Consider the following 272,874-nt stretch of genomic DNA (forward strand, 5'->3'; position numbering starts at 1 on the left):
AGAGGTTGTTCTTATGACCGCGCTTTCTTCCTTGTCTGAAAATTTTTAACACAAATGAGACAATCTCTAACCCTGCATATATTCAACATCTGGTGTGAGGTTTTTTTTCTGCCCCATATCTCTAACAGCAGTAGTACTTCCTATATTATGCTTTTACAGCATATTCAACTTAATTTTCTGCTTTTAGATCTGTAGCATTTTATATTTTATCTGTTTGGAAGTGCAGGGACTAGCTGCTCAAAAACCCCAGCTGTCCTAAGCAGCGGAGAACACAGTCCATCGAAGACCCTGATCACACTTCAAAACAAGCTACTTTGTTAGAAAAAAGCACATGACTTCAAAAAAAATGAGTACATATAGTTTTTCTTAACCACTGCTTTAACTTTGAAAATGTTGCCATTTTAGATACCTTTACTTTCCCCTTGGGCTAGAATTTCAGTACAACAGGTCAAACTGGAGTTAGGACATAGTCCAAAAGTTAATTGAGCCAATACTGTCTCTTAAATCCAGCTTACACATGGAGCACATTCCAGGAACAGGGACTCGTGGTTATAGTCCCATCTTCTCTGGAGGCATACTAATTCCCACCAAATCCTTATCCAAACAATCCTTATTGGTTCAGAGAGAATAATCAGCTTGTGGTTTGCATCTCAGTGGGGAAGAGCTGTTCTTAAAACTGCAGCTGCGTATCCTATAAATAAAACTGATTAAATCTTACATGTAAATGCTATTTCTAGTCTCACTCACTCGTTTCCTTTTCAGAGGAAATAAAAGCCTCTTCTCTCACTTCTAAGGTAGGGATGATGATTTCACTTTTCAAGGCCTGAGGGACTGGTAGATTAAGAAAATCATTGGCATCTGGAAACATTCATCTGCAGCACTATCATCTAACACCTCATCTGTAGCAGCTGAAATCTCCCACCCCCTGGATACAAGGCACCATTTCAGACATGTTTTGGACATGTTAATAACATGAAGGACAACTACTCTCTTTTTAAGGCTTCAGTTTACATAAAGGAAAAATCATACTTTAAATAGAGCGATAAGGAACACTGCAGAGAACGTGTAGCTGAAGGAAACGTTATCAGTCAGTGAGAACTATACCCATAGCCAATGTCAACATCTTTCTTCCCTTTTCTCTGATGCTAGTTCTTCTGGTGGGTGCTCCATTCTTAGCATTGGTGGTTCAATAAGTATACCTTTTGAGTGCTAGATAAAATATGTTATTTGAATACAAACTCTTTAATGAAACATTAAGTTTACTGGCAATAAATTAAGGCTGTTTTCTCATGCAACTGTGCGGATAATACATGAGTTAAGAAATACCAAGGACATACTAAATTCAGCCAACAGCCCTTAGACACGACTGGTTTTATCTTTGACTTCAATTTCATCCTACCATCAGGTTAGACAACGTTACTGGGAAGACACCTTTTACAACTGTGATTCTTCAGTGTTTATGAGGCTGTGGACCTGGAAGCATTAATTAGCTTATTTGCGGTAGCTCTGTACCATACTCAGAACAGAAAGAACTGGATGTGTGACATAGATTTATACTGGAAATGGTAACTAGTTATATTGCAACAAAAAGTTTTAAGTTAACGTGACTTAATTTGAGTAAGCAGAAGGAATATAATCTAGCAGCACTCACTGCACTCTTTAGAAGATCCTTAGCAAAAATCAACATCAAAATACAGAGGGGAACAGACTTCCATCTTAAAAAAAAATATATATATATATAACAAAACATGTCAAATCTGAAGGGTCTTTCCTAAGTGTCCAGTGCAGAAAATTTGTAATAAATAAAAGTGGCAAAAGGTTCAATCCTTAGGAAGGCAGCTACCGCGTGAAAAAAATCTAGGAACTTAACACTTTCGTAACAGAGAGTTTCGTAACAGTAACATCATTTCTCTTTCATAGTTAGATCTTCATCCTTTAGGGCAAACTTTCTTCTCAAAACTTCAGCTATAAGAACAGCAGGGTCTTCCTCCTTCACTGAAGTTCGGTTTCTATATGGAAGACAAACATGCAGTGTATTAGTAAAGAGAAGTGCCCAAGTTGATCGTTCGCACCTCTGGTGAGATTCTTTAAGCATTTTTCTGCAGCCTTTATCATCACCTTTTGTTACAAATAGAGGAGGTGCTAGAACAACAAAAAGTATACAGATGACAGCCTGCCCTGGGAGATAACAGAAGCCATCCTGCTCCACAACAGAGAACGGACGATCTGAAGGAATGTAACCTGTATGTGTCAAGAGCTAATTAGACTGTAGTGGATGAAACAAAGATTGTACAGGTATAGGAACCCAGGGAAACTTTTGAGCGGGGACCCTCCTTGGAGGCACCCAGCTCGAGCTGATATACGGGTACCACTAAATTCTTGCTGCATTAAATAAGAGTTGACTGAGTGAAGTCCAGATGCCTGGGGACACCCATTCTGCTGGGAAAACAATGGGATCCCCTAGCAGTTTTGGCACCCTTGATGGGACCGTAGGTCACATCACCATCCTGAGCTGCTTGGACTTGGCTATCCAGAGCCTGCATAAAAGGAAGTTTTCCCTTTTAGGACCTCCAGGCTTAGTGGCAAAAACGTGTGGGAGATAATATCCAGAGACTAGGTTGGGTTCAAGTTCCCCCTCATGCCATGGTGGGTTTGAGTCCCTGCCTTGCTACAGCAGCTGGAAACTTAGTCAAAGGAATTGTGTTTGTGCATATCTGTGCATATTGTAGTCTAAATGGGGCACCCATCAGCTCACTGGAACTGCCCTCCACAAAGGCACTGTGAAGTCCTATTGGATAAAGTCGTGGATTGTTGAGGGATTTTTGAAACAGCAAGAATCCCATGGCTTGCTGTAGCTGAGCAAACCAAGCTACCAGGGCAACTATGAGAAGTTCCCATGACAGTGTTCCCACATCGCCCAATTGAGGAATTCAGGAAAATATTGTTACCAGTAGCTGGCTTCAAGGACAAGGTCTATGTGACTGCTAATCACAAGGGGGTTGTTTTCTTGCAGGTGGGGTTGTTTTCTTGTAGTTGTCTGTCTGAGTGCTTTTGACCAATAATCTTGTGTGAAACACTGTCCGCCCCTGTTAAGTTCACTATAAAAGTTAGGCTATTCGGGCAATAAAATGGAGCATGATCTGACTCTACTGGTGTCTGTCGTGCTTTTGGCCGTGCTTCCTGCAACAATGGATGGTGCAAGTTATGCTGAAAATATGCTAAGAATTACATTTCTTTTAAACTGAATTAGGCATAGAAGGTGTGAACAACCATCATGCAACATGTTTTTGGCCAGGAATCTTACTGACATGGCATAATGGGTGGAGAGAGCTTTGGTACTGAAGAATTTGGAAACTGAATTTTATTACTGTGATTTCACATATAAGATAAAGACAGTACAGCTAATGTATTAAAGAAGCTACATTTTCAGCTGGGCAGAATCCTGCCTCAGCCACGCAGCAGTCAGCATATCAGCATCCTGAGGAATGTTCTCATGATCAGTGTATACATGTAAACTCATCATGGGGCAAATGAAAACATACTCTGCCCATGCTCAGAGCTGGGCCTGATGCAAATCAGAGCAAGTCAGGAACATGAGACACTCCACATGTTTAATTCCTGTACAAAAACCTGCAGTTTCCCAACCAGAGACAACTTGGGCATTCAAACAGCGTAAGCACCAGCACCTGGAACAGGAGTGCAGCCCTCGCTCTGAAAGCTGCTTGTACATATACTTCTGGTTTTCAGCTGGGCAAAGCACTCCTTTTTTTTTTTCAGTTGAACAGGTTGAAATAGCCAAACATCGTGCTAATCAGTTTAAGTTTCCCTCTACTGCTTTCTAACCAAGCAGATAAGCCATCATAAAGGAAAAAAACAAAAAGCATAAATATTAGCAAGTTCTAGTACAAATAGCCATTCATCTCCCCCCATATCATGAATATACAGCAGCGCTAACAAGAAGATAAATGCTATGTCCAATGTGTACAGTGATATGACAGACAAAAAAAGATGACAAACTTTGAAAGAGAACATAAAATCAGAGTAAAAGAAGCACTTACAAGTCTTTGCTCTGCTTCATCCTATGGATGTCTTTAAGAATGCCCATCATGTCTGCAAAACTGCTGGCCTTGGAAAGAGACACAGAATCTTCCTCATCAGGATCCTTTGGTTCCGATTTACAACACTCAGAGGTTGCAGAACAAAGCACGGAGACTGATGGAAGCTCAGGAGTTTCCAGTTCTGCTTCCTCCTCTGTGATATCACTAATGACAAAGGAAGTTGTAGATTGGAAAGAGGGTCCAAAACAAGGTAAAGGAGAAGATGCATTTGAGCTTCCTGGAGATAATACATCTGGTGTGAATGAAGGAGAAGCTGAAAGAGAAAATATAGGTGAATAGATAAACAAACACCAACTTATATATCCTTTTTTTTTTCCTCCAAAACAACAGAATATAATTCTAGAGGCATTACAAGATATTTTCCCCTATATTATTTTAAAAATGAACAAAAAGCACATCATATTCTCTGTGTTACCCTCCATGGTTACTCTGCTTCCTGAAACACCATGTGGCAACACAAGACCTTCTCCAGTACTTTTTATACCACCAACTCACCTTATGTATCTCTATCCCTATTGTACCCATCACTGTATCACCCTTGCAGTTCAAATACTGCACCCAGTCCCTGAAGAAGTCAGATAATGTTTACTTTCTCCATTTTTACAGACAAGTAATGGAGGAACAGAAATTTAGCTGCTGCTCAGGGTCACAGGTAAAGCCTGCATCAGAATGTAGATCAAAATTGTCTTAATTTTTCTCTTCTTGCTCTTCACCACTATGAAAACAGCTTTCATTTACTTTCATGCTCCCTCCTCCCCATACCATTATGACTGGTGTGAATGCAGAACTGGTTCAAAAGCTCCTGCACTTTACACTAGATGTTCTGCTGTGACTACAGGCATTTTTAACCTTACTTGCTTTCCATCACCACTTGTAAAATGAGAATACCATTCACCTGCTTCAAAGGAAGGATGAGACTAATTCGCTCCTGTTGTTAAATGTCATCAGTATAAAAGCATCTATATAAATTCCAAGTGTTATGAAATGAAAATGAGTTAGATATATATTACATAAAACAGAAGGGGGGGAAATAAAACCGAAATGTTCTTAGCCTGAACAGTACACTTGCAGATAAATTGCCCGTTAGGGGATTTCTCTAATAGTATAAAATAAAGCAGATTGCACAATACTTCTTTTCTGACATCAATCTTTCTAAAATTAGCCTGCTAAATAGTTCAGATTACTGAGCTACAGCTAGGCTCTAAACCGTACCTCCCCATTATTGACTTACAAGATACTAAGTCAATAAGAACTATTCTCACAATATAGGGGGAGTAAAACAGAATTTGCCGTGTTCTTTATTCCAAATGCTTTGTCCCTGTGATCCTACATAAAGGGGGAAGAGGAAATACGCAGCTTCTCTGAAGCAGACATCAGCAATGCCCTGTTTTACAATTATTGCCTGCAGAGTTGAGGGCAATGTAGCTCCCTTGCCTCCAGTGGCTTCATTTAACCATGCTGCTCTTAGAGTGGAAGCATGTGGCATACAGGATCCAGTGTATTATTATACAACTGAAGGTGACGGGAAACACAAGCACAGGAAGACCAGTATACTCTGTATGTATTACCACACAATAGTATTTTCCCATGGCAGTGAACGGATCATCAGAAGAAATATCTAATAGCATCTAAATACAACTTCTTCCCCAAGTACTTTATTTGTTACATATATGACACTACCATGTTTACAAAAGAGACAAGCACTGTCGTCTCACTCCTACCCAAATCAAGATGTAGCCCTCACACTAATGGCCAACTTGGAGCAGTGGACAGTGAGAATACACCACATATTTTCATGAAACAAGGTGTTTGAAATCAAACAGCCTCCAGATCAAATGCAGCAAATGCAGTCACAAAGCAACACCTGGTATTTCTTAAAGACAAGCAGGACTCCTGCAACAAAACAAATACAAGCACCTAGACAAAGAACCAGCACTGAGTTGGCACCAAAGATGGCATCCTGCCAACAAGAGTGACAATTCTGCTAAAATAAAAACAAGCAAGTCTGTTCTGTATGGAGGAAATAACATGGTTCTCTAAGTCAGCCCTCCTTGTTCAAAAAGAACAAGGGAACTCGTATTCCTACCTGACTCTGCAGCAACAATTTTAGCTATCTGACTTCGAAGGTGACTCAGTTCATCCTGGAGCTCTGTTGTTCGACTCAGTGCTGGTAAACCAGGTTTTTTCAAGGCGAGCAGCTTCTCTCCCTGCTTCCTCAGGTTGGGGACTGAAGCATTTCGCTGTATAACAGTGAAGGGACTCGGCTTCCATTTGTGCTTCAGAGGGCGCGTATCACTTCTACAGGACAAAAAAATGTTGGTCACTGACAAAGTCCAGTGAAAATGTTTGTCATTTCTCTGCCTCCACCTCAGGACAGCAAAATAATTCAACACAATGAATTAAGCCTCTGCACCACTACGTTCTACACACAGTTGTTTAGGTGGGCTGCACCGCTGTATGTGCTGCTTCTCCACATTACAAGGAACACAAAGTCAAAGAAATCGTGGCCAAATGACAGAAGAATTGGTGAAAGGATGCAGGGACAGAAGTTAGGGTGTGCTCACAAAGTTACAAGTCGCTTCCCACCCACTAACTAACTGTCTCCATACTGAGGAGCACGCTGGATGCACATGTCACTTACCCATTAATTTCTGCCTTTGATTTCAAAAGTATCTTTCACAAGATATCTATTATTACCATCCTGCTTAGAGCACAAAAGTTCAATTGACCAGAACCAAACTCCTGGGGCAGAATGTTTCAGTCCCAGAATAACTGGGACTAATTTTTGGTGGTGCCAAGTGCCAGGACAAGAGGCAACAGCTACAAACTGGAACACAAAGAGGTTCCGTCTAAACATCAGGAAGCACTTTTTTTCTGTGCAGGTGACAAAGCATTGGAATAAGCTGCCCAGAGAGGTTGTAGAGTCTCCCTCCTTGCAGATCTTCAAAAGCCAAATGGACACGGTCCTGCGCAACTTGTTCTAGGCGCCCCTGCTTGAGCAGGGAGGTTGGACCAGACAACCTACAAAGGCCCATTCCAAACTCAGCCATTCTGCGATTCTGTGAACTCAACTCTTCAACTTTCTAGGCTGAAAATAACACAAGTCAGTGGGTTACTCTGCCCAGATCTTTCAGTGAGTAAAACATGGCATGGCTCAGCTCTTAGTACCCTTAGCGCTTCCTGTGAATTCCTCCCAAGGTCCTTTGTCCAAATTATTTTTCCTGTCTCTTGGGAAAAACACCGTTCAACATGCATTGTATCAGATCTCAAAAGGACTGTAAGTTGCGAGCATTTGATCAATTACTAGACTATGCTAGGCAAAATAAACCAGCTTATTAAAAAAAAAAAAAAAAAAAAAGATCAGCAGACACAAAAAGGAAACCAACCTAACCCTAGCATATGTTTCTTCATCATCTGCTGCTATCCACCCAATGTCTGCCAAGGTTGGGACTGGAGGGACATCATTTAAATAGAGCTCTGAAACATTTGGTAGAACCTAAAAAGAAGAAAATTACAGTAAGTTAACAGTGGCCCTGTTTCCTGAAGCCGCCCCAGATTTGCTATACTGTCCATTAGAGACTTTCTCCCCTTCATCAGGCCAGCAGATGCATCTGCCAGACGCGTGACAGAAACACCATTTAGCTTACAGAAATGCAGTGCTTCAGTGTTAGCTTCTGTGTGTGTTCCTTGGGACTGCAAGGCAGTAAATGGATACCTGATACGGCTTAACACACTGCCAAGGCCACGCGCATCACTTTGCCATTACAAATCCCAGCACTGGCCTTGATCTTAAACAGTGATGCAAGCATTTCCATATTAACCTTGTTTTACCTGCAGCTGCCGGAGGTCACAAAACAAGGCAGTGTTTCAGCAACGTTTTTCTGTCTCCTCTAGTTATCATCTCTCTAACTCTGTGCACAGACACTATTTTAGGAGGTATTTTCCTCAATGTTTGCCAATGATCAGTTACAAGCACAGGATTTAAAAAAAAGAAATAGGAACTTCTTAAAAATTAAATACACTGCTACATAAAAGGTTTTGTAAGTACTAGTCTACAGACGCATTTGGTTCACAATACTGCAGCTCATGACAGTGCCTAAAATTGCTCAAGAATGGCAGCCTCCTACATGCAATCACCAAATTCCCTATGAGTCTACTTACCTCGAAGGTTGCTCTGGGACAGGGTTTCAAAGGAAGGTTTGACCCAATCCTCCTGACAACGCTGCGTGTTGAGCCATGTGGTTTGTTCTGCCAAATGGGGATTGTCTACAAGAAGCCATGTTATATTATTAACATTTCAAGTCACCCGTCCTTTTTAAAATCTATTAAATTGGAAATCATCACTTGCAATCTGATCTCTCATTTTTTATTTGTTGAGAGATGCTTTTCATTTGGAGACCAGAAATAGCTTAGGTCCTCATTCCATAACACTGTGTTTTAGCCTAACATAAATGACAGCCTGCCAGTTACTAGGGAGTATTTTAAGCACGGGTGTACTATTTTCAGGACTGAAAACTAAAACCACTCAGTAACAGACACTAAGTTACAAATTAAACTATGCGGAAAGGAGGAAAACATTATCACATGAATAACCCAGAAGAAAAGTGAAATCCTTTAAATCTCATTTAAAGGAACACCTTCACTTTCATGATCCTTGAAAGTAACCTGCACTGATAAAACCGTGAACTTTTCCTGGACAATGGCAGAGCATTAAGTCTATTCAATGCCTATTGTCCTGGTTTTGGCTCGGATAGAGTTAATTTTCCTCCGAGTAGTTTGTATGGTGCTGTGTGTGGGATTTAGGATGAGAATAACGTTGATACCACATTGATGGTTTAGTTGTTGCAGAGCAGTGCTTACACCAAGCCAAGGACGTCTCAGCTTCTCGCTCCGTCCTGCCAGCGGGCAGGCTGGGGGTGCAGCAGGAGCTGGGAGGGGACAGGCCCAGGACAGCTGACCCCAACTGCCCGAAGGGGTATTCCAACCCATCTGGGGTCCTGCTGAACAGCACACAGGGGGGCTGGCCCAGGTCCGGGGGCAGCTGCTCGGGGTTAGGCTGGGCATCGGCCAGCGGGTGGTGAGCAACTGCACTGTGCATCACTTGTTTGTACGCACTATTAGCAGTAGTACTACTATCATTATTACTATTATTTTCCTTTATTTTCTGTCCTAATAAACTGTCTTTATCTCAACCCACAGGCTTTCATTTTTTTTCTGATTCTCTCCCCCATCCCTGAGAGGGAAGGGTGAGCGAATGGCTGCGTTCAACCACAACACCTATCTAAACTGGGAGCTCATCATAGCAGTCTTAGCAAGCATTTTCAGAAACAGATAGTATTTCAGCAATCTCTGGTTACTAACGAAACAGATTCAAGAGCAAAGCTCTGCCCCTTTGACTGTTCTTCCCTCTGCCATTCTTACAGCTTTGCCACTGGCCTTCTGACAAGACACAGCACGAGACCAGGCAGCAAATACCACGGTGACAGACCGGAATCCGAAGAGCTTATTTTGCTCAGGCCACCAAGCAGTCCGTTAAAGAACTCGCTGCTCAGGTTTGTTACACACACAACGCCCGAACGGCGGTCTCAGCGCAACAGCCACACGGTTGCGTTTAACGCTCTTTAACGCGCATTTTAAACTCAGCGTCGGAAGGGGAAGCGCTGACCGCGGGGTCGGCCTCCGGGAGGCCGCCCGGACAAGCGGGCCCGGCGGAGCCCGGCGGGCCGGGGAGCGTGCGCTGGGGGCGGGTGCTTACGGAATCAGCGGCCATCTCGGGCACCGGCACCTCGGCCCCGGGGCGGGCTCACGGCAGGGTGCTGCGGGTCCCGCGGACGCGAACCGGCTCCATCGCACGGCGCTGAGGGCCGCGCCGGGGCTTCTCCCTGCAAGACAGGCGCGACTGGGCTGCCGCCGGGCCGCCCGCGGGGCCGACCCGCGACAGGCCGGGCCGGGCCGGGCGAGGCGCCGGCGCCCCGCGGAGCTCGGCAGGTGCGGGTCGGCCCCGGCCCCGCCCCCTCCGCCCGAGGAGGCCGCCGGCCCCGCTCCCCCCGCCCCCCCCCCCGGCCGTACCTGAGAGGCGGCGGCGGCCCAGCTGCCCGCCCCCCTCCGCCGCGGCCCGGAAGCAGAGCTCGGCCCCCACCCTTCCGCCGCGGGGCCCCAGCATGCGCCGCGGCCGAGCCCCCGCCCCCCGCCCGCCCCCGCCGAGGGGAAGGAGTGCGCGAGGCCGAGGTGCGGGACGGGTTTTAGTGCGGCTCCAGCCCCGGCGGGCAGCGCGTTACAGCCAACGGCCACCACCGAGCCCAGCGCGCCCCGCGCGGGGCAGGGAAGGGGGAGCAGCGCTGCTTTCCCCCGCGTCGCTGCTGCGGGACATCGGCTCTGAGCCGCGCGTGGGTTTCGGAGCAGAGCGTCACAGGGCGCAGCGCAGCGGGAAAAGCAGCGTCTCTCCCCCCCTCCCCGCCCAGGTATTACAAGCTTACTGAAAAAAACGTAGTAAGTTTACAAATGCAAGAAAAAGCTTGGCACACATTAAAAAGAAGGCCTCAGGCAACAGTTTCTGTCCAGAGTCCACCCACAGCAGTACGTGGACAGTGCCAGGCTGATGAGCTGGGGCAGTTTTGTAGTTAATGCGCTCACACGGGGACACAGCCGAACCCAGGATGCCCCAGACGGCTCCAGCCCGCGGTTGTCTGCCCGGGCTCCTGCCACAATTCAGGCAATTCCTGCCACCCTGTGCGCAACCGCACCATGAGGGCGAAGGGTGCCCGTTCCTCCTCCACCCGGTACTCCCTGGCTTTGCAGAACCTCTCTTGCAACTGATTTTCCATGCCTTGAGAAGATAACAACCCCTGAATGCTCAGCTACTGCCTGTCCTCTCTGACCCCTTCTGCTGCAAAACCACTTGAAGGAAAGCAAATGGAATGAATTCTCCACAAGCACACAACTCAGAAACACCACCTGGAAGTCTGAAGCCATTGACTGTGGGACTAGCAAAAGATGCAAACAAAACAAGCTCGCGAAGCCCTGTAAAAGATAGGAGAGGGGATCTAGGCTAAAGCTGTGCTTCCCAAGGAGCTGGAGGGAGGTAAGCACTTGGTTTGCTGTGTTGCTCTTGGCTTGGACTGAAGTCCCCAGAAGGAACACAGAGGGGACTGAGACTGCCAGCATGACAGGAGCTTGGTCTCTAATGCTGCCTAGAAGCTTTGACACTTTCCACAGCCACCACTAAAAGTGCTGTCTGTAACCCAACCCTGTAATTACCACACGGCCCTTGGAGTGCTGTAAAAGTGCAGAGCTAATGCATAGTTATTAAGTCAATTAAAAAAAAATCCCACAGGTAATTAATCTCACTAGAGCAATTACTAAAGCTACCCTGGCTTATCCAAACGTCCATCTAAACTCAGCCTGCAGCCATGGATGAAGACAGAAGGGCTAGAGCAGGATGAGGAAAGGGTACAGGAATCTCACGAAGTTCAACAAGGCAAAGTGTTAAGTCCTGCACGTTGGGAGGAACAACGCCAGACATCAGTACATGCTGGAGGCCACCCCGCTGCAAAGCAGCTCTGCAGAAAAGAACCTAGGAGCCCTGGAAGACAAGTTGAACGTGAGTCAGCAACTGCCTCTGCTGTTAAGAAGGCTAACTGGTTTTGGTTGCATTAGGCAAAACATTGCCAACAAGTCAAGAGAGATGACCTTTACACTCCACCCAGCGCTGTTGAGGCTACACCTGGGGTTGTGTCCAGCTCTGGGCTCCCCAGTACGAGAAACCTGGACATACTGCAAAGAACACAGCAGAGGGCTACCAAGATAATAGAGAGACCATCGTACCTCTCTTGTAAGGAGGCACAGAGAGCTGGGACTGTTCAGGCTGGAGAAGAGGAAGTTCGTGAGGAACCTTATCAATGTGTATCAACAGCTGAAGGGAGGGTGCAAGAAGACAGAACCAGGGTCTTTTCAGTGGTGCCAGTGCCAGGACAAGAGGCAACAGCTACAAACTGGAACACAAAGAGGTTCCGTCTAAACATCAGGAAGCACTTTTTTTCTGTGCAGGTGACAAAGCATTGGAATAAGCTGCCCAGAGAGGTTGTAGAGTCTCCCTCCTTGCAGATCTTCAAAAGCCAAATGGACATGGTCCTGCGCAACTTGTTCCAGGCGCCCCTGCTTGAGCAGGGGGGTTGGACCAGAAGACCTCCAAAGCTTCTTTCCAATCACAGAACAAACTGTTCTGTGATTCTACCCCTTCCTAAAAATAATAATAAAAAAGGCATTCCCACCACTTTTGATTTGGTCCAACAAAATTGTGCTTCGGAGAGCAGAAAAAGCATCAACAGCCATAGCTGTTTGCAGCCATATACTGAAGATGCTTAATCTCACCTATTTACTAGAATATGCTTAAAAACTCAATTTCATTTAACCCTTCCTTCCCCAAATTGCACTCACTGTGTAGTCAGGCATTGGTATGGGGTAGGAACGACTGCTCAGGATGTTTGCAGAAAAGGGACAATTACGTTCTGGTTAAACAACTGCTTATTTGGGAAAGTTTCCTGACAGTTTCTTCATACACCTGGCCTTTAAAACTGCTCTGTTCTCAGGCAGTTAATGCTCTCAGGATAATGCTGAACCTTCCCTTCCCAAAGGGAACTTCGTCATGGTTCATCATTCAGTAGGACTTAGAAAATCAGAGCAAGCATGGACTGAGTATTTCATCACCACTGAAGAGACACTGGAAGAATAAAGCTCTCACACCAGATAGGGTGGGAGTAGCCTTGGTATGAATGGGATGGGAGTACTTCTCATTATGGTGTCCATAGCCTGTCACTCACATACTGTACAGGTAGAGCTCACTTGCAGAGGCTCTGGTCCCTAATCCCCAAATTAATCCACAACTAACATCTCTAAACTACACCATACCTCAGAAGCCCTGTTCTCCACTCCTAATTTCACTGTGTCAACCTCACCACCTTCATCAGATGCAAAGAACCTGTATAAATGAGACAGCTCCCACACCATGTCACACAGGATAGGTGTCTGAGGCATCCAGGGAGCTGGGAGGAGGCTACTCCAGAGATCAAGCCTCCAGCTAGATCCTCCTACTTCCATGTCTACACATTTTCAGCTACAGTCCCACTATGCACTGGTTGTCATAGCTGTCAATAAATGTCACCACAAAGAACTGGGATCCATGCCATAGAGTAGCTGACAGCTTGGAGCTGCTGCTGCTGCTGGCAAGAAGGTATGGAAGACACCACTCTTGGAGCAGTCTGCATCTTAAAATCAGTGGCATAAAGATGAGGAAGAACTGCTGCAATCAAAATAGATGTCTGAAGTGTTTGGCCATCTCCACGGGGGCATGCAGGTGCCTTTGTTTTTAGGTCTGCAGGTATGATTTTGCTCTTTGCAGTCCTTCCTTCAGAAACTGGAGGTAAGTTGCAGTAGAAGGGTCATCAAAATTGTTTGAGAAACTAAAGACGCTGCTTTCAACATCTTCAGGCTTCATAGAAGTAATATCCAAGAAGTAGTTGGCATTGATATGGTGAATCTGGGAAAGAAAACAGATGAGGAGAGGAGTTTTTAAAGACAAGCACAATACCTCATCTACTGCCTTGGCTTCTTGCCAGGGCACAGGTGACAATACTGTAGCAACTCTTAAAGAATCTCAAACATTTTGCAAATCCTAGTTCAGCATCCAGGACTCAGGTTTCTATTTTAGTTAGGGAAAGATGTGTGAAAGACAATGGTCTGTTCTTCTCCCTCGAAGTGCTGAGCCCTCACTTAGGTTAAGAAAAATATGAAGGTGATTTGGAAAAACTCATGCAGGCATAAAACTCAGCTCTGATCAAGGGCTAGGGATGTGGTAGCCCATCTATGCTAACTGAGGGGGCGCATGTTCTCAGACTAGCGTAGCTGCAAAACCAGTGTGTGAGCTTAAAATGCCACTGTGCCTTCCATTTCCCCAAAGGATAAAGGACAGGGGGATGTGTAGCCACTGACCACAGAAACCCTTACAGGCTGTAACTTCCTGAGCAGAAGCCACTCACCGGTCCACAGCCTAGTTTGGAGGAGAGCCACTAAAGAGACAGCAAGGAGTCACTGCAAGTATTACTAGCTAAGGTCTGGGCAGTGTGGGGAACAATCAAATTAGCAGTGGTAGGATCCTCCACTGCAGGCAGCCAGGCCACTGACCCACAGCAAAGCCCCACAGCATGAAGCATCAGGAGCTATTGTCATTCTCCAAATCCAAGGCAGAAAGGATCACTGGGGAGCACAGCAAAGCCAAAGTGCGTGGACTTGCTAATGGCTGATCTGCTGTGAAAAACTCTGGGAAGCAAGATATAGGTAAACATATTTAGAAGCTGCTGCCAAGGAGAGATTTAAGTGGAACATTAACACAAGGGACAATGGATGCAGGAAAAAAAGCTACAATGGCTTTTCAAATGCCACCAACTCCAACAAAGGTCAACGAGGAAATGTAGGCAGACGTGGTTCATTTTTTATTGTTCTTCTCCCCTACTGTTGTTGTCCTGTTTCAGAATAAAAAGACGTGTATCAGACTTCTTGGTAGAGTACTTGCTGCTGTCTGTCTGTCACAGCATCCCTGAGAGCAAAGCACAGCCCCACAAAGGTCAGAGGATCCAGAGAACAGCAGAGGTAGCACACCTCTCACTTCAGGCTCTGCAGATGAAAGCACATTCTGGTGGGGAGAACCAAGCCCAGCTGAAGGGGTAATGAACATACCACCGTGCCATTTGGGAGGCAGATGATCATCTCCACGGGGAAATTGTATTTCTCAAGGTGCAGGTCAGCCAGCTTGCTGTAGAACTCGTTCTCTCTGTTGGTCTGTAAGGAGAACCCAGAGAAATATTCTTACATACACCAAAATGAGCAGAATGGAGTGGAAGGGGTAAAGCTAACATGGGATGAGGGGGCAGCCCAAAAAGCCACCATGACAGCTGTCTCTATTGTCATGATCTGCTTTAGTAGTCCCTTTCAGCCAGCCTCCCCTCCTCACATTTCAGCTGTAGGTTTTCTCCCCCCAAAATAAGATCATCCCATTACTGGCAGTTCCCAGTCACATGAACAGTCCAACCCTAGCTTTTTCTAATGTCTCCAGCTCTGTAACTGACCCCAGCTGACAGCATAGGCCTAGGGGCAGGCTCACAAGAGGGGAAAGGTGCAATCAGGGGATCAGGACTCAGTGTTATTTTGGTTGCTCCCTTGCGTACAGAGAAGTCAGCTTGCTGATAGCACAAAGCCTGGGATGGGGATAAGGCAGTGAAGCATCTGGTTTGTTTTTTAATATGGGCAACATGATGGAATGAAAGGGTTCGCTGTGCTTTTTTCTTAGCTTGCCTCCATCTAGTGTTTGTTTTGCCACTGCAGTTGCTAGGTCACAGAGAGCTTGGAGCCCCCATTGGTACAGGTGTGAGCTCTCCCCTCCTGCCAGCACCTCCTGGCACTGTGTTCACCAGCACCAAACACAAAGAAGGCAGATGTGGCTCCAGCACTCACCTGCAGCTCTTCCAGCTCCTTTACCAGCGACCAGCTGCTGATGAAGCTCTCATTCAGCAGGGCAAGGATGGGCGAACTTTCCAGGACAGTCTCCCGGAGAGTTCGCCCCGAACCTGGCGTACAAAGAAAGGCAGACAGTAGTTTGCAGTGACTCCCAAGCTGACTATTGCCATGATTCACACCACTGCTTGAGCTGCTGCAGCAGCTGGTGAGCTGCCCCCAGCCTGGCATATTGTCTAATTTCCCCTTTGCTGGCAGTTTTCCATTGCTTGCTGCTTCCAGTGTGTGCTGCTGGCAGAGAAGGCTCACCAGAGCAGACCCCATTCACTTGAAAGACAACACAAGGAGCAGAACAAGCCTGTTATTGAAGCTGACTGGTTTGGTGCATTTTGGAAAGGCTCAGGCACTGCACATCTACCCTGAGTGCCTCTTGCTTTTCATACTGAGCAGAGCAAATAAGACTAAAGATATCCGCACCTCTCCCACCCATTACTCCTGCCCAATGTGGCATGCAAATTATTGGGCACGTTGGGGAATGGCTACACATCAGGACATTTTCAATCCCACCCCTGGCTCTGGCTTCTTCTGTGCAGGTGTTAGCAACAAAGCAGAGAGCAGTGTCCGTTTTACTCCACAGATGCAGCCTCTACCCTAGCAGACTGAGAGGGGAAGAGAAAGAGGAAAGACCAGATGCACGGCTTACCCTCAACAAAGTCACTTGAATTAGTGTGTTGGACTAGGACTTATCTAAAACAGACCTAATCCTGCCACTGGGGACCTAAGCTCTGATCAGTAATTCCCCACTTCCAGCCCTTTTCTGTGCAGGCACCCAAAACAAGTAATACAACATTTATTTTATCCCTGGCTCCTGACCAGCTCCCTGACACCCAGCCCTTCTCAGATCCAGAATGAGGTGCATCATTCCTCCAACCACTGTGGTAGTGTCCCTCACCTCAGCAGGACTGGTCATCCAGGGCACCCCAGAGCAGGATCGAGTGCACCAGCTTCTTTTCTGCTTTTGCTCTCTCAAAAGCTTGTGTGAAGGGAAAATATGAGACCTGGAGGCAGACAGACAGCTTGAGAAATAGACACGGAACAGCTCCCACATATGAGTGGGGTCAGAAGGAACCAGACCTGCCACATCCCACAGGTGACATGCACAGATCTGCAGTAGTTTCTGTAGATCGAAGCAAATTACAATTGTCCCTCTCCCCAGGAGCAGCTTTCATCTTCCCTCACTTCAGGGACTACAGGGGGCAGACAGGCATTTCCTGGGCAGGAGCAATCTCTTCTCACCCTCACTTTCAGCTGGTATTCTTGTTACTGCTGCTCAGGTGGGATGTAGCATAGCAGATGGTAAGTCTGAAGCATTAACTGTGTTGCCATGTGACACAGGGCCTTTACTTTGGGAAATGTTCAGGAAGCTAAAGTTACCCTCAGGCCTGACGAACAGCCAGTGAGCTCCTAACAGCAAGGTGGGATGTTACTGGCACCCACAGAGTCCCAGATTTACACACTGCAGGCAGCATCTGCACAATCGCAGGCAGGCTGTCTGCAAATGCACCTCAGTAGCCTGTGAAATCTGGACTTCACATATTTACTACAAAACCTCACTGAAACAGCCTAAAAACTGTCTGTGAGGGACCGTGCACTGAGATTGTTTCAATTACTCAAATGAAGGGAACTTTATTAACATCTTGGCAGCACAAAGGGACATTTGTAAGCTCAAGCACAAGGAGGCAGCCATTGAAATACTCCTTTAGCCAAGGAAACAGTGACAGGCAGTTGCCATTGCTTCACAGGCTACTGATATGTTAAACTGTTTAGGTCACCTAATGCTATTAATTTGTGTCTCACTGCAGGATGCAGCAGCACAGGCGGATTGTGTGTTTCCTGCTGATAAGGAAAACTTGATCCAAAAGCAGCTGAAATTTGCAAAAGCAATGCCAGAGAAAAACAAGTTCAAAAGCTGTGCAATTACCTGCCTCACACAGAAGCAGCATTAGTGGCTACTGATAAGAGGAAGGAAGGATGAGCCTACATTTACAATACAAGTCTGGGGCACATGACATCTAGGCCTTGTTCCTGCCTGTGCTGCTGTGCAACCCCTTCAAAGCTGCTGTTCTTCCTCACCTAAAAACTGGAGGCCCATCAAGCCACACAAGCAGTGCCTGGGAGGCACACATTGAGCTCTGACACCCTTCACACTACTCTAAATGTTGATCAGTTTACGGCCTCTAGCTTCTGCTCGTCCTCAAGGTGGACTGGCCAGCTCAGTAAAAATGATCCACCCTAATTAAACATTTCAAGGAAGAGTACAGCCCCTTCCTCACCTTCTTAAATGGATACATGGCCACTTCCAGCTTCTGGGCTGCCTCTATCCAGGGGATTTCCTGCTGCCAGGTTATCTCTTCGAAAACAAACTGAATAGGCTCCCCTGAGGGATCTCTGCTGTCAATGACATTTCCATTTTCATCATAGATCACAGAGGGAACTGATGGCCCTGTGGATTCCAGCTCCATCTGCAGGAGAAAAAGCTCAGAGTTAGAAACAGTGGATATCCCACTCCTGTTTATTCTGTACTCCAGAACAGGATGAAGATACAAATTAAAACTGTACAGCTTCTAATGAAGATAGAGCTGGATCTATCTTCTCTAGTCTCCAGTCTCTATATTCTCTAGTCTCCTGGAGCTGCACTTAAATGGTTGCAGATGTGTTTTATTATTGGGGATTAACAGGAAAGCACCTTCATTTCCTTCAATTATCGTCTGTCTCTGCTTGCTAAGTTGTAAATGCATAAGACTTCTTCATTCCACATTGCCATCTTCCCAGAGGAGATTTTTGACTGTGGGACGCCAACTCTTTAAAATAATTGGGATCTGCAGGGCTAGTCTCATTCATACCATCAACAAAACCCTTATACAGCCCATGGCTAGCCTGAGAGGGTGCTGTTCGGGGAAGCTGTTCAGGAGCTTCCCTGTAGCTTAGAGCTCAGGTACAACAGAAATTATTTTTTAAGTTTGTTTTCATGACTTTTGCTAACTAAAAAGTAACATTGATCTAGATTAGGAGAAAATGGTTCAATTCAATTCAGCCATTCACAATTCTAACTTATGTTTCCTGTCCCAACAGCTGGGATTACCACCAAATATCTTCATGCAGTTTCTAAATCCAGATACACCATTGTTCATACACCCCCCTCTGGGCTCACAGCCTGGGTTTAGTTCCATCTTCCCCCATGCCTGGCAGACAACTTTTTAAATGGAAAGAAGTCGCATGACTCCAGGAGCTTAAGATTCAACCCAGGGCAGGTCATAAAAGCTGCCAGTACTAAGCCACATTACTGTGGAAGACATACACAGATCACCTGAGATTATTATAACATTATATTGGAGTGTTGAACAGAAAACTCTGAAGAGCAGGGATAATTGAAGTTATACAGCTCAGGTGCACGGCAGCATGAGTTCCTGCCAAGATACTGCATGCATACAGAAGACTGACTGTGGCTACAGACCTGAGGCAGGTAACCTATATCCACTTCCATGTTGCTGCTTTCACTCGCCCCATACAGCCACTCCATATCAACGTTCAGGGACCTGCAAGGTGAACCCAATATGTTCAGTCACCCAATACTAAAGCTGTGTATAGAAAACCCCAATGCTCCTCTTGTAGGGTCAGCACTGAGGCCCAGAATCTCTAGGTCCTTGGAGATCGCAGTGTTCCCTGCACAAGACTAGCAACACTAGATCCCTGTTAGCTCAGGGTCCAGGCACCTACCAGACCTTCTGGGCAAATGCATTCATACCTTTGAGTACTGTCAAACTAAGGGAAGAGAGAAGTATATTTGCACACCCTTTCCTGACAACACTTAACTTGCACATTCTGATCCTGCTGAACTTTTAAAATTGTCTTTTTTTTTTTTTGGAGGCAAAAGGCTTTTGGCAAGGAGTTCTGGCAGAGCCATAAGTGTCTGCTTGCTCTAACAAACACGCTGACAGAGCCATAAGGACTGAGTCACCAGGATAATGTCAGAATTTTCACTCCAGCCATCACAGGCAAAGCGATTTCAGGCTTCTTTCCCCTAAAATACTTCCAGCTGCTTGCCAGAGAGCAGGAATGAGCCGGCATGAAGCTACGCACACAAAACATTAACCTGTGAAATGACAAGCAAAAATATTTTGAAGCATGAGCATCAGACTTTGGCGAACTTCAGTGTTTTCAGACAGACACTAAAATCACTAGGGATTCCACTGGGTTTCATTTATAACTGTCCTCAAGTCTGTTCAGCACATAGAAAAGGGAGAAACAGCTGTACCTGTTGTTAGGGACAAAGAGCTTAAACTCTCGGACATGGGAAGAATCCTTGGAGAGGATGATGTGTCCTGTGAACTGGCCTGGAGAAAACCAGAAGGGGAAGTCTGGTGGCTCATTCAGCTGGAACTCAGCGTGGATCCTGAAATTAGAAGGGAGCCATGAGCTCCAGTGCCAGGAGAGAAAGAATCACGTACTGCAAATGATAGCAGGGAGAAATGATCTCCAGGCACCAGACTTACAAAGCTAATAGGGGAGAGAGGTTTAGTTCAAAAACCTTTTAATGTCACACAATAAACAGGTAAAAGACTGGAGCAGATTCCCTGGATCAGCAGAGTTTCTGGTACTGATGCCTTTTGGAAGTGGGCAGTAAGCGCACATCCAGGAAGGATGAATTACATTATCAGTCCTTGAAACACAGGAACAGACTAGAGCTCCCTCAGCCTCCCTTCCATCCTGATCGGGCAAATAAAATTGTGTTCAACAATCACAACAAAACATGAGAACAATTTCACAGAATCTTCCCCCCTGCCTTGGAGAAACACTCTATCCCATGATTAAACAAAATCTAGCAAGTTCCTTTGATAATCAGGCTCTCTCTGTTCAACAAGGGTCATTTCTAAGTCAAGGGTGACAGAGGATGGCTGCTGCCCTGGGCCCAGGCAACAGTCCCTGCTTCACCAGGGACTCAGTGCCACTGGGATCATGGGCGCCTCCTGTGGGCATCAGCAAAGCATCACACATGGGCAAGAGCTGACTGGGTACCACCCTCCTCCTAGAATTGCTTTACCTCCCTCCTAGCCAGGGCACATCTGTCTTGTCTGGGAACATGACTGCAGATCCAGTACTACGGCATTGGATCACAGCAGCCTTCTCCACTCCCCTGAGATATGGTACAAAATAAGAGGTCTACCCAACACCTCTAACAACCTGGACCCATGGCCTTACCTGAATGCTATGGCATAGTAGAAGGTGCTGATGGCTTGGATACAGGCCACAGATCCCTGGGGAGCAAAGCGGGTTTTTACAAAGGGGCGTGGGTGGAACATGCTCAGAAGTCTGTGGATTGTGATCTAGGGAAAGAATTGTTAGAGAACAAAAATGAGAATGGTTTCCCTAGTGCAGATCACAGGTCAGATGCAGCTCCAAAATAACTACCATAACTACCTGCCAGATCAGGAAGACGAGAAAATTGCCATGGCTTAAAAATCAGCTCGGAGACTTGCCTAGTCACAAAGTAAGGAGATAAAACTAGAGACTGGCTTTAAAATAAATCCATCCTCCATGTTTTTTATGCTATTCCCCTTGTTCCAAGTTTCCATCCTCCCAGTCAGGTGAATGTCTGAGCATGGTAAACTGATCTATGGGGCTGTATCCAACAACACTACTTAAGACTTTCAAAGAGTGGGTATGCAATCAATAAACACACCAGAATCTGAAAGTATATAAATTATGTGATCACAAACACCTATCTGGGCACCCCAGGTGAATGCGACATAAACACCTGGCTTTACAAACTATGTATACATGTCACTTCAGTTGTCAATGAAATATCTTACCTCCAGGGTGGCAAAAAGCAACTGTTCTGCAAAATACAATCACCTCATTCAAGTGCTTTCTGAATGACCGTTTCCCCCGGCCCGCCTGCCCACTCCCCCCCCCCAGCCCCATTGAGGAAAGGCTAGCCTAAGGACCCAAACTCTTAAAGCAAGATGAAGTTACTCTGCTCAGCTCATCTGTCTATGACAGACACACAGAGCTTTTGCCTGCTCTCAGTTTTTACCTCTGATTTAGAAGACAGTGCTTCTGGCTGTATGTTGCAGCCTTTTAGCTGCCTTTGAAAGTCCATGGAGACATAGTGCAACAGCCTTGTCCAAGCAGTTAATCTGGGCCATAAGGCAGTACACATTTATACAAAAGCCACCTCTCAGATATATAGAAATATCTCACCTCTTTGCCCTTGGGAGGCGGAGGGTAAAATCTGTTGTTGGAAAGATACCCGGTGAAGATGTTCAATTCACTAGGTATTATCCACCATGGATCCCCAAGATCAACTTTATTCTTTGGAGGAAGAAAGGCTTTAAACTGTTTGGCAAGCATTACACTCTTATGGGCTGCAGGAGCAGTCCAATTCCTCAGCCCAGACAGAGCGACATGAGAAATCTGTTAACAAAAGATAGCATCAGAGCCTAGACCAGACTCCTCAAACATGCAGCAATGCTGATGGATATAATTATGCTTTGGAGGACAGGGGGAAAAAATAATCATGTTTAAATTCTTCCCACCACCCCAAACACATCCAAATAGTTCTGTCAACTTTCAGTTATGTGAGCAACAGGAAATGGGAGACAGTGGAACAGGCCAAATAACACCACTGCTTTTGGACTTCGTTCCAGGAAAACCACCTCTAATGTCCGCTTCAAGCTTCCCAGGAAGGGCGTATTAATTGGGACTGAGTGCTGCATGCACTGAAAACAAGGCAATGATGAAGAAAGCAGTGAGTTTGTCGGTCAAATCAAGTACTACTGCCCGGAGCCAGACCACCTCGCTCATACTTATTCATGATTATCACACCAGCCCATAGGATGTGTTTATACTGGAATTTCTGGCCACACATGTCCTGCATGATACGTACTCCCAAGAAACCATCTTTGCTCTTTGTCATCGTTTCCATTACCAGAGGCTGGAATTTAGCCACAATGGACAATGTCTCCCCAGTTGGATCAGGCGTCTCTTCCTCTTCAAATTCTGAGATGGGAGTAACCCCTAGACAAAGAGACAGGAATTTAAGCAGCTCTTTCAACTTCCTCCTCTCTTCAGACATCTGAATGATTATACATTTTTTCCTGGCTAAAACAGGAGCACTGGGAACTTCCCAGCTGTTACCATGCTGTATGCAAGGGAACACCCATCAGAACTCAAACCCTCTCCAGAGACTGGCTTCTGCTACGTGAATTGAAGGGGAGCCCTTTTTTCAGGGGATGACACTGCAAACCCCCATGGCTCAGTTAAGCACTCTTATATCACCTACGAGAGGACACACATGCTTTAACCAATTCATTACAGCACAAGCAAACAACTCTCTGTATTACAATTGTACTGTAAATTCTCCTGTACATTACCATAACCACATTTCCTGTTTGGCACCACCAAGAGACATTTGCTACAGTCTCCAAGCATGATCTCTCACAATTGCTATCTGAGAGACTGCTATAGCCAGAGAAGCATATGAATGAAATAAGACTCACTAATAATGTTGGCCTAGACTGGACTGAGCTTTATTTGTTGCATTCACGCATCCCAAATCCTCTGTAAACTCTAGACAAAGTAACTTACATACTTTGCGAAGTCCAGCAATGGAACCCTTAGTCTTATAAAAACTGAACTTTGTGAAAGTGATGTTTACTGCTTAAGGCTCTTCAAATATATGTAAAGCATTACCAGCCTCTTTTCATGTAAATAAGACCCAAAACAGCACACAGAAAAAAAGTAAAGACATCAAGAGAAATTGCTGAGGACATTATCTTTGGCTTTTTCTCCATCTATGCAGAGAGAATTCTGCAAGGTAGAAACCTACCCGTCAGCTTCTCAGCTATTGGCTTGAATTCTTCTGGACTGAGGTACAGATCATTGTTTGTGTCCAGAGAAGAAAAGAGAAACAGTCCCTCACTTCCCAAAGACTTCAGTGCCAGCTCCTAATTTGGGAAGAAGAGACAAGTGAGATTTCACTCCTACCTCTCACAGAAAATCATTGACCCCTCTCAGCTTCAGAGTTCACTTGCATTCTTTCCAGCACAGAAGCACAGTGATCAAATCGAAGGATTAATGCCCTCTGGCAGGATTTTGTGCTATTTACAGTAAGGATCAGTGCCCAGGAATAACTGGCATCAGCACGTTAAAACTACATCTGGCTAAGTAATTCAAATTGAATGAGTCGCTCAGAGTCAAATGAAAAAGTCTATTGTCAGAAAAATTTCCAACTTTTATAAGGCACTCCAAAAACCATGAATATTCACCATGAATAGGGCACCAGTGTAGTGGGTTTACGTGGCAAGGTTTTGGTAGCAGGGGGCCATTGGGGTGGTTTCTGTGAGAAGGATCTAGAAGCTGCCCCATGTTTGGTAAGGGCCCCACTGCTGACCAGAGCCGAGCCAATAAGCAATGTTGTTTTGCGCCTCTGTGAGAGCATATTTAAGACAGGGAAAAAAAACGCTGCGCCACACAGCAGATGGGAGAGTGAGAGGAGTGAGGAACGGCCTTGCAGGCGCCAAGGTCAGTGCATAAGGAGGCGGAGAGGTGCTCCAAGTGCCAGAGAAGATGTCTCCTGCGGCCTGTGGTGAGGACCATGGTGAAGCAGGATGTCCCCTTGCAGCCCATGGAGTACCACGGTGGAGCAGGGTTCCACACTGCAGCCCGTGGAGGAGACCACGGTGGAGCAGGTGGTCCTGCATCGACGGAGGCTGCCGCCAGTGGAAGACCCCTGCCGGAGCAGATTCCGGGCCGGACCTGTAGCCCGTGGAGAGGAGCCCACGCAGGAGCAGGTGACCTGGCAGGAGCTGCTGCCCGTAGGGGAGCCAGGTTGGAGCAGTTTTCTCCTGAGGGATGGACCCTGTGGTACGGACCCATATCTGGAGCAGTTCTGGAAGAGCTGCTGCCTGTGGGAAGCCCACGCCAGATCAGTTCATCAAGGACTGCATCCCGTGGGTGGGACCCCACAGCACAGGGGACGAGAGTGACCGAGAAGGGGCGGCAGAGAAGTGCTGTAGACTGACAATAACCCCCATTCCCCCGTTCCCCTGTGCCGCTCAGGGGGAGGAGGTAGAAGAGGGTGGATGAGGGAGGAAGGTGCTTTTGGTTTCTTTCCATTGTTTTTCACTTATCTAGCTTGTTAGTAATAAGCAATAAATCTTACTGTCTCCCTATGGTGAGTCTGTTTTGCCTGTTACAATAATTACTGCGTGATCTTCTTGTCCTTATCTCAACCTTTGAGCCCTTTTCATCATATTTTCTCCCCATTCCTCTTTGAGGAGGGGAAGTAAGAGAGTGGCTGTGGTGGAGCTCGGCTGCCCACTCGAGCGGAACCACGACAACCAGGAGATCCTGATTTCTGTAATTAGCTAATGCATAGTGAAACAACGTCAGTCAAATATGTGACTAGTCACATCACAAAAACACCAAGGAAGTCAATTGAAGCCTTGTACTTCTGCAAAAAGTAACAAACTCAGGCCGAGATCCATACCAGTTGTAGTGTGCACAACTGTCCTGCTGCAGCAGGTAGCCATCCAAGTCTCCAGTGTCAGGACTGCACTGAGCATTTTGACCCCTTGCTCCACAGGGACTACTGCCTACTCATTCTGTCATACACTTGGAGCCACAATTCAAACCACCTTCTCCAGAAACCCTACATAATCCCAGCCACCCTGTGCCTCAGTTTCTCCCTCAGTAATACTTAGCGGGACAGCCTGCAAAACCCATGTGGAGATTCTCCAATGGAAAACAGCACCGATGTGCACTGAAACGCAATGTCTCACTTGGAACATTTCCTGAAAGACTAAATTATTCTGGTCATTTCCAGTCTGCAGAACTGACAGCACTGAAGGCAAAAGGACAACCTGCAGGCAGAATGAGAAAGCTCCACACTGGGAAGCCAGACAATTCACATCACTTCCAGCCAGCCTACAGCAGATCCCCTGTGATCTATCATTTTGGGACAGCTTCCCCTGTCACCCAAGTAAAAGCCTAAAGCTGCAAGGACAAATACTCTGTAGTCTGCTCTTTCACTGTGTTTTTTTCTCTATTGCCTGCAGCACTGTTACCATCCCCAGAGCTCCTGAACTAGTTTATTTTCCATCTGTTGCCTGCCAGCCTGAAGCAGAACTAATGCAGCCTGGAAGCCAACTGCAGCAACAGAAGCACTTAAAAGCCTTCCAAGGTAATTTCAGGACTGAGAGGCAAAAATAAAGAGCCTGGAGCATAAACTAGAAATATGGACCCAGACACAACTGAAGAAAGACAAGGATCCAAAACATGGAACATAGAGGAGTACACAGGAACTACACAGCTGAAAAAATGAATGAAGGAACAAGATAGTTATTTATCTACATACAGGAGCAAACCACTCAAGAATCCCCACATTCCTGGGGACATAACTCTGCCTCTATAACCCCAACAAACGGGGACAAACATACTTGGCCGTATAAATCAGTAGCAACATTTTCCTGAACAACTGTCCTGTTAACTGACAGCCAGACGCCAGAGTCATGTCACAAACCATTGGGCCAGGCTTCAGTATATTTCTCTGCTCCAGAGCTTGCTTGGGCATAGCACATACTGCACTAATCTTGCAAGGGCCCATGTGATCGCTCACTCTCTGGGAGCAAGCACACAGTACAGGGAATTGCACAGGCATTGCAAAATGACATCATGCTCTGCACAGGAGGACGACCTAGATGCATAGTAGCCTCTGAGGAGACAGTCCACTTCCTAGTCCTCTCCACAGCATGTTAGAATTATGAATCTTTCAGAGTGTCTCTTCTTTTGTACTTCACAGACACAGACCTCAAGGGATGGAAGGCAAATGAGTGACCAAGTTTTTGGCTGGTTAGACCACCTGCTGCTGTAGTATTGGGAAAAAGACATGATTGTTTGCTTAAGAGGGCTGAAGGCAGAATGAGAAGCAGTTATGCTCTCTGAGTGCATCTAAAATAGCAGAATATGAAGGAAGGAATATGGGTGCCTACTGTTGGACATTATCATCCAAAACTCAATCTACAGGTAAGAACTGAGAGCATTCTCCAGTCCTCTGAGCCTCCACTTTTCACATTGGTTAAGCAATGAAAAAACATCAGCCGCAGAACTACCAGAAAATTATTCCGATGACCACAACTGGTCAGAGTGACAGACAGTAGCTTTGTGATCAGGCGACTTATGGCTGTGCATGCATGAGCATATCTCATGAACACCAGCAGCTAGCTGAATACAGCAGCCCTACAGGCCTCCTGTCTCCACCAAACAACGCATCCCTTTAAGGAGCCAGCTAAAGCAGAGAAAGCTGTGCCCCAGAAAGTACTGTCACACTGTATCAGCTCTGCAGGATCACTCCCTTCGCAAATTCATTTTCATACTCACAAAGTACAGCTTTCTTGGTCATTTTGTAGAGGAAGAGAGCTATGGTGTTCACAAAGAGTATTCTTCTCCCACCTGCCCGTGGGTTGCTCATCTAAATGGAAAATAATAAACACCTTGGACTGTTCACATTTTGTTCCTATCTCCAGCAGTGCCCTGTCACTTTAAAAACACTTGTTTTTTTATTTATAGAAATACCAAAGCCTGCATTTTAATGCAAGTCAACTGAATTATAAAAATTATAATCAGAAACAATATCAAGAAGCCAAATTTAAAGATATAAAATTGCATTTTTCAGCTCCCATTCTCTATTCTTTTGCTACTTCCACTGACAAAGTCATTCAAGGCACATAAAAGCTGCATTTTTAGTATGAAAAAAAAATCTGAGCATTTGGGGCCCTTTTTAAAGGAAATAAAGTAGCAAGAAAAGACATCTTTAGAGGCCATGTGAGGAGGTGTAAAGCATTATGTCAAGAAGAGGGCTGCGGGTCTGAGGCTCTTGCTTGTCCCTCCCTCTTCTGGCTGGGGCCACTGGACTCAAAGCAGATAGGGGAGGAGGCAGAGGCCCAGCCAGACACAATGACTGAGTTAGAAACAGTCCTCAGGGCAAACCCTAAGCACCATGGCTAGGCACAGCTCAAACCCGTGAGGCTGGCAGTAAAGCTCTGCCATCACGGAGTTCACTGGGAGGTGCTTGTGTCCCGCACCGGGCTGTGTGATGGTCACCGGTGTCTGGCGGTTACCTCAGCCTTTTGCAGCCACCTCAAGCCCAACAGCGGCCATCCCCAGCCCGGTGGTCACCACAGATCTGCGGTCACCATCAGTGCCTGGTGGCGATCACAACTCTGCATCCATTGCAGCCTGGCAGTGGCCGACACAATCCCAGCGATGACTTCGAGGCCGGTGCCCGCCACTGCTCCAAAACACCTCAGCCTGCTCTACAGAACCTCCAGCCGGCCGCGTACGGTGAGCACCGCAGCTCTACGGTCACCTCACCCACAGCCACCTCATGCCCCGCAGCCACTGACGGCTTTTGGCTACCAAAGCTCCGCGCTCACCTCAGGCCAGAGATGACCACCTCCACCCCAGCCGCCACCTCAAGGCCCGCCGTCCCCTCACCCCTGCCGTCCCGACAGCCCTGCGGCGACCGCCACCGCCGGCTCCTCCCGCCATTTCCGCACGCACCCTCCTCCGTCAGGGGCTGCGCGGCTACAGGCGCCCCCCCCCCGAGCCCTCATCTTCTCGGTACCTGCTGCCGGGCGGCTTCGGCGTCCCGGTAGTACTTGACGGCGGCCAGTGCGGCCAAGGCGGCGAGGGCTAGCGCCAGCCGCGAAGAAACCGCCCCGGGCCCCGCCATGCCGCCACCCTCAGCGCCGCCGCGCCGCCATGGCCCCGCGGCCCGGGGGAGGCGTCAGGCGGGCGGCGCCGGCGAAGGGGGGGCCGGGGCCGGGTGAAGGCCTGCGCGCCAGGCGGCCTGGCCGGGCGGGGGAGGAGGCTTTGGTACGCCTCGGAGGAAAAACTACGTTTTTGCTTTAAATTTGCTGCAGTTTATCAGCTATGCGGACTCTTAGAGTAGATTGCTCACCGTCCTCTGCTGCAGTCTCATTTCTCTCCGTAGTTTTGTTTTTAATTATCGGAGAGTGGTATGTTTCCCATACACACACCAAGCAATTTCAAAAGTGGTCTTTGGTATATAGCCAAAGTGGTCTCGGTATATAGCCAAAAAGAGCTGTATCCATCTTCTTAGGTAGCCTGGGGGGCTTCAGTGCTCCCCAGCAATCTGGAAGTAGACATTGTGCTGCCATCCTGCAATGATCCCTGCAATCGTTCCTGCATGCCAGCCATCTGTGTGCCATTTCTGCCATCATGCTGGTCACAGACCTTTACAACAGCATTAAACTGTTCTTTGTGCTCTTCAGGTTCTTCGGTGGGGTTGCCACATTGCTCCTTAGCAGTGGCATGGCCAAGAGAGATACAAATACAGCCGTTTTAATCTTTTCCCCTTAACTCGGTCTCCTTCTTGTACTTACATGCAACTACACTGAAATCCTTCCATTGCTCAGGAAAATTTACAACTGTTTTTTGTTGTTGTTGTTGTTGTTGTTTATTTTTTCCTTTCCTTTCCTTTCCTTTCCTTTCCTTTCCTTTCCTTTCCTTTCCTTTCCTTTCCTTTCCTTTCCTTTCCTTTCCTTTCCTTTCCTTTCCTTTCCTTTCCTTTCCTTTCCTTTCCTTTCCTTTCCTTTCCTTTTTCCTCTCCTCACCTTACCTTTTCACTGCTGCAAAACGTTTATTTACCAATAACCATTCCTCTATGCTAAGCATTCCATCCCCTATCTTTATTCTTTGAATAATGCTAAGTCCATATCTAACAACATTATTTCTCTTTGGGAATTACACAGGCATGAATTTAGAAACACATTTTTTGTTCCCACAACTTGCTTCAAGCAATTTCTTCTTCCCTAAGTGCTGACTGAACCAATTATCAAGAGTGTCACAAGAATGGAGAAAAATATTCTGTTACCAAAGACCATGCAGCTTTGCAATGACCAGAAAAAAGGCTGGTGGGAGCAACAATCCAAGATCCATCCCCAGTTGCAAGAACTGCTAAGCAGTACTGCTAAGCAAGTACTCTACAACTACCAGGGTCAGAACAAGAGTGATGTCTGAATATCTCTGCACAGTTACCCTGCCCAGAGTCACATACCAAGGACACACAGGGTAAAAAGCTAATTCAGTACCAGGACACATGGAAGAATCTGGCATCATTTTTTTCCTTTCTTTTTCTCCTGTTACTTTATTCCAGAAACAATGTATATGAAAGAGCAAACTTATCTGGGGATGATTTAGTTTTTGCTAGAAAATAAGACATTTAATAGTACTCCTGCTAATCCGTACCGGACAGTGAACAAATGATTTAAAAGAGCTGGTGCAGGTGGGAATTGCTATCCATACAAGTAGGCTATGCTGGAAATCAACATACATTGTGAAATATTCCTGAAATAATCCAGTATTGTCACCTAGATATTCCAAGCATGATGTAACAGGTCTTTGACAGATGGCTTTAAAGCAGGCTCAACCCATAAATGCTTTTTATTTTACAAGACTTTTATTCTCTTTCACAGATTTGACTATTACAGCAGTGAAAGTATTACAAGTGACTCATAACATTTAGTTCCAAATAAAAGTAGAAAAACACAAAAACACTAAGGGAAAGTTAAATGAGATATGATGTGTGGTAAATGTGTTTTAAGAGCACAGAAAAAATATATAAAAATACATTAGGATCAAGAAATTTACTGACAGGTTTTGATTTAGTTACAATTTTGACACCACCTAGAAAGCACAGTATATTGAAAACTGTTAATTAGAAAGGTGATAAATCCAACAGTATATAAAAGGAAAAAATGAAAAAGAAGAATGAAAGGAGGTGTGTGTGTGTTGTGGGGAAGTCTATTTTATGGCAAACTTCCAGTCCTTTGGCCACTATAAAGCAAAGTCTGTGGATTTCATATAAATTCTCTGTATAAAGGAATGTCTATGAACTGTGTACAGTATGGCCCAGAATAAACATCTCTTTATCAGTCTAATAATGCTCCTCACAGAGGAAAATAAGGTGCTTATGTCACGGTTTCAGCTTCCCAATATAATACTGTCCGGAATTGGACTAGTGCCCCAAAATAACATTTTAGGAACAACACAAATTCCTTTAATGGAAAGGAAATGCAGTAACCTGCTGATGCTGTAGAAGCAGGGTGCTGGGCAATGGCCTCACTACTGCACACTTGCTTTAGTTTTAAAGTTTGTGTGGTTGACTGGCAGGGGGTGAGCCTCTGTGTTGAACACCCAGTCGTCCAGGGACAGCACATCATCTTCACAGAACAGAAGATAGAGGTACCTGGAGCCATAAGGCAGGGGTGGGAGGGAAGAAGACGGACAAAAGGGAGATTAAAGAAGCCCAAGTGGGACTCCAAGCATGTACAAGAAAGCACTGCAAGCAGGACTGTGATGGGGCCACCACTGGCCTCAGCTGCCATGGTTTATGGTGACAGGTTTCCTGCCTGCCTGCCTCACTCTCTTGCTGGGAGTTACCACCCCTGGGGCAAGTGCAACAAAATGGGATGAGCATCTGTGCTCAGCCACCCAACATTAGCTCAAGCTACTAGCAAAAGAAAATCTACACCAAGGGGCAGCAAATTCAAATCATAGTCATGCCTCCTCTTTGTGCAGGGCATTAACCTGGCAGAGGGGACAGCTATCACTTAAACGATCAGACCTAAATAAGCCTCCCATTTATTTAGAGGGACTCTGGATCACAGAAGAGTCTTTTAAACCCAGCACATGAGAAGAAACCTGGAGACACCCTATGGCAGCAGTGGTTCTACAGAAGGAAGTTACCAAAGCTTCCACATCCTTTCCCAATTTTCCCCACAGAGGATAAAAGGCTTTTATCAATAGAGACTTATCATGCAGACAAAAGTGTTGATCTTGCAGGAATTATGCTACTCTGAAAGGCCTCAACGATACCAGACTTACTTCAGAGTCTCTGCAAGGAAAAAACTCTGTTGCATGTTGTCATGGGTTGGGACTGTAGTGTAAACATCTCGGATGCCAGAAAAACCAGCTTCTACTCTACAGTGCTTTTCCAGGGCCTGAGAAAGGAAAAGAAATCTCAGTAATGCACAATAGCATGGAGTAACTCATTAATCATTGTCAGTCGCATTGCAAGTCAGCTTTATAAATCAAATTCCAAGTTTATAGTAGCTTCCGCCTCTCACTGGTGCTTACTCCAGTCTCCAGGAAAAAAGTTAGTTCTAATCAAATAGCAAGACAAACATAAACCTCCTCAGCTGGTTCATTGATTGACCTTGACATTACACGTGTAGCAAAAACAGATCTCAAGTGGCAAATCTAGCTGTTTGCGGAGCCTCTTTTCCAGGGCACTAGATGAATGACAGTTCTGCCACTGAATGTAGTCCCATCTAGGATGCAGGACAGCAGTCAACTATCTATTGCATGAGCTTGGAAGAGGTGAGAGACTTTCTGGACAGGAAGTGGTATTGGGAAAATAAGGCAAAACCAAGTTTGCTGATTTTCCCTGGCGAGCTCCAAGCCAATGGTTCAGACTAGTGCAGGTATTTCAAATACAAGGTTCACTCCTTTAGCAAAGGGCTGTTACATTAACAGCAGGTTTTACTGACTGAAACACTCCTCTCCATAAACTTCCACTGTTTTGATTGATTGATTGATTGATTTTAGCATAGCTCAAATGGCAAAGAAAACATTCACTACAATCAGCAGAGAAGCCGTACTAATTTAAGTGATTTTGTATATTTTGTATATTTTTGTATATTGCGATTTTCCCATTACTAATGAGTCTTAGTATCTTCATGATTTAAATCATTTCTGGTCTTTTTATTGACCAAAGGGAAGATTACTGTAAGAATCCAGCAGCCTGTAAGAATTATTACTGTGATTTTTGCAACCATACCTTCACAACCTCCCAGCCCCACTGCCTGTACTTGAGATCATGTGTCAGTCGCCACATGTACATGTAGCTTTCTACCACTTCTGGGCGAAGGATATAGTAGCGCTCGCTGAGTCTGGTTGCCATGGCTTCAGTTCCAGTGTCAAAGCGAAAGGCTTCAGGACCAAGTTTGGTGTCTAGACAAAATCACACATTTATAATGAGCAGTTTGATGAGCAAACAGATAAACAGATTATCCAGGTGCTTTTATGGTGTTCAGGATGCAGGCATTTGACTAAGGCTTGCGTGAGATCAGAAGAGCAGATCAGTCATGCCTGTGTATCATACCAACCTCACAGCTACTGTCAAAATAGTGGCAACTCCATAGAACACACGAGCTATGCTCACTACCCAAAGTTCCCACTCATTCTGTGGTATGCCTGGGTACCACCTAGCTGAGGATAAAGCGTTTCTGAGGGTGAATACAGCTGACAAAACAAAAGGCTTGGACCAGATGTGAGTGTGGAGCAGGTACAAATCTCCCCCACATCCTAGATTTTTTGCTGGGCTGGGATATTGTCTTAAGAACTGCACCACACTTGATTTTGATAGCAGAGCTCCTCACTGAAGAGCTTGGGACCCAGCAGACTGAGCCATTTCAACTGTACTGAGGCAGGGAGGCTGTAAGAAAAGGTACCTTGGGACCTGCAACCACTTCTTCTGCCTTTCTTCTGGTCCACTAGCAGCCTCGAAAAGTGGACATCAGGTAGCTGGGGAAAGCTTAATCCACTTCACTACATTTTTATGAATAAAACATTCAAGTACGTTGGTCTTTTTGAGTGTCCCTTATTTGAGACTCTCAGTCTCTTGCAAAGAACAGCTAGCATTCAGATCCCACTTACAAGACCAACTCTCTCCTTATTTGAAAAACACGGAAGAGGAGGTTGCTTATGATCATGCCACATCAGGTTTCTCTTGCTACACGTGTTTACCACAATGCCATGTTTCAGGCAGTCATTTTATTGTTCTAAGTATTTTCTAAATATTTCGCACACCTTCCCTGGGCCCTCCTGTCTACATGTGGATCTAACATTGTTTGCTAACTGTGCTATTTGCTGAGAGCCAGTGCACAGACACTCTCTGCAAACAATGAGCTTGTTGAAATGGCATCACTATAATCACTTTGGGCAGGCTTGCTACTGTCTTTTCTATGCTGATGGATACTGTTGTGGGTGAAAATTGGCTCTAGGCACTCACAGCCAGAGGGTTTTTAGTTCATTTGATTTCCTTTATTTCTCTAAGTGCCAAAGCAATGGGGGGTTATCTGCAAATACCGTTTCAGGTTAACCTGAAGTTTAATAGGCAAACATGCTGGATCACAGCTGCCAATATGGACTTGCTGATGTGGTGAAACAATCTTTGGATACAACAACTAGCACAGATGTGTTTGGAAAGGTCCTGGAACGCTGACTACTGCTTTGCTGCCTGCAGGCTCAGAACAGCTACAGAGATGCCTTCAGAGAAAGAAGAGTCCAAAGCTAGCTTATCTTGCTGAAAGCCCTGCAGGCAGAGAACTAGCCCAGTCTCATTCATCACCAGTCACTGCCCTCCCAAAATACTGACTGATAAACACACTGTGTGTGTGAAATACATTGCACTGGACTTGTCAAACTGGAAGACTTAGCCAGCCGCGAGAGGCTGAGAAACTTCCTTTTTTTTTCAGTTTGTACTAGCAGCTGCAGGTCTCCAACATTCTCCTGTTGGTCTTCTCAGCTGCTCTGCTCCATATAGTGCGCACCCTGCAATTAATCACTGTTAATTTCCTACTTTTGTCTGCATAAGGATGCGAAAGGACAGAATCAAACTACAGTCTTGTTGGGAGAAGGCTTATTCTGTGGCTGAGAGGCAGGACTATGATTCAGCTCTGGGTTCACAGGAGCTTACATATGTCTGTCCTGCTGCTCCAGCTGTCTGCCATGTAAAACATACTGCCTTCTCTTTTAGATATCCTGGAAAAGACAATTGAAAATCATATACACTGATGAAGATACTGCTGGAGCACAAAACACCCTGCTGTAATCCTCCACCACGCAAACACTGAGTCCGTTAGGCTGCAGACTCTCCCTTCCTCATGTTTTCTAGGCAGCCCACAGGTTTACCTGAACGTGCGTAAGACTCATGACAGGTGTTTGTTATTTCTGCAGCAAGATCCATGTAATGTTGCTTCCTCTCTTCACTGGCATGTTCAGCTCCAAGTGCTATCATGCCCCCAGAGAAGCAAGCCAAGTGGCCCATTTTGTGATCCAGGATGCCTCCCCTCCATTCAGCAATGTAGGTCAATCCTCCAGCAGACCTTCTGACCAAATGTTTTTCTATTGCCTAAAGGGATGAAAAGCAGAATCTCAGGATACTTAGTGGACAGGGTGAGGAGTGAATATTAGACTCAAAAATCTATAACACTTCTGCCTGAAACATTCTGATGAACAATGTTTCTAACCAAAAATAGAGTACGAGCCTGCTCCTTACCTCTAATGCATCATCATACATCTTTTTAGCTTCAGAGTCTTTCTTGTCTGACATCAGCCAAGATTTGATGAGATATTCATAAAAGCTGTCTCCAAGTCCTCCAATAGAAACATGGTCTATAGTGAGAAAGCCAAAAACAAGAACTCAGATTCATGATATACAATGAGCACTTGCGTTACAAAGAGCAAACAACTATGTCCTATTTGATGTCTTTGTTCTTTCCTCTTCCTTTCCAGTTTCCAGGGGAGAGCTTGCTGCATTACTTTTCCAGAAACGAAGAAAGGTGGAAAGTGCAATCAGAAGAAAAATGTTCTGTCATTTTACAAAGCATTTTACAAGTTTAACAGAACTATTCAGATGTCTCATTTTGCAACACTTATTTATACTGCAACTTGAGGATGCTTCCTGCTTTGTGAAGTGATCATCATAAATCCCAGCCTCATAAACCAAATGCAGGTATCAATAGACCTCCATCTATGTGAAGCTGCTGGGTGCTTCCTCTCTGCCTCAGGAAAGGGAGAATGCATGTTGGATCAGACACAGCTGCCAGCAAGGAGCTGCCACAGAGACCTCTAGATTCTGTCATTTGTAGTCCTGGCTCACTGTGGGACGCCCTGCCATGGGGAAGGCTGAGGTTGTTGGTGTATTAAAATGATAGTGTCAGGTGCAAGGATGGTCACCGAATATTTTATTCTGGAGAGATCAGATTTTCCAGGCTACCTATTCAGAGTATGCAATGCAATGACCTTACGAGTGAGGATGTTAACAAATTAATTGTGAAATGGGCAGGACAGCTGCAGGTTTTTCTGGGGGAGAACTGCTGGTTGGATTTATATATTTAAGCCATACCACGGTGGAAAAAGTAACATTAATTCCTTGAAGCAGTGAAGAACTCCCCCTTTTAGAAGAACAAGTCAAATTACCAACCACGGTCTGAAGAGTCTCTGTTAATTAACAGTGTTCACCTCTGTGTCTGTACACTTCCCCATTTTAAATGTAAGCAGATGTGGCATGGTTTTTGGAGTTACCTCTTCAGATTTTTATTTTTCCTTTCATTGTACATATATAATGTCCTCAGGTTTATTCTAAATGCTAAGTTCTACCAACAGGAGAGATCAACAGCCATGTATTTTCCTAATCATAAAATTGAATAATCCCATGCAGTACGTCTTACTGATCTATGGAACAATCCAGGGCAAAACAGTGAGATTAGACACATGAATTCAGGGGGGAAAAAAAGAGCACAGACTATTTACAAACAACAGCTGCACAGCCTGTCTCTAAAGAAAAGGTCTGTGATCTTAAGTGTGCTATTCATAACGTCACCAAAGCAGAAGCTCTGGTATGTAATTGCTTTCCATACGGCAACAGCTTTGCCAGTGTTTGCCTCCTACGTACTTTGTACAAACAAATCTTTTATTTCAGCGGGGGACCGTGCTTTAATTTTCTAAAGGTAACAACTGCACTTAGAAGAGGCACAGCACTGCCTCTTCATTTAGAAGACCTGCTCATTCAGCCAGGTCAAAGATACACCTTTTAAGAAAATCACAGTAATTCCAAGAAAAACATCTTCCTGCAAAGAGCTTTAATGAAAAGAGAGAAAATGAGAGCCTGGTACCTACAAGGAACATCTCTGTAGCAGGCAGCAGCTGCCTTCCTTCTTTAGTCCTTCCTAATCTATTTTGCAGCAGTAATATTGGAGGTGCAGAAGACGCTGAGTCTTTTCCCTAAATGGAATGCAGATTCAGACCACATTATGAACAACTGTCACAGGATTCTATGCCAGGAGTTGTCCTCATCATGTGAAAGCCTAGGAGAGAGAACATCTCTAGTCCTTTTGCATAAATCACTCTATCCCAGAACAAGTAATCAGAGACTGCTTTTAATAAGCTCTGAGCACCAACAACAGGCCCCTCTCTAGGTCGGCAAGGGATGGGAGCAGGTCAGTACAATGAAGTCAAGTTTGGAGACATAAACAGAATTACTGGCAGAAGACATTAATGGTTACTATCAAGCTGACTATTTTAGCCATCTGAATTAAGAGCACAGCTCTTCGGTTTCCCAAAGATTCACTAATGAGCAGTTATGGCAACAGCAGATCTAAGAGACATACACTTCTCCTCTCAGCACCAATAAACAGGCAGAATTAATGCCTGTGTCTGGGAAAATGTGCAGTATGGCTACCAGCTGGGAATAACAAAAAGGAAATAGCATCTCAGGGGTTTGGTCATTGACAGAAGATTAATTTTTCCAGTGGAACATATTGCAACTCTGCAGAGACAAATGTAGAGGGGAAGCTGAGCGGCTCACAAAGGAATTGGGATAACATGGAAGATCAGTTAATGGGACAAACATAGAAGCCTATTTTCTTTCTTCATGGCACCAAAGGACAGCTCTGGTTTAATGGGACAACTGCAGCCACCCAAGATGCTTTGTTGGCAAACTTTTCAAGACAAGCCCTGTTAATTAGCATTAGACATGCTGATCTGGCAGTTATAGATCAGGGACTGCTAACAGCTGGTGTACTCTCACTGTCTCAGATGATGGCAGCCATGCAACTGCCTGTCACTTACAATCAGATACTCACAAATTACTCACAAATACTAGTTAGAAAGGTCTGGAGGGATCTGTGCAACATGACACAGGGACACCAAGTAATGCATGATCCAAAATCTGCTTAAACGATATAAAATGTAATCCACTGACAGGCTAAAAAGAGCTTCAGAAAAAAGAAAAAAAAAAAAAGACTTCCCTTTGACAGAGAAACATTAAATCCAGCTAACCTCCCTCACGAAACCAAGCAAATCCTTAACAGAGTGGAAAGCTGTGGTCAGGGATCTGTGACAGACCAGAAGAAGCAGCCTTTCTCACGTAACTATCAGAGGGTAAGCCCCTTTGGTGGCACAAAAAGAGGAGTACAGTCTCTTCACTGGGTAAAGAAGTAGCTGTGTGTGTAAAGCAAGACAATAAATAATCTTTCCCTGGGAACACTACCTCTACTATTTTCTTGCTCTTTCCAAGCCCTTTCCTAATTGTTTCTCCCTTTTCTATATCAGGGCACTAATTGTTTTACCGCCAGTGTCTTCATGGCTGGACAGTGCTGGGTTCCCAACAAAAGAAAAAGTATGTATACTTGTCTCACTGTTTTGCACCAAATTGCACAACAGAGCAGGTACCATGCTGACAGGTATATGAATGCACACAAGCAAATGCATTCCTAAATCTTCAGAGGATCTAAGCATATGCAAGCCTCTTCCAGTGGTTTCCTATTTGCTACCGCATTCTCAGGAACCAAGTCTCACAGGGCTTCTGCTCACAGTCATCCTGTGCAACTCCCAAGGAAGCCCACAGGCTAGGTGATGACTGCAGGATAAGATCTTAAACAGATATGCTGATTTCTAGTATCTGTGTGATGAACCACATACCATTATCCTCCCCTGTGAAGGAAAGGCCTAGTTCTCTTTCTGGAGGTAAGACGCAGCTGGAAACAATGCTGATGGAGTAAGTGTATAATTACTATATTTCATCTTCCAAATCAGGTTGCATTATCTAATCACATTTATAACAGGCTTCCTGACAAGACATTTCCTTGGCTTGCTGCTCTGACAGTTACTATTCCTTCTTAAAGAATAATGGAAAGATTTAAATGCTACAGGTGGGACTGAATACAGACTGATACCTACGCTGCACCCAGTTCCCTGTCACTGGGCTGAGAAAGTTGGGATAAAGACCCTGTGGCTTCTCAACTCTGTTCAGGACTTTGCGGATGTTCATCACCTAGGAGAGATGAGAGATGAGAACTATGTTACTTATCTGCTGAAAAGAAACACCCGTTTTCACTGTCCCTGAGAACTCTGTAATTTATCAGTGCCAATCCCTGCCTGAACAAGCACAGCAGCCTGCAACATTGTGAATCATCATGCAAGTGGAACTCAATGACATGGCTCTCCAGTGCGAGGTCTGTGATGGAGAGACCTTCCTGCTGGACTCCTCAGCACAATCTTTGTCCAGTTCTGTGGACTTCTAAAAATGATTCTAAAAATCCTGCAAGGCCCTAGTTCAGCAAGCAGCAGAAGCAGTTTCCCAATGCTGGTCCAGAAGAAATCCTAAGGATTTGGGATCTGGGTGGAAATGTATAGGATGCGGAGAGTGATTTTGTCATGATCCAAAGGGAAAGGAGTGGCAGGAATGCATGACTCACATAGTACTTCAATTCACCATGCGGTCACTTAACATGACGAATTTGCTCTTTTAATTTCAACAACAGACAGCTGCTTTAATGTGCTAGCACAGCCTTACTTATACTCTATAACCTCCCTTGGTTTCACCCCCATTAAATTCAACAGACCTTTCCCATAATGCATGAAATTAAGTGGTAAGTAGCATACATATTCTACCATAACCTACAGCTAATAAACTCTAAATCTTTTATGAAATCAAATTACTTGTATGCAAAAGTTGGCTACAGACTTAAGATGGTATTTCCACGTAAGTCATCAGGCTGCATAATATTTAGTATGCCATGCTACTAAAATTCAGTAATGACATGTTTGAATAAAAGACACAGATGGACTTTATTCCTGCTAAAATCACACAAGTCCCAAGCTGCAAGTTAATGAGTTGATCTGCTTCTCTGAAATCATTTCGCACAGGATGGGCTGTTTGAGCCCTTATCATCCTGTTTTCTCTCTTAGAGGGTATCAAGATGAATGGGATACGTTTTCTGTGGCACACACCAGACATGGTCAGCTAATAGGAGTCCATTAGAAAAATTCAGCCTTTATCCCTCTACAAGCTTAACAGGCAAAGAAGAAAATGTGTTACACTGGGGTCAGTAGCTTGACTGGCTCAAAATGCCACAGTTTGAACCTGGAATATGGATGAAATTCTGGTTTTCAATGTTGCATCTTCTTGTCCTTGTGTTTTCAGTGCTCATCTCTCCTTTTCCCCCCTCCATCATTTCTTTCCCATGCACTTTCTTTTCATACCCTGTCCTGGTCCCTCCACTGGTCTTTTCTCACCTACCCCCAACTCTCCTCTGATCAATTTGTCTTTATCACTGTTCTCAAGCATCTTTAGCCTGTCTCCTTTATTTCAAATCAACAGTCTTTCTTTGTCTTGTCTACAGAATTTCCTAGGTTTCTAGCTTCCGTTCACACTCTGCTTTTCTCTCCTGACCACTCCTCTGTAGCATTCCTCTTGCTTTCCACACACTCCATGATATTCTTCACTTTGCTTTCCAAGCTCCTTCCATCTCTTTCTTCCTCTCTTTTCCATAAACTCTCTTCTTGATTCAGAACTGACAGACCTGCACTGGAAATACCCTAGAAATGGACCGTTCTGAGGCTTTTACTGGCAATCCCAAAACCACTGTCTGTTGTCAACCCACTGTGGAACTCTGGATAGGCCTCATTTCTTTTAAGCTCATGGAGGTAGTTTGGATTCAACCTGGAACAAACTGTTGCCCTCAAAGGCCATTCTCAGGTACGTACAGTGAAAGCTAATGACCAACTGGTATCCAATGGCATATTTACTAAATTGCTCTCACATGCACTACAAGATCACTTGTGGGGGGGAAAAAAAAAAAAAAAAAAAAAAAGCTCAAGGTAGTGTATAATATTAATAGATTTTCAGTTACAAGTTACATAGAAGGAATCCAATATGCCAGCTGTCAGGACTGTCCTACACACAAAACCTCAGCAGAAATCTTGTTGGCTAGAGCATAACGAGCTACTGCTCGAGCATAATGGCTTTTTAGAGCAAAAAGGTCTGTGAGTACAAAGAACTACTATTAGGATGTAAGAATTAACAATTATATTCAGTTGAGATCCAACATACAGCTTTATTTTGGCTGTGCCCTTGTCTGAGTAAGTTTCTACTACAATGCCACACAACTGAGACACTGGGAAAAATGTTCCTATCTTCCCCACAAGTGATGGGAACATGCAGGTGAGGTTGCTACAGCGAATATAAATGGCTGAAGAAAACACTGGAGTAGCTGCCCTCCAAAGCCAATTGGTCTGAAGTCGAGTGACCTTTACACCCTGCAAGATACAGGTTTCTGGACCCATGTCCCACTCTGGAAGATTTCTCCTGTGTAAGTTGTACTAGTACTGGGGAGAGAGGACACTGCTGCCATACTCTCTGCTGCAGGCAAACCAACTTGCTGCTTTGCTCCAGCCCTGCCCCCATGAGTATGAACAGACCATTTCATTAGTCAGTTGGGAAGTACTTGCCTTTTCCGCAAATACCGGGTTGCCAGAGAGCTCTGTGAGATGCAGGAATTCTAAGTGCAAGGTACCAAATTCTGCTAAGATGCTGCTTCCGGCAGATGCCCAACCCCAACTCCAACTCATGCCACTGCAAGAAGAGAAAAGGGAGCCTTCATTGCCAGGAAAACACAGCCAACACCTGAGGTCACTCCCTGCCCCAGTGCAAACCGTGCTTTTGCTATGTGCATGCAATGCACATCAGGTGTCGACAAGGGCCATGTAAAGGACATACATAGATTTTTAGGACTCTACCAATACTAGTGGGATGGAGCACTAGCTTTACAAAGGATTGTTTAGGATAGGACAAACAGACTGCACATACTGGGAAACTGCATTTTTTGTGGGAAAGTAAGCCTTCCCAAAGAGCTTAAAGGAAACTTTGAAAGAACATTCACAAGCTGCACTATACAAGACACTGTGGGATAAAACACATCAGTAAGTAGCCTCGACTGAACTTACATCTCAAACATCCCACAAAGCTGATATTTTACATAGAATCCAGACTGTCCCTAAGCACCTTGTTTCAACAAAATTTCATCCTCTTTAGTCATATACAACTCTGATATTCCCAACATATGCTTGGTTTCAGGGGGATACAGCATACAGCAACATCAGTGCTAGGAGAAAGTCGCCATTGGTCAAACCTGACTGTAGTAAAAAGCCACTGAGAATCTTAACATCTACACAGAACAAATCTAACTCTGAAAGTACCCTACCGGTACTCATCTTGCAAGAACAGGAAGGACAGAATAAAACTACAGAAACTGGCGAACAGTCTGAAGCAGCCAGCTTTACAAAGTGCCTCTGATCCTACTTCTGTGTATCATTTCTCACTTTGTTTTTTCCCCCTCTCACCCTGCCAAACCCATGCACGGATGGAGAGAAATCCTCCTTGGAGCAAAGGAAGAAGCCAATTCTGGGGATGAGGAAGGCATCCCTTGTCCCTTTATCCTCAAAGTAAACCAAATAAAGGATATGGAAGGGCAGGGGCTCTTCCAAGCACTAACAGTGTCATTCACCTCCTTCCTGGATTTGCTTCTACATTCAACCATTTCCTTCTTGTAGACCACTGCTACAGATGACAGCTCTACACCTCTCTGAAATTTACACAGACAATAAGGTGACCTATGTCCTTAAGCCAAAATAGGCTCTGCAGGTTCTTGCTCAGGGAAGCTTGCCCAAACTATCTAAGAAGTGATGTGGCTTTGATTTTCCTGTCTCTGCAAGTGTTGCTTCTGGTTGGTACTGATGAGGTAACAAATTTCCAGTGATGGGGAGAACACTAGATGGCGTCTGAAATCTTGTCTATGAAACCAGAAATGTTTCTGTTGTTTACAGGAGGCTCAAACTAACAACCTTTCTGAGGGGAAAAATGCTTCCCCCTCCATGTGATGTACGGAAAGCCATCTCAAGTCCAGAGTTATTTGTTTCGCCTCCAGACAAAAAGAGTCATGAGATAAGCAATATGTTCACTCTGTTTCAAATTGTTCAGTCACAGCCACACATCAGCCTTCCCTGCAAACCGTCAGGATGCTGTATCACCAGCTTTTCCATCAAAACACTGTCTGCAGATAAAATGGGTACCCCAGTAACATCAAGCATTTATGGCTGAAACCCCTCTGTCCAGTCTGACCAGGTTAATGGTGGTATTAATACCACCATTAATATATATTAATATTAATACCATTGATAAGAATCAATTTCTTCTTTATTTACTGCACTGGAGGGAGATGGTAGGAAATACAATCTCACAAAGCAGAAACAGGCTTCTGAGCTAGTTCAAATTAGTGTTTGGAAGCAGCCAACTGAGGCTGTATTTGTTGTGACGGGGGGTCACACAGCAGCTGACATGACTTTCCCCTGGGAACCTCTGTCCCACACATGCAGCAAGCCACTGCCTGCAAGGACCATGCTGACAAGCATCTAAGCTCTGAGTGACAAAACACAGTAAAACTCAGGAAAAAGTGGTCTGGAGGAAACGGAGTGTCTGCACTTTGTCTTGGGGTTAAAGAGGAGCCTAAAATGACCCCTTGCAGGAAAACATTTTTCAGCATTACAGACTGAACAAACTGGATCTTCACACCTGCCCTATACTACAACATCTCAACACCTTTTAAAGGACCTTGGTCTTCTAGACACAGGAAAATGCCCAGAGCTCTCTTTATTCTCTTTATGCCCCTTTATGGGTCTTCATTAAACATTGTCCAGGGCAAGCTTGGACTGAAAATGACTGTATCACCTCTTTCTCTCACAGAGATCCAAAGCAGTAAAACAGTGCCAAGTCAGAGAGACTAAGCAAGGAGGAGGATGAGTAAGGTTCTGGAGATGCAGAGGTTTAGGGAAGCTGTGAAGGACAGCAGGGGCCAGTGACCTGGAACAGGAAGCGTCAGGAGAGAAATCACAGTGTAACACACAGGCAGAGAGCACAAAGCATCAGCTTGAGAAGACAATTTACTCTAGGACCTGGCAAACAACATGGCAGTTAGACCAGCTGGATGGAAAACAAGCCTCTATGAGATATCATTCTGGAGCCTGTGTGAAAGCACTACAAGAGTACCACCGGGGAGGGGACACCTGCAAGGTAACCTGTTAAGAGAGAGAAGACCAGCTAGCTATGGGAAGAGGGGGACATGGGCTTTGTACTTGGGTCCTCAAAAATGTATACTCAGAATTGACTTAGTGCCAGCATTTGTTTCACTGAATGCCATTCCTATCCACTCATAAAAGCTTATCCGCACCAAAAGCCTACACATGCTGGAAGACTGTCCTGCTTTTCAGTTGACAATTCCCTCTGGAATTAGCACAACCTTGCAAAAGTAGAACTGGGGAGACAATTCCTCTTGCAAAACTTTTCTGGGTTTTGTTTCGGCCCCAACATTTGGGTTAAACATCTGTTCTCACAGCATCACCTCTCTTCCTGCTGCTTCCAGTTCCACATGCTATCTCACACTGAGTAACTCCCTTCCCCTTTGGGTTTACAGCATGTGGCTGTTCATCATGTTTCTTCACTAGTCAGACAGCAGATTTAGCTCACATCATCCTTGTTTCTATATCAATTGACACTCCAAGCCCTCACAGCAGCTTCACAGCTGACGCCAGAGCTCAAGTCATTAATATGGGTTCCGGGTTGGGGGTTCAGTTTTATTTTGATTTTCTTTGCCCTTAGACAAGGTCATCAAGCAAAACATTTTGGGAACGTCTAGGCAGGCACAGTCTGTTTCCTTTGTCTTCACAAAGGGCAGGGGAGGGTTTTTAAAAGGTTAGTCTATGCCAAATCTTTATCAGCCACAGGAGAAGCAAACATCTCTTCTGTAAAAATACGATTAAAGTCTTGGTGGTGGCTTGAATTTTCACTGGGGTCACATGCAGATGAGACAACTCAAGGGTGACAGTGATATTTGAGCAATGGATCAGCATGAGTCAAACATGTGACAGCCTTGCACTTCACAGAGATGGGAACCAAACAGGAGATTTGGGCTAAGAGATGAATAATGATTTTCATGGCTGCTGCTCTGAGTTTTGCGAGGATGAAAGGCTTTTGTTAACACACGTTGCCCACTGTCTGCGTTTCAGCCAGCATGCAGCTTTTACCCAGGGGGATTTGTTAGTAGGCATCAAAAGGAGCCAACAAACCCTTATTGGCAGGGAACACTGCCTACTGGAGAGAATCAGAGACTGGGAGTCCAGCCTGCAGGTTGGCTTCTCTTTGCCAAGTGACCTTCAACAAGCTATTTAATGCAGATGTCTTAAAGATCACCTCCAGCAACAGACTACCACCTATCCTACATGAAATATTGTGACTCTAAGTGAAGGATACACACCTGCCTGAGTGCTGCCAGCACGGAGAAAACTACATGATCTGTATATTCCTCCCTTTCTAGTAGCAAAACTGTCAGCCAGTCCCATCCAGTTCCTTTCCCAATTTCCCCAAACATGGAACACAGATAAATTCACATGTATTTAGTTGGGCACGTTACAAAAAAAATATATACAGGTCTCCATGTTATGTGCAGACTACAAATAACCTTTTAAAGAAAATGAGAGTGAAGAAAATGCTATTGCAGCAGGGAGCCCTGCCAAGAGGTAGAGGAAGAAACTGTGGACAGTCCAAAATTAATAAAACACAGCTGGGTTTAATTTGAGTCTCCTGCAATCTCTGCCAAGGCACCTCTTGGTTTTGAGATGGCAAAACAAATGTCCTTGAAGAAGAGGGGAGCACCTCTGAGGAACTGCTGTTGTTCCTGCTTGGGTCTTGGTCTTTTACATTCAGTGTTAAAATGATATGTTTGTAAGGACATGTGTCTTGCCTGCCCAGATTTATGACACCACGTGGGATACCAGTGGGGGTGTTAAAAGCTGGCAGAAGTTTCTCTCCAAGTTCCAGAGCTTTACTCTTGAAGACCTGTTAAAAGAAGAAGAGAGGATCAACATTTGATGGACTGCTTGCAAATACTAGTCATGCTGGATTCTTTTAAATCCAGTTTTTCACATGCCTGATTATAAAAAAATGGAAGCATTGCACCATATGAATCTACCATTTCAGATATTCTGCTGCCATAGATCCACTGCACAACAGATCTGAACCAAAAGTCATAGTGAATTGTGGTGTCTGTATAAACGTCCTCTAAAAATCTATACTAAGCCAGACCCAAGGTCCCTGTCAAACCCTCAACCTGTATGTGAGTAGCCAGAGCTGTGGAGCTCACAGAACACCCCAAATACCTTAGCAGCAAATTTCAGTTACCTGAACTGAACAAAAGAGTACTCTTTTGAGACAAATTCTTACATTTTCCTAGTGTGCACACACAGGAGTGGTGAAATGACTGAATTAAAATCCAAAGAATCAGATTTACGACATGGCTTTTCCTAGATGGTGTTATGTACTGTAGCAAAAAAAAAAACATGATTTCCAACAAACATTCTTTAACTTGTAACTAATTTACAGGAGGGATTCATGGTTTAATGGCTAAGCTGTTCCTTTTTCTAATCACAATGCCTGAGTTTTGAGCTTTCAAATCAAATTATAGCTTATGGTGGCTCATAGCACAAAGCTGCCATACACAATTATTCTGGGACAAACTGCTGCACGCACTAATTTTTGCTTCAGAGATTAGACCTGATCAAGGGAAGCTTGCAGGTGACTTAAGAGATTAAGTGGAAGCCTTTTACTTCTATCTCCACTGTATCAGCCCAAGCTGTCATAGTAATTCTAAGAAAGCAGGAATTTATTGCTCCAAAACTGCAGCACTGAAGAAAGCTGAGATCTCCTGTGAGCTAGCAGGCCTTCGATGCACTTACAGGGAAGCAGGAATTTGATTCGGATGGGAAATCCAGGAGACAGAGACTTGCATTTTGCCTTTCAGCCTGGTGACATTGACTAGGTGTATGACAGGCACTGCCCTGGCTGCTGTGTGTTGCTGCTGACTGCACTTCAAGAGGTCACTGTTGGCGTTTTATGGTTTAATGTGGTTTCTTTTTGCTGTTGATCTGAAGCCTGTTGAAGTTGTCACTGAGAGGCCCTGAGTAGAGGCACTGAGTCTTTTAAAGTTTTCCCTGGTGGGGTAAGGTAGAAGTCATTCTAAAGGTAGAAGTTATTCCTGGAACTCATTTAAAATGCAACTGAAGTAACAGAGCAGCTCCCGTGTGTGACTCCACGGTGCCACCATGCAGTGATGAGCCATCCAGTGCTATTATGTTGGACAGCACCGAGCCATGGACAGTGTATGGCACAAGAGGTAAACTTATATAAAAGCCAATCTTACAGTTCCTTCACTCACAAAACTCCTCCTTGAAACAGAGTTTCTGCTTGCCTAAGGCTTCTAGGACAAACAAATAATCTCCTGATCTCTCTATAGCCAACTATAAAATTCCAGTCCAGCCATATTATAAAACAGATTATGGCATTAAGCTTTGGCCTCTACAGGGCTGGAGAGAAAGAAGAGAAGTGGCAGTAAATGACTCCTGTTTCACGCAGAACTGCTGAAGGATGGGAGCATCCACTGAATGGCTGCTCCACACCATTCTACAAGAGGTGCTGTGACCCCCTAAGACATGTGCTCCTGTCCCTACTAGGCAAACGGACTATTTGTGGAGCTATATCACTTTGGCATGTGAGCTGGCAAGATTCAGGTACTCTGCATGGCAGTTTGACAACCCCTTCCTTCCTTGTGCCCCACGGCACTTTATCTTACAAGCTACTGCAACAGAGAGACTGTCCAGACAGAGTTTGGAGCAAGGGCTACTAACCAGTTGCCCTCCTTAGTCTGAGGCAGAACCTGGAGTGATGTTTGATGAAATACTGCCAAAGTTTAGAATGCAAAGGAACAAATGCAAAGATCACTGCACATGGCATTTCACTGGGGAGCAATGCGTCCAAGTGAAAAATGTATATTGCTAGAATTGCCCACACAAGAAAAATGTGTGCAAGTGAGCCAGGCATGGTCTATGCAACGTAATTATGTGAGGCAGTTAAAAGAACATTAGTAGCATTTCAATACACATACAAATTATAGGTTTAGACTGTAGTTGTATAGGCTGATGGGATACTCTGATACACAGAGAAAAGTTGCTGGAAAATGCTGCTGAAGCAAACCTCTTCTCCAGTTAAGTAGTACGCTGCCAACAGTCCTCCAATATAGCGGATGTTCACCTCAAACAAGGATGCTTCTCCATTCTGAAAACACAAAATGATATAATTGACTGCAAAGTCTGCACACACAAATGGCAGCTAAGGCAAACAGATTGTAGGCAGATGCTGAAGTCTCCCAGTTCTCACTAACACTGTAACACACTTCTTCATCTAAGATCTCAAAGCACTTTATTTGCTTTACAGTGACAGGTAGAGCATGAAGGGAAGAGAAATATTGAAATTGCCCATTTATCAGAAGCTAATGATACGCAAATCAGTTAGGGCAGGTGTACTGTTCATCACTTCAACCCTGTCTTGGGTTACACTTTGCAAAGATCTGTGAGTTAGGTTAGCGGAAAAAATGCCCTCTGAAATGTTTTATTTAAAGAAAAAATGGTACAGCCACATGGAAAACATATTTTCTCCATTTTTTGTGAAGAGATCACTGCAATAGATAGATGAAATGCATTTCCTGCGTGAGGTACTTCCTGTCATTCAAAGACTCACCCTAGTTTGCAGGAACAGAAATGACCACAGCCTGATGTATGTCATAGGCATGTTTATGAAGAAACAAACTGCATGATGTATGTGTGCCCCACCAACAGAGCTAGCAGACACAGATGAATATGGCTCATTGAATCACTCAAGAACACACTCACCTGGAAATCATTTTGCTCTGCCTACTCAGCTGATGATCAGCAAATGTCAAAATGAGTGCATTGAAAATGTGCCGGTGAATCTGTCTGATAAATGATTCCTACCCTCATGCAAATGCATAAAGGCACAAAACAGAAAGATCTTCCACCAACACAACACCTTCAGTGAGCAGGGGAAAGTAGACCTGAACCTCTGCACTAGCCTCTCATTTCCAAATATCTGCAGGTTTCAAATCAGAGCAAATACTTTATTGAGATAATGACTGAAATAGCATTAGGCAGAGCAGAGCATCCAGTTCCAAACAGATCTTGTGCATCTTGGGAGTTCCTGCCTCACTCTTCCGGACTGTCAGAGTCTTTTGTACAAAGCCATTTTTAAATTCATTTCCCCTCTTTTCTCCCTCTGCTGTGCATTCTAACACCACCTATCAATCCATAGCATTCATTCTTGTCTATGCAGATCAATCTATTCTGCAGGCCAAGATTAAAAGCTTTCATGAAATCCAAATAAATTAATTTCCCAGTTGATTTTGTCCCTTGTTTATCAATTCAGTAATGTGCTGCGAGCATTAAGCAAGTTTATCAGATGTGGTCTTCCTTTTATGAATACATGAGTGCTAGCCATGCACTCCCAAATGATGTTTTTCCACAAAGGTAACTGCATTCATTTTTCTCATGAGGAGAACCATTTTTCATGACAGACAAGTAGGCTGGCATTACAAAATAAAAGTTTGAACTGCACTTTGATTTTAACATTCTCTGTACACCACTGATGTGATCCCATCTGCTCTCCCACGAATTACAGAAAGGCTTGGGTTGGACGGGATCTTGAAGATCATTTACCTCCAACACATCCCACTAGACCAGGTTTCCCAAAGCTTGATCCAACTCGGCCTTGAACATTTCCAGGGATGGGGCAGACAACACTTTGATGGATGTCCTGTTCCACTGCTTCACCACCCTCATAAGCAAGAATTTCTTCTTCAAATCTAATCTGGATCTACCACATTTCAGTTTAAAGTCATTACCTCTTGTCCTATCACTACACTCCCTGACAAAGATTCCCTCTCATGCTTTCTTATAAGCCTCCTTTATGTACTGACAGGGACAGCATCCTTCATTTGATAGCACTGCAAAGGATGTATTGTCCCAGAGTCTCATCAAATCTAACATTAGCTCTAAGAAAAAGTGGCTAGGAAACCTTCAAGGACCACAGAGAATGACCATCTTCAGCCATTTTCAGAGATGATGCCCTTCCTTTCAAAGCTAGGCTCAATATGTGCTCCCACTTTGCTGTCAAGGCACTACATTTCCACTGCACAAGCCTCAGCAACGGCTTTGCATACCAGCAAAGGACCCAGTGAAGGAGATCAGTGTTTTTAATCTTAACCTACAGCATGTAAAAAGAAAATTTGCTTTATCTTAGACTGACGTTTTACCAAGATGAAGCAGAACTTGTTCTTTCATGAAAAGAAATTCTACAGAGTATCCTATAAGTATAGCTGTTGTACAGCCGAGACCAGAATACAAAAACAAAACATTAAACACCGAATTTCATTTTCAGTCAGACATTGAGTTTGATCCAGTGATCCCTGCCTGGAAGCCTTTGCTACATATAGGGAGAAGATTGGGCGAATCATCGCAGCAGTCCCTTTGGCCTTAAAAAACAAATAAATAAATTAATTAAAAAGATCTGTGAGTTGAGTGTTTCTTCCCCTACATTCTTCATATGTCCCCTCCTCAAATGGTTCTTAGAGAAGGCTCTGTAACTAGAACTGGCAAAACACGCACTGAGCATTTGTCTGATACAGACAGACATTGCCAGAAACTGACTTACCACATTCAAGTCAAAGCTCTTCTCCACCCATTTTTTTGCTTCTTGGAATTCCTCCTCAAGTTCCATGATGTACAGAGTATCTAAGGCATCTACCACTGTAGCTCCTCGAAGACCTCCTGCAAACAGAAAAGTGTGATGAAGCCCCATTTGTGCAGTCTTTTTTACCTCTAAATAAATCTACAGGAGCTGAGACAGGCAGCAGCTTCCAGTCCCAGTAATGGGGATTTCTGGATGGGATCCAGACTAGCCACTTTTTCTGATTCTTCTGACAGGACTAGTGAGCTCCACTACCCAAAACATGTTGCTTTGGAGAGGCATAATTTTCAAAGGCCTGATAATGTTCTGAAAAAATACCCCCGAAGAACAGCTCAAGGTCTGCACGTTAGAACACCAGTCATGACTGCAATCCTTGGCCTTGTTTTTCAGTTCTTATCTTGGCCAAAATGTTTACACAATTACACCCCTAATCTGTGTTCATCTGCAAACCCAAATTCAGCCTCTTTCTAACCCAGTTACAAGCATAGGCCTCTTCTGATGGAAGGGGCCAGATCACAGGCCAGATATGCAACTTGAAGAACTCCCAGCTACAAGGCTGCCTGTCCCTTAAGAGTTGTTACAAAAGCTGTAAAACTGATGCTTCAGGAAATTAGCAGCTAAGATTGGGGTCTTTAATAGTCCTGCTCATCAGGAAGGAGATAAGCCTTTTACTAATGGTTTTGCCTAACTCCCATGTCTACTTTGTGTCTGAGGATCCAGTAAGCATGACAGCTTGTATGTGTGTGATCTGAAGTACTGCCGCTCTGCTGCAAAAGCCAAACATATAGCGCACACAACAAGGCAGTCTCTCTCAACTCTCACCAGCTTTGCTGTCTAAATGCATGGGAATAATGCTAAATGTAACGTGCACCTAGATGCAATGACATTGCAATACTGGAAAAGGAGCAAGGATTCCCAAGCAGCATGAGACAAGTATCTTCACCAGCTTTTAAACATTATCTCCCTTGAATAAAATTGTTCTTTGTGCCATTTATCAAGGTGGGGATAGGGCTCTTCTCCCAGGCACCAAGTAATAAGACAAGGGAAAATGGCCTCAGCTGCCCAGCTGAGTAAAACCACCACGACAAGTTTACAACTGAAAGGCAGGAATAAAAGGTGAAGGAATTTAGATCAGTGCAATGTAAACCTAGATCAAAAATGAAAGGTCTTGGCTTTCACCGTTTTTGTCAAAACACATTTGTCAAAACAAAAACTAGTGCTGAAATCTTGTTTGGAATAAAAATTAGGAAACAGTTTCTACAAAACATGATGAACTTGTTAACTGCTCACACAAAACACTCCAATTGTTACTAGCTATTTATCTTCACCTCTTAGAGAACAAGTGACACAGGGCAAAACAAGAACTGAAAACACTGAGATCCCTTCTCATTTTGCTGGTAGTGAAAGCTTCAAAAAATTTAACTAGTTTTAATTAAAATCAGTGTCTTGATAAAACACAAGTTTGAAAAGCATGCGCCTCTGAGTGCTCCTGTCTTGGTTTTGTTTTTTTTTTTCTGGTTATTTTTCTCATTGATACTGCTTGGAGATGGATTTATAATAACAAGCTCCTTTCACGGGAACTGCTAACAGAAGCTAGAGAGCTCTTTACCTGCCACCTCAGGTGCTGGGCTCAATTGGACACGGAAGGCTTTCTGTCTCAGAGTTAGTCCCTTCAACCATCGAGTCTTGCCTATCAAGCCAAACATTTTCCAAATTGCTGCTTCCTTCATCATCAGGGATTTAGCTAAGAAACTATCAAGCAATCAGGAAATGTGCCCACCTCAATTAGAAGCAACAGGCGGTGATGTATGAATATTTAACACAGGAAAGGTAATCGGATGAAAATACTAATGTAACACCATTCTGGCCACCCGAAGAGACATGCTAACCTCCAATTGTGCAATCACTTGGTGCAAATTTTCTGTTCTGCCCGAGTCTGTTTCCCTATGATCACAAAATTACAAAACCCTGGAGTCTTTTTATGTGGTTAAAATAATGATAGTAATAGTAATAATTGCTCTCTGAATTTGTGTGCTGAATTATTTCTGCTGCCTATTGCACATTATGTTATGCAGTTGTCTTCATGGACTTTTAAAAGAGAAAAATATACCGTAATGAAGATGTTGCTGAAACACTGTTGCTCTCTGGCATCTTTTTTTTTTCACGTGTAATGTTACCCAGATGAATATTATTTTCAGAGGAAGGGCATTTTAGCTTTACATCAGTTTTTGCTGTCACTGAAATGTGTAGCAACAAACTTGATTCCTGTCAACATGAATTAGTGAATCAAGATAACCTACTATTATCAAAGTTGTTGGAGATTGGTTGCGTAATCCATATAAGAGCTGACGTTTATCCCTGCTACTTCCCCCCTCCCGCCTTCCACCTGCCTAATATCGCTCTTTCCAGACACCAAGGTTGTCATTACTACTGCAAGAGACCCGTTCCTGCTCTGCTTTCTCCTTGGGTCATGCAAAGAATGGTGGCTTCCTTCAAATTGCTATGTCAAACATTAGCTCAAACATCAGGGTTCCACTGAATCCTAAACCTCACACAGAGATTTAAACTTACTACAGTAGTGCCTTGTAAGCTTGAAATGCTCATTTGAAAAGTTTAAATGGGAAAAAAAAATGTTAATGTCCCATGTGGTGTCCTGTGGGCTTCTTCAAACACCTTTGCTATTAAAGCCCTTATTCTTGGGTTGAGCTAGACCAGATCAGCTTCATTGTGTGAACAATTCTTGAAAATGTTTGATTTGAACCAAATAAATTTATCTCCCTTCAGCTGAGACTTACATCTTAGAAAATAAAAGAACAAACTCAGAAAATTCAGTGGGGAACAGTCTTGACCTACGATGCTAAGCACAGGCGCACCTTCCAGTGTCTGTATGTTTGCATCCACAATCTCTGTGCAGCTCTTTAGATACGAGGACAGCTGCAAAGACCGGACAGTGAGGATTTGGTCTGGGCCTGTCTTTAGCAGGAAACCGAGCAGAATTCACATCATCTCAGTGTAAAACCATTAGTCATCCCCTGCTCCCTTGCAAATTTCATGAACTTTCCATTGACCCTGAGCAGAGTTTTGAGTTTAATGAGACCTAAAAGTAGGAGTGTGTCTTGGAATTTGTTAGAACTACTGCTCACAGCAAAATGGAAGAGAAGGAACAAAAAATTAGGAAAAACAACCATTAAAGTAGCACAAGAAAACACTAGAAGAAAAAAAATCCTGTTGAACTGTTATGATTAGAGAGCATTCTATAGAAGCTCTTTTCAAGATGCTGAGGAGCACTGAGGAATAGAACATTACAGCATTGTGGAGGAAGTAAGACATGCGTGAGCAGCCCTGTTACTGTGCAGACAGGGGAATGATCCAGGCTGTGACTGGATTTTTGGCTTTCCTTTTTCACTCTCCAGGGGGCTGTATTAAAAAAAAAAAATACAGTGAGCTTGTCTTTAGGCATTTTTTTAATGCCCCCTTAATATATGTTGCTTGTGCCTCATTCCAGACACTAATTATGCTGAAATAATTGTCTGATCTTCAGAGTTATTGAGCGTGTGATTAACAGGCAGCCAATCGAGAGTGGGTGTCGCTGTACTTCACTGATTCTTCTCTGGACTATGGAAATGTTGGTGGCAACTTCACAGCAAAGGCTGTTTGGAGGTTTGGCACATCCAGTTGGATACAACTGACATCTAGTATCCACTCCAAGTATCTTAATGGCACCACTCTGTGCTGAGTAGATTATAAAAAGGAATATTCAGAGTTCAATACTAAACTTGAAGCCCCTGACTACACAGGTACCTCTGCTTTGGAAAGAATTTGTCTTTCAGAAATGCTGAGAGCAGTTTGTCTTCTAGCCACAATTTGCAGTCAAATGCTTCATGGAATTTCTGCTGCAGACACAAACCCACCTGCGCTACTAGAAACTATATTAGGAAGCAGAGCAAGTTAAAAATACTTAAAAGATGCATTTTCAGTTATTTGTTAAATATGTTGGAAGTGTCTTGAGATTCATGACTTGCTTATCTTTATCCTCCTGTATTTAGTTTTCTTCATATATTCAGAGGAGATGAGTAACTATGAACTGTGTAGTAGAAAACCCACTTACATTCCTTGCTTTAATTCACTCTTATTCCATTCCTGAAACTTCTGAAGAGATTAGACAAGTTCAGAACTGGCTTTGTTGTGTTAGATTTCACGTTTACTGCTTTATCATATTTTTTCTTGTGCTATTGCTGAAGTTTCTTGCCACTTTTGTTATGTATCTCATTGGATATTCATCTGGATTACAGTTAGATTTGGACAATTTTTTATTTACATTTCATATGGCACCTGCTGCAGAAATTCATTTGCTATAACTTTGCCAGGTATTTGTTTCTGACATTATTTTTTTCATCTGTGCTACCTTTTGCGACAAAAGAAGTCTCTTACCTCTCTTAATCAGTAGTTATTACATTATCCCATAGACATCAACTTTCAGATTTTTCACTGTTTTCAAGGGTGGATCTATGTGTTCAGAGTGTCGTGGTAAGCATTTTGTGAATACTGCAATGCAGAGTGGTCCAAGATCATAGTCTTCTAGGTGATGGTCTTCACAGCAGCCATGATTTGTCTGTCTTGCATCTTGATTTCCAAACTCAACTCTGTGCTGTGTTCTGCAAGCAAGAGCAGGTAATTCAGCAATGAAGGAAGTAAGGATAGGGCTTTTCTCTGCAAATGAGAGTAGAGAGCTTTCAATGACTTCACTGAGGCCCTCTTCAATCATCTGGAGATAAAAGTTGCCTTCAGGCATTAAAATTTACACCTTTTGACTAGGCGAGAACATTTCTTCTCTGTTGGCAGGCTGCATCCTGGTTGCTACGGGAACCAGCATTTTTAATTTCCTGATTTTTGTGTACATCCAAAATTGTAACTGTGATGTGCTCTTGTCACTAAGGTAGCTTTGGGGGTTTGCAGGGAGTCAAACCACCAAAAAGCATATTATGTATCACTTTTTTTTCCCCAGTATCACTTTGGTGCATCTCCAAGGGGCATCTTTGTGAGACTTTTTGGGGACCTGCAGTTCTCATTCATCTTAGTGAGTAATCACAGAATGAAAAACAGTGAGAGGTCATTTACTTCTACTCTTCTTAAGCCATCCATAAGGTATCCAAAGTTGGAAAGTCACTACAGGTATTCTACTTCAGTGCTTTACAGTTTTAAAGCTTGTGCTGGTGTCTGACCCTGCTCTCCTGATGAAAGTTAAGCTGTGACTTCTTTGTTTCTCCCCATGGATATGGAGAATGGTTTATTGTCTTACACACTGCAGTATGTCTCTGTGTCTTTGAAAACTGATACCAAGTTCTCTTCATTTTTATCCACTCAAGGGTTAGCAACCCCAGACCTTTCCAGCTTAATTGTAGGTCACGTTCTATGGCCTTCTCCTCAGTTGCTCCCCTCCAAACTCTCCGGATGAGCCAAATGTTTCTTGAAGTGGATGCTGTCCTAGCTGAGTCTCTGCCAGTGTGGAGAATGGGAGCCTTTCCATGCCTTGTGTAAAACACACGCTAGTTACCCATCCAGAGGTGAGACTTGTTTCTTTTTCAACATTACAACATTGTTGACTTGAGCTGAGTTTGTGATCTGCCATAGTCACGGTATCAAGGAAGAAGGAAAAGACTATTGAGAAGCTGAAATATGCCATGTACTTTCTCTTCCACAATTGGCTGCAAATTCTTGTGCTCCAAACCATTTTCCTTAAGAGTGCTCACAGACATGCTACAAACAAGCCTAAGTTCTGCCAACTGTTTTGTCATGATAAATGCATTTAAAAGCTTTCAGCATTTTTGTCTGTTTACAGGCATGCTCCTTGAGGAATTCTGACAAGTTTGCCAGAATGGAAAAGTTGCAAAATGCTTAACTATGTGCTAAAGTTAATGCTAATTCTTAAGTAAGGAATCAGTATTCTTGGGGTGGGCAAAGAAGATGACAAAAGAAGAACAAACACAAATCATTGCTCCTGATGGAAGTGAGAACGAGTAAGAGCAGTGGCTGGTCATATGCAGCCTGTGCTATTACAATGCATGCTTCCCAAACCGCTTCCTCCAGACCCCAACAATTGTTAATGCAACTTCCATGCAACTTACAGATATTGCAAACAGTTAACTCTTCCGATACTTTTGCAGGAACTGAAGAGACAAGTGCCTTATCCATGGCAATTAAAGGATTTGATAGTGGTGCCACAAGCAGAACCCTAAGGTTTCTCCCAGTGCTGTGGTTGAACTGCAAGCCAGTCTGTTCTCTGACATCTCCATCAGGGCTATCTGCACTTGCAATTCAGAGGCCAAACAGGGCTGCTGCTCTTTAAGATTATGGCCATCCTACAGGATATGTGATGCTATTTCCACCTTCAAACACCCACTCTCACATAAATCTCAAGTTCTCAAGGCTGCATGTCATACAAACTGATTAAGAGAAGGGCTAGGACACCCAGAGAGTGCAAAAACAGAAATGGGAATGTTTCTTCCTACTATAGTAGTCGAATCCCTTTACCCCGAGGAAATAAAGTTCACAGATTATTTGATCACTAAAAAACTCTATTCTAGTCTACTCTGGATGAGGGAATCTAGGAAAATCTCTGAAAAACAGTCCTGGGGAAAGAAGCCAAAAGAACCCTGGATAGCAAGCTTTCTCCAAAGAGGGGTGAGAAAGGGCTGCTAAAGCAGATTCTGGCTCACATAATTAAAAAAGGTAATCTGTTAAAGAGTAAAATTATGCAAGCAAGTAACCACATAGTATAAAAGAAAATTTAATATTCGTTCACTCATTCAATATTTCATGGAATTTACATCCTGCTCAACAGTGGAGCAATGCGAGAGAAAATGCTCAGTTTGGTCTGACATGCATAAGTTTAAACAGCAGCATTGTCAGGTTGGGACTGACTTCATGTTTTCATAGACAATGCATGGATTTAGCATTGTTCCTAGACATGTTTGATGCTAGATCTGTACACAGAATTGATAGTCTGAGCATTCAGCGATGCCTGTAGGAATGATATTCCCAGCAATAAGACAGGGGTAGGTAACTCCTAGGAGCTGTGCTGTGTGTATCACTTCATAAAAGTGGAAAGAAGATAGATCAAAGCTGTTGCAGATACCCTCACCACACTGCATAGAAAGGAATTAACATAATAGCAGGCATGACCTTAAAAATGCAGTGAGTTTACATTGGAATTGATGCAGAACTCACCAAACATGTTACCAATGTGGCCATTCTTAGTCAGTGGTCGTAGTTCATTTTTTCCAAATGCATATTGTTTGTAGCTATCCCAAGCAAATTTCATCATCTGCAAAAAGAAAGTTTGAATTAAAGCACTTAATGGAACAAAAAGTTTTCTGAACTTCAGTTCTGGGAAGGGATGATATTTGCCCAGTCACTGCTAAAACCGGCAATCAATGGGCCATTAATTATAAAAGCTTAATCTGCATGGAACACTGATGACTGGGACTGCATTGAGCACTTTGCTAAGGTGTTTTAGACCCAATGCTCCTGGTGCAAAACTTGGGACTGGCACATTTCAGAAGTACCACAATATTAGACACACTGAGAATCCACTTTTGGCCTGGGCTGTGCAAACCATGGGGGAATTTTGGAAACACGCCTCAATCTCTAGATTACTGACCTTTGTGAGGAGCACTGATATTTCAGAACAATAATTAAAATGGGATAAAAACGTAAGGCCAAAGCTGACACATACCTAAATACAGGGATGTTAATTTCTGAGTTTTCATGTTTCATTATGATTCTGATAATGAAACTCAAAGTCCAAAACCACCTACCATCTTATCTGCCCACCTCACAGCACTTACACATACAACTTGGCAAAGCAACACTACAGAGGTACACAATGCACCTAATTCTGTGGTGAGCAAGCAAAGAAAATGGTCTAGCACTGCACAGAAGCCTTCTTTCTATTAATTAACAGAATACCTTCATAAGGAAGAAGGGGAAGATCCATGGCATTTTGGCATCTTCCTATCAAAACTCAGAAGTGTTTTCCTAAGAGACAGCCTGCAGATGGGTTGGGCAATTTCTGAGAAACCTGTTCCAACTCAAACAATTCCTTCTGGGATACATGAACTGTCCCGCCTATGCTCAGCACATTAAACTTTCCCTGAGGACTGCAAGGCAGCAGTTCTAACACACATGCACACTCACACTACTCTTCCTTAAAAGAACTAAACAAAAAACAACTAATTCCTGCCTCCTCAAAAGCAAATTTCTACAAATATATCCTCCGAAACAAAGCTCAAAGTTCAGGAAAGCATCAGCTCTCCGACAGCTGCTTTTGCTGCTATTTTATCCAGTTTTTCCTTAAACGCAAGGTAAAAGCTCATGTTTCTATACCCAAAGAACCAGACTGAATACACAACTCCACCCATATGATCCAACTCTTTGTAACAGCTTCTAAAATAAAATTCAAAACCTTGTCAACCTATTGACCGTAAATACATCTGCCGATTATTTAGTGTTAGATGATAGATAGATACTGTAAAGTGACATGTAGCAAATAATTTATCTAGAAGTAACTACAACAGAGTAACTCAATCAAGTGGTAGGCCTGGCAAAGCCTTGGCAGGTTGTTTTCAAATTTGCATGGATGGTTCTCATGGCATTATTTACCACCACAGCCCACTCTCTCCTGCAAAATTGTCAGACGCAGCAGTCCATTGCTTAGAAAACTGATCTCCATCACTGGAAGCAATGGAGGAATTCTTCTTGAAATTAGAAGAAATTATCTTTCATCACATAGCCACAAGGCACCGTTCGGTATCCTGCATTTAGAAAGGAGAAAAAAAGAAGTTTCACCTTCTGCTTGCTGTTCCCAGAAAGAGGGGCCAAACTAAAGATCGGTTATTCACCTCTAATCAACAGAGGCAAGCATTCCCTCCCTGCCACAATCAGAAAAAAGGCAAGACTAGCAGGCACATCTGCACTGGAGGAACAAGAAAAATACAGCACTTAGCAGCCCAAAGTCATTAGTGTTAGTGATAAGGACAGAAATAGAACTTGAGTCTTCCTGATTCACTGCCTCTGCCGGGAAAGCTGAATAGGAAGAGTAGAAAAACACAATTATACTAACTCCTAATTAAATTCCTAATGCAACTAGATTTAACTGTGTAAAGAGGGGGGAAAAAATAAATAATAAAAAATCAGTTGACAGTACCATCTCAGGCATTAAGACACGGCTGAATCCAGCTGCATCTAAATCTGGAAACATGTCAGCAAAAGCAGCTGATTTTGCAGTTACAGTGTCTTAATGAGATGCTAGATTGTAAGAGAATGGCAACGTTTCTGAGAACAAATTCTAAGTATAGACCAAAGCACACGGTGGTTGAGTAGAGGCAAAAAGCTTCAATCTCATCTTCTCCACTTCCTAGAATCAAAGTTAATCCTAGTTGATTAACTGCATATCCTACAGCTCAAACAAACTTTGGACAGGTTAGGTCTAAGTTTTATTTGCGTGAAGCCACCAGAGTCTAGCGGAGCAAAAGATATATTGTTTGCACCATTTGTGGGATTTACAGTATATAATGCCCTTTTTCATGGAGTAAATAAATGAATGAGAAAAAGCCTGGAACAAATGAAAATTATAGCAAGCTTGAAGTCAGTCAGTGCTTCAAACTGCAGAGAAACTCTTATTGCAAAGGCAGTTCTACCCCAGAAAAAGAATTATGGTCTGACTGATGACCCCAAACCAGTCAGATATACTGCATTCTATTCCATTACAGTAAGTATTTTACTGAGAACATTTTTCTTTATTCCCATTGTCAAAAGTAGGTCTGCCAGAAGTCACTGGATTTACATTTGACCACCACAAAGGATTAGATGCTTTCCAAGCGCCTCACTCCGATAGACAGGCATGAGGAGAGACTCTTCCATCTGGAAACTGCGTGGTGTTACACATGCGCTGAATGCACTGATAGATTATTTGCTTGTAGCATTGTTCATCCCCAGATTACAGAAAGGAAAGGCATTTGGAACAAATGCAAAAACAAGGTGCACAGAATAGGGAAACTTTCGGGGATTTTACTGCTGCTTTCAGAGAAGTGACAGCTCAGACAGGATGCCTGATAACATGACACGCAGCATCATACCATCAGGACAATTTGTAACACAAACTGAGAATTGTTTTTTAATCTAGTTCCTCTTTAATCTAGTTCTCAGTGTTTATGCCTCTGTGCAAAATCCCCTAAGAATATCTATAGGTTGCCTCCACAAAAGTGTGCAAGACTAAATCAGCATCTGACAGGGACACACTTCCCACCAGGGGTCAGGTCTGCGGCAGAGATTCAGACTGATAAAATGCAAGACTTCCCCATCTCTGCCCCAGCAAGATGCTCTTTTTCACTACAGAAGGGATCGCTAGTCAGGACTGTCAAAATCACACAAATCAAACTCAACCACCAACACCAAACTTTCCACAAGAGTTTAAGTCCCAATAACATTTCTGTTTCTTGTCAATTATCTTTTGGTGACAAACCGTCAACATATTTGTGTTTAGAAGACTACCTTAACAGGTGCCTGCTAACCTGCAGAATGATGCGGGATAGCTCTGTGCATGGACTCTGATGGGCTTCTTTCCTGTGTTCCAATTTTCAAAAGCAAATACATCTTTAGAGCTGTCTTACAAGAGGACAGCAAGGTGAAACGAAAAGAAAAGCCAGGATGAAAACAACTGCAGTGCAAAATAAATACACTTCAGTATTACTAATCGTGAGAGAGATGAATGTATGGTTCAAACCAAGAGTACAATTCCAGCAAAGGACTGAAAAACTCAGGAATTTGACATATTCACTTATTCAAAAGGGATAATGGACTCGGTCAAGTTAAACTATTAGGTATTCTCTGACGTCAGGCAAGGAAACTTGCCTTTTGTATCTGAAGAGTGAAAGAACCAGCAAGTCTATTTCAGCATTCACCTGTTTTCTCTGATGTTCGTGACTGGAAGAAAGCCCGCTTATTCCACTTCGATGGACACTTGCAGGTCTAGCTGGTTGCAGTGGTTGTTCTTAAGCACTAGATGGTATTTGCAGGGCTGGCATAAAAATATTTCATAGGAATGCTGTTCTCTCCACACCACTTCCCTACCTATGAGACACGCAGGAGCGGGACTGCAAGAAGCAGTCTGTTCTGCTTCATCCATCATCAACAAAACTGTCAGCTCAGCTCCAACAGCAAAATCTTTATTACTTGTTACGATGCAAAAGACAGAAACCACGGAGTTTGATTTTCCCAGATCTGAGGCTGAGCTTGCAGTAGCAGCAGTTGAAAGGAAAATCATTCTGACTTTTCACTGAGCCAATTTGATCTGGAAATTGTTGAAAGCGAATAAATATGGACTCCCACTGTGGCATCTTTCCAGTCACTTTCTGACTACAAATACATTTTTTGTGCTTGTTTTTGAACATCAGTCATTAGCTGGTTTTTTTCCACATGTGCCAAATACTATTCCCTGTGAAGCCATGCATGATTAATCAATTATAGAACCAATACATTTTTCAGAAGTCAGTTTAAGAGGTGCATCCAAGATCTTTTTTAATTTCCCAACCTTTAACGTGGGGAGATGGCTATTTGATTTTATTGGAAACTTCTTCAAAAGGTTTGAGTGCCCACTGTACTTGGCTGCTCACAATAACACACAGCTGCATATCCTAGGCAATTCTTCAGGTAACCAATGACCTTTTGCAAAAATAGCCTGTGAAATACAGGTGTTTTCTTTTTTCTTCTAAGGGAAAGAACTGCTTATTGACTCTGGACTTGTCTTTAAAAAGATAAACTAAACCTAAGAAGCCTGCCACACCGATAAGTTACCCATCAGTGCAAAGGAGAATACTTGCCTGCCCTTTGTCAGCCCAGCTCATTGCAGTACTTACCTCTAACAGACATACATATAATTTAAATTTGCTAATCCACCTCTTGTTCAGCTCAGCACCAGTAGGAAACACAGCATTCAAAGCACAGAGTCAGCATAGCAGATATACCCTCTGGTTGGGCTCCTTAATCTGCAAACAGCTCTGGTGCCCCTAGTGCTGCTCAGAGCTTACCCCAACAAAAGTAAAGAAGACAACACCACAGTGGGGAGTTTTACACTCTGTACAACATTACCTTTTAAGCAGAAAAAAAAGACCTTGCAGTGCCACATTACGGGGCACACAGATAGCAGCCCAGATACTACTGTCATACCCTCTTCTTTGGCTTCAAAAAGCTTAGAGGTTGGGTGGAAAAGAGGAGATAGCTCAGACCCCTGCTCAGATTGAAGGGTCCTATCAGAAAACAAAGTTCCAAGTCTCTGTGTTTGGCATCAGCCCTTCTCCTAGCTTTCAACTAGGCTCTGGCAGGCAGATGGGGATCAACAAATTCCATCCATATCAATCCTGCCCATTACAAATCTGCTGACCTGTAAGAGCAGCTAAAGTGGGGAAAAAGAAAACCTAAAGTATCGTGACAGTTCAGAACACATTTCAGCGAATTACAGGGCCTACAGCTCTGGAAGAAGGAGAGAAGAGAGACTCACTGCTACAGCACACATTACCTAACACACATTATCTATACACATTACATAACACACGTCTCTCACATCACATAAAGAGCATTTATGTGATAAAGCAAACAAAGTGATAAACAAATGAAGGAATTAATTCCACTAGCTCTCATAAATTTGGTTTCCAATTTGATTTGTTTGTAGAGTGGAAGCTGGGTTATTCATGAGTACATCACACTATCATAGGCTACTATTTATTCAAGCACACATTCCCATAGCTCCAAGCACGTGAGAGGGCCAGGTACTGTAATATTATGACTCCCCTGAAGCCAAAAGGTAGAATAAAAGGATAGTTCAATCACACGCAGGACCACACAGAAACTCAGTACCCTGAGTGTGTTGTGTATGGTTGCCTAGCAGAGAATTAGCTGCAGCCTTTGTTTTAATGACCAAGATTAAAAAAAAAAAAAAAAAAATCTCCTCCTGATTATAAGTGTTTTTAAAACCCAGGTTACTGTAGATGAAAGCCCTCGGTATTCTTATTCTTCCATCCCTATTTAACATGGGTCAGCATCTCTATGGAATAGCCTACTCCTCTGTGACAGAAGGAAACCAGGAAATTAGTACTTTGCTTAATTAAATCTGCATATCTTACTCATTGTCATCGCTTACAGAATCAAAAGTTACTACAAGATTTTTATTCATCGTAGCAAGAGAAACGGCAAACACATTCTAATACTAGCAGAATCTATAGTTCTAAGTTATCTAGGTCACAGACTGCACTGCAATATCTGTATGGTTGCTAGGCTTTTATACCCAAACTGGAGGCACCGGGCCAAATTCTCCCCTCCGTTACATCCATGTAACCCTGCTGCCAACATTACCCAGGCATGTTGGGGTCTAAATGAGAGCAATCTTCAAGCCACTGTTTGCAGGTAACAAGTCCTGAGCCAACTGCACCTGGACTATGTGACAAAATAACTTACAGTCAGCCTCAAGCCTCCTCTCCCATGACCATGTGAGTGCATCCCATCTGTCCATGCCCACAGACGAGCACAGTTTCATCATCTCCTACCAGCTTTTGTGCGTTCAAATACTGTGAAGCAACCAGGTTTGTGTTTGTACCCAGGGAAGGAGCCTTTTGCAAAACCACAACCACTTCCCACCAAGCAACTTTCTTCCCTCAGTAACATCCGGAATAAAATTTCCCTTTGTTTCATTCTAATTTCTAGTTAAACCTTACTGTGTACCCTAACATTACCTCCAGTGAGAGCAGAGGCATGCATACACAGGCAAACACAGACCCGCTGACACATCACAGGAGCGAAGTGAACCTGCAGGACACCCCCAGGGAAAGAGATGTCCTGTCCTGTCCTGTGTCCTGTCCCCCCTCCTTCCCCGATTCATGTCATCCTCCTTGGAGATGGGAAAAGGGCGGGGGGGGGGGGGGGCGGAGTTTCAAGTGGCCTGGTTGAGAAATGGGAACAGGGCAACCCTGGGGAAATGAGGGGAGCATGAGGAGTGCAGGGGTAACGAGGCACGATTAGGAGCAGATGAGGCTGTGGGTGGAAGCCACAGGGAGACTGCTGGGGAACAAGGCTGTGCGGGATGGGCGAGGGATGGCGGATGGGGGGGTGAGGCTGTGGGGCAGGCATAGGAATGACTGGGGGGCAGGGGGGCAAGGCTGCGAGGGGAAACAACACCACGAAGCAGCCACAAGGGGCGACCAGTGGGGCAACAGGGCTGCAAGGGGAGGACGGAGCGTGACTGAGGAGAAGGAGGGGTGCCAAGGCCGTGAGGGACACCGAGAGGTGCCGGGGGAAAGGAGAGGGGGTGACGAGGCCGGAGGGGAGGAGAGGTAAGAGAGCGGCTACGGGGGGAGGGCGAGGGATGACCGAAGACCGCGAGGGGAGGCGACGGCAAGCCGGGGGGCTCTCACCTCCTTGATCTTCATCCTTCGGGCACGGGCGTCGGGGTCCTCGCCGGGCCGCCCGCCCCGCACAGGGTGGCGAAGGCTTCGGCGGAACCGCTCGTAGTCGAAGCGGGACGGAGCTCGCGTCTCCCGGGCGGCGGGGGGCGCCCCCGTGTCGAGCTCGCGTCGCCGCCCGTCGCCCCGCACCTGCTGCCGGGACGCCGCCGCCGCCGCCGTGTGTGCCGGCGGCCCGGCCGCGCGGAGCTGCTCCCTCAGGCGGCGGGGGGCGGCGGGGCTGGCGTGGCGGGGCTCGGCGGCGGCGGGGGGGCCGCGGGGCAGGGCAGCGTCGCGGGCGGAGGAGGCGGAGGAAGAAGAAGAGGAGGAGGAGGCGGCGGCGGCGGCCCGGCGGGGCAGGAAAAGGCGCTTGAAGCGAGAGGAGTCGGGCAGGAGGAAGAGGGCCCCGAAGCACAGCGTGAGCAGCCCCGAGAGGAAGAGCAGGAACAGGAACTTCTGCGGCAGCCGCAGCCCCAGCGCCGCCGGCCAGCCCGGCATCCCCGGCGGCTTCCGCGGCGGCACCATGGGCACGGGATCGCAGCCGCCGCGCGGCGCCCGCCGCCACCGCCGCCGGCTGCCGCAGCGAAGGGCTCAGGGACCCACCCCCCGCCCCGCCGGCTGCGGCGGACGCCTTCGCGGGGGGCCGCCGGCGGGTTACGCGTGAACGGCTCCGGATCCGGCCGTGCCGCGGGCCCCCGCCGCGGGCCCGGGGGCCGAGGGCGGGCAGGGGCTGCCAGCGGGCGCCGGGCCGGGGCGCGGGAGGACGGCCCGAGGGGCTGGCAGGGCGCGGAGCGGCGATTCAGGGTTCCCCCTCCCGGCATGAAGGCGGCGGTGAGCGCATCCCGCTGGTAGGGCCGCTGCCGGCGTCTGTCCCCCGCGCAGGCTCCGAGCCGGACGGCGCCTTAGAGCCCGGCGCGGGGCGCGGGGCCGGGGAGGCGCGGGGCCGTCCTTCTAGGCGCTGGGTTCATGCTGCAGCATTTCTGCGGGGGCGGGGAAGATGATAAGAGCGCGTTTATTTAATGGAGGAGCTGCAGCCTCCCCAGCCGTTCCCCCACCCTCCAGCCACACGAGTTCGCTCTCTCTGACTTGCCAGCAGCTCTCTGGTCTGCGAGCAGCTCTGCGCCGTCCCTCACAGCTCCTGGCTGTCGGCCTCTTCTCACCAGAAGCCGGGCAACCCTCGGGCCGAGCACAGGGCTCGGCGCTCCGACGAGGAGCGAGGGGACGAGGAGTGAGGAGCCCGAGAAGGGCGGGCAGGGTGCTCGGGGCCAAGGACGAGACAGACAGGGCCAGGGATATTTCTCTCTCTCCTCACCAGGCTTTCAGAAGCTGCCTACACGCACAGGGATGGAGATAATGGGGTCCGCAAATAATCCATGCGGAAAGCTCGACTCGGCCTAAATTTCTTGAGGAAAAACCTACGGACTTCGTTTTTGCAAAATGGATCCCAGTGAATTCCTACCCTCTCCCAAATCTCTGCCTCGCCGTTACTCCCTTCCTCTCATTCCTTCCTTGGGTATGCTAGAAGAAACGGACCCCAACTTCCAGACCAGGAAAGCATTAGCACTTCCAAAAAGCAGAACGCGTTTTAAAGACCTACGTAGGAGCCAAAAAACCCCCTGCTCCTATGGGGGGAGACCGCGCTGCCCGCAAGCACGACGTCGAAATGGGATCGCAGCCGCTTTGCTATTCCCAGCCCTGTTTACTCACCCCTCCGATAGATCCGAGCGGCTCCGAGTCCTACAGCGAACAAAACCTTCTCAGCCCTGCCCGCGCATCTCGGAAGCGAGAACCCCTCGCTGCTGCCGGCACTCGGGTGCGCTCCTTAAATTACGAGGACAGCGCGTGCCCAGCTCTCGGCGGAGGAGCTCCGCTCGCCCGCCCACCCATCGCCGAGGAGGGCTGCCGCTGCCGCTGCCCCTGCCCCTGCCCCTGCCGACCCCGGGCTCCCCGGGGGATTCTTCTTCACCCCCTCCCGCCCACCCCGCGAGCCGCCTCCGCCGCCGCTCGCTGCGACAGGGCCGCCGGCCCCGCCCCGCCCCAGCCAACGTCATCGGGAGGAGGAGGAGGCAGGGCCGCCGTCAGCCAATCAGCAGTGCGGGCTCTGCCGGTCGTGACTCTGGCACCCCCACCGCCCCGGGGCCTCGCTCCGCCCTCGCTCGTTATTGGCTACCTGGTGGAGCGCGGCCTCGCCTGTTGGCTCTCCCAGACGCCAGGAGGCCGAGGAGACCCCGCCCCCTTATTTACCGCGGTTGCCTGGCTTGAGCCGGGAGCCTCGCCCCGCCTCTTTCCTGCAGCCGGCCCTCGGTTGGCTGCGAGGAGCGCCCCCCGCGCTGCGATTGGCAGAGGGCGGCGGGGGGGGGCGGGCGGGAGCCGCTGCCCGCTCCCCCGCTGCGAGGGGCTCTGAGGGGCGGCTCCGTCCGCGCGGCCCCCGCGGCGTTCAGGGGCCGGGCAGCGGGGGCCCAAACGGCCCCGCGCCCTCACAACCCCGCCGCGGCACGCGCGGGAGCACGGCGAGCAGCGGCCCGAGGGGCGGCGGGGCCCTGACGGGGGGCTTACGGCAGGGCTGGGTGGCGGCGCCCCGCAGGACGTCGAACTGCGCGCACCCGAGGGCCGTCAGCCTGTCAGCCGCAGCCTTCGCCTAGGGAAGAAGCGTTTGGATACTTGAAACCTTCCGAAGGGCTTGTGCCCGAGGTTGAGACCCTGGCTGGAACGCCCGGGCCGCGGCTGCAGGCCGGTTGGTTGCTTTAAACCAGCCCCACGTCGCGGGCGAGTACGCGGGGCCCCCCTCCCGGCTGCTGCCACTCGGTAAACGCCTGCCTCCCCCTCCCACGAGCTGCCAGCGGAGGTGAAGGAAAGGGACGCTGAAAGCTTCTGAACTGTCGCTTAAAAAAAAAAAAAGTCACATCAAAATTAAAAGATCCATTTGTACCTCAGCACCGCCATCGGTTATGCACAAAAGCAGACTGTTGGCATCCAGTACACATCATCTGAGACATCTTGCACTGGAATAGGTGATTTAAAGAGAAAAATGAACTTTTTTTTTTGAGTGTTATAAATGACTGAGTCCCAAATTGGGTTACAATCAAAGTTTACAATTCATTAAAGGAATAGCGGTAAGCAAACAGCGCTGGGTGCGCCGGGAGTCTCTGCTCCACCAAGACGCGTATTTCACAATAGCCTTACGCTACTGGAAGAGAGGCATCTGCCTCCACCCAGAGCCCAGCTCTGTTATGCCCAAGGAGCATGCCTGTACTCAGGTTAAATCTATTTGTCAGCATTCCCAAATTAATTTCTCCATTTGCTTCCCAGGTGAGTGTTAGCAGTGTGATTAACCAGCAGCTGCAGAAGCCCAACTGCTCTTGAGCTAGTAGTAGCCAGAAAAAGCCAGAATTGCAAGGAGAGGCTGGATATGCAGGGAAGTACAGGGTATTCTCTGCAGAGTTTTATTTAAATGCCAACTATTAAGCTCCCCCCAAGGGAGAAGCACGGTGCACAGTGACTCAAATACTATCAGCTAAGATGCTTTTGATTTGTTGATGTTACCAGCACCACACATACCTGTCAATGACACTAATCGTTGACTTTCATCTTCTGTTATCATCCTTACCTAGAGGCTGATTCAGCTAAGCAGGGGCAGATATACTAAGCAGACTGCAAACAGTCACCTCCTGACCCCATCAGTACATTGCCCACGGCACAGGAGGCAGATGCTGCACGCCCTTCTGCTACAGCCCGTGTGGCCACATCTGGATCCGCTAAGCACGCCCTGGAAGCAGCGCTGCCACATGGTGCCCAAATGCAGCCATCATTTCTCCATATAGATGGCCCCAGAAACAGTCTTCTGATGGACAGAAACTTTCTCTTTTCCCACTGTTTCTGGTTGCTTACTGCTATGCATAAAAAAAAGAAAACTCAAGACTTCCACATATTAAAAATGCCACAGTAAAAGTAAGGCCAGCACAGATGCTCCAAAAAATGGCAGAATATTTATTTTTCTCCATACAGATATTGTTTACAGCATTAGGTTTTCTTAAAAACTATATACATACATATATAGTATTGTGTATTTCAGTATATGACTCTCAAATCTCTAGAAAAGGAGAAGTACAACGTACAGAGAAAGCCTCACAGTCCATTAGGTTCATGTCTCTACTGTGTGCCTCTGTAGCATGGATGAACTTTGAGTAATTCCTTCAATCGCAAGAGAGAGATGCTACACATGACATCAAGTAAGTCATGGGCATAGTAGGTTCAAGATGTAAAATTGCTCTAAACACAATTTTGCAGAATAAGCAGGGAACACATTTTACTAAGAGACATGGTGAGTTGGCTTCCCAAGTCCTCAATACCTTATCACAATAACAGAGAAAAAAAAATCAAATCTAAGTCAGAGTCATTCAGCTGTTTCCTAATAAACTGTTAAAGCTGACAAAGAGGTTTTGTTTGTTTGTTTACTAGCAAACAAAGAATTATAACGACCTTTCTGACGAATGAATTAGTGTTTCAAAACCAAGGTCCAAGTTACAAATCTACAAAACAGCTTAGTATACTTAGTATACTTCACAGAAGGCCACGAACATTACAAACTGTCAGTGCAACTATTTAGGATTATTAAACTTAATCTTTTAATTAGCATAAGCTTTATACCTCCATTACTTATTTTCAGTTCCACGAATAGATGAAAAGAGCTTCCTAAGCCTCACAGCAGATGTGACTATAGAGGGAAGAGGACTGGAATACCACTGAAAGGGGCACCTTTTGCTAACTGAACATCCAAGTACTGGTCTTGTCTAATCCAATTCCATCTGAGTCTATTGAGTGGACAACTACCAAATAGTTTTGAGACAGTAAAAAGGCACGCATGGCCAAATCCACTTAGCAGAGCTAAGAACACAAATCTATTGTGCTACTGGATTCAGAAAACCTGCAACTTTCAACACACTTTAGAAAAGCAGATTGGTTACTCCCTGGTGGCTTTGCTTGTAAACCAACAATGCAACTGAGCTTCAGTATTTCGAGTTGTATCAGAAACAGTGTATGTGAGCAGTTTTGAAAGAGACCTGAAATACTGTGATTTTTGTTGTTGTTGTTGTTCATTTGTTTTGGAAGAAGGATAAATAGCTTCTGAAGAGATATCACAGGCACTGCTTAGTTTGCCATTTTGGACCACTGCTTTCAGTTCAAGTTTTAAAGTGCAGAACTTCATAGAATCTTTGGGTAAAAAGCATCAATTCCTTTAAGAAGCTGGCAAAGAAAAAGCCAGAACATGTATGGGTGATTGACAACTGTGAGAGTATCACAGACATTCCCAACAAAAGCAACATCTTTGCTACCTCTTTGATTTTATCATCACTAGCAGCTGCAGCAACTCTCTTCCCCTTAGCCTAGGTAGGTGATGTATTGTTCAAGAAACAGTAGCTTAGTAACAGTCGTGCTTGCAACTGCATTTGCATCTGCAGATCTTTGTCTAGAAATGCGTATACGCAGAGACTTTGGTGTTGCATAGTCTTTTGCAGAGAGGAACAGGCACTGCTGATGGTTCTTCCATGGTATATTGCCACCAAATACTGTAGATGCTCTACACACCTTCCAATAATGTATGTAAACTGCAAAGCTATGAATAAATACGTTCAAGAGCATCTTACGGTTTAGATAAAAGGTTAAAAAAAAAAAACAAAACCAAAAAAACCTCTCACCATTAGATTTCTAAAGCTTTGGTCTGAGTTGTGCCATAACATGATCTGACTTGGTGATGATCCCTCAGAATAGTCTCTTGTGTACAGCACCTGGAAGAGCATAATTCAGTCCACAGACTTTTACTGGTTATTCTAATGTCAGCTATTAGATAAATTTGACTTCAAAACATGAACACATCATCTTTCTCGCCTGTATTTGAATCTATTTTATCCCAATCTACAGGTGAAAGCATTTCTGCGCTCTGGATATCTTGAGCTGTCAGTCCCGTGTCGAGAACGTGAGGGTTTGTTCTCGACTGAGCAAGTCTAAGAGGGAAGAAAAACAAAAAAATAAGAACAGAAATGCATGCAGTTTATAGCCTGGATGCTTGATGCATCTTTAATGCCAAATCCAAACTTCAGTTATGCATTTAAAGTCCTCCAACGGAAAGTAGTAATTCAGTAAGGGGAGAGTTGGCATGTAACGTTTGCAACTCTCTCATTTATAGCTGCTTTTCTGCTTGTTTATCCTTACATTTCCCCTACAGGCATCCAGGGAATTTGCAGTCTGGACATCCCATACGTTCATGGTCTGGCAAAACAGTGTCTTTTTCCTCCTATTAGATATTGCTGGTGGGTGTGTCATTAACTGGGTTCTTATCTCAGCATAAAGGCTCCACTGGCCAAAGGAGCAGCCTCACTGCAAGGCCTGGGTTCTCATGTTGTTGTCACTCTCTGCCTGCTAGTCATTGTGGCAGCTCTAAGCAGCCCTCCTGCCTCCCAGGGCCCTGGCCTAAACATTTAACTCTTTGTGTTAAGACAAAGTCTCAGTTGGTGTTTAGCAGCCCACAGGATCAGTTTAAAGAGTTTTCATCTCCGCAGGTCCTGGACATTTCACAACACTTAACAAGCCCCAGTTTGTTGTTGTGCTATTAAATACCCCTGTGGAAACATAACACTGCAGCATCTGTTCTCCCAGTTCCACAGGTCAATGCAAATATTTCGTGTTCCATATAACAGATGCACGGCATTGAATAAACCTCAGGTAAAACTAACCACGCATGCACTTTTTAATAAAGTAGAAAAATGACCAGCAACGATGTTCTGGCAGGAGGACTTTCAAAAGCATCCACCACAGTGGATGTGCAGTCCAAATACCGTGTTACTCAAATGACAGGGGCCAGGGGCGATGCAACAGCTCGGCATCCAGCAATGTAAAACAAAAGACTGCAATAACATCTGCTTATTTAAGCAGAGCAAGGAACAGAGGTGAGAAAAACAGATGACATTAACATCAAGCAGTCCCTTTATTGAACGTGACTTTGGACAGAGTTGCCATGGAAGTGGAACCTTTAAATCATTTCCAAGACCCAAATGAGACACAAAGGTCCATCTTCTTAGGGCCAAGCACATAGTTTTTTGCACCACAACATCCCTGTCACCCTGCACAGACCTGTCTACACAAGGACAGACAGGATAACTGACCCAAAAGAAAATGGATTTGTTTACCATTGCTGGATTGCTCAGTGTGAACCTCCAGGGAAGGTTTTAATTTGGACTTGAAACTTGAAAGTAAGTTAAGCCACATGAACTTATGGCCGCAAACTCTGAATGTGCTCAAGTATGTTAATTCAAAATTAGTGTATCAGAGTTACTACAAAGCTGCAAGTGGAACTGGACTCGGCAGGGAAAGAGGACGCTGCCCTCAGCAGTTTGCTCTTGGTTTGGGGAAAGATGAGACTGCAATACCGGGATTAGTCCAAGCCTCACAGAACGGAAAGGAAGGATAAAGACCCCCATGCCAGAAGCTGGGACCAGTGTTGCCACAGCTAGCACAGGAGCTGGAGACAGGCAGCTTCAAACCTCCCTGGAAAGCAAGAGCAGACATGCTGGCTGCTTGAGGAATTAAATTTCCTATAACACGCAGCCTCTCTCCGTCTTTAAAAGGTTGTCAAAATACTGGCTTATCAGCCAGTCTCAGAGCCTGTCTTTCAATTAGGAGCTGAGATACCAATGGGGCAGTTGCCTAGGTCAGATCACAACAGCTGATTGGATTAGAAGCACTATGAAAAACACTGGTCCCTTTGGGCTAGTCCCCGGTGGTGTGAGCTCGTAAAGGGAGTTATCAGAATTACCTTGAAAATGCCTCGTCGAGACCATCATCCATTTCCTTTTTTAAAGAGATAAAAAGAGAGAGAAGTAGTTGCTAAGAGAATGCACAGAAGTGTATTTAGAGATCTAACTCCATACTTGAGCATGGCAGATTATATATATAGAGAGAGACTTCTGAGTGCCTAAAGCAACACTTCTACCAGCAATTGGCCTCCTTAAGCAGGTTTTATCTCACTCTCCATACAAGTCACAGGGTAAGAGATGTAACTCTGGGTTGTCCAGGCTTGCTCAGAGTAGGTCCCAGGGCTCAGTCTGGGGATTCTGTGCACCCCTCACAGCCCAGAGACAGGGGAGAGGGATGGCCTTTTTCCACCATATCCAAACCTGGCTAATTCTGCCCACAGGCTGGACCTGGCCCATCAGCTGGAGTAGATTCCCCTCTGCGGTCAACTGGGTCCTTCTGAAGAAGCCAATGCCCACAAACTCCCTGCTTGAAAATTGCCACCTTGTTCTAAGATGAAAGCTGGTTCCATCTGATGTAATAATGCAAAGTATGAAAACTGCGAGAAGGGAGGGTTCAGAGACTGCTGGTAAACCTCCAGAATTTTATATGACTTGGAATTGATCTTCAGGTTTAACCTGAAGTGCCTCAGACCTGGCAGACACAAGAAACAGGCTTCAAACAAAGGCCTTTATCATTCAATTCTCCCAAATTATAACAGGCAGCATGTTTCCAGAGAGGAAACATGGCGGGAACAAGGTCAGAGGTTGGGGGTTCAAAGATCAGCCCCAGCCCTACTGGTGAGGGAGCACTTGGTTGTGCAAGAAGCTCCCCTATGGATGCACACCCAGAAACATCATCTGGGTTATTTTTCTATTGCCAGTCTGTGAAACAGTTAAGCCAGATAACTGGGTATTTTAGAGAAGCCATACATGCTCAGACAAGCAAGACAAAGCCACAAATGAGAACAAGGGAAAACTAAAAGTAATAACAAATGTAAACATAACCTGGTTTTAGTGAACAGTAGACAAAGGCCATGAACAATGATTTTTTTCCCCTGAATAGAGCAGTTAGGTGGTCTCTCAATTAAGTGACAAACCACAGAGAAATGCTGTTACAGAATAAATAATACTAAATTATCTAACAGCAGCATTTTTCAGAGCGGCTTGAAATTGCTTTAATTTATTTACTGATCCTAAAAAGGACATTAGGTACTCAATTTCTAGGTAGGACACCAAAACCCAGCTCGCTTGGGCATGTCTGAAACCCTGAATGGCTCAGCTGCCTGAGAGCTCCCAGGGGGGTTTCACACACACAGAATCACACACACCAAATGCAAGTTTTGTCCAAGAGCAAGCTCTGAAAGGGGACCCAGAGCACACAAAATGGAGGCAGCATCAATCCCTGTCAGCTTGGCAGATGCTACGGTGCCCTGGGCACTTACCCACATCATGTTGTTATTTACAGAGGAGCTGGGCCCAAACATGCTGTTATCTAAATGTGCAGAGTTTGCACTGCCACTCAGGGTCAGTTTGGCAGGATCTTCTAAATCCAGCAAGTTCGCTGTGACTGCTGCTGTGAGCAAAGAAGAGAGGGAACAAGGCAGGGGAGGAAAAAAAAACAAACAAACAAAAAAAAACGGATGACACAAAACCAACCTGTTTTGCAGCAATTTCTTTCCCTTCAGGGGAGTGTTAGGGGACAGCATTGAATTCCTTCACCATGGCCACAGCTCTTAATATGGAGAAGCTACATTCACAATGGCTGAGGCTGTGGTTTCTATCCAATTAATTCTAGATACTCTAGGCACCTGAGATCCCCTCATCAGGGAGGCAGGGAAGGATCAGACAGATTGTCCCTCCATCAGCCATCGAAGGAGGCTCCTGGGTACATGCTTACATTCAGAAGGACTCAGGATCAGTCCTGGGCAAAGCTGAAACATCCCACCCCAGGGCTTCATAGCCCATGGGATGGGAACAGCAACCACAGAGCGGGAATAGACTGGGTGATATCCTCAGCTCAGACCATGACATCAGTTCAACATCTCACAAGGATGCATCTTTATTTTATAGGAATGAGGGAAAATCCTGCACTGGACAAGGAATAGTTTATAGCTTGGGGGCTGCCAGTACACCACAGGGAAGCCTTAAATCCTCCCCACCACACTGTGATATGTGCAGATGCAGAAATGCTCCAACTGCAAATCATCAGCCTATGGCCAGGCAGACAACAGGGTCTATTTCTACACCAGTTGCAGCCTTGGATCTCATTTGTTCTATTCTGCCACCACTTCTGACAGATTCATCCAGTCCTGGGCCTTCACATGAGAGAATGAGATATGCCAGTCTGGAAGTAAGCCCAGTTTAATGCTATTTTCCTCTGTGCCAAATCCTCTTATCTCTGTGGCCAGCATGGAAGGGAGATTAGCCTTCTGTCCCATATCTTCCTGGCTATACATCCAGTGTTTCAGAGGACCCATGGCCAGACAATGAATTACGAGGGCTTTTACCATTTAAGTGTTTTATTTTCACACAGCCAACGGGACAGCAAGTCTTTTGGGTCCAACACAAACTCAAAATCAAACTTGCAATGTGGAGATCCATGCTAAGCTCTTAAGGGCATTACAGCCCATTTGTCTTGGATGGAGGTAAACAGATTTGGGGAGACAGCAGCTGTGTACAAGGGGGTGCAAGAGATATTTAACGGGAAGATGGAAGGATCCTGAACTCCTCAACTACACTCCAGGCACTCTACCAAGGGCAACATCTCAAAAAAAAAAAGTGTCTGCTCCTCGCTGATCATCAAAGCCCTCCCAGGAAAACACCCACAAATGTTAGGCAGCAGCCTGATGCCCCCATCCCCAAGGTTGAGACAAATTTCTGCTGCTGGTGACTTACGTGTGTCAGGGCAAGCATGGGCATCCAAGTTTGGGCTGCTCAACCCTTCTCCTTCCAAGACGGACCTTTCCCGCTTCTCCTTCTCTGAAAAAGAAGGAGATCCTATCACTGCTGGCAAAGCATTACCCCATAAAGCCTTTTGCAAGGAGGACCAGCAGGGACAGTTACAACAGGTCACCAGGTCTCCTCTGCCCAAAGCAGCCCAAGCTCTGGGTGTGTTTTTATAATCTTCTGAAAGGTAAAAGCAAAATATTGACAGTGGCAGGACTCCTGAGATACCACAGATAAATACTTGGTCCTCCAAACCTACTTGCAAGAAAGGAGTGCAGCCAAAATTCTGCCTGATTGACAAGGCTGTCTAGTGAAACCTGGAAGATAACTTAAATCATGCCACAGGTTGGACCAACCTTAACAGCAGCCTGGAAATTTTGAGGGCAAGAGGAAAAGAAAAAGCACTTGAAAGCCAGAAAAACACAGAGTCATCCCTTGAACTTTTGGGTCCAACTCAAATCCAAAATCAAACTCGAATGTGGGGATCCACACTAAGAGCATAAGGACATTACAGCCAATTTGGCAAAAGTAAATAGATTTGGAGGGACTGCAGCTGTGTGGAAGAGTAGAAGTACACGTAACGAATGGAGAAAGTAATAAAACTCACCTTCCTTGGAGGCTTGCCAGAACTCAAACGCTATTTTGAACGCCTGAGCTACAGTGAGGGTGACTGCCTGGGCCTGGAAAGACAGTGGTTAGGCAGCACATTAATAGACAGGTCCTCACAGACTGAAATCATTTGGAGGCTCTGCCTTGCAGATTCACGTTAACATGGATCCAAACAGTCCTCCGCTCCATGTACTCCTCCTGCACTGCCTGGCTATGGAGAGGTAACCAAATATTGATGGAAACAGGGACTTGCTCCATGTAGAACACAGAGCATATTGCAGACATCTTAAGCTGCAACAGGAGGATGGAGGAGGCAGAGGAAGAGACATCAGCAGCATTATGCTGCCAAGGAGAGAGAAGAGCCACTCCCAACCACAGGGTGCACAGCTCTTCACACACCCCACACCTAAACACAATCTCAACAAGTGCAACTGCTGCACAGCCCCAGGCTTGTCCCCATGGCTCCCCTAAGGCTGTAGCTCCCTGCTCAGGGGCTGTGCTGTGCAGTATCTGCCACAGAGCATCATGCCCAGAATGACCAACCCTGCAAAGGGACTCAGCACCTGGTCAGAGCCCAAGCAGCCTGGACCACACCACTGTCACTGTTGTCACACAACAGCCAGGGAGAGAAGTACAGGGCTGTGTTTTGCTGCCCTCTCCAGCACCCAGCGAGACCACGTGCATGAGGATACTCTGAGAACAGCAGACAACAGGGCAAAATGTGGCAAGTTCCCAGCTCTCCTGGACAAGGAGTAATCTGGGAGGTGCGATGTGGGAGACCCACAGTGCCTTCCCCTTCTTCCCCCCAAGCTAGGCTGGGTCCCAGGGGTTTAAACCAATACTTTGGGTTTGTTTTGCAACAGCCTCGAGCTGGACATACACACAGACAAGGCTGCAGCAGGACACCTTCATTTCAGTCCCTTCATTCCTCCCCCAGCCAAGAGTTTGAGTAGTATTAAAAAAAAAAAAAAAAAAAAAACCAACAACAAAACACACCTTAAATAACACAAGTTGCTTAAGATGTATAAATAGCAACATAAATGCTAGTTTCATTAGGAGAAGGCAGAGCTCACTGGCAGTTTAGAGTGCAAGGAGATAACAAGTAATACACCAAGGCTGGCACACTGTAGGAGCCCCAAATTTTGTTTTATGAAGTTACAAGCTAAACAAACCCAGATCCTGGAGCACATAACCTACAGCCCTTTGCAGTTTGGAGGACAGAGACATAGGGGAAAGTGCTGAAGGAGAACACACTTCTCCCAAAAGCCATGCAATCCTGCATGGGAAGAAGAGAGAAGACTGCAACAAAGCAATTAAGCCTTGCAAGGCACGAGAGCTCATTTGAATGTCAGAGCTATTTACATCTTTGATGGAAGTAGAAACATTTTATGGTTAAAAACTTAAATATGGTAATTAAGTACAAAAACCCCTTCACAGCTGTTTACAATTTTAAGCTTGATTCAGATTTGACAGCTTAAAGACACAGCCACTGTTGAGAATTACTCATGAACTAAAAATATAGATGAATGACATGCCTGTTGACTGGTAGCTATGCATACATTCAGGGATGCTGCCCTGGGACAGAGGCAGTGCCTGGTCTGGGAGCAGGGCACCACCTTACCAGCATGATATTCATGCATTATATAGACAAAGAGAAATATTTCTAGTTTTTGCCACAAAAGGCCTTGAAGAACTTCATTTGGAGGGAGATGTACTGTGCTGATGTATAATGAGATAATTCATTTACCAATGGAGAGATTTAAATTTTAATTTGCAGAGCAAGGCTTATCTTCACCATGCAAGGATGGGAATGCACACCACAGGAGACACAACTTGTAGCTTCCATTACTCTCTCCCAAGAGGGGATAAAAAAAAAGAAAAGAAAAAAAAAAGAACTGGGAGAAGTGAAGAATATTATCAGACCTGCAGTCACTGTGCTCCAGGCATGAGCAGCAGTGCCAGCCTGCTGGAGATAGGGATGCTCATGAGGACCCAGAAATCACCATACTGGGATGCACCAAAGGGAACAGCTCCTGCAGCCTCCTGGGCTATTGCTTCCTGGCTTGGAAAGGAGGGAAGCAGATCCAAGACATCCAGCTCTCTGCTCAGATCCCCAACAGACACAGCAGGTCCCTCCAGAGGAAGGATTTCTGGGGGCAGAAGGATCTGACCTGTCCTTCTCTCCTACACCCCTTCCTGCCATTTGCTGTCAGACTCACATGATGCTCTACTTAAGAGCCCCAAGGACTTTCCCACGTTATCATATGGAGCCACTGCCCAGTGATCCACTTCTCTCCCCTTCCAGCTTGTAAAATGTTGTATTCCTGCCCATCCTGACCATTTGGGAGCCCTCCCTCCATGAGATGCCCTGAATCAGCAGGAAAAATTCCACAAGAAGGTTCAAAGCAAAAACCAGAGACTGGTTTACATATGCAGGTCTCTGCTTCAAGCCCTAATTTCTGGCACAGTGGGGTCTCATACACTGCACGTCCTGACACCTCCTTCTGAGAGGACACAGCTCTGTCTGCAAAGATGTCAGCAAAAATTGAACAGGGAGCTTCAGTGGAGAAAAAGACAACAGAATAGTAAGCCCAGGATCACTGGCTAAAGGCCTCCCCCTGGCACCTTGCTATCATCATCCTCCCTGGAGACATCCTCACTTCTCCAAGCCTCTCAAGCCCATGACGTATCAAGGCTCCTGCAGTCCTGGGAAGCAGCTGCTGAGCAGGAAAAGGAGTCCCAGCTCCCAGGACTGCAGCAAGGCAGGAGGATTTCAGGTGCTCGTCCAGGGCCAGGTGTTCTCACCCCCGTCTCAGACCTTGGGGGCAGAAAGGCTTTTCCTTTCCTGTCCATGTGAGACAACTGGCTGAATCCAGCCCATAGTCACACCTCCTCCTCATGAATGCTCCATGGCAGCGGTGGGGTCCCTCTAGAGAGTGATCGCCTGCCACTAGGCAGCAATTAACTGCCTGCAGACAGGTTATAGCACCACATCAGGACCATGGAGCGCCTGCACAGGTACTGTCCCACGGCCTTTAGATGGGAAAGGACTCCCCTTGCTATAGCTCAGGGCAAAAACTGTTATTGCAGCACTCGTGCAGCCCCTCTCTGCTTCCTCCTCCTAACACCACATCCCCATTTCTTCCTCTGGACTAACCATTTTCCGTTTGGTACAGAGGAAGGCATGGCACTCCAGGTTCTCATTGAGCTGGTTCTGGGCAATGTAGGCAAATACTTTATCGTGGATCTTGTCTGCCGTGCAGTAGGATATCCTGAAAGACAGAACGAAACGTCTTGTCTGGGGCACTGCACGCACAGACCAACCAACCCCTCATCAAACCTGCCAGCAAACTCCTGCACCGTGTCTTCAAGCATCAGGGCCACGCAGTGAAGGCAGAGAGAGTGCAGGAGCACTACCCAGCTTCAGTACAAAGCCCAACACAGAGGACTTAATGCTGCTGGTTTGAGCGCAAGAGAAACTCAGAGCAGCTGCTGGCCCCTCCGTAGCCAGCCACAGCACAGCTCAGCACGAACCATGTGCATCACACAGAGGCAGGAGAGAAGAGAAAACATTTCACCTTGTGGGAGAAGGACAGGTTCTAGAAGGCAAGTAAGCACTGCAGCGTGGCAGTCTGGGAACACATCTAATGCCCTGCCTCAGAGAGAGTCTGGAAGATATTCCTTGGAGTATAAGGTTACGAGAGGAGACAGAAAGACTTGTTTCCTCAACTTATGAATTAATCTTGAGGTTTCCCTGTGCTTTCTCAAACCAGGGAAGGAAAATGATGCAGGAGCACCAAAGAAAAGCTGTCAAAGGCTGAAGTTTGGGCTCTGAGATCTGCAGCAGCAGATGCAAGGATGCTCTGAGAGCCCTGACATGAGAACACAGGATGCAGAGAAGGAAGCTCAGCCTCCCTTGAGGGAGCATCCCTGGAACAGCTGCATCTCTTCCAGTCTCCAGGCAAGGGTTACGCTGGAATACAAGGCTCTGGAAGAGCAACAGGCTCTCCCCTCAGGGACCTTCTGGGCCAGAAGCTGCAGGACCAAGCATCTCATCTAAAGGCAGCACTAGCTGGAGCTGCCCTGGACATTTAGTGCTAGGCAGTAGGCACAAGCAGCGACTCTTCCATGGGTATACAGCAGATCAAACAGGTGGTACAGAACAAGAAAGCTCAAGGAAAAAGTGGGACACTTCGGTGGAAGTTTTCCTGTTGCCCTGCATTGCCCATTCTGCTCATGCTCTTGCTGCCCCAGAGGCTTTGTGGGGAAGGGACTGGAAAGTCCCAGATCCCGGGAGATGCTGAAACTTAAAAAGCAGCATTCAAAATGTGTTTACACTGCATTAGGTTCTCACTGCATGTGAGGATGCTTCTGCTCAACAGCCTGTGTTTAGTCTTACAGAGCTGAGCTGTGCTCTGGATTAAAAAGGCATTTGGAAGTCTAGTCCTTTCTCCCATTTGTCCCCATAGCAGCATTTCTGGTCTTTTAATAACCACGACAAAGCTGCAAAAGGTCACCTACGCAAACATGCGGCTGTCTTCCCACAACCTCCAGTGTTCACATTGAAATACGATGGGCTTTATTTGCAGGGAAAGGGCAATTCACACCCGCCTCTGAAGTGAGGAGGTTTTATAACTGCGAGGCCTCTCGCAGCAGCACACCAGTGACAACAGCCATGTTTTAGTCGCAGCCACCCTGTCCTGCTGCCTGACTGAGCACCCGACCTGGGGCAAGAGCTCAGAGGTGGCATCTCCCTGGTAGGCAAAAAAGCCAAACAGAAGACAGTAGAGTTGTTAGAGGAACTCCCTGGAAACAGCAATGGTGGAGCGTACTTGGAGAGTGAGGAGATAATCCCCACTTGCTTTCTCAGCTTTCACCCCTTATCACCAGCATCTCTGGGGAGCAGCATCAGTCCCCACATAACAGTCTATTTAAGCTGAACCAAGGGGATGCTTGTATACAAGCACTGATGGGGAGGGACAGCTTTACTGCTGGCCATGAAAGTGTCTGGGCAGAATTTAAGGTAGCATCTAAACACCCAAGGCGCGTGGCTCTGCTCACATAAGATTTTACACCAGCATAGCAATACCAATTTCGGTGTGATCACACTCATGGCCGCTTCACCCAGCTCTGCTCTTTAAGCAGTGGTTTTTATCTCCAAGGGAGGTGGCTGCAGGCGACTGCTTATTTTAAACTGGAGAAAAGCAAGTAAGTTAGTAGTCCTGCTGGAGAGAGTGCCCCAACCTAGCGCTCCCCATCCCATGCATAGCAAAGGGATGTAACGTGGCAGGTGAAGGACAGAAAGTGGAGTGTATGAAGGGTGAAAGGAGAAGGAACAGAAGAGATGGAAAGGGACAGATCTGAGCTTAGCTGTGCTCCTCCTGGCCTGCATCTGCCTCAAACCAGATACTCTTTGAAAATACACTTAAAAAAATCCAGGAGTGGATATGGGATAATCCAGCCTCACCATCCCCTCCCACACTGGTATTAGGTCTCAACAGCTGCCTAAGCCCTGCTCTTTGTCAGAGTGACGTAAACACATCAGAAGCAAAGAGCGTGGGGCGCAGCAGCCAGTAAGGGCGGGGGACAGCCCCAGCTCCAGCACTCGCACCCCTCTCTGTTCAGCAATGCTCTGACCACCCTCCACATCCACCTCCTGCCTTTACCCGCTTCAGCATTTCTTCAGCAAAGCTTCACATGGCCACGGGGCGCTTGGCTGCAGATCAGCAGTGCACTCACACGAGATGTCAAGGCTCATTATGTCTTCCCTTACCGCACCACTGGACACACTTATTGCATGACATGTATGCTTCCCTTAAGTATAGGGATCACACTCCTTCTCCCACCGCTGCTTTGCTTTAAGACACGATGGTCAGAGATGTCAGTTAAGGCCTGGGTGGACATCAGAGCTGGCCACCCAGGAGGGGGGACTCAGATGCCACCACAGAACGATTGTCTCATCACACTGGGCACAGGCAGGTGAGGAGGGCTCAGGGCACACATATGCTGCAGTGTGTCCCATAACGCACCTGTATATGGAGATGTTCTCGATCAGCTCGTTAGTTCCGCTGTCATTTAACACGATCCCTCTGGGTGAGACCTTCAGAGTAACTTTCTGCAGTTTCTTTCCACTTGCTTTTGCCTTTGGAAGGAAAAGAGGGAGGGGAAAGTTGCAGGCTTTCAGCACAGACACATCTAAGGCTATATGAGCACAGCAGATCAGTCACTCTAGATATGCAATAGACTACCTAATAGACATCCTAATAGCAGTAATTAGTATTAGAGACTGAATTTACTACCAGGTGTAGTAAGGCACTTGTTAAACCATTACGTTCCCTTAAGGAGTGATTTACCCTGGCATTAGTGAGACAACGATGGGCACCCCACACCCCATACAGCACAGAGGTACAAGTCTAAGAGTCTAGCACTAGAACTGTCACCATAACCATCAGCACAAAGTCCTGGCTGGTCTGGCCAAAATATGCAAAGCTGTAAATGCATGATGGCACCCCAGGGAGTTTTCATTTTAGGACCAGCTCCAGAGCAGTGGGGTGCACCAGTGCAAATTCAGGAAGCCATGAGAGCACAAGCCCTTAAGGGAGCTGTGCTGGGAGCAGGATGAGGGATCCCAAGCAGCCAGCTCCGAGTTGCACTGACAAATCCTGCTCAAGCAGCAAGACATCCCCTGTGCCAAGGTCAGACTGTGGCTTAAAAAGTAACATGACTTAAGGTGCCACTTCCTTTTATTTACTAGTTTTGAGCTTTCATGCTTGAGGTTACATTCAGCTCACTGCACAGCTTCTCTCCAAAAAGTTACACAGCTAGCTAGTCGCAGACCTCACCTCTGTGAGGGCTGAACCTGCAACCCTGATGGCCACCACAGCCTGCAGAAAGAGAGCTTTGCCTCCATACCCTCAGCTTTTAAAATCATCACTGGTGCCAGAAGGTGACACGGGTCTGCTCTGCGAATGCTCCAGGGCTCGCATCCCAGCACAGATACTCACAGTCGCAACAATCCTTTTGACAGCAGCTGCAGAGAGCTCCTCACCCTTCGGCTGCTCCACCAGCGTCATGCCCAGGTACTTGAGGCTGAAAAGCACCCCCTCCAGCAGCGTCTCTCGGGTATCAGTCCAGTTCTCTGGAAGCTCTAGGGGGGCAACAGAGAGGCTCTTGGAATCCCAAATGCACAAGGGAAGTTTGCCGGTAGGGCACAGCATTTCACCAGCTGGGGTCCCGTGTTGACATGGGTTGAGTGCATGCTACATGTGCTGAGCAACCAGACAGCCCTGCCACGATAGATTTCACAAGGTGCTGGTGGAAGGTGGTGGAGCAGAAAGCTGGCTGTCAGGGGAGGTGACAGCATGCTTCAGTTGCACACAACAGCAGCTGACAGGTGTTCACACAGTGGACATCACCCTCAGTCCCCACAGCTTTCCAAGGCAGCAAGAGCAACCCCCTCATTTTTTTTTTCCCAGGAAGACAAGCCTTCACCAGCCCCAGCACATGTCAGTGACCCTTTAAGATCCATCAGCTCTTCAGTTTAACAGAGGGCACCCATGCTCACACCAAAACCAAAGGACTCCTGAGCATCAGGCCCAGCCAGGTATGGAGGGGAGGACTCAGTGCCCACCCTGTGCACCACAATATCCTTACCCTATGCTAACCAGCACCTAAAGAAAGAGGGTCCTAAAAAGGGAGATAAATTTGGAATCACACTGAAAGTCAGGCAGGCTGGAAGATACAGACGTGCATGTCCAAGTGTGACTATTCCTCCTTTTCCCGGAAAGGCATGGGAAACAGCAGTAGATTTGTAAGACTGAAATTGCACCACAGGATTTAACCTCTGACTTCCAGTTCCCGACACAGAGCTTGCAACCCAGGATCTGCAGCTTTCATATTTAAGGAATCTTGCTTTGAGCAGGAGGCAACTATACCAAGGTGCACATGATGCGCTGGCTGTGGGCTGCAGCATACAAACCAAAGCCCTCCTGTAATCATGGAATATCCTGACTTGGAAGGGACCAAAAGGACCACCAAGTCCAGCTCATGGCAGTGCAGCACCAGAGGCTGGGACATGTCGTGGTGCTCAGGTAGCACCCTATGGCCAAGAACATGCCTTGGCAGTGCCTTTCCTCCAGGAAGACGTGGTTTGTGTGTTCCTACAGTGCACACGAGAGGGGTCAGGGCAGAAGGGCAGAGAGTCTTATGCCAAGCACAGGCAGCCTGTGTGCCTCTGCGGTGCGTGCATGCAGGGGGAGCCAGCCTCTTACATGCCAGAACAGACAGGCTCGGGTCGCTGCAGCAGGTGAGGGGGAAGAGGCCAGGCTCTTACCTCTGCAGGTAATGCTGCAGCCGAGGTGCCCTACAGCCCTGGGAGCAACGTGGCTCCTGGAGAGCAGTTTATGCCGGCTGCAGACAAAACATGCCCCTGAAGGCTTTGTTGCCTTGTATTCAGCCCAAGCTTTGGCTGCCTCCAAGCAACAGGGCCAAACTCAGCAACTTTCTGCAAATCCACAGCCACTTTGGAGAGCAGGGGCAGGGCTGCAGCAAGGGGGGACATGCCTCTTGAGTAACCCAAGGCATGCAGCCCTGTGGCAAGGCAAGATAGCAGATAAGCCACAAACCCGGCATCACTCCCAACATGGGTGTCAAGAAGAACCCACCTGAAACCTACCAGCAGGTCCCAAGGGGCTGCCTGCAGGGGGAAAAGAAAACCACCAGGCAAGAGCTTCTGAGCCCAAGCCCCAGCTTGGCTGAGGAGTGTGCTGCAGGGAGGGAGCCATGCAGCTGTGCAGCCAGAGCAGGTCCTGCTGAGCAGGAGAGGGTCCTGGCTGCAGGCTGAGCCAGGCACCTGGCAAGAGGAGCTGCTCCACTCCGGGAGCCAATATGAGAAGAGGAAAACAGCTTTTCTTCACTTGGCCAGCACGAGTCTCAAAGCAGTGCTTGCTGGTGAGCACACACACAAAATCCACCCAGAGCTCCGAGGACATGTGGGATGCTGTATTCACCTTGTACCCTGTCTGGAAACAGATGATGCCAGCAAAGAGCCTGCTTTCTTCAAAAGCCAAGGGTGTTGCTGCTACCCTCCCACCCTCAGCACCCAAAGCTGGGTGACCATGTCAGGAGAGAGATTTGCACACAACAGCCAGGCAGCCACCTGCTCCCGCTCCTTCAGCTGGTCATGGTGCATACCCCATGTTCCCACCACACACTGCCCTTGAATCCTTCCAAGGCAGCGCAGATAAGAGAAGCGAGCACCACCACCCCTTGACCTCACCTCCCTGACTTCTGCTCCGTGGCATTGCAACACAGCTTCTCCTTGCTCCCTGCATGGAGGCGGAGGGGCAGATTGGGCAAATCTAGCCCAGCACACCCCCTGCCTTCCACGGCCCCTCTGCAGGAAATTTCAGCTGGTGCACTGTTCCATCCTCTCTGCTCTGAACAGAGCGTCGCCCCAGCAAGAATTTCAGCCATTTCCGGCATGTTTTTTGTCCCAGGCGTGCTCTGTGCCTTGGCTGCTGACAAAAGTTCTCAGTAGATGAAGACAAAACCTTCCCTGCCCTTTCTTCTGTTACTGCCTTGGCTCCACAAGCAGGCAGGACTGCTCTCCTGGCATCAGCCACCCATGCCTCAGCTTCAGATACCATGCACAAGCCATGCCCGAGAGATTCAGGACGGCCACCCAGGCTCCTTGGCGTTTTGCAACAGCAGCCATCACATCCATCTTCTGGACAGGGCTCCGGGTGCACGGCCTCTCCCCTGACACAAGCTCCACCACCAGGTGGGAGCTCAGCACGCTGCACTCCCAGCAGGGACTCACTGAGGACAGGGACCCCATGTGTGCTCGGGGGCGATGCCTCAGCGTCACCGGCTGCAGGAAGGCGCCGGGCACCTGCTCCTCACGCTGAGCTGAGACAGAAGCACAGGTGGTTTTGGTGCAGACACTGAAGGGCTTTTTGAAAGAAAGAAGCTGACGAGGGCACCAAGGAGTGAGCATCAACAATCTCCAAGCCGGGATTTTTTCCCTCCTTTGATTCCTGCTACTGGGCAGAGCTTTGCTCCCAGGTAAAAGCCCAGGAGAGCCTCTGCTCCATTTGGCCCCTTTGCTGCCAGCACCCCTGCTCTGGCACTGCTTGCAGCGAGCGGTTACAGCCTGGGGAAGAACCTCCAAGTGTGCCACATGAGGTGAGAGGCACGGAAACCACACGGCCGAACAGACAACAAGCTGTCAGCTTGAAGCACGTAAACAGGCAGCGAGCGTGGCAGGGACATGCAGACTCTCCTCCACGTGCCCTGCTCAGCACCATTTCCCACCACCTTCTCCACCTTTCAGTTAACACAAGCACAACGCGCCCAGGCTTTGCCCTTCCCGAAGCAAGCCCCCGAGGTTGGCCTGGCGCAGGCGATGCGGCCCCGCAGGCGGGAGGCGCCTGCCCGGGACAGGCTGGTCCGCAAGGTCATTTCTCTGCAGGCTCAGGGAGGTCTGTAGCCCGAAATGAAGGGCTGCCACACTTTGCAGTTAGCAAGGAGTGTCTCTGCCCCACGGGAGCGCTCTGGGGAGCAGCTCAACAAGTCCCAGCACAGCACCAGGCGTTTGCAACCACGGGGCTGCCGGCCTCTCACCCCCCCCCCCGCCCCCAAAGCACCATCGAGCTGCGGTTTCACCTCCCGCAGCTCCCGGGCCCTTCATTCTCACAAAAAGGGGCAAGAACCCGGGATCAATCCCGCCAGGAGGTCAGCAAAACGGAGAAGCTGGAGCGCGCCCGGGGACAGCAGTGCTCCGGGCACGGCCGGCCCCTTCCCACCGCTCCCGCGGCCCCTCGCCAACTCCGCCGGCCGCGCACGCCAAGGGGCGGCCCGGGGCTCGTCTCCGGCGGCCGCTGCAGGGACACGGCCGGCAGGAGCCGAGCGCCCGCCCCGGGCCGGGCCCACGCCGCGGCCGGAGCCTCCGCAGCTCGCGCTCCCTCCCCGCCGGGGGTCCCGCGATCTGGGACACGAGGACCGGGGCCACCGCGCCCCCCGCCCCGCAGCCCCGAGCCGCCCGCCGGGAGGGGAGAGAGGGGAGGGGAGAGAGGGGAGGGGAGGGGGCAGCGCCCGCAGCCGGGGCGCGGGGCGGAAGCGGGGCACGCGGGGGGGGAAACACGGGAAGGAAGAAGCGGGGCGCGGAGCGGCCGGGTTCGCGCGGCTCTCACTCTTGTGGCGGCCGCCGGCCCAGGCCGGCTTGGCGACGCTGGGGCTCCGCAGCAGGGCGCGCCCCGCCGAGCGCAGCGCGTCCATGGCCGCTGCCGCCCCGCGGCCTCCGCAACTTCGCGGCGGCGCCGCCCCGGCACGGCCCGCGCTGACCGCGTCCGGGGGCGGGGCCGGCCGCTAAGCCCCGCCCCCCTCGCCCCTCCCATCCCCCCGCGCGCGCGTGCCCGCGTCCCCCCCACGCGCACACCCCAGCGGGGGGGGGGGGGCGGGGGGCCGGAGCCCGGCCTGGGCGAGCGCTTCCCTGCGCTGGGCTCGGCCCCAGCAGCCGGGGTTACGGGGCTGGGGGGGGGGGGCCCAGCCCCGTGCTCGGGACGCGCCGCACGGCTGAGCTCAGGCGGCACCTCGGCGATCGGCTCCCTGATAACCAGACCGCAGGGTCTGGCTCGGGTTCTTGGTGCGAAGAGAAGAGCGTGGGGCACACGGCGGTGCCGCCGGCCCCTGCGGAGCTCTCCCAGCACTGGTGTCACTCACCCGTCGCTCTGCCGGCAGCGCTGGCTCTAGTGGGAGCAGCAGCAGGTTATTTCTTCAGGTGCCACCGCAGCCAGAGAGTGAAAGCCCACAACGGCGTGACAGCAGCCTGGGAGAGAGGAGTCATCGAGTCAAGGTCTCAAATGTGGCCATGATGTTGAAGCCAGCCTCCCTGAAAGTCGTAATTTGAGTTTAAAAGATCCTTGCGAGGGTGAAAAATTACCAGCGTCATCTCTCCGCGAGGAAGGCAGGGCCTCGGGCTCTCAGCCTCACAGCTTTGTACCTTTCAGCCTCCTGTCGTGCCAGGAAGCCCAGGCCATCCTACCATCAAGAGCAGCCCGCAGGCAGGTGGGCTGTACAGGCCAGGGAAGCAAAGTCAAATCTCTCCATTCATGTCTAAGGGCTGAGGATGGCACAACAGCTTTTTGTTTGTTTGTTTTTTGAAACGTTGCTTTCTTGCTAGCTGTGAGCACAGCCTGTCTAACCTTCCCAGCCCTGCCATGCTCTGCCCACGTGCTCTGCCCAGTCATTACAGAAGGTTTTTTTCCTTGGGGTTATTTAAACTTTTTAAACCTTTTAAATTATTCGCCCTTATCAAAACTAAAATAATTCTTTTTGAGACGACTCTTTAAACTGCCATACTTAAAAAACAAACAAACAAACAAACAAACAAACAAAAACCACACGCAACACCAAAATATCCAGGATTTTACAGTCTCCCGTTCTTTATAGCTGAAACTTTTCCTCAGTTTGACTCAAATAATGAAGTGTGCTTGCAGGTGTATTCTGGGCTGCTGGGATTTTGGCTACTCCTGCTTTACTTCCCCAAAAGCCGGATCTGGTCTCTTTAATGTCATGCTTGGAATTAAGCATTGGGGTTTGGCACCCTGATGATGTGGCCACATGCCTTAGGGAGGTGAATACACCCAGCAAGGCAGCATGCTCTGTGGTACGGAAGCTCGAGATGGAAGTCAGGGCTGGGAGCATGTGCTCAGTCCCTGACAGAGTGCAACTTCAGGCTTGGCAGAGTGCAAGGGATGTCACAATATCGCTAATGGCTTATTTATTTCAAAAGAGTTGAATAACATGAGCTGAAAAATAGCAATGAATTATTTCAGTGACTTTTTTTTACATACTCCCCTGCAAAAACACACCAACGTGTATAATTCTCCAAGATGGCATTGGGTCCAGCATCCGTCCCTTTCAGAGGCAAATCTTCCTCTAGAGAATAGCCCCATTGCTCAGGTGGGGATTTTTTAGGAAAGAGAGAGCAAAATCCATTTCTTGATTTTTATGTATTTCCTTCGAAAAAGCTTTCAACCTATTCTCATCCCCTAGAAGATTCTCCATTCCCCCCTCATCTCACATCCTTTGCTGCTGTGAGCAACCTTTTTTCTGCCACATTAGAGCAGGTGTGGATTAGGAAATTCATAGCACAGATGCAAAGGGGGTTTATTTGAACTCTGTGAAAAGCCACAATGACCTGATGTAATCTCAGCATTAGGCTCGATTTAACGCATTCTTAATTATAACATTTTTTCAGGCTTTCCTTAAGAAAATTCTGTGTTCTCATTTGTCTCTACCCAGCAGTACTGTCTGTGTCATCTCTCCTGTCACATTACTGCATTTAAGATGCTATTTCCAGCTGCTTCTACCCAGCCAGATTCAATACGTCCAGTGCTGTCTCATTAGAGACAGATTTTATTATTGCTAGTGTTGCTTTGTGTTCAGATTGTACCAGAACATTACATTCAAGGTGTAGACAGGAACAAAGCCATCAAGACTATGCAGATGTAAAACAACATATGGACAGTGCTTTGCTGCTCTGGTTGTGCAGATTTTGAAGCTAATAATAATTCTAAACATCTCTTTTCATCTTATTTAATCTTTATAATCTCCTTACCCTCCAGTCCAGATTTTCTTTGCGTGCTGAGATTGCTCCTTGTAGCTGTACGTCTCCGCTAGATCTGTACACACTGCGCATTGCCTTTGGGGAGGTGTACCCAGCTGTCCAGACGCAGACTTTATTAGGGATTTCTGTCCCAACAAAATGTCCTTGGTCCTTCCCATGAAGAGGGGGCAGGCAGGGCTGTGACTGTTTGGAAAATGCTGGTAAATAAAAAATAAAATAATAATAATTTTTAAAAAGCATTTAATGGTGAGTGCATGCAGAGACCAGAGACAATTTTATTTCCAGTTTTACTCTGGATGTGCTTTGTAGCTTTTGGAATGGTTAGTCCTTACAAGAATTGCTGTTTTACGTGCAACTTTGAGGGTTATGTTATCAGATTAAAAGTCTTCACTTCTATGAAAAAATTAGGTCTCTAGATTTTTGTGGTAAAAATTACAAAAATTGGAAGTTCAGAAAGCCAGAGAGCAAGCACAATAATCTGACTTTTTTTTTTTCCTTTTCCCTTTATTTATTTTTCATATTCAGACTCAGGGGAGGAGCTGACTAGGGGTTTTTGAGCTTTTAATAGCAATGCTGGAATCTGGTCACGTGGCTGCTAAGCTTGGCTCTCCAAAGGCAGAGTGCTCAGATCTCAGCTGATCACAAAGGGAACAACAGGCACTGACCTCTCTAAAAAGCCACCAAATCCTCTTCTGGAAAAGAGCCTTGGCTTTTTCTGGCCTCTTATCCTTTTTATTTATCTTTTTTTTTTTTTTTTTTCTTTCAAATTGCAAAGCAAAATCCTTTTCCTATTTGGAAGCATTTTGAGATCCCTGTGTGAGAGGTGTGGTGCTCAGCAGGGATCATCAGCCCCCTTCTCTCACCCTCAAGCAGAGTCAGCAAGTGCAGGTGGCACTAGGAATTCAGCCAACAGCAAATCTAACCACACTGTGCTGGGGATCAGTGTTACAGGGAGCAGGAGTTTGACCAAAAATGCTCTTCAACGTGGGAGACAGATCATGAATACCTCATGAATACCTTTGGCACAGGGCAGGGATCTCCATTCTGACTGGCCTAAGAAAACCTGTGCCACTGCGAATGATACTGACCGACCCTGGGCCTCGTCCTCCAGCACTAAGACCAGCAGGAGCTTTACTAACCTGCAAGAAGCCAGACTGGTCCCTTTGTTCCTTTTAGCTCTGGCACTGCATTGAGACAGTAGCCAAAGTAGGCAGCAACACGGGGTAACCTCAACAAAAAAACTCAGTGACACTATTTCATGTTTTGCACAAAGATGAAAAAACTATGACATTTCTGAGTAACACTTTTATGGTGACAATTATACAAGATGATTCAAAAATGCAAATGACAGGAACATGCACACCTGGCTAGAGCCATAAGTTTTATCCCAAAAAGATATCTGTGAGTAAAATTATGAAACTTTAACACTTCTACTGACTGGTGTACTACTTCATTATTTTTTTTTTTTTAATTGAGGCATACATGCCAAATACCATGAAACTTGAAAGAAATAAGGTTTTTGGTGTTTGTTGTTGTTTTTTCTTGAGAAGAACTTTGTCTTTCCAGAGTCCACTGCATGTTTGCAAAATCATAATGCTGGGTTTATAATTCTGCTACTTCTTAGCACATTTTTGCTTCCCATCTCTCCACAATCCCCACCCTCAAAAAACTAAAACACTTCAGAAGTTACCAGTGCAAACACTTTCTATCAGCGTATATTATACATTTGACTTTAAGCCTTTGTGCAATTTATGAATTTCTGTTAAAAACTCTTTAAAAACTCCTTGGCACAAAAGCTGAAAAATATTCTGCTCCATTTGAACTGTCAAATGCAAGGTGATGTAGAGTGTAAATCGTGGTAGAATAAAATAATAATAAAAATAATAAAAAAAAACAGAACTGCAGCTTTTATTAGCCAGCTTTACAGTCTCTTGTATACAGTACATTGCACAATTCCGCCTTCACAATAACGCTTCCTGTATTAATATTGTGCCTTCCATGATGCTGTATAATCAAGGCAAGTTACAGAACACTGCTGAGTTTATATCAAAATAAACAGAAGATGTAACTTTGGTTTATAATGAACATCCAAATTACCAAGTACAATTTGCAGTAGACTGTAATGAGCTTGATATATAAGCTAGATGACAGTGAAGGGGGGAAAATAGTTTAAACTATCAAGTTTCCTCTTGAAATGTCTTTTCCCAAGGCACTGTGAACAAGACTGTTAGCAATTATCAATCACTAGAAACACCAATGGGAATATAAATATTTCACACAACAACCACCATCATATCATTCTTTATTCTCTTCTTCTTTTGCTTAAACAACATCCCTAGAATTTGTTTGGTCCTTTGAGAGGGTAACCAAATTATCTTCTGAAACATCATGTATTTTTATTTAATACGACTATAAATCAAAGCTTTGATAGATTATTTAACCCTTTCACTGTAAAAACCAAAGGTTTTACCTCACTGTTTCTCAATGAATCTGATTTGCAAATTCAACTTGATTGTTTAAAAAAAAAAAAAAAAAAAAAAAGAAAGGGTTCAAAATCAAGCAAAGCCCTGTATTTTTCAAGAGGAAACCATGCAGGAGTACATAAGAAGGCAAAATTGGCTATTTGAAATCCAAGAATTATTTTTAATGCATTGGCCAAGGAAAATAAATCGCAAAAGTTCTGTGAGGTTTTCTAAAAATTTACAAGAAAAACTGATGGGCAGTTCTAGTCAATCCAGATGTTCTTTTTTCCTGTTTTAAATGACAACGAATACAGTCTCACACAATACAATTTCATCTTGACTGCAAGAGACACTCCTGTGTGAAGCCTTCAGCATGACAAAATTACTGGGCAAAAAGAAAATTGGCATTCATTTCTTCATGGGCTGATAAACGGAGGCATTGGGATCAAGTCCAGAAGGGCTGGTCTCCACAAATTTGGAAGAGTAATGTGGGGAAACAGGACTCAGAGTGCTGGTGGCTGCAGTGTATGTTATGCTGGGCATTACTGCCATAACTTCTGCAATCTTCTGTTTTAGGTCCTTGATTTCCTGATCTTTTTGAATGATTTGCCCTGAAACAACAAATTGCATCACTTAGAACCAGCTGTATGTTTTTGCCCTCCACCATTTATCTAAAACACCCAGAAGACATTCATTTTTTTGATATTATATACCAGTGAAAGCACAACTCATGCAACTGCCAGTGTGTGTTGGTGAGTTATGTTTAATTATCTCTAGTTACCACATAATGCAAGTAGACACGGCACTTATATTAGATATTGCATTGTTTGGATTCACAGCTGCACAATACCAAAATGTTATTTCTGTGGCTCACTTTTTTCTGCACTTTCCAGTTCATATTTTACAAGCAGAAGCTTATTAAATGTGTTATTTTCCTTATTTTCAAAACTGTCCTATTCTCACCATTTTTCAAAACTCCCTTTGTAGACACTCATAAAATTATTACATCAATTTCTGTAACTATGTAAAGAGAAACACCAATGAAATGAGAACAAAAGACATTCTTACTCTAATCAGATTTTCCTGCAACCAAACAAGCTTCTGCAAGGAAATCAAATGGATGCTAAATCAAAACGTTATTTAATTTTCCTTCAGGGTTTGCACGGCTGAACAAAGGACAGTCTGGCAAGAGCTTTTATACTGGCTTAACGCTCCCTCTGGTGGCTGCAACGGCAGCCAAAGACAGACGCCAGCGTCAGCTGCTTACCCCATGGCATGAAGTGTAAGACACCATTTTATTTGTGTTTTTTTTTTTTTTTCCCCCACATTTAGGCTGAATTTATTTCAGGAGTATCAACATGCTATTAAGATTCCATGCAAGGGCTTAATAGATGGCAACTACTGTTTTATCTTCTAGCTCTTTAAAAGAAGTTCTTCAGGCTTTAGGGTTCATGAAAATGCAGAAAAATCATCAAAAAATAAATTAAAACACTGTCTTGATATTTATCAGCTTAGTTCAATAACCTGGGGAAATTAAATCAATTGGAAAGCTTAGGCTCACATTCAAAATGATTTATAAGACAAAATCCCACTGCAAGCTTTCCTGAGTGTGGACCGCAGCACAACCCTACATAAAAAGGCAGGATGTTCTGTCATATTTTCACCATTCCAGTCTATACTACTGAGTTGAATTAAACTATCCCATATTACCTTGGGCAATCTCCAGCTGCCGTTTTGCATCTCCTAATGCAGAGAACAGATCCAACTTGATTCTTGTCTCTGCGCTCAGGCTGTTCTCTAAGTGCTGTGTTTTATCCTGCATGGCTGAAAGAGCTGACATTAACACCTCCGTATCCTTCTCATTTTCCTTGTACTTCCGCAGTTCCTGTAGGAGTAATTGGGACAAATGTTATTCATATAGACTTCACACATGAGATATACCGAGAAGTCTTTCTCTTCCTCACAGCACACCACTACTGGGCTTAGTATTAATACTGTAAAATTAAGATGACAGTTAATTGAGGACACTGTAATATTACCTCCAGTAACACATGACCATCACATAAGTGATTAAAGCCATATTGTACAAAGAATAATTTCAGCACAGTGATCAAGTACCACTCATTCTGCTTCTCAGCCCTCTATGATCTGTATCATCAAGACACCCGCCCCCCGCCCGAAATCCACCTCATCAGTTCCAAGAGCCAGCTGTGAAGCTGTACGGTACTCTCGTGGAAGCACAAAGAGCTAAGTTGTGGAATATGAAAACATTTCCCACAAGGAAAATGGCTAGAATGGGGACTAACCTCTTGCTAGAGAGTTAAAAGTGATACTAAACAAGCACCACATTTTAAGCTATTTTGACTGTGTCATGAGAGGCATTTCTTTATCTCAGCATACCTCCCACACTGAACCTAACTGTGCTGAATATCCAAACACCTTCACCAAAAAATCCAAGCCTGGCTAGTGATTATGACTACATTGAGTAAGCAATCCTACTTGCCAACAATGAAATTTATAATGATGTAGACTGGCTACAAGTTCCTCACATTATAGGAAAGATGTTGTGGAAATTACATGTATATTCTCCTCAGTCTATCCAGACCATTGGTTCTGAGAAAAGAAAAATCTAAATCATTCAAATAATTGAGTGGTATGGAAATGAGACGATTAACACTTCTCATACCCATATTCTTACAAACCCTGATGTAAGACAAGGAAGAAAAACATCTGAAGAGATTAATACTTAAAGGTGTTGATTGCCTCTTATGGATATTCACCAGTTTCAGGGGTCTGAAAGCACTCATTGTGAGCTGACCTAAGCCCCTGGTACTTTCTTTTTACCTGAACTTTCATTTCTAGTTCTCGTATCTGATCTTCTTTCAGCTTTATGTCAATTGTTAGCTTCTTGCACTCTGTCTCCAGCTCTCGGATACGATTCCGTAAAGTTTCAGTACATTCTCCTCTGTAGGAAAAACAATAAAAGGGAAGACTGTGAAAAAAAAATAATGTGGCTGACAATCCTGAATTGTTTATAACATGAAAAATTAATATAAATATTGAAGGATAAAAAGAGGAAACGAACTTTGTTATTTTCAGCAAGTGAATTTCTCTTATGGCAACAATGCAACAAGCTGCAAGGAGTTACCTAATGTTATGCCTCAAGTACTAGGAAATTGCTTGGAACATTTATGAACTATGGAGAATAGAAAAGCAGAAATAATTATTTTTAGACATTAGGAACACTGCAGTCATCTGTACTTCTGCCATGCTTTCATCTTGAAAAGCTTTACATCTATGCACCTACATTACTACTGAAACATCACTGTGCTGAGCACTGGTAGTCACTGGCTAGATTAGAATATTTTTGAGATTTGAGATAAAGACAGAATTTTTGCCAAAAGGACACAGCACACAACTTTGATTCACAGTCCCCACGTGAAATGGGATATTCCTCATAAGAGGACTAATCCACAGGGCACAATAGCCCTCTGCTAATACAATCAACGTAGAACCAATAATTTAGAGTGTATTCATCATCCTGCATTTAACAGATATGAGTACTTAGACTGAACTTAATGGAAGGTGACCTCCCCATCCTCCCACTGTCTTAACACAAACAAACCTCAACAAAAATAAAGCTTTTTTTTTAAAAAAAAAAAGGTTGAATACAAACTACTCCTTTATGTACACAATGGTAAAAAGTGCATCTTAGTGACAACAGCTACATTTCAAACATTTTCTGGAGCTGAGGTTGCTTCTACATTAGAACCAACTACCTTGTAGCAGCAGCAAATGCAACAGCACGTGCAGCTGTTGCTTCTTCCAACTTCTTTCTTTTCTTTTCTTCCATTAATTGTTTTTCTACAAAGGCTCTTGCCTCTTGCTCTGCCTTTAGTTTCTTCTCCAACTGGCTGATCATTTGCTTGTCTTTTTGTTTCATTTGTACAGCGTTGTGCAATCTGGAAGGTAGCAGGTATAGAATTTAACAGAGGAGTTCATTTACTAAACATAAATTCCAGTCACTAGTCTCAATTAGGTCTTGCTTTACTTGCAGGCAAGCACCTTAAATTTTGTAGAGTTTTAACATAATACTTCCCTTCTAGTAAACTACAGTCATCAGCAACTAATTTACACAGATTTGCAGAAACACGTACTTGTTCTGGAGCAGTTCATTTTCTTGCCGTAGCTGTCCAATTTCAGACCGAATTCCCCGCTCTGTGTTAGTCAAAGAACTGATCTGACTACGTAGCTCCTGTTCGATCTGCCTGCTTGCTTGCAGGTCAGCCTTTAACTTTTTAATATCTTGTTCCAACCTAAGATAGACAATTTTAGAAGACAATTTCAACTTCCCAGATACACAAAGGTTCAAGCACATTATATAAAAATAAGCGCAGAGTAAACATCATACTATCTGCCTCCCTAAACCCTCCTTACTTGAACAACTAAGAAATTACGTCTCTCTTTGTTGAATAATCTGTGTTACTATACATATATAACTCTATGTACAGCTATACACACAATTTATAACTCCCCACAGGAATTTAGCTTTTCTCCATGCACTGCACTGCAGCATTGTAAAACATCCTATGGAACTACATTTTCCACTCAAAGTAGAAATAAAACTGATAGTAAATTGAAATTGAGAAACTGTAAATGCTGACAGATGAACAGATGAACTCGTTTTACGTTTCTCAAATCGTTAGCAATAGCTGAGCTATGGAGTGCACTTGTGAGTTCTCACTAAACATTTTTGTCTTTCTTGAAGTACAAGATGTACACTTTAAACAAAAAGTACGTGTTAAGTTATCCACAATTCAGGAGTCAGCAAATTTAGTTTTAATTCCTCCTGAACACAGACCATCTGCTACACAGTTATTGTAGCCTTGGAAAGTTTTGAAGACTCATGGAAGCTTATTAATTAAAATATTTTCATCTAGAATTGGTTAAACAAAGCACCAGTTTCTGAAGAGTCACCCAGCTCACCTTCATTTTTCCCCACATTTTTAAAATGAGATTATTGCTTCTTAGAATAAAAAAAATACATCAATCAAATCATGTTCTGCAAGCACTGTCACAAACTCTTTTTGTGTGCCTCTCAGTCATTCGCGTGCTATCCTCATTTGCCCTGTCAGTTATCAATTTAAGTTTTTAAATGGTTATAAAGAAGAAACATGTTTTTATTTCCTGAAGTTCCATAGACTTAATGCTAGTTGAACATTACGATTTGGGGAAAATAGTCACAAAAGCCAGAATGAACTGCTCTTAGTGACATTCAATACTCCAGATTAAAGGTTATAGCTCTTTGTCTTCATAATGAGACACTTCACTTTTTTGGGCTTCAATGCAGGAAAATCTCAACCTAAAATGCCAGTGTGCGATGTGACAGCACAAGGCATGATGTCACCCTGTTTGAACAAATCAAGAGGTTAAATGTGGAATCACTGAACTTTTGGAATTTCATAGAAGAGTATCTGTAACAGGCTGAAACTCAACCAAAGAAGTCTACTGGGATGAACTAACAGCAAAAAACTCAGATGCTCAGATCCTACATTCTGCAGCTGTACTACACTGTTCTTTGAGCTTACCTCTAGGGCCGTAGAACTAGAAAGTATAGACAAATTTCTTTTAATATAGTATAAATCAGGGTCAAAGGTATATGTAAAAAACAAACAAACAAAAAAACCTTACTAGGCAAATAGTAATCGTACTAAGCAAATGAACATTTCATAATGAAGACCACAAATCACTTCAACATCTTGCACTCTGTTGTAGGAGAAAAAGAATTTGAAAACATTACCAAAGATTCATTCATCCATTTAACCATCACACACAAGCCAAAAATGGAAAATCCATCAGCAGATGATATTAAGTATGAATTTTCATGGGGGTCTGTGTGTTCAGTGTGTTAGGTGGTAGAGCTGGACAGTCACTGGCTGACAATGTAAGAGTCCAATTAAAATCTTCTAATAAACAGAGACTAAGTGTTTTGCAAAGAGCAAAATTATTAACGTTGTCAGAAGCATTAACTGTTGCATATCAACAACTGATTGGTTTTAACATACATTTTCATAAATATTAACAACAGTTCATAAAAGCTATGCACATAAATCACATGCACACACTTCATATTGACAAGCATTCATAAACAATTTCAATATACCACTCTACAATAAAGTGGTACCAGTGAAAGAAAGACAGCTGTAAACACTGTTCTGCCTATATCTACAACTATGTTAAACTTGCTCAAATATGATACATCTGGATTTATTACAGATATTTAGAAACCCAGAAAAAGAGGCCCTGATTAAGTAATGCCTGAGTAAGTCAGGAGCTGGCACACTACAAGCTGAATTAGTATTTTTGGTAACAGGGTATTCACAACTATTCCAACTTAAGCCATCTGGTTCACAGCTTTTGTGGCAGTTTCAGCAAGGGCTCTGTACCTGCAAAGCTCGCAGGACTGGTCCAGACTGCACTGTAAAGAAAGTGGAAGCCTCTATGATCTGTGGAGTGCACACAAAGGTGAGCAGAAAGGATGCCTACTCTCAGAAATACAATCCAATACTATAGCAGACATTTTCCTGCAATTTATAGAGCAAACGAATTTTCCTGGCTATCCAAAATGAATTAGGAAGTTAGTAATCCATCAGAATGTAAGAACCAAATGTGTCCTAGTTGGCTTTTCTCGTCAGGACACCAGACCTGCCAAAATTAGATACAATTTCATTAAAAAAAAGTCGTAATTTCCCCTCCAAAATATGTACTTTTTGCATTCTCTGTACTTTTTACATCTCTAACTGTATGCTCACCCATCTTATGAAGTCTAGGCAAATATTTTTAGCCTAAATTTCTGCTGTAAAAGAGGAGTTAAAAGCTTTTCTCTGTATATAGAGGTCATCCATCATTTTCAGGACAATACAAGGAGATTAAAAGAAAAACAAAACAAAAAAAAGCCACTTCTCTGTTGCCCCATTTCTAAAGTGGAAGTACTTCATCAGGGTAAACCAATACAATTTCTTAAAAAAAAAAAAAAAAAAAAAAAGCTTTGCCGCTGCAAGCACAGATTGGTGAGAGTTTTCCTTCCTCCTCCCTGTAACGGTCTGTATGACTTGCTATAGTGAGAAATGACACAATAAGTGACACAAAATGACAAAATAATACCATTATTGTTTCTACTATTTCATTTTCTGCTTAAGTCTCTTATTTCCAGGCTTATTGGAAAAATATTTTTTCCTATTTACAAAGGGGGACAATTTGAGTTCTAGAAGAAATTTTCTCTGTTGCTGTACAAACTTCAAGTAATTTTGAAACACAATTGTTTTTAAAATGAAGATTTAGCTGTGGATTATTACATTGGGCTGCTTATACAACCAAGGTCAATTTCTTTCAGTTTGTCATCAGTATAAGCAGAAATTTAGGGATTTTCTTTCTTTTAGCACCACTGCCTACCTTTACTGATCTCAGTAACATAGAAGATCAATGAACAATCACCTGCAAGACAGAGCATTTTTCCAAGTGCTTCTTGGAAGACTGACAGACCAACTTAGTGACAACTCAGGCTGAGTTAATACTTCTAAGTATCGGTAACTGTTTGATGAATAGCACGCCCTTGCTTACTCAATTAATTCATCTCCATAATCATCTGGTAATTGCACACAAATTAAAAACAATCTATATTATTCACCTAAAGTTTTAAATCACCCAGAGGGCACTTGAGAGCTTCTCTAAGAGACACGTTTTTTTTAAATTTGTTCTCTTCTTGCCCAATCTGTTGGCGTAAGCCACAGGCATCCATCCCCTGAAGGGAACCTACTTCTTTGAAGCTGCCAATGCAATCACACAGCACTGAGGCTCTCCCACTCTCAGTACCAGACTACTGCCAGCAGTTCCGCAGAGCATTTTTTATTACCAAAATGACAATAATGCATAGGCAAGAAGCTGAGTTACTTATTTTTCTTCTGCACAGAATTGTTTGAAGTAGTTGGCATTTTGAAAGGTTACTCTGTTTCTGAACAGTCTATGCACTATATTGACAATGGCCTGAAAAAGGCTTGGAGGAAGAGATCTCACAGATTTCTGCCTTACATTCCCGATGCTTTTTATTTTCTGTTCTCCACTTTCCTCAGTCCCATCGTATCACTTGTAAAATGAAGTGTACTTGTAAAATGAAGATTAAACCAAATGCCAAACACTTCGGAGGGGTAAAACGGCATCACCACCAAAGTAAAAACCAAAACTAGTTCAGGCATGAAAACCCACCGAATTCCCCGGAGATGTAAAGGTCACTCCTAGGAACATTTGTCAAGAACACATCCACTGAGCTCTAAAATAATGATTCTCCATGTTTTTCTCACACCTTCTATCAAATGACTGTCACAGATACTAAGACTCATGACACCCTTGTGAGGTAGGCCAGTATCACACACTGAGGTAGAAAGCAAGCAATTTGCTCAAGGTTGCATAGCAAACCACAGGCAAAAGTCAGGAACAGAACCCAAGAGGACTATCTCCTTGCTATCTTATTTCATTCCTAGAAAATTCTGTTTTCTTTACGAGATCATAAATTACATTTTCCAAAGACAAACAATAAAAAAGCATATCCAATGTACTTGCACCCAGAGAGGTTGAAGAAGGCTGTTATAAAATGCTCAAATCAAACTTACCTCACCAATGCATCTGGTTTGCTTAGCTGGTTATTAGGAATACAATTTTCCATTAAGTCCTTATGTGCACTTGGGCTCTTGCTTGGACATTTCTGTTTTTTCTCATTTTTAGTAGATGATGAAGGGATGCTCCCATTAGTTGCACTGTGACTGCGAGGCGAGGAGTTCACAACTCCACTAACATTTTTGTAATTTTTGGATGAGGCAGTGCATGAGTCCTCTTTTAAGAGGTTTTCTGTACTTCCTACAAGATCATTATTTAATCTTTTACTATTGATATGGTTTTCCATATATTCAATTTCCTGTATTTTAGAGTCTACAGGTTGCAAAATATTATTATTTATTCCAAGGTTGTGTTTCTTAGCATCCTTGTCCTTTTCTTTTCCCTTTTCTCTATATTCTAGCTCTGGCAATGTTGCAGATACTTTTTTATTGGTTGGAATGCCTCCATTGTGCTGCAAAAGTATTGAGGAATCCATCTCAGATAATCCTTTGGCTGTAATACCAAAATAAAAAAATAGTTTATTAGAATCCATCAACATCACGACATAGAAAAATATGCAGATGATAATCATTAGAGTCTATTTAGCAAAACAAAACAAAACAACAACAAAAAAAAAACAATAGAAGCCATGTGACAATTTCAGATTTTTTTCCACTTTACAGACAGAAAAGAGTAACCTAGATGTTTAATAATAATAATTCCATCTTCATAGAGCGCTGCCTACTAGATTGATGTTGTTCCTAGTAAGAAACTAATTAGACAGAACATAATTTGTTTCTACTGTCATATTAACCACTGCCAAAAGTTTAATTTCTGTCTCCTCTAAACTCACAACACTCACATCATAACAACACGGACTAGAGAAGCTGTTCTTCAGCAGGCTTTTTGTGTTGTTTTTTTTTTTTTTTAATTGCAGGTGATAATAGCAAATATTAAGTAATAAGTACAGTTTACCTTCCTCTGCCTCCCTCTCTTGCCTTTGTAGCATCTGCTGTTCTGGGGGCAGAGCTTGCTGGAGAAGCTGCATGTAGAACTCATTCTCTTTCTGAACTTCTTTTTGTTTTCTTAAACGCATTTTGTAGCTGACATAACTTTTAAAGCCAAAGCCCAAAGTCACAACAGGGTAGCCAATACTAGGAAAAAGCAACTTTGTTATTCAAAATGTAATCATAATAGCAAATAAACAAACCCAAAAGCTGCGAATACATATGGATTACAACTTTTCATAGGAAGCAATATATGAAACTTTTTTGCTGTACTACAATAAAGATATATTTTAAAGTGTAGAGATGACATTACCAAGATAAAATTATGGTTTGTTACAGACAGCAATTAACTGTAGCATAGATTAAAAGGTTATAACAATGTAGCTGCACTATGCATAGCAAAGACAGCTCTCAGACAAGTACAAATTACACATCCGTTACGGAGATAACAGCCAACTACAACAGAAGTTCCTAAGTTCCCCTAAAGGGACATTTAATATATATTAAGCTGGGAGATGCATAATAAACATCTAACCAGAAGACTGAAAGGAGAAACTGATTCTTAGTCCCATCCCTTCACTCTCGAAATTAAGAACATATATGCCTTTTCCACCGCTCTGTAGAGACAAAGCAATGGTTTTGCAAAAGATTGCCTCTGCAACAGGCCCTGTGATACCTTCTTACTGCAACACAGGCTGAGAAATAGGAGCTGACAAAGATGCTGGAACATACAGCTCTGGGGCTACTGCACTTCTGGTGGGGACCAAGTCTGTGAGCTAGAGCACCCTTCCATCACCCAGCCCTGCCACAGCTAGAAGGATCCCTGGAGGTACAGCCTCAACAACCACCTGGCGCTGTTGAGGGTGACCACAATTAAGACACCTCTTGTGGGCAGTGAATGGCTTTTGAGAATTCCTGGTTTAGAAGACTGACCTTAAAGGTAGAAGTAAACAACTTCTAATCTCTAATTTATTTCTCCCACTTATCTTACTGACAGGTAAGGTATGAAAAAAATCCTCACTTTCAGCCAGGCTCTGCCTTTCCAGTTGTTTACAAGGATGACAGAAGGGTGGCAGAACTTTGGAATTATTTATACCAGCTTCACCACGTAGAATTAAATATTCTTATTTTCTGCAGTTTTCACAAGCAATACAGAATGCCAACAAATCATGCTAGTTTACTTATTAACAGGGATACTTGAGGAGTGAACAACCATCCCTGTATATAAATACATACATCTCTGGCAAATATTTTAACAAAGCACCATGAATTTGCATTCTGAACACTGAAGGTGTCCTAGATCAGGGCAAAACTCAGATGCAGATGACTGTATTAACTATTGGAGTCTTCTCACTCTTTGCTCAGTATTGGCTTTGTGCAAATTGCATTTCTAAGTATGCTTCCAGAATGCAGGAATCATGTGCACATGCACCTGATATGATCTCTGCAAACACTTCTATGTAATACTGGGTAAAGTCAGCTGCAGCTACGATTTTAAAACACTGATGACAATCCGAAATGTTTGCATCCAGCTCAGCAACAGAAAGACCTTTTTTCACAGTTCCTAAACTGCTTTTGTAGGCTGATATAGAATTAACTTAGTGTTTAAGGGACTTGTTGCGCGATGCAGATAATATAAATTAAAATGACAGATGCCTAATTTATTGAAGACTGTATCACAGCAAACTGGACCGAATGACCCCAAGAACACGTCTTAAACCTAATATGATTGATGCACACTATGTTAAAAATGTATGGAGTTAAAAGTGCATTTCTTCTAGGTATGGATACTCTGTAGTTATGTCTTCTGCCTGAAGTCACTCTTTTCAGTTACAAGGAACTATTGTAGTAAGTAGGGTTTCTTTGATTGTTTTGCTTTCTGACAACACTTTCAAGCTGAAGCTTATTCACCTTCTCTGGTAAATTATGAAATTAGACAGTCATGAGAACCATTATCATTGTAGGGGGACAGAGGAGTGCTTTGTCACTGGAAAAAAAATAAAATTCTTAATGGAATGCATAAATTATCAGTGAAATTATTGTTATGCTACTTTTATCATATATTCGTTATCATCTATATAAAATTTATAAATGAATAGCAAGAACTTTCAAAAAATGCTAGGAATATCCATGCTACAAATTCCCTACAGTTCACAAGAACTGTATTTTCAGAACAACTGTGCTTGGTTAGTGTTTACATTTCGCATGGAATATTTAATGACAGCTGTGAGAGGGGTGAATTAAACTGTCAAACCCTGAACATCAAATTTTCTGGCAAAATAAAAGTTAAAAAAAAAAAAAAGGAGAAAAAAAATACAACTTACCAGTGTGCTGCAAATGGACGACAAAGATCTACATGGAAGTTTTTTAAATCTTTAAATCTAATTGCCGCTTCGATATAAACGAAAAGTATCCACAGTGATACTGTTGGTAAACACACACCCCTCTCTATTGAGCGGAGGGGGGAAGAAGAGGAACATCTTAGTAACATTACAAGCAGCAGATATTTCAAAGTTATTTTTAAAAGATTCCAAAAGTCAAGGAAAATTTCCAGACATATATAAATAGAATTGCAAGAGGTTTTTTTTTTTTTTGCATAATAAAGTATCTAAGATGTCTTTATTTTAAAACAACTCTAAACTTTTGTCTCCTTATCTTGCTTTATTACTTTTACAAGTCACCAGTGAAAAATAACAGATGTACAGCTAATGAAATAGCTTGGCACAACGCTGTATACAGACAAGGAACACAAGTGGAAGAATCTGCAGAAGATGAGGTAATGTTACAGCTTATGATCTTTGAGTCAGAAGTGGTGTGCTTGGACTACTTTTGCACTCCAAGTTAGGTATAGCTTAGTACCAGCAGCGAGCGAGTCAGCTGAGAAAACAGGAGCGAGGAAGCATGGTACTGGTTACTCCATAAACAGCAGTGCAGACAACGGTATCTGACTCAGACCTCTACAGCACAGAGACACTGAGGACACTACTGATTTCCAGATTTCTCTCTCTAGCACTACTGGTAACAACATAAAACAGTAGCCAAAGCTAAGGTCATAGTCCTCTTGGCCAATGGAAACCAACACTGTTGCCTGTAATATAGCCACTATAAAATTCAACAATTCAATTCCACTTGCATGCCACAAGCTTCAGAAAAATAAATGAAGTCTTTGATTATGCACTGATATCAACATACTTTGTACTTATTTGGAAACAAGTATCAAATGCAAAAGAGTATTTTTTTGAGGACCTGATGCTTTGGTCTCTCCTGAATAACCTTCTACATGAGTTAGAAACCCATAGTAAAAACTCTCAGCTAATCAGGACTGAATGTTTCAACTAGGTAGACCTACCACCTAAAAAGATCATAACTTCAGTAAAAAAAGAAGACCAAATCCCCCTTAATTTAGATGAGCATTGAAAAAGATTAATTCCTAAGGTTGCAGCAAAATATTAAAAGAGCTAAATAACTAGAGTTAGAACTGGCCCACCACGTTTTTCCCTTATGGTTTCTAAACATCTGCTCTGAGAACAACTTCAGATATCATTTTAATGTCTTAATATAACCCTAAAAAGAACTCCAGGGTTGGTTTGTTGTTGTTGTTTAAATTAAATTTTCTTTATGTTGGACAGCAACTGGTTCATAGTCTCTCCCACTAGCTCCCATGCTGTCATTATTATAAATGACTAACTTGTCAAAAAGATGACTGCTTTCACCTGTAAGCTGAGAAATGATCCATGCTATCCTGCAACTTTTTTTGACCAAGGAAAGACAGATACATAACTCATGTCAAGTACTAACACTCATGTAAACTAAACCATCTCCCAAATCCAACCGCTGCACCAGAACTCCAGGATTTCTAAAAACAATCAACAATGACAACCTTAAGGATGAGAAAAAAAAGTCAGGGAAGAAAATTTCTCCATGTGTCTCAGACTGTTCGAGCAATCATTATCACAACCGCAGTAAGAGTTAATAACAAAATTGGTATTAGAAACCTTTTTGATCTGAAGCTGAATCCACATGGCACAAAGATTTGATAAAGAAGAACTGAAAATGTGGTAATATTCCTTTATTTGACTAACATGCTGTCTGATTGGAATGAGTGTTACGTCATTTCACTTTTTTTTTTTTGCATTTGATCAGTATTTGTAGAGCTGCTACAGAAGTGTTTTGAAGTTGGAAAAAAATATTTTTTATTAGTCTGGAATTCCTGCTTCTATACCATCAACTCCATCAGTCAGTCATTAAATGACTTCTAGAAGATGCACCCAGAGAAGTATCAATTGCACATAAGCATACTAAAGATAACAACACCAACAAAATTACTATAACAAAAGTACATTAAAGCAAATGTGTTAACAAATAGAAGAGAGTTTCCACATGCTACTGAAGACTGTAAGATATATATTCAAATTAGTAAATTTTAGTTAAAGAATAGTGACCTACCTGTGTGCCAGACATACTGTACCCATACATACGTGCTGGCAGCAAAAAACAGCCATTGTATTGGTATGAAGAGCAGACATATTATATTTGATGTGAATGCTACACAGACAAAAAATACTGAAAAGGCCTAAAAGAAAGGAAGGGTAGGGGAGAAGAATAGTGTGTCAGTTTATTCCAGCAAACATCATTTTATTTTTTAATGGTGACACCACAGTGATTTCAACATGGAAACACTAGTGTTGTTTATAACTGGGGTAAAGAAGTGGGGCAGTCTAGGTGATGACAATACAAACTTATCCAATGAAAGGACAACATGTAGAACTCGAGAATACTTGTTTCCTGCCTGCTCTTCCAAAAAGTCTCCAAACAGCTATATTCATTCCTTACTACTTCGTTTGAAGACTATATTTACAACTGTTCACGTAGTATTATCATTACTATAACCTCCTGGCAAAATATTAAATTAAAAAAAAAATAAAAATAAAAATCAGCAGTGTAATTTACTCTCTGAAAGTAATAAGTATTTTAAAAGTCTTTTGTATTCTATTAAAGAAAATCTGTTATACAGGGATCTCAATGGATCTCAATAAATTCGTTGATCTCATAAATTCAAACAATATTTGCCTATAGCAAGTAGTTTGATAGCTATGTATTTCACTTCCACCTGCCACAGATGAAAAAGGAAGTCTGAGAGAGACAAGAGTTGAGCACAGATCATTTAGTCACTTGAAAATTCCTCTTCTTGTTAAAGTGATCAAAACTGCTAATAAGTTAGTTGTGTAACATGGCATTTACGCTGAAACATCACAGTAATTCTACGTTATACTTACCAAACCTTGGTATCTGAAAGAATCATAAACACTCCTGATGAAGAGCCAGAATGGCCACAGATACTCAAATCTGAACTCCAGGACAAAATCTGCTAGCAGTACTAGTGCCCACACTACTAGGAACTTCAGATACAGAAAGGTACTGTAAAGCAAAAGAAAAGTAATTTCAATCAGTGTTTCAATAGAAAGAATAAAACAGAATAACTTTTTTATTATTTTTTTTAATTAAATGTTCAGGAATAAGAACTGGAGGCAACTGTAATACAGGTAAGAAAATTTCATTCAAAATTACTTTACAAAACAGGTAGCTTTATTACGTTAAAATTGAGCCCCGTCTAATGAAGTTATTTATATTTTTATTTTATAAGAGCCTTTATAGAAGGCTTGTTGCTCTTACAAGACATTCAGCGACAACCTCTCTTTAGCTTTGCACTGTATTTTTACAAAGCAATCCTGCAAATAGGGATGCTGTCACAGCTGAAACACCTCCCTTTCAGTTCGTAGTCTCTTGTACCTGCAGCTTAGAAGATTCTGTATTCCCTTCCTCAGACTATTCATTTTCCACATTTAACATAAACTGCACTATCAACAAATTTGGATATAATCTAAACCTGTAACTATAGCAGTTAGCGTGTTGACACTGAATTGTCAAAGGGTTATATATGACAATATCTATATTCAAGTAGATAGATCCATTTAAAAAAAATGGAGGCACATGAGTCTTGAGACCACTTTTTTGTTTTTCTTTTGATTATTTTAAAGCTACACTCCCTTATTCTTAATCCATGATTTTGAACCATTAATGATCTATCTTGGCTACAAAGGTCAAATTATTTTGAGATCATCACTAATACAGGAGCACTTGAGGGATAAGCCCAATCCATTCTGCTACAAAGGAGCAAGCAAAAACCCTTTTCCACCAAAGCCCGGAGACCTAGTGTATCACTGCAGTTCATCAAAAAGCAACCTTCTTGCACTACACTGGCTCATAACAAAGTTATTTTTGCTTTGTTTTTAATATATATTTAAAACTAAGGACAGTTTTTCCTTTTAGTAACTTATTGTTCCCTCTGTATCACACTTCCAACATAACCAGCAGAACTTTGCCCTGGGACAGTTATTGCTATGTTGCCAAGAGTCAGCACACGCTATGCCAGGTAGGGTCCACGAGGAGCGCAGAAATTTGACGTGGCTTTTTGAGGAAGGAATTCAGAGCATCAGAGAAGATACACAACAGGGGACTTCTGTGAAAAGTGTTCTCTACTTCCCACCAGATCAGGTAGAACAACCTGCTCGATGCACTTCAGATAAAGTTTCGTCTCAAGATGATGAAGGAAAACACAGAAAGAAAGGCTATTATCAGGGAAACTTTTTTTTTTTTAATTTTATTTTTACTGGTCTTATTGCTAAACTGTTGCACGTACTTTTGCTCCGTGCATGATGTAGAGCTATTCTGAATGTTTCTCCTTAGGAAACCTTTAATAAGATCCAGTCCTCTCTGTATTTCACAAACCTTTCCAATCCTTCAAATGATAGTGACGAAGTTTCAAACTCATACAACTGATATGATTTTTGCAAGAAGTTGCAATTTATTTTTCATCTGCCAACACCAAGGAAACGCTTGCAAATCATTTCCTCCATCAAAGATTAACTGCATGTCCCTGAAAAAGACATTTATCAACTGACCTGGCCTTACCTCTTTACCCACCAAAAAAAGCTTTTGCTTAGCTACTCTCACTTACTGTGTGCCATCAGGCTGTCCCCCAAAGAGCCCAGTTCCAAGGTTTTCACTGTGACTAGAGCCCCTGAGAAGAATTTCTGAGGTGGAACCTAATATATGCTACAATAACACATACATGCTCTCTGGTGTACTTGCAAGTACACGCTTTAAATTCATACTAATTCTTAACAACAGAGTCTAGAGAAAATGCATTTCAGAAGTCTAGGACGCAGTAAGTACATATTCCTACACTTAACCTACCTCTGCCCCCCCCCCCCCCCCCCCCCCCCTTTTTGAAGGTGTTTTCTCCACTTGTAGTGGAACCTGAAAAACAATATATCTGGAGCTTAACATAGTGGGACTGAAATGAATACGCAAAGAAGTTAAAGTGCTTCCTGTAGCCTCTTGAATGGCACGGAAATTAATGACGTGCACACCTAGGAAAGTCAGACTCAGCTTTTTTCAGTGTTTACAGAACCAGTCCCAGGCATTTAGTTGAAAACTGCTCTTGTAGAGGAACGAAGCTACATGAGACTACAACAAGGTATGTATGAAAGCCACAGCAAAAACCCCGTCCCGGTGGGCTGTGCTTGCACACACTGCCGTCCTCCGCCCAGCCAACGCTCCGACTGCGCTGCGGCTTAACCCCGCAGCACCGCACCGCTGGAAGAAAGGCACAGCCCGCGGGCTGAGCAGGGCAGAAAAGGCAGCGGGCTTGCGGCGAGGCCCGCGGCCGGCAGGGGCTGCTGCCGACACAGCCCCCGGGCAGGCTCCGAGCAGCGGCCGCCCCCCAGCGACCTCGTCCCGCTGCGGGCCTGGGGCCCGGCCGCCCCCGGGCACCGGCACCCCCCCGCCTCTCGCTTTGGCCACGTTGCCGAACCGCACGAGTGCGGCTCCGAGCACAAGCAGAAGGGCGGCTCGTGTGGGCAATCACCATTTTGGCTGCTCGGCTGGCAGAGCAGCTGTGCAGGCGCTTTCTCCCGGGTTCAAGTGCTGGCTGTTGCACGCTTTTCTGCCACTGAAATCCGCAGAGACTGGATTTTTCTTAGCAACACAGAATTGTCGGAACTAATTCAGCTGTTAGGTGCCAATCCAAGTTAAAGCACGTGCTGAATAAGATTACGGTTACATTCCACTCCTATCAAACCCAGAGGCCATGCTGAGGCTCCCCCCGTTTCAAAGTGGAATTGTAACAATGCAATGATTGCAGTAAGGCTCGCCCAGCAGTACAGATCCTGCTTCTTGGCCATCTGAAGGGCTCAAAAGCAATGAAGAGTTTCGTGAGAATAAGACTGAAGACGCATGAAAGTTTCTTCCTTTTATAAAAACCTTCATCCACTTCTGTTATCTCAACAATGAAGCTCACTGCTGTGCAAGACATTCTGTTCACGTCTTCACCTGCACGGGCCCGCGTGCAGACACGCACACTAAAACATTTCAAGGGACTGCACTCAGACTACTCCAGTGACTCCTGACAACGGGGCACGCTGCCCCCCGTCCATCCAGAGGGCTGTATCCACATCAGCCTGCAGCCCAGAATTCAACCCAAGCTTTAAACCCGGGACTGGTGGCAGGCTGCAGGCATCAGCTCCCCGCTCCGGGTGGGCCAGCTCCGCGAACCGTGCTGAGCTCCGGCACGGCCACCTACACCGCCAGGCTAAAACCAGCTCGGGTGTCCCTGCGGCACACTGGGGGCTGCAGGCAGCAGTGGCTCTTAATAGGAGGAAGAAAGGAGCAAAAATCTCGACTTCCCTTCTTCTATAAAGGGCTGGTGCACACCAAGACTTGCTGTTACTGACTAGCACGCAGTTTAAAGGTTAATTTACAAGTGCTTAATGAAAAGCCCCCCCTCTGGTGAACACTTCAATTAGTGATAGCTCAGAAACGTCCACCAAGGATGCAACCCTAGAGAAAAACAGGTAGCAGAGCTCTCATTTTGACAGGCTGATCACTCTTCTGTTCTTTTGCTTAATATGACAGACCCTTCAAATGAGATTGCACAAATAAAAGACAAACAATCTAGCCATAGCCCTCTTCCCTTTCTCTGCTTTCTTCTAGCCACTCCTACTTCATCGTTGCTCTTCAGTCTCCCAATTCCTTCCAGACACCATTTCTCCTTTCTCTGCTTTCCTATTGGTATGTAGTCGCTGTCCCCAGTGTGCCTCCCTTCCAACATGCTCATCCTACACCCCAGCCAGCCAGTGCTCCTCTGGAATCCAGCACCAGCCGTTTAGTGCCTGTGAACCTCGGATATTCACTGATCTTTCTGGGCACATCCACACCTTTTTCCAATTTTTATAGCTGCTGTGTCAGTGTCCTCACTGAGAAGCACCATTCGTTAGGTAGAGGTGCCTTCTAACCTCATGAGCCCCCACGTCACTAGGAAGGCTCAAACATATTCCATGATGCCAGTTATAGTTCTGAGTTGGTTCTCAGTACAGGGGGAGGAAGGTTGTACGCCTAAATTGGTTGCAAAGAAATGCCTAAAATCTGGATGATTAATTTTCTGACACATCAAAAAAGCTGATTTCAGTGATCTGTCTGAGGCTTAAGGACAAGGCTTCCCCTATAAAACTAGCATATCGTATCAAGTCTTGTAACGTAATACAAGGTGGGGGCTAAGGGGGAAGGATGAACACATTGATGAGGAGAACAGGGTACTGAACTGGACAGAGCAGTGGTAACAGTACTGCAAATTCCATTAAAAGGTCAATTCTCCCTCTTTGAATTTTCAAATAACTATTTGTCCGCCTTACTTTTCCTCCATCCTCCCCACTCAAGTCCCAGATGGCATTTCCTCTTTATTTTTTTTCCATTCTTCTTGTTCTTTCCTCTCTTTTCACTGCCCCATAGAATTAGATACTGTTCTTGCTGTAATGTCAAAGCGTTAAAAAAAACAAATGAACAAAAACCAACGATGGAAGTAAAAACAATTAGGTACCCCAAATCCAAACTGATAGCAAATGAAGCCTCTGTTCCATCCCACTAGTATCTGAAGCCCTGCCCCACATACTGCAAAGTGAATCTCAGCTGAGCTGATGGAACACTTCATTTTGCAGCCTGACTCATGATATAATTACAGTGCCGTAGACTGCATCTTGAGACCAGCAGGACACTGAATGCAGAGGCAGACTTTGCAAAGGTGAAGTTTAACACACATATGAAATTACCAAACGGTCAGCAACCACAGTCTCAGGGTTACCGATCCGATGCCAGACAGAACATTTGGGATGCCTGGGATGCTTACTGAACATCCACAGTGAGGGAGGTTCAAGACCACCTAAGGAACCTGAACGTGCACATGTTGATTGAGCCTGATGCGATGCATCCACTGCTCATGAGCGAGCTGGCGGATGTAGTTGCTAAGCCACTGCCCGTCACATTTGAGAAGTTGTGGCAGTCCTGTGAAGTTCCCAGTGACTGGAAAAGAGGAAACACCACCCCCATTTTGAAAAGAGAAAAAGACAAGACGCAGGGAACTATAGGCCGGGCAGTCTCACCTCTGTGCTGGGCAAGATCAGGGAGCAGATCCTCCTAGAAACAACGCTAAGGCACGTGGAAAATAAGGCTGTGCCCAGTGACAGCCAGCATGGCCTTGCTAAGGGCAGATCATGCCTGACAAATCTGGTGGCCTTCTGTGATGGGGTCACTGCACGGGGATAAGGGGAGAGCAACTGACATCATCTACCTGGACAGGCATAATGGCTTTAAAATAAAAGAGGGTAGGTTTAGATTAGCTATAAGGAAGAAACTCTTCACTATGAGGGCAGTGAGGCCCTGTCCCAGGCTACCCCGAGCAGCTGTGGCTGCCCCACACCTGGCAGTGCCCAAAGCCAAGCTGGTGGGAGGTGTCCCTGCCCACGGCAGGGGCATTGGAACTAGATGGTCTTTAAAGGCCTTCCAACCCAAACCATTCCGTAATTCTATGATGAATACCAGTGGAAATTTTCAAAGGAAAAAGCATTATACATATGCGTGTGTTTACATACACACACAACTATCATTAGTGGATAGAAAAGCAGTGCGGAATGAGCACGGCATGTATGCAAGAGGGAAAACATGACTGCTGGGACGTGGTATGCATACTGGAAACTATTATGCAAAATACTTGCCAAGTCAGTTTTCCAAAAGGAAAGAATCCCAGGAAGTCTCCCCAACTACTTACTCAGTATCTCGATACAGTACAGAACACACAAATCACTGAACCATGGAAATGTAAGTGTTGGTAGACAAAACAGAGAACTCTTTTCAGTAATTCTGGAAGCAAGTGTATCAGTCTGGCTGAACCACAGGTATATAATCAGCAATCAGTATTGTAGTGCTGGAACAAGAGAAGCTATCAGCCCACTGTGGTAACTCAGCTGAAAACACCAGTCCAGAACATATGAAATAAATCAAGAGGACCTGCAGTGTGCATGGAATGAAAGTTACTGGCAGAACGAAGAGGTAACACACGTACCATTATGGTTTACATAACAGAATACATTTAAACGTAAACTAACTTAAATTCAGTTCTCAAGTCTAAAGCCACAAAAGGTAGCGCTGTTTGTTTGTTACAGACCTCAGGGGCAGTTTAGGAATAACTTTTTTTTTTTTTTAATAAGCTTTCTACATGAGGGAAAAAAAAAAAAAAAAGTGCCAGAATAAATCAGTAGGAAGAATCATCATGGGTTTAAAAATAAAGCCTAAGAAGAGGCCACGGTTAGTAGTGAACTGTTTCTTCCTTACAGTTTATTTAGCTGTTGGCAGAATCCAAAATCAGGTCCTTGGAAATAAGCTATATCAGAAGTTAGGTAGTATGCAGAACCACGTCAGTATCTTAGCACAGACATCCCGATATCAAGAAATGCCACCCCATTAGATGCTATTAGATGCCCGGGGGCATGAACTGCCCTTATCCCACGAGCAGGTATCTCAGTCACCACTGGGAGATGACAAACACATACACATTCTCCTATGCATTCACTTGGCTGCCAGCCCAGGTAATGCGTGTGATAAAAAGCAATATACATAGGGCTAAAAAAAAATCCCAGCACTAAAGGAACACAGAGCATTTAAGGACCACAGTCTGAAAATCCACGACAGGGAGCAGAAGTCAGCTGATGTGGAAGTTAGGCCAATTGCAAGTGGGATTGCTCTCAAAACGTAATCAGCTACCAAATTGGTACAAACTGCCAACATGACTGTGTAGAGACAAAACAAGCAGCACCAAAATAAAGGCAGAGGATTTCAAATAGATACGGTATGAGGACTGGGATACATAGAAAAAAGCAGTAACAAGCAAACTTTAATTGCTTAACCGATGACAAGCTGCAATGAACACTTCAATTAACAACTGTAGTATTAATGCGTGAGCAGTGTCAAAGGCATAAGATGTTAGGCACTCACATGTTATAGAACAATAGCAACAGACAGCTTGAGAAGCACAAAGGCAAAATTTTGAACATGAACTAAGGAAACGAAAGATCTGGTGATCCCTGCCTACCAACCATTTGTTACTTCGGGAGATCTACTGAAGGCACAGTAAGGTTTTAATGATAACAACACTCTTTCTGCGGAAAAGTATCACAGTACAGTACAGTATTCCACTGTACAATGCTACAGTTCTGTAGTACTTCTAAACGGCCTAAGTCTTTATCACGGCTGCACATAATATTGTGCAGCTGTTGAAAATTTGATGGAGAAGGTAGAGGTGGGGAACGGAAGATTATTCACAAATAACTTTGGAAGTCTTTATGAAGGGCTGAGGCCATTAAATTTACAGAGTGAACACTGAGGAAAGTAAGAACTACAGCTGTGTAATTCCAAGTAAGAAAGGCAGTGAGCCCTTAGAAAAGCTTGTTTAAAAGGATACAGCAGAAGCTGGTATAAAAGCAATGTGGAAAGAGCCAGGATATTAATTTTTCAATGCAACCCAGTATTTTACGTTTCTGACTGTTTTGTGATTAGAAAATATTTTTCTATCACTTCTTGTACACTGTTACAGATTAGCACCTGTAGTGAAGCCTGCCATCAGAGTCCAGTTCTCTCATTCCTTCACCTGCTCCAAAACTCTCCAGCTTTGCAACTCTGTTACGTTCGCATGTGTCTGCCTGGGACAGTTGTGACTAGCTCTGCACTGAAAGACTGGACCAGGGGAACTGCACCACGGAACAAGGATGGGAAGATTGCTCTTAATTTAAAAAACAAACAAAAATCCTAAAAGATTCAAGTATCCCAATCATGCTATTTGTTCGGCCTGGCTGTGTTGTTTGTATCACTATGATGCTCCCTACTGATAACTGCATTTACTGGGATTGTACAAACGGAGGGTAGCAATTAAGATAAATTGAGTAAATGGCTATAGTATCTAGAGTAATTTCACTAATTTAGAAATCTATAGGTGCACGGGACGCTACCTGTGCACAACATCTCTGAATTACAGGCTCAAGTTCCCAGCAGCTGCACGGATAACCCAAACTCAAAGCAGAGCGGGGACCCTGTCCTTACCACAGCTGCCAAAGGTCCCCTCGCTGCCCTCCACGGCAACAAACTCCTCGTTCCTCAGAAACGCGTTACGATCGCGTTGCTACCCGACTCGCCCTCCCGGCTCAGGCCGGCAGAGCCCCCGGACAACCCCCTCATAACCGCCCCGAACGGGCCCACGGGCAGGCGGCGCCGGGGGCCCCGGGCCGGGCTCCGCACGCACCAAGCCGCCGGCCCGGCCCGCTCCGCTCCGCGCCCGGCGAGCCCTCAGCGGCTCCCGGCCCCCGCCCGTGCCAGCGCCACGCCGCCGGGAGCCTCGGCCGAGCGCCTGGGGCTGCCCGCGGGGGCCGCCATAGGGCTCCCGGCCGGCCCGGCGCAGGGCACCGCGGACATGGGGGGGCCCCAGCCCCAGCCCCCCCCCCCCCCCGGGGGCGGCGGCAGGACCCTGGCCAGCAGCTCCGGGCCGCGGCGGGGCGGGGCGCGGGGCGCGGGGCGCTGCCCCCCCGCCGCTCGGTACCTGCCGTAGATGCCCTCGGCGATGCGGTTCCGCTTCAGCGGCCGCCGCAGTTTGCTGCACTCGGCGCTGCGCCGCTTCATGCCGCCGGCCCGGGCCCGGCCCCGCTCACGGCTGCAGCATCCGGGCCCCGCGGGGCGCCTCCCTGCGCGGGGTGGGGGCGGGGCGGCTCCGGTTTTTGGTGTTTTTTTTGTTTGTTTGTTTGTTTTTGCCTTTTTTCTTTTTCTTTTTTTTTTTTTTTCTTCCCCCCCTGGAAACAAAGAAATAAAAATAATTCCGGGCCCGTCCCTCCCCGCCGCGTCCCCCCGCGCAGCCGCCGCGCGACGCCCCCGCCTCCCCCGCTGCCGTCCAATCGGCGGGCTGACGGCGCCGGAATGACGGCGCGCCCGGCCAATCGGCGGCGGGCAGGGGCAGACGGACGGCCGAAGAGGCCCATCAGAGCGTCAGGAAGTTGGTCCCGCCCCCGCGAGGTCAGGTCGCCCGCCCGCGCGTTTGATTGACGGCCAGGAGAGCCAGTCGCAGAAAAGGGGCTCGCGAACTGATGGCTTTTAGACCAATCCCTGAGCGGGGTTTGTTCTGCTCCCGCCTACTGTCGTCTCACGCTAGTTCCCGCCCCGCGCCGCGATTGACAGTGGTGCTGCCCAATAGAAAAGAAAAAGAAAAAGAACAGGACAGCTCAGCTATCCAGTCGGAAGCGGAAGAAGGCGGGGCTTAACTCCCTCTGTCAGCGCGACGCCGAAGAGCTCCGCCCTCACTCTCGATTGGCAGCCGCGCCGGCAAATCAGCTGTCGGGAGAGCCGAGTCCCCGGGCGCGCCGTGCGCCCAGCACCGCGCGGCCCCGCCCGGACGCCTCGCGGGGGCCTCCTGCGGCACGCGGGGACGCGCACGCGGCACTGACAGCCGGCGGCCCGGCCGCGGGGCGGGGCGGGGCGGGGGGCTGGACCAATCAGAGCCCGCGGCAGGAGGCGGCCCGGCCAATGAGGGGCTGCGCCCTCCGGGGGTGCCGCCGCCGGCCCTGGGGCCGCTCCTGGGCAGCGCCGCGGTCTCGTTAGGCCCGAGTGGAGCGGCCCCAGGTCGCCTGTGAGGAGAGCCCGAGCGAGCACCGCGACTGCCAGTGTTTCCCGTGCGGCTTGGCAGCCGGGCTGTGGCGTGCTCTGCGCTCTGCAGGAGGGGAGTGGCTCCTGCCTCCTGCCTCAGCTGGGGGAGGCCCCGTGTAGCTGTGACATTCAAACAGCGCCTCCCCGTGCCGGAGCGATGGTGTCTGACAGACCTGGTGCTAGGCCAGGGGCTGGGCCTGGTGACCTTGGAGGTCTCCTCCAACCTGGGTGACTCTGTGAACCCCTCGCTTCTTTGTTGTTTGTTTGTTTTTATGGTTGTGTTGTTTATCCCCCCCCCCCAGTCTTCACTTTTACATAGTTTCTGCTATCTTGAATTAGGCCTCTTCCTGGGGGAGTTTTTCCTTTTCCCCTTTTCCCACCTGCAGTTACAGACTGTCTGTACCTTTTTTCTGCTGTGTCAAGTTTCCATACTTATTCCTTGATGGGGCTTCAGGCACAGCACTCAGTTTGACACGGCCTCTACGTAGGAAGTCAGAGCCATCACCTCAGGATGTTGGTCTGCGCTACCTGAACAAAGAAGGGTTCCGTTTCCCAGAAGCATAGTGAATACTGAGGAGACAGTAACCAGAAGAATTATAGTTCATAATCTGAAGAAATTCAGATTATGGAGCCGTTAATTGCCTGTCCTCAACAGGGCATATAGCCTTATCTATCAAATTACAGTGACTGTGGATAAGAACACACAATGCACATAGCTAATTTTTACCATATAGCCCTTCTTATGTGCCCAAAATGTTAACTAATGGCTCCTTTTTTTTTTTTTTTTTTTTTTAAAAAAAAAAAAAGCCTACGCCAACCAAAGAGCTCACAACCCATAAGGCAACAAGTACCTTGTAGCCACAATGTGGTACTAAAAGTTGGTAAATTTCTGGAAGCAGTTTAGATCTGAAAGAAAGAATTGGGAGGGTTTAAAGCCTGCAGTGCATCTGCCTGCAACTTCCAGGCCCAGGGGTTATCAAGGTTTACTAGAGTATTCACTGTGGCTGCATCCATAGCCGTACTCCTTAAAAAAATAGACCAATATTGCAAGTAGCACAGAAAATGCTGTGTTACTTCTGCTTGTCCAGAGAGTCTCAGTTCCCCGGCACTGGGTTGGGTTCAGTGTGTGTGAGGCTAACCAGCCCAAGAATCACAGTCCGGATCTCAGCGGGACCCTCCCTGATGTTTAGATGGAGGGGTTTGGATCTAGAACGACTAGATGTAAGTAAATAAAGATTTAGCATGAACTTCAACATCCTACTCTTACGAGTCCATTTCTTTACTTGCAATGTAGCTTATCTGTAAGGCAGCAGAACAGCTGTATGGAAGGTGTCCTGGAGCATTACAGCATTGACAGTTTGATATGTGTGTTCATGAACAGTCAGAGCTCTGTGTCAGCTGTGGCGAGCCTGGGCTCCTGACCTGCCACAGATAAGGAACTGTTCCTTGCTGACGCCTCTTAGGCTTTTTATCTCCTTTATTCCTGCCCCTCCTCACTCTCCTCTCTGCCTTTTCTATTGGGTTGAGGTTACTGGAACATTTTTATAGAAAAAATATTAATGCGTTTGTGCTTATATATGGTCTAGTGCTAGTGCACAATGCCTTCGAATTACCACAGCTTCCGAAAAAGCGTGCCGTGGCTAATCCTTTTTCTGGAAACTGTTTTCATCATCCTCTTCTACTTTTTGGTCCCACATTATGGTTCTGATGCCTTCATCAGAAACATTTCCTACACAGGTAAGACTGCTGGTTTAGCTGTGAAAGGAAGGGTTGAATGTGTGCTTTTATTTTGCAGTGCAGCAGAGTTGGGATTCAGCAGTTTTGTTTTTGTTACTGAGTAGAATGTTTTTACTGACCTTTAAATACTCTTCTTTGCTATGTGTTATATTTATTCATATCAAAGCAAAGACAGTGAACAAAGACGTGATACCAACTGCCTTGCTTATCTGTTTCTGCTGTCTGTTGGTGGTAATCCTGATTCCTGTAAGCATAAACTTCTGAGGGCAGGTACTGCACTGAGCTAGGGGCCCAAGCTTCGTGCAGTGTTGGCATGCAAGGCGGCGTGCCACAAAGCAGAAGTTCAGGATGGCAGTGTTCTCCAACTGAATGCTTGCTCCAAATACGTGAAGCTATTACAGTGGAATTAAGGGCTTAAATATATTTTGGAAATGTGTTTTGTGCATTGATTAAAGGAATGTATGAGCAGAGTATGCTATAGCCATAGTGTATAAAGTATTCACAGTGCTGGGCAGAAGTGAGTTGGTTAATCCTCATGACATTCTGGTATTGCCCTCCCTGTTTTATAGCCAGGAAAAATGAGACCTGCTTACAAGCAGCTTAATATTTTGCCATACGTAGAGGTCTGTGCAACCATATGAGACTATGACTGTTAGCATGTCCTGGGGGATACTTCCAGGCCTACAGATACAAGGCCTTGTACCTTGGACAGCCTCTTCTTTTTATGCAATGGTTTCCATGTTCATCTGTTCTGAGGTCGCTTTGTAAAATTAAATGCAGGGCCAACGGTATTGTCTTTCTGGTTGCTTATGGATCAGAAAGAAAGCTTTGGGAATCTTTAAAAAATAATATTGACACCCAATTTTTTATCTAAAGGCTTCTTAGTTAATTGTAATTTTATTTATTTATTTATTTATTTTTAAACCAGAAATTCAGTCTGCATTAACCACTTGACTATTCTCTTGGTCTTTTCTGTCATGCAGATTTTCAAGATGTCAACAACATGGTGATTTTTGGATTTGGCTTTTTCCTGGCATTTCTGAAAAGATACAGCTTTAGCAGCACAGGATTCAACCTCCTCATTATTGTACTTGGTGTCCAGTGCTCCATTCTGATGGAAGGTTTATTATTTCTCAAAGACCCAAACGAACATGATCCTAAAATGTAATTATTCCAGTTCTCACAAGAACTGATCTGGACCTGCTGACTGCTTTCTGTCAAGGACAATGCCTTGTTTTATTGACCTGATTGTTAATTAGCATGGTCATTTGCAGACTTTTTTTTGGAGGGCTTTGGAGTGTTAAGTACATTTGGCCATCTGTCATTCTTTCATTGCCCCTGGTGTGGTCCCAATATGAAATTATTTTCTTTCTTTCATTACAGCATAACAATGGCTGCTGTGAGTATGACTGCTGTGGCCATCTCTAGTGGAGCAGTTCTTGGGAAAACGAACCCTTTACAATTAATTGTGATGACAGTTGTAGAGATAATAATTTTCCATGTGAGCAGATGGATCAACAAGCGATTCCTGCAGGTACAGTAGTATGATTTCTAGTAACAGAGGGGAAAGTTTCACATGGACTGTGGAAGTGTTGCTTTTTGGTGATTCCTTAGTGCTATGCTGATGGGAACATCAGTGTATTTTATCTCATTCAGTTAGATTGTGGCTATGATTTCACTGAGATATGACGTCTGATCCTGAGAGTACACTTAAGCATCAACCTCTAAATGCTGAGTATTCTGCACCGGTATAATTGGCTGATTCTTGATCTTGAAGGATAAGCTGATCTGATGGATTGGGATGTAGTGCATTTGACCTTACCCATGCCCTGACCCACCCCCAACACATGAATAAAAGCTTTGACCTTTGCTAAAGTACTGATTATCCTAAACCTTTGCTCCCTCTCTGTTGGTTCAATCTGTGAGATTAACAGCATGAATGACAGACAAGCCCAGCCTGGACAGCACAGAAAGACCTGCTTTTAATGTACAATGCCAACGTACTTCAGGCTCTCTGTAGATGTATTGTGTTTATGAGCTATACTGAGCTCATAAATTAATGTGGCATTAATAACTCCTGCTTAAACTGAGTGACTGTGCTAACAAATAGTCCATAGGGAGGTTGTATGAGTAACTATATCAGGGTCTTCATCAAAGGGTTTCTGTGGCATAAAATGTTACAAAAGTATTCCGATGATACAGGTTCAAGACAATATCAGCATGAAGCACGTTCACCTGTTTGGAGCCTACTTTGGTCTGGCAGTCTCTTCACGTTTCTCTGAGCCATCACCGAGGTCTGAGAAGAATGCAAGTACCCCGAAGTCGGATTTATTGTCAATGTTGGGTAAGACATTTGGTTTAATGCCTCAGACGGAAGAAGAGATTGCAGTGAGAGCAAGAAGGAGGTTTTGGGGAACAGGCCATGGCACACTGAAGCTTTTGCATTCAAAGTACAGGTCTGAGTGCTGTCCAGCACAGAATGCTGCTGTGGTTCATGGTTTCTGACAGTGAGTTGGTGAGTCTCAGCAGGTTTCCTACCAGGCATGTAGGGCACTCTCGCAAAGGCAGTTTGCTTGTGTCAGTCTCAGCTTAAAGTCTACAGCAAATTAACTGTTCCCTCTCCCAACTAACTTCTCTCTTTTGGCCTTGTATAGGCAGATCAGTAAGGGACATGTGCACTGAGGTTATTACTTGTATTTCAGTAGTGTTTAGAGTTCCAGCTGGGCTGAGGCTCAGTTTTTCTTCGCAAGGTGCTGTACAGAGATATAAAAATACAGTCCCTGCCTAGTAACGTAAATGAGAAGATAAAAACCCACTGAAGGGAGAGGAATATGATACAGACATGCGCATGAGAAAGGATCTGAGTAATGACAGGCTGAACATATGGGAGTTCCATTTTTTTCTTAAAGAAGCAATTTATTTTCCTCATTATTGTGACTTCTGTTATGTAACTGTCACCAGCTGAACTAACATCTTTGCAATTCTCAATTGTCTTCACTTGACAAAAGACTTGACAAAAGAAAACTTAAAATTTTACGGTCAGGTGAAGTGCTCAGGGACTGGTACCTCTCTGGTTCAGTTATGGAGACATGAACGTTAGCTATGGAAGCTGAACAACAACAATTAATGTCTAGACAAAGCGAAATAAACTGCAGCTTGTCTGTGATGTCATCTGTGCACTTACGTACATCTGTGCAAAAACATCGGTGCAAGCTCCTGGATTTTCAAAGTTTCTTCTGTTCAGCAGTGCTTAATAGTCCTGGATGTCGTTATTTTTGGTACCATTGAAAGTCTGTTTTCAAATGCCTGTGCAGAACAAGCATAATGCTTATTGTTTGGAAATGAATGGTGAAATTGTTCCCACTTGTATTTAAACCTCTGTTTAAGGGGACTGTATATAAGAAAGTTGTTTTTAAAGGTGTTCTTGAAAAGCATTAAGTACATCCTGGCTTGAGCTCCATGAAAGACCAGCCAGCTCCCAGTAGAGCCTTGAGTTGGCTGAATGTATGACGTTACCAAGTTTCTGGGAAGGTGTTGGAATAGCAGTCAGCTCCCAGGGCTGTCTGTGCTGTAAAGTGCTGCTGTCCTCTGTTCACAACAAGGGAATTGCAGAATTGCAGCAAATGTAAAAATGTGGGCTGGAGCCTTCCAGAAACAGCCTATGATAGATTTGCTGTGTTTTAGAGCAAGTAATGATAGTTGCTTGTCTTTGTCTCCAAGGTACTCTCTTTCTTTGGGTATTCTGGCCAAGCTTCAATTCTGTCCTAGCTGATAGGGACAAGACCAAAGCCATCTACAACACCTACTTTGCACTTGCAGTGAGTGCTGTAACTGCCTTCACGTTGTCTGTTCTGACCACAAAGGATGGAAAATTCAGAATGGTAAGACAAGAGAGAAAACTGCTGTGTGGCAAAGCTATTTTTCTGTTACTTTCTGTAAAGCACCAAAGGTATAATAGCTATTAAGTAAAAACAGCTCCAAAGTTTCAGCTTCACATTTGTCATTAGCCTGCCAAGCAGAAGTCTTTAAATGTAACTTAGAAATTATATTCTCAGATGGTAATTCACAGTATACAGAATCACAAATTAATGCAAAAGACATTCTACTTGCATAAGATTAGTGTTCTGTGATATTGTACAGCTATAAGACAAGCAATGCCTGAATTCTCACTCCATGTTTTTGTTATTTTATTTTACAGATTCATGTCCACAGTGCAGCACTAGCGGGTGGGGTTACTGTTTGTTACACAGCAGAAAGTATTGACTATCCCTGGATTGCGATGATTTTGGGTCTGCTTGCCAGTGTGATAACCATATTAGGATCTTTCTGTTTACAGGTAATGCTCAAAACCTGAAATTCATTTTTGTATAAGCTGTATAAACTTCTTTTCCAGCGTAGGATACCTCAGAGTAAACCTCTCTTTCAAAGAAATTAAAGCCAGGAAACGAAGACTTGACTGGAGTGCAGGATTGCAAGTTAAAAGACCAAAATTATTTTTCAAAGATATGCAATGTGCTGTAATTGACTTGAGGTTTTGTCTGTCAGTTAAACTTTTTCCTCTTTCCAGAGATGCTTGAATCCTGCGCTCAAGATTCATGATACATCTGGAGTTCATTTCACTTTTGGCTTGCCTGGTTTACTTGGAGCTGTTGCCCAGGTTGTTCTCTCAGTAATAAAAAAATGGACTGTTTTACCAAGGTACGTCATTTTTTGCTATTAATAAGTTTAATGATTATTGTAGGGTACCCTGAGTAGAGTTCTCATACATACAGAAAGCCTGAAAGTCATCACAGATAAATCAGATTTTACCAGATAACCTCAGATCATCTCTGAAGTCCAAAAAAGTTAGCATAAAGACTTTCTGAGCTGAGCAGGCTTTGGATCAAAACTTTAATGTTATGTTTTGGTTCCATTTTCTCTCCCTTTTCATTTCATATTAAATACAGCAGACATGGGAGATGAAGGATGGAGAAGCACATCCTTCCAAGACTCATTTTGACTTTTGTGTTTTGGGAAAGCTTTATATGCTAATACAGCATGCAGAAAAAAAAAAAAATCATCATTTCTGTCTGAAAAAGGCTTTGCCCTTAATCAGGGGCAAAAATGCCAGCCTGGACTACAGCCACTCTGGACACCCAACTGGAAATTGTACTTGGGGAGATATCCTGCAAAAGGGTCAGTGAAGTATAGGTCTTTGTAGGATTTTTTTGATTTGGCACTGGCACCTCATTTTCACAAATCAAGCCCATGTCGCATCATATAAGAAGTTCTCTGTTTAAGTTTCTCAGCTCACATAAGAATGAATCACGGTGCCATATCAGTCTGTATTAGGCTTCTGCTACGATCTCTTAAAACATCTAATTGCAGCTATATAAAGATTCTAAAATAATCATTTGAGGTTTTGACAGGAAACGTGCACGTGCACCACTTGAGGCAGATTAATTCACATTCTGTTAAAATCAAACTGTCAAAGGTGAAACACTTGTTTTGCTTTTCAGCCTGGGTTATATGGTCATGATTTACATCGGTGCTTTCTGCCTGACCATCAGTGTTGCCTTGATAACAGGTTTTATTACAGGTAAGTATCAAAAAACGTTTCAGTAATATCTTCCTCATTTTCCTTGTGGGCAAAGGGTATGTCTTCCTACTATACCTGTTATCATGTCAGTGCAAGTCTTTGTAGAAAGATGCCAGTGTAACTGGGGTGTTAAAGTGTATAAATGTATAAATGTACATGTATGAATGATTTGTTCATATAGAAGGAAACTGTTTGACACATTAACACCAGGAACTCTTCATAGGTGGGCTATGAAGAAGAGATGTATTCAACATAACCTGCTAGCACCATTCATTTGTTGGTGACATTTATTTAAACAGATGCTTAACAGCCTCCTTCAGATTTCATACAGGAGATGTGTGAGGATGAAAATATTTCTACATTTTGGTATTGTCTTACTGACAGAAAAATGCTATCTTAGAGTTTCTCATTTTTTAGGCCTGTTGATATAAATCTGCAAAGTTCCACTAATGTCAGAGGTTTGCTTACATAAGCCAAATATTAGGCCTTTGATCACTAATGGTTTGGGGTCATCGGGGCTCATGTGTTCCTCATATGACATTCTGCTATTTTATGGCAGCTACAGTTTTTCTATTAATTCTGGTATGAGTGGAAGAGAAATGGTAGTTAAAAGTTCCTGTGAAATATACTTTAAAATTATTTTTTGTGCTTTAATTGATCTGCAACCCTTGCATTAGCTCGGGGGTAGTTAAAGAGGTTGAACTAATCAAGCAGTTTTTACAAAGAACAGCTTAAACAATCATTCGGTCATTAAGTTTTAAAATCTATGTTTCCACCTGAAATCTCAAGCTAACAGTGCCGATAAGCCTGTTTGCTTTAAAAACTCAGGCAGTTTTCAAGCAAGAAATTAATGACTTTTATTAATGATCTTTAGAATCTGGCAGACTGTTTAATGGCTTTACCTGTACAAATTAAGCTTTTATAATACAGGCCTTAATCCTGGCAAGCTTCTCTGTACTTAAAGTCAACTTGAGTCAAGGGGCTCCCATGAAGCATTTTGTTCCCCTTTTGTATTTTGGTGTTATGTTTGCATGTGTGTTACTAAGAAACTTTCAGTTATACACAGACATCCCCTTTCTGTGATACGTGTATATGTTTTTACAAATAGGTTTAATCTTAAACTTCAAACTGTTGAAGATCATCCCTGTATCAAAGTATTTTGAAGACCAGTTTTATTGGGAGGTAAGTTTCAGGGTAAAGTTAACCATGTAGGAGTATATATAGCACCAAGCATTCATTTCATAGTCCACTTTGAATGCCGTTTGATGAACTGTTTAGAGCCTGCATATTGTAAATGTATGTATCCTTCAGCTAGGACTCTCAGAGCTGTTGGTGGGCACAGAGCTAAATCTGAGATGATCTTGTCTGTTGTAATGCATAATCTTACGTGCTCTGACATCCTGTGCTTCATATACCATCCTTGAGGAAATCTGAGCACCTACGAGTGGGATTTTTAGAAGCCAGTAAGCAGACCAAGTCTCCTGGCCTTCACTGGGCGTAGAGTGGCTTTTAAAGCTGATGCATAAACACAGGCTTTGTGCACATTTAGGTGCTGAATGTGACCCTATGTCTGAATCACAGAAATTAGAATAAGCTTCTAATAAGGCTCTCCATTACCTTTTTCATATGATGACTTGATGCATAAAATATTCTGATACAAGAATATTTGTCTTGCAGTTTCCCCATTTGGCTGTTGGATTTTGAATGGATGAACCCACATGAAAGATCAACCAAGAAAAGGTCACTTGATAAAATGAGTAACTATGATGGGATGAAAGAGCACTTAATTATCAATTCTCATACTCAAAAAAGCCTTCCCACACAAAAGTTTGGTAACAATCTTTTCTAGTTATTCTTGAAAGACCAGGCTGTAAATTTACAGATGTAAAAGTTATTATGCATTTAGCTTTTCTGCTTTAATGGTCTTGCCTTAACTAGTTCGTAGAACATGTACAAAAAAGTTCACCACATTCATCGCTGTAACGGCTTATCAGTGAAAATGCTTAGAAATTTTTAGAAAGCTATTTTTAACTCCCCACTTTAAAAGCCAAAATATGTTTTAATATTATGTGTGCAGGGAGTACACTTACTCTGATGTAGTGAAGTGTTAAAGTGCTTGTTTTTAAGCTAAATTTTTTTAGAGGCCTTGTAAAGCGGGGATTTAATGACCGAGCTGGATCTGGGCCAGAACTCTGCATCTTGCCAGACTGAATTCTTGAGTTATATGACTGCCTGAAGAAAAATCTACACTTGGGTGGCTCAGGCTAGCTCTCTGGATTTTCAAACGGCAAGAAATTAAATTGTTCTGCTTGTGGATGGTGTCACTGAAATTAACAGCATCGTTACTCATTACTTCAGGAACAAGCCTTAGAACACTATTCTTGAGCAGTGACAGTCTGCACATGGCCAGCTATCCAAAAGGCTCCAGGTGCTGTAAAGGCGTGAATGTCAGTCAGAGAAGGAGGGAACAGTCCTTTCTTGGATATTCCCCTTTGTTTGGATAGGACTGGTTATACAATAAATTTAACCGGACTGGGCTTAATTTTGTGCAACAAGCTTCATGGTACCAATGCTAAAACCCAATTTCTAAAGTGTCTCATGCTGAATTTTGATGTTTTATTTTTTTCATATTTTAACAAAGTGGTTTGGTTTTTAAACATTTTAAGAAACATTGTATAGAGCTTCTACACCGTAGATACAAGAATAGGTAATAGCACATTTTATTTTTTTTTTAATTTTTTGTACTGGGTGGATGATCAACTTGGAAAATTAAAAGATTTTAAAATTTTTTGATTTAGGACTGCCAGTAATATCTTTTAATGGCCTTAGTTTTGATTTGAATGGAACACAGCACATACCTGTTTGCAAAGGACTCCAGCTGAGACAAGCAGGGGCTTTGGTCCATGAGCTACAGCCTCACTGTGCAGAAGATTCTGTGTAAACAAGCCCCTTTTTTATGGGTTACGATCCTGTGTTTCTTCATTTTTTCCAAATAGTTGATATGCAAGTTCTTACATAATTAAAAAAGTCAAGCTTTGATTGTTTTTATTTACTCAACACACTTGCTTAAAAATGAAGTAATGAGGGGAAAATTGCAACACTGAAAACAAAGGGTAAGTTCTTTGTTCACTGTAGCAATGTATGCTGACCTCAACTCATTCACTAGAGAATAAACAAAGTAGATCACTGCAATTAAAGGAAGTGTGAGACAGGTTTCAAAGTTACTCAGAGAGGAAGTGCCAGATTTTCTTAATTCCAGCCCACAAAATAGCCAGTGATCTTTCTTACTTTACCAACTGCATGCAGCTTCCATCAGCTTACAGTGCTATTCAGCTCGATACATATGCACTCACACACTTGCCTTATCTCACAGTTAGTGCACTCCTGCCTTTGTAATCCTGCAATCCAAGCTGAACTTGTATATTCAGTCTCTTACTTTTCAGCAATGAAACAAACATAACTTCTGCAACACAAAGTTCTTCTGATGTTTTCTGTAAAATGACTTCTGCTAGAATCAGATTTTATCCCTCCCTTTCCTCCACATCTTTTTGCTCAGTGATTTCTTGAGCAAGTAGCCAAAAGGTATGTAGAGGAAGGGGTAAAACAGCTCTTCCTGTATCTCACTGTTCACGTGAGTATGCTTATGGGATCAGAATTCTCCCTGGTAGTGACTGTCCCTGGTCTAACTCCCAGCTGAAGAGTATTCTTCCCTCGTTTTTATTGTTGTTAGGAAATATCTTACAGCAAGCTTTGCGGATGAACTACTTACAGCTAGAGCAACTATATAATTTGTACTTGTGTAATCCACAGCAACAGTAAATTATTTACCAGTGACTCTCTCAGTATCACCATAGAATAAATGAAATACTCAGGGGAAAAAAAGTCTAAAGCAGCGCTGTTCTATTTAATACAAGAAAAGCCACGTACCAGTAAATTTTGAAATTGAGGAACTGTTTATATTGTCTGGACATAGGAAATATTTAATAAATATGTTAAAAATTGTTTTAAAGCATTTTAGTAGGTTTTGGATTGTAAATATTATAGAAACAGTTGGTTAAATACATCAGTTTTCCACTATTCTATTTACTTACAGCAAACGTATAAAAGTGACTTCCATTGTTACTTGTAGCAGTTTTACATTTGTAATCATTTAATTTGTAATACATTTAAATCAGAAGAAGAAAACAGAATTTTTAGTGCTATGATTTAATTTTTCCTTGTTTTATCTTCAGACACAATTGAAGGTCACCGTATACAAAATGGCTTTACAAAATTTTTGGAGTTATGCAGTTAAAAAAAAAAAAAAAAAAAAAGACATGGCCAACACACTTCCATAGGCACGTTCATTGCCACAAATCTTCTGTGCGACCAAATTTGAAGACCAGTCCTCTGTTTAAAACAATAAAGGTACATAAGTATGTAAGGGAGAATATTAAATACCTAATATTTTAAATACATGATTTCAGGGAGCAAGCTGAAGTATTTGTAAATCCGTGTCCTGGTCCTGCAACAAGACCTATGCAGACAGATCACAGAGTGCCTTTACCAACAGTTTATTCACCCATATCCAATTGCAAAACAATAGAGCTGAAGTAAAAAACAGATTACAGCAAATTCCAGTTTTAATGAATGAAAACAAACAGTAAGAAACAAACAAAGACCAATAGGCTTACCCAAAAAAGATGAATGCATTCTGGAAAAACACAGCTATTCCTGGGTATACTACTGTTTTTTCTAAAGGAAAACAGAAATCTCCATTAGTTCTTCAGAAGTACTTCTCAAGAATACTCCATCTCACAACAAACTTCTAGCGCTGTTACTACTAGTAACAAATCCACCTAAGGCAGATTGTTCTCTCATGGAATTAAGATAGAACTGTACATCTGGTATAACCCTTTTCGTTCTCTGACAAGATGGTTTTCTCCAATTTCTGTTACTCACCTGTGCAAAACAAGGATGAGCACAAGGCTTACCCCACTAGAAAATAATTTCAGTGACTTCTGTGCTCCGCAAAATCAATTAGCTTTCCTAATAAAAGAAATCTGTCTTGTTCTATAACCCAAAATGTGCATTCATATAAGGGGATCCCCATTGTTTCCCTTAGCAAAATGTGTCTCCCCAGGTATCTGGAATTCACTCAAAAGAGTCAGCTATTTAAAGCAGTGAGAATTTAATGGTACCCATGTATCAGCTCGAGCTGGATGCCTCCAAGGAAGGACCCCACTGAAAACTTTCTGTGGGTTCCTATACCTGTACAATCTTTGTTTCATCCACTGTGGTGCAATCAGTTCTGGACACATAGAAGTTATATTCCTTCAAATCAGCCATTCTTTGTTGTGGGGCAGGTTCTCATCTGGCGCTGTCCTTGGTCAGCACATCCCCCCTTCCCCATCACTGCCACCCAGGCCCCCTGCACAGCGTGGCTTGCTGTGACTGACACCACTGCATACCAGGTTACAGGGAGCTCATGCTGCGGCCTAAGGCTTTGCTAATTTTACTCCACTGACATCAAGCAATAGCTACCCAAATTCCTTACATATGGGCAAGGCAGCTTGTTTCCCTTTCACAACAGAAAAAGGGAAAGTAGGGGTGTTCAGGAAACCAAAATATTGAAACTGGACCTCATTAGAAACTATCTAAAAATAAGCTGCAAAAATTCTGTAGTCATTTAAAATATTTGAACTTTTCAAAAATGGATCAAATCACATTCCATGTTGTGTCTTACCTTTAACAACATAGCCTCCAAAAAGGATCCACATAGAAGCAATCAGAGATCCAAAAGCCATCATAAAACCAATGAACAGCCAAATCCGAGCACCTTAAAAAAGACGTATGGATGTTTTGTGCCTGTGTCTGAGTACAGACACCCATAACTTTGAACACGCTTTAGTTTCAGAGCACGTTTTGTGACACACCAGACATATGCAGATAAACACAACGTGTACACTGGTATAGTTGTTACAACTCTTCCAAGAATTATGGACTTCACACAGATCCCTGTATGATAACCTGCACCACTTTACCTGTTTGTCCTAGACAGCCTTCACTGTAACTGTCACCCCGAACTTGTCCATTAGACACCGCATTGATCCTGTATGTGGAAAACAGGATGGAAGTGGGTAAACATTGGTAAAGCAAGAAAAAAATGTTTATAAAACAATAGGAGAAACTTCTCAGAAACCCATTTAAATAGAGGTGCACTTCTTACACTTTTTTTTTTGAAAGTGGAGAACAACGCTAAAACCTAAAAAAAAATAAATCTCAAAATACTACTAACATGTGGGTCTGTACGATGTCCAGTTTTTCAGATGGTTACTATACTTACTATAAACAAATATAAGACATATTATCCTGGCTTGCTTCACAAGAAGGTTCACAACAGCAGGTTGAGAGAGGTGATTTTTCCTCCTCTAATCTGCTCTTACGTATCTGCAGTACCTCCACTCAGTATACTGTATTCAGCTCTAGGACCACCAGCATAAGGGGAACATGGACCTGTTGGAGCAGGTCCAGAGGAGGGTGATCAGAAGGCTGGAGCACCTCTCATATGAAGAGATGCTGAGAAGGCTGGGGTTGTTCAGCCTAAAGAAGAGAAGGCTCCGGGGAGATCCTATAGTGACCTGCCAGTACCTAGAAGTGGCCTATCGGAAAGCTGAGGGGGAGGGAGGGACGACTCTTTATCAGGGAGTATAATAATAGGACAAGGGGTAATGGCTTTAAACTAACAGGGTAGTTTTAGAATAGATATTAGGAAGAAATTCTTTACTTTCAGGGTGGTGAGGCACTAGAACAGGTTGCCCAGAGCAGCTGTGGCTGCCCCACCCCTGGCAGTGCCAAAGGCCAGGCTGGAAGGGGCTTTGGGCAGCCTGGGGCTGGTGGAAGGTGTCCTTGTCCACGGCAAGGGCATTGGAACTAGATAGTTTCTAATGTCCCTTCCAACCCAAACCATTCTCAGATGTTACTAATAATCAGATATTACCTTGATTTGTTATTCTCAGTTACTTCTCAATTTAAAGCCTATGCTTTTTTAAATTCGTAACAGCACAGAAATTCTATGAGTGGGTAGCTCTGATGAGAAAGTTATGCTTACATTAGGAATGCAATTGTGGCTATAACTCCGCAAGCATGGTAAGAATGGTTGAAGTCTTCCATTTTAGGGTACTTCACAGCTGCATCTATGATTATCCACCAACCAGTAAAGAACTATTAAAAAAAGAAAGCATAATAGTTTAAAATACAGATGCAAGCCTTTTAACGATACAAAAGATTGCTTTAGGAAAAAAATGCCAGCTTACAAAAACATACTTGCAGAGCTCGTTTATAGCACAGCTAGCTTTGTTTTCAGTTTAGTCCAGTAACAGTTAAGAGCAAAACCCGTGATTTATCTACTCCAATAGTAATCACGTGAATAGAAACCGAAAAACTCGCGCGGCTGCAAGCACCCAGAGCACATCCCAGCACTAACCCTGCTTGCTAACCCCCCCCCCCTCCGTGGCCTCCTTTTGCTTCCCAGCGGCTCCCTCTCAGCTCGGGGGCAGCGCGGCACCTACCAGCACTCCCGCAGCCACCGACGCGATCGCGTTCCGCTTTTCTCCCCAGTCAACGCACTCCGAGCACCTCACGCTCTCGAGCAGCCCTGACATGGCGCAGCGTCCTGAGGAGCTGGGGAGACAGACAGAGGCGTTTCTCTCACGTCACAGCGCCCCCCGCCCCCCCACGGCTCGGCGCCCCGCTCGCCCCCGGCGCCCCCCGTCAGGGGCCGAGGCCTCGCAGGCACCGACGGACAGCACTGCCCAGGCGGCCGCGGGGCCTCGGGGGGCCCGGCCGCGCTCCCGAGCCCGAGGCCGGGACCCTCGGGCGGCGCTGCGGGACGCGAAGGAGGCGGCGGCGAACGGCCCCGCCCCGCCCGCCCCAGGGCCCGGAGCGGCGGCCGGGCCCCCTCACCGGCAGCAGGCGGCAGCGAGGGCGCGCGGCCGGCCCGGGGCGCTCTGTGCGCACGCGCGGCCCCTCGCGCTCCCCGGGCCGAGGACGGGGCCGCCGCGCGCAGGCGCACCAGCGCCAGGAGTGCGCCGAGCTGCATCGCTTTGCGCATGCGCCTGAGCGAGCGCGGGGCGGGGCGCTGGCGTCCAATACGCACGCGCGCCTCATCAGCCGGCGAGCGGCCGGGGGCGCGTGCGCACTGCCGGCCTCGGCGCGTCAGTGGGGGGCGGGTTCTGGAAGCTTCGGTCGGGGCCGGGGCCGCTCGTCTCGGGGGGCAGCAGCGCTGAGTGCCCGCAGGCAGCGTCTGGCGCCGGACCTCCCGCTGCGGCTCGGAGCCTGCGGGGACCGGGGTAGGGCGGCGGAACCGGGCCGGGCCCGGCGCGGGGTGCCGCTGGTGCGAGGGCCGGGCGCTGCCGCTCTGCGCCCGCCGTGCTGGGAGCGCCGCGGGGCGCGGTCAGGCGGCTGCGGGCGGTTCCCTCAGCGGCATCGCGCGGCGGCCATCTGGGCCCTGCTGCCGGGGAGAAGCGGCGCGGGTTGCTCGCGGTAGTAGCGGGGAGAACGCTTCTTACGGTGAGCGTGGAACTCGACAGGTTTTGGTGAGGCCGGGGGAGTTGTTCGGTAGCTCTGGTTTGCAGCGAGCACCGAGTACACGCGGTGTGATGGAAGCCGCCGTCCGGGCTCTGTGGGGCGGCGACACGGCCGTAAGGAGCGGGGCGGGCTGGTTACGCCGCAGTGCAGGAACTGGGGCCGTGAAATGGCTGCCGCCGGGCGGGGGCGGCCATTTTAACGCCTTACCGTAACGGGGCACGTCCAGGGACATGAGCTGTGTCTTTTTTTTTTTTTTTTTTTTTTTTTTACCGCTTATCTACAGTATTTTTAACAGGGATTTGCTGCGTATGCTGCTGGGATGTGTGGAGGGTTGTGCAGAGGCACTTTTGTAGTGCGTTTCAGTCAAGATCTTGAAGTGATTGCTAAACCTTCAGAATGTTTTTTTTTTTTCCTGTGTAAGGAAAATACCAACTTGTATCTCTTTCACAAAAGGTGTGTGTTTACACTGAGTGAAGGGTATTAAAACCTACACAAACTTATTAAAGTTCCAGAGACCTCTTCATGGTTCAAACTGGAGCAATTTTTAAATTTCACATAGAAGACTGACTACAGAAGAGGAAATGATGAAATTTAAAGTTGTCACGCATAAAACATGCTAATAATCTGGATTGAAAAATAGTCTGTGTGTTTAATTATCCTTGAACTTTTGGCCCGTGTTGTAATGTTTAATTGATGTATAACTGACTTGCTCCATACAAATGATTTTGCTTCTCTTCTCCCCACCCCTCAGGAATGGAGACTGGGTATTACAGAACAACAATAAAAACAGAATCAGATTCTGAAAGTATCTGCATGGAAGAAGTGATGGTTAAGAAGACCAATGATATGGCAGACTTCATGGATGACTTGAAACTCAGCTCACCAAAGAAAAGATACTCTTGTTTGAGATCTGAGAGAAGTTGTGATAGGTCATCAAGAAGGTCATCTAGTAGATCCTCTTGCAGTTTGCAGTCTAGTTCAAGTACATCCTCTTCAGCTTCCTCCAGGAGTTGGAGCCGGTCCAGATCCAAATCACGGGTTCAACGAAATAGTTCCAGGAGGTACAGGAGATACTCTCGTTCCTATTCCAGAAGCCGTTCAAGGTCACGTGGCTACATGAGTTACAGAGGAAGGTACCGTGCCAGACACTCCAGGAGGTACCACCGTTCCCCAAGGTCTAGGTCGCGCAGTAGGTCGTGGTCTCGTGGAAGATCCTATTACAGAAGGTCCTATTCAAGAAGCAGATCGCGTTCAAGAGGCCGAAGATACTATGGATTTGGGCGAACCGTATATCCTGAAGTTTACAGGAACTGGAGAAGCAGGTCACAAACGAGATCTCGTAGTAGGTCACCTCTGCATTTGAGTGAAAAAGGTACAGTGAGACTTGCATCGCGCATGAGGCAAAAAGTGTGCACTTTATAGAGATCTGAGTTTGTCTGGTTAATAAGTATAGTTGCTTTATAGAGAATAATTGATAATTAGAATTTGGAAGAAAATCTTGGCATGGCTAGAAAAATACATTAAAACAAAAACCAGTTAGTTTAGAGGATATTTTTTTGTATTTCAACTGAAGCTAAATTTTCAAAGTTAAGATGAAAATCAGAGTTGATGCTTGCTTAAGTGCAGTGGCTATATATGTTCAGTTTTTAGGATTGCATGAACGGGTACATTTTGATCTTAAACATATGAGAATGGCACTTCTTGTTTTTCTTGCAGAAAAGAGGGAACTTCTGGAAATTGCGAAAGCTAATGCTGCAAAAGCTCTGGGAACAGATAACATAGTCTTGCCTGCAAGTTTGAAGATCCTTACTCCTTCCAAGGAGACAAATAATATAAAACAAGAGCATGAAGATTCTGGGGAGTCAGATGAGGTAAGTGTGAACTGTAATATTCTTGATTAAAAGGTAAATGTTTTTAAAATCTTTTGATCTGCGTGGATGTTACGGTATTTTTCAGCTGCGGAGTTTGTAGTTACAAGTTCAAACTCTTGAACAAAAAAATGACTTAATGTTTAAAAGTGCTGTAGAAACCACTGTAGACTTGACTTTACACTGAAAATACACTGGGCTTTGAGAAGCTATTGATTCACATACAGGCTTTTGGTTGGTGTTAGGTTAGGGAGGAGTGCGAAATGTAGCTCTTCCAAGTTTTTCTTCTAATACAGTACTGCCTGTTATGTTGACTAGCCTCTTTTTGAGCTAAGACAAGGAGTCTCTGTACCAAGCCCGTTGAAGTTTTTAGTAAAGGTTGATTTTGCTACCTTTTTAACTGTTACAAGTTTTTCGTATGCAACAAACTGTTTCCCAGAAATTACATACCCAAACACGCAATGCATTTTACATGCTTTATTTCTGTCTTATAGAAATCATGACTATGGTTCCAGACATGATGAAGAAAATCTGTTGGTAATTAAGGGACTTGTGGGCTATAGTTGCTGTAAACTTAAGGGAGGGAGAAACTTGAGCAGCTTTAACTGAACTGTAGTTTGGCTCTGTTATGATGCGTTAATCTGATTCATGATAAATAGAAAATTGCACTAATTGTTAAATCTGTCAGATGCTGCTATTTCATATTGCTAAGGGTTTTAGACAAATGGTACAGGCATCCTGTTCATAATATATGCAATATATTCCAGATGTTGAGAGATTACAGAAGAGGAGGCCTGCATCACTTGCAGATAAGTTTATTGTTGTTATCCAAAGCTCTGGAGGATTAATATGCAGAACATCATGCAACTTAATCTAACACTACATTTCATTGTATAGCATTCCATGCTTTGATCATTTGAATTCTCTTTAAGACTTAACTGGGGCATGGATGTCAGGTCACATGTGAATTGGCACAAGGACATTGATAAAGATAATACATGTTTTTCAAACTGACCTCAACACGGATCTGTTTGCCTATGGAAAAAAAAAAAGCATCAAGTACAAAAAATATGATTAAAAAAAAAAAGTATCAAAAAGCATCAAAAGAAGCTCACAGCTACTTTTGATGTAAAGAACTGAAACAACCATACTGGAAAACTGATAACCTGTAATGACTGCCTTAACTTGCATAGAATGTTGTATCTTCCCACTTAGGCTTTGTGTGCTTTTCTCTAGCAACCCAGAAGACTAACAGAAGATAGAACCAAAAGTGGAATGGAGAGAGCAATCACACAGAGGAGCATTTCTTTCAGCCCTAATGTAAGTGAACTTCCCAAAAATGGAAGTCCAGTAATTCATCACTCTTGTATTACATTCCACAGCATTGGATGCCAAATTAAGTTTCTTAAATAACGATAACAACTGAACTTGATGGTTTCACAATTACTTTACTAGAGGGGTTAGATCAGTATTTTAGCAGTACTGTAAACATAAAACAGCAGTGTGTTTACAATCCATGTTTACATTTCAACACTTAATGTTGAGTGTCTGTACTACAAACTTAAAAGTGTATGTGAGAAACAATTTACACCAAAACTTAATAAATGTTAGTAATGCACAACTATGGGGAAAAAACTTTCCTGAATCCCATGTCAATTAAGTGTACGTAGTTGATGCCTTGTAGTCCTTGGGTCTCCTGTGAGCTGGAAAGAAAACAGTCTGACTTAAATGCAAATAAACCCCTTGGATCCAGTAGGTCTTGGTATATTCCTTATCTTTCTAGCACTTTCAAAGGTAATTTATTTTCCAGAATACAATGGCAAAACCAGTGCTACAGAGGCCAGCAAGTCATGTTGTTAAAGAACCATCAATTTCTCCAGGAAGAGAAGATGACAAAAAGGGAAGTCCCTATGGGCAATGGGTTCCTGTCAAGAAGGAGGAGAAGAAAACATTTGTGAACTTCTCACCTAAATGTGCACTGTTCCGGGCACGCTAATGACTTACTGTTTCTCAGACTGTAGTATTATGCATACCCCAATGGTGAGGTCTAAAGTTTTCTGATCAGGTTGAAGACCTGTTAATATTGGGTATTTATTTTGAGATCTTTAATTTTGAAATCTTAGGTTTCTCTTTCAGATACAAAGCACGGTGATCCAGAAGCCACAGATGGGAATCTTGTGTATATCTGTAAATATTTTTGTATTGCTTTAATGACCTAGAACTTACAGGTGGGTAACTTTTTCTAAAGAATAGTTTAGTAGCTGTTACTTTGAGCACTTGAATTACCTGTGTAACTGTTGACGCAAGTAAATAAATCTTAGTTTTGCACTGGCTTCTCAATGTGTCAAGTATTTGGAGTTTTGTTTAGTAGTAATTTGACATACATCCCGTAAGTGGTTATTTCCAGGTTCATATGCATATTCTTGAAGTGTTTTTACCTTCTTGCTAAACAGATATTTTTCAGGGACTTTGCCCTTTACATACTGACATGCTTTATTCTCAATCATGTGGCAAGAGCTTATTTATTTATTTAGAATGTGAAACAGGAGGTGGCTACTTCTGCAAGTAAAAGCTCTGTACAGCTGTGCTATATACTGCGTACACTACAGCTACTGCATTAAATACACTACTGATTGTACAAGTTACTTCAAGGTCTACCAAGTATATTTCTGATACAGTTTAAAAGTGCATGCAAAATATCCACATCAAACTTTAATAAGCATGGAGAGGCAGCAGGATGTACTTTGTATGTCCGTTCAGACAGCTGTTCCTCTCTCCAAGTTCTGTTTAATTTCAGCTGTGTACTTCCCATAAAACCTCTCTGCCTTCTTATTGAACTTGGCATTTCTCTCATTAATGTAGTCAATGTCCGCATCATCGTTGTAAGGACGTCTTCTGCTGTATTTTTCACGTTTTTCAATTCTGTAAGACAAGTATCAGTGTGTGAAGATGTAGAGGAATCATGTGGACATCATTACACAATTCCTACACACCACGCTTTTCTTAATTTTATCTTATTTACTTACTGTTTTTCAAGATCTGCAACCATTCTATCAATCCCCTCCTTAGTTGGCATGTGAGTTCCATGGAGAAGGCTGTCAGATGTTGGGTACAATGCTTCACCACTGCGCAAGGGGAACAGACAGGCACCAGTTTACACAACTATTGACTGAAATTCCACTGTTCCTGTTTGAGGTTTTTAATATTGTAAGGCATTAACTCATGTCTAACTGCAGGAATTGAAGATGCAGTGGTAACTGCTAGTATTGGAGACAAACTATGAGACAATATCACATGCCCATACAAGACAGAAAAATCAGCACTGAAACTAATTCTAAACTTTAGAACTTCATTTAAAATTTCAGACTTCCACAAAAAAAAAAAAAAAACAGAACTTAAAAAACCCATAACTGACTCCAAGAAATAGAGTAATTCACTTGCACGTCTGAATATTTTCCAATATACAAAATACTGCTTCAAACTCAGTAATACTGAATTTGAAGGAAAAAAAAACATCAATTACAATGCTACCTTTTCTCTATCAAAGTAGAGATTAGAAGGAGGATGATCAGGTAGGCTATGCATTTCAAAATGCTAATATTACAGTGCTTAAGAGAATTCATAGAAATCCCTGAAAGGGTTAGTTTTTTAAGTCTTTAGTATTCATTACAAAATTAAAAACCTGGGAGATAGATGACTGAAGTTACACTTACTACTGTTCCTTCAGCTTCTCGTACTGCTCCAGATCAGGTTTGATCTGCCTGGTTAGTCTCTGGTATTGGCGCAACTGAGCCGCTGCGTAATCTTTGGAAGAAAATCACTGTTAAGGTGAAGGTTTTTATTTCATGATTCAGTTTGCAACTGAAATATTAACAAGGTGTTCATTAGGAATATGGATAATTATATAGTTAAATTGTTACCTGAAAATCCTAGATCGGGATTTTTCCTCTTCTTTTTCCTTTCCCATCTCTCAGCATCCTCAGCACTGATCTCTAGAAGTTTAACTCGCTCATAGTCTTCTCCTCTTGCTGCACACTCCTAATACAGCACAAGTAATATTCAACAACAATACAGTGTCCAAGGAATAACCCCCCTGTAAAAGCTCTCTCGACTCCTGCAGGCGTTAAGGGGGAGCTTCACTGCACCTCACGGAAAGCCGCAGCTTTGTTTACCTTCTTTTTTTCCTCCACCTTCAGTTCCCATTCCAGGCGCGCTTTTTTGGCTTCCCAGTTCGGGGGTAACTTCAGCCTTTTGTCTTCTTCCACCACTTCTTGGTGGTTCAGCTTGCGAGCCTCGTTCTGGGAACAAAGCGGTTCACAAAGCTCTGCAGACGCGTCAAACTCCACCCCCCAAAGCCCCGGGTACTCGCGGCAGCGGGGGCCGGCTGTGCGTGGGTCCCGACCCCGGGCCCCGCGCGAGGCCGCCCATGCCCCCCCCCGGCCGGCCGCACTCCCCCCCCCGCCGCCGCGCACCCGCTTCATGTGGAGCTCGCGGAACTTGCGCAGCCACCGCTCCCGCTTCTGCGCCGCCGCCGCCGGGCTGGGCCGTGCCTCGTCCTCCGAGCCCGAGGAGCCCTGGAACAAAGCGCACTGAGCCGCGGGGCGCCGCGGGAAGCGGGGCCGGGCCGGGCCGGGTCCCCCCGCGGCCGCCTCACCCCATCGGGAGCCTCGGGGCAGCCCCGCGCCGCCGCCGCCACCTCCGCCACCTCCGCCATCAGTGCCGCCGACGCTTCCGCTTCCGCTGCTGCCGACGCACTTCCGGCCCGGCCCGTGCCGCGGCCTCGGCCGCCCCCTGGCGGGGAGGGGCGGGGGCGCCGGGGCTTGGGGAGCGCCGCCGGGAGCCGGGGCGGGGAGCGCGGAAGGGAAGCGGCCAAAAAGGCAAAAATCAGCCCCCGCCGCGAGACCGGGGGCAGGAGCCGGGTGCCGGCCCCCCACGGCTGCTCCTTGTCCGGGAGGCTCCGCAGCGCCCGCCGCGGGGTCGCTCGGGGAGAGCAGCGCGGGGAGGTTTGGCCGCGGCGGCTGAGCCGGGGGAGCGAAACCTCCCGCGGTGTGCCCGGGGCGGCCGGGGTTGTCCGGCTGCAGCGCTGGTTATAAGCTTATAAATTGATTACCAGGGTGTAAGGGTTTGTCTCGGGGGTTCACGCAGCTGCCGCTCCGCGTGTAAGAGGTGTGCGGCGGCGCGCAGCGGAGGGGGGCTGGGGGCTGGGGGCTGGGGGCTGGGGGCTGGGGGCTGAGGGCTGAGGGCTGAGGGCTGAGGGCTGAGGGCTGGGGGCTGAGGGCTGGGGGCTGGGGGCTGGGGGCTGTGCGGGCACGATGCGGGCCCCAGGAGGGTGAGAGCTGCTGCAGGATCCCACGCGGCCGGCCTCAGCTCGCGCCTTTCCAGCAGAGGGAAACGCAGCACAAGCGCTGAGGGGCTGTGACAGTGGCAGCGAGCCCTGGCTGAGGCGAACTCTCTCTGTTCTTTTTTAACTTCACTTTCTTCCACTGCCAAACTCTGATGCATGCTGAGTGATTAAAAATATCAAATACAGCATCACCCAGCAAGGAGTCAAGTCAGAGGGGAAAAAAAAAAAAAAAAAAAAAAGCCAAACCTAGTGGAACTAGCGCTGTGAAACAGAGCACGCTGGGGCAAAGAATGGGAGGCAGAAGGCACTTACATAGCCCCGTTGACAATATCTCAAGAAAGAGGAGAGGATTTTCTCTTTTTTTTTTTTTTTTTTTTTTTTTTTTTTTTTTGGTGGAGGAGTCTCCCGTCACCTGCCTTCTCTGTACCCTTGCAGTTGGTTGGGAAGCATCAAATTTTCATGCCTGTGAGGCACCTGAGGCTGGCCACGCGAGGGTTGCCAGCACACTCAAGGATGGGGCTCGCCAGGGCTGGAGGAGGGGAGATTTCACCTGGCTGCTGAGGAAAGCAGCCGGCTGCGTGCTTGTCCGGGCTGTGCAGTGAGCTGGGCGGTGTGCTGTCGGGCTGAGGTACCGCGCACTGTGGTTGTACCAGTGCTCGCTGCTTCTGAGCACTTTGCAGCAAGGGTGTCCTCGCCTTCTGCACAGGCGGCCCCGTGGAAATGTTCATTATTGGAGGCAATCGGCGCATGACAGGAGCCAAGGAAAGCCGAAAGAAACATCTTGCTGCTGCAGCAGCAGCAGCCCTGGCTATGTCCTGGCAAGTCTTGATGCTTGTAAAGAAGAATATCAGGATTTGGCCCTGCTCACATGCCCTAAAACAGTGCTTGACTTCAGGGGCCATCTTCACCATGTGTGGGAAGAGGTCACCAGCACACATGGAACACCGCATAAGCTGTGCCCCTCCTGCCTTCAGTCCCTCAGCTGCCCTTGCATTTTCTGGAGCATCCAGGCAATGTCCTGGGACACCTGAGCACGGGGTTGCTCCGAACACAAGTTAGGAGATACCGGGGGGGCGACAGGGAAGGAAGGTGGCCTCAGCAGAGGCTGCTGGATATCGGCTCCGTTCCCTGACAAAGTTCCATTCCAAGAGGCCGCAGCTCAGCTGTCCCTCTGCAGAGTGGGGCCATCGGCTGCTTGTGTACATGCTGCCCTTTTATTTAATCGTGGGAAGCTGGATGGTTTTTATGGCTTTCTATGATGCCTTGGCCCAGCCTAGCACCAAGCTTGGTGGAGCCTCTTTTCCCTTCTCACTACCATAATGCAGTTATAAAAACCCAAGAGGTTTTCCTGGCTTCTGTGGATTTGCTTCTGGGTCTGATGCCAACTCAGTGAGCCCAGTTCCTCATGCAGGTGCCGAGTGCATTACCTGCTTGGTGGTAGTGCTGCAAATCACAGCCTGACCTGGAAGAGCAGGGAATTCACCCAGTCCTCCCTCATGCCAAGGAGTGAGGAATGGTCCTGTGCAGGCTGACAGTGAGTACATGCAGATCTGCTCTTGCTGTCATTTACAGTTAATTTATTTTTAGATTTAAAAATGTTTTTATTTCTCATGCACACAGAATTGGCACTGCTTTTTTGGGTTGTAGCTGACTCCATTGTCTTCTCCAGTTATGCCTCCCCTGCAGTGCCGAAATGAAAAATTCCAGTTACATATTGTACAGGGGATGGGAGCTTGGAGGAACTGACTCATCTCAGTTATATTTGTCTCTCAAAAGGGAAGATCCTGGTTGAGGGTTGGTGAGGGAACAGCATCAGTTATCTCCCAGCCAGTACAGCAAATGTGACGCTGTTATCGGGGGTCCGCAGGGTACAGGTCTGAGTGCCCTCTGCAGAGGCACCAGGCATCCTTGCAGCATGAAGCTCCTTGTGTTGATCAGACAATCTGGGCAGCAGCGAATGGCATGAGTTGTGCTGTTCCTCAGAAAAATAAATGACTGTGGCTCCAGCATGACAGAGGCCACAGTGTGCCCCCCCATGATGAAGGCCAAGCCTTGGTAGGTAATGAGCCCTGGCCCTGAAGACATTTCCCACCCACAGGGCTTCGCTGAGCCCTTGGAGGCGCTGGTGTTGGTCCTGACATTGGTGTCCTGCTCCCTGCTCCTGGCCATGGGAGGCTGATGCAGGCAGGGCAGTGTCCCCTGTGGTCAGAGTGGGTCCTGCTCCAGTGAGCAGCAGCCACAGCCAATGGTGCCTGGTGGAACGTGGCTGCAGCCTTGCGGGACTCCCAGAACCCTCCTTTGTCAGTGATTTTGAGCATTTGGTCTGAACTATTTGCCAGGCAGAGTGTCCCAGCTGGAGCACAGTGCTTCCCTGGCACTGCCCGGGGAGGTGCTGCGCTGTCTGCCTGGGACAGACCTTGGGAGAGCACCGTGGGGCATGAGGAGAGGGTGGCTGAACAGGGAGGTCAGTGCTCCGCCAGGGTTTGTGCCATTCACCCTCATGCTGGGGCCATGATGAGGCAGAAAGGGAAGATGCCGCAGGTTCGCGATGCAGCAGCTCTTTGTGCAGGGAGAGAAAGCACAATTTGTGCTGTACGTGAGCTTCTGCACCACCCCCAGCTTGCTCTGCACAGAGGTGGTGCTTAAAACAACAGCCGGGACAGGGGGCCGGCCAGCCCCTCACCCCGAGCCAGGACACCGCTGCGTCAGCCGGCCTCCGTGGTTGGTGCCCGGTGCCGTGGCTCAGTGCGCGGCGTCGCTGTGTCCGTGGCCCTGCACAAACCTGCGCAGTGCCACAGCCGGGCTCTGCGATGCCGTGGGTCAGGGTTGCTGTGCCGGGAGCAGGCACTGCTGGAGGAGGCGTGAAGGAGCTGTGCTGCGCCACGGCCAAGGGCAGCTTTCCTCCCCTGGGCACCTGCGGGGTGCAGCTGCCCCCTGCACAGCCGCTGCACGTCACATCGGCGCTGTCGTGTGCAGCCTGCCACATGGGCTCCTTGCGTGTCAGAAGGGAGCTGGGAGCATGCCGGGGGATGTGATAAGGCTCCAGCACGCGGTGGCGTGAGGACGGTTCTCCTGCGCCGTCCCAGCAGCTGCAGGAGCCGCTTCCACTTCCTGCCCGGCCCTGCCTGTGTTGCACCGCTCCGTGCTGTTCAGCAGCTGCCGCCCTCCATCCTGCTTCGTGATGAAAGGTGCTTTATAAGCGGAAGAACGTTATTATGATCAGGAGCAGTAATGTACAGTCAGGGCTGGTGACAGGGCTCATCCCAGCCTCAGCCTGGGGGTGGGTGGCAGCAGCGGGGGGAAGGATGTCCTCGGGGTGAGAACCCTTCCCTGCCGCCGGCCTGGGGGAGCTGCGGGGCTGAAACACGCAGGGGGTGTTTGCTGTGTTATTGCCGGCCAGCTCAGAGCAGTGCCTTCCCAGCAGCATGCTGACATCTGTGACCCTGACACGGCCAAATCCCCTCTGCCAGTGGGGCTGGGGGCCTGGGGGAGGCTGGGCTGGTGGGGGTGCTGGGGGTGACCCCTGCTCTCCTGCGTGAGGTGGGGGTCCCTGCTCCAGTCACGCTAGAAAGCCCTTTGCAAGCAGAAGCGTCAGGTAAAGGGAAGGAAGCCCAGGCCTACAACTTGCATAGGAGCAAATCAAACTTGCAGTAAAGGCATTAATCCAGTGAGGCTGCAGACATGCCAGCATATTGAAGATAAGATTATTCAGGACATATTTACTGATTGGAACAGATCTCCTACACTGCCATATTGCATTTAGAAACCACCACAACCATGGAGACGTTTGGAGAGAGGGAAAAATGAAGATTGTCTGCTTTTGTTTGTTTGGTTTTTTTTTTTAGGTAGAAGAGAAGCTGCTTTTCTTTCAATCCTGTTCCTTTCAATCATAGACTACAGTTTGTGTCCTGTTGGGTTGCAATTATAATCTTTCAGATCAGACACATAATCATTGGGCTGGAGAGCAAAAAGTACCTGGGTAATGTGCTTAACAGAAATTAACCTGGTTACGTTCATACTCTATTGAAAATGAGAAAGTGCTGATGGTCAAAATCAATTCCTCCACAGCCAAATTACTGCAGGACTGGCTTAGGGTTTCAGCTAAATGCTCAACCCTCAAACAATGATCCTAATTGTATTGAATTAGGCTCCTGATCACATAGTTGAAATGATGGCAACGGTTTGTGTTTAATGCTAGTAGTGGGTGGTGGGCAAAATGGCAAATTCACCCCATTTCTCCCTGAGACTGCTCAGGGGTCCCGCTGGGTGTCCCCGGTCCCAGCCCTGCCGTGGGGCAGGCAGTGGGGTGGGGGGGATCCCACAGTTTTGCCAGATGAGGGACAATGGGTGAGCTTTGCCCAAGCCTTTCCTCTCCATGTTACACCCTATCAGTCCAGGATCGTAGTTCAGGCTGGGATGATAGGCTGGGGGATGCATGGGGGGGTTACTTGGGATTTGCAGCCCTAGGGGTGAGGGGAGGAAGCAGCAACATGTCCAGACACATCTCCTGCCACTGCTGACCCCACACAGCCCACTGTGACCCCAAAGTGGCACACAGAAGGAATTTCATCGCTTCCTCCCAGAGCGATGTGCCCAAAGCCTCAGTCCTGCAGAGGTGACAGCCTGGGCACCCCGAGAAGCTCTTCCCTAGCCCCCTCCTTGCTGAAGATCACAGCCGTCCCTTGGGGGTGAGGTTTCTTTTGGAGACTTCTTAAGTGCCTGGAGAGCGGGGCAGCTCTCTGCAGTGCTTGTCAACTCCTGCCTGGTTACATCTTTTCCCTTAAAAGCCGGAACCTCACAGAGTTTCCTGGATGAGAGCAACTCGGTCATTAACTATGAATTTCAAATGAAGTAGATTTACAGTATATATCACAGAAATATGCTGCTGTGAGACAGCGGGCAAGCAGCCTGGGGTGCTCACCTCGGAGTTTCTCACTGTCCAGGCCCTGGCTGATGTGCAAGTTCGCCCCTGAGCATCACCCGCTGGCAAAAGATGCAGCAAAGATGCCCCTGAACATCACCCGCTGGCCTTCACCACCCCGTGGCATGGGGCCATGCCCGTGTGCAGCCGATTCGGGAGGTGCCAGCCTGGTTCTCTGCGATGGGCCCTGCCGGTCCTGGTGGGCTGGGGATGTCTCTGAGGCCCCTCAAACCCAGCAGCAGCAGAGATTGATTGGTGGGGGCAGATGCTTCCCCAGGGGAATGTGACAAGTGGCAATTAATTAGCTGCCAATAACCAGGAAGGACGGGACCCGTGGTCCTCCTGTTGTGATTATGAGGGAGGAGGCTGGTGGGAAGCTGCCACGAGCCGGGCAGCATGGAGGCGACACCACTGGTCCTGGCACGAGTCACATCGACTCTGCAGCACTGTGGGGCCAAGGGCCTGCCCTGAACACCAGGGGTTTGCTCCCCTCCCTGCTGGGGCTGCTTTGCCCTCCATTCCACAGGAACCACTCCTGCTGTGGAGCACGAGCTGCAGCCCCTTGGGCAGATGCTGCAGATTCACCTCTTACTGCCGTGGGCAGTAGGCAAAACCAAACATACACCAAAATCTGCTTTTGGAATCACCCTTGCAGGAGGCTAAGCCCTGGCTGGCACTAAGGTGGCTTTGGAAACGTTCCCCAAGATCTCGTTTTTGAGAAGCACCCCAAGGATTTGGGATCCTGAAGATCCTCATCTTCCCTCTGCCCTGGATGAAGCCCAAGCCTGGCCCCAGGGATCCTCTCTGCTGAGGGGCTGAGCCTGTGGCACCCTGTCCCAGAAAATGGGGCCCGTGGCAAGGGTGTCGTGCTGGGCACGTCCCAAAGGACATACTGGGACGGACACATCCCCAGTGGGCAGTGAAGCAGGGGGTGCTGCAAGGGAGATGCCTCTCCAGGCACAGGGGGCTGATAACATGACATTTTTCCCGATCGATGAAGATTTTGTTTTGTGAGTTATTAGCCCAGTGTCATAAACTATCTCAAAGCCGCAATGGTAAAATACTAAACCTCCATGTTTACCTCCTGTGCGTTGTTTTTAGTACCAAAGTCCCTCCAGTCACCTCTTTGATATTGCATTGGCCAAACTTAAATACAAATCACAAAGACAATGCTGTATTTTGGAGAATATTAGTCAATCTCTGCTGTTTTTCAGCACTTGATGGCATCCAAGGCAACTCCTGTGGCATGAAACTGCCAGAGCTGTGGGGCAAACATCGACCTCATAGCGAGGCTTAGTGGGGACAGGGAAGCGCTGAGCGAGGACAGCGCCGCAGAAGCTCCTGGGGTGGCATCCAGGTCCCCTCAGGTGCTTTGGGTACCACTGCCCCTGATTTGTTGTTCTCCCCCTGCCCCCCACAGCAAACCAGGCAGGGTGGAGCAAGAAATTTCATTTTGATGCTTTTTTGCCACCACTGAGATTGAGCAATTCCAGTCTGAGTATCACTTTCTTGTAACCCCGCATTGAGCCCCCCCGTGTGGGAAGCACACTTTAGCTGTCATTAAATATTAAAGGACCGCCGGTGCTCGTAAACAGCAGGCACCTTACCCCCAAGCTGCGCTTCATCATCAATGCAGGGTGGGGACAGGGGCCAGATCTCCCCAGTGCTCCCAGTACACTGCCCTAGGTGCATATCCAGAGGTGCTGTGGGTCTGTGGGGTGCCCACTGCCAGCAGAGGGGCTATGCCCCTCTTAGCCCCATCCTCTTCCCAGTGTCCTGGGGAGCCCAGAGGTGCCAGGGTGTCTCCTGATCCCTCCCAGCCTCAATACTTCTGCCAGCCACAGGTTTTCTTTTTAAAGATGCCTCTGCTGGCTCTTCCCAGTATTTTTGTCTCCTGGTTGCAGCCGCTGCATCCTCCCTCGTCATTAACTGGCTGGGTTGGGTTGCTCTGTGGTTTTCCCCTATCCCAGTGATCTCCCCCTCATTACCCACCAGAATAAACCTTTTAAAGAGGAAAAAATAACAGTAAAGGCTATTTCAGGCAGAGCCAGAGGGTTCCCCTCCGCAGTGCTGGGAGCTAGATCCAGGCAAAATTCCCAGCTGTAGGGAGGAACCTGCCTGGTTGCATCTGGGACCTGGGAGGGAGAAACGAACTGCGAGGACAGCAGAGGCCGGTCGGGGACATGTGAGCTTGCCCCAGCACACTGTGTGGCTTTGGGAAGGGAATGCTGGAAACCACGTCTGTAACCCAGGTGTGAAGCAATTAGGGCTGAAGTTTGCCAGCTTTTATGAAGGAAGTTCAGAGAGGAGTGATGGGGCCGCTGGCTGCCTTTTCCAGGGACACACGAGGTGTGCACTGCGGCCCACGGCAGAGCAGGGAGCAGCCCCCAGGGGGGCACACTGCGTTGTGGCACGGGGCTGTACGGGCACCGCTGCCCAGCACCTCTGCTAACAAGGCCCTGTCTGCAGCCCTGGGAAGGAGCTGGGGCACAGGCTGCTCTCCGGAGCTGCCCAGCAGCCTCCCAGCCCCGCTCGCAGACACTCCTTGCAGAGCAGCAGTTTTAAACACACGGTTTCCCGTCTCAGCACCTGGTTTTCAGCAACCCCCCATGCTGTTCAAAGCCAGAGGGGGAGAGGAAGCTGCCCCTGTGCGGGCCATGCCCTTCTCCACCTGCAGAGACCCCGCCAGGACCAGCCTCTGCGCCTCTGCTGCCCACCCACGCCCCCAGCCATGCATGTCCTGCAGAGCCACCCCACGGACGGTGCAGGATTCAGAGGCCTGGGAAAACAAAATGGAAAACAAGTGAGAGCATTTCCAGAGCACAGAGCTGAGGTCCCCAGGCTCCCTGACCCCCAGCTGTTCCCTGTGGTCTCCCCAGCCACTGGAGGCATCTCCTAGCAGCAGGATGCAGGCTTGTGTCTGAGGCACTGCAGCACGGTCCTGCTACTACAAGGGGCTTTTTTTTTTTTGTGGTTGCAGAGTTGGATTCTGCTCTGATGCAAACAGGTGCAGCTTATTGGATTTCTTCTGAGGGATGATTTTGGCCTCTAAAGTGTTAAGTGAGTGCTAAGCCTTATAAAATTACCCTTTCAGCTACTATTTCTGCACGAAAGGCTTTCAGCGACAAGATATGCCAAAGCATCTGATGAAGTAATATGTCTATTCTCATTTGTGACATTTATTATTAACAGGAAAAAAAAAAAAAGAAAGAAAGAAAAAAAAAAAAACAGAAAGAACTCTTAATTGAAGGACTATTGTGCCGTGGTAACTGCTATTAAATTAATCTGATGCATTCCTTTCCACCCACACACTTTAAAACTTCCTGGTTATAATTAGAACCATTTAAAACCAATTTGACACTCCTTGGATGATGCAGTTCAGCTGCTTAATATGGTGAAGCTTTGGTGAAAGGAGCAGAGAGGGGCTGTGAGCAAGCTGGATTTGTTTGACTCTTGCAGAAAATCAAACCTGGGAGCTGTTTCTTGTGTGTGGGGAGGTTTTGTCCTTCAGGAAAATGCAAGCTCAGGTCTGATCTTCTCCAGTGCTTCAAGTCTCCCAGGCCGTAACCTGTCTTAAATCTTCTGCAGTCATCCTGTAGGAAGTGCTCCTGTGAGAGTTGCTGAGAGCATCCTTTACCCCAGGCACCCATGGGTCCTCGGCAGGCTCGGCAGCACTGGTTTCTGCTGGGGGGATGCAAATTTTTCCTGCTGTTTTGGGAGGTACCTGGAGTGGTCACTTCCTCCTTTGTGCATGATAACAAATGCACCAAAACAGAAAACGCAGTGATGCAAAAACATTTGGTCATTTAACTGCAGGAGGCCTTAGAGGCATGCTGATAGCACGCACCTTGCACCAGCACTCTGCCCTCCTCAAACCCTTGGCCTGGGCCAGGAAGCCCTCAGAGGGTGCTAATCCCAGGCGGGAGTCAGGAGCCGCTCCCAGTGTGAGCCCTCTGGCTGTGCAGGAGCAGGGGCATCTCTGGTGGGAGAAAAACTGAGAAACCATGAGGCCAAGCCGACAACCAGTGCTGAGCCCCAGAGGGTGTCACTTCTGCAAATATGTTCCTGCTCTGCTGCCTTTATCTGTCATTCTTGTAACCACCTGGGTGGCATTTTGATGGTATCTGTGGGGCTGTGCACAGCGCTCCAGCACATCCCCGACCACCTCAAGGCAAAGCCAGTTCCTCTAACCAGCCCTGGAAGATCCCTTTAGTCACGGTATCTTTACTGTCACCTTCTGTTTCCTTCTCCATTTGGCTTTCAGTTTTGCGACATGTGTTAACCAGGACTGCATGCCGGATCCCAGCCCAGCCCCGCAGCTTCCTCGCATGCCGCTGGGACGATTTCCTCCTTCTGTGGTACTGGGCGCCCACCTTGTGCCGAGGGGTGCCGAGCCCCACACCTAAACTTCCTGTGCACCAACAGCTTAAATTCTCACATTTTGAGTGAAAGCAGCATTTTGTGCTCTGTGCCCTCTGTTGTTACGTGTGTTTTTCCCGTCAGGAAGGGCCGTGATTGGAACCTCATGGGCTTGAGCACTGCCCCTGGCTTCCCTCTGCTGCAGCTCGGTTTTGGATCCCATGCCCAGCAGCTTCCCCAGTGTCCCCAGCGGTTCCCCAGACCTCGTCTTCCATGGGGACAGGTGGCAGCTCCTTGTTCCACTCGCTGCTGTCACAGCTTTCCCTGGGCTGTTTGAGCAAGTGCCCTATGGGCTTCTGCACTGACCACAGCTCCAAGCCCTCACTTGCTGGCCAGCCTTACTTGCCCTCCTTTGGTGCCAGTTCCCTTCCTTTCCATGACAGTACTTTTCCTTTAAATACACCTCATTGCTTTCCCTCTCACTAACATTTTACATCTCTCCCAGATGCCCTTAACTGTTCTCAGTTCATCCTCATTTCCTTGCTCCCTTTGCTGCCTACTTGGGACTTGGCACAATGGCATGAGGTGAAGATGTGTGCTTGCCTGGCTGAGACCCGTGCTGAGGGAGCTGGCAGGGAGCAGATCTGTCAGGAAAGACGAGCAGAAGATGTGTATTTGTTCATCCAAGTGGACCCCAGCTGCGGGGCAGGGCTCCTGGCTGGGACTGGCAATGAGGAGCTGCTGCCAACGGCCCATCTCCATAGGGCTGCTGCATGATGGGCTGGCGTCACTGCTTTTGTGTTTGTTTTTTGGTTTGTTTATTTTTTCTTTAAAAAAAACGTACTCTAATATTCTGGATTTTGATTTTTTTCCATCTTTCTGTCCTCTCCTTTCTGCTCTGGAGTGCGATCAACCCCCAAAATCAGAGTTTATTTATGTGTTTGTCTAATATGTGTTTTTTTTTCCTCTCTTGCTACTTCATAATTTTTTTCCCAACTTTGGAAGCACAACAGAGTGGCCAAAGGAAAAACAAAACGAGTATATTTCTGCTACCCTGTAACTTTGCAAAAATGCTGCGTGCTTGCGCTGCTGCTCTGCAGGAGGCGTAACAAGAACCAGTGGCTGCGAGCTCCGGCCAGACAGAGTAAAATTAGCAGGCAATGCCACGCCGCCAGGAGGAGGTGGGAGAGGGGGAAACAAATATGGCCCTGGAAGCTTTTGGAGCCCAAGGGGGCTCATGTGGAGGGGACTGAAGGGGAGGGGAGGGGAGTGCCTGGGGCAGTGTGCAGTAGGCAGAGCACCCCGGGGAGCGTTGCACCCTCTGCACTCACCCCTCATGGGGCTGAGCTGAGCCTGAGGTGAGCAACAAGTCCCTGCTGAGCGGTTAAATGTGCTCGTTGAAACATCCCCACCTGTCAGCATTCGCTATCCCTCCTCCCTTCAGAACCAGAGCGTCTCCTGTTTCCTTCCAGGCCCAGGCTTTTCTGTGGTTTCCTGACGACGCCGGGAGGAGCGGGGCTTGCACGTGGCCCTCGCCGCAGTGGTGCCCGGACAATTTCCTGCTCCCGAGGTCCTGGAACGAGCTGCGCGTGGAGCAGCCACCCGGCCCGGCTCCTGGCCTGCTGCAGGCCGTGGGGACACCGTGTGCCTCCCCGCTGCTCTGGGCAGAGCTTTCGCCTGCTGCTCGCAAGCCGCCTCTTGGCAGGAGGTGTCGGCAGCGATCTGGGGTTGTCGACACGCCTGTGCCCACAGCTCTGTGCAGCCGGCAGCGCTGCTCCCACAGCCATCCCTCTGTGTCCGTATGTGCCTGTAAAACAGAATGAAGCACCTTGAATTGTGCTCTTCAGGAAAAAAAAAAAAAAAAGAGAGAGAGAGAGAAAAAAAAAAAAGTAATCCAGGCAACATTTTTAGGTGTAGAAAGCCAAGCATGGGGCTGCACTGGTCCCTGGTGCTTGCTGGGTGCCCTCTAAGTATTTCTGAGAAACATCACAGGCTGGACTATAATTCATGTACATAAGCATCCATTAAAGTAACTGTAGAGATCAGGACATGGACAAACGTGATTAAGGAATCGATGCTGCCAGATCAGAGGTCCTGGCAGAGGACTTGGCTCGAACTTGATTTAGGCATCAAAGGGGATAATTTGATAGAATAAAAAGCCAATGCTTATTAGCAGGAGAATGGTAATGAAGACACACGGGTCCTCGGGCCAGCACAGGGCTGGCACCACATCTGCTTTGATGGCAGCTTCTTGCAGACATCCTTGAATCAGCCATCCATGTGCACAGCTATGATTTAGGAAGGCATCATCCAGCAGGCTCTTTGGGGACAGTACAGGGCTTGGTGCAACAGTTAGCACTGTTGTCGTGGCAGTAGCATCCTTTTGTGATGTGGCATAAGAACTTTTAAGAAAAATTATTTTTTTGAGCTGAGGAGTTGCTGGGCTCAGCTCCCCTACACCTGTTGAACAATGGACCCAATGTGTACGAGTACATTAGGAGGAAATATCAACCTGGCAAGATATGAGCACAAAAGTAGGAGCAACAGAGAGTCGCTTCACTTGAAAGCTTGAAATGCTGAAAGCAGCTTCTTGATAAGTCAGCAAGCTGGGTGCAGATGTGGCAGCAGAAGCAGCGCAGGCATAGCACAACTCTAGCTTCCTTCCTGGGAATGGAAAAGAGGGGTTGGTTGAAATCAAGGGGGGTGTAACAAGGGACAAATCTCATTAAAGATCACTAGAGCCCTGTGTCCTGCAGGTTCAGAAATGAAGCCCAGGCCCGCAATGTGGAGCTGGCATGGTTTGGGGGATGATAAGGTGCAGCATAAAATACCTGGCACCTGAGCTGCCCCCAGGGCGGCACTGACAGGATGGAGGCAATTAGGGATTAATTAGCTGCAGGTGGTGGGAGGGGTGGCAGCTTGTGACTGTGGCTTTGCTGCACCTGAGCATCTCCCCAGAGATCTGGTGAAGGGGTGGGGGGGGGGAGGAGGGTTACTTGCTCCTGTGCTACAACATGCAGAGCCTGCTTTGAAAAATCTAAGTCTTGGAAAGCTGTTGTTGCTCCTTGGGGCTGTTGTGGTGTCAAAATTTCTGATGTACTGTCTGTACCATTCGCAGGGTGTCTAGCCCCTGGGACAACCAAGGGCTGGAAAGTAGCAAAAAGGTAAAATTTGGCATGGCCTGGCCTGGCCTGGGGCTGCTGTTCACGCACTGCAGGAGGAATTGGGTTGTCCTCTGTGGTCTTGGGGCTGGCAGCTTTCAGGAGTCTCCATCCCTGTCGTTGTTCCATATTGTGCTGGGGATAGGGTGGCTGCTGGCTAACCTTGCATTTACCTCTCTGGAAATACCTACAAGATCATTCAGCTAATCCACTTAGAAATAAATAAATAAACAACAAAGTATTTTCTTCTGAACTGTTTGGAAAAGGCTCCTGGCCAGATTTAAAAAGCCACTAAGGAACATTTCTAAGCAGAAAACAAATAAACAAAAAACCTTTCCCATTAAGAAGGGGGAGTGCTTTATTTTGAAACACTGGCATAATGTGTTTGACAGTTTTGACTTTTAAGATGATACTTCAGGAAATGGAATGAAACTTGCATAGCATTTTGATGTCACTCAATGTGCAGGTTTAGCTGAGAAGCTCTCGCTGGAGGAGCTGCCCATCTGCTGCTAGTATGTGGGGCCGTGGCGAAGCTGAGCTGCTCTGACAGCTTTGTCAGCTGTCCAAATGAAGGGGAGAGAAATATCATGGAACCCACTCATTTGTTTGAACAAACCTCCTGTACGGGAGCAGGCTGCTGGAAGGCAGGTTGGGCTTGTGGGGGCTCTGCGGCTTCCCGGCCTTTCATGAGTTACCCAAATTCTTTATTTTCGATGCAGCAGTCATTCAGCTTTCCCTGCCCTCCTGCTGCTCGGAGCCTGTGCATTGGCTCTCTTCGCTTGTCTGCTATGCAATTGTTCCTGCAGGCCTCGTTTTTTCTTTCTGTCTTCCCTTTCTGCATTTCTTTAAATGCCAAACCTGGTTATTTTTCATGCTGGCAGGGCGTTGGTGGGAGCTGGAAAGCAGCAGCAAATCTTTTGGACGCTGTGGGGAGTAACTCTGTGACGTGCTTCAAGGGGAGGAACTTCCCCCCTTGCCTCCGTAGCTTGGCTGGTCCCAAAGGTTGTCACCCAGCACGGTGACACTTGAGCACTTAGTAGCCTGCTGTCAGCCCCCAGACCAATTATTTCTCTTCAGTTTTCTTGAGTTGGATTCTCTCCATCTGATCTATTGATTTAAATCTTAAGTGGGAGGGATAATGGTATTTTATTATTATTGTTATTTTTTTTAATTGTGCTGTGCTGGGAGATGAGGCAGGGGGTACGGCTGCTCGCTGCCCTGCCGCAGCTGGGGTGGGCACAGCTCAGGGCTCCTCGGGGAGGTTCAGCCTTCGCTGCAGCCCAGCAGCTGTGGGTTTGTGTCCCTGGCTGGAGGAGAGCAGGGCAGCGGTGGCAGTGGGACGTGCAGCCTGGCCACGGTAGGTTGTGAAGGTGTTTGCAGAGGTTGGATGAGCTCCTTCCCAGCGGGAGCCCATGCTGCATGTCCATAAATCCATCTCGTCCCACGTGAGAGCAAAAGAAGCAAAACCTACACAGTGAACCTCTGTGTACCTTGGATCACTCTGGCATTAAATATATATGGATAGAAAATTAGCTTAATCAAGTCGAAGTAGAATCAATTAATATTTTAGTAAAAACGTCAAACTTCAGTTTAACACACTGGTTAAGTCTCAGCTGGAAAAACCACTGTGGTTCTCCACTGCTTTTTTTTTTTTTTTTTCTTAAACCCAGGCTGGTTTCCATAGCCTCATCTCTGCCTGTGGGGGCTATTGAAGCAACCGACCTCCAGTGGGGTTGCTGGAGAGCATTAGATGCACACAGATCGCCGAGCTGTTTGCCCTTTATCTGAACAAATAATTAGTAGCGGTTTAAAAAGGCCCTTTCTCCCCCTCCCTGATCCCTTTTATAGGTACAATAATCAGATAAAATATTTCTGGAAGACTATTTACAAACTTCCCCATACCCATCAATCTTACCGTTAAGAAGGAACAGAGGAAGATATCTAACCTCAAGAAGCTGCTAATGCAACCAAGCTATTTAATGGTGGGGTAGATTTTTTTTTCCTGCTGCCATTACTATGGAATACATAATAACATCAATAATTAAATATAAATTGGATTTAATATTTTATGCTGGCGACATGTAATTTACACTCTACCCGAGAAATCAAAAGGTCATGTCTGAAGTAAAGGCAAGAAGTAGGGGGAGATGGACTCGTCCGTGAAATGAGTCCTACTGACTTCGTGACAGGCTCTAACCCTGGTGAAAGGGAGTCTCAAAAATTTCTCCAGGGAGGGAAATAAGAGCTCTGTTTCATCTAGAAAAGGAGAGCTACTGGTCTGATTGCTGTTAATGTGGGTTTTGCATGATTTTTCCTGTTTTCTTCAGTCCTGGATTTGATTGCTCTTGATCCAGTAATGTTCCTCTGCCCATGCTTGCTTCTACCCACCTGCCAGTGGCGATGGCACTAGGGCTGGGCTTTAAGGTGAGCATGTGCTTGTGGGACTGTCCCCATCACTGATGTCTTTGAGCCTCCTAGAAGAAACACTGTTCAGGAGTCCAAGAAAATGCATAAATTATTCCAGACTGGTCGTGCTATCACTGCATTGATTTTTGTGAGATTATAGCAGATTTCAATGGTGTGCCAGTGGAGCAGACTCCATTAATGGAGTAGTAATTCAGGAACTGCTCAATTTATTTCTGGAATGTTTGAAACATTTTCATTTTTTGTTTTTCCCCCCTTGGGTCAACCAACACCTCATCTAATTTTCACATTTGTACATGGGAGTTCGCATCAGCTCTGGGCCTCAGCAGCTCAGGCTCTTATTGCTGTTCATTTTACATCTGCAATTACTTAAAAGTAAGAAAAATCAAACATCCCTTAGGCAGATGTGGGGTCTTAGAGCTTTCCAGTCCCTGTTCTCCATCTCTTCCTTCGTTCTCTGGGCAAGGAGGTGGCTGGCACTGTTGTGCCGTGTTTGCATCATGACGGCTCTCGTAATGAGACCACAGCAGCTGGGTGGGTGCTCCTCACGGCTCGAGCAAACCTCAGGCCTTCCTGGGGGCTGTGCACAGGGCTGTGCTGTGCTCAGGGAGCTGCAACATGGGGAGAGAACATCCCCGTCGTGGTCGGGATAAATTATTGCTCAAGATTGTGGGCAGGGAGGTTTGGGGTTTGTCTGAGCTGCCCAGAGCAGGTTTCTCTGCAAGTAGGGCTTCTGCTTTTTTAAAGGTTGTGCAATGCATCTGGGCAAAGCAATTCTTGATTCTTCTTCTTCTTCTCCCCAGAGTGGGTGAAGCTGCTGTGTGAGACAAGGAAGTCGTCAGAAACCAGCACAGATTGTGGCTGCTTTCAGTGTCTCACCTGGCACGAAGGTGGGGGAGGCAGGTAGTGCTGGGACGGGGCTGCCAGGGGCACTTTGGGATGGGGTCTGCAGGGAGAGAGGCAGCATGGGTTTCTGAGTTTTGATTGCTGTTTGCTTGATGTGAAAGATTGGGACCTGAAAAATAAAATCTGAACACTCAAGGAAAATAAATCCCTTTAGTGCACTGGGGGACAGTCGCAGGGAGCGGCTGGCTGAGTGTTGGCTGTTGCCTTTTCATGCTCGGTAGAGTTCAGGTGTCCTTTACGCTAGGGCAGGGCCAAGAGCGCGTGCATGAACACGTGCAGGCTTCGAGGGAAGGGTCTAGGGAGAGCGCGGCCGGGCGAGTACAGCCCACAGATGCATGGGCACCTGTGTGTGACCCTTGCTGGCTGGGTGAAGGTGGCCAAGTCTGTCATGCCACCACTTGGCTTTCCCTGTTGGGGGCCTGAGATGCAATGCCAGGAAGGCCTGGATTTTATTTTGGGTATGTTTTGTCCGGATTTAGCTACTACCATTGAATCAATGAGAGGAGCATGTCCAGCAGAGTGTGCTGTGTGTAGCTGAGGTGGAAAAATCCTCCCTGATGCTTGTGTTAATTGAGCAAGTATTTTATTTTATTTTATTTTATTTTATTTTATTTTATTTTATTTTATTTTATTTTATTTTATTTTATTTTATTTTATTTTATTTTTTATTTTTTGTCTCCATGGCCAAGTTAAATAAAAGCCTCTGATAGCTGACTTTCCAGACCCTCCAGGAGTTATAAACCCCCATTATGGTAGCTCAGAAGTGGGAATAAAATTACCTGTTTAATTTGGCAAGCTGCAGATGTGGCCAAAATGTCTCTGGCTTCTCATAGAGCCCTGCCAGAGAAAAGGACTTCAGAGAAGCCAAGCTCCAATGGAGGCATTTTGCAAACTGTGCGGGTGGGAGGGCTGGATCCTGCCTCCAGGCCTGGATCCACAGCCGTGGCTCGGTCTGCTCTGGCATTTTGCATCTCCCAGAGGGTGGTGGTCTCTGCCTTCAGGTGCGCTCCCGCCGGGCACAGCAGTTCCAGGACCTCATCGGATGCCACAGTCTGAGCCAAGCTGCCTCCAAGTACACTTGGGGCTGAGGTTTATAAGGTCATTCAGCTTTCAGCATCCTTTTATGAGTCTTTGGAGTCTACTTGGAAAAAGAGCTACTTGTTTTTTGTCTGGGCTAAATGGTTTTGATCAAAAATGTGGTCTTTTTTTTTTTTTTTTTCTTTTAGTGCCTCTATCCCTTGTACAACCCATGGTTCAGATCAGCACCTGCCCACTTGAGGAGGGAGGATCTAATGAATTCCAAAAGGATGCAACTGCACTTTTTTTTTTTTTCGAAGGGCTATGGTTGAGTTGCCTCCACGCTATTTTTTTTCTCCAAGTCAGCTATGGAAAATCCATATAAATGTCCCATTCTTGCAGCTCATGGTGCCCCTGAAAGTGAAAACACCTGGTTTCAAAGGGCAATCCTGACTCCAAATTGCTCTTAATAGCAGATTTTGATTTTATGTACACCATAATGCAACTTGGGGCCTTACTTGCTTGCCTGGCAATGGAAACACTAGTCTTTCCTGATGCTGTGGAGTGTGAGTTCAGCAAGGCGTTTGGTAGAGGAGGAAGCTTACTGGTGCAGGAGTAGCCAGCACGGCTGTGTCTGTTTGGCTTTCACCACGACAGCTGGCGAAGGGCATGAGATTGACTGGCAGGGTGTGTAGGTTTTTTGTGTGTTTGACTTCTGATTTTTGAGCTGGTTTTGAGAGGGGTCCTGGATGATCCCAGGTGCAGTAAAACATCTATATTTTCAAAGCAGTGGTGATGAGCTTGTCTGAGTGCAGGATTTGTCTTCCGCTGCCTTCTGCATGCATCAGCTTTGCTGCTGCTCAGTGGGGGAGCAGGAGGATCCCCCTGAAAGTTTGGTCCTTGGCCCCAAAACTTAGGAAACTGCGTTAGCAATCAGGCCCCTTTCCCACACATCTCTGTCTCTTGTACAGGCTCCCCAGCTTCGAGGGGACATGACCATGGCAAAGTCCATGGGGATAGGTCAGAAGAAATCTTAGACTAAAAATTTTTCCACTTTTAATGCATCAAAATCCAGAGGCATCTTGTGCCATTCCTGTTTTGAAGGGACAAGCAACTTTAATTCTTAAAAGATTAATACAGCAAAGTTGCAATACCATTGATATACTATTATTTTCCATCTTTATTCATCCCCAGATGCAGCACGAATGGCTCCCTTCAGGCCATTCATAATTGGAAAATGCTTTTAAGACCTTTAACAGTTGCATGCTCCATTTTGTAAGGTGCCTAGTTTATTGTCTGGAAGAGTTGCCCTGATGAATTACTTCACTAATGTTTTGCAAGGGACCAAACTGAGTGATTGATGGACAGGATTCAAGTCACTGATAGCCAGTCACTTAATCTACAATCAGTACTGTCCTGATCAATTTGAGAGGCAGCAAGCTCATGTGCGGCAGGGAAGAGATGTGAAGATTTACCTTCACTGCAGCAGCTATCAAAGGACTATTGCCCAGAGAAATAGGCAGCCAAAATCAGGGCCAGGTCATCTGTTGGAGTCAGTGAGATTAACCCCAGCTGAGGACCTGGATTGCCTCTTGCATTTAGCCTTAAGGATGCCCTACAATGCCTTTAGCTGTGCCAGCAGCACTGCTCTCTTTACCTGTTCCTCGTACTCTTCCCAATATCCATAACTGTCCTTGCCCCAGGTAAAGGCTTTTCTGTCACTTCTGGGAACTCCCCTTTGCTTTGCAATGAGTCCCTGTGTACAGCATTTTGTCTGCTCTGTTGCTGTGGAAAAATACCTGAGATGAGAGGGACAGGGTGCACATGCAGATCAAATGGATGGGCTCATGCTCGTGCTGGTGGGTTTTCATGTTGGTTTTCGTAAGACCACATTACAGCGGTTTGGGGACAAATTCCATAACGCAGCACCAATGTTTTCTCTCATCTATTTTTAATCAAGCCTTGAAATCAGTTCAATTTTCCCAGAATCCTTTGGTATAAAAGCTAGTGTGTGGTGCTGGTGTAGGTGATGTGACAGCAGGCGTAGCCCAACCTCTCCGCTGCGGACAGATGGCAAGCCCCAGGGGCTATGGGGAGATGAGCGAGGTGCAAGCCTGCCCCAAATGCTGCTGCAGGAGGCATTTGGTGCCATAGAAGTAAATGCCATGACACTATCACAGTGCAGACACACATCCTGGAGGCTTTCTGATTTTGTTTAATTGTTCTTCCTCCACTGTAAAGGGAGACAGTCCCCCTGGCTGGGACTGCTCCCAACAAGAAAAGTTTAACAACTCATTGTTTCACCAAAGCAATCTTTTGAAACAGAAAGCAATTATAGCTAACGGCTCTAAGGTTTTACTTACCCAACTTGATTTGCCTTGTCACGTCCCATTAACTTCTAATTCAGCACTAATCCCTGCCCTGAAATATATAATGAAAGACATTCAAAATATATCAAAATGGCATTGGTATTGATTTATTAATGCTAGGGAATGCTGCCCTAATTGAATTTAGATCCAGGAAGTAAGTTAATGCAGCTGACAGTGATACAGGAATCCAATCTCCCCAGTGCACAGAATTATGACTTTTTTTCTCTCTTTGTTGTCAGTTGGATAAATAACAAATCAATTTAAATTTCAATGAGATTGCTAAAAACAAAGCAGCACCTGCCTGGGCTAATCACTCGGGCAGGGTTTCGGCTGCCAGTGAAGGTTAGGGAAGTTCAGAAGGGGATGAAGGACATCCACAGTTCTTGCTGGGGTTTCTTGGTGCTAAGCCCCTGGGGTCTGTGTTTCTTGCATGGGTCCGGTTTGGTGACTTTGTTAGTGAATACTGTTGGGACTGTAGGTAACTGCTGTTTTTCTAACCCAGAGGACTTGAAGCCTTCTTCTTTAAAACCCACTTGGCAGGACGTTGTAGATGCTGACTACATGGACAGCAGCTGTGGGGCTGTGCCAGGGCAAAGTGGTCCCCATCCCTGGTGTATGGGATCATCTCTATGGTGGGCCTGCCCAGAACCTTTTTTTTTTTTTTTTTTTTTTTGGAGGGGGGGTGGGGGGAGAACAGTCAGATTTCCATGAGGCAGCAGGAGCTACCATTTGGTTTTGCCTCCTGGAGGTGCCGGAGGGGTCCTATGGTTATACCTCGAGTGTTCACTATCAACAACTGTGCTTGTCATTAATCACTGTCAGCTGTGTTCATTGACACTTGATTCCACTGCAGAATAAAAAAAAAGACATGAACAATTGTTGTTTATCATGCTTAGGATCGAGTAAAAAATATTGCCATACCTGTACACTCTGCTTTGCTGAGACCTGCAGTAACTGTGTGGCAGTTTGGGTGCTGACCTGGTGCCCAGGTGGCTCCTTGCTCCCTTCCCTGTGCTCTGGAGAAAGTGCTCTGCAGAGACCAGTTGTTCAGACTTTTTTTTTTTTTTTTTCCCCTCCTCTACCTGGAGATAAATTTGGCACTTTGCTTCCCCTCAGTATCCCTCACTTTTTGTAAAGGAGAAATACTCAGGGCTTGTGTTTGAAATCCAGCCCTGCTGGGGTTGGTATGGTCAAGAAGGCAGAGGAGCCTGAGTTAATTAAATCAACAGCTAACAGTGGAGGTTACCCACAAAAGTGAACCTTGGTGCCCCTAAAACCACTGACCAGAGAATGGCTGGAAAAAAACAAAACCACAGTTGGAGTGAAATGGAAAAAGAATTCTTCAGCTCTATATCACTTCAGCTAGCCACAGGTATCAGAATATTAATTGCTCTTTGACTTGATTTTGTTGTGGGATTAAGGGCACATTGTGGCTTATGAAGATATTCTAGGAGCCACAAGGATGGATGCAAAATCCATCTGTTAAGCATTTCTTTGCCTGCTGAAATCCAGGGTGCTACTGCTGTAGCTCCAGCAAGAGCCTCCTGCTGCAGCCGCTCTCCTGTTGCAGCTGGCGCTGCTCTCCCGGGTTTGTGTTCCCCTCTGGCAGCTTGTAGTTCCTTGCCTCTGTGCAGGGAGATACAGTGTGAAGCATAACCTTCCCTAAGATTTAGGACACAGTATTGATCTGCTTGCCTTGCCTGCAGTGAAAACTCTCATCGGTGGCAGCTGCTGCAGGGTCATGCCGCCTCTCTTTATTCCCAGATGTGCAAATCCCTGGTGGATGGACCAGCATGGAAATCTGCAGGGAGGTACCTGTGGCTGGGAAGGTACCCATGGACTATAAAATGCATGGGACAGTTTGAGGCCAGGGTGAGTTACACAGTGGGTTTTTAGCTCTCCTGCAGCAGCATGTCCCCACCTCCAGCACTGGCTGGTGCAGCCCACTGTGCCTTATGTCCCCATGCAGTGCTGGAAGACCTGTCCCTTTTCCTCGGGTGTCCCTGCCATGCTCTGCTTCATTCCAGCCACCCTGCAGAGAGGTGCTGATGGATGGACTCAGCCATCGCAGCCAGAGCATCACTCGGGCAGTGGGGAGGTTTCCTGAGGACAGAGCAGCACAAAGCTTACTGAGCTGGAAACCGAGCTGCCTGTGAAATGCCGATCGGATCCTTGCTCCTGTTGTCCTCCCCACAACCCCTCCCTGCTTTCCGCTCTCTCCCCTTTGTGCTCTGTTGCACCCGTCCTGGTGCTGTGCTTTGACCATTGCCTCTTGGTCCATGTTGTTGTGGGGAAAGGCAGAGGCGATGCTGCAGGTGGTGGTGCCCAGCCCCGCACGGGGCACTTGGGCAGAGGTGTTGTGGCTGGGACAGGATGGCTCTCCGTCCTGCGGCTGTGGCTGAGCTGACCTCTCCATTGGTGCTGGGTGTCCTGCGGCTGTGTTTTGCTCCCTCCCCATCAGCTCAGCACGTGGCCTGTCGTCACTGCGGCACTGAAAGAGTTGCTTGGTGAATTTTTCAGGCTCATAAATCCAGGAGATCAGAGCAGGGGAATCCAGTCCAGCCCATAAGTCACAGGACGTCAAATAAAACCGCGGACATTAAAACTTTACTAGACTGAATAGTTTTAATTTCCGGTGTATAACAGCTGTTTTGACACTAATAGCAGATGAAAGCTGCGATTTCCTGGTCAGTCCAACCCCAGCCTGGACAGGACACAACCAGGAGCGCAGGCTGTTAACAATGCATCTTTTTATCCCCTGAAACTTGGATACGTTAACTTCAGAGATGTTAATTACAGCAGGAATTACCCGTGAAAGACCTTGCTCAGGAGCCTGAATGTTTGCAGGCGGCAATAACTCCCCGCACCCACCCCCCCCCCCCTTTTTTTTTTTTCCATAATGCTGATGAAATTAGTTTGGTGGGGGTTTGGAGGGTTTCTTTATTTTTTTTTTCTTTTTTCTTTTTTCTTTCCATTTAAAAAGCCAGCACACCCAGGGGCAGTGCAACCTGGGGCGTCCGCTGGCATGGCCGCTCAGCTGCCTGGGCTCTGCCACGGCGTGGTGCTGCAGGAGCTTGTGGCTGGGCTGCTGGACCAGGGCTCTTTGAAAGAAATGGAAAATCTCCAGCCAAGCAAGCCAGTCCCCAGCCAAGCCTTATTTCCAGTCCATCCACTGCTTCGTTCTTTTCTCTGGGGTGGGGAGATCCTCCCAGGCCAGCAGGGTGATGAGAGGTGAAATGCCTTCCGGGAAGACGAGGCCAGCAGCAGAGGCCATATGGGGAAAGACGCCACTTACGGAAGTGGAAGAAAGGTTGAGGTGCTAAAGAAGAAGTAGGACACCAGCAAACCACCTTTTCTGGCTTTGTTTCAGAGTGCAACCCCGAACGGCAACTGTGTGGTGGGTGACAGCACAAAACTGTCCCTGGAGCATGGCGCAGCCGTGAGCCGCAGCGTGCGCTGAGCCGGCAGGGCTGGGGGAAGCGGTGGCTGGAGGATGGGTTTTGGGTTCACGATGGCCCTGTCCTGCCCTTGTCTTGCTCAGTAACCTTAGGCAATGCTTGGGGCCAGTTCCCCCATGCAATGGAGCAAGAAGCTCTTTGCAGAGGTCTTGGTGTGTTGGGGTGCCCACGCAAGCTGCTCTCGCTGTTCACACGTGCAAAAGGAGCTGCTGGGGACTGGGAAGCACCTGTGGGACTGGGGACTGGTATCTCAGGCTGGGAGCAAAGGGAGAAGTGGGGAAAGGTGACCTCATGGGGGGGGTGACCACTGCTGAGAATGGCCGCAGTATCACCGGGGGGAAAAGAGAAGTGAGGAGACATTATGCAGCTGTGAGAGCTGCCGGGACCTGGTCCCAGCACCACAGTGCTTTGCCCCCTCCAGCAAACAGGGTGCAGGGTCTGGGACAGCCCTGGGGCTGGGCTGAAGCCATCCCATCCTGGGGGTGCTGACTTATAGTCCTGGGGCTTACCACTCAGCCTTCAGCCCTGCTGAATGAGCCTGATCGCTTTTTGTGGCCCAGGGGAGAGGGACATTCCTGCCCCTCTGTCGAGCAGTGGGAGAGATGGAGTAGAGGCATAGAAGTAGAGCTGTTGTCTAATTCTTTTTTTCTTCTTTGCTCTCCCATTGCTGCTGGATTTTCATGGTTGATATTTCCCCTGCAAGTCCCCTTGACTCAAAAATAGTACTTGCTGAGGATGCAAAGCAGAGGTGGTGATGTGCATCCATCTCCCCCTGAGCTGCCCTTTGCAAATGGTTCTTGGCATGGTGGCAGGTGTTGCTGTTTCACATCAAAATAATAATTAATGACGAGGGTCCTGCTAGCTCCTGGGAGAAGACTATGATATGGACCCTGAAGGGACTTGTGGTTCTTGAAGGTGAGGAAGAAAGCATTGGCCCAGACTGCACACACACTGCAGAACGGGACCATTTCTTCTGACTCTCATTGCTTTGGTGAATCAAGGAAATTCTCAGTGTGTATGAGCAGACTGACTGACATACCTGATTGTGTTTCATATGATACTACCTTGTTGTTGGAGTAACTTTGAAGCTGGTACTCTGCTAGTTGCTACTCTACCTTCACTTGTGGATGGAATCTGCTCTGAACCCCCTGATGCCAAAGGACATCTCCCTTAGTGAGCATGAGTCTGACCCCAGTTGCGTATGGCTTTGAGGCTCCAGGACAGAGGTGCCAGTGCTGGTCTGTACTCTGCAGAGCCGTGATGTCTCCCCCAGGAAGGATGACGATGTAAGATCCCAGCCCCCGAAAAATCAAGGGGGGTAAATGTGCTGATGAATGCACTAGCAGAATGGACCAGTGTTCAGCTTCACCATGCAGAGCTGCACTGGCTAAATTATCAGTGACTGTTAATTTAAGGTTATCTGTATGCTTGGATTACAATGACAGTCGTGTGCCTGAGAGGTGAAAAACGGAGCCACAGCATGGTATGGATGGACAGGACAGCAGTGGGGCTAGGGACAGAGGCAGGATAAGACTTTTGCCACTGCCTTGTGCGATTGCCTCATCCTCCTGGATGAGCCAAGTGTGGATGCTGGTGCCTGGTAAATAATTCCTGGGGATTTGGGGTGGTTTTAAGGTGTCAGGGTGATCCCTGGTACCATTTGGGCTGGGGCAGCCTCGTGCTACCTGTGCAGTAGTCCTTGTGGCTTCTGGGGGGCAGGGCAGGAGAGCCCAACTTGTCATTTTTGTTTTGGTTTGGTTTTTAGGCATTAACATCTATGACTGGAGAGCCTCTGGAGAGCTCGGAGTGGAAAATATTGTGTTCCTCATCCCAGCCCACCCCTTGCTTAATGAACGCATTAACAACAGGCCCCGGTTTATTTATATCAATTTCAAAATCTCCAAAGACGCTCCTATATATAAGCAGGGCATCAGATCCCATCCCTGTAATGGGTCATTAATGTATTTTAAGGGAGAGAGACGAGTTTGCATTGGCAGAGAAGAGGATTAAAAATGCTTTTATAGCAAAATGACCAAGAGTGCCTTTTTGATTGCCTCTAAATTCCCAGTGAATAAATGAATAATAGAAAAATAAATGAATAATAGATATATCAGCGGGCTGGATACTGTAATGCAAGGATAGTGAGTCCCCCTGTACCTCTGCCAGAACATTTGTTTAACAAGACAAACTGGGAAAGTCGATCCGGAAGGTGTGGGACGAGGCGGAGCTCCCCCGGCTGCCCCGCCGCAGGACGCGAGCTCCGGGCGCTCCGAGCAGCGGCTCCGGCGGCCGCCGGCCTCTGCTGGGCCCCGCTCCGCGCCGCAGGGCGGCCAAGGCCGGGCTGGGCCGGGCAGGGCCGGGCCGGGGAGGGCCGGCACCGCCGCCCTCTCCCCTCCGCAGGCCTCGCCCCGGAGCAGCGCCGCGGGCCGGCTTCCCCCCGGGCGAGGCCTGCGCGCCCCGGGGCTGCGCCGAGAGCCGCGGAGCCGCTTCGGGGCGGCGTGCGCTAGAGGGAGACAAAGCCCCGTGCTGCCGGGCCCCTGGCCGATGGGCGTCTGGGGCCCTCGGTGGCCGCGGCCGGCAGCGGCTCGAGGCTCTGGGACGCCCGCTTGGAGCTGCCGGCGCCGTCCGCGGCCCAGCTCCTGGCCCAGCTCCCCGCCCGCCCGTCCCTGCCGCGGCTGCCCCGGTGCCCCGAGGGCTGAAGGCCCGGGGGATGAGGTTTCTGCGTGGGCTGTGGGAGGCAGTCCCGTGCAAGATGTTGTCCCTAAGTAACAGTCAATAACTGCTCCTTCCAGGGGATGCTCTTTCCCTGGAGTATAAGGGTTTTATTCTGAATAAATGTAAAGGGCATGGATGAGAACAAAAATATCTGTTTTCTCGCTGTAATCCGTCTCCACCTGACACTTCCCTCTGGTGCAGCAAGGCTGTTACCGGTTTATGAGCTATTTAACACTGATTGTGTGTAGATTGTGCAATTAAATGTCACTTTATCTATTTATACCTTACACCCACCTCCCCTACCCACCCCCCTTAAAAAAAAATAATTACTCAAAGTTACTCAAGGGCATGGTGTTTGCCACCAGCCTTCCCTGCTGCATCTCTTAGGGATGCAGCTGCCCGAACAGCCTCGCACAAAGCACTCCTGGCCACTACCACCTCACCACTCCGAATGTGTGCATAAATGCAGCTCCATCTAACAAAATGTGACATTGCTTTCTTGTCTTCAAGGGGCTACACTGATTTCTGCCAGCTGACGACTTCGCCTGATGACTGTATCCTTTACTGGTAGCCTTTACATCTTCCCACTGATAGGTTAACCAGAGCAGTATTTGTTGGAAGCACATTTCAGAGCATGCTTTTTGAGGTGTGAAGTGTGTCTGTGGAGATGTCCACCTGAAGAAAACACGGGCAGGCCCTCAGCCTTGCACATCTTCCAGGCCGTGAAAGAGGAGAGCTGGCATTAAGGAGCTGGTTTCACTGCTCCACGGTGTTTTTTCACCGTTGGGAAATGATTCCTGTGCGAGCTCGGGGCAGCTGGGATGAGAGGGGTGTTGATGGAGCATGTGATGAGGCTCTCTCCACAGGCACGGCAGGATAGTGTTGGAAACATAATATTGGGAATACTTTGTAAAGCTTGAGCTGAGGAGGCTGAAGTGCTGGGGGGGGGGGGGGGCTGTGATTCAGGCAGCCAGGGACAAAATCCCCTCAGGCTCTCAGCTTTGGGGAAACTGTCCCAGCTGGTATTTTGTGCATCAGGGGCAGGGGATGTTTGCCCTGTGCTGTTCGTGGTGTGGCAGCGTGGAGAGGGCTGGGCCTGAGCCTCATGAGCTCAGGACCCAGCGACTGAGTCTGCTCTGAGAATGCCTCTCTGGAGTGCAGGATGAGTTTTGAGCCTCTACCTTGTCTGAGTGCTCTGCTTCAGTGCTTTGTTGTTGTTGTTGGTTGGTTGTTTTCTTGCCTTTTGGTCTATTTCTGCTCAGTAGAGAACACACTTTCTCTAACAGAGATTGCAGCATTGCCACCCTCCATGCTCAGCCACCCAGGGATAGCCATAATAAAATAAAATAAAATAAAACAAAGTCACCCAAAAAAATAAAATAAGCAGGCTTTTTTTATTAGTATTTTGTTGTTGTTGTTAGCCACAGTTGAGTCTTTTCTGTTCATTTTTTTCTACTCTTTGCCCATGACTGCGGGGCTGGACACTGGCTTTCACTTCTGAACCATCATTAGGATGCCCATTTGTCACCTGAGCTGGTGCCCATGGGGTCACAGCGGTTCTTGCATTCCCAGCCCTTCCAGTGCATCTTTTTTTTTTTTTGCAAAATCCTACTCTGCCAATTTAGGCATTGGGTTGCAGTGGCTCTGCTTAACATGATGCAAACTCAGTGTTGCCACTGGTGCTTTGCTCATGCAAATAATTACAGCAACAAGCACATCTTCTGTGCTGCAGCGTCCGGGCAGGAGAGGTGGAAGATAGCACTTGGCAAGTTTTTGGGGGCAGGTTTTGCTGCCGTGCTTGATGGGTGCTGTAAGAGGGCTGGTGTGTGGGACATGGGGTTGGCACAGCAATTTTTGCTACTGACAGTAGAGTTTACCCCAGGTGTTAGATGCTGTCGCTGCATTTCTGCCAAGAATATCCTCTGCGGTTTATTTGAGGGCTGAAGGATGCAAATGAGCTCTTGCTTTAGTTTGTTTATTTGTTTAGAGCAATGGTCTGTCTTTTCTGGCTTCTAATTTGGACTCATCTGAGCAGTCTCATTTGTTTAGCAGGCCCATCTGTACCAAGACTCCAAAAAAATCCTTTTTTCTAGCACATTTTTCCTAGTCACTGAGATCACCCAGTGGAGCTCTCAGCTTCTGCATGCTCAGGGGCTGGCAAGTGGCGGCAGGGGAAGGCACTGGCTGCAGTGCCTCCACTGTCTTCTGCACCGGTACCCTGGCACCTGATGTCAGCGGTGATTTGTAGGACACAGAAAAATCCTATGAAAGCCCAGAGGCCCTGTGGCACACAAGCAGTCCCCCTGGCAGCTATCTGGTGAGAGGATAGGGGAGGGCAGTAGGAATAGGAACATCATTAAGACACCTCGTTGGTCACAGGCAAACACAGCACTCCCCAAAGCAGCCTGTCTCAACCACGCCATGTCCTTGTGCCCCTCTGGCCTTGTCCTCGGGACCCACCAAGCTGTGACATTCGCAGGTGCCATCCTGAAGCCTTTCCTGTCACTGATGTACTGGTGATAGCATCAGGGAGGGTTTACCTTGTGAATTTGAGTAATGATGAGGTTTAACTCTGTGTCTCTGTAGGAAAGAGCTCCTTCTCTGCACGACCTCGAAGTGTCACATTTCATTTCAAGAAAAAAAAATCCCTGCATTAGGTTGGGGGAGAGGGAAGAAGGCCACAGTTTTTTTGTTTTCTTAATAGTTTGTCTGTATGCTTGATGAAATGGCTGTGTCATTAGAAACCACAGGTTCCCCACTGTTGACATTTCCATTAATGAAGAAATCATTTCTATTTGCAGGTCAAGAGCTGTGGTTTGCAACCAGTTACGCTAATGAAGACTGTGGCATGCCCAGCCTCATCTGGCTTTACACCAGCACCCGTGGAGAATTTGACCCACGCCACTGAGTGCTTTGCCCAATTAAATGGTGCGGCAGCGGGACCGGCGCTTCCCCGTTACCTCCCGGCAGAAAGGCTGCAGATTGCAGCTGGGTTTCTCGCAGCACCTGAGCACCTGGTGCATCCTGAGCCATGCAGCTGGGCAGGCTGGCTTACTGGCCAGAAGCTGGCAGGGAGCTACTCTCGCTGTCCTGGATGAGATCCTCAGTGTGCCACCAAAGGAAGAACCTCTGGGGTAGGCTGAACCAAGGAAATAACAAAGTGCTGCCAAGTCTGCTTTTGAAGGGCTTCCCCTGGACTTTGTGGCCAGGAGGTGGCTGTGGCAGCCTCCTTGCTCACTTGGTGCTTGGCTTGCTGCGGCAGCTGCGTGACCCTGCCATGGCACTGGTGTGGAGCTGGGACACGGAGACCCTCCCCTGCTGCTCTTACCACCAGTGCAGCAGAGCACTTTGCCTGCAGGATGCCTTTGTGCTGGCCGTGCCATTCCTCTACAGGTGAGCTCTGTAGGTGGTTTCCTTTAAACATCCTGTGTGTGTTAGTGGCACAGGGAGACCTCCATCTGAACTCCAGCTAGGAATGAAAGTCAGCCTCATCCCAGTGATTTTAAAAGTTTGTTTTAGTATGTTGAGGACTGTTAAACCTCTTCTTCTTTGCTCCTCAGAGGTGAAGCAGAGCAAGCCAGAGCAGGTCCAGGAGCCTTCAGACCTCCCCTCGCAGGCAGCCCTGGTGCAACATTTCCCCAAACTGCCCAGATGTCCCTACGTGAAGCAAACCACAGCCTGGGAATTTGGATCTTAAATACTGTTGTGGCTGTGAAACCCTGGCTGTGGGGTGTCCTGCAGGGGAACGTGTGTGCCAGGGTGTGGATGGGTAAGTGGCAGCATCTGGCATCCTACATCAGTGATGTCTCCTCTGAGCATCATCCCAGCAGCGCCCTGATGCTGAGACCTGTCAGACCCTGGCTCATCCTAATGTCCCCTCAGCCCCTAAGGCACTGCTTTTCCTTGGCAGAAGCAGAGCAAAGCCTTGACTGTGCTGATAATTTCTTCTTCTGGTGAGTAATTTGGGGCAGATCCCTGGCCCCTTATGGGAAAATTTCTTCACACCACAGGGCTGTCAGTGGCTTGGGGGTGGGGAGGCTGGGAGAAAACTGGGGGGAGGAAACAGCTTTCTCTGTTATATCAGAGAATATAATTACGCAGCTTCCACCTCCATTTCTTAACGCAAAGGAGGAATGTGCAGTTATGTGATCACAGTTTGCTGCAGTGAATTATTTAGTCAGTCTGTCCCGGAGCATGTTGTTGAGGCTAATGTTGCTTGTACTAATGTAGGAAATCATTAAAGATCAATAAAGAAATCATTAGCAGTGTGACGCCCTTACCGAACCGCCTGAGCTACAGATATACCACTTAATCCGGCCATAAAAACGGCACCATGAGCTCATTTTAATGGGTGTCAGCAAGATTGATTGGCTGAGGGCAAAGGTTATAACAGCAATTTGGAAGCAGGACCGCTAATGCACTTGTAGCTCTTCGGTACACTTTAATGCAAGTTAAACAGAAAATGCCCTAGAAACCACATAGAGTCCTTTTGTGCAGATGGTTTAAAAGACTTTCAATGTAATGCAAGATTTAGGAATAGAAATAGCACAATAACACAGATGGATTTTACTTAGTTAAAGCAAAACAAGCCATAATGCCATGCATTTGTTCAATAGAGATGACTCCAAGCAGCCTCTAGCGGGTCTGCCAGCCGCAGGGGATTCTGAGCACTCCCTCAGTGGGGCTGGGACTCAGGGCTGCTGGGCTGGGCTCAGCCCCTGCTCCAGTCCCTGCTTTCTCAGCAGCATTAGGGTTTTGCTTGGTTTGCCTGGTGCTTCCCAAGGACATCTTTGGGCTTTTAGCTCTGATTGCCTTAAAGGCATTTGATTTTCCACAAGCGCTGGGAGCACCCAGGAGTTGCCCTGATTCTTTGGTGTGCTTTCACAGCTTTTGCCTTTTCCCAGATAAGAATTGGCCTGTGGGGTGACCATAGGTGGAGGGTGATTCCCTACCAGTCCCTCAGTTTCCTCATCTGAGAAATGTGAGGTGTTGAGCTGTGTCACCAGCGGGTCATTATAGCCCCTTATTGCACTGGGGAAACAGAACTGGGAGTCCTCCAGGCCTGATGCAAGGGGATGTTTTCTGGACAGGGCTGTCTCTTGAGCTAAATGCATGGCTACTTGATTCTGAAGAAATACTGAAGACTCAGAAAAAGTGGTATTTACATATCAAGGCTGCATCTTTCTACAATCCTGATGAAGGGCATTGGATTAAGTAGACAAATCCTAGCAATGGAGAGGGGAAATTGTGGTGGTACCAGAAGCATGCTAAAGCAATTAGTGGGCAGTGGTGCTGGGCTCCACTGTTAAATTCTGTGGTCACTCACATTTATTGAAACCCCATCCCAGCAAAGACACATCTGCTGTGACCTCCTCATACTTCATGCTGGCCACAGGAACACCACAGTGGTATCAAGAGTGATTCGAGGCATTAAGGAAAATTACTTATCACAAGACAGCATGCTCATGAAAAAACACATCCCAACTGACCAAACTTAGTGAGTCTGAAATAATGGGAGTGTGGTTTTTCTTTCCTCGCTCATCAGGTTTAAATTATTGGCGTTGGATGTAGGGATGAAGCCATCTGTTAATTATTCTTTTCATTACAGTTTTCCTCCTTCAGGGTGAGTGGCTGCTTTGGGAGATTCTGTGTCAGTCTGTGCTATACAGGGATAAGTCAAGGCTGTGATATTCCTAGGGATAAGGCTGTGGGTGATATTCCTGCTACAGTTGATCATAGCTGTATCAAACCCTCATTTCTGGGGCCAAATTTCACAGCAGAAATTTCACCTGAAACCTTCCCAGTGAGAATCCAATCCCATCATTTCCCTTGCTAATGTTAGCCATCTTCCACCCAAAGTCAGTGGGACAGCAGAATGCGGCACACTTAAAATCCCCCTGGCAGCAGCGTGAGGAAGAGCACAGCCCCTGCTTTCAGCCGTGTCGCAGAGCCCCGCTGCCCGGCAGCAACACAAGCTGTGGCTGCACTGCCTCCACCTGCAGGCGCTGCAGCGCTTGCAGCACGTGTCCACTGCAGGACACTTCTCCAGTCCCATCTGCCTGCGCCGTGACTGCTGCCGCTGCTTGCTGCGCCGTATTTCGAAGCATAGAACACTTAATTATAAATGGCATAACAATCCCTCGCTAATGAAGTACAGAGCCCTCGGATCCAGTGGATGCAGCTTGCATTAGCTGCTGGTCGCTCATGACGACTTAATGAAACACTCGTTATCTGCTACCAGACGGGAGAAAGGTTAGATCCCCATTCAATAAGTAATTCCTAATGAAGTTTGGGGATGGTAATCAAGGAAATGCACTAGTCGTGGTTTGAAGTGCTTATGAGATAGGGGTTTTCTTGGTGAATTATTCCTAAGGTGTTTGTGCTGCAGTGCCTGCAGCCACCCGTGTGAGCCCATTGCACGGGGCTTGGGGCCCAGCTCTCTGATGGGGAGGCTGCTTGTGTTTGCTGAGGGGAGATCCTACTTGCAGGGAGGCTTGCATCACCCCGACTGGGACTGGTCCTGAGAGAACAGGAGACTGGGGGCGGCCCTGGCTGTGGTCTAGTGGTGTGTGCCCAGAACTGCTTCACTTGGACTCAGAAAGCAGCGAGTTTGTCCTCACTGCAGTGGCATGGCTGGCCCTGCCAGGGCCCGGGGGCTGGCAGCAGAGGTGGCCCCCAGTGCCCACCCTTCCCTCTGCCAGCTCTGGCAGTGCAGCACTGTAAGCAGAGTGCCCAGGCTTGGTGTGCCTCTCAGTTTGTAAACCATCAAAAACTCTCATTTCTGCTTTGGTTTTGTTACCTTGTTTTGTAGTAGTGTGTTTTTTTTTGTTTGTTTGTTTGTTTCTTTGTTGTTTTTTTTTTTTTTTTTTTCTTTTTCTTTTTTCTTTTTCTGTTTCCAAGACAGGGCTGATTTGAGTTTTGTTCTTTCCCTCTGCCTGCAGAGCAGCCCAGCACGCTGGACCTGTGGTCTTGGAGCAGCGCAGCGGGTTGGGGTTCCCCTCCCCATGGCCACCACCCCCACCAGGCTGTTGCTGCCTGTGGCACCTTCACAGCCCTGCTACGTGCTGGGGAAGAGAGGAGCAAAGTGCTGAGAGATGGTAATTCAGCATAAATCCTCACTAGAAAGAAAGAAAAACCCCGGGTGGGGTTTGCAGTGCTGGCTTTTCTTCAACCCCAGAGAGTTGCAGGTGGAGGGGCACTGGAAGTCACATCTCCTTCCCCTCCTGCTGCCCCCTCGCAGCCGGCCCAGCACAGCAGGGGCTGCAAACAGCCCTGGGGCCACCGGCCACAAGCGACTTCCCCAGCGCAGCACAGACTTCTGCTTGGGGAGCGCAGCCGTGGCCACGGTGCGTGAGCTGCTGCGCCACAGCCCCCCCGGCACCGGAAGCTGCTGCGTGTTGTGTCTGCTGCATTGCTGAGAAAAGGCAATTTCATGACTTCATGCAGTGGCTCTGTCTGCTGGGGGGGGAAATGCCCTCCTCCGCTTCCTCCTGGCTGTGAGTGATGGCAGGCGACGGTGAGGGGGCCGCCTGCATTGAGGAGGCCCAGCCCCGGGGTCCTGTGTGCAGCCTGGGCCTGTCCTGGGGATGCTCCCTGTCCTGCAGCAGCCTCTCTGCCGCCCTCACCGTGGCCGGGTTTGGGGGCAGAAATGGTGAAAAGCCATCCCCAAGCCAACCTGGCTGCTCAACACCAGTGCTTCCCCGGAGAGATGCCTCCGGCGAGGGCTGGGGCTCGCTGCAGCCCTCCTCATCATAGCAACTGCATTTACAGCCAGAGGGCTGGGACGCCTGTCGGGGTCAGCCTGGCTCTCGCCAGGGAGCAGACACAGCGGGCGTGAGCCTGAGTCCCAGCCGGCCCCTGTGCAGCAGTTATCTGGGTCACAGATAAGGTGACTTCTGGCCCATGTCTCTGTGTCACCACAGGGTTCCTGCTAAGTTCAAAAGTGTCTGCGGGCAGCGCAGACTGCCGGGTTTCAAATCCTTTCGAGCTGTGCAGAGCCCAAGCCATGGTCCCTGTGCTTGCATGGTGCCTGGTCCCTGAACCTCTTCGACAGTGCCCCCAAAATCCCGCTGCAGCACCCCTGAAGTGCCACCGGGTTTGCTCGTCCGTCCCTGCCAAGGGGACAGTGCAAGCAAAGCACAGAGTGCTTGCAGTGAAGGGTTTGGATTTCTCTCTAACTTGGAGAGACATCCTGAGGGGAAGTAGATTCAGTACGATAAGGTTTTACTTTCTAAATTAAAACGTGAGAAAAAATTGAGCCTGAAATGAAGCATTTCCTCCCAAACCAAATGCAGACCTTGTTTTATTTTTTCCCCCTTTCTGATCCATTTTGTTGGGTTTGGACTGTTATATTTTCTCCTGCAGCTCTCAGTAATGCCCAGGAGCATTTTTCCTGGACGAGGACAATCCATTCTTCTGGGAGTGCCCCTGCTCATGGCCAGATCCACACCCTGCACATTAGCAACGTGATCAGCTGTGGTCAAGGGACATCCCTGTGTGCTGCTACAGAAATGCCTCCCTGCCTCTGCAGGAGAGGTTTCTTCAGTGTTGGAAACTTCTCCGCCCTTCATTTCTAGTAGTAGAAGCATTTGGGATGCATTCTTGAACCTGGAGCAAGAATCCAGTGCCTGTTTGCTGCCTCTGCCCTGGCTCGGTTCTGGAGTCACCCGCTGCTTGTTGCCCGCTGCTGAGAGCTGTTGGCAGCACGAAGACATCTATGCCCTGTTCCCCAGACTGCTGGTGCATCTCAAACATGAATGAAATGTGGTTTTGTGATTTTTATTCTTTTTCCTCCCAGGTTGAGTCACCTGCAGAGGCCATTTGAAAATGATTCAGAACAAATTACAAGAATTCAGAACTTCAATCTCAGAGCAGTTTCGTTTCACGAGGAGACCTGACGCCTGCAGGGAGGTGCAACCCCCCCCCGAGCCGTGTCTGCTCTCCCTGCGCACGTCAGCAGCGCTTGCTGAAGCCTCTGTGACCCCACCATTGCCTTGGTGCTGACATTTCCCGTGGGGAGAGCTGCCTCCTGGTTCTCGGCGTTTCTCCTTTGTGGCCAAAGTCACCCCTTGGTCCCACTCAGGATCTGGAGCCAAGGGAGTTTGGAGGACCTCGCATTGCACACACGATGACATTGAGAGACCCAGAAATGTGTATTTTCACATGGAAAAGTGCCACTTCAAAAGCACGAGCTACTCCAGGTTAGGGCAACCCCAGGTTTATAAAGATGCTGCTAACCCACAATGAACAGGGGATGTGTGCTGGGCCGTGCCTCAGTTTCCCCCATTGCTAGGACAACTGCAGAAGAGGCGTACAACTTCAGGACAGAGAGAAAGGCCTTTTGAAGTGCCCACCAGCCTCGGACCCGCTCAGCTCCCTGCAGCATCAGGGACAGAGCTGGGCTTCTCTGGGGCAACCTGGGTTCCTCCTCCTGGGGGGCTAACCCGGGGCCAGGCTTCCAGGGCCCCTCCCAGGGGACAGGGTTGCGGCGGCTCAAACTCTACAGACACCTGCGGGCCATAGAGCTGCCCAGGGCCCCCTCAAGGTTCCCCTTCAGGCCAGAAGTGCCCTCGGTGCCACTCCCGCCCTCCCCAGCCCCAACACAATTTTAGATAAGAAATTGTGGCTTTTGTTTGTTCGTTTTTCTTTTCTGGAGGCAGGGGCCTCTTTTCTTGTTGGAGGGAAAAGGAGAAAAAACAAACAAACAAACACAAAACTCTTTGGAGCTTTGTCCTCCTAAAAGATCTGACCTTGATCCTCTGTGCAGGAGGCAATTGGGCTCTGGGTCCTCTGAGGCAGAGGCACTCACTGCCACTGCTGGGGTTGTGGGTTTTTTTATTTTTTTTTTATTTTTTGTTGTTTTTTTTGGTCACCCCCCGCTTGCTCTGCCTGTGACTCACCCGGCACAGCGATGACACCAGTCCCTCAGTTTAGAGAAACCGCACGTCTGAAGAAGTTTCCCACGGCCGCTCTTTAAATAGGCCCCAGAAGCCGTGGATTGACCACGCCGCCGCTCGCGCTCTGCTTCCCCGGCCGCCTTCCCCTTCCCTTCTTCTTCCCTTCCCCTTCCCTTCCCCATCCCTTCCCCACCTGCAGCAGCTCCGTGCGGGGGCGCAGGGCTGAGGTCGGGGCACGCAGGCCCCCTCCTGCCGGCGAGCCCGCTCCTGCCACCCGTCCCGCCAAGCCACCTGGGCGCAGAAGGTGAATCTCAAGTGTGTGCCTGGGGGGCATTGGTACCCCCAGCAGCCCCAGCAGGTCCCCCAAGGCCCCCAGACCCTCGCAGGGCACCGGTGTGGGGCTGAGGGGCCCCGGGCAGGGCTGCACAGTGACCCCGCATGCTGAGAACTGTCTGTGAGCCCCCCAGCATCGCAGCGCTCTGCTGGGCTCCACTGTCCTGCCAGGACAGGGGCAGCTTGGGGAAGGGCTGATGGGCCCCGGGGGGGGGATCGTGTGTGCTCAGCCTCTGGGGTGTCACAGCTTATATGGTGTCCCAGGAAAAGGGTAGGAAAAGGACAAGGGGAAAGGAAAAGAAGAAAGAAACCTTCCTCATGCTGGCTGCAGTGAGATGACAACAGTAATATTAATCACAATTTAAGCCACAGATGACTTGTATTTACAGAAGGTGAAATTTGGAAGACTGTGGCCAAGTGCCCCCATCCTGCTGCAAACAGGTCTCTACCTTCAGCGTCACTGTGTCCTGGTCACTGCTCAGCAGGGATGATCCTCGCACTGGGCACATCCCTGTGAGCTGGCAGGAGCCAGCCAAAGTTCCACTGCCTTGGCATCCCCCAGCTGACAAGACCTAGGTCCCACTGCTTTATCTGCAGCTGGAGGATGCTCCTCAGGTTTGAATCACCTCCTGCATGTGTTGGTGAGTCTCCATCGCTGTCAGCAGGCTTGCTGCTACTTTATACCAGGGCAAGTGGCAGGGATTTGATGATTGCTTTCCCCAGTGCCAAGTGAAGGAGTCTGCAGAAGCCCGTGGCCAAACAGCTCGTGCTGCACTCAGGTGCCACGCAGGAGGGCTGTGTGCTCCGTGCTGGGATGTGGCACAGCTGGTGGTGGGGTTGCCTGTCCTGGGCAGCAGCAACTTTCCACCTGCTCTGAAACATGGGGCCAGCCAAGGCAAATGTCGCCAGCCTTCTGGGCACGTTCCTGCTTTCCTGCAAAGTGACAAAAGGCTCAGAGCGCCTGAGCTGCATCTCTCTGCACTCACACCGGAGGCCCTGGGGCTCCCCAGCATAGGTGGAGTTGGGTCCTGTGGCTCTGCAGATTCAGAGCAGTGACGGGGCAGGCTGGGGGGAGACAGGCCAGGCTGGCGTTGCTCCCTGCTCCCGTTACCAGTCCGTCTTCCCTTGGAGCTGCACATCTCCCAGGCTTTGGGCTCAGAGTTTTGGCCCTTCCTCTTTTCCACCCTCTTCTGTGTCAGTGGAGGATTAAGTGCAGATTTGCTACAGATGTGATAAAGAGAAACATCTGATGGAGGAGGGTGGGAGGGAGGACAGGAAAAGAAAAAAAGCAAGAAACAGAGGCAATGATGTTATTTTGTTTAGGAAAAGGAGTGTTGTGTGAATGGGAACAAAACACTGTGGTTTGAATCCTTTTAATTTTATCCCTGCTCTTTAAGCCATTAGCCCTTTTGGTTTGAATCTATGCTCTCTGGAGGAAAGCAAGTAACTTGGTAGTAGTCCTAATAAAGATTTTTGTCTTTAAAGGTGCTTTGGGGTTGGAAGTTGAGTGGGTGCACCAGGTGGGTGCAGGCAGCTGGGCTGGGCTGTTGTACTGGGTCTGGCTGGAATGTTAACTTTCCCTGCAGCAGCCCATAAAAAACAAAAACAAACAAACAAACAAACAAAACATTTCACAGGAGTGCAATTGGTCTTAAAAACCTCCTTTGAGTGACTATGTTGGGAGCGATATTCTCACCTGCCCCCAGTGAGCTGTCCCTGGGAGCAGAGGTGTGAGGGAAGGAGGCCAGGGTGACAAGAATTGATTGCGAAGGGTCTGAGAGGCAGCTTCAAACTTGAACTACACACCCAGCAAGCACCTGTGAGCTCCCATAGAGTCTGCAGCTTTTTAGAGTGTAAAAAAATCATTTTCAGCTTCTGTCTGTTTTGTGTCTATCGCACGTGCACAGCGGTGGCTGTGTTTCTGCCCCAGGTGAGTGCCTGAGGCCCAGCGCCGGGCCGTGTTGGTGAGAAGGGCTCTGCTGGGGGCATGACGCTGCCCTGGGGCTGCGGTCACTTCCACTGCTACCAGCAGGGCCCTAGCGGGGCCTGCAGGTGTGAATGAATTTTATGTGACTTTTTTAAATTACTTGAGCTATAGCTATTTTTTTTTAACTTAACAAAAATAACTTCTGTTCTTAGTTTAAAAACAGAGGTGAAACTTTCTACTTAAAAGTGAAAGAAATTGGGATGGAGGTTTTGTATGTGGGGTAAAAAACAAAATCAAACTACAACCCATGCATTTTTCTAAATGAACTATTTTCAGCTAAAAGTTTTTAATGAGAGAAAAGATTTGTATCTTGTTTAGGGAAATGCTCTGTAAATGCAGGTAATAACTCCCACTAGAACGCTTACAAATTTTGTTCAAATCCAAAATTATATGTATATATGTATCATAAGTAGGGTCCTGGTGTCTCCCCCAGATCTCTTTTTGACAATTCTGTAACAATATTGGTGTGTTTTCTACTAGCTGTGACTGTACAACATCAAAGAACTTCTGAGCACTTTGCCTTTTGATTTAGTAGTGGATTTTGAGAGTACGACAGGATGAACACCGTGTGTGTTTGGGGGTCCCCTCTCTGCTGTATCCTTGATGCCCTTCAGGGTGTTCAGGGGCTGTGATTCCCACCTGCTCCCTGCAGCTGTGAAGCCTGGGCTCATTACCTGTGCATTTTGCACAGGGCTGCCTGTCTCAGGGCAGTACAGGAGGTTGGTGCCACAGGCAGGTGGGTGCGCAGCCCCCTCAGAGGGTGCCTTCACCTAACGGCTCCACTGAGCTCCTCCCTGGGTGATGATGTGTCAAGTCTTGGCTTGTTTCCATTCTCCTTTCTTCTCTTCTTCCTCCTTTCTTTTCTTTCTTTCATTCTTTTTTTCCAAGGTGGAAAACATCTTTGAATCCACCGCTACCCACAGGCTGTGGGGTTAATACTCATTTTTCTAACTGCTTCAGAAGTTGCCTGGTAACAAACTGCAGCCCGCACTTGCTCTCCTGTGCTGCCCGCTCACAAGGGCAGGGCAGCAGCAGCTGGCTGTGAAACGCAACCCGCCACGTCCTTTGGGGAACTGGGGTTCTTGGTAGGGTACGACCAGGAGGCTGACCCTCCTGGTGGCCCCTGCCTTCATTCAAGCCCCAAATGCACGTGGGAGGAGCAGAACGGAGATGCAGAGGGATCGCTGCTCTTCTCCTTCCTCTCAGGCGCCGGGTCAGCTGGCCAGCCTTGCCCTGTGGCTTCGCGTTTTGGTAAGCAGCTGTTTTTATCAAAAAGGCACTGGGGCTGGATCAATAAAGAGCTGCCCTTTCCACCAGTGTTTGCAGACTTATACGATGCCAAATCCCAAGCGGAACCTTTTTACCACTGGCTGAAGTGTCTGGATCCATATGACACACGTGAGCCTTTGAACCCGACACCTCCCCATGTCTCCAGCTCTGCATTTGAAGCACGACATGGTCACGCAGCTGCTTCACTGCTAGCAAAGCTGTGCTCTCCCTGGGGGTGTGTGTGTGGGTGTTGGTGTTGGGTTTGGGAGTGTGTGTGTGCAGTACCTTTGGGCTCATTTTATCCCTAATTTAGACCTCGTGTGTCCCACCATATTGATGCAAACAGGGCACATGGTGTGCCTGCATATCAGCAAGCACAGTGGGGCACAGACCTTGGGACTTCTCCCATGGTCCTGGCCTCCTCCATGCTGGGGAACTTGGATTTACTCCTGGTTTGATCATTGCTGAAGGGAGATCTGTTAAGTGAGAATCCACCAGCAACTGTCTTGGTTTCCTTGGCTTCTGCAGAAAACTTCTTGGATAATGTATGCTCTGAGACCACAGACCAGACACAAAAATTCGCGTTGTTTGCCATAAATTATTTGTTTTTGCATCACTATTTGTGAGAGCAGCAGTTAAAATGGAAGGGTGATTTTGTATGTTCCCATTGGCATTTCAGAATGGGTAGATTTCTGAAAAATCAAAAAGGAAAGGGAGCTTCTTTGTGTTCTGTAGACAAATTGAGGTTTGGCATATTTTTAGATTCTCTGTTCCTCTGTGGGGCTGGATGCATCGCCAGAGGGAGCAGCCCCGAAATGCCCATGGCCTTTAGGTGCTGCCAAGCCCAAGGCATGGCTAGTGAGTTGGAGCCCACATTGGAGATTGGAGCCAGAACTAACTCCAATCCTACTGAAATTAACATGATTTTTTATTTATTTATTTATTTATTTTTTCATTTGGGGCTATGACTTAGTAGCTGAAGTGGCTTTGCCATCACCTGGGAGTGTGATTCCTTCTGAATCTAAAAGCTTCCCCCTCGGGGGGGTCTCATCCCCCTCCAAGTCACCCAAAACACCCTCTGTTGCAACTCTGCTGCTCAGCTCCTAATTTCCACTTTGCTTTTCCTTGAAGTTACTGATGTTTGGCCTCACAGCTGCACCTGTGGGGGGCCTGTTGGCCACAGCACTTTTTTGCTCACTCCCAGCAATGCACAAGGGCTGGGGCTTGTGTGGGCTGGGGCACACAGCAGGATGGGGCCGTGGTTGCCAGCTGGCCCTAGGGCTGGTGTGATTCTGCTGTGCATTGCACGCTCTGACAGCCTCGGGGTCCCACAGGAGCAGGAAGGAGCACAGCCAGCACAGCCTGTCCCTCTCGCCCTGTCTGGCACTTCCCTAGAGCCCCTCCAGGCTCCAGAGATCTCCAGGTGGGCAGAGTCTGTGCTCTGCAGAAGCACCAAGTTTCCCAGTGCTGCCTCTGCCTTGCGGTCCCTTCCTAAATTTGTATTATGTATTTCTGTTATTTTTGTTTGTTTCCTTTTCCCCTTTACCCCAGGGCTGTGGTTACTTCCATGGACAATCTCCTGGACCGCAGCAGATTCCCTCTGCCTGCAGCTCTTGGGATGCTTCTGCCATCACCAGAGGCAGCTCAGCACTGCCCCAGTGCCCTGCAGCTGCTGCAGGGGCACCCGCAGCTCCAGAGCCTGGGTGCTTTCCTTTGCCCCCATCAGACACACAGGGAAAAGAAGGCAGCAGAGATGGGAGTGATCGCGTGGCCAGCCTCTGCTCTGTGCAGCAGGGATCGTTCCCCTGGCACCAGGTTCATAATGCCAGCATTGTGCCGCTTGGCCACAGCCGCGTGGCAGCACACTGCTGCGGGCAGAGGTCTGGGCAGCAAGCACAGGGGTGCGCAGAGCACCCTGGCGCCAGCAAGGCAGTGCCGGGGTGAAGGCTGCACACAGCCTCAGCTTGTTTCCTGGGCCTGGTAGGTTTTATGGAGGCAATCACATGCCTCGTTTCCCAGGGCTTTAGCCAGAGCCAGCACAGGCTGGGTGAGGCAAGGAGATGCTGGGGCCGGGATGTGCTGTCAGCGTTGGCGGCTCAGGCAAGCGAGTCCTGCCTTGGCGGGGCACAGCCGTCAGCCCAGGGGGCTGGAGGGGGCCATGAGATGCACCGCAGTTTCAGGACATGGGGGTGAGGCGCTAACAGGTATTTTGGCTAAAATACAGCATGCCAAAATGATGTGGCACATTGCAGATGTGCAGAGCTTTGAACTGTTAAGGACATGTATTTATTTGCTTTCAGCCATCTTCCCAAATTAATATATGTTTTAATCCCCACTGTCCGGTCTCGGTTTCCCACATATACCATCAAACCACCATCCCACCTCCCTTCCTTGCAAATAATGACTCTGGGAAACACCATGCGTACTGCAGTAGCTCTTCCCATGGACCAAACTGGCAGGTGCTAACACCCTGAGCTCTTGCTTTTCTCGGGTGCCTGGATGCTGGCGCTCAGGCTGCACTCGTGTGCACAGCAGATGCTGGACCCTTTGCCCTGCACCTTGGGAGCAGAGTGTGGCTTTGACCTTCCCAGAGGCCAGCATTCGTGGCACAGGGCACAGTGGGCAGCTGCAGACAGGCGCGGTTTTAGCTGCACCAAAGAGGAAGTCATTGAGCTGCAAAGCCCCTTTCAAGCGAGCACACAAAAGCGTGTGCACTTACAACAACCTGTTAGCACCAGTGAATGTCAGTTATTTCCGAGTAACAGCATTTTCTGAGGGTAAAAGCACTGGGTTTGCTAACCCAGAAATGCCTTGCTATTCCTGAGGCTTGCAGCAGTGACAGCAGTGGCTCTGGTTGCCATACCCACACTTTGTTTGGGAAGGTGCAACTGCAGCTGGGCTTGCTTGATGGTGGGGCTGTGTTTGCAGGGAGGGCAATAAAGGCTCAGTGGCTATCTGTGGTAACATGGCTAACAAAACAAAACAAAACAAAACAAAACAAAAAGACACGTTTTTGTAAACAGATAAACAGATGTAATAGAGCAAAAATTTAATGTGGGTTTTGTCCTAAAATTGCTCTGGAGCCTCTTAGAACTTTGGGGAGGAATTTTGGATTTCCACGAGTACTGGCAAGCAAGCAGAGTAAGTCATTTGGGATGTTCATTACCCTCACGTGGATGCAAATAAACGTGTGTAATGAAGTGTGATGCCTGAGCTCATTGTTAATCTTCTGGACGCATGCTGTGAGCACGGTGTAGGTGCCGTGTATAGATAACACATGGAATACCCATCAGTTTGTAGACCACATAATAAACCCTTACCTCTGAAGGAGCAAATTGGAGTGTTTAGATGTAAAGATACACTTGTGGAAAAAAAGTGCTGATTCAGAAGGGCTGAAGGAGAAATTTTATGATAGAAGCTGATTTTGTGGATTGCATGAGGACAACGGCCAAGTCCACAAGCCCTAGCTGTGCCAAAGGGGCTTGGTACCACGTCTGTGGGGTTGGTACAGCCATGATTTAAGGAACATGAGGCGGTGGGAGGGTGAGCAAGAGGAGAAGCCCCATCCAGAGCCTACTCCAGTTAGCACAGCTGAAGGATGTTTGCTCAGCTCAGCTGAATCAGAGCTCCAATCAATCTGGCACCTTATAGTGGGGAGGGTGCAGACACCTTAAAAGCACTTCCCCCTCCTCTTCAGTGTGATTCTTCTCCCTTGATGCTAGTGGGACTTAAGCCAGATAGGAGGTGAAACTTCCACACATTCCTCTGTATGGAAGGAGATGCAAAAAAAAAAAAAACAAAAAGGGCCTGAGACCTCTGAACATCACCCAAGTGGACATGCTGTGCTGCTGAGCTAGGCAGGGATGGTGAGTAGGGTACTGTTCCCCTGCTCCCTTCTGGGCTGTGCTGGGGATTGGGGGCTGCGTCCCCCTGCTGCTGGGTACCTAGAGGGAGCAACGCCGCTGCTCCAGTGGAAACAGCTTCATTGCCCATAACTCACATCCTAGGGCTGAAGCTGTGGTCACAGGTGGGTATCTGGCAAGGAGAGACAAGGTGATGCTGTTTGATAGCATAGACACAGCTCTTTGTGGTGCTAGGGCTTGCATCAGGTGTTTTCCAGGCTGGGCTGCTTTCCTCTTGTACTGGTATTTGCACATCGTCTGCCACCTCCAGGAGTCTGAAAACAGTTTTTCCCACTCTCTGCTTAAAAGTAGAAAACGGGCTGGTTTTCAGTTGCAGCAAATATAAGCAGCTTTTTTTTTCTTTTTTTTTTTTTTTTTTTTTCCTCCCCAGCCTGTAATAATGCTGCAGGAATCTGTAATGCCTTGGATGATAGCATCTTCATACATCTGACTGTCAACATCCATCGGATGAAAAACTCAACTGACAGCAGCAAGTGGCAAGAGGAGATGAGTGCCAAACTATAAATACCTTGAAATTGTACTCGCATGCCCTGATGCTCAGCCAGACCCCCTGCCTTCTTCTTGTCCTCCTGCTCCTCCTCCTCACTGGCCTTTCCCAGGAGTGATGGTGGTAGGTCCCTCCTCTACAGAGAGCAATGTTTCTTCTACTGTATGTGCTTCATATTTCTACTTAATACTAATTCACATAAAATCCCTGTGAAGAACCACCCATCTACACATATGGAAACAGTCTCAGCACACAGTACCAATAATCCGTAAGGGCTGAAATTCAGAAAGTCGTGTACAGCTAAAAATTAGGATACAGAGAAGTGGTGAATGTGTGAGAAAAGGCAGTTAAAAGGAAAAAAGCACTGAATGTAAATGGGTTATTATTTCAATCACCCAATTAGAAATCTACAGACTCTTCTCCATTTCTTCTAAGGCAACGTTATAATTAATTAAAGAAAAATGTCTCTGCGCTCCTCTGCTCCGCTCCCGTCTGTCACTCACCAGCGAGTCCGAGTGAGTTGCACAGGCCTCCCATGAACCAACAAATACAAACCATAAAATTATTAAGAAAAAAAGTCAAAGCCACAGCGATATCGCCAGGCCCATTGACGCCACGGATCAGGTGACGCTGCTCTCCCACCCAGCGGATGCCGAGCTGGCGGCTCTGCTGAGCCGACCACAGAACCACGAGCGAGCCAGAGGCTACCTGCACCGCTGGCGGGGTTTTCCTCTTCCTCCCCCTTGCTGCTGCCTCTCCCATCCCTCCTCCTCCTCCTGCCTGCCTCCAGCTCCTAAGGGGGAGCCGAGCTGCGGGACGAGGGGATGGCTTCCAACAGCATCTTCGACTCCTTCACCACCTACTCCTCCACTTTCCTGCGCGGTGAGTACAGATCGGGCTGCCTCATTCCACGGTGGCAGGAAATGCTGTTGGGTTTTGCATTTATTTAGTTATTTTTTAAAGAAGCAAGCCAGCAGCAGGCTGTGATGCCGTTTTGCTGGCACATCTCTTCTCACTGCTCCTCGCCACGGTTTTCTGTTGGGTCTGCAATGCTTTGATCCATCGCTGTCCTTGTGTAGGACTGGTGTGTGATTTCCTCCCAGTAGTTCTTTTCCTTTTTCCCATGTGGTTTTGTTGCCAGCCGTGCTGGGAAGGGTCAGTGTGGTCATTGCAGAGGGTCAGGACTGACTTGTGCTGGGACTTACTTGATGTTTTTTCTATTGTCCAAGTTGTTACCTGGGCATTGGGTGTTGTGGGCTGGATGCTGTGCAGGTACAGCAGGAGGTAACCTGCAGGGGGAGTAAAAATCTGCAGAAGTGTAAAGAAATTACTTCTAGGGAGAAGCTGCTCTGCAGGTGGAAAAGGGCTTGTGGGGAGGTTAGAGCTGCATTCAGGCTTAGACTTTTGTATGTTTACTTCTGTGTAAAAGTATAAATGTGAATACACACAGCAACTGTACATAGTGCTTCACCAATTATGTAATTTCCTTGGAAAATGGATTTATTCAACCTGTTCTTACTGCCATGGCCTCTCTGCAAACCCTGGGACATGGTGGCTTCATTTCTTGTCTGCCTCAGGACAGGCACATTGTCTGCTCAGTGCCTGCTTCTCTCTGGGTTTCTCCTCTGCAGGGTCCCAGCTCCCAGCCAGCAGTGCCTGCTCCCAGGTGTGGCACTGGGAGGAGCAGAATTGCAAACTGCCACTGTCTGTCACTTTTTCAGGCCATTGGTGCATGTCACGTTTTATGACATGCGGTGCATGTGTGCGAGCACAGAGACACCCTGAATGATTTATGTTGCAAAGGGATCTTTCTTCAAGAAGGGGGATAGGGCCTGTAATTCCTGCCGGCTGCAGTGTGCTGGTCCCTGTCTCTTCATTGCACACTGGTGGCTGCAATGCCTTCAAAATGCTTCTCACAAGAGCATACGTACTTTGCAGGTAAGCTGCACGACATGAGCCAGGTGATTTGGCCTGTCCTTGTTTCTGCAGGCTGCAAGCGGTACAGCTCTAAGGCATATGATGACACCTTTTTGGGAAGAAGCTTGGTGCTTGCTAACGAGTTGGGCAGAGCTCTGCGAACTGCTGCTGTCTCCCTTCCTGGTTTTGCAGCTGCAGTTAGGGAGCGTCAGCCGAAGCTTGAGCTGATCACAGCTGTAAAGACTCAGGTCCTGAACCCAAATGGATAGGGGCAGGGTGATCCTAAATTGAGCCCTACTTCAGGGGCAAAATAGAGCAGGCTGCAATTCTTTGGGGCTTTCCAACTGCATGACCAGAAATGGATTAGCCATAGTTTTTTGCCTATTTCTGAGAATGCAAAGGTTATGTGTACTTTTGAGGCAGATTGATGGTGTCAACTCTCATTGCTGTACCTGGGGGCTTTGAATTTTCTTCTGAACAGAGGACATTGGATAGGGAGCAGAAGCCAGAGCTGGTTTGGGGTATGGGAGTGTGAAGCTGGGTTGGCTCCCCTGACCCCAGCATGGCTGCACCGTGCCAGAGGACAGGGAGAACAGGCAAAATATGCATGGTTGTCATAATGCCCTCTGCTCAGGGACGGTGGCATTACAAATGTGTCTTTTGTACTCCATGGAGCTAATTAAAGGCAGTTCCATGGCAAGGAAATAAGAGAAGTTTATAAAAAACATTTGTATGGTTCTTTTTAATCTATACTTCAGCCTCCACAAGGCAGATGAAGAAATGCCGGAGTTTAACTGTGTTTGCTCATTTAAAAATAAAAAGAGAGTGAGAAACAGAAATATCACGTCTCGTATGCAATTTCCATACAAATAGGAACTCATAAAAGCAATAAACATCTTTGTTTCAGACATAATTTTTATTAAACGGGGGAGAATTAAATGATTGCTCCAAGGGTGGAATATGGCCAAATGGTGAAACATTTGTTTAGTATTAGGACAAGAAATCCTTGTTTTCTTTACGGAGCTCAGTGTGTCTTCTGCACAGCTTTGCGCACAGCTAGATTTGGGTGAGTACAGTAAAACATTCATGAATGTTCATTTAAATTCTTCATGGCTTTTTTGGATTCAACTGTATTCATATTTTTTGTTTGTTTTTCTGGGCATAACCATGAAAATGGATGTTTGTTTGCACAAACATTTAAGGAATGAAACAAAAAATCCCAAAGGTATTCACTAGTTAGTCTGGAAACCCTTTTTTTAATAGAAAAAGTATTTTTCATCTCTCCAATGGGGTAGCTGAAGAAGTGCCACATGGTAGAGCTGCACCAATCGCCAGTCAAAGGAGTGAGGAGGAACTGCTCATATTCACAGCTGAGTAAAAGATATGGTAGAAGCTCAAATGAATTTGCTTTGAGTACATGGCTTTTTGGATATAAACCCCGTGTTTTGTAGGGAGAGCAGCTCCATGGGGCAAAGAACTGTCGACAACATGTGGTTCAGCCGATGTTCCTCATGCCCAAAGCAGGCACAGCTCCTTATGATGCTGGTGGTAAAGAATTATGATTTTTGCTCAGCAGATCAGCTCCTGGTTCCGACCATGCCCTCCTGGGACCTCATGAGTCACCACCCTGGTGGCAGCAGGTTGCCGCAAAGTTGTCAGGCCACTCATGTCACATTAGCCCGTTGTTAGTGATGGCTTTCGGGACAGGAAGGCTCAGCGAAGACCTCTGCTTTCTTCACAGCCACCACTGCTGCTTCAGTAGAAAACGGCTCCATTTGCAGAACTCTCTGGCGGTGGCTGGGCTGTGACACCGTGGCGGGGCCACGATGGGTGGCCGGGGCTGCCAGCACTTGGCTGCGGGTCATGAGGGGCTTGGTGCTGGGGCGAGCCCTGCCGAGGCCTGCTGGCAGCGGCATGGGCGACTTGTCTCCAGAGCTCAGAGCACCCATGTTTTGTGTTTTCCCTTTGCCTTTGTAAATCTAAGAGCACGAGGGAACAGCTCCTGAACCAGCACTGTGCTCCCCAGTGAAACAACAAAACTGTGCTATCTTGTTTTTGCATCTTTCTCCGTCATGTTGGTGTCCTTGTGGGCAGCTGCCCTCTCCTTGCCTTGCTGGTGGCTTGACTGGTTTTCTGAAATCCCACTGAGAAAATTGGCTGCCCCAAAAGGGAAGAAATGAGCCACATTCCCACAGGGCACCATCCCCGAAATACAGTGGCTCACACAGACGAGTTAACTTCTGTCTCCAGGGGTGGCCAGTGGGAGCTCTGCCTGCTCTCCTGCTGCTGGGAGGGGGAGGAAACATTGTGGCCACAGGTGTCAAAGGTGCTGCTGGTCACCTTTGGCTTCTGAAACTGGGTGAGGATGACAGCCCCCGTGCAGTCAGAGGCTATATTTCTTCTCTGTCAGGCCGATGCCGTCCGCATGTTGCCAGCAGCCCCAGGGAGCCCACGAGCACAGGTTACTCAGAGGTTTCACCATGACTGGCTGCAGTGGCTGTGCCCTCAGGGCACCTTTCCCTGTGCCCCCAGGCCCCGTACAGCCCCTTGCCATCCTCTCCCTTCCTCCTTCCCTCTACAGCTCTCGCCAAGTGCAGCAGGTCCACTGCTCCTTCCAGAACCACTTTTCTTCTCGTCTTTTTGTCATGGACCACACATGTTTTTATAAAATGACCGGCTCACCTCACGTGCTTGGCAATGTCCCCGTCTCTCCCTGGGCAGAGGTTTCTTTTTCCAACCTTCCCATAACTCGCCACCTCAGGATTTCCCCTCAGCAAACTGCCTTTTAATGGCTTTCTGTGTTTCTTCCTAACCACAGAAAACTGTAACCCTGGCAATGTTTCCAGCAGTTTTTCCTTGTCCTGCCTCACCACGCTGTGGGCAATGCCTCTGGCCGAGGCTGGCATGAGCAGGCACCACACATCCCCACGTATGGGTAGTGGCAGCACTGAGCTTTGCAGCTGAGTTTCCCTAAATGCAGGTGCTGTGTCTCATCCTGCAGCACTCAAGGAGATTTTTTTCTTGTTTCAAACATGAGAGCAAATGCAGTTCTCCCCAGCACGATGGCAGTGTGCACCAGAGGTCTGCAGCAGGGGTGGGAGGCAGGAGAACAGGGGCTGTACCTGCCCGTGGCTGGGCACCAAGTGCGGCCGTGTCTGCGGGTGGGAGAAGCAGGGCAAAAAATCTGGATGCTGGGGAGGGGGGAAGGGATGCTATGCAGGCCAGCCCACAGACACGTGTTTTGGTGTTAGGCTAATTTATAATGGGTAAAATCGGTGGGTCTCGGCACTATGCTTTAGCTTAGAGTGCTGAGGAAAGCTGGTGGTGATTTTGGACAGAGAGCTGGTGATTTGGGTGCACTGGAGCAGTGTCAGAGCAATGCTGGCTATCTAGGCAGGGATGCTTGCACACCCTTGAACACTGCACACCTGTGAGCTCTCCAGTGATCACAGCTCAGCTGGAGCCTGCTCTCACCCAGTGCCTACCTATGCATGCACAAAGCCTGGCTCAGGGCCCCCCAGCGCCCTGACGGTGCAGAGTGGGGGAGCCCGAGTGCTGCACTGCACTGCCCCTGCCCTGCACGCACACACTCACACGTGCCAGGGGCCTGGTGTGCTGCAGCATGTGGCCACAAGGTCTGCTTTTTCTCCATTCATCCTCCCTTCGTTGGGATGGCTTGTGCGCGTGAGTTTGACGGCTCCTGATCAACTGTCAGTGGCTTTGCCTTTTCCAAGGGCACCCTGCTGACTCGTAGCATGTCTTTTTTTTTTTTTTTTAATATATTTGTGTGTGTATGTTTTGGGGGGGACAACAGTGAATATAAATTCATTGTCTCTCATCACCTTGTTATGATCTAATAGGGGTAGAGAGACAGTGGCGCTTCCCTTTACTAAGCACTTTAATTCATGATGATTTCTTAGACTTGATCTGCTCTGATATGTCGTCAGTGTTTGTGGTCCACTGTTTTGGCCATGTACAGTTTAGGAAACAAAGAATGAGCTGTGTGCTTGCAGGCTCAGATCCACACATGGTTGGCATTAGGAACAAGAATGTGACTTCCCATCTGAAGCAACGAGCCTGAGCCACGGACCACACCATAAATATTCCCCAAACAAGGCTGATCAACAGAAGGGAGAACATTCAAAAACCTGCCAGTACGTCCTCAGCGCCCGCCTGGCGGGACATCCCCCAGCAGCGTTGGGGCGGTGGCAAGGAGGGTATGGGGCTCAGCCACAAGGATCCATGTTTCTTTGTCCTCCTGTTACGTGGGGCATTCACACCCTATTTTTTCTCATGGGTACGTCCAGGGTGGGAAGAAATGTCATTGCTGGGTCGTTAGCTGCAACCTGCTGAAAATGGACTCTCCTGCATTGAGCTGCCATGCAAGCAGACCAGGGTCCAGCAGGCTGAGCTGTGCCCTCGTGGTTTCCTGAAGCACCCGACCTGCCTGCTGCAGTGCCCCAGCCGTCCTGGCACACGGTGCTTCTCAGAGGGGCGCTTTCATTTTCTTTGGCCTTGGTGCTTTATCCCTGACATGCTGGGGATGGAGCAGGCGCAGCGGCTTGGGCTGAATCAGCACTCCAGACCCTTTCATCCTGGAGTCCCAGCAGCCTGTGCACAGAAGTCCCTTTGAAGCCTGGCCACCAGTTCACTCAGGGTTTCTTGGTGTGTTGTTTTTTTTTTTTTCTTTTTAGAGCTCACCCCAGTTTTGCACATTTCCTGTCCTGTGCAGAAAGCAACGACCAGTACTGAGAGCAAATGGAGCAGGGCAAGTGCTGCCGTGCAGTCCCTTGCCATGGAAATCGTGCTGCATGCCAGAGCAAATGCGCTTTCAAGGAAGACCTGGTTGGCTTTAAGAGCTTCAGCTTTAATTCTTGTCCCAAAAGAACACTATCCTTGCCCTGAGAGCAGCACCCAGGGTAGTGGTGTAGGGTGGGATGGAAAAAGGAGCAAAACCCAGCTATAAATGTGGTAACTTTCCCCCTCCTCCTCCCCCCCCAAATTATACACAGGCTGTTGGTGTTTGCTGCAGCAGAGGGAAGCATCACAGACACTTCAGGCTTTTGGGCTGCAAATGCAAACTGTCCTCTGCCCTGCAGCCTCCGTATTCATCCTGACCATGCCTACTCCATCCCTGGCTCCTGTGATCGCCCAGACCCAGCTTGTTAATTGCTCTGATTTACCTGTGTGAGAGCAGTGGGCAGGACACAGCATCAATACACTGGGTGCTCTACAGACCCTGGTGATGCTGCGGGGCTCTGATAGTCTAAATCGACACCAAAGCTGGCTGTGACCATGGTCTGCAGCAGGACTGAGACCCACGTGTAGGTCCCCAGGGTGCTAGGCACAGCCTTTGAGCACAGCATCCTCCTCCTTGGCTCTTCCCTTTCTAAAAATGCTTTTCTTTTTTTTTCCTTTTTTTTTCTTTTTTTCCTTTTTTTTTTTTTTTTTCAAGAAAGTGGGACAGTCAATGCGTCTGCAATCTGGGGGTATTTTCCATAACATAAACATATTAAAAAGAAAAAGAAAAGGGAAAATAAAAAGAAACAATGTTTTTCCATTCCCACTGGAAGAAGCAAGTGCCTTTGGAACATGAGGAACGTATTACTCAAGCTATTGTAAAATAAAATATAAAAACAACCAAAATAGGAGAAGGCAGAGTTGAGTTTTTGTTGTTGTTGTTGTGTTGTTGTTTTTTCAAAGAAAATGAAGGATTGAGTTGGGAAGGGAGATGCTGAAAACGTGCTTTTTTCAACAGCCTCTGTTATGCAGGAGGGCCCTGCAGGAGGCCTGACCTTTGCCTCTGGGACAGCCACAACCAGGACAAGAGGGACATGAAATGCTGGAAAAAGAGGGTCCAGGGTCTGTGCATCCATTTGGGGAGGCGAAGGCTGGGAAGGGACCTCCTGGCACTGCATTATTGCCCTGGGGAGAAGCAGCCCAGGAGGGATTTGTGTCTCCGAGGTGCCAGCAGCTTTGTAGCGGCACCGTGGGGCAGCAGGCATGAGGCCTGGCACCCTCCATGCCTGCTCAGGCCTCCACCCGTGCCTCGTGCCACACCGGGGCTGGAGCTCATCACTGCCGGCGGCCATGCACCCGGAGCCAGGGGACACCGCGTGCTGGGGGCTGCCCAGGAGACAGCCACGCTGTGGGAGCGGGGCCGGTTCTACCCCTGATGGTGGGACTGGGGGGTCTGGGGCTGCTTTTTGTCAGTCAGTGTGTGTGTTTGTCTGCTATATTGGGATGCGATTTCACAACTCAGCATGGTTTTTGTTAAAATAACTTCTAAAAAATCAAAACAAAATGGTAGGAATGATGTTAGCAGCACAGCCCTGGACGAAAGTCTGCTCTGGCTTCTCGCACCCTCTGCGCCTCCTGGTCCCTGGCCAGGGCTCAGTCTGGCATGGGGACAGGCAGACAGGCTCAGGGTGTCGCAGACTTGCCGTGGGGCAGTGGGGAGCATGCGGGCGGGTCGGTCCCGTACCGATACACCAAGTCGTGGCTGGGCTCTGCTGGAGGCTTCCCGGCGGGCTCCGAGAGCAGCCCTGGTCTCTCTGCACAGAGTCAACAGCATGAGTGTTAGTGTCTGCTGAATGGGCGTTGGTTAAATGGTGCTTGGTTTGTGGTTTGCAACTGCAGAGGTTCATGCAGCAATGATAACTTTGTAATGAAGGGGAGTTCTGGGGATGAAAACTTCAGCAAGCAACCGAGGCATTGGCTTTCTGATCTCTGCAGCGAGCACATGATTATTGCTGGGAGAGGCGTGTTTCCTAAGGAGAAATGCAGCCTGTGCACACCTCCCATCCAGCCTGCTGCTGGTAGCATGATTGCTACACGAATGTCCCCAGCCGTAGCTTGATGCTTGATTTCTTTCCTGATAAGGAGCCAAGAAGCAGGGGAGGAAGCCACACTCATTACAAATATTAAAAACTACTGCCAGAGTTGCCTACTTCCATTCCTGTTCAGACACTGTGTGTCCCGGTGCCATCTGCCCATTTGTGAACCCATGGCTCTGCTGGAGTTAATGGGACCATTTGAGTGAAATTATATGCACATGCCTTGATGTCTGCGGAATCAGCCTGTCTCACCCAGACACCGATTTCTGCCTTGTGCTACTGCAGGGAGATGCAGGAGATCATTTATTGGTGCAGCAAGGATGTCTCTTGTTCAGCAAAGGCAAGTGCATGAGAATTGAAGATAAATGCTTGAGCTTGGTCTGGAGCAGCAGCTTGGGCTGGGTGCGGGGAGATGCACTGAGGTGTGCAGAAAAGCTGCAGAGGCTGTTTCTTTGCAGCCTGGCAGACATTAAACACCAGACATGGGCTTTGCTGTTCCCTTTAAACTCAAAGCATATGCATGGAGATAATTTCAGGACAGAGCACAATGCCATGGTTTCAGTGACTTGAAGTCAGGAATAAACTACTTAGTGGGATTTGAGAAAGGCTGTGCCATTTTCCCTCATTAGGAGAGAGAGAGAAAATGCTGCCCGGAGAATGTAAAGAATAAATCTCATGTTCTGTTCCAAGATTAAGCCTTGTTCTGCAGCTCCTTTGTACCATGGCTGCATTTTACTGGCCACTTTTGTGCCCAATTACATTGAACCCTGTAATTAAACACCTCCTTTTATTAGTCCTGGGTCAGTTTGGAAAATCTCACTGCATGGGCAAGCCCACCATTTTTTCCATAAACTCAGCACAACTGCCAGGCTAGGGAGCAGCAGCCCCAGCCCTGGTTCCTCATCCCTGCACCCAGTGGCAGGGCGCCCACCAGCTCCTTGGCCCCGGTGCTGCTGGGCTGGGTCCCTGGCGAGGCGCTGGCTGTGAGGATTCATCTGGCACCGTCCCCCTCTGCCTGCCCTGGAGGTGTCTGTGTCCCCACATCAAAGCCTCTTATCCCTCCAACCTTTGGTGTTACACTGTCATTAAAAATCCTGTGCACGTGCTTTAAACTCTCCCTACCTCCACAGCTAATAGGGGCCTCTAAGTGGCAAAGCATGTCAGCTCCTAATTTACTCCACATTAATGCTGTGCGTTTGCTTTTGCACCTTGAGCTGGGCACAGAGCTTCCCTTCCCTTGTGTTTTTTCCAAAATGTCATGGTTCTGCTCTTTATTAGCTTTGCTTTCCTGGCTTTCCCCTCGCATAGCTGAGTACAGTGGCCCCTGGGATCACAAGCAGGGGCTTAAACCACTCTTCCAAGTGCTAGGGCAGCTGAAATCCATTGTCACTTGCTTTCTCATGTAGTTTTGGGCACTTTAGGTCTGCTGAATTTGGTGTCAGGATTGTGGAGGTGTTTCATGACATACAAGAGATGGAGAAGGTGTTGGGGAGACATCAGTGTGCAACAGAGTTAACGTGTCGCTGGGAACCAGACCTTTCCACTTCAGTCCTGAGTCCTTCCATCCTGCAACTCTCCCCATTGCCTTCCTCCCTCGGGTGATGGAGGCCAGTAGGGTAATAGATATGAATGAAGTAGTTCCTGGTCAGCCCCCGATTCAGCTAACTTTTCCAAGACCAGGCTGTGGTAGCTGAAACCCACTGACATACATTTTTCTGCTATCATTGCAAAGGCTCATTCCTGCTGTGATGCCAGAGTTCTTTGTAATTTATTCTGAGACAACATTACAGGATATTATTAACATGCAAAAATGCTGTTCAAATTATTAGAAGGGGATTAGGTTTTTATGGGAAGACCACAAACGTCTCTCATGCAGCAATCTTGTAGAGCACTGGGAGTCCAGAGGTGTACCTGCTCACTCCCTCTCCTGCAGCAGCTTTTTGCGCAGCTCCTGGGGACAAGGAGCTGCTCTGGCCCTGCCCTGTGATGGTGGGATGGACTGGGATCCACAGCACTGAAGCTTTTTGTCTGTGGTGGGACAAGCAGGTCTACGATGCTGGCCCCCCAGCCCCTCCATCCTGGCTGCCCCTTCACAGGAGGGATTGGATGGGAAAGGCAGTGCTAGAATTTCTCCTGTATTGACACACTCTTTGGTGGAGGAGGGATACTAGCCAAGCCCTTGAGGTAGCTATTTTTTATTAATTTTGAACCTCTTTCTACCCTGAGAGTCAGCAAGTGCTATTTAAACTGACACCCTGCAGAAACCACAGCTCGGGCGCTTGGTGTCCCTGTCTCACCCTGAGTCAGAGGAGGTGAAATACCCTCATCACCTGCATAGAGCAGGTGCGTTGGGGTATGCTTCCGAGATGGGGGAGTCACAGTTTGTCTCCCCAGCATTTGAATGGAGACCTCCCGCCACCCATCCCCAGCCATCACACGGCCGCTGCAGTTTTACTGTGTGGCTGCATTTTGGCAGGAGAGAGGATCCTGACTGCTGAGAGATCAAAAGACCCCGTCCCATGAAAATCCATTCCTGCTGACATAAATGGAGGTCGAGAGTGCTCGCTGTTGGCAGGACTGGCTCATGTGTGCGCGTATTTTATCAGCACGGTGGATTGAAACGTCAAGGAGTCAAGGATGTGAGGCTGCCGGGGCTCACAGTATTTTCCTTGAAGGAGCACCATGGCCAGGGCCTGATGGAAACGGGGGCTCCTCAATGCCAGATGCGGGATGCACACGTGGCACTGGGGTGGGTTGTGGTGCCGGGGGCTGCCAGGGCTGGGAGAAGCACCGTTATCGCTGCTCTGCAGATGGGGGAACCGAAGCACTTGCTGGAGCCCATGAGCAACTTGTCCAGAGTCCTTGGGGAAGGCTGCGGTGGAGCTGCGAATTGAACCCAGACATCTTGCTTCCCCCGCCAATGCCTTCTCCCAGAGCCCACGCTTCCTGCCAGTGATGGCCCTCTGTTCAGTTTTAGGAGAAAATGTAAAAATATTCTCCAAAACCACATGATCTCTTCCAGTTTTGGAGGTTCAGGCAGTCCCTTCAGCCAGACACAGAACGGCTCAGACCCGAGGAAACAGCTGAGGTTGCGTTTCACAGATAAGATCCCCCCTCTCCCCGCAGAGCTGGCTGCTCATGCTAGACTGAAAGCCACTACCATGTTGTCTGGACAAGTTCTCCATTTCTCTCGGCTCCAGCCCTAACCTGCTGCTGAACTGCTTCACTTCCCAGCCCGTGGCCTCGGCTGGGGTGGGAGCCTGCTGGTGGTGTCAGACAGCTGACCCCGGCAGACAGGCACCTCCTGGTTGCATACAAACTTTTATAAGAAACTTCTGCAAAAATGAGCTCATGCAGCACGAGGCTTGCAGGGCTGGGGGGTTGGAGGGAGCAGGCAGGCGTGGTTCCCTTCCCAGCATGCTGGAGATGGATGAGCAGCAAAAAGGACTCAACAACATTCTCTACATAACATTGCATTTGATTTGTCAGAGTTCATAGCCAGAAACCAGAAAAGTACCTTCCATGTAGTTTTTAACCTGTGACTAATTCCTTAAAGTCCAGGGGATTTGTTCTCTGCCTACATGGATGCTAAAGTGCAAGGTGAATTCACGGTCTGAGCCCTCTTTGGGGTTTTCTGTAGCTACTCTACCGCTATGAGACTTACCATCCAGGGATGCTGGTTGCCAATGAGAGTCTTTACAGAATGGCAAATATGACAAGAGAACATTTGCACCGGAAAAAATAATCCGAGGAAGGAGCAGAAGCAACCCTAACCCAGACTCCATCTAGTCAAAGCTGCCTGACCGCAGCTCTGCTGTGACATCGTGGTGATAGTGCATTGCCGAGAGTTATTCATAGAAGTGAAACTAGTGAATAATTGCAAAAAGCAAACCAGCCTGGAAAAAAATGGTGTGGGCCCAAAGGACAACTTGCAACTGGAACCAGAGGCTCGTTTTCTCAGAATTACTTTACCATAGGTTGGTCACTGACAGCAGTTTGAGGTTGCTCTGTGTCACTGGTGGAGAACCTTCACTGTTTCTTTGGCTGATTGCCATGGAGTCTGGCAGATAAGGCACAAGTCAGGGATCAGTCCCATGGGAATGTTACACAACTTGTAAAGGACAAGCTGGTCCTAGCCTGGGACCTTGTTTTCTGTGGGGAAAAAAAAAAAAAAAAAAAAAAAAAAAAAAAAAAAAAAAAGCCAATCAGTTGCATTGACAGAAATGTCCAGGGTGCAATTACAACCCTGGCATTGCAAAAGGGATGCAAGCCAGCCTGAATCTCATTTGTATCATCTGCCTTGAGCTATAAGGTAGAGTTATAGCTGTGTTTGCCGGCGATTTCATGGCTTAATTTGTAACTGGTGTGATCCTCAGGGAATGGCTGTTGAGTCCCATTGACAGGGCTACACACAGTATCTCCTCGCATGCTCTGATGTGTCCCCAGAGGCAACTTTACTCTCCAGTGTGAGTTTTGGGGTGGGATGGGCCCCATGGCCTCAGCACCCCGTGGGAGGAGACCTTGCCAGCACTACTGGTCCCCAGAAATTCCGGGGTTCTGGGCAAGCTGCTTGAGTCACAGCCCATGTGAGGTGGACCTGGGGCAATGACTGAATGCAGAGACCTGGGATCTGCCCACAGGGCTCAGCTGGCAGCCACTGCTGGCTGTTTGCTCATGCTTCACCCAAGCAGCATTGCAATGGGCTGGAGAAATGTATTGCCGCCCTTCTGTCCATGTTCCCCCAGCCGTGTATGATGCTGCTCGGTGCACACATTGCAGCTTCTTTGGGCTCCATCGCCACAATCTGTCCCATGCTTCCTGTCCCTCACCCTCTTTTTCCTCCCTTTAAATGCCAGTTTTGGGAGCTTTGCTAGACGGTTGTCTTGCTGGAGAACAAATACCACCCTGCTCTGCAAACTCATCTGCCTGCAGACAAGTGGGGAAATCCCTCATGTGGATGAAAGCTGCTGAATTAGGCTAGCTGGCAGACCACATATTTATAAAGCATCTCCTGTGATGTGCCTCCCTTCCCAGCTGCCAGCTGTGCATCTACCAGGGCTTTGCCCAACCCAGGCAGAAGTCAGGTAATTCTCCGCTGGAAAGAAGAGTGCAGAAATAAGATGGGCTGAGGCAGGAGAGCAGGAGGTCTCACCGTGGCACGGAGGTGGCTCTCCCAGTGAGGCACCACAGGCTGAGGTTTGGGGGGCACTCTTCGTCTTCAACACGAGGATGTTCCAGGAAGGGCTTCAGAAATTCAGCAAAGCTGCTGTGGGGAATCTCTGCTGCCCTGTGGTCAGCCAGCATGAGGTGGCAAGACCCCACCGTTCTCTTTGGAGCAAGCTACTGGTGATGCACAAGGCCAGTCTGTCGGCCTTGGAAAGCCAGTCTGTCAGCTGCCTGGTTAAGGGGCTCTTGAGTCAACGGGGTGCCCTTGGGGAGTGCAGGGTGGGTTCCCGTTGCAATGCTGATGTTCTGCAGGGAAGTTAAATGGTTGAGGTGTGTTTGCACTTGCCTATAAAACTGGTTTTGTTGAGATGTGGCTCTAAGAGGCTCTATTAGACCTGAAAAGGAAACTGGAGCTCCAGCTGGTGCCAGTTCCAGCTGCAAGATGCTGTCAGTCCCCTCCTGCCCTCACCGGGCAGACAAGCACCCATTTCTGTCCCTGTCTCCAAGGCGTAGTTGCGGCCATTGCAGCAATATCTAAATCTACGGCCACAGTTTGCTACAAGCCCGGTGCCTTTCGCAGCGATATTAGGTGAGAGTGGGAGAACATGAGCACTTCCCAGCATTCACTTTCTCTCTGTTCGTGTTTGACTTCCCCAAATGCGCGGCTCCAGCTGCTGGAGCACAGCGCAGCAGTGTTCAGGGCACTGCGAACATTTCACCCAGCTGGCACGCGGGCACACAGCCTGGCCGCTGCTTTGGTGTGCATGAATGACCCTTCCCAGAGGCTCCGTGTGCAAATCTCAGCCTGCCACAGGAGCACTGTGCACCCATTTGATACCCAGCATCACAGCAACATTTGGGGCCAGACTCATGGGAGCCTCACTGAAAAATGTTCTTTGGGAAACATCATTACACATTGAGTCACCACATGGAGATAAGTGATGGGGCAGGTTTGCCAAAGCATGGCTACTTTCTGAGACAAGAAAGTGCCTTCCAGAGCCTGTTCGTGTTGTGGGAGAGCTGCTTTGCCTGGCACGTGCAGCAGGGTTTCCCTGCACACTGCAGCTGTGTGGGTGCAGGGCTGCCAGCGCCCCAGCCCTTGGCCTGGGAGCCCTTCCGTGACAGCAGCTCCTCGGAGCGCCTCTCCTCGAGCTTAGAAATCATACTGTGTTTTTTTACATCGACCCCGTTGTACTTTTCTTGTCGTCATGTGCCTTTCAGTTCCTCTTTCCACCATCCAGACATTTCCCCTTTTTCTTTCCTTTGGAATTTTTTTTTATTTCTCCCCATGTCGCATTTTGGGTTTTGAAGGGTCTGGCACCAGCCCAGGCTCTGGCAGCACCTGAGGCCCTGTGCACGGTTGTGGCCTGGGCAGTGCCTGGGGCCCGGAGGCTGGAGGCTGCTCCCTTCTCTCCTGGTTTGGGCTGCCTAGGCTCTGAGAGAGGTCCATGCCGCATCCCAGGTGCCCTGTGAAAGACTCAGCAGGACTTCAGCCACCTGCCTGCCAAGGTGGGAGCGGGCACCGCGGGGGTGTCTCCATGGAAGATGAGTCCTCACCCCCATAGGGTCTGGCAAGAGGCATTGCACCCCTCTAGACTCCTCAGAAACCCCCAAAGAGACAGAAACTCCACAAACCTTAATAACTCAGGAAAAAAAGCACTGTGTTTCTAGTTGTTATCCACCTTGGGCATTTTTTTGGAGGAGATGGGATGTCCTTAGGTGCTCCATAACCTTTGCATGAATAGTTCCTTTTCTCTGCATAAACACATTCTTAAAGGAGCATCGGGCTTTCATTCTCCACTTACTTCAACCATCGTACTTCTCTGTTCACTTGTTTAAATCAAGCATAAAGCTCTAACTGTTCTTTGAATATTTATGACTAGTTTTTATCTCATGCCATGCATACAAAACATACTTGATTTCTTTCCTAAAAGTTTTTTCAAGTGCAAAGTTTTAAAAACATGTGGCTTTTATTGCAGGCAGGAATGAATAACAGCATTCCACCAGTAACCACATTAAATGGAACAGTAATATTCATATGCGTAAGGGCAAAAGCTGCCTTGTTTCCTATTTGCAGTTGAACTCTGAAATTAATTAAGAACTAAAAGGATCTGACAGTCATTAGGATCTTTTAAAAAGGAGTGGAAGTGGCAGATGGGACCCATGCTCCAAAAAGCTCGGCTGTGCTATCAATAGCACAGAGGATGTAAGCCCTGAATATGCTCTTAATTGTTGCCGTTGTGAGGAGAGGAGAATCACAGTGCTGAACAATGAAGAATGGCACTTTCGTGACTTCAGAACCACAGGATTCACGTCAATAGCACTCGTGCTCCTAAGTCACTTTGCAGCTTTTGAAAATCCCCTCCCATCATGCTGCACAGAGTGCAGGACGCCCGCAAAAGTCTGGTGCCAGGGGAGCCATGCGTTCTGGCTCTCATTGCATGCGGTGTGTAGTGCTGAGAATACCTCAGGAGCAGCGGCATTGCCCGTGATTCACCCCAGTGCGTGCCCCTGGGGCTCAGTTCTCTGGTTCCTGAGTGGCCAAGGATGTGTATGTGGGTGCACATGCATGTGGAGAGTCTTCCTGGGGATGCTGATTTAAGTAAGGACTGGTATATAATGCACTGGTGTAAAATGGGGAGAAATGGGAGGACAGGCAAGCCCCAAAGTTGTAAGGAGAGAATGCAACCACTCCTCCAACTGTGGTCTTTCTAGTCCTTCAAATGGTGAAAGAAACCTGGCCCCAGGCAGCCAGGTAGGAATCTCATGTTGATTTTCCTGGGTGGCAGCATTTCATGCCAGGATCCAACACTTTTGCTGGAGTCTTCCTCCTGCTCTGGCTGCTCCATGCAACGATCCTGGACACAAGGCTCCAGAGCTGCTTATGAAGACAGTGAGGTGGAGCTGGGCAGCTGTGGCTCCCATGGGGTTAATGGATGCCCTGGCTCAAATATTGATGTCAAATTGCAGCTCTTGCCTTGTGAGCGGGTGCTGAGATAGGTTTTCCTCCCTTCTCTATGGGTGTCACCCAGCCCCAGGGCATACTGGCCACAGAGCAGTGTCTGGTGCAGCGCTGCTGGAGTCACCAGCAGGACAGTCTCACAGCAGGTCCCTCGCCCAAGTACAGGCTTCCCAGTGAGTTATGTCTGGGGCAGGCACTGTTTTTTGCGCGCGCACACACACACACACACACCAGTTTCCCCATATTTCTTCCCCTGAGTGCCACAACTTCCCTCCTGCAGGAGCCTCTGACTGCGGCTCACATAATTGCCTCGTGAGAGCCTGTTTTGTCTGTGACACTCAGGGGTTAAAAATTGTCACCATCGTGCACCCCATTGGACCTAGCATCTGTTGTTTGATTTATGAATGAATAGCACGCTCCCTCCCTGCATGCTGCTCTCACATCCCCTTCCCTTAACTACAAAATAGATCCAGACACCCGCATGGCCCTACTGAGCACTGTGCTCCTGAGACAGTTTGTGATGAATTTTTAATAGAAAGCTTCCTATAAGCCTCTGCACTTACTTCCTTGCTGTTGAAGCAAGTGGCTCTGCTGCTAAATAACAGCTCAAATGAATTAAAAACTACAGAGGAGACTGTAAGGGAACTAATCCCAGCAAGTAATGATTTAAAGAGCTGCTGACCTCCCTGCAAATGTGAACAGTAGCTTCAAAGTATTTGAAAAGAGGCCCATGCAAATCCATGGTCTTATACCACATTAACCTTCCCTGGAGTGAGCAGGGGCTGGAGGAATACTCCCCAAGTGTCGATATTTCCTGGTTTGCGGAGGAACAGAGTGGTGTGCGCTTCGTTCCTCTCTCTCCATTTCCAGCGCAGCTTCCAGGGCAGTTGCTGTCCCGTTTGGCTCTGTGCTGCAAAGGGAAAGGGCAGGGGCTGGCAGCTGAAAGCCTGGTGTTTCACTCGGACATGAGTGCCTAACTTTACCCTCCATCACCTGGAGCAGGAGCCCCTCTTTGAGACTGAGGGATAATTCAAACGAAAGATAATTCCTGTCAGGCTCAGAGCTTGCTGGTTCCAAGGGTCTCTGTAGCTCTGGGACACATTTTCTTGCTTGAACACCTCTTTGCTGGAACAGATGCTGAGTTGCTTTGCTGGGCTTTGCATGTCTTGGGATGACCAGCCAATCTATAGTTGGGGGAAGTCTGATTTACCACTGCTCGATGTTTTAGGTTGCATTTTGTGTTGCTGCAAGGCAGTGGCCAGCTTTGTACCTATGCAATGGGGAAGTGCAGGGCCACAAAATAATGCAACAGGTTATGGGAGTGAGCTTGCCTCCCATTGCTCAGAAGTAAAAAAAAAGTCAGTGTGGGGGATCAGAGGGTGCTGGTGTGAGTAGTTTTTGGGGTGGCTGCAGGGGAGGGGCAGGACATGGTATGCTTCACACCTGGAAATACCCAGCTTGGGTGACTGACTCCAGGTATTTTGGGGAGGCATTTATATGGTACCTTGAGGACACTTAGACGATGCAATTAGGTGCCCTTTTGAGCATGTTGTTACCAGTATAAAAAGGGGTTCGAGCAATTCATGGACATCAGGGCTGCAAATGGACACTGACATAAGGCAGGAATGTGCCTCCATCATACCTGAAGGCGGAGGTAATAGCAGGAGTGTGGGCTACGGAAATCATCCAGGTTTGTGCCCTCTCTCTAAATAGCATCACCTCTCCTCACCAAAGGATGATTTGGGTTAGACGAAAAAGATTTGCATAAAGCGTAATGAAAAGCAAGAGCCTCCTGGGGAGGACAGTGTTGTGTGGCCACAGTGCTTACAGAGTCCCGGTGCGGAGCAGCTCGTCAGCACACAGCAGCTGGACAAATGCCTGAGGACGGGCTGCTCCTGCCCACCAGCATGCCCCCAGCTGGGCACTGCCGGGCCCGGGCCCGCCTGTGCTGGGGGACACCAGCTCCTCCAAACAAGCGCCCAAAACCCGTGAATGGGTTTGATGTGCTCCATGGCAGGTGCTCAGTCCCTCCCTGGCTGCAGTAAATGGATTATATTCTCACTTCGCGGCATCTATAAACAGGAGAAGAACTTGTCACCTCTACTGGTGGGGAGCAGGCTGGGAAGAAGGGGGCCGAGGTGCTGTGTCACTGCCCATGCTCTGCAGGAATGTCAGGTTTTAGGGAGAGACACTTAAAAGGCAAGTTCCCAGCAGGACTTTAAAGAAAATAAAAAATAAAAAATAAAAATAAAAAGACAGGAAAAGGAGGAAATGTAAAGCCAGTAAACCTAGAAATGAGCATCGTGCCGCGGGGAGGCAGCTCTGTCCCACCGAGACCCCCCACACCGTCCCGTCCCAGCCCGGTGCTCCGTCTGAGAGCAGCCGGGCGGGGGGGGGGGGGGGGCGCAACACGGGAGCCCCGGGGCCGCGCCTCCCTCTCCGTCGGGGAGAACCCGCGCAGCGGGGAAGAACCGAGACCGAAATCACATCGGGGGCGGGGGGGGGGGCAGCAGGACGACGTCGGCAGCCGCGGCGGGGCTCTGCGACGCCAGAGCAGCGCCGAGCCCCCCGCCCAGCCTCGGCACGGCCCCGGTCCGGGGCGGCAGCGGCCCGGGCAGCCCCGTCGCGCCCGCCCCGTCGCGGAGCCGCCGCGCGGAGCCGCGGCGCCCACCGGCGGCCGTGCGCCCGCACTGCAGCGCTGCCCGCGCCCCGCCGCGCAGGCGTGCCGTGCCCGCCCCCTGCACAACCCCTCCGTGCCATCCCCGAGGGTACCGGGGGGACGGCGGGGATCGAGCCCCGGCCGGCCCCGGCGGGAGGCCACGACAAGCCCGGCCCGCCCGCAGCGCTGCCCAGGGCTCCGCGCCCAGCGGGGGCAGCCGCTTTCTGCGTGCGTCTCCCTCGCTGCTACACGGGGGCAAAAAATAGCAGTGAACGCGGCGGCCCCGCGGCCCGGCGAGCTTTCCCCTAAAAAGGGCAGGATCGCAGCGCCTCCGCGCAGGGAGCCGCCAGGAGACGCCCGGCACGCGGGGGTCGGCGGCCGCCCCCCCGGGCCGGCTCGGGGCCGGTGCTGTCCCCGGCACCGGTGCGGCTTCCGCGGGGCCGGAGCAGCTTCCCTCTGTGCCCCGGTTACCAACGGGGCACCGCCGCGAGGGAACCTCCGCTCCTCTCTCCTTTGTCCCTATTAAATTATGTCTTTGTTCGCTTATTTTGACACACGCAGATTTTGTCTTTCGGTCGTGTCCCCGGCTCGGCTCTTGCCGGCAGCGGAAGGGGAGCCCGGCCCGAGCTCCTCCGCGCCCGGCGGCTTGCGGGGGAAAATGTTTCGGCAGTTCGAGGCGGAATTCGTCAAAATAAGAATTTGCTTTCTTTTAGTTTTAAGGGAAACCGTGTTGCTCGCAGCGCGGAGCCGGGCCGGCTGCGCTCCGCCGCCAGCCCCGACGTGCAGTGCCGGCCCCGAACCTGCGGGAAGCCGCTGAGCCCCCCCGCGCCGCTCGGGCCCGACCGCGGAGCGCGGAGCTCGTCCCCGCCGCGACCCAGCCGGGCCGCGGGGCAAAGCAATCCCCGCCGCGCCCCTCCGCCGCTGCCCCCCGCCCGCCCCCGGCGCGGCTCGCCTCGCGGCGCGGCGTTTCCGCGGGCAGCCGCAGAGAGCCCGACGCCTTCGTTTTGTTCCTGCAGAACCGGCCGCTTCGCCACGAGTTTTCTCGCCAACGATTCCGGCCGGGGCCGCCGGCCGTGCCCAGACCCGCAGCCCCCGCAGAGCGGCCGGGGCCGCCGGGCACCGCGGGCGCCCCGGGACCGCCCGAGGCTGGGGCGGCTTCCAGCTTTGGGGGGCCGGAAAGCGGAGGCCGGGGAGCCGCGGCTTGCAGCGCGGTTTGCGGGGCGAGCCGCCCCTCGGCGTGAGCCGGCGGGGCCCAGCGGCGCGGCCTCGGCTCCCCCCGTCCCGCGGTGACCGAGCCGCGCCGGGGGTCGCGGGCGGCGGCACCGGGAGCGCTCCGCGGCGGGGAGAGGAACGGGCCTCGCTGCCTGCCGCGCCACACGGCCACGGCGGCGCCTCCGGCCCCAGCCCGGCCCCACCGCCCCCCAAAAACCCCCGGCGGCGGCGGCGGCGAGAAGCTGCCGGGGCCCCGACGTGCGCCCGGCCGGCCCGGCCGGCCCGGTGGGGCGGGGCTCCGCGGGGACACGCCCGCCTCGAGGGAGGCCCCGCCCCTTTGGCGGAGTCACCGCCCCTTTTGTGTGTGACCACGCCCCCGCGCCCCCCAGGAGCCGGCGGGCGGGCGGGGACGAGGCCCCTCGCGGCCGCCCCATTGGCGCGGCGCCCCGTCCTTCAGGCGCGGCCCGCCCCCCCGGGGCCGGCAGTAAATACGGTACCGGGCGGCGCGGCTGGCACTGGGGAGCTGCTTTCGGGGCCGCCCGGCGGAGGGGACCCGCCTGCAGCCGAGCGCGCCCGGCCGCGACGTGGCTGTGCCGGGGCTCCGCGCCGCCTTTCCCCGGGCGGGGCGGGCGGGACCGCAGCGAGGCCTCCGGAGACGCGCCCCGGAGCCGGGCGGGAGGAGCAGCCCCCCCGCGCCGCTCGCCCCGGGCCGCCCCGCCGAGCACGGAAATCTGCCGGGACGGAGCGAGGCGGCGCGGGCCCCGACTGCCGCTGCCCGAGCCGCCCGCGGGGAGCGCCCCCGCCGCGCCCCGCCGCCCCGCCGCGCCCCCCCGCGGGAGCCCCGCCGCAGCCGAGCGGTGGGCGCCGGGCCTCGCCGGGCCCCTCTTCGTCCCCCCCGGCCGCGGCGGTTCCCTGACGCCCGCTGTTGTGATGCGTATTCCCGTAGACCCGAGCACCAGCAGGCGCTTCACACCCCCCTCCACGGCATTCCCCTGCGGTAAGATGGGAGAGAACAGCGGGGCGCTGGGGGCCGCCGCACCGGGCGCCCGGGCGCGACCCGAGGTGCGCTCCGTCGTGGATGTACTGGCCGACCACGCCGGAGAGCTGGTGCGCACCGACAGCCCCAACTTCTTGTGCTCTGTGCTGCCGTCCCACTGGAGGTGCAACAAGACGCTGCCCGTCGCCTTCAAGGTAAGCCGGGAGCTCCGGGGACGGCTGCGGGGCGCCGGGTTCCGCTACCCCCCTCCTGCCCTCCGTTCCGACCCGCTCGCCTCTCTCCCTCCGCCCCTTTCATTTTGACTCGCTCCTGACATCACCTTCACGAGAACCTCTTTTATTATTTTTAATCAAGTCTCCGCATTGCCCTGCGGTCACCGCATCTTAGATATTCCGTACAGTTAGGAGCTCTCAGGCAACTTTGAAGTTTAATGAGACTGGAGGTTAATTACCTTCCCGAGAGAGGGAGGCAGGGAAGGGAGATCTAATCTGCAAGAAGAAAGCGAGGAGCTGGAGCGCCGGCACCGGGTTGCGCTGCCCGGGCCGCGTGTGCCTCCCCACGGCTCCGCTCCCGCGGGACGGGACGGGGCGGCCCGACGGGGTGCACCGGGATGGGCGGCCCCGCTGCGCGACCGGTGCTGGGGCCGGGGGAACGGGGCCAAGGCGAAAAAAGCGAAAAGAGCAGCGGGAGGAGAGGCGGGGGAATCGGGAGGGATTGGAGAGCAGGGCCGGGCTCCGGGCAGCCCGGCGAAGCGGGGAGGTTTTTACAAACCGAGTCCCGCTGCCGTGCGCTATCGCCGGGAGCGCGGGGCGCCGCTCCGCGGACCGGGGCCGCTTCGCCGCCCGCCGGTCGCTTCTCCCCTCGGCGGCCGCTCCGGGACCCCGGGCGCAGCCGCCCCGCGCTCGGCAGCGAGTTTCTCCCGAACCGAACAAAACAAATCCGCAAAGCCGCGGTTCGCCCCGGCCGGAGCCGTGCGGCGGACAGACCCCCGGCACGTGGAAGCCCCTCGCTACTTCTTACGCCCCCGTTTTAGCTCATTTTCTCCTTCCCCGTCCATTTTTTAGTGTGTAGGTTTTTTTCGTTGTTGTTTTGCTGTTTATTTGTTTTTCTTCTCGGGGTCTCGGATTGCTTTTGGTTTTGGTTTATCTTTGAGGGGGCTTGAGGGGAGTGAAACCGTAGGGCAGGTTAGCTCAGACCGCAGTTAAACTCAGCCTAAAATCCTTTTGTCCTGCCCTAGGTTGTAGCCCTTGGAGATGTGCCTGATGGGACGGTGGTAACGGTGATGGCAGGGAATGATGAAAACTACTCTGCAGAGCTCCGCAATGCCTCCGCCGTGATGAAAAACCAAGTAGCAAGATTTAACGATCTCAGATTTGTTGGGAGAAGCGGCAGGGGTAGGTATCGGCCAGGAAATGGTTGGCCTTCTTATTTGGCTTTTATTTTCTCTAAGAAAAAAAAAAAGTTTGTTGTACTTTAACGGTATATGTCTTGTGAGCCAATGGAGGTGGTTTTGCTGCTGCGGGCTGGGCTTGTCGGGCAGGGAGGAAACCTCCAGCACCGAAGTGGTTTTTGAGTGGGCCGTGGGCAGTGGGGCAGTTGGAGGGATGTGGCAGCATCCCCGGCTGCTCCCTGCAGAGCAGATCTAGTGGCGGCTTTGCTCCACTCCTCCCTGGGGTTTTTCTCTGCTGAGACATCAGGCACAGATGGTGCAGGAAAAGAAACCTTGTTGTAAAACCAATGTGGTGTTGTAATGCAGCCCCTCTCAGGTGCATGGGTTTCACTCAGAAGTGTACATGCATGAACTGGTAGGCAGCCCCAGCCCAAGTACTTCTAAATTTATGGAGAGTCTTCTCAGTGAGATAAGGCAGACAGGTGACTGCTGGAGCCTGGGTCCCCTCTGCAGGTGGATGTACTTGGGGTCTGATGAGGCAATAATCTGCCTTTCTGTTAGCTGTTAAAGGGTGCAAATCAAATGTTTGAAGTTCTTATTAGAAGAATAATTCCATGCTCTGCATGGAGTAGATGCGGTGAGTAGGGTTGCAGAGAGATTCATTCAAATTGCTGTGGGCAGTACCACTGCCAGGGACACAGGAACTGGGGCAGTTGCAGGTGTGAGTGCCTTCTGGGGAAGATGCATTTGTTTTTCCCTATGCTTGCTGCACGGGAAACTAGAACAGAAATTTTACCTTCTGTCTCTAGAGACTGGCTCTGTCATTTATCCTTAAACCGATCACAGTACTGGCTTTTTGGAAACAAATCATCAAAGAAATTAGTCCCTGCTACCTGAGAAAAGCAGAACAAATCCCCTGAAAATACTGAGAGCCAGTGGGTGTTGAGAGGAGATCCCAGTGTGCCCTTCACTTCTGCACGATTCCTCACAGCCGCATTTCACCTGAATTTCAAGTAATATAAATAGAATTTCAGCATTTCATCGCCAATAAACACTATGGACTAAACCACTTAATTGTTAATTTAAATTAAAAAAAAAACTATTTTAAATGGACATATGATAGCATTTTCTCAGTCTTTGAATGTACACATACAGTGTCAGATGTATTGTGACTTCTCTGCATTAATTAAAAGCAGTGATGTTAGGAATTATTTGCATGTAATAACTGTTTACTTGTTCCTCTTTATGAAACTTGAATAGTTTACATTCTTTCATACATTTCCTTTTTCCTGTTGGCTCCTTCTCCAAATTGCAGTTTCTTTAAAACTCTCCACTTAACTGGTTGCAGGTTGATGGATGGAAAATGTTTTTCTTTTATGAATTAAGCTTTCATTTCTGTAATCAATTATTCTCTTAGGCTCTTTTCTTTGTTTTTTCATTTTCCTTACACAAATTTCCAAACTGAATGCAACCCAATCTCAACTTGACTCTTGAATTCATTATTAACTTTCCTCCTCTGCAATCCCGAGCTCTGAATTAACAGTAGTTTACAGTCTACTGAAAGTGGCTGGGTGAATTGTCTTCTTCCTCTAGCAGAGTCCTGGTAAATGCTCATTACAGCAGTGGAAACACCTCTGTTGCCTCTAGCAGGCTTTGGAGCCAGCAAGAAGTTTTAACTCAAGTGCGGATTTCTTTACTTACTCTTACGGGCTGAGGCTTTGTAGTGTCTGCACAGACCTAACTCCAGCAAGGCTCCCTGGTGCTGTGTGAAAGAGGCACAGTGGGGTTTTCTTGCAGCTTGAAGCGTGTGCTTAGTTCTCTGTGCATGGCTGTGCTTTCTCAGCAAGGGGCTACTTGATGCATATTTAGTGCTAAAAATTCAGTTTAAACGATTTTTAATCTTAACGTCCAGTGTTGGTTTTGTTAATTCTGGTGGAAATCTGAATTTGTTGCAGAACATTTTGTTGGAACAGAGTTCTGTGTGTGTAAAGTTTGTGTAAATACGTGGTGTGTAGATGTGTGCTTGTAAACACGCACAGCCTGTGTCCACCGACTAACAGCAAGTCAATGTGCCTGAGCTGCAGGAGAATCACAACCAGCGAGGCTCTTGTTTTGAAAACAGGAGCTGAAGTGGTTCAGAGCCGGCCACTTCTGTTCCTATCGTGTGGGTCACCCAGCACTGTGAGCCGCCCGGGGGCGGGGGAAAAAGCAGGTTCTTACCTCCCCCTCTCCAAAATTACCATCCCCCTGTGCAGGACGAAGGGAGGGGAAAAGGGCCGGGTCCCCGGCTTCGCTCGAATAAAGATTTCTGCTCATATTTCAGCATATAAAATGAAAGCCAAGGGCAAGGGGATGCAGCAGTGTGCGCTGCTCTCCCGGCCAGGGAACGTCCCCACGGAGCATCTCTCGGAGCTGCCCGGACCCCCCGAGGGTGCCGGGCTCCTTCTCGAGCCGCCGGCGAGCGGCTGCTGCCGCCCAGGCGCTGGGGCCGGGGAGCGGTGGGAATGAGAAACCACAGCCCGGCTTCCCGAGAAGGCGGGAAATGAGTAAAAATGGTGCTGAGTAATAATCGTCATTTTCAACTCATGGGAGGATTTTTGAGAGCTGTTAGAGACGCAAAATGTCACGGCCGGCTCGGCTCTGCAGCCGTGCTCCCTGCGCAGAGGTGTTTGTATCTGCGGGGAGCAGGGAGTGAAACCGAAAGGCAGGGGAATTGTCGCTTGGAAAAGAACAATAATTAAAATTAAAAAAATAAATAAATAAAAATCACACCTAGTGGGAAGTAGCAGTGCTGAGCACAGAGCTGCGAGCTCGGCTCAGCCCTCGCTGCGTGCCCGGGGTGCTCCCCGCGCTGCCTGCTCCCACCGCGCTGCACTCACACGCGAACAAAAGGGCTCTCTCCCATTGCCTTCCTTCCCGTGAAATAGCTTCCTAAATAATTTCTTCTAATAATCCTCATCTGTGCACTCGGTTTCTGCAGACATTTTGCTAACAACTACTCTGCTTGTGTCGGCCGTTTTTGTGTGAACGCAGTCCCCGGGAGCCTCCGCGCTCTGCAGGCTGTGGCAGTGTGGCTCTTTGGTGCAGGTCGGCAGCCGGGCTGCTTCCTTGGGGGTTACATTTTCATTTAGGGGGGTAAAAAAACAAACAAACAAAAAAAAAACTCCTTGTGTAGAGAATGAGCTGAAGGTTTGTGCACCGTTTCGGCTTATTTTGAAAGCTGAAGTAGGGCATGGATTGGTTTCTGGCTTTCACAAATCCTTCTTGCCGTCCGCTTTAAAGCCAGCCTTACTCCCCACCCCCCAACACTCCCGTAGAGAAACTTCCCACCTGAGATAACTGCTCAGTGTTCTCTGCAGGAGATTAATTTATTTTTCTATTTATTCTTTTTTTTCTTTTCCTGTCTAGCTGTATAAATACCACTGATTCTTACTATGAGCACTCTTAGATCCACCCTTATAGATGGTGGTTGGGATCTGGAAAGCCCTAATCCAGGGAAGAGGGAGAGGAGTCTGTTTCTTGCTCTCGGTGGAGCTGTTTGTGAGTGAAGCGAAGGCTGGAGGAGCTCGTGGGTGATTGCGCAGGCACTTCAGGGCGATTTCTGCTGGGTTTTCTGCCTCCGAAATACCGCCTGCCTTCGAAATCCCGCGGCGATTGCTCTTGGGGGATCGGCTGGCGCGGTTCCCTTGCGCGCACATGCAGCAGCCCCGTTACCCGCGGAACTCCCGAACGCTGCGGGGCTGCCCCGGGAGGGGGCGGGAGAGCCGAGGCCCTTTCAGGAGGAGCCGGCGCTGCCGAGCCCTGCGCCTGGCGATGGTGTCCCCGACCCGCCAGCAACGGGCAGGGGTCGGGGAGCGGGGGCCGGGCCGGGGGCGTTCTGCTGCTGCCGCTTCTCTCTCTGCACGGGGAGAAAATGCCCTCTGCGATGCCAGAAGCGTTTGGGGCTGCAAATGGAAACGTGTTCTGCCAAAAAATGTCACTGTTGTGCTCTCGCAAATTATGGGTTTGGAGAGCTTTTCACCGTCTACCTCCCTGCCCCCCACTTTTTTCCCCCAATAATTAAAAAAGTGAAAAGCTCAGTGCGTCAAAAGCATCACTAAAAGCCCACCATGATGATGTAAGAAATCTTTTTTTCTGGCAGTGTGTTCCTGCTCTCTATTTGGGGCTGGGGGAATGAGAACAGAAGGACAGTCCCCCCAGTCCATGGGGCCACGTGTGTGGTGGCCAGTCCTGGTGCACAAAGCTGGACATATTTAGTGCAGGCTTTGCAGCTTCCAGTTTCTGCTGCAGCCTGGCATAAGCACATGTGGGCTGTGTGCCGCAGGTGCCCCCATGGCCAAGAGCCCCATGTAGCTCCCCTCCAAACCTACCTCTGCAGGGCCACAGCCACCAGTTTTACCCAGCAAATGCCATCATCCATCACATCTAAACTGATGTGATCTTGCCTGATTTTTCCTCTAGGAGTATTCCATGGGTGCCAGGACCCAAATATGGCCCTTGCAGAGAGGATCCAGTGTGCAGCGCTGCATTTTGGGGCTGGATTCCCATGGGAAAAAGGGAAATGTCCAAACAGGGAGGCAATGGGAAGCTGCTGTGATATTGGGATAGGGGAGGGGAAGGGGGACAAGTGACTTTTCTGTCCATGAAGGTTCAGGCTCCTGCTCTGAACCAGGCCCAAGTCTGTCTTCACTGCAGCCAGCTGAACCCCAGCGGGAGGTGGCTGAGCTTTGTCTCGACAATAATGTCTCATAAAGTTAACTGATATGTGTGCTGGAGTTTGGTGTATGCAGATGTTTGTGTCTGAGTTTTCTCCAGCAGGAGCAATTTACTCTCAAAGGAGTTGAACATATGTGAATATCCTCTTTTTCTCTCCCCCCCCCTTCCCTTAGGAAAAAGCTTTACCCTGACGATCACAGTGTTCACCAACCCCACTCAAGTTGCTACCTATCACCGAGCCATTAAAGTGACTGTAGACGGACCCCGGGAGCCACGAAGTAAGTTATGTTTTATTTGGCTGCTGAGCAGTGGGGGGGTGCCACAGGGGGCTGAACTTTCCCTGGCCACGCGGGTGAAAGATGCCTCTGCAGCCAGGACAGCTGCCTTTCGCAGCACACAGAGCAAAGATGATGGTGTGGTCAGGCAAACCCCAGGAGTGTGCCCGGATTGTCTTCATTTTCTTTTTCTCCATGGAGCACCACACGTGTCCTGCCTGCTGCTTGTTCCCTCTTGCTGTGCTCTGTGTCCCCCAAGGTCTGTGCGGTTCTCCTGCCCTGCTCCTCGTGGCACTTGGGATGCAGTAGAAATGACAAAGGCTCAATCCTGGGGGTGTGCAAGGCATTTTTGGGGTGGGGGGAGTTATGAAGCTGGAGATGCTGTGCCCTGCTTCAGAGGCTGAATTTCTGATTAATAACATGTTTGCAGGTTTCCCCTGCTCTGTGCTTCTATTTGCCTGTCTGTCCACATGGGCCCAGGAGAGCTTGCAGGGTACCTTCCCCTTCTGTTTGTTGGCAGTTTCACTTTCAGGTTGTCAAAGCCTCTGGCTGGCAGTGGTCACTGATGGAGGCTGCATTGCTTGAGAAAACCAAGCAGACGATTCAACTACAGAACTATCTTTCTGTTGTGATCAAGAAGGGTCTTCTGGATATTGCAGGGCTGGCAGTGTCTCTGCAATGGCAGCTGCAGACTGGCTGCACTCAGTTGATTTTTGGAGTTGGGGTGGCTTAAGTTCATCTTGGAGTGCCTCTCCTATGATCAGAGGAGACTGGGGAAATGCTCCAATAATGTCAGCAGGAGGATTGTCCCTCTTCCTTGAGTACTTGCTTGTCAGGACCCCTGTGAGGTGGGGTCCCAGGACCTCGTTCCCAGCCCTCTGTTGCTGTCCTTCTGCTCCAGCTCTGCCTTCCTGCATGCTCAGCACCACCCTGGGCACTATAAAGCAGAGTTTGTTCACTTAGCATGTAAAGCTGTCAGTGCCCAAATTTAAGGGAAACAGTTTGATCCTTCTAAATATGCTTTAGAAAATATTTTCTGTTGATGCTGTCGCTGGGCCATCGGCAACCCTTGATGTCAGGCCAGGTCAAGGCTGTTACCTCTGCAAGACAGTTTTATTTGCCTTGTTTTTTGTTGATTCTTTTTGTCCCCTTTTTATTTTTTATTTTTTTCCCCTTTTTTTTTTAAATGTTGGAGCTTGGGGTGTTAGAGACTTTATATAAGCCCATTGGGCTGCTGGTCTGGAGTGCTTGTTTGCAGAGATAGTACCTAGGCAGTGCAATGCTGTGTTGTGTTTTTTTTAGTGTTTTGTTTTTTAAACCATAAGCATAAGGCATGTCCCTGTTACAGTGCTGTGGCAGTGGAGAGCAAACATGGGTCACGGTGGGCACTGCAAACACCTGGGAATGGGCAATCTAGGCTGGGAGGCAGAAAGCAGGCAGGGTTTGGGCAGGGAGTTGCACAACTGTTCCATGTCAGGAATAGAAACCAGGTCTCCTGACTCCTGGCTCAGCCCCTTGTCTGCTGCATCAGATCGCCTTTCTAATAATAATAATCATCATCATCATCACCATCATAGGGAATATATAAATAATAATACAAGGCAAGATAGTTACTACTCTTAGCGTTTGGTTTGCTCTGACTTCACCAACGCTCAGTACTTGCCAAAACCAAGCTGAATCATACCCACTCCTCCTTTTGAATTTCAACACGATGGTTGATCATTACTGATCTTTAATTTAAACTTTCTGATACGGAGGCACAGGATTTGTAGCTAGGCAGGGAGCTGTGGGTTTGAGCCATGGACACTCTTGGCCTTGGTGCAGTGCCTTCATTTTGCACAATTAGCTAAAACCTGAGGATGGGGCAGCTGGCCCTGACTCTTGCTTGGTTTGCCTGGGGGATGCCGTCCTGGCGTGCAAGGTCAGCAGTTTGCTGTTTTGTTTTGTTTTGTTTTTTCTGATTTGTGTACCTCATAATGTTTGTGCTGAAGATTTGGGCTCTTTAAAGAGCTCTGTGTAGTATTTATTTGTTGCTTATTTCCTTGTCTTGTGTGGATCCTAAAAGTCAATCTTTTTTCCTCATCCCTGTACTACCAACCGCCCTCCACCCCCGAAATCCTATGAATTACTGATCTGAAGAGTTTAAACCTAAGCTGTAGTTTTTCTGCTATTTGCAGATGGTCATAGGTTTGTTGGCTGCAAAGGTCATATTTGTAAGCCCTGGGTCAAACTGGGAATTCACTCATGTCTTGTGAAAATACAGTCTTACACTGTATGGGAAAAGTTTTTTTTGTTTTTAAAGTTCTCTCCTTTGTCATACTTCATTGGTTTTCATTTTCTAATTAACCTGAAATTTAAAAAAATAAAATTACATTTGTCCCGTCCTTTCCCCGCTCTCCTGTCCCTGCAGAAATCCTGGCTGTAGAACGATGCTGGCCCACCTGGTCATGGAAACCAAAGGTGGTTTTCCTGGGTAACCAGCCACTGGGTGGCTCTCTGGGATAGCACCCCTGGGTGCACCCGGCACCTGCTGGGAAGGGAGCTGGAAAGGCTCCAGTAACAACCATCTCTGTCCATGCACACCAGCTCATGCTCTCCTCCACTGCTTGGTTTTGGGAGGTGAGAACCACCAGCAGGACTTGCAGTTATTTTTATACATGCATGGATATTACATAGGTGCATTTATAGATGTAAATATATACATAAAAATATTTTTTCCCCTTCTTGGCTGCCCTGTTGCAAATGAGAAGGATGTGGTGCATAGCGGCTCCTCTTGTGCAGGACTGGTGTTGGCTGGTGCTGGAGGCTGGACACGGCTGGGGAGGGGCTGGTGTGATCGTGCGGAAAAGCATCCTTCATACGGAAAGAATTGGCCATTTGTCTTGGTATCCTGGGAAAGCCCTGGGCATCATCTTCTCAGATGCGGTGAAATTCCTCCAGCAAACGTTCTCGTGGGGTTTTTGGCCAGAAACGCGGCTCTGTTCCACGCCCCACCTCTGAGCTTCCCATTCATCTTCCACCCCTGTCCCATCACTTCATCTCAGCCCTTGAGCAAGTCTTTTAACTAAAGCTTTGCCCAGAAAACATCTGAGGAGTTTGAAATCAAGTTGAGTTGGGTGAGAAACTGCAGGGAAGCGGGTTGCAGCCAGAGCCCATTGCGGGGCCAGTGGTTAAAACCCGGATGGGGAGACTGGGAGAGCCAGACCGATGTGTTGAAGACACCCAGATGTGCTTGTTTGGAGGACCCATGGTGAAACTGTGGGTCACAGCCCACAGCAAAGTGAAGAGTAGGGTCAGGCTGTGCACAGGGCTGGTAGCAGCAGTGGCTTTGGTCAAGTGCTCATGTTGGCTGTGGTTCATGAGCATCTCCTGCATCATCCATGATGCAGGCTTGCTCCCAAGTGCCCTGCTCACTCATTCCTTTTTTTTCTTTTTTTTTTTTTTTTTTTGCTCTGCTTCATTGTGGGTTAGATCTGGAGAGATCAAGGACACTCTTTCAAGTTGACACCTTAGCTCTAAACAAATGGTGCATTGGGTGCCAAGTGTTGACATACTTCGTACAAACAGGAAGTAATAAAATATCTGAACTTCCTGTGGAATTTCCTTCTCCCCCCTCCTTTCTCTGCAGCTCTTTATTTAGCAAAAACCTGACTTAGTTGAGCTGCAATCCTTGTGCAGTCTCTCGCATCCACGCCTGCTTGCAAAATAATCCACAGAAGGCAGAACACAGAAAAATGAATAGCTGGAAGCTATGCAGTAATGTTTAGTCTATGCCTGGGTAAATGAGAGCATCTCCAGGGCCTCCCCCCTCACACCTACCTGTTGGGTGCCTTCCCCTTCCCCTTCCTTTCCTACAGCTCTTCCCTCTTGCCTTCTGTCACTTCTTGTCAACCCTTTTCACTTGCTGTCCTCCTCCCAGCTCACCCCTTGCAGCAATAGTTGCTTTTTGTCCCATCTCCTGAGAACTCTTGTGCAAAGTCCTTCTTTTTTCCTTCAGTGTCTTTAACTTGCTCTGACTTTTCCTGCTGCTGTTCAGCTTTCCTTAACCTCCCCGTATAAAGTCCTTTAGCTCTTAACCCCTTGTTTCTTGTTTCCACCCTGTCCCTGCTGTCCTGGCCACTCTGAGGAGCAAAGGGCACCCACAGCAGATGTGATCACCCATCCATAACCCTTGTGGGGTTGCATGTAAATATCCAGCTGTGTTCACTGGGGGTGAAAAACACCCCTCTGGCTGTGAGTGGGTGTCGAGCCCTGAGCATGGGTGCTGTGGAGGTGGGCAAGGTGCAGGGCAGCTGTGCCAGGATGTCCAGAGCCCTCTCTGCTCATATGGTGAGGACCTAGACCGCTTGGAGGATAAGGTCTGTTCCTGAGGTTTGGTGCTGGCCAAGCTGTACACAGCTGGCTTTTTCCCCTGTCACTGCCCCAGCAGAAAAGCATGTGGAAGAGGGAGCAGGCATGGGGCTGAGGTGCCAGCACAGACCCACTTGCTTTTACACTTCTGTCCTGAACGAGTGATGGAAAGGAGGATGAGGGCAGGAGGGGCTGTACCTTGGTTTTCCATGGCTGAGGAGCGGGATGGCAGCGGGGTTCCTGCCTTCCCCCCTCCCTGGTCAACTGACAGGCCATGGCTAGGAGAAGCAAAGCAAGCGCACATGGTTGGTGGGGGCCACTGGGCAGCGAGTTGGTGTCTGTTGCTTGTTTTGGGTGCATGCGTTGGAGACTTGGTGCTTTTGGTCATGTCCCTGCTTGGTGTGACCACAGTAAGCATGTCCCTGTGCTGCGCAGTGTCTGCTGGGCTTGGAGTGGGAGGGGACAGATGATCAGTGCCAGGCTCACCTCCACCTAGCAAAAACATTTAGACTCCTGCTCCCCACCACGTTGACCCTGCAGGGACTTCCTGGCTGGGCCTATCCTGTACAGGCATGAGGTGTCCCCTCCTTGGCCACCTTTCCAAAAGGCTCCTTCCTCACATCCACTGGAAACACGTGCTGGGAGCAGCGCCCCTGCCATGGGTGCAGTGTGTGGCCGTGGTTCTGCTGTGCCCCGAGCACCCGCTCCCCCCTCGCACAGCACGTAGCTGGCGGGTGGAAAGGCTTCTCACCTCCCACGTTTCTGAGTTGTTTCCAAGAACCACTGGTTTCTGCTTTGATATTTTTAAGAGCCTCGGCTGGGTGAGGGTTTCCCTCTCCGCCTGTCCCCTGCGTGTGATGTCAGTCCAAGCTGCAGCACAGCCACGCATTCTCAGCAGGGAAGTCAAGAGCGTGGGGTCTGCAGAGGGTAGCAAGCCTCCTTCCTGCAGATGGGAACACTGTTCCTGTGCAAGGTGTTAATGGGAGAGAGAAGAAAGACTAACTGGTAATGCCAGGTTACCTCAAGACCCTCTCTAAAAGCATTTCTTCCAGCACCGCCTGCACTGCCCAGGTGGCAGCTGAGGAAGAGAAAGGGTTGTATCAGCATTTACTTGAGATGATGCATACCTTGCTGTGGCTTCTCTATCCACCTTGAAGCTGCACTGATTAAAAAAAAAAAAAAAAAAAAAAAAAAAAAACAGCGCCCTGAACCACCCCGTCCTGCACTGGACCCGCCAGCCTGGACACACCTCGGCTCCACTGCCCACACCCCAATCTCGCCGCCTCCATCTCGGTTCTCATCCCACGCCCAGCGCCTCTCTGGCCCCGGCACCTCAAACATCGGCGCCTCCACAAACCACCCTGGAAAAGCTGCTTTCTTGCTTTTATTTATTTTTAAGGTGTGTCTGAATCGATTTTCTTGAATTCTGAGGGTTCTGTTTTTTTTATTCTATTCTCAGTGGATGCTCCAGATTGAAGCAAAGAGAAAGAGGGTACACAGGGTTGTGCTAGTGAGGAAAGCGATTCTCCCCAGAACTCCCCGTCCTCGTGGCTCCCAATGAATCTGAGATTTACAGCTAGAAACAGCAAAACTTGAAAACCTGTTCTATGCAGGGAAGGGAAAAGAAGTGCAATATTTCACCCCGCTAGTCAGAATAAGCTCTGTAGAGATCCCAGTATGATGGTAGCAACTAGAAATCACCAGGTATCTGCTATAAGATGGTGCTGTCCTAATCTGAGTCTCCATTCCTGCCAAAATTGACCTGCAGGCTTAGGGCAGGGGGCTGTGAGGCTGAGCACCTAGGGTTTTGCATTTGCTGTTGGTTGTGTTGGGAGGTTTCAATACTTCAGTTTGTGTGGTTGTGGGGCAGAGTTGGTCAATGTGTCCCTGCAGCAAGCAGTCTCTGTTCAGCACCGGGTTCGACCCCAAAACCAACTCCACTCCTTGAGCACCTCTGTAGCCCCAGGCACGGTGGGGATTTATTTATTTGAAGATGAAGGCAGTTTGCCCAGACCTGAGGCTGTGCTGCGCGGCAGCTGGGTGAGGCCGAAGAGCTGAGTCAGCCCGTCCGTGCTCTCCAGCGTCTGGGGCTGACGTGAGGACTGTTGGTGGCGGGGTCTTCCTCAGGGCCCCCCAGTGGTGCAACTTGCCAGGCTTGTGTTGGCTTTTTCTAGGATATGGCCATCCTGTGCAAAACTGATTCCTTTACCTGCATCATGGTTTCATGCCTTAATGGCTTAAATGCCATAAAAAATACAAAAGTGTGTTTAATATATTGTGGTGTTGGTTATTTACTTGCTGACTTCTGGTTTATAATATATCTGGCCAGATTTCTGACTCCATAGTAATTGTAGCAGACAGCACCTCTGTAGGACTTCCCTCACCTGCACCATTTGGGGAAAAAAAAAAAAAAAAAAAAGAGAGAGAAAGATAAAGCAGAAACATTCTGATTACCTCTGAGAAATTTGGCTGTATGGGGGTTGTACTATGAAGTTAAATGGTCCATGCATTTGCTCCTCACATCCTGGCCCCACTGTAAGGTGTGCTTCAGAGAAGGAAATTGCTGGCAGTATCGGGAGAGGAAGAGCTGCTACCGGCAAGCGGGGCGATGCCGGGCGCCTGCCTGTGGGGACACAGCTCTGCTGCCTGCCAGCCCAGCGGTGGTTTTGGAAGGATGATTTCAGGATGTTTTGTTGCGTGGACCTGCGCTGCAGAGGGATTTGCATAAATCCACACCACGCTTCCTCTGCAAGGGAAAAAGTGTCAGTTGTCTCATGGTTTCGAAGCAAAATGAGATGCGAGGGGGACCTGTAGGGCAGTGCTGCGGGGAGGCTCAGGGAGATGTAGCAGCCCCTGGCTCCGTGAACCTGGGTGGCGGAATAAAACCTGTGGTGTTCCCATGCCTGTGACACGGGGTGCCAGGATCTGCTGCATAGTGGACATGGTGTGCGTTAGCAAGGAACAGCTAAAACCAGCTGGGGAGTAGAGAGGAGAGGAATGCAGCCAAGCAGGGTGACAGGGCGGAGGCAAAAAAGGAGTAAGGACAAAGTGATCCTCTATCGCAATCTTACTGTGGGCAGTCTTGGGACCCCGTGGTCTGCAGCTTGCCCAGGGCCATGGCAGTGACGCCCCACGTTTGCTGTGCCTTTTGTCCTCAGAGATGTGATTTTGTCTGGAAAGCCCTTGGAGAAGAGATAATAAATTATTACAGGGTCTATTGCTTTTCTGCTCGAATTCATACCAGGACTTGGGCTGCGTTGTGCCAGGATTATATGGTTTCAGATCTTTATCTTGGCAGAAAGGGTTTCTCAGGGGGGATACATGAAACTTGCCTTTGAGATATTTCTGTAATTAAAACCAGGATTGTTGCTTAAGTGCTCCCGTGGGGTGATAGTTTGGGGTATTATTAGGGTCTTTTGTTTTTTTCCCTTGCTTGTCCTAAGCTAGATATAAATAAACAAATGTTTCCCAGTCTGTCTGGGAACTATTTAAAAAAAAAAAAAAAAACCTGTAAATAAATCAAACCAACAAGATCATTTAAATAAATGACCTCACCACTTCCTGGACAGTCACTTGTTGATTGTAAAATTGCTATCATTTTTTATAATTTAGAGTGCAGTGCTTAAACTAGGGTGATTTCCCACTTCTTAAGACCTGTCCCCTTCCCTAGAGAGCAGAGGAGGAAATCCTGAGTGACAGTTTCTTGCTTCCGTTATTAACTGTTTGCTCTGGATACACTTCAGCTTGCGAGATGAGCCCTCACAGAAGCCCAGCAGCTGCTCCCTGCACTGGCCCCTGGCCCAGCGGTGGTGCGGCCCTGGGCATGCCGGGCAGCCACTGGAGAGCTCCCTGGCCTCTGTTCCTGCTCTGCCACACAGATCCTGCCCCCCTGGAGGCTCCTACCTGGAGGAGCAGAAGGGTCTTTGAACAGGGCATGAGATCTTCAGAGTGTCATGAAACAAAGCACGCGTGTGAAATCCTCAGAAAAATGCAGCATATCCTAATGTTTTAGTTCTACTGCTGTTTTCTTATATTGTCCCTTAAAGCTGTCATCATGGGGCACTTGCATGGAGGACGCCTCCTGCACGGAGACCAGCCTGCTCCATCCCACCCTTCCATGTCCTGTTTGCTCTTTGAATGGAGAAAAATGAAAAGCCAATGTTGGTTGGGATGATGGCAGGGCCTTGGTGCCGTCACTGCACCTTCCATTCCTGCCCCATCCACCAGGTCCCTTCAATTTTCCCTGGTGCCCTGTTCGCCAGGGGCCAGGCAGGAGGTCAGGGCTGGGGCCAGGGCTGAATCCGCACAGCTCAGGTGTGGGACTCTGAGTTCACGCGGGAGTCCTTGCAAATCAGTACTTGCTGTGAAGCAGGGTTTCTCTGTGTTTATTCCCATCTCTAATGTGTTTTGATCCCAGCGGGTGAATTTGAACCCTTTGGTATCTGCTGAGACCATCCAGGGCATTGTTTTCTTGCAGAGGCAGTTTGGGACTGCTGTTGATACATGCATCACAAGCAATTATGTTAAACTACCTCCTCCTCTAATTTCTTATAGGTACTGCTATCCAGTTAACCCCTTCTGAGCAGAGACAATGTGTAGGGGGAGTGAGGGTTTGGCTCTGGGATGGCAAAAATTACTCGGGAAGAAAAGCAGATGGGCTCTGGGTTTTGGCAGGCCAGGCTGTGCAAGCCTCTGGCCCCACTCACCCCTCGGCTGGGTACGGAGCTGTTCCCCGGTTGCCAGGGGCTCACGGAACCTTCCTCAGCAAGAGCAAAGTTTGCTTGGCCGTACCCAAAGCAGTGGGTTCACATTGCCTGGTCCTTTGGTGTTACAGTTTAAGGCTGTAATCCCAGCGTTGAAAGAAGTATTAACAGAGCAACCAAAATTATATGGGCTCCAGTAAATTCATTCCTCTAATTATTTTATTTGGTGCATATGCTAAGTTCCACCTCTGCTTTTATAATCACCCAGTGTATCACAACTTCAAAATCATTTCACTTAAAAATGATCAGTATTTTCTAAGCAAAGCAGTATTGGGAGTCAGAAAAGGGAAGTTATTTTTGCTTGCATTGTACAAAGAATCTTTGAAATTGGTTGCAACACCTCCTGCTTTTGAATGCTTTGGAAAACCCCAGGGCATGATTCTGAGCTGAGTAGGAGAGCACACCTGATCCTGGTCTGGCTTTGGACAAACAAAAAAAAATAAATCAGAATTGTAGACAAGACATTGATATTGTATTTAGAAGAGATTAAACTGGAGCAAAAGTATCCTCTGGTGGATGTGGCACATCTGGAGAATGAAGTATCATTGAAGGCTACTTCCAGAAGGATGTCAGTGGTGTTTTGGTCTTGGGTACAGGGGCAAGTTGTGTCAGCTGCTGTAAAAATAAATAGCAAAAGAAATTTCTGCTGAATCCAATGGGTGAACCAAGCAAGTGCAAAGGGATGAGATGGGACAGCATGCAGGTGCCAGGACACCCTTCCTCCCCCCAAAAAATGAGTATTTGTGACAAGGCTGTTGGCAAGCTTTGGTTCTTCACAAGGGGTGTCCCAGCAATTTGTCCTGTATCTTATTTTATCTGTTTGTAAAGTGAATCTAATAACCTGGCGTGTAGTGGGTGACGTGGGAGCACGATGTGTATGTGGAAGCTTCTGTTGGTGAGAATTTGTTGAACTGCAGCTAGAACTGCATCTTGCAGGTTTATTGACGCATTGCAGCCCCACTCCCCTTGGGCAGGATTTGCAAGCTCAGGAGGACAGTGCAAAGGGTCGCAGACTGAAAGAGAGAAAAAAGTCAATGCTAAAAGGCAAGTTTCGTTTCAGGGAAGACAACAGCTAAAGGACCAGAACTATCAAACAAAACCACAAGATCACATCAGATATCAAGGCAGGACACATCTCGTTTCTCCCTCCCGAAAGAGCTTATCAGTGCAACCAATCACTTTAATGATGTGGTGGAGGGAGGAAGAAGATTTGACTCAGAATGAGATGAAATTTAGTTCCTAAGACCCTGCTCTTCTGCTGCCGGAGACTAGTCACCTGTTCTGCAATCAGCCGGAGATAAATCATATCCTGCAGCGGAAGGTGCTTAGACATGATTTTGCATTATTTTATCTTACTCTTTCCAGTGAATCTATGCACTGTAGTAGGAGAGGGGAGGGAGAAGCAGCAAGCAAAGAGCGGCTCCGGTGCCTCCAAGCCGTCACACCAAGGATGACAACAGTGGGAAGGTGCCAGCAGCCGAGAGCTGTGCCTGCTTGCTGGGGCTGCTGTTGCTCTCCCAGCTGCACGCCTCCCAAAAGCACGTGTGGAGCAGGCAGCTCAGCAGCACGGAGAGGTGAGCCTGTGCATGATCCCACTGCTTTGGCTCTGGAGAAGCAGCGTTGTACAGAGGCCTAGGGGTGCCATGCCGGCAGCATTGCTCTGGGACTCTCACTTACAGCATTGCGCTCTGAGTGCTGGTAAAGCTTGGTAGGACCTGTACTTATCTGATATACCAGCTGGTTTCTGGAGATGAAACTCAGTCCTGGGATTGGAGGATATTACTATTCTAATGCCAGGGCTTCACTCCAGCTCTGTCCTAGGGTAAAGGGGAAACACGGTGCTCAGCATCCTCAACCTTGGGAAAGTTTGGATCTGACCTGGGTTGTGCTGAGTTACTGAGAGCACAGGACTGTCTGGCAAAAGCTCCTACATCCAGTTGTCTGCTGTATGGCCCCACAACATCAGGTGCATCTCGTGTTTGTCAGCTGTAACAGCATATTCCTTGCACGGGTTTGAACCCAGCAGATGGTCCTCCCTGTCCAGGGCAGAATATCCTAACCCGGGTTGCCCAAAGGAATTTGATGTGCTTGCCCTAATGGAACAGGTTATTAGATGGGAAAAACCAGCTATACTGGTACCATGCAGGTCCCATTTCAAGCTGTTAGATAGCAGGTATTAACTCACTGCCTGTTGTAAATTGGCATAAATCCACTGATCTACCTAGTGACAGCTAATATATATGTGCACTTGAAAATCTGATCTCAGACTAGACTGAGGCAATACCAGCTGGATGTGCTTGAGATGTGTCTGCTTCCTCCCAAGTGCCCAGCCTTGAAATCGTTGAATCAGGGTTTTTGCCTAATTCCATGAGAACTGGATCACAGCCCATAATTGAATTTTGCCTTCCTGGAAATGGGAGGAAATGCAGCAAAGCCAGTGAGGCTGGTGGGTTTTGCACCCACTTATGAAAGCTGCTGTATTTCCTACAGATGTGCACTGATCTGCGAGTTTGTGACGTGTGAAATTTTCAGATCTTCAGTCAAAACCTTTAAAAACCTCCTAATTGACTCTGAAGTCTCAGAGCCAGATTTTCAAGGGTATTTAAGGATGGAAAAATACAGGAAAGCACTTGTGGGGTTTTTCAGCAAGGCACAAGCAGGCTAAATGCTTAAACCTAATGATTTTTACCCAGTTTGTTGTTGAGACTCCCACCAACTTGCGCTTTGAAGTGCTTTAATTGTCCTTCAAATCTAGAAAGACTCAGTCTTCCTGCTGAAACCCTGGGTATGGGGAGCCCATGTTCTTCAGGATCTGTGCTGAAGCCGCATCAAAATTTGGATGCGAAGTTCCTTTCAATTGGAACGTGGGCCACAGCTCTTGCATTGCAGGAGGTGTTGGAACTGCTACCCGAGATTTCTTTTTAAATATCTGAGTTAATGCCCTGCTTTGTTTTCCTTCCAGAGGGATGAGTTTTTGGGTCTGCTGGTGTAATAAAAGGCTAGAAGTACAATAGGATTTATCAGAAGCTGCCTGCTTGCATAGCCTCCCACCACAGGGTGGACAGGGAGAGAGGCAGAGGCAAGCAAAGTCAAGGGACTAACCCACAAGTGAGAGGAGATTAAGGGCTTGCAAACCAGCTAATCAATACCAGCCTGCATATAATGAACATCTCTCCCACTGCTGTAGCTTCAGACAGTAAAAACCTACTGTAAATGCAACATATCTCTGTGCTTCCTGCCAGCTGGCCGGGAGCCAGCGTATTTCCTTCAAAAAGAGGGATATTTATTTTCATCCTTTTAGAGGCAGCCAATTCATCTCAGACCACCACCAGCTAAAAAAGCTTTATAAATTAGCAGCCTTTTTAAAATTCTCTCCCCCACCCCCTTAAATATTATTTTCCTTTCGTTGTTCGTCAGTGTAAATCCTCTGCCAGAACATGCGAGCCGAGGCGCATTGCGACACACTCGCCTTTCTCTCAAAGCTGGAGAAAGACAGTAGCGGTAGTGTCTCACGAAAGCCAGGGGAAACCAAAGCAAAGACTCGCCGTGACTGATTCTCTTTCCAAATGGCGTAAGCAGGCTAACTTCAAACATGTGAATAATGAGTTATCTGTGCTTGACTTTGTTCGGCAGCAGAAGAGACAGTTCCTTCTAACACTTTCTTCCTTTCCTCCTGCTCCCTCCTGTGAACTTCTTTGCTTTCAGAAGCGGGCTGAAGTAGCGCTGGCACTTGCCAGCTGCTGCTGCTCTCTGTAGCTCAGCAGAGCTCTCCATCCTCTGCAGAGGCGTCGTGCTGGAGTCCTTTCCAGCTGCTGGTGCCGTGAGCAGTCCGGCTCCGCTGCCCTGCCCTCCCTCGGTGGCCATGGGGCTCCACCACTTGCTTCTTGGCTGGGCATTTCCCAAGGTGCTTGAGCTGGAGGTGGGGTTCCCAGGAAGACCTGAGGGTCATCCTGCATTGCTGGTGTGCAGAGATGAAACCACCCAACCATCTGTTGTAAGGGACAGGCCCAATGTTCCTGTAACACAGGCCTTTCACATGTGGCTTGTTTCTGGAGAACGTGCTGGGACTTGATAGTCTAGCCGAGGCTCAGACCAGAAAAAAATTCAATGCACTGTAGAGGATTGGTGTGTCTCTCTGAAGTACCTATTTTGAGGGCTACAAGAGAGATTTGAAAGCTATTTTGTGCATTGAGATGGAGTTTTATCCACTGGTGATTGCTTTCTTGTGGTCTGTTTTCATGGATGTGTAGTAACTAAGCCATTAGGCTGTGCATGGCATGGCTGCACAGTTGATCCGGGTGTACTTCTCAGCTGGGCTGCTAGGGTTTGAGCAGCACCGTGGGAGAAGGATGGTGGGAGCTGGCAGCTGTGACAAGCCCTGCTTTGAAGGGGGACATGCTAGGGACCCTGTGGCTGCTGATGGCTCATCTCAAGCTGCTGTGGCATAATCATAACCAAGGCACTGTGCCCCAGCCCACACTACCATCTCCTGGTTCTTGTCTCCTCCTCTGTGGAGCTCAGGAAATGATCTGCAAATGCGTGTATTAATAAACACACACATACACACACACAGCCCTGAGCTGAAACGCTCTGCATTTCCTTTGCTCCATCTTGCCGCCAGTGCTTCGCAGCAAGACGCCTGGGGAGGGCCAAGCCACTTCCCACCATCTGCTCTCCCTTCCTTTGGTAGCACGGGGTTATGGCAGGGGACAGGGATGAACGTGACACCCGAACCCCGACCTGCCGAGGGCAGAGAGCGTGCTGTGCCAGCTCCCTGCCTCTCTCTGCCGTGACTCCATCTGTGCCTACGCAAAGATAAACCAGGGGCCAGGACCCCAGGCGCCCCAGGGGGCTTTACAAGTTGCCCTAGCATCTGTACTGGGCCAAATCAAATTTGCAAGCTCTTGGAATCTGGTATCATTCAAGTCATGAAGTTTCTGGAGCCCCTTTCTACCTTTGGTCAACATTATACGCTGTACCTAAGAAATCTGGGGAAATAATCTGCTCTTGTTGAGCGCTGTAGACACCCCCTACAGCCTAGAAGCCCCATCCTGGCTTCCATTTCAGAAGCCATGTCAAGTTGCACACTCTTAGAAGGATGAGCAGGGTCTGTCTGGGTTTTGAAAAGCTTTAATGCAGAAAGCCTGTCTTTAAATCTTAGCTTTAAGGACCTGAGCTTCATTGCAGCAGGAAACACCCAAAACTTCCAGTATGCATCTTATTACTGGTTTAAAGTGTAAAAAGCTCATTGTCTCTTCCAGCAGGGAAGTGCTCAGTGGGACTGTTTGTTTGCTATGCTGATACAGGTCGTGTTCTTATCCCAGGAGCTGAGGTGATCTGTCAAAATATACATCTTGTCATACTGAATATCAGAGTTGACTGACTTGGAAACTTGACCTACCTTCAAAACCCACATTCCATTGACAAGAAGTGTCCAAGGTCAGCAGCTGCCATAGAGTTATAACCATAAGGCTGTTGTTTCCATGAGCACTGACCTGTGCAAGTTGGTGCTAGTGCAGCCGGCTGCATGGCCATGGAGAGCAGGAAGCCGCGTGATGGAGCAAGGTGCTTGCACTGGGGCAAATGCAACACAAAGTTTCCAACACAACAGCAGGTTTTGTACCCAAAAATTCACTGTTCAGGGTGATGAAGACTTCTCAGACAGATTTCTGGGGCTGAGGTCTGCAGCTGTTTGAAGTCGATTGAAAATCCACCCACTGACTTTGTGAGGCTTTGAGTCAGTCCTTGGGTTAAGCTAGAAACCACCTTCCTTTTCTCTAAGGTACGAGCTATTGTTCATTTGACAGCATTGGTTTCCTCTGCATGACAGCTGTGGGTAGATGGGGAAGGGCCTTTAATGAAGCCAACCACTGCAGAAATTAAAAAACTCAGGTTGTTCTGATGAAAGAAACCCATTAATAGCAATTCTCTCTTGCGTGACAAAGTCTGACGTCCCTAGCTCTCAGTGACAAGCAGCAGGAAGTCCTGGGGAGACAGCCTGTACCAAACAGGGTTGGTAGTCCGCAGAGCTGGTGGTTTTTAACTCGTTTGTTTCCTCATTTCGTATAGCTCAGTGCTGCCCAGCCCCAGCTCTGTTGATGGAGTTATGACACTGCCAGTGCAAGCTGGAGATGGTCTGGGAGAGCCAGGAAGGGTCCTGGCCTCACTCCTCTGCTCTGGGTTTCACTCCTAAATGAGACCCATTCTTTGCTTTGACTTAGTTTGCATCAAGTTTTCTACTTTCTTTTTGTAGGAACAGTCCTAGGTTTGAGGGTGGGGGTTGCTGGTAGTTGCTGCGTCTGCCCACAGACCATCCCCTTTCAAGGGTTGTGAATACAGTACTGGTATTTACTTGAGGCCTAAAAACCCTGTGGGTTTGTGCCTGTGTTCAGGCAGTGCAGGGACCGGAGCAACCACAGTGCAGCATAGTACAGCCACATGAAGCCCTTGGTTAGGCTGCATAGCTGAGTAATCTTTAAAAGCATTATCAACATAGACATCACTTGATTTATTTTTCAATATTTTCTCTGTCACATGCTAAACACTACTGCAGGATTGGGTTTCAACTGAGACAGAGGTAGGGACATTTCCATTAAATTTCTGTATGACTTGGTCTTCGCAGTCCTTTTAGATTCTCTGCTAAGCCCTACCTGAGAAAACTGTTAAAGGAAAAACTTAAACTTTTTTTTTTTTTTTTTTTCTTGTATGTTCAAACATATATTGAAATAATAAAATGTGGGCCAAAACAAGACACCTCACTGCACACGCATTGCCCCTTGGGGAAAACACAAACACCATGTGAGTTGCTGCTTGTGTGTCTCTGAAGGCCCTCAGATAAGACAGAGATACCTGAGGTCTAGGGGCTCACAAAGATTAGAAGAGATCTTTTATGGTGTTGATTTGAGGTTTCCTTGGTTTACTTCACACAGCAGGGAAAATGCATTTTCAAAATACCATTGGGTTTTGCTTTCTGCTGGGAGTCCTTTTGCAGCAAGTTCTGCTTGCTGGCATCGGCATGTTCTTGTTGGGGCTGCAGTTTTGCTTGGGAGCAGCCTGGGGACAGTGGAGCTTGGGGCTGGTGCAGCCTCGCAGGGTGCTGGGGTGCAGTGGAGTGGCCCTCCCGCAGTCACAGCTGTGCCCTCCCGGCTGAGCCACCCGGCACCTCCATGAGCAGCCTGGGAGCGTGGCCCCAGCACGAGAGCCAAGCAGAGGCAAGATCAGAAGATACCAGACGCCAGGTTTAAGGAGGGGAAGTCTGGGGACTTTCTGTGACTTTGCTATAAACTGACACCGAGCTCACACTAAGCAGATGTGAGGGGGGAGGGTTGGGGGGGGGGGGCATGCAAGCAAGAGGTGGCTGTGTTTTGTGCCTCTCAAGTGCGGCAGCATCGCTGTTTTCTAAAAGCCACGGAGATCTCAGCTGGGTGGGTGCCGGGCCATAGAGCTGGTTCTAGTAAGGTGCAGCTCTCAGGAGAGCCTCCCATTTCCTTCCCAGCCCCTCTCTGGCCTCCCTGCCAGCCTGCACACCTCTGGTGCCCTGAGCTCTGTGCTCGGCTATGCCAGGATCAGGTGTTTGCCACCTCGTGGAGGTACTTTTGTGACTGGCACAAAGAGCCAGGGGCACTGCATGGCTGCCTGGCTGCGGCAGGTGAAGAACAAGGGAAACCCAAGGGCTGAACCCAGCACTGGTTCAGAATGTAAAGCTGAGGCAGCTCCAGCCTCGCTGGAGGCCCTCCAGCTTTGTGCGGGTGTAACTGAGACTGGAATCCAGCCCAGAGAGAGTGAAGCCGTTCAGTGATGATTAATATAGTAAAATGCGAAAGTTATGTATCAAGTGTATTTCATGCGCCTCTTGCCTCAGGCCAATTAGCATAAATTTAATAATTATTGCCCTGTTCCAGCAGCTGCTACCTAAGAAGCTGGGAGTGTTTTACAAATGCTCATTAGTTGCTGCCCTGCCTCAGGGAGGTAGGTGAATAGTCTCCCCGTTTCACAGGCTTAGGAGAAGAGGAGTGGAGAAGCAAAGTGACACATCAGAGGTGCAGTACCGTGGGGGGCTGTTCCCAGGCCCCTGCAGCCCCCTTGGCTCTGGCCACGTAGGCTGGGCAGGGGACTGCAGAAAGACAAGAGTTTGCCCTGGATGCCATGAGCAAATGCTGTAGAAAATATTTAAAATGCAACATTTCCCTTGCTGGTTCCAAGGCCACAGCTGTGGCAGGAGAGAGGCCTTCTCCCACCTCGTGTGTGTGTCCCCTCTCTCGTTGGGAGCAGGTGAGGAGGGCGCAGACTGGTGGCTCAGGAATGGCCCACGGAGCCTCTCCAGGCCCCCACCGCATATCACAGGCCGCCTTGAGGACCAGGGCTGCTGTGCTGACACTGTGCTTACCAGAACACTCTAGCCAAAGGGGAGCCGCTCAGACACCAGCTTCTCTTATCATGTTCCAGGGCACAGACAAAAGCTGGAAGACCAAACCAAACCCTTCGCTGACCGCTATGGGGAGCTGGAACGGCTGCGCCAGTCCATGAGAGTCACCCCGACGACACCCAGCCCTCGTGGAACTCTCAGCACCCCAAGCCACTTCGGGTCACAGGCCCAGACTCCAATACAAGGTACCAGCCGCGCACCACCCTGGCGTCGTGCAGCCGGGACAGCCGCAGGGCTCAGGGGTCGAGCCAGGGGTGGGTGGGACGGGGATCTCACCACCAGAAGCTTTCTTGCACCCGCTGAGTAAGCAGATTACAATTATGCTGAATTGTAAACCCAGGTGATTTCACTGAGCGCACCATTAGGTATGGGGTCTGAGGTAAAACTGAGGAGTTCCAATAGGAATGCAAGGGAGAGCTAGGCATGCTTTGAATTTGGTAGCTTCTTTGATATGAAGGCACCCGCACAGACAGTTAAGCATCAGCAAGAAAAGGGTGTATTATACTTTACATGGTAATCCAAGTGGTTTCTTATCTTGTTGCATTGTGTTTATGCCAAGTCTGGTGATCCATCACCTAACTCCAGCATAATTCCCCACATGTATGCACACCTGCATGGGCGCACGCGTGTGTGCACACACAGGCTTTGCTCTTCCCATATTTGCAATCAGCATAGCTGAGCCCTCGGGCACTCCCCGTGAGTCTGCATTGGCGCTTGTTGCCAGGACAGTGGTAGGAACTCCCACTAGTCCTTTGGAGAGTTACCTGTGAGAGGTCAGTCTGCTAATCCCCTGAGTTTGAATTTCATCCCCAAAATAGGCATTGCATTTGAAAATATCCAGCTGCCTTGCAACTCCCAGCTTGCTGCACTTCTCAGCAACACCAGACACTACTGTGATGTATTAAGAGAGTCTGTTCTCCCACCTGCACATTGCCAATGATCCTTTTCCATGCATTTTTAATCTTGGTGTTGTTTTCCTTTGAAAATCAGCAGAAGTACTAACAGAAACTTAACAGATATTAATTAAGCAGGCTGTAGTTTGAGTTTTGGTGAAAAATTGTGCCTCTTGGAAGGTTTTGGGCTAAAACGTTTCAAAAGCTTTTATGCTGTGTTTTCAGAAGTGACGCAGATGTTTGAAAACCTCAATGTCATTGGCAAAGGAGGGTGTCTCAGGCACAAAAACATGTTTGAAAATGTTACCAAACTGTAAAAGCTACCACACTCCTCCCAACCCAAAATTACAGCGAAAGCTTAATTTATTTCTCATTGAAATGCAAATCTTTATGCTTGGAATTTTCATTGATATTAGCACAGTTTATGAGAAGAACATGGGCATTTTGTGTAGGATCATCATTTGATTTTTCTTTTTTAAAAGGAGAGAGAGAGTTTTATAGGCTCGACTCATTGGCTGTACAATAAAAAGAGTCTTGGAAGGGGGGAATGCATATTTTAAATTAGCACAGTCCCCTGTAGTGCCAGAAACCCAAAGTGTGTCATTTGGAGCAAAGAGTCAGGTGATGACACAAATTCAAAAAGAAAAATGAAACTGGCCACAAGTTACCGCCCATGCCAAATTCCCAAATGTCAAGTGACAGCAGGAGTGGAGACACACAAAATTAGCCATCTAAAATCATTCCTGCGGAGTGAATCCAAAGTACCAGGAATGCTGCAAAATGCAGTTTGTGCACGGTCTGCTCTTGGCTCTGTTGTTTCCAAGTTGGAGGAACTGTCTTAAAATTACTGTGGGTTCTTACCAGCGTAACTGGGAGCAGAATCAACTTAGTAACTTTAATCCCAACTGTGTCCTTTTGACACAACTCTAACTATAACCAATAATAATAATAATAATAAAACCCTTTCTCTCTCACACACACAGCTTATTCACAAAGATCGTAATTTTTACCCAAGCAAGTGGAGCCTGACGCATGCCAAGAATAACACGAGAGTTAACAGGCCTGTAATTCTCACGACTTGGCACATTCTTAGGTAACACACATGAGAAGCCGATTAGCAAAAGCATAACGAGATATTGGTTAGGAGGGATGAATGAGGCAGGCTGGAGTTCACCCATCCCCACTGCCCCTCACCTGGGTTCTTCAAGCCTTAACTTCCTCAGTGTCCTCACACCCCCGTGCAGGGGGGGGGAGCAGCTGTCCCTCCGTCAACCAACTTGCTGGTGTTGGTTGGCCTCCCAGTTCTGCTGACCCAGTGGTTTGCATGAGTGCTTCCTAATCCACTTCTGGCAAAACCTGACCAGTGAGCTGGGATGCCCAGAAACAGCCTCAGCCACCAAAGGGGGAGTCAGGCACCGCAGCTCCTTGAGCTCAGCGCCTGGAGTTTTTTCTTTGTAGCAGAAAGTAGGAGATAGGATTCCTCTCTCAGAGGAATTAGGGTCCTTTGGAGATTCATTTGCTCTGGATGTATCCGATCTTTCCTCCCCAGGAGTGAAGGCCATGTGGCCATAGTGGAGATCACAGCAAGGACAGTGGTGTAAATGAGGAATCTGGCCCTCAGCCATTTGCAAGAATTTCAGTAAAGCAGCGCCTGGAGGTTATAAATAGCCCCCATGTAAAATGATCATCCTGAGGTTAAATGGTCTCAAACCAAAAACCTCCTGGTAAGAGAAAACCAATCGTTTCTGAAGTGCATGCCAGGAAGCACAGGAGGAGAGTGTGCTCTGCTCCAGCTGAGCGGGTCAGATTCTGCTCTTGCACTGGTTTCCCACTGCCCAGTGCGAATTTACTGCAGTGGCTCTAGTCTCACCTTACCCCTTGCAGATGAGCAGAGAATCAGTATCTTCCCATGCCTGTCTGCAAATGGGACAGACGTTTTCAGCCTTGCGCATGCCAGATTTGATAGCCATTTCCACTGCTCTGGAAGAGAAAATGAGTGATCTGAGCGCAGCTGTGGTGAGAATGGGCAGGTGGGACAGGCATACCCACAGCCAGCATCAGCTGGCACTCCTTCCCTGGCTGCAGCAGAGCAGAGCCATTTGTCTCCATTGAGGATTTGGCCTAATACTTCTCCAGTGAGGTCTGGAAAATCTGAGGTTTTGAAATCCCGGCTCTCCCATCTCTGCAGCGAGACACCAAGCTGTCATTAGGATGGCTTGAAATGGTTCCTTATTATGGGGCACGCGATGCCAGAGCCTTGCGTGCTTACTTCATTGTGAGTTTTGTCTTCTAGTTTAAAAAAAAAAATCAAGGAGCTCTCAAAAGTGAAGCAAGATGTTAAAGAAACTTGCTTCTGCGCGCTTTTGGCTGCTTCTAAGGGCCCCCTTGCTCTGGGGAAGTGGGACGGTGACAGACACACATCCTCCTGGGGAGAGCCAAGATGCTCCCAGCAGCCCCCTATTCTCTGCGCAATGCCTCATCCTTGCCCATGTTTCAGCAGTGGTTCATGCTGAACCGTTTTATTCCCATTGCAACAGAGGAGGACCGCCCACGCAGCCGGCTCCTGTGTTCTAGCTTTGCGGTGGAAACATCTTCAATCACTCAAAAGCAATTGTGTGCATTGTCCAGCAACATGTAGGGGCCTTGTGTACATGAGGACAATTGCAAAGTGATTTTAAATTTGATCTACTCAGTAACAGAGCAAGCTGTTTTGATTAATGCACTTAACATCCCCTTGCACACTCTTCATATTGCTCCAGCGAAACCAAATTCCCTTGACTTCACAGGGAGAACAGTAAACGCTGGATCCTTTTGCTTCTCCCAGCCTTAGTGTCTGCTAAACAGTTTTGGAGACATTGTACTGGTGAAGAGCTTTCAGATCTCCTGATCTGGAAACAGCTCAGCTTTAACCAGTTTCATTTGCAATCCATTACTTAAAGCCAGTGCAACGTTTTTAACATAGGCCAGTCATCAGCAGAATGCTTCACCATATGCATTTAAAGTAAAATCTCTCTCTCTCCTTTTCTTTTTAAATATACATTTTAGAAGTATTATATTACTTTTAAGAAGCCTCTTGGCATAGGCAGCAAGTGCCCTATTGTTTCCGAAATGCAACGTGGCTGCTCTGAGGTTAAGTCCTGAATTATGGGCCCAGCAAATACCCTGAATTGCTGCTTCCTAATCCCTGTCCAGATCGACTTATGGTTTCTTTAAAATATCCGTTTCTTAATGGATAAAAACATTCTACCATGGGCAGAGGCTAAATTGTTTCCAAAGGAAGCTAGGCAAGCATTAGTGGGAAGAAAACATATTGTGGGATTCAGCTTCAGCCTCAAAGGAAGGAACGTGCTTAAGATGGGTTTCCTGCCTCCTCTCAGCCTCTGAATGCTTCTGTGCCTGTCTTCAAACTGCTTTTCTCCTCCTCTCAATTGCATTTGCCCGCTGTGCAATGGCTATTCCTTAAATGAATTTGTCAGGTAATGGTCAAAGATGAAACACAGGCCAGCACTGGTCGGGAGCTGAGGTGCTGCTGGTGGAAATGGAAGGCAGGTGCACAGCAGGACCAGCTGGCCTTGCCCTGGGCTCCAGGGCAGCTGCTCTGCCTCCAGCAGGGGTTCAGGCTGCACCGAGCCCCGCAGGGGCAGCACCGGGCTGGGCTGCGGCGCGGGAGCGGCGGAGCAGGGCGGGCACCCGGGCGCCTCTCGCCCACCGCTGCCGAGCTGCAGTGGGTTTCCCATGGCAGGCCGGCCTGGCCCGAACCTGCTCAGCAGGCAAGGTGGTCTAGCTGCAGGCTGGGTTGTAAATTCAGCTACTTCCTTTTATGTAGTCAGGGCTTGTTAATTTTTTTTAATACCCTTTGAATACAGGTAAAGAGCAAAGCGCGGGCAGGCCAGAGGCAGTGCCTGCAGTAAGGCAGCGCTCCCTGTGCAGCCCGCCCACCCGCGCAGTTAGCACCGTTAGCTCGCTCCTCGTCTGTGCGGGACCCAGCAGCGGGGACTGAGGCTGAGGCAGCGCGTGCTGGGCAGGGCGTGGGGCAGAGCCGGGCTCGGGGATGGTGAGGAGAAGTGAGGGGCCTGGTGGGAGGGGAAGCTGGAAGAGCGTGGCTTGTTTAGTCTAGCAAAAGGCAGGCTGGGAGCGGAGCTGATTGCTCTGTGTAAATACATCCAGGGCATAAACATCAGGGATGGAGAAGAGCTAATGTAAGCTATGAAGGACAGTGCTGGCACAGGAGATGGGGCTGAACTGGCCCTGAAGCGTTAGAAGTGGGGTCCTCCCCAGAAGGGCAGGACGGGTGCAAAGAATGTCTGGGGCAGGGTAAAAGCATGGACCTTGAAGGCTTTGCTGAGGAGGCTGCGATGCAGTGAGCCAGGAGCACCCGGGGCAGCCCTGCTTCCAGCCCTGCTCTCCTGCAGAGTCTGGGGGCTGCTGCCCAGCGTATTTGGGGCCCAACTGAAAGTGCCAGGGGAGGACCGAGGATAGCATCGTTGGCTGGTTTGTGATGCTCCTGAGGTAGGTTTGGGGGCTGGGTCTGTCTGCACAGCAGCACACTGTATTTGAAGAGAATGAGAAAACTGAGTAGCAAACGTGCTCGGCGATTTTGAGGTGGTGCTTGGCGATGCTGTGATAAGCGACATGTGTGTTGTTGTGTTTTGGTTTGGGTTTTTTTTTCAGGCTCTGCAGAGGAAGTACTAGCACCCAGTTTGTGAGCCGGTTATATCAGATACAGAACAATTGCTCCATGGGTGTGTAACAACGGATGCTGTTCACACCCTCATTTTTTTTCAACACCTTCCCCCTCCCCCAAAATAAATTTTGCTCTATTTTTCGTGGGGCAGGAGGAAGGGGCTGTTTCTTTTTTAGTTATCTCTGACTGTGAAACGAATGAACTTGTTCACATATGTGACAGAGGCGTGAGAGCGTGCCTGCGTGCGTGGGTGGGGAGGAGAGCAGCGCCTTTTCTAGAGATGAGCTGGGTCTTCAGAGATTGAATGCATCTTGTGCACCTTCCCTTACAGAGCAGATTCTCTTCGTCTTTGGCCACCTGCCTCTTCATGCTCCCAGATGGAGCCGCTATGATCAGGGGAAGGAAGCAGAGAGGAAGAGAGGTCAGAAAAATGCCGAAAACAACTTAGAGGTCCAAGCATCACAGAAACTAGTAGAGAAAGAATAGCAGAAGATATATACAGAGAGAGAATTTCTGTCCCCACTCCGTCTTGCATATGCATGCATATTATATACATAAGCATAAAGTATCATTAGTGTTTACATTGTTGTCAATCATCATGGCATAAGACAGGAAAGGAGGTTTCTTTCCCCCGGGCTAGATTTTTCATGACAATTTTGCAAGGCACGTATATGTATATAAATAAAACGGTGATATATGGCCAGGCTGCAGATATTTATATATTCTATATACATAGAGAGTTCTGTACTATCGAGTTCCTTTTAAATTTCCTTTATTCTCTCTGTGTTCCACATGCTATATGTATTTGTGTGTTTTGTATAGTATACACACAAGCTTAGGGTTATTGCTGACTTATTGAATAAGCCACTGCATGTTCTCCACATCTCTAAAATGGGGATCAGAGAGTAGTATCTGGGTTGATGTGGAATTGCTCAGGTTCTACGCATCACTGCACATCCTCAGCTAATCTGATGATCTTCTCATACATTGGGCCTCATCGATGTGCTCTGTGCACGTGCCCTGGGTGAGCTTTGTCATTTAGTTGTCCCTTGGAGCTGTTTCCATGATGTGGCACTAAAGAGGTCCTGACGTAGCTTTTCTTGCCCTTCTCCAGACAGAACACACATTTTCTGGGTTAAGAGGCAGTGGAAGCTCTCACTGGTCCGATGGGCTGTACGCACTTCGGTGCCGCTGGTCTCTAAAACCACTTGCAGGGTGCATTGCCTCGGCTCCACGAGGGTTTCCGGGGACTCTGAGCAGACCCACCAGTTCTGACCCAGCATGGGCACAGGAACCTATTTCAGCCCATCCAAGAGAGCTCCCAAACCTAGGAAGGTCTTAAGGGAGGAGGCTGAACACACCCAGACCCACTCTGTGGTCTCCAAGCCAGCCTCCCCACCTCCACGCTCGCTGCCAGCCTGCACCGCCCTGCGCAGCTCCGCCATGAACCTGTCGAGCTCTGCTCCCATCGCCCAGGCGCTCAGATGCAGCTTTGCCTTTTTCTTCCTGCTGTTCAGCCAAGAAAAGGCCCGTATCGCCTCTGAGGTGAAAATAAAGCTGCTGTGTCACTTGAGCACAGTTGTTTTATCTGGAAAGAGGCTGAGCAGCTTTGAAAGTCTATTTCTATCGGACTCTGCAAGTGGGTGCACAAGGGGGTGTGGGGGTCCTCAAAAAGTGCAGATTGCAGCTGCACAATTAAGTACTGGGGTGTGTCCCGGCCTCGGGGTCCCCTGGGCAGCACGGCCCTAACAAGGAGACAGTGGCATTACTAATCAGGGCTCTGACCTTTACATGGCTTTTATTTAATACACATTCCACACTTCCCCAAACTCCTATCCAAAACATTGACATTTCCGCTGATAGATTGGGTCAGATTTTGGAGTAGTTGGGGGGGCTCAATTCACTCTTACAATGGTTAAATTCTTACAGCTAAATGGGCTTATTCAGTTAGTGCAGCAGCTGGTGTGATTTCGAGAAGAAAATAAACATTTCCTTCAAATATTTTGATTGGCAACTGGACAACCGAAATACTCAAGCTCAGATTGCCAGGGTCCAAAAAAGCAAATGGGGGTTGGACGGCGAACAAGCAAGGCAAACCGTAGTAAATCCTCCGAGGCAGCGCTACCACGCAGATTGTGCTGGCGAAGCGCTGCGAAGGAGGCAGCGAGATGCGATTTTCGAGTGCGCTGCCGGCTGTGACCTCAAAGGGAGCGCGGGGCCCAAAGGTGCAACTTCACCGGCTCCCCGGGCATCCGCTTAGTGCCTCGCTCGCTCCGGACTGCCGCTCGGGAGCTGGCTGAGCCTAACAGAGGGCTGCTTTGTTGCCGAGCTGGGTGGTTGCGGCGGGGATTCAACGTTTTGCCCTGGCCTCGCCGGGGCTGTCCCAGAGCTCCCCGCTGTCCTTCCGCAGCGCGGCCCTCCTCGGACCCGGGGCAGGAGGCTGGCAGCCGGGCGGAGCCGGGCTCCCCGCCGCCAGGGCCCGGGGACGGAGCTCGGCACCCGTCGCCCGGCCCCGCCGGGGCTCCCCCCCCAGCGCCCGGGCGGCGGCGAGCCCGGCGCGGCCGCGGCTCCCTCTGCTGGCGCCTCCCGCCGCCGGCTCGGGGCCGCTGCCCCCTGCTGGAGGCGAGACGGGCCCGGCCGGGCCCCCCGGGGACGGGACGGGACGGGACGGGACGGGACGGGACGGGACGGGACGGGACGGGAGCATCCATCCCCGCGTGCTCCCGGCGGCGCAGGAACGGGGCTGGCGGCCGGTTACCGCTGCCTGACTTCAACAGGGACGGCCAGCGCCCCACAAACGGCGGGGGAACAGAATAGACAAGTGGGGTTGGGGTTGTTGTTTGTTTGTTTGTTTGTTTTAGCCTCGGATTGGTGGGGGAAGACCGGGGCTTTGTTCTGGGAGAGCCCTCAAGCCCAAGGCCCGGTGTAGATGAAAGCGCAGCCCAGCGGTGCTGCGCGGGTGCCTCACATCTGCAGCACGCGGGGCTGGGGGGAGGCGAGCTGCCGAGGAGCCGAGTCCAAAGCCCGGCACCCGCAGAGCTCAGCCGCTGCCTGCCGCTGTGCTCAGGCCATAGCTGGAGAGTTTCTAGCCTGCTGGTATCGCTGTGCTTTGCTCTCTATGCATGCAGCCTGCAATTATCACTCTCAGAAGCTTGTGTCTAAATTAGTAGCAAATACCAATTGCCAAATGTTGCACATTCAGTCCAATAAAACATAGCCTTTAAAAAAACCCTTTGAGCATGTTATAGAGGAAAAGGGAAATGTGCCCTGAGCATTTGTGTTTTATTTCAATTTACATTTTTCTGGACTATTATATAAGGGCACATTAAAGCTAACAAAGGAGCACAGTCTGATCACTCAACATCGTCCGCTGCTCCGGGGAAGGTGCTGAGCAGCACCCTGGGGTTTTGGGGCTGGGGATGGTGAATTTGGAGCCTGCTGTCTCTGTGTGTGTAGCAAAACAGTCTTGCCCTTTTCCTGCAGTGACCAGGCTGCATGCTTGTAAGGAGGTATTCAGAAGATGGTATTTTCTGAGTCTTTCCCAAGTTCAGCTGGGATTTTTGTTCTGTGGTCCTACCCTATTCTTGCTGAAGCTCAGGGCTCTGCTCAATTTGCTTCTTGCAGCAACTCTTCAAACCTCACCTCGCAGCACCTGACAGCAGTGCTGGTGCCACTTTTGCAGTAGCATGGCTTTGGGATGGGGCCGAGTGTCCTGCTGGCAAGCTGAGATGTGAAATAAGGTTGGTTTGCTCAGCTCTGAGCGTTTTCCGCAGTGTAGCTCTTTTCCAGCCAGCCCAAGCATGCTACCCCTCCACATAGCACCCAGGATGGATGGAGCCGCGGGTGTGTGCATGCGGTTCATGACAGCTTTGAGCTGCTCCTCTCTTATCTCACACCAAAGCCGCAGCCACATTCACAAACCAGGTGCTCCCCTGCCTTTCTCCTCCATGGAGCCTGCGTGGGAAGGCAGGCGCTGCCGATCGCCCGCAAACGGCTGGAGGGGAGGGTGGCGCCTCCCCTCCACTGCTCCCCTGCTGCAGGACTCACCTGGACCAGAAAGGGGCTTCAGGTCAGATCCCCTCCCTGTCTGCTCCTCCAGAGCATGTCCTTAGTTAGCTAGAAGGGATTAGCTCAGGTGTTTTTTTTTTTTCCTGGGGAAATGCTGCAGGGACTGGTACACCAGCCCTGAGAATTTTAAAATGCTTTGGCATAATAAATATATATATAATACACATCCCTATCCATACACAGCTAATATGCAATCATATATCTCTGTGTGTCTCTGTATATACACACACATATGTAAAAATAACAAGTGCTTCTATCATATTCATCTCACACATTTTCTTGTTCGGAGTTGATTCAAAACCCAGCCTATGTGACAGACAACCAACAACTAATAGCCTTTCTGGCTAGGTTTGCTCTTTAGAGCTAGGCAAGATTTTATGTGTTAGCTCTGAGCATCAAAAATATTCTCATGTGCTGCAGAGTCTGGCACAGCAGAATTTTCCCCCTACTTTGGAGCAGTGTGTCTCATCCTGCAGAGCGTGGGGAAGAGGAGGGCCTGCAGAAAAGTCTCTGAGGCCAGATGACATCCTGCTACCAAAGCAGAAAGGTGCAACATCCCTGCCTTTAGCGAGGGAAAATAGTCTTAGCAGTAAAGAGAAAGCCACCTCCAGCCAGCCAAGAGCTCTGAGCACAGTACGTCAGCCAAGAACTTTGGACTGGAACTGTTCTTTCTAGAGATTTTTGTTTTATGGGTGGTGTTAAAAGGCTGAGAAAGGCACAGTAGTAGCCATTTATAGCCATGCCCTCCTTCATAACTAGCGCCAGAGCTTAATGTGAGCTACTGAGGTCCAGAGGACAGGGGTTTTGCATCTCTGCTGGGAGAGCACAGCTCATTTCTCTTTGCTTCCCACAGAGGACAGGACCCAACAGCACCAGGCAGAGGTCCTGTCCAGATAAAAGCTGGCTGCAACCCACTTGACATTTATACCCCTAAGGAAAAGCACAGGGGCTCCATCATCTGTGGGAGCTGGGTAACATCCCCACCACACTGACCCAAGCGTCCCTTCCCCCAGTAGAGGAAAGCCTGAATTTCTCACTCTCTTTATCCTCTTGGAAGGAGAAAAATACACAGAGAAAAGCAAGCAGAGGGGTATTGTGGCTCCTAGCTTGGGAGTTTTCAGCTGTGTGTTTATCAGCTCCATCCCCTGATGGTATCAGCACGAACAGGCCACCCACAGGAAGGCTTAGCAGCCTGGTCTGGACTCCAGCTTTTCCTCTCTGTCTCCGTGTGTGCGTGTATATACACCACCGACTATCTCAGGGACCAGCCGTCTGGGGCCTGCATCCATTTATTTACTACACAGCTGATGTAATGGCTAAACATTTTTTTCTGTGTTTATGGGGTGTTTTTTTTTAATCTGCCAGAGACGAATAGACCCCTAGAGAAGTCAGCTTAATTGTGTCCCTTCTTGGATAGGAAACAACAAATTTTAGGACAGGAAATGGGAACAAATTAAACAAAATGGTTTTAGGATTTTTGTATTTAAGTTTCCCAGCTCTCTTCCCTGGCAGATCTTAGAGATGTTTTTCCCTCTGACTTTTATTCCTTGGGCAGGGGATGACCCAGGCCACAGGACAACCTCTACAAGCCACCAGGAGAGTGCTCTAACCACCCGCTTTCTTCTCCCAACCCCGCAGGCACATCAGACCTGAGCCCCTTCTCAGACCCCCGGCAGTTTGACCGCTCCTTCCCGACGCTGCCAGCCCTCACCGAGACCAGGTTCTCCGACCCACGGATGCATTACCCCGGCGCCATGTCCGCTGCCTTCCCCTACACCGCAACGCCCTCTGCGACGGGCATTGGGGGCATCAGCATGACCAGCATGCCCACCACCACGCGCTTTCACCACACCTACCTGCCGCCCCCTTACCCCGGCTCCACGCAGAACCAAAGCGGACCCTTCCAGGCCAACCCCTCTCCCTACCACTTGTACTACGGCACATCTTCGGGCTCTTACCAGTTCTCCATGGTGGCAGGTGGCGAGCGCTCGCCCACCCGCATGCTCTCGTCTTGTACAAGTGCTTCAGCGGGGAACAACTTAATGAATCCCAACCTGGGCAATCAGAATGACGGCGTCGATGCAGACGGGAGCCACAGTAACTCACCGACCACCATGACGACTACAGGGAGGATGGATGAGTCGGTCTGGAGACCCTACTAGGAGGAACGCAGCTGGGCACCCACCACTTTAACTTAATTGGCCACCGTCATGTTACTCCTTTTGGTAGTGAATGCAGCAAAATGAGACCTAGGGAAAAGGTAAACCAAAGTCTCCCAACCCAAAAGAAAACCAGGATCCTCTACATGGAAGCAGGGCAAACGTCAAGCGAAGATGAACCAGGACCTATGTTACATTTCAAGATAAGCGTCCACAAAGCTTGAATTTGTCGCTTGATGTGGTTCCTTTCATTTGTTTTTAATATGTGGATTGTACATAGGAAAGAAAAAAGATGTGTGGAATCAGATATTTGTTTATTGCAGAACACTTCTCAGTCATCTCACTCTCATCCCCATCCCCACACAAAGCATTCAAAAGTTAAGAAAACCTTGTCCTTCTGCAAAAAGTTTTAGAGAAGAGAAAGGACCAGGAAATCATCTGAACCATCTCTCTGCCAGTGCAGAAAGACTGAACTGAAAAAAAAAAAAAAAAGAAAAAAAAAAAATGAAAAAAACCTTTGTCTCCTCTCAGTCCCTCCCCACCAGTTTAAGGCTCCTGACTACCAAAGATCCGTGGGACAATGCCAGAGCCACATGCCGCACGTGAGAGTCTGGTTTACAGCACAGCTGTGGGTTCTCGGGAATGCACGGAGGCTGCGCATTCCTCGTGGGTCAGACGGCATCAGCCATGTGAACAAGAGCTGTGATGTGATTATTATTATTCTTTGTTGACGACAGAGGTTGTATTGTTCATTTTTGTCATTGTCGTCATTTTTAAAACAGTAACGTGGCTGATTCTGTGCCTGACAGACCCTCCCCTTTCCTGTATGTTTACATATGAGATGTACTTTTTATGAGATGTGTTTTGTTGTGTTTGCTCTTTTGTCCTGACCTCACCATTCAATTCTTTGCCCCTCTTTAGCAAATCTCAGTGATGGTATCTGAAGCGAAGGCAGTGTTCAGGACAATTAAAGGTGTGTGAGATGCACTTCCAAGCAAGCGTGTTACCTGCAGAGTGACTCAGAAACCTTTGGCATGACCCTGCCATTGGTCTCTGGGTCTTCCTTTCATTCTCTCTGAGTGGCTATACATGCAGCTGGTGGCAAAAGCATCATATTTCTGTTATGATTCTTTCCTGTGTTTTCACCCAGAGTGGATTGACACATGATGACTTTTTTCTATTTAGAAACAACTTACACTTGGCAGTTCATGCTGAACGCTCTAACTGAGATTTGGAGAAAGAAGCAGTTTCTACGCAGTCCCTTTGGTGGTGGGAAGATTGTGAAGCAATGTTGCCTGACATTTTCCAACCCCTTACCCTCCTTTCCATTCTCCCAAGTGACCTAGAGCGCTGATATCTTGCTGTAGATGAATAAGCTGAAGAGCAGGCCCTTAAAGCTACCACTGGTGCACTGTTAGCTGGTTGGATTGTGTGGCATCTGGAGGAACCAGGTCCCTCAGGCACCGTGCAGACACAGCCTCATAGCTGGTACCAACGAGGCTGTGACCTGAATGAGACCGCACCAGGTGGCAGCAGGCAGCTGGAGAGGTGGCGGGGCTTCCCCCAGGCCGAGCTGGTGGCCTGGCCCCAATGCACGCCGCAGGGTTAAGCCGCCTTCCACCGGCTGGCCAGGCTTTCTGCTGGTGTGCAAACTGGGGCTGGGTTCTGGGCTCCCTGTGCCACAGGGCTGGTGGCGCATGGGCAGGATCCTAGGAGCGTTGGGGGGTGAGCTGCACCCCACTGCCCTGCAGCAAGGGCACAGGACAGCCCCCAGACTCCATTGCTACCAGTGGCCTGCACCAGCTCATATTTTTTCCACGTGTAGGAAAATTTAAACCCTCCAGCTGACCTCCCAGTTCCTTCTGTCTATTTTATGTCATTATACCTATCACCAAATCTCAGTTGTAGCTTGTCAGCAGTCAGTCGAGATACAGAGTATTGTAATTGCACTACCATGTAACGACTGGAGCAAGACATCCTGGCTTAGTTGGAAAGCTGCGATGACCACTCATGAGTTAAACAAGCAACAAGAGGAACAACTTTTTTAAATAGAAAATTTTAAAAGCTCTACCCCAGCAAAACTGCAACATTTACTTCCTTAGAAACAGGGAGCACCTCTCCGGTGCTTGCCAGCTGTAGAAACTGGACCGCAGCAGCAGCCTGTGTTTTGATGCATTTATGTTTATCATCCAACCACGCCACTGATTGAAAGCACAAAGAAAACAAGGCATTTGTAGTACTAGGTTAATTTAAGACTGTTCATAATGAATTTTTTAAAATGGCAACAATGTTATTTTTATGACATATTGTCATATGAAGGTGTAAATATATGCACCTCTATTGTATGCAAATGGTCACAAGACAGGCCAATGTTTTTTGCTTTGCACTATAATTTGCTTTTTTTAAAAAATGCACAATCGCTTGTACAGTAAAACCCCTTTGTCTGGCTCAAAGAATATTTAACTATAAAATCTAATTTTTGGTCTTATTTGTTATAATAATATAATTCTTAAATGTGTTGAAGGATCCGATTCTTAATAATGCTTCTAATACTTGTATGTGCAGGGTAAAATGACAACAACCAACTAAGGCGTTGAGAACAGAGACATTTGTAGATAAAGAAGGCTAAAGTTGTTGGTTTTTTTAATGGTGTCTTACAATGGACATTAAAAAAAATGCTAGTGATACCAAATAATGTGGTTATTTGTGTAATATACCAGCCCTACTTGAAGGTAATGCCCTATATTTAACATGTAGCCCATCTTTTTAACCTGTAGCACTTGTCACTGGGGTGGGGGGAGGCGGGGAGGGAGGGAGAGGATGGGGAGGGTCTGCTGCTGTTGAAGTCGTTTGAAGAAGCTCTGGCTGGTGACATCTCTGCCGTGCCAGCTTCTGTGAGAGCAGTCGGGCTCCTTTTTGTTGGCCAGGCTTGTGAACGGGTGGGACAGAGTTGGTACGAAGCCACAGCACAGTGGTCAGTTCTGCTTTTCTATTATCGGTGTCAATGTTCTTATCCAATGTACATGATTATATTGTCAGGCCTTCGTGTAATCATTTTAATGACTTTCCATGTGGAATAATAAACGTACGGTTACAAGTCCCCCCGTGCCTCCTGCCTGCTGACTCCTTGCCCGCAGCTCTGCAGGTCCCAGGCGCTGCATTCCGCTGGGAAGGGCCCGGCCCCTGGCCCAGCACCCCAGGGCCGCTGCCTGGGCTGGTGGCCACAGCCGCAGTTTGGCCAGAGTGGGCGCAGTGAGTGGCCCTGGGCGCCTCTGAACTCAGGCACATGCCCACAGGCTCTGGCCAGCTTTCGACTCTCCTGAAATCCATAAAAAAGACTCCTGCAGCCTTCTGCAAGACCAGACTGGGCCCTGACCTGGAGAGCTTGGCAGGCATTTCATTCCCAGCAAAGTTTAAATATCTCCCAGGACCCGGTCCTGTCACCACACTAAGGACTTCAGCCCTTTGTCCCTGTTCTCCACGGGCCTGGGCCCCTGCCCAGGTATAGCTGTTATTTGCAGGATATTTCCATGCCAAACTGATCCACACTTTACTCACGGCCTCAGTGAGCGATGCAACGGAAAGAGAGAAGGGGGAAAGGAAAAAACAGAAGGATGAAGAAGGGCTTTGTTGGAGAATGCTGCCGCACACCCCAGTGCTCACTGGGGCACCTGTTGAAAAAGGCTTTGGGGGGACAGAACGGCTTTAGAGCCGGTGCCTGTCCAGGGCCAGGGCTCCCCTTCCAGATGCTGCTGGGCTCACCCAGCACAGGGAGGACGCAGCAGCAGCTGAAACAAGGACCAGAGGCACATGCAACTCCGAGAGCTGGTGATGTTAAACTTACCCAACACCTGAAGGCCAGATGGGTGTTATTTTTATACAGGCCACCTACCAAGCACAGGGTTCAGAGAGCTGCAGATGCTGGGGCCGCATCTTGCCCAGGTTTTTCACCACCATAGTGACTTCACAGGGAAGGCTGCGCCCACAGAAGCTGCAGTGGGGTCTGGCCGAGCTGAGCGCCCCGCGGCTGCTGCTGGTGAAGGGGTCGGCTGAGCACTGGGGCAGAGCGCGGTGCCATGCAGCAGCTGCAGCATAAACATTTTTTAAATTTTTTAAACATTTGTGATTTTTCTTTCACAAATTAAGACGGGGGAGGATGGGGGATGACACAGGACACACATCACTGAGGCTTTGGTTTTGAACGTTCAGATATTGAACTGAACAGAGTTTGTGCTAAAAAAATATTGTAAGAAAAATGAAGAACATTTCCTTTGAGAACAAAGCTAACAAAAGTCTCAGTTACACCAAAATTGTATTGTATTCTCTTTCCAGACCAAGCTCTAAACCCAGTCTCTCTTTTAATAACAGTTTTGTCTCCAAACTGCCCATCTTAGAAATAATCTTTGCGCTGCCAAAAGGTTTATAGGCTACCCAGGGCACGTGGGATGGAGCTTGCCTTGGTGCAACGCTTACAAGGCCGTGGGACCTTGCCTTTCCCTCATCCCAGCGTTAGCGAGCTGCCGGTGGGCAGCACCATGAGGACACAGTCCTGCCCCTCCAAAACAGTGGGGCCAGGTACTCGTGTGAGGTGCCCATTGCCCTGTCTGCAGCCCCAGAACCCCAAACGTCAAACCCTGCCGAATGCTCCTGCTCTGACACAGCTTCTGTCTGCATCTGCAGGCGGATAATCCTGCTGCAGCGGATGGGGGCTGCTGGTGTTCTTCTTGAATACAGCCTATTTAGAAGCTAAATGGTAGAAAACATGGAAAATTCATTAGGGTGTCTGGGAAAGTGTTAGGTTACACATCATTCACTTCTATTTACTCAGTGGGACTTCATGCTTTGGGGGAGATACATATTTATACATGTATTTTATATGTATGGGCTGTTTTTATTGATTTTTTGTTCTGTTGTTGTTGTTGTTTTATTTTGTTTTATTTGTTTGTGTGTTTGTTTTTTTTCCTCTCTCTGTTTGGTTCCCAGACAGGCACACATGCGAGCCCTTCACTTCTCACAGGCTCTTCAAACCACGAGGCAGCTCCTGCCACGACAGTCCAGCATTCACTCCCTCCCCAAAACAGCTGCAGCTGCAGCCCTGCCCATGTGCTGCCCCACTTGCACACACGTGCCACTACTCACCCCCCCTGCCAGTACAGCGCTGATGCTCAGCATCTCTCAGAGGCAGCCAGTGCCTTTGTCATCTACTTGGAAAAGTCAGGAGCTGCTAAACCAAGGCCATAAAGGGCAAAATGCAGCCACGCCAGGACCTGCTGGCAGCAAGCCCCGTCTGGCTGCTGCCGCGGTGCTGGCTGTTAGGAGGCTTGGCGAAGATGGGAGCTGGGAGAAGAGCAAGAGGGGGCTGGCTGGGTCACTGCCCAAACAATAAAAATACGAGAAAAAAACAATCCCTCATTCCTGATCACTCAGAACTTCTCAAGATTGGTGAAATACAAAAACAACCCCATAAAAACTTTGTACTGGGGTCACAAGAGTTGTTTTGTTCAGCTGGAGCCAGGATGTTTCATTTTTCAGGTCCACTAACCCCTCTGCTGAGCTGTCTCTCCCCAGTCTTGGTCAGTTCTGAAGCCGCCATCCAGCCCCCATGCCCCAACCAGAACTTGTTCAGCTAAATGCAGTCCTGAATCAACCCATATACTGCAGACTCTCTATTTCAAATAAAAACAACAAAAAACCGCAACCGTCTGTGTTTTCCTATAAATAGGACTCTAACAACAAATCCCCACTGTTTGGCCATGCCTGACTCCTGCCTTACCTGATGCCTGCTTGTTCCTGGTCAGGACAGCCCAGACAGCATAGAGGGAAGAAGGAGAAAGCATCACAGTATGTAAAACTGCCCCCATCCTGATGCTTGTGGCTCCCCATCATATCATAGAATGGCTTGGGTTGGAAGGGACCTTAAAGATCATTCAGTTCCAACCCCCCCTGCAGGGTTGCCAGATCAGGTTGCTCAGGGCCTCATCTAACCTGGCCTTGAACACCCCCAGGGCTGGGGCCACCACAACCTCTCTGGGTGAGGGGAGACAAGGTCAGGGTCTTTCCCAGTGCCTAATTTAAACCCAGGTCCCTGGATCCCCGTCAGCCTCCTTGAATCCCTCCCACCCCGCAGGGATGCTGCCAACACAGGGCCGTGTCACTGGGGCACGCATCCCGCTGGCAGCCTGAACCCGCAGGCTGGTGCTTGGTGGCTGCACCCAGCAGCCTGCGTAGGAGCAAGCACCGCTTGTGTGGCAGCCACACAAAGCAGAGAAACCACATCTTGAAATTCCCCTGAAGCACACAATGTGCCGTTCTGCACGAGAGCTGTAACTTAATCACAGATACTACTTTTTATTTAAGTCATGCAAATAAAATCAACTGTGTAACTGTTAATTCCCTGACAGTAGCAGGGTGAGATGCAGGGAAGGTGTTTTCTTGTGTAGAGAGGTTGGGTTGGGCTGGGAGATCAGAGGAGTCTAAATTAAAATGCACTCTTACGCTGCAAGTATCTATTCTTGGCTTAGCCTACAGAGTCTGAAAGTGATGGCAGCGACACGGCTCTGGGATGCTGGCTCGCTGCATCGAGCGCCTCCCACCGCCATCAGACACCAGGCAATGAAAGCAGCTCGACTTCAAACGGAGACCAAGGACTCATTAACCCTGCAGTCGCGTTAGATGGGGTGATACCAGGCTTTAATTAGGACAGCCAAGGTGAGCACAGGCGACGAGGTTGCAGGAGCGTGTGTGTGTGTGTGTGTGTGTGTGCGCGCGCACGGCGCCGTTTTGACGCAGCCTCCAGGTGAATGCCTGTGGGCATGCACCTGCCTGCGTGGGCAGGGCGCACACGCGTGATGGGACATGTGCGCGTGGCGGGGGACGCGCGCCCGGCGGCACCCACCACCTCCCGCCACCTCCTGCCACCTCCTGCCACCTCCCGCCAGCCCTGCTCAGGTTCACCCGTCTGCTCAGCTCCTCGCAGGGATGTGCTGCTCCACCAGGGATGCACTGCACTGAGAGGGCAGGATCCGGCCTTTGGGAGCTGTCTAGGCTCATCACTTCCCTGCTCCAGACCAGAGATGCTCAGGTGGAGAGCGGTGGGATCACAGGGCTGCTGCCCCAAGCTCCCGCACACAGCACAGCAATGCCTATGACCCAGCAAGACAGGAGGAGTGAGGAAATGCCAATGGCCTTTTTGAGCTGGATAAAACAAATCCTGGCTCTGTGCGTTCAGCGCTGAGCAGCCAAGGACCAGGTCAGGCTCCCCACCACCACTCACCACTCCAGCCCTTCTCCAGCTCCCATCCAGACTCTGGCTCAGCTCCAGGAGGAATATTTCACACTAGTGTTACCAGGCAGCATATTTCCTTTCCATTCTAGTGACTTGCAAAGCCCCCTGGGTCCCTGAGAACACATATATCTAATTCTTTAAGATGGGTGTAAAAGCCCTTGGCAGCACTGGGTTTGGCTGTGGGGAGGGGAGCTGGCGGTGGCACGGAGCAGGGCTGCCCGCAGGGCCAGCGGCCCCGGAGCCATCCCCGGGGGCAGCTGCAGCCCTGTCCCCGCCTTGGCAGGTTTTGCTGTTTGTCTTTGCAGCCAGTGGGTTTATTACAGCTGGGAACACCCAGGTTTTTTTTTGCTGTCTGCCATGAAATCGATACAGTAATTTCATTTCTCAGTCATAAATGAAATGAGCTGTAAAGTAAAGTTGGGTGTTTAAGCCAGAGTGAAAGAATGAATTGTTCTAATGGGGGACGTTAATGAGGGGATTAAACATGCCTGTGAAACCCGGGGGTCACCAGGCCGCTCCTGTTGTCCCATCGGGCACTTTTTGGGCTCCCCCCCCCCCCCCTTCATGTCAGCTTGGAGCTGTGTGGTCCAGCCCCCACTATCCCACCTGGGTGGGCGCCTGCAGCCCCCTGCACGCCCCCAGCACAGTGGCAGGGGCCAGTGGTGCTGATGGGGGGCCAGCACCAGGCATCGGCTGCAGCCCCGCTGCGTGCACCAGCATCCTCAGCACCATGACGCCTCACTTCAACGAGCAGGTAGACAAAGCAAAGGGGAAAAAGTAGAAATGAGAAGTTTCTTAACAGTAGCAAAAAAAAACGTTCAGCTGACCCAAAGCAACTGGTTTTCCACACAGATTTCTTTTTGGGGGGGAGAGAAGGAATAAAAGCGTAGCAAGCGTGCAGAGATTTCCACGCCTACCAGGGCCAGACCATTTCCAACAGGTTAAATGCCTTCCCCAGGGTAAGAAAGCCCAATGCTTGCCGGCCCCTCAGTGCCCAACCGCTCCTGCCAAGCTTGATGCTAAGGACAGCATTTGGCCTTTGTGCCCCTGAAGCAGTCAGAGCAGCCTCGGGACTCATCCCTGTCTGAGTACACGGAGACACACCCCCCCCCCATCCCTCCCTGGTCATCACCCCCACACACTTCATCTTCTATTTTTCAGTAAAATGCAACCGAGCACTGATCCAGGTAGGGCAAGAGAGGACTTTGATAAGTCCAAAAATATGAGTGCCGTATTATCTTTAAACCATTAAAGAAATAACACAGCTAAAGCCCTACTGGGCAATGAGAAACTTTAGCCAAGTTCCCCAAGCCAGCCCCCTGGTTCAGTTGTATTCCCTTGGAAATCCTTGCAAAGAAAAACACAGGGCATGAAAAATTTGGTTTTCATTAAAACCTCGAATGTGAGGGGTTCTGTAGCTTTCAATGGGGCTTTGATTCCTATAGATGATGGAATGTTTTCAGAACATTTAAAAAATGTTCTCCACCTTTCTATCTTATATCTGCAGAAAACTGCGCTGGCAGATTTTTTACCCCTGCCCATGCAATAGCACTGGTGTGTATTGAATGCACATGCAAACTATTGCCTTTATTTACTTTGAGGTTTCATTTAAAAATACAAAGATATTTTCTTGTGGCTTTGGAACCAGAGGAGATAATCCTCCAAAGGGGCTGCAGGGCCAGGGGAGAAGAAATGTGTGGAAAATGCTGGAAGAATTTTCTTAAAGGTGTTTTGTTGTTGTTGTTGTTGTTGTTGTTTTCTTCATTCATTGTGAGAAACCAGGGTGTCTTAAAGGCACTTGTGTGCCTTGCTGAGCACCATCGACAGGGAGGAGAGAGGCACCTCATGGGTTTGGGGTGGCTTTGTGCTTTTGCTTGCATGAAGATAAGAAAAAAACTTTTTATGTATGTGTGATCCACACTTGGCATCTCCGTGTCATGCTGGGCACGCAGCAGCAAGGCGAGGCGAGGACCCAGCCCTGCTTGTGCCAAAACGCAGCGCCGCGGTGCAGGCCGGTGGCTGGTTCAACCAGCCGGGCTGGCTGGTCGGCGGCCGTTGCACCGGGAGCCACACCGCGCTCCCTGCTCCCCGCTCCCTATCTCTTCCTTTTCTTCCCCTCCCCTCCGCCAGCTCACCTGCTGCTGTGCATTAAAGCCTCATCTCAATTACACCAGTCATTAGTCGCCGCCCAAGAAAGGGCCACCCAGTCTGCAGTGGCGGGCTGCCATCACGGCCGCCGATGGCGTGGGTGCCAGCCCCACAGCTCCCGCCGCCCCGTGCCCAGGGCCGGCGATGCCGCAGGCAGCTCCACGGCTGGGCCGAGCCACGCAGCGCAGCCCAGGGATCACCTGCAGGGCTCCACTTTTATCAGTGATCTGTCCCAGAGGGATGAGAGGGAGCCAAGCGACTTGAATAAACCCAAACAAACCTCGTGCACGTTGCAGAGGCAAGGCCTGCAAAACCCCGAGGATGCCTCAGCTCCAGCACAGACCCAGCAGCACCGGTCAGCAGCCAGGGGTGCCGCTGCCCCTCACACACTGCATGGCGGCAGGGCCGGTGTGAGTGCAGCTGATCCAGGGGCTGCCTACATCGGCTCCGTGCCCACCTGCAGGGCTTCTCCCAGGCGGCAGGCAGGGACAGGCCCACTCTGCCTGCGGGCCGCTGCCGGCAGTGGTACAGCAGAGGTGGAAGCATTGCAGGGCAGGGGTCCCCTGTGCTCCCCGGCCATGCTGGGGCCGAGGGCTCCTGGCTACCGCAGCTCGCTGCCATGCTGCTCGGCACCACACCACTGAGGCCGGGAGGTGGAGGAGAGCCGCGCACGTGTGCCTGCCTGCCACAGCTCACGTAGGCAGGAGGTGCTGCTGACCTCGGCTGCCTCCTCGCTGCAGCAGGAGGATGGCAGTGCCTGTGCGTGACCTGGACAGGAGCTGCACATCCTCATCCCGGGCCCTGGCCCTGCAGCAGAGCTGGCAGCCGAGCCCAGCCTGGTCACAGTTCAGCCACCTCGAAGGTCACCATGGCTGTGCCTCGTTTTAGGACGTGTATGGCTTCATCCTGCCCCCACCACTCTCTGAGAGCTTTATATGCCAAGAAGCTATGAGCAACAAGTGGCCAAATAAAAGCTACCCTGCTCCTACCTACCACAAGAAATAAAAACATGATTAATTTTTTTTATATATAATGAACTTTTAATAAATTTTACCCTTGCTCTAGGAGTACAGTTACTGCCTCTGCAGCTGTCACTTCAACGCTGTGCATAAGGAGGTAATAAAACACCCTCTCAGAGCCTTTAAACACTTGATGGCTCTGGGTCCATACGGCAACAGCAAGGACCCCCACAGACGGCATGCTGATTACCATGCAGGGGTGTGCAGGGTTAATAACCAAAGAGCTTTCACCTCTGCAGCACCCCGCTGGCCTGGGCTACAGCCCTGGAGGAGGTTGATGCTGGTTTTGGTGAGGTCGAGCCCCAGGTGCAGCCTCAGGGCCTGGGACCAAGCCCTCCCGGGCACAGGGCGGGGGACGCAGCCAGGCCAGTGGGCACCATGCCCCGTCAGCATCTGTGAGCTCGTCAGGTCCCTGGCACAGCTTGGAACAAGCTGAAATTATTCAAGGAAAATGTCAAAGGCCCCTCTATAACCCAGCACGCAGCAGTGTTGATCTGTGCCTTGATGAGCTCTAGCACTTTGCCCAGAAGGAAAAAATGCTTATTAGATTAAAATCCAGCCCCTCTTCATGAATCCTCTCCCTCTTCCCAAACCCAATCATTTTAAAAGGTAGAAGTGAAAAAAAAAAGGGGGGGGGGGAGTAGCTTTAAAGAGACTTACCCGTTAACAGGAGATACTTTGGCCTTCTGTAACTTTACAAATAAACTTTGCTTTAAAAGTTTGACTTGTGGCACAGTTTTGGCAAATTCAGACCCCTTAAATACACCATTTCCTGCATTCTTGATTGCTATCTGAAGGCTTGTGAAAATATACAGGTGGATTGAAAAACTTTAACTGTTTACTCCCCACCCTCACCCTCTGATTTGGAAAGCTGCTGCTGTTGCACGGAACTCAGCCCTGCTCAGGACGGGGCCAGCACTGCTGGCTGGTACCCAAATCTCCACCACAGCACTGGGTCACCGCATCTGGCACTCGCGGGGCAGCAAGGGGAGATGCTTGGGACAGGCGTAGGGTAAAAGAAGAACTGGGGCTAAAGCAAAGGCCTGGAAATCAGGCCCAGCTGCCCTCTACCTGTCTGTCTGTGCTGCCAAAAGCCTGAGGACAGGAGGGACAGACAGGCTGCAACGTCCTGTGTCACTGAATGCCGGGCTTGATTTGCTTTTCCATGAAATCGCCTCTCACCACAGCTGGTTCAAAGAATGCCTGCAGAAGCCTTGAGAGGTTCTCCCTGCACAATTGTAAAGGAATTGTTATTCTTGGTTTAAAAAAGAAGAAGAAGAAGAAGCACAAACATAGTAATTTATGGGATGCTGGGCTTGCATCCACTGGTCCTGGCAGCCCTGGAGTGCAGTGGCACCCGCCGGGGTGAACTCCCCCTGGAGCCACCTGGCCCTTCCCCTTGGGGTAGAGCAGCAGGGACAAGTGCCAGCCCCAAAGCCCACCATGTCCCCAGCAGCCCCTGTGCGGAGGAGCAAACCACCTGCATGGAGCACCAACCAACCTGTCTTGCTCCCTGTTAGAAGCTCATTTTTAGGACAGTTCCCTGACCCTTTGGCTGTGGCCAGCCACCCAGCAGGGCTTTGCTCAGTAAGGAATAGCCAGCCTTTCCCTTTCCAGCATCAGCATCATTGTGGGAGAGCGAGGCTTGGCCCTAATCCTGTTAGTTCCTAGTTATTTCCTCTCCGTCCACTGCTCGAGCATTAACAGGGCTCTTCCAAAACCACCGGGGCTATTGGCATCAGCTCTCCCCCTCGGTTGGCCGTGGCTGAGGGGTGCAGATGCGAGGGAGCTGCCTTAGCGGGGGGCCCAGCCCACCCAAGGGTGCCCGGGGATGGAGCAGGGGCTGGGGTGAGCGGCGCTTTTTAGAAACGGGCGCCGTGCTGCTCGTGCAGTTGTCCTGGCATGTTTCACCAGCACCGTCTGGCTTCTAAAGGAAACAAACCCCTGCAAATACAGCGAGCACTGAGATTTCAATCAAAAAAAAAAAAAAAAAAAAAGGAATCAAGGAAGCCTTTCCCCCACCCCCGCCCTCTCCTGGACAAACAGCGTTTCTCAGCCCACATTCAATACCTAATTTCTTTCTGCCACATCAAGATACTATGGATCTGAATCAGCTGTTTTTACAAGAGAGGATTTTTTTTTTTCTCTTTTGCATTTGCCAACAAAAGTATTAATAGTTTCAGCTCTGGAGATGAAAAACGAGAGGCTGGAGAAAACACAGCCCAACTCCCAGGTGTGGAGCTGTGGGGAATCTGTGTGCTGCCCAGAGCTGGTGCTTTGGAGAGGGCAAGGAGAAGCCAGGAGCTGCAAGTCCAGGTTAATTTCCACCAAAACAGAGAATAAACACCAGCAATTTTGCTGGCCCCAGGCAGCCTGCATATGGCCAAGGAGTATTCCTGTGCAGCTCCCCAAGCTCATCTGTAAAGTAAAACAAACAGGGGCTCAAATAAAATAATAATAAAAAAATCTGAATTGAAAATGCCAGCCAAGACCTTTTGTATAAAGGGGACCCCAGGAGCTGCAAATATGCAGGTCCTCTGGTTTTCTTCGTTCCGCATCTCCCTACCCGGGCTGGGGGCTGCAGCAGGGGCAGGACCTGGCTCTGGTTCTGCACAGCTTGGACGAGCCTTTCCCTCACAGGCATGCAAAGGAGTGAGGTACTGAGCGGGCCTTTCTCTCCTACCTGCTCAGGCTGCAGGATTGCATAAAGACAAATTTTGCTGCACAGCAGCCTGACTCCAGCACACGTAACGAAGGTCCTTGTCAGCCTTGTGCTGGCACAAAGAGTTGTGCAAGAATTAAAACTCACTCCTGATCCCACCCGCTGATGCTGGACAGAAACCAGAGCCTTTCTCCTCATTCAAGTCTCTCATTTCCAGTGCGCCAGGCTGGTCCATTCTTTCCTCCCAGGCGCATCATGCCATTGCCGGTGGCATGCTTTTGCTCCACTCAGCAGCAGCAAGTTAGGGCCATCAGCTGGCAGAGCTTGATGGCAGTTTTGCAGTTGAGTGGCTTGCAAAGGCTGAGTTCACTTTCCATGGCACACATGGGAATTTATTTGTGAAGGAGCTGTGCTTGGGGACTGCATCACGGAATCAGCGTGTTGGACAAGGACCTGCCCAAGGAGCCCCCATCCGGAGCAGGCGAGGTGCTGGTTACTGGGCTCTGCCTCTCCCTCCCATTTGGGCAAACATCACCAGGGTCTGCTGCACGCCTGGGAGCACGGTACAATAAGGTTTAAGTTGCCAAAACCACAAGGGAAATAAGCATCTGTTTAAAAAAAGAAAAGGGAAAAAAAAAAAAAAAAAAGAAAAAAAAAAAACAGAAGTCACAACACTGATGCTTTGGTCTGGGATTTTTGAGCTGGGGCAAATCTGAGCCAGCGTTGTCTCTGTACCAGAAACAAACCTTGGGTCAAGCCCAAGCAAAAGGAGGAAATTCCAGTCCCTTTCATTTTATTTGCCACTGTAGAAAGATGCTGAAGGTGCCCAGAAATACATATTTCAGAAACACACTTTGCAGTGGCTCAGCTACACAGGAATAATGCTTCTGCGCAAGAAGCGTTTGGGCTGGGCACTGCTTCTGCAGCTTTTTTCCTGCACACATGGGCTGTAACCTTGGCCTTCCACAAAAACAGGGGCAGGAATGCTGGCAGCACCTGGGCAGCTGCAAGCTGCTATGGGGCAGATGTTGCCAGCGGGGCCAGCACAGCCTTCCCAGAGCAGCAAGTGCCTCGCACAAGGGCAGGCACCAGCCCAGTAGCAGGAGGGGCCCGGGGACATGGTGGCTTCAGGGGTCCCTTTGTGCAGCTGCAGAGCCACCGGCCTCATAGAGGAGCTCTTCCCTGGCGTGCTGCAGCCAGGACAGCTGGCGAGGGAGGGATTGCTAACCTCCGTGGGGCCTGCGGGCTCCCTGGGGAGGAAGGAGCATTCGCCTCTCCTGCCTCAGCCTACGCTCGCACGAGGCTGCCTTTGCTTTGCAGAGGCCAGCTGGGACTGTGCTGTCAGCCCGCTGGGTATGCAGCCAGTTCCATGGCTTTGGCTTGAAGGAAGCCCACAGAGAGCTGCTGCTGAACAGAGCTCCGCAGGACCCTCCTGCTGGCAGAGCGGCGTCTGCGACGTGCCAGAGCTGTGTGGGTCCCTTCCGAGCAAGACAGTACGGCTGGGCTTGGGCTCTCCCTTCTGGGGAGTGAAACTAGCTCCACTGAATGAGGCAGACAGCAGCCCCAAGCTGCTGCGAATACCCACATCAAGTGAAAACTACTGGGAATTAAAGAGCTCACCATCACATGGCTCATCCCTCCCAATTCACCTGAATGCCCCATGCTGTGAGCACTTTTACTGACTCCCGGGTACAGGTTCAATCCAAGCCACTGATGCAAACACCCTGTGTCAGCAGCCTCGTCCAGCAAGTTAGCATGGAAAAATATAACGCCCGTGGAAGCACTCACACAAAATTAACAAGCACTCCTGCTGCTGCTCATCACACTGAAGCACCCCAAAGGCACCAGTTCCCAGCACAGTGATTACCTACTCCAGAGCCTTCCTCAGTTGCAGGATGATCTCTGGACCCTCATGAGACCCACAGGAGGGAAGATGAGAACTCACCAAAAACCCAACTCAGCTGTAGTGCTGCCCAGACCAAAGTGAACCCTGGAGTCGAGCTGGAGAATCAGAGACCCTGGCACTGCTCCTGCATGGCACCGCCTGGCCCTGTCCCACAGCACCTCCCGACACCCTGTCCCTGTCCCACATCTCCTCAGCACCAGTTGGGTGGAAAGTAGGGCTTTGGTCTCCCACAGGATTCCCCCGGCCTTGCTGGCCCAAGAGGGAGCTGAGTGGGCGTCCCAGGGGCGGCTGGGCTGCCCTCACTGGTGTGCAGTGGAAGCACGGCCAGGACATGGCCATGAGCAGTGGGTGGTGATGGGAGCCTGGACACGCTGCACAGCTCTGTAGCCCTGCCCTGGCTGCATCCCACCTGATGCTGGCAGCAGGCTCTGCACTCCCAGCCACTGCCAGAGCTGGGGCCAGGGCCGGTGCCCCCTGAGGCTGAGAGGAGCTGGAGCTCTCCGCAGCGCAGGGCTCGCACCCCTGGCCCAGGGCAGATGCTGGCCTCGGGCTGAGAAGCGAGAGGCAGCGCAGCACAGATGAAAAGCACAGGGGAGTGTTTCAGAGTGATGGACAGTACCAGGGGAGAGGACAAGCAGATGCGAACCTGCCCCAAATCGGCCTCGTCAAGGCTGGGGTGAGGATGGGGAAGGTGTGAGCCCAGATCCAAGCTCTGCCCCAGACTTATGGAATGGCCTCAGGCAACTGCTTTCATCTTGCTGTCTCTGTAAAACTGGGTTAAACGCTCCCCTCTTTCCTCCTTGTTTGTTTAGACTGTGAGCCTGCCAGAGTGAGGGCTGCCTCCCTGGTCCTCCCATGGCCAGCATCGAGGCCAAGCTGCTCCAGATCCTGTTTGACCTGAGAGCCAGCAGGCTCAGGCATCCCAGCTCAGCGCATCCACCCATTGTACACCTCTGGGAATATCCCAGAAACCCAGCCTTACCTCTAGAAGTCAGTACAAATTCAGAGTAGATTCTAGCCCTGGAGTTACAAAACCTGGAATGAAATAAGGGCATCAAAATAGTGCTCCTTTTCTCCATTGGTAGTCATCAGCCCCTCCTTACTCCATCTCCAGGGGAAAGCAGAGGAAGTCTCAGAGCCCCTTTGTCCACGTCGGAGAGCTGGGACAAGGAGCCGAGGGCAGGAGCTGTTCCCTTTGGGGCCCAGACCCTAGGGGCCATGTCGATGCTTTTATTGCACATGCCATGCCTTGTCTACCCTGTCCCCCAGCACAGGGATGGGGTAGGAGGAGAGCCACCGCATGGCTCACCACCCTCCCCGGGTGCTCTGCTGGGGTTTGCAGGGACAAGACACAAGCACACCCATCTCGGCGGGTGCTTCACTGCAGACTGGGGAGAGGACCCAGGTTATTAACGCAAGCACTGAAGGGGAGAGAGGAGGAAAAAAAGGAACCTGAACTAAAACCACACCATACTTGTTTATGGGAATGGTTTACACTGACCACAGGAAATACTGCACATGTCCGGGCAACCCTCCCGGCCAGCCTCCGCGGAGCCACTACCTCGGTGCAGGCAGAGCTTGGGCAGGAGCCTCTGGGGTCAGAGCCTGGCCTGCAGCTCAGGAGGCAGTGCCATGTCTGTCCTCGAGGACACCCGGGGCAGCGCCGGATGCATGGAGAGAGCAGGGGCTGCACACATACACCTGGGCACAGAGCGTTTCCTTTTCTGCTCCTCTCTCTGAAAAAAAAGCAGTACCAGAGCTTTCAGAAGTCACCACTGTGTGCAACAACATTTATCAGGACTTCTGCTTGGAGAGGCCCCTACCTGCTCCAAGTGCCACCGTTTCAGAGCTAAACAGCGTGGTTCACATCAACCTGCAGGGGCAACCCTGCACGGGGGCCTGGTGTGGTCCCGAGCTCCCCACCAGCCAGCCCGGCCGCCGCCGGCAGCCACACAGCCCCAACCAGCGCCGCCGCCGCGCCGAGCCAGCAGACCCGGGTACTCTGACTCATGGCGCGGAGCCGTCCCCGGCCCACAGAGAAAGTCGGAGGCGAGAGCTGCGGCCGGCGATGGGGGAGCAGAGGCCAAACTCCCCAGGCAAATGTCCCGTCTTGGAGCAGCGCGAGCTGATTGTGCAATAACACCCCTGTGCGAGTGGGGCTTTGAAATGCAAAGGCAGAAAGATCTGTTACGTTCATGTAGTGCTGTTGTGGTCTAAGTCAAACAAAGTACACAATATAAATTGGCTGCAATTGCTAATCAGCAGGCAGATTCAGACCAAGAGGCATCTCGCATGTAAATCATATTTACCACTAATTAAATGCACAAAGAAGTTTTTTCCAGGCATTCAAGGTTGCTTCTGCAGAGTTTGAACACCCACACATGCACACACCCATCGCCTCTGCAAAACGACAACTTTTTTGCGCACAAAGCAGTTCATTTCCATGCGCGTGGATTAGGCAAGCACTTGCCGAGATGACATTCCCATGTTCCCATCCCTGCTCCTGTAAAGGTGCATGGGCTGAGCAGCAGCAGCATCCGGACCCACCGGGAGCTTGTTGCTCCCCAGGCACCCAGGTGGCTCCCAGGGTTCAGCCTCACATCCACCTCAGGGCATTTACATGGCAACAGCACCATTTCAGCCCATTTCCAAGTTCAATGGAGATGGGAGAGGTCTCAAGCTGCTACAGGGTCTGTGAAAACATCTGGTTTGAGGGGGGGAGGCCAAAGAGGTTCCATCTCCCCAGGGAAAAACCCAATCCCCGGTCCACCTTCCCAGGGAAAATCCCAATCCCTGAGGTCCAACCGTTGGTTCCAGCTGATCTGCTAGCCACTTGACACGTGTACCATCAGGCACTTGCACCAACAGCCATAGGAGAAAGTCATGTGCCACGCCAGTGTAGGTATGCTACATGAACCAGGCAGAGGTAGCTCAGCACCAGGTATATTGGGTATCAGCTGAATGCCAAGGTGGGTGCTGGAGAGACATTAGCAAAATGCAGCCTTTTTTTCCCTGACCAGTTTTGGAGCTGCCATGAGATGACATGGGCAACGGGCTTCTGCAGTCCCCCTCTTAGGTGTTTACACCTGAGGGACGTGCACACTTGCCCTGTCCGGCTGATGTCCCAGGCCTTGTGTGTGAGCAGCAGGCAGCATCACAGGCCGTGCTCTGCTGCCGCAAAGCTGCACACCAGTCGGGAGCCTGGCTGCAAGCTAATGAGATAATTTGGCAGAGGAAAGCTTGGGGTCAACAAACAATTGGGTGGTGTGCTGTCATGCACTAGGGTTTGTGAGGCAGCCAGCCTGCAGGACAGAACAGCAAGTGTTGCCTTTAATGGGTGATGAATATAAATCATCTGCTAAACATACCTGAAACTACAGTGACTTCAGAACAAGGAGGAGGTGATGACAGTGAAACCGAGCTGGCCTTTTCCTCGATCTCTTCCCGGAGCGGCTTTAGCGGCAGAGACCTGCTCCATGGCTTAGCTGAATGTGGGCTCTATGGGCAGGGCAGCAAGGTCGGCCTAGGAGGAACCGCAGAGCGGCAGCACACAGGGACGTCACCAGCTGCAGTCCCTGGCTGCGTGCAGTGCATGAACCCCAGCTCCCCCATCTGCACCGAGCAGCATGGCCAAGCACACCCCAAAATCCTGATGCCTCTATTCAGGAGCCGCAGCACAAGGTGCTCCAGCAGCGGGGGGCTCCAGTGCTTTGAGGAGCAGGGTCACTCACGAGCATCATCTGCGTTTGCAAGCAAGGCTTTAATCTGAGCTACCCGGCACGCCTGTGAGCAATCATCATGCCGCAAGGATGTCGGCACGCACTGGCCCTCGCACAGGACACATTTGGATCGCATTATACCGGGGGTGTCAGCAGAAGGCATGGTGGTGAATGCTTCAAGGCCCAGAGCCGTGGACAGAAAGACATTCCAGCTGCTTTCTGACACAGCAGAGACCCGTGTACGTGTCACGTGCAATTAGAGGAATGATCAAATATATGTCAAGGCACTGGGAATTAAACTCCTAATTCAGTGCAGCACTAGTCCCTGAGAGGATCAGGCAGCAAGTCTGCAAACCCGCAGAAAGAAGAGCTTTCCATGTGGCGCAGTGTTAGGCAGCGAAAGCAGCTGTCAGGGCTGAGGACGGGAGGGCTCAGGAAGCGTGGAGCTACTGGCTCGGGTGGGCTGCAGGCAGCGGCTGGCAGTGGCTTCCCCACAGCAGTGGGAGAGGTGCAGCAAGCGAAGGCTCGAGCTGGCCCTGCCGTTCCTCTGCTCTGGCCCCTCGTGGCGGCAGAGCCACACAGATGGCACCGAGACACCTCTGTCCGCACTGAGCACACAGGCTGCCCCAGTGCAGATCCCCACCAGCACCTTTCCCCCGCAGGGACATGCTGCCACCAGCTGCAAACCAGCCCCTTGCCCTGCCGCCTCCTCCCCACAGCTGCAGCGTGCTCAGGCCCCGGGCGCAAACCTCCTCTGGGACGGGCAGCCTCGCTCCATCCTCCCATATGCAGCGGCTGCATCCAGGGCTGCCCAGGCGTGAGCGGCCTCGCCAGAAGGGCGCATTTGTGAAGGCAGGCTGTGAGGGGGGGCAGAGGGAAACAGCCCTTGCGCAAGAAGGCAGGCGCTGCTGCGAGCTCGGCGGGACGGCTCCAGGGAGTAATTCCACCCCACGGTGATGGAGAGGGGCGGGGGGACAACGTGGCATTTAGCAGCCGGGTTTTCAAAGCCCACTCCACCCAAGGGAAATGCAGGGGACGTTCAGACGGCAGACAGCAACGGAGGGCCATGTTTCACAACTGCAAATGGCTCGTGCCCCCCACCACCCACGTTTGGGGCGTGTTTGAAATCTAGATGTCGACTTTGTATCTCCTGCTCATCTCCAGTTGAAACATTCCTTCTTGTTTACTGGTCCTCTCCCAGTCACAGGATCCCAGTTGAGCGAAGGAGCCTTCATTTCCTAGGGACATCTTGCATTCATTAGGACATGTTGTTATTGACTTACAAGGCTGCTAATTCTCAAGGTCCAATTTAGCCCTCAAAACCACTAACATGTGTGCTGGGGAGTTGCTACATTGCTGTGACCAGCCAAGCGCTGTTCGCCAACAAAGCAAAGCCGGGCACAAAGGAAGCCTCCATTTAAAGCCATCTCCTCCGTCTCCTGGCGCGGCAGAGGTTTGGCTCCTCTCCTCTGGTGCTCAGGAGCTTCAGCCCTGCATGCTGTGTGGCAACGACTCTGCTGGGGCTTGGTGGGCGACGAGGCTGGCAGATGAGCTCGAGCATCTGACCTCTGCACATGGGAACGGACGTCAGGAAGGGGAAGCCGTGGTGCCAGGAACGCCAGCAGGGCCCCAGTGGGGGACCAGGACTCCCGGCCCCCAGCACACTGGTGAAACGCACACAGGCTCCTGCCTGAGGAGCAGAGCGACAGCCTCGGGGCTGGGGGAGCACAGGCTCCCGGGGCTGGTGCCCGGCAGGCTCTGCACCAAGAAGCAGCGCAGCCAGGCGCCTGCTTCGGGGTGAATTCAAGTGGTTTAAGAAGTTGCCTCAGCCGCAGATGAACTGTGGCAACTGACCACGGGCTCCTTGTCTGGTCCCAGCATTAAGTAAAACAGCCTTGCTTAACTCCCCATCTCAGGGTACTTCTCCCTACCTGTGGTACCCAGGTAGCCAACAGGGAGGGGCAGGTTCCTAAATTGCCTCCTAGCAGCCCCACTGACTATATATAGTGAGCCCTAGCTCTTAACTTGAGCCCCTCAGGGCACTGACTCACCGACAGAGGTGGATTAAAGTTGGGTGGCTGAAGCAATTACAGCCCCCAGCTGCCAGCCCCACCCCAGCCGGGAAGCTGCAGCCCCCACAGCGGCGATGGCTGAACCACACTTGAAGCAATGCCTGAACCACCGTGTTTACAGGCTGCTGAATGAAAGCAGCGCTGGGGTGCTCCAGGGAGCCAGCCCACAGCCGCCACAGGCTCCATGGCGCGATGGCGGCTGATTGCGCCCGGCGGGGCACGCAGCCCGGGGCCTCCGCCGCGGGATCTGCAGCAGCCGGCACAGGGGGCAGCAGGGACGCAGTTGATGCACCTGGGGAAGAAGCCGCTCTTGGAAAAGCCCTTTTGACTTTCGCTGGCCAACGAGAAGCTAAGAGCATGGACAAAGTTAAAGAATGTGACCTGATCTAGGTGTTCCTGCTCCTACAGGGGGATTGGACTAGATGATCTTTCAAGGTCCCTTCCAATCCCTAAAATCTGTGGTTCTGTGGTTCTGTGAAAAAAGCATGAAACTGAACCTATGGCCTCCGGTCCATCGCTGAGCTGGTCCCAACCCCATTGCTTCCTCTCCCCAGGAAAGGGGAGGTTTGGAAGCACCACAAGACACCCCTTCTCTGGGCATACAGAGCTTGGCATGGGACCAGGAGCTGGGGCCACCAGCACAGGGATACCTGAGAAAGGTACTTGCTGACAGCTCACTCATTGCTCCAAGGCTGAGGTGCTGTAGAGGTCTCTTCTGGAGGAGGGGGTCTAGGAACAGAGTTCCCCCCAAAAAAATCCACCCTGCAAAGCCCGTTTTGGGCACCAGCTGGCTGCATCTCCTGGGACGGTGCCTGGTGCCAGGCCGACGGCAGCCAGGCCCCAGGCATTTTGCCAGCATTGCCCACAGGCTGGGCCCAGCCTTCCCCAGCTGGGCCTGTCCCAGCACACACCGGTCAAGCAAAGCCCGTGCACTTATTGCTGCCTTTCCAGGCAGCTCCTTGAGCAGAGCAAAGAGGCGACAGCAGCCAGGAATTGCATTAGCCCCCTGGGGTGTTTCCACAACGCACAGAAGCAGGAAAGCTGCTCGCCATATATATATCTGCACACACACAGGAGCTGCTCGAGTCACTCAAGCAGAGGGATAGCAGCCCAGTCAAGCACAGGGGCCCAAACCACCAAAAAGATTCGTAGGTTTGTAACATAAGGCCCAGAGGCAATCCAAACTGCTGCTCCGGTGGGAAGAGAAAGGTCTGGAAGGGAGCAGAGGTGGCCAAAGCTGTCAAAGGCAAGTGACAAAATCCTAGAATCACATTAAGGTTGGAAAAGACCTGCAAGATCACCTGGTCCAACCATTCCCCTACCACCAGTATCACCCATGTCCCTAAGTACCACCTCCTACTTTTTCTTAAACACCCCCAGGGACGGTGATGTTGTTAACACCCAGCAGGCTGACACAGCCCCAGGGCATGGTGCAGAACCAGGAGGTGCTCCAGGCCCATGAGAGGTCGAGGTGTCTTCACGTGCCACTATACCCATGCTAATCCACCCTAGCTGCAGGTGAGGTGCCACGCTGATGCAACTCCGTCTCCTGCAGGCTTGGCAAGTACTGCTTCAGGCAGCACATCCTCGGGCAGCAAAGCGAGCAGGACCACCTTGCTTCAGACATGCTGTGCCCAGGAAAGGGCTCCTTGGACAGCATGGCCAACGGAAACCACAGGGGTGCTGCATTCCCTTTGGAAATCAGACACTGCGAGGACTTTGGGAAGGGACTGCACTTAAGAGCCCACTGCAAGAACCAAGTCCTGGGAAATCCAGCCTTGGGCTCCTTTGAAAAATTGATTCTCAGGTCATGGTTGAATGACTTGAATTCATTACCATACATTTAAAAAATGCAGATGAAGAAGAGCCTGGGACCGATACACCTTGCTACAGGCAGGCATAAGGCAACCTAATAATTAAAGGCTTCAAGTATTTCTTCCCAGGTTCAAGTCATCACTTAACTGCCCGTCAGACGACTTTGTCCTCAGAGGAAGCTGGCCCTGGCCACTGCTCTTGGAGTGGCTGTTCAACATAAAAGTGATATCGGACCAAACCAGTGAAGCACCTGCTGATTAATGCTGGCATGAGACATGCCATCACAGGGCCCATGACCTTAAAAGTCACCTAAAGAAGTTATCCATGTTAAATGATCAGGAAAGTCTTTGATTGCACTAACAATCTGCCTCTATCATTGGGTAAACAACCCCAAACGTTTTCAGCAAGCAACATGTGTCGCCAAACACAGAAGCCCTGCTGCACGCAGAGGCTGGGCTGCTCCCAAAGCACTGTGCATCTTCAGATGGCCTCCCAACACGCTGCCGTGAACAGCACCAAACCGTGCAAGGCCTTAAAGCAAGAGCTGAAAAATCCAAGCAGATCATTTCCTCCTGGACATATTTGGGAATGTATTTATTTTATATCTTGTGAAAAAATTCCAGGATGTAAGTGAGAAGCCAAGAATGAGGGGAAAAAAAAAAAAGGAGGGGAGGGGGGAAAGAAAGAAAACAAATTTGAACCGGGAATGTTTTACGTGCAGTATTAAATCTCCAGCACACAATGAATCACGCAGTTCTTGGTCTAACAAGAAGGACTCCAGAAAGTCTGTAGTATGAAGGAGTCACTGGAGACTCTAAGAAATATGACAAGCTCAGTCCAAAGTGCACAAAAGAAGTGTGTGTTTTTTGTGTTTTTTTTTGTTGTTTTTTTTTTGTGTGTGTGTGTGTGTGTATTTTTTTTTTGAGTAAGAAAGAAAGAAAAGAAAAAATTAATGGTAAGAAAAATTCTCTGAAATTACAGTCCTACAACAGCTCCATTTGTATAATCCTTCTCATACCCAGAAGCACTACAAAACTGCAGTGCTCAACGAGACTAGAAACAGTTGACAATAAAACAAGGACAATATGTATTTGAACTTTTGTTCAGATCTCAGACATGTGTTTATGGTGGGACAAGCACATAGGTGAGTGAATGTGCCCACACGCAAGTATGTGCATACAAATCACAGAGAAACAGCGCTGGAGCCCAGGGAGCCGCCGAACCTGTTCCCTCGCCCAAGGCGCGCTCGTGTTTACATAGACAAACATCTGTCTGAGCGCTGTAACATGTCCTTCACCCCCAGTGGTGGCGGCTCCCCAGCCTGCTGAGACTACCCTGGCCTCTGCTGCAAAGCCAGAGACGGTGGGAAAATCTGCACCTTGTGTCCTCTCTTTTGGACATCATCTTCCCTCCTCAGCTCCTGTTTGCGCAGGGGGGATTTGTGCTTCTTCCCGCTACTCGTTTCTCTAGACAATACATGATGTCCCTTCACGTATCCTGCTTGAGGCTCCCAATGTCTGCCTCCTCTCTGTGAAATTCCAGAAATAGCCACTTACCTTTGAGGTTTGACCTTACAGCCTCCAGCCCTGACTTCTCAGCTGAGGCAGACGTGCACAGGACAGCACAGCAACCAAAGTGGTGCAGAACCACCCAGAAAAAACCCTGGGGAAAGCCTCTGTTCTCCTGAGGCTCCAGCACAGCCTCTCCCAACGTCTTCCCATGCGTGGTTTGAGCTGAGCAAGGCAGGAGCCAGGTTCCTCTTTTTAAGGCTGGCAATCCTAAGGGATAGATCTGAAGGAAGGTCCTGTGCAGCTGTGTGACTGATTTAGGTCTGCAGATGGGATACGTGCATTCAGCCAAAAGCTCCCCAAGATGAGATGCACGAGAGCTCCAGGGGTGATGCTCAGTGTGCACAAAGGCAGAGCAGCCTCTGGCAGCTGCACAGCCAGCAGGAGAGGCAGGAGAGGCTGTACAGAGACCTGGCCGTGCTGCAGCAGCAGACCCCTTGTCCACAATTCCACCAAGACCCCCACCAAGATGTTGCTTTGCCCACCACCCAAAAGCTGCACCGTGGCAGTTTCCCAGTCTCAGGACAGAGCTGCATTTCTTACCAAACCTGTCCAGACTGCTGCTGCCCAGCTTGGGACCTGGCTACCCTTTGGGCATCTACAGCAAAGCCATGGTTCTGCGAAGAGAAATCCCCCCCAACAGGGAGCATGTGCATGCACAGGTGGGCTCCAGCTTCCCTTTGTGTCTGCGACAGGGAGTAGCCAAACTCCACAAGGAAATTGCCCACACATACTGGCCAGGGTGAGTCCAAAACCTCTGGCCTCTCTTAGTCAAAAGTAGCAATGTCAACAGCAGAATGTCCTGCCTTGCCCAGTCACTCCAGGCTCCAACTGGAGCAATTAAACTAACATGTGGAAGGAGGAATGCAAGAGTCAGCAAGCAAGCGGGGCTGGTGGAAGAGCCTCCAGGAAGGAGCGGGGCTGCCTTTTTTTCAGTTGAACAACAGGCTGCAGGAAGCAAAAGATCAACCTGTCAGCTTGGCTCAGCCCAGCCATCAGTCTGTTACTTCACAAGCAGTGAAACACTTTTGTGGTTTTGCTCCATTACCACCATTGCAGGGCCTTTCTGGAGAGCTCACTTGCTTCTCGAAGCAACTTTGATGCAGGATGAATACAATAAAAATGGGGGAGGGGTAGAAAACTCACCCCATGGGCATGCACAAGCACAGCAAACTCGTTCCTTGGCCTTTCATCTGCCTTAATAACATGCTTTCTGTGGCATCTATAGAAACCTGCTAATAGCAAAGAATATGAGCTAAATGTGTATCTAACTTCTTCACATATTAATGGCTGTGAAGGAGCCCAGGGAGCACAAAGTGAGGACAGTTACCCGGCCAGAGAGCAGCCGAGAGTCTCTGAGCATCTGCTGTGGTTAACAAAAGTGGCCACACCATTTAAGCAGCAAGGGCACCAACCTGAGAGAGCTGGGGTAACTCCTGGCTCCCCCACCCTCACCCTACCTGTCCCATCTATTGCCGGCAGTGAGGAACCACCCCGGCATCCAGCCGTGCTTCAGGTTCCTCTGTGGGAAGCCAACGGGCACAGGCCAAGAAGACGCCTTGTGGAGTGAGATGGCCCTCGAAATACCACGGTCAGAGGCACTTGTCCAGATGTCCTGCTGGGCACCCATCAACCTCCAGCGTTCCGCACCCAATGCACGAGGCGGGATCCTCCCCGCGGTGCCGCTGGACAAAACACCACAAGCTTCCCAGAGAAACCCACAGCCTCGCGTGGGGTCCTGCCTGTGCGGGCACCTCTGAGTTCAGTCTTCAGAGCATCCCTGCGCTCCCCTCACAGCTGAGGACACCCAGCGCCTGGAGGACAGCCCAGGAAACCAGCGCCCACCCGGACGGCCCCCGCAGCGCCTCCGAGGCCACCTCTGACCCGCACCCGCGCCCCGGGGATGCGGCACGGGAGGGAACAGGAGGACCCCCCGGCCCCTGCACGCCCCCGGCTGTCAGGAGGGGCCAGGCCGCGGCCCCGCGGCCCCTTCCCGGCCTCCTTCCCCTGCCCTGCCCCGCTCGGGCCGGGCCGCGGTTCCCGGGCCGAGGCCGCCCCCTGCCGGCCCCGCGCGGGGCGCTGCGGGCTCCACCGCGCCTCGGCCCCGCCGGCAGCCGCTCCAAGCTGCAGGCGTTTCGACAGCTTCCCAGTCCGAGAAGCACAGTGGGACACGGGGCCGGCCGGCCCCCACAGCTGCTGAACCACCAGCAGAAAGTTTGCGCCTTGCCTCGTTTGCCTCCTGCATTTCCCTACCGACCTAACGCCGCTTGGATCTCACGCGGACACAAAGAAGCTTGTGGAAGCTCCAAGAAGAGCTTTTCACTCCCCATCTGCCACCATGTGCCCCAGACCCTTCTGGGGGTCCTCTCCCACCTCTGAGACTGAAGCAGATGCTGCCTTCAGCACCGTTTTTGGAAGAGCCAATGCACACAAGAACAGAGCCCCAGACTGATCCCAAAGGAAAACTGGCTGCAGAACCAGTGGTCTCTGACGAGATCCACACCTGGTGTATGCAGGTCGCAGGGAGCAAGACTGATGCTGTGCAGTAGGGGGGAAAAAAAAGGCCCTTGACAGACAAGCTGAAGTACAAACATGCTTTCCAGGGCCTTGAGGACCCATTTTGCATAGAGAGGATGAAGCAGAACTTCATGGCCAGAAGCAGACCCAGCAGTCCTGATCCCCTGAGACACATACCACTTGCTCAGAGCAGGCGCTGAGAGGTGAGGATTGTGCGCTTCTGCGCTAACGCCATGCCAGGAAGGGCTTAGCAGGTCTCCAGTCTATCAGCAGGGCAGCAAACACTGAAGATTTGGTTTTCAGTCAAAAAAAAGCCGACCTTATTTGCATAGCCAATAATGAGGCTTCCTTTTCTGAAAAGGTCCAAGGGAGCAATGCATATGCCCTGATGGGGAGCAAAGGAGCAAAGCCATCTCTGGAAGGCAACAGCAGCTCTGAAGGCTCTTGCCTCGCTGAGGTTTTCATTAAAAGCTGCTGATCTGAACTCCTAGATGCAGCATTTGTCTCCTCAAAGCCTTGGCTTTGTCTGGGTGTTAGTGTCAGATGCAGAAGTTCTCCTGGGTCCGAGTGGGTCCTGCTTTGCCCTCTGTGCACACCAGCCTCCCCTCGGCACAGCATGTGACAGGACAGAAAAGCGCAGCCCTGAGGGGCAGCATGCGGCCGGAGCGGCAGGCAGTCTCCCTGCAGAAGGGCAGCTTTAAGTTGGTGATGCTGGGGAGACATCAAAACAAGAAAATCAAACGGAAGATTATTCAGAGAATCATTTCAATGCCTGGAGGAAGAGAGTGGGCAGAGCAAAGCCACTGAAACTGGCAGGACTGAGTGAGTGGTTTGCAGGTTGGGGCTGTTTTCAGGAAGGCTTTGGCCAGACGTGATGAGATGCCCCATGCCCCTGCTTTCCTCTCAGCCCAGCCTGTGCTCTGCATAGCACAAGGTGACAGCCCCCAGGGGCAGCCCGAGCCCTGTGCTCCAACACAGACACCGTGGCAGGTTCTCTCACCTACCCAGCCAGGAAAGTGGTTTCACAGAGATGGCAAAGACCTTCCGTCAAACAGCTGCATCTGCAGAGCAACATTTGGCACACTGAGGCAGGTTCTCTCTCTTCCACTGCCACTACTGATGGGAGTTGCAGGAATAAGCAATGCTGATGGGAAAACAGCCTGTGGCATGGAGAGGGCAAAGATGTCTGGCTGTTCTGTCACAGCCCTCTCAGGTAGTAACCAGCCTTCTCCTCTGCAGACCCCTCTGCTCCCTCCTGGTCGGCTGCTCAGCTGGAAGGAGCAGCCTTGCCAGACTGGTGCTGTGAAGATGACATGAGAAAAAAACAAGTCTCCCATGAAAACTCACTCAGGAAGGCGCCTGGCAGACGATGTGATGTACTGACACATTCTGCAGAGCCAAGTGTTTATACTGAAGTGAACTCTGTACAGATATGCACTCTAGGCTGGGCAGAGATCAGGATCACAGCAAGGGTGTAAATAAGATCGTGAATGTAGCACTGATTCCAGTTTGCCCACTAACAACGCTCCCAGTCACTTAAGGAAACATTCCCAGGAATCATTCCCATTTGCTATCTAGCAATTCAGGCTGCGTTTTTCTCCTCTGTTAAACCAATGCTCCCGATAAAGCAAGGAGCCTTCCGGCCACTGTCTTAATGTAAGGATACAGGAAAAAAAAAACCCTCACCTTTCGCTGCCTGTTCCAACCAGACGGGGGGCCAAATCAGGAATCCTGGGGAATCAGGATTCCCGGATTCCTTCCTAGACCTGTTAACACCAGGAGAGGCACTCCACCCTCCACATGCAAAGGGGGTCCCTGACATGCACCCACACTCCACCAGAACGGGTGCATTTGTAAGGTCAGCTCCCTGTGGGCGTACGATCAATCTTGGAAGCAGTGTGATCACGGCAGGACAGCACTGCAGCTGGGTTGTTTAACCTCCATACAGCATCCCCCAGATACTGCTTCACCCTTTCAGGTCAGGTCACAGCGGGGGACCTCTGCTCCCGGCTGCACTGCACGCTGCAGACACGCGCTGGGTGACTCACACAAGGGCACCCGGAGTCAGCAGCAGAGCCAGCTACAGCGCCTGTGAGCAAGTAACCTGGAGGGACCCCCAACGAAGCTGTGAAGCTCAGCTATTCTTGGGAACCAGTCACAACTTGCCTTGGTTTCAAGGCCTTCTCTTATCTTTTGCAGCAACTTGGGCTCATTGTGAAATCTTACCACTGAAGATGTTAACAGCCAAGATTTATGGCTTCTGTAGTTTCCCTTTAATAGCTTCAGCTGGGGAAGCGCTGGCGAAGGATGAAAGATGCTGGTACGGGATGGATGTCAGGAGAAGACTTCAAAGACTTCCAATACATTGAGTCGCGTTATGATACTCAGGATCCTTCTCTTACAACCATCCAACACTTTCAGGAGCCTCTCCCTCCTTAAGCACAGGCTTAACCATTTGGACCCAGAGTCAAGCACCTGCGTCTCCTCTCTAGAGGCTCACAGGCAGGATTCTGCCCCCAAGGAGCCCCTGTTCACTTGCTCCCAGCAAGTTTACCATCACCTACAGCACATTTTGAGTGGTACCTTCCCCCTTACCCCAGACTTCCCTAAATCCTTCACCTTCCCAAAGATGCTATGAAATGCCGACTGGTTCAGACCAATGCAGTAACCACTGCAAAATCCAGCCTGCAGCAGGAAGTTTCATGGGAAAGAGCAGCAAATTCTGCTGTAATGAGTTACAGAATAACTACCCATAGGGAAAGTTTCATCTGGAGGGGAAGGACAGAGCGAGTCTGAGAAGGGATTTTGCACACTAATAACTGTGGATTGCATTGCCCTGTGGGCTAGTTGCACTGTGAGAAAGTTTGCTCGTGTGCATCTTTCACTGCCCACTAGTATGAAAGGATCCTAGACTAACTGAACTGGTCTGTCACACATTGTGACTGCAGGGCAGGTAGCTGGGACCCAGGAACAATCTCCATCCTGCAAGTGTACAAAATTTCTTTCTTCAACAGATTAGCACAGAACTCACCCACTGATCAGAGCAGCATTATTCCACAGTCTTGCTATGGCAAATCTTACTGCATGGTTGATTCTGGTTCAAAGTCCAGAAACATTCTGATGACAGTTAGAAATCCCTTGAAAAAAATCTCATGCTGAATACTTCAAACCTGTCAACCCCTCGCATGATGCCTGCAGTAAACGCGCATGTGCTGCAGTGTATCTGATTCCTAGGCAAGTGGGTGCAGCAAGACAAAGAGCCAACCACTGCCTTAATAAAAACACAAACTACAGGAACTCCCAGTCCCCATAAGAAATATTGCCTGAGGAAATTAAAATTAAGAAGTAGCTGAAGCAGCATATGCCTGCCTACACCTTAAACCCACATATACAAGCAGGAGTTGTAATAACTCTCAGCATTCTCCTGCCCTGTGTCCCTGTGACCTTGCATGGTGTATCCTGGCTTCACATGCTCATTTGTCACAGGTAATGCCACCCTGCATGCAAACAGCATTTTACATTGTCCTGGTCCCTGAGTAACAAAAAAAAAAAAAGCACAAGCTTCATCATACGGGTCTATTTCAAACACATCCAAAGCAGGAGCCCATGGATACAGATCATCCCAGCCAGATCAAATGAAAAAATTCAGCTACAAGCCACAGAATCAGTATGAATGCTAACACAGCTTTGTTACACCAATGTAACTTCATTCTCAGTGAGCCAGCAAAGCAAATAAACAGAAGTCATTGTGACCAGAAGAGCTAACAGAAGCCAGTTTCCCTGTGGCACATGCCCTTGTCCTCAAGCACCCCTCTCTGCTGCAGCAACCTCAGCTCTCTTCACCCCACAGCCTGCTGACACCAGGCAGGGTGCAGCAGTGCCGTAACTCGTCTGGAGCTCTGCTTGTGCTTAGGCCAGCTCTGCTGCCAGTGCCAATACAGCAGCTGAGCTCTGCCCTTCCTTGTATCTCACAGAGACATGACTGTCCAGGATAACTTCAAGTTTCTTCACTGGTATCTACAGATGGAAAGCACTACTAAAATATTTTAATGGAAATCACTCCCTTTTTATGAAAGCAAAAAGGAGACAGCACAAAAGGAAAACAGCTTGCTGAAAAGAGGCAAGAAATTAACCCAGGTTCCCTCGCATCAAGTCCAGGGAACTATTGTTAAGACCACAGTTCTTACACAATTTACTCTACAAGAAATTTGTCCCAGAAACAACCTCCAAAGATCCTACAGCTGCAGAGTAACAGCTCAACTTAGCTCACAGGGTCCAGTTCTACAGCTTTACGAGGCAGCAAATTGTTCAGGAAGAAGATAGGGGCCTTTACCTTTTGCCTGGCATCCCACATAGCAGCAGGAACATTCAGCAGTGTAAGTTCTCCTTGGAAAGCTATTCACACAGCACAAGTACAGAGCAACTGGGCCTCTGGGAGAAGGCTGCAAGCTGGGGCTCACTGCTACCAGGCACTAAGCTGACTGCAGCCGGCTGTCTTGTCAGGAGGCTGCAAGGGGGCTGCTCCAAATTAAAACCAGGAGCCAGCCGCAGCCATGCTCCACATCCAGGTATAGCATCACACAGAAAAGGCCGCAGCAGGAGTATGGAGCTAAAGGAGCAACGAGAGCAGAAGCTGTCACAGACTGATGAAACTTAACGCTGTGAACAAGCAGGGACAGTCAAGACTGTTAGGTTTAGGTGCTGGGCAAAAGTCGGACCAACAAGCTTCCCATTTCCAGTTTACATCACTTAAATTTTGAGAGAATAAAAAAAGGTAAAAAGAACAGCTACCTGCACCTGGGTTCTGCTCTCACTCTGACCACCAGCATCTTTTAAGATACTGATCAAAGATTTCTGAAAACCACAGTCCTGTATTACTAATGGGCACATCAGAAGTTAGGACTGGAACAGGACTCAAATGGACACCAAGACAGAGAACCCTGCTGCCCAGCTCTGCCTTGCAGGCAACTCTCTCAGGTAACTAAGCTTCCTCCTTAGCAAAGCAGCAAACCTGCTGCCTTGGAGTGTTCTACTATTAACAGCAGCTTCTTCAGCTTCTTAGAATCAGCTTTTTAATCACACATCACTTATAACTTTGCCACATTCGACATCTAGAGCTCAACTCCGGAAAAGGGTTCTCCTCTACCCTGCATCCTCTGGTACATTCTACCAATGCATGGACTGAAAAGGTCATTTTAACCAGAATAAAAGAGCCTTATCACTTTAATCAGACTCTTTA

At 48.3% G+C, this 272,874-nt stretch overlaps 10 protein-coding genes and 4 long non-coding RNA genes across 33 annotated transcripts; 7 read left to right on the forward strand and 7 right to left on the reverse strand.

Annotated features, from left to right (window-relative positions):
- Positions 1-1,223: 1,223 nt before the first annotated feature.
- Positions 1,224-10,243, reverse strand: MTFR1L (mitochondrial fission regulator 1 like). Its single transcript, XM_084496988.1, has 7 exons — positions 10,188-10,243; positions 9,874-10,000; positions 8,280-8,384; positions 7,505-7,614; positions 6,205-6,416; positions 4,059-4,371; positions 1,224-2,009 (listed from the first exon to the last, which is right to left on the reverse strand). Exons 2-7 carry the CDS (start codon positions 9,886-9,888, stop codon positions 1,904-1,906), a joined length of 861 nt encoding a protein of 286 aa, XP_084353114.1. The 5' UTR covers positions 9,889-10,000; positions 10,188-10,243; the 3' UTR covers positions 1,224-1,903.
- Positions 10,244-10,347: 104 nt separating this feature from the next.
- Positions 10,348-28,472, reverse strand: SELENON (selenoprotein N). 4 transcript variants are annotated; one of them, XM_084496971.1, is made up of 12 exons: positions 28,309-28,472; positions 23,512-23,629; positions 22,570-22,700; positions 21,885-22,097; positions 20,883-21,007; positions 19,939-20,076; positions 19,138-19,219; positions 17,957-18,145; positions 16,576-16,681; positions 15,624-15,736; positions 14,850-14,951; positions 10,348-13,653 (listed from the first exon to the last, which is right to left on the reverse strand). In XM_084496971.1, exons 1-12 carry the CDS (start codon positions 28,414-28,416, stop codon positions 13,483-13,485), a joined length of 1,596 nt encoding a protein of 531 aa, XP_084353097.1. In that variant the 5' UTR covers positions 28,417-28,472; the 3' UTR covers positions 10,348-13,482. The 4 variants fall into 4 exon arrangements, with proteins under 4 accessions (XP_084353097.1, XP_084353098.1, XP_084353100.1 ...); XM_084496972.1 differs by having other exon boundaries at positions 22,612-22,700; positions 28,309-28,466; XM_084496974.1 differs by lacking the exon at positions 23,512-23,629 and having other exon boundaries at positions 28,309-28,427.
- LOC311423234 lies at positions 27,173-30,498 on the forward strand. The gene is made up of 2 exons (XR_014685610.1): positions 27,173-28,025; positions 29,459-30,498. It is a non-coding gene; the product is annotated as an uncharacterized lncRNA (long non-coding RNA).
- MAN1C1 (mannosidase alpha class 1C member 1) lies at positions 30,144-66,946 on the reverse strand. Of its 3 annotated transcripts, XM_084496963.1 has the most exons (13): positions 66,675-66,946; positions 64,941-65,947; positions 57,706-57,802; positions 50,443-50,558; positions 47,914-47,994; positions 45,629-45,723; positions 41,286-41,409; positions 38,733-38,826; positions 35,050-35,165; positions 34,683-34,902; positions 32,548-32,720; positions 31,593-31,708; positions 30,144-30,954 (listed from the first exon to the last, which is right to left on the reverse strand). In XM_084496963.1, exons 2-13 carry the CDS (start codon positions 65,490-65,492, stop codon positions 30,831-30,833), a joined length of 1,908 nt encoding a protein of 635 aa, XP_084353089.1. In that variant the 5' UTR covers positions 65,493-65,947; positions 66,675-66,946; the 3' UTR covers positions 30,144-30,830. The 3 variants fall into 3 exon arrangements, with proteins under 3 accessions (XP_084353089.1, XP_084353090.1, XP_084353091.1); XM_084496964.1 differs by lacking the exon at positions 64,941-65,947 and having other exon boundaries at positions 66,675-66,930; XM_084496965.1 differs by lacking the exons at positions 57,706-57,802; positions 64,941-65,947; positions 66,675-66,946 and adding an exon at positions 54,910-55,061.
- Positions 66,947-68,931: 1,985 nt separating this feature from the next.
- Positions 68,932-88,116, reverse strand: LDLRAP1 (low density lipoprotein receptor adaptor protein 1). 8 transcript variants are annotated; one of them, XM_084496983.1, is made up of 10 exons: positions 87,505-87,659; positions 83,317-83,459; positions 82,342-82,454; positions 79,470-79,584; positions 76,311-76,383; positions 75,653-75,736; positions 74,200-74,330; positions 72,778-72,812; positions 70,664-70,753; positions 68,932-70,581 (listed from the first exon to the last, which is right to left on the reverse strand). In XM_084496983.1, the coding sequence occupies exons 1-9, from the start codon at positions 87,587-87,589 to the stop codon at positions 70,666-70,668; spliced, it is 867 nt and encodes a 288-aa protein (XP_084353109.1). In that variant the 5' UTR covers positions 87,590-87,659; the 3' UTR covers positions 68,932-70,581; positions 70,664-70,665. The 8 variants fall into 8 exon arrangements, with proteins under 8 accessions (XP_084353109.1, XP_084353113.1, XP_084353108.1 ...); XM_084496987.1 differs by lacking the exon at positions 87,505-87,659 and adding an exon at positions 88,034-88,116 and having other exon boundaries at positions 68,932-70,969; XM_084496982.1 differs by having other exon boundaries at positions 68,932-70,753.
- Positions 88,117-91,826: 3,710 nt separating this feature from the next.
- MACO1 (macoilin 1) lies at positions 91,827-116,354 on the reverse strand. Of its 2 annotated transcripts, none has more exons than XM_084496961.1 (11): positions 116,039-116,354; positions 107,337-107,478; positions 106,507-106,633; positions 104,385-104,508; positions 102,029-102,207; positions 101,071-101,566; positions 96,562-96,720; positions 96,184-96,366; positions 95,249-95,369; positions 94,115-94,289; positions 91,827-93,015 (listed from the first exon to the last, which is right to left on the reverse strand). In XM_084496961.1, the coding sequence occupies exons 1-11, from the start codon at positions 116,116-116,118 to the stop codon at positions 92,813-92,815; spliced, it is 1,989 nt and encodes a 662-aa protein (XP_084353087.1). In that variant the 5' UTR covers positions 116,119-116,354; the 3' UTR covers positions 91,827-92,812. The 2 variants fall into 2 exon arrangements, with proteins under 2 accessions (XP_084353087.1, XP_084353088.1); XM_084496962.1 differs by lacking the exon at positions 116,039-116,354 and adding an exon at positions 115,051-115,193.
- A 718-nt stretch (positions 116,355-117,072) lies between these two features.
- LOC311423228 (RH-like protein) lies at positions 117,073-128,837 on the forward strand. 4 transcript variants are annotated; one of them, XM_084496978.1, is made up of 12 exons: positions 117,073-117,360; positions 118,719-118,869; positions 119,853-120,033; positions 120,253-120,403; positions 121,072-121,213; positions 122,590-122,750; positions 123,068-123,205; positions 123,437-123,567; positions 124,368-124,447; positions 125,556-125,629; positions 126,125-126,187; positions 127,246-128,837. In XM_084496978.1, exons 2-11 carry the CDS (start codon positions 118,731-118,733, stop codon positions 126,149-126,151), a joined length of 1,224 nt encoding a protein of 407 aa, XP_084353104.1. In that variant the 5' UTR covers positions 117,073-117,360; positions 118,719-118,730; the 3' UTR covers positions 126,152-126,187; positions 127,246-128,837. The 4 variants fall into 4 exon arrangements, with proteins under 4 accessions (XP_084353104.1, XP_084353103.1, XP_084353102.1 ...); XM_084496977.1 differs by having other exon boundaries at positions 117,075-117,360; positions 126,125-128,837; XM_084496976.1 differs by lacking the exon at positions 117,073-117,360 and having other exon boundaries at positions 118,391-118,869.
- TMEM50A (transmembrane protein 50A) lies at positions 120,834-133,232 on the reverse strand. Of its 4 annotated transcripts, none has more exons than XR_014685608.1 (8): positions 132,997-133,232; positions 131,998-132,109; positions 131,538-131,650; positions 130,471-130,538; positions 130,173-130,265; positions 129,121-129,181; positions 127,306-127,380; positions 120,834-122,175 (listed from the first exon to the last, which is right to left on the reverse strand). XR_014685608.1 is itself a non-coding variant. In XM_084496990.1 (7 exons), exons 2-7 carry the CDS (start codon positions 132,088-132,090, stop codon positions 128,791-128,793), a joined length of 474 nt encoding a protein of 157 aa, XP_084353116.1. In that variant the 5' UTR covers positions 132,091-132,109; positions 132,997-133,220; the 3' UTR covers positions 128,331-128,790. The 4 variants fall into 4 exon arrangements, 2 of the variants coding, with proteins under 2 accessions (XP_084353116.1, XP_084353117.1); XR_014685609.1 differs by lacking the exon at positions 132,997-133,232 and adding an exon at positions 132,392-132,498; XM_084496990.1 differs by lacking the exons at positions 120,834-122,175; positions 127,306-127,380 and adding an exon at positions 128,331-128,836 and having other exon boundaries at positions 132,997-133,220.
- Positions 132,393-137,216, forward strand: RSRP1 (arginine and serine rich protein 1). Its single transcript, XM_084496979.1, has 5 exons — positions 132,393-132,777; positions 133,767-134,387; positions 134,732-134,886; positions 136,120-136,203; positions 136,694-137,216. Exons 2-5 carry the CDS (start codon positions 133,769-133,771, stop codon positions 136,877-136,879), a joined length of 1,044 nt encoding a protein of 347 aa, XP_084353105.1. The 5' UTR covers positions 132,393-132,777; positions 133,767-133,768; the 3' UTR covers positions 136,880-137,216.
- On the reverse strand, positions 136,312-139,625 carry SYF2 (SYF2 pre-mRNA splicing factor). Its single transcript, XM_084496989.1, has 7 exons — positions 139,538-139,625; positions 139,356-139,457; positions 139,056-139,181; positions 138,804-138,921; positions 138,597-138,687; positions 137,910-138,008; positions 136,312-137,805 (listed from the first exon to the last, which is right to left on the reverse strand). The coding sequence occupies exons 1-7, from the start codon at positions 139,595-139,597 to the stop codon at positions 137,640-137,642; spliced, it is 762 nt and encodes a 253-aa protein (XP_084353115.1). The 5' UTR covers positions 139,598-139,625; the 3' UTR covers positions 136,312-137,639.
- Positions 139,626-148,527: 8,902 nt separating this feature from the next.
- LOC311423174 lies at positions 148,528-151,838 on the forward strand. Its single transcript, XR_014685597.1, has 2 exons — positions 148,528-148,675; positions 150,980-151,838. It is a non-coding gene; the product is annotated as an uncharacterized lncRNA (long non-coding RNA).
- An 8,630-nt stretch (positions 151,839-160,468) lies between these two features.
- Positions 160,469-161,994, forward strand: LOC311423222. Its single transcript, XR_014685607.1, has 2 exons — positions 160,469-160,756; positions 161,149-161,994. It is a non-coding gene; the product is annotated as an uncharacterized lncRNA (long non-coding RNA).
- A 6,550-nt stretch (positions 161,995-168,544) lies between these two features.
- On the forward strand, positions 168,545-174,372 carry LOC311423405. Its single transcript, XR_014685701.1, has 4 exons — positions 168,545-168,950; positions 169,118-169,510; positions 172,499-172,654; positions 174,355-174,372. It is a non-coding gene; the product is annotated as an uncharacterized lncRNA (long non-coding RNA).
- An 8,376-nt stretch (positions 174,373-182,748) lies between these two features.
- Positions 182,749-243,619, forward strand: RUNX3 (RUNX family transcription factor 3). The gene is made up of 7 exons (XM_084496992.1): positions 182,749-183,069; positions 183,336-184,334; positions 205,151-205,395; positions 206,439-206,595; positions 211,481-211,585; positions 229,141-229,305; positions 240,404-243,619. The coding sequence occupies exons 2-7, from the start codon at positions 184,277-184,279 to the stop codon at positions 240,925-240,927; spliced, it is 1,254 nt and encodes a 417-aa protein (XP_084353118.1). The 5' UTR covers positions 182,749-183,069; positions 183,336-184,276; the 3' UTR covers positions 240,928-243,619.
- Positions 243,620-272,874: the final 29,255 nt, after the last annotated feature.

The sequence above is a fragment of the Aythya ferina genome, assembly GCF_964211825.1.
Source record: "Aythya ferina genome assembly, chromosome: 24".
NCBI lineage: Eukaryota > Metazoa > Chordata > Aves > Anseriformes > Anatidae > Aythya > Aythya ferina.

Bases quoted from the DNA above. Each gene is read 5' to 3' on its own strand.
- MAN1C1 (XM_084496963.1), bottom strand. From the start codon at position 65,492: ATGGTGCCGCCGCGGAAGCCGCCGGGGATGCCGGGCTGGCCGGCGGCG. The intron at 47,995-50,442 runs GTAAGTCAGTTT...TTGTGTTTTCAG, and splicing joins AGAGCTTTGACTTGAATGTG to AATGGAGAAGCATCCTTGTT. The intron at 30,955-31,592 runs GTAAGTCTGGTA...TTATGGCTCCAG, and splicing joins TTCCTTGCAGAGACTCTGAA to GTACCTCTATCTTCTGTTCT.
- RUNX3 (XM_084496992.1), top strand. From the start codon at position 184,277: ATGGCTTCCAACAGCATCTTCGACTCCTTCACCACCTACTCCTCCACT. The intron at 184,335-205,150 runs GTGAGTACAGAT...GTATTCCCGTAG, and splicing joins CTCCTCCACTTTCCTGCGCG to ACCCGAGCACCAGCAGGCGC. The intron at 211,586-229,140 runs GTAAGTTATGTT...ATCATGTTCCAG, and splicing joins CGGACCCCGGGAGCCACGAA to GGCACAGACAAAAGCTGGAA.
- SYF2 (XM_084496989.1), bottom strand. From the start codon at position 139,597: ATGGCGGAGGTGGCGGAGGTGGCGGCGGCGGCGCGGGGCTGCCCCGAG. The intron at 139,182-139,355 runs GTGCGCGGCGGC...CTTTGTTCCCAG, and splicing joins GCGAGCTCCACATGAAGCGG to AACGAGGCTCGCAAGCTGAA. The intron at 138,688-138,803 runs GTAACAATTTAA...TTTCTTCCAAAG, and splicing joins TCCCGATCTAGGATTTTCAG to ATTACGCAGCGGCTCAGTTG.
- SELENON (XM_084496973.1), bottom strand. From the start codon at position 28,416: ATGGCGGGGCCCGGGGCGGTTTCTTCGCGGCTGGCGCTAGCCCTCGCC. The intron at 18,146-19,137 runs GTCTGTAGCCAC...TTTCTCCTGCAG, and splicing joins ATATAGGTTACCTGCCTCAG to ATGGAGCTGGAATCCACAGG. The intron at 14,952-17,956 runs GTGAGGAAGGGG...TTCTCCTTACAG, and splicing joins CCATGTATCCATTTAAGAAG to ACCAACAGAGAGAACGAGTT.
- LOC311423228 (XM_084496978.1), top strand. From the start codon at position 118,731: ATGCCTTCGAATTACCACAGCTTCCGAAAAAGCGTGCCGTGGCTAATC. The intron at 118,870-119,852 runs GTAAGACTGCTG...TCTGTCATGCAG, and splicing joins CAGAAACATTTCCTACACAG to ATTTTCAAGATGTCAACAAC. The intron at 124,448-125,555 runs GTAAGTATCAAA...TTTTACAAATAG, and splicing joins GATAACAGGTTTTATTACAG to GTTTAATCTTAAACTTCAAA.
- LDLRAP1 (XM_084496980.1), bottom strand. From the start codon at position 87,589: ATGGACGCGCTGCGCTCGGCGGGGCGCGCCCTGCTGCGGAGCCCCAGC. The intron at 82,455-83,316 runs GTGAGTATCTGT...TTCCTTCCAAAG, and splicing joins TCAAAAGGATTGTTGCGACT to GCAAAAGCAAGTGGAAAGAA. The intron at 74,331-75,652 runs GTAAGTCACCAG...CTTTGCTCACAG, and splicing joins CCATGCTTGCCCTGACACAC to CAGCAGTCACAGCGAACTTG.
- RSRP1 (XM_084496979.1), top strand. From the start codon at position 133,769: ATGGAGACTGGGTATTACAGAACAACAATAAAAACAGAATCAGATTCT. The intron at 134,887-136,119 runs GTAAGTGTGAAC...GCTTTTCTCTAG, and splicing joins ATTCTGGGGAGTCAGATGAG to CAACCCAGAAGACTAACAGA. The intron at 136,204-136,693 runs GTAAGTGAACTT...TTTATTTTCCAG, and splicing joins GCATTTCTTTCAGCCCTAAT to AATACAATGGCAAAACCAGT.
- MACO1 (XM_084496961.1), bottom strand. From the start codon at position 116,118: ATGAAGCGGCGCAGCGCCGAGTGCAGCAAACTGCGGCGGCCGCTGAAG. The intron at 106,634-107,336 runs GTAAGTATAACG...CCTTTCTTTTAG, and splicing joins CTTTCAGATACCAAGGTTTG to GCCTTTTCAGTATTTTTTGT. The intron at 101,567-102,028 runs GTAAACTGTACT...TTGGTATTACAG, and splicing joins AGAGAGGGAGGCAGAGGAAG to CCAAAGGATTATCTGAGATG.
- TMEM50A (XM_084496990.1), bottom strand. From the start codon at position 132,090: ATGTCAGGGCTGCTCGAGAGCGTGAGGTGCTCGGAGTGCGTTGACTGG. The intron at 130,539-131,537 runs GTAAGCATAACT...TTCCACATACAG, and splicing joins GCCACAATTGCATTCCTAAT to GATCAATGCGGTGTCTAATG. The intron at 130,266-130,470 runs GTAAAGTGGTGC...GTCTTTTTTAAG, and splicing joins AGGCTGTCTAGGACAAACAG to GTGCTCGGATTTGGCTGTTC.
- MTFR1L (XM_084496988.1), bottom strand. The intron at 7,615-8,279 runs GTAAGTAGACTC...TCTTCTTTTTAG, and splicing joins GTCCCAGAGCAACCTTCGAG to GTTCTACCAAATGTTTCAGA. The intron at 4,372-6,204 runs GTAGGAATACGA...TTTCTCTTTCAG, and splicing joins AATTGTTGCTGCAGAGTCAG to CTTCTCCTTCATTCACACCA.